Genomic DNA, 288,358 nt, shown 5'->3' on the forward strand with positions numbered 1-288,358 from the left:
TCCTGGTGTCTGCACTTGCTCCCTGCAGTCTGTTGTAACACAAAGGCAGAAAAATCTTATTAAAAGAGAAGCCAAGTCAAGCCATGTCTCTCCTTTTGTCACAGAGGAGTGACAAGCCATGTCACTCCTCTGCTCAAAACCCCTCATTCACTCCCTGCTCTTCTCAGAATAAAAGCCTACGTCCTTCAATGGGAGCTAAGGTCTTCCATGACCTGCTCTCATTTCCTCCCTGGTCTCATTTCCTATTACTTTCACCTGTGGACTCATCTCTAGCTGCATTTGTATCCTTTGTTTCCTCAAACACATAGGCATGTCCCCAGCCTCAGTAGCAGTGAATCTACCTGCCTGGAATGTTCTTCCTCCAGGTATCTGAGGCACTGTCTCCTTCACCTCTTTCAAGCTTTTGCTCAGGTATCTTCTCAATGAGCTGATGACTCTACCTAAAACTTCGTATTGCCCTGCACACCTCCCTCCCCACAGCACTCCTGATGCCCTTACCCAGCTTTACTTGTGCTCTTTCTCTGCACCATTCTCCTTTGTATATACTTTGTAATTGACACATTTGTTGTGTTTATTGTCTTTTTCTCCCTACTAGAATGGGAGTTCCACAAGGGCAGGGAGCTGTCTGTTTTGTTCACTGATGAAAGCAAAGTGCCTTGAATAATGGCTACTTCAAGAAATATTTATTGAATGAAAATTTAAAAACAGCCTAGAAGGGTTTCCACTATTTCTCATATGAGAATGCCAATGTCATGAGGACCAGTTCCATGAGTATTTTGTTAATTACTTTATGTCCAATGCCCAGCAAAGTATCTGCCATTAGTAGGCACTTAATAAATGTTTGTGAAATGAATAAATGAGGATGCATTTTTTATCCAGATGTTTAGCCCATCTTTTTAGTATAAATGGTGGGTTTATTTATTTATTTATTTATTTGAGATGGAGTTTCTTTCTTGTCACCCAGGCTGGAGTGCAATGACGCGAACTCTGCTCACTGCAACCTCCACCTCCCAGGTTCAAGCGCTTCTCCTACCTCAGCCTCCCAAGTAGCTGGCATTATAGTCACCCACAACCACACCTGGCCAATTTTTGTATTTTTAGTAGAGATGGGGGTTTCACCATGTTGGCCCGGCTGGTGTCAAACTCCTGACCTCAGATGATCTGCCCTCTTTGGCCTCTCAAAGTACTAGGATTACAAGTGTGAGCCACCACACTCGGCAATATAAGTGATATTTATTGAATAATTTTTTTTAATCTCAGCATTTTTCCTCTGGAGATGTGGGTTTTACAGCATTCTGGAAAGCTAAAGACAGGCATTATTCAGGGACCTCTGAGTACCAACTTTGCATTCTCTCTGCACCGTGGAATGCTTCATCTGTATTCTGTGTGGTTACCTCTCTTCTGAGTTTCTGTATCCTTAGCTACTTAAATCAGAAACTTAGAGTGGGGATGTGAGTGGCCTCTTGTAGCCAATCCATCTGAAACACGGCCTCTCATCTCTTTTCTTTTCTTTCTTTCTTTCTCTCTTTTTTTTTTTTTACTGACCTCAAGGAGATTTAGACTAGACTACTGCACGTTAAATAGCAATATAATATTTGAATGGAGAGAGGCAGAAATAAATTGATTCCTTCTACCTCCTGTTGACTACTCCATAATATCATTATGTTATAGGCATTGGACTGGGCACTCACATGGTGAGTGATAAATGCATCGAACACTCCTTAAGATAGCAGTAAGCAATAATAATGAAAGGATGGACACAGTAAATGTTCTTTGATGATGGTCTAGGTGGTGGCAATATTATTCTTGTGGCTCATAAGGTGCCTCAGGGTTCTTGACCTTGAATGCCCTTCTAGGATAGGAGGGTTTTGGTGATGATTAAATTATAAAGGTCCTTTAGTGGAATTTGACTGACTACATTCCAACAGCAGAGTAATAGTATATAAGAGATACGGATGTTCAGATCCACTGTTAAGGTGGTATCTCAGAGCACATTCTGATATGTTTTAATATTTCTGTGAGAGAAAAATGGAAGTAAATTGAGAATCGAGTATAATCCTCTTCCCATACCTAGTAGTTTGGAGATGACTTGTGTTCTTGCTCATCCTGTTTTTTCTCACAGGTACATAATTAGATTAAATTAAAAACACAAAAATGAGCTGTGTAAAGGATACTCATAGGACTCAGCTTCTACTAGAGCTCATGGCATTCTATCAGACCATTTAATCCTGCCTTTAGAAACATAAGATCTGTTTGAGTGCTGACAGGGCTACTTTCCTTAGCATAGCATTATCTTGTTATAAGAAGACAAAAGTAAAAGGTAAGTTGTATACACGTTTCCATTTCCTCAAAGTGAAAAACCAGGTGGTTGTGTCTCTTGGGCTTCCCTTCTCCAAGTCCTTGTAGAAAGAGTTTGTTTTTACATTTGTCATTAGAGTAAGACAGCCAGGATTGTTCCTTGCTAACTTCATTAATAACTAACAAAATTACATATGAATTTACCTTTTGACCCAGCAATTCGGTTTCCAGGAATCCTGGACGCACACTTCCAATAATAAAAAATGCATTTGCACCAAGTTATTAACCGCAGCATTGTTTGTAACTGAAAAATGCTGGAAAAAATCTAAATGCCCCTACACAGGAGAGTGGTTGAATAAACTATAGCACATCCACAAAATGTAGTACTGTGCAGCTGCAAAAGGGAACAAGAAAGATGTTTATGAATTGATATGGAGTGATTTCCAGGGTATATTGATGGGTGAAAAAAAGTATAAAATAAAACCTATGTCAATAAACATGTGAAAAGATGCTCAACCTTATTAATCATTAGGTAAATGCAAATCAAAATGACAATGTGATACCACATCCACCCACTAGGATGGCTATAAACAAACAAACGAAACAGAAAATAACAAGTCTTAGTGAGAATGTGGAGAAATTGGAATCCTGTACATTCCTGGTAAAATTGTAAAATGGTACAGCTACTGTGGAAAATGATTTGGTGGCTCCTCAGAAAGTTAAATAGAATTATCCTATGGCCCCAGCAATTCTACTCCTAGGTATATACCCCAAAATATTGAAGACAGATATTCAAAGATGCATATATAATGTTCATAACAGCACTATTCACAATAGCCAAAAGGTGGAAACAGCCCAAATGTCCATCAGCTGATAGAAAGATAAACAAAATGTAGTATATCCATTCAATGGAGTATTATTCAGCCATAAAAAGGAATGAAGTACTGACACATGCTATAATGTGAATGAAACTTGGAAACATTATGTTAAATGAAAGAAATCAAATATAAAAAGGTCACATATTATTATTATTCCATCTATATGAAGTTACCCAGATAGGTGAATCCATAGAGATAGAAAACAGACTAGTCATTGCCAGGGCTATAGGTGGGGAGAAATGGGGAGTAACTACTTGATGAATATGGGGGATTCTTTTGAGGCATTTTTGAGAAAATATTGTGGAACTAGAGAGACATGGTGGTTGGAGAACATTGTGAATGTGCTAAATGCTACCAAATTGTACACTTTATTATTTTATTTATTTATTTTTTGAGACACAGTCTCCCTCTGTTACCCAGGCTGGAGTGCAGTAGTGCAATCTTGGTTCACTGCAACCTCCGCCTCCTGGGTTTAAGCGATTCTTGTGTCTCAGCCTTCCAAGTAGCTGGAACTATAGGTGCATGCCACTATGGCTGGCTAATTTTTTGTATTTTTAGTAAAGACAGGGTTTCACTGTGTTGTCCAGGCTGGTCTCGAACTCCTGGCCTCAAGTGATTCACCTGCCTTGGCTTCCCAAAGTGCTGGGATTATAGACATGAGCCACCATGCCCAGCCTGAATTGTACACTTCAAGATGGTTAATTTTATGTTATGCAAACTGAACCTGAAAAGAGAGAGAGAATAGTGATAGTGTACTACCTTTCATGGAAGAATAAAAGAGGAGATAAAATATGCATGTATCTGCTCACTTGTGGAAAATAACTTTTTACAAAAATAGATGCAGTGAGATTTGGTTATTCAGAGTTTGAGAATGAGATGGAAAGAAGAAGTGGAATGGGGTAGTGGTTGCGGGGTGACATTGACTAGATAAACTTCTTGTATAGCTCTGACTCTTAGAACCAGGGAATGAACCACAAAGTGCCCCCTGCCCTGTCCAAATAATTAAAATCTACAGGATACAGGAGGAGCCCAATTAGAATGCAAAGGGTAACAAGTGGATCTAACTGTATTACAAATGAATATCATAACCATACTTAAAGAGTTGGGGAAGAACCAACTAAGTTTGGAAAACAGTATTTTGACTGTACAATATAAAGCTAAAGACATAAAGAACTGTACAAAAATATATACTCTAGTTAGTAAATTTGTTTCCACAGACAGAGGTATGGGTTAGCAACTCTGAGACTACTTTATGTATATATTAGGATTGAGCAAATAAGTAAAGTGTTCTTTGGAGAAATAATCAATTCCAGGAAATATATAAGATGAGCCTGCACGTTTTGTGGTGCCAGAAACTAAGGAAGTACTAAAAAATGATGGAGTATGTCAAAATGACACAGGAGCCGTATTGAAGGAGGTCCCAGTGAAATTTGGGACAAAGTGTGCTAAAAAATGGATAATCATACTAATGGATTATAACCCATAAAATACAATAAATGTTCCTGAGTCCATACTGATATAAACAGGTAATTGAATAAGTAAATAAATTAATGAAGCGAAGGGCCAGCTCTTCTTTAATAAATATAGAAGGAATAGATCATCCTGGCTAACATGGTGAAACCCCGTCTCTGCTAAAAAATACAAAAAATTGCTCTCCCTCTCCCTCTCCCTCTCCCTCTCCCTCTCCCTCCCCTTTCTTCGGTCTCCCTCTCCTTCTTTTTTCGGTCTCCCGCTGTTATCGAAGCTGGACTGTACTGCCATGATCTCGGCTCGCTGCAACCTCCCTGCCTCGGGCTCCTGTGACTCTCCTGCCTCGGCCTGCCGAGTGCCTGGGATTGCAGGCGCGCGCCGCCACGCCTGAATGGTTTTTGTATTTTTGGTGGACAGGGGGTTTCGCCGTGTTGACTGGGCTGGTCTCCAGCTCCTGGCCTCGAGTGATCTGCCCGCCTCGGCCTCCCGAGGTGCTGGGATTGCAGACGGAGTCTCGCTAACTCAATGCTCAATGGTGCTCAGGCTGGAGTGCAGTGGTGTGATCTTGGCTCGCTGCAACCTCCACCTACCAGCCTCCTGCCTTGGCCTCTTAAAGTGCTAAGATTACAGCCTCTGCCCCGCCGCCACCCCGTCTAGGAAGTGAGGAGCATCACTGCCTGGCCGCCCATCGTCTGGGATGTGAGGAGCCCCTCTGCCCGGCCGCCCTATCTGGGAAGTGAGGAGCGCCTCTGCCCGGCCGCCCATCGTCTGGGATGTGAGGAGCGCCTCTGCCCGGCTGCCACCCCGTCTGAGAGGAAGTGAGGAGCGCCTCTGCCCGGCTGCCCCGTCTGGGACATGAGGAGCACCTCTGCCCGGCCGCCCCCTCTGGGAGGTGAGGAGCGCCTCTGCCTGGCCGCCCCGTCTGGGAGGTGAGGAGCACCTCTGCCCGGCCGCCCCGTCTGGGACATGAGGAGCACCTCTGCCCGGCCGCCCCGTCTGGGAGGTGAGGAGCACCTCTGCCTGGCCGCCACCCCGTCTGGGAGGAAGTGAGGAGCGCCTCTGCCCGGTTGCCCCATCTGGGAAGTGAGGAGCGCCTCTGCCTGGCCGCCACCCCGTCTGGGAAGTGAGGAGCGCCTCTGCCCGGCCACCCCGTCTGGGAAGTGAGGAGCGCCTCTGCCTCGCCGCCACCCCGTCTGGGAGGAAGTAAGGAGCGCCTCTGCCTGGCCGCCACCCCGTCTGGGAAGTGAGGAGCGCCTCTGCCCGGCTGCCACCCCGTATGGGAAGTGAGGCGCGCCTCTGCCCAGCCGCCCCGTCTGGGAGGTGAGGAGCGCCTCTGCCCGGCGGCCCCGTCTGGGAGGTGAGGAGCGCCTCTGCCTGGCCGCCACCCCGTCTGGGAGGAAGTGAGGAGCACCTCTGCCCAGCTGCCCCATCTGGGAAGTGAGGAGCGCCTCTACCCGGCTGCCACCCCCTATGGGAAGTGAGGAGGGCCTCTGCCCAGCCGCCCACTCTGGGAAGTGAGGAGCGCCTCTGCCTGGCCGCCCCGTCTGGGAGGTGAGGAGCGCCTCTGCCCGGCCGCCCCGTCTGGGAAGTGAGGAGCGCCTCTGCCCGGCCGCCACCCCGTCTGGGAGGAAGTGAGGAGCGCCTCTGCCCGGCTGCCCCATCTGGGAAGTGAGGAGCGCCTCTGCCCGGCTGCCACCCCGTATGGGAAGTGAGGAGCGCCTCTGCCCGGCCGCCCCGTCTGGGAGGTGAGGAGTGCCTCTGCCCGGCCACCCCGTCTGGGAAGTGAGGAGCGCCTCTGCCCGGCCACCCCGTCTGGGAAGTGAGGAGCGCCTCTGCCTGGCCGCCACCCCGTCTGGGAGGAAGTGAGGAGCGCCTCTGCCCGGCTGCCACCCCGTCTGGGAAGTGAGGAGCGCCTCTGCCCGGCTGCCACCCCGTCTGGGAGGAAGTGAGGAGCACCTATGCCCGGCTGCCCCGTCTGGGAGATGAGGAGCACCTCTGCCCAGCCGCCCCGTCTGGGAGGTGAGGAGTGCCTCTGCCTGGCCGCCACCCCGTCTGGGAGGAAGTGAGGAGCGCCTCTGCCTGGCTGCCCCATCTGGGAAGTGAGGAGCGCCTCTGCCCGGCCGCCACCCCATATGGGAAGTGAGGAGCGCCTCTGCTTGACCACTCCGTCTGGGAGGTGAGGAGTGCCTCTGCCCGGCCGTCACCCCGTCTGGGAGGAAGTGAGGAGCACCTCTGCCCGGCTGCCCCGTCTGGGAGATGAGGAGCACCTCTGCCCGGCCGCCCCGTCTGGGAGATGAGGAGCACCTCTGCCCGGCCGCCCCGTCTGGGAGGTGAGGAGCGCCTCTGCCTGGCCGCCACCCCATCTGGGAGGAAGTGAGGAGCGCCTCTGCCCGGCTGCCCCATCTGGGAAGTGAGGAGCGCCTCTGCCCGGCCGCCACCCCATATGGGAAGTGAGGAGCTCCTCTGCCTGGCCACTCCGTCTGGGAGATGAGGAGCGCCTCTGCCCGGCCGCCCCGTCTGGGAGGTGAGGAGTGCCTCTGCCCGGCCGTCACCCCGTCTGGGAGGAAGTGAGGAGCACCTCTGCCCGGCTGCCCCGTCTGGGAGATGAGGAGCACCTCTGCCCGGCCGCCCCGTCTGGGAGGTGAGGAGTGCCTCTGCCCGGCCGCCACCCCGTCTGGGAGGAAGTGAGGAGCACCTATGCCCGGCCGCCCCCTCTGGGAAGTGAGGAGCGCCTCTGCCTGGCTGCCCCATCTGGGAAGGGAGGAGCGCCTCTGCCCAGCCGCCACACCGTCTGGGAAGTGAGGAGCGCCTCTGCCTGGCCACCCCGTCTAGGAGGTGAGGAGCGCCTCTGCCCGGCTGCCCAGTCTGGGAAGTGAGGAGCGCCTCTGCCCGGCCGCCCTGTTTGGGAAGTGAGGAGCGCCTCTGCCTGGCCGCCACCCCGTCTGGGAGGAAGTAAGGAGCGTCTCTGCCCGGCCGCCCCGTCTGGGAAGTGAGGAGCGCCTCTGCCCGGCTGCCCCCTCTGGGAAGTGAGGAGTGCCTCTGCTCGGCCGCCCCGTCTGGGAAGCGAGGAGCGCCTCTGCCCGGCCGCCCCGTCTGGGAGGAGAGGAGCGCCTCTGCCTGGGCGGCCCCGTCTGGGAAGCGAGGAGCGCCTCTGCCCGGCCGCCCTGTCTGGGAGGTGAGGAGCACCTCTGCCCGGTCGCCCCGTCTGGGAAGTGAGGAGGACCTCTGCCCGGCCGCCCCGTCTGGGATGTGAGGAGCGCCTCTGCTCGGCCGCCCCGTCTGGGAGGTGAGAAGCGTCTCTGCCCAGCCGCCCTGTCTGGGAGGTGAGGAGCGCCTCTGCCCGGCCGCCCTGTCTGGGAGGTGTACCCAACAGCTCCGAAGAGACAGCGACCATCGGGAGCGGGCCATGAGGACGATGGCGGTTTTGTTGAAAGGAAGGGGGGGGAAGTGTGGGGAAAGGAAGGAGAGATCAGATTGTTGCTGTGTCTGTGTACAAAGAGGTGGGCATAGGAGACTCCATTTTGTTCTGACTAGGAGAAATTCTTCTGCCTTGGGATGCTGTTGATCTATGGCCTTTCCCCCAGCCCCGTGCTCTCTGAAACATATGCTGTGTCAACTCAGGGTTAAATGGATTAAGGGCGGTGCAAGATGTGCTTTGTTAAACAGATGCTTGAAGGCAGCATGCTCTTTAAGAGTCATCACCACTCCCTAATCTCAAGTACCCAGGGACACAAACACTGCAGAAGGCCGCAGGGACCTCTGCCTAGGAAAACCAGAGACCTTTGTTCATGTGTTTATCTCCTGACCTTCTCTCCACTATTATCCTATGACCCTCCCATATCCCCCTCTCCGAGAAACACCTAAGAATGATCAATAAATACTTCATAAATTTAAAAAAAAAAAAGAAAAGAAAAAAAAATACAAAAAATTAGCTGGGCGTGGTGGCGGGTGCCTGTAGTCCCAGCTACTCGGGAGGCTGAGGCAGGAGAAACGCATGAACCAGGAGGCGGAGCCGAGATCACCCACTGCATTCCAGCCTGGGCGACAGAGTGAGACTCCGTCTCAAAAAAATAAAATAAAATAAAATAAAAATAAAAATAAATAAATAAATATAGAAGGCATGATGGAAATAGAAAGTCACCATTAGCAAAGACAGGAATCAATATACACTAATAGCACTGAGAGAAGTTGTGTTAAGAAACAGGGCATTTGCATGATCTCAAAGTATCTCCCCATAAGATACTTTTAGTTACAAAGGGAAAAGCAGTAGCCTTATAGAGATGAAATTTGTCAACTACCACAGAATCAGGTGACCAAAGTTAACTTCACCAGTAATGGCATATTGACGTCAGGGATTCTTAACATGATGCACCGAGAAGGGCACAACATCACTTCTGTGATAGTCTTGCCCAAAATGCATAACCTCAATCTCATCATAAGGAAACATCAGACAAGTGCACATTGAGAGACATTCTACAAAATAATTGATTAGTACTCTTCAAAAGTGTCAAGGTAGTAAAAGACAGATCGAGAAACTGTCACAGATTGGAGAAGACTAAGGAGACATGACAGTTGGACCTTAGACCAGTTAGGACATTAGGGGACAACTGTAACATTTGGATAAGGTCTGCAGATTAGTTAATAGAATTATCTCAATACTAATTCCTGGTTTTGATTATTATATGGTGGTTAGGGAGGATGTTAATATTAGAGGAAGCTGGACAACAGGTATATGAGATCTCTGTATTGCTCTGCAACTTTTCTCTACTTCTAAAATTTTTCAAAATAAAAAATTAAAAACATAAAAAAGCCTTTTTCACTTAAACATTTTTTTGTTTATTTTACTTATTTTGATTTTCAACTGGGCCCAGATTTAAAAAATATGTTTAGAGTGACATCATTTACTTTTCCTTTCAGAATACTTTAATGGGATTAAGGAAGGGAATTGAAAACCGGCCCTTTGGCTTCGTAGATACAAGATTCAATCCCAACAGGGAAATGGTGGGGTGGTAGGTGGTGGAGGATTCAGGGTGGATCCAGCGGGATGGAATTTTCTGGGAAAGTGTTGTCACTCCTATGCCTGAACGACAGAGGGGAGGGAGAAGTTACTGGAACTCAGAGAGATTAGCTGAATGAAAAGAATACTGGACAGTATTCATGGCTTTCAGGGGCAGGACGCAAGCAACCCACAGCAACCAAGCAGCTGGAGCAGGTAAATAAATTGTCTAATTTTACTTTCTTTCTGCCTTCTGAGCTCTTGCCAGGGCCTCCCATTGACTGAACCCAATCAGAAGCTGCAGGGGGAGGGAGCCCATTGATACAGTTTAAACATATCTACCTCTAGTGCCCAGAGCAGGGTGGAGAAGCCTGGAGAGTACATCTGGAGAAATAAAGATAAGGTATCCAGCATGAAGATGATCTACTCCACCCCTCTCATTTTGTAGATGAAAAAAGCCTCAAAGAAGTGAAAAGATTTATTCAAGGACACAATAAAAGGCAGTTTGGTAGAGTTGAAACCCATTAATCTGCAAGTTGGAAGACAGGTTCTAGTCTTGGATGGGCCACTGCCCTGGGCTTTAGTTTCTGTATCTATGAATGAATGGAGGCAGACTAAAGCAACGGTCTTCAAACTGGGGTATCCATACACCTGGGTTTACTTAGGAATTTGTAGGAGGTATAGGGTATGGATAACTTTAAGTGAATTATTTTCCAGACCCACAGCTTCCTTACTTGTACCATCTTTTAAAATTAATCTGCTTTTCCCTTTCATAATCGTCCTTCTCCCATTTGACACAAGAAAAGCATGCCTTTCATTTATAATACATATGACCATAGTGCATTACCCCAAGGTGTGAAAACTTCGAGACACCAAACAAACGGGCATTTTGAAAATGCATAGCTTTTGAGACAGATTCCTCTTACAGTACACCAGACAGCTTCAATTAAGAAATACTGAAAGGGGCAGCATTTACTCATGGCAAGTATGCATCAGTACATAGTCTTTCTGAGAAGGGTTTGTATCTCACAAATGAACGTTTCACATTTCAAACATAAGGTTGGAAGTGGGTCTTTGTTCATTTAGGAGGAGAGAAGATTCTAATCTGATTCAGATGATGAGCAGCTTCTAGGAACTGGTTGTGCCACCTGCCAGGCTAACTGGCACAACCAGGAGTGATGATATGTAATTATCTCTACCTCTCATACACATGATTTTATTTCTTGTATAGTGCTCTGTCTTCACAGAAAAACCAGTTCACAATGCACTAGATGGAGCCAGGAGTTTCCAAGACCAGTTGTCACTTCCCTTTGAATATGTTTAAACTAGGACACAGCAATTGCCACACTGGGTCAGGCTTATGTATCACTCGTCCCACTCCGTTGTCTATTTGGAGAGCAGCAGTGGTCTCCTTGGTGCTCACCTTAAGGTTAATAATTTTCAAGTTTCTTCTACTTGCCAATTATGACTCTGCCTTCTTTACATTTCTCTATAATTATCCCTCCAATTCTTGAAAATACTATTATTTTGTTAAACTGACAACATGCTCACTAAAAATTCAAACAAATTAGAAAGTATAAAAAGGAAGGACAAAAACATCCCAAATTTGACCAATCAACAATAACTGCTAACATTTGGTGACTGTCTTTCTGTGCCTAGACACATTCGCTGCCTAGATACACATGTATATTAATTCCATAAATAAGACCATACCACACATGCTGTGCAATAACCTGCCGTTTCCCTCAACAATGAGTAATCCGTATGCAGCATATCACATATGTTTTATTTATGCGCTCAACACTCCTTTATTGAAATCCATTTGGATTACTTCCAATTTTCCACTGTCTTTATGTCATGATGAACATCCTTGTGCATATTCTTGTCATACTCTGAAAATATCTGTTTGAAGTTATGAATTATATTATTTTTGGATCATAGACTCCTTCAATAATCTAATGACAGCTGTAGATCACCTCCCTTCCAAAACACATGTCTTCATATAACTCATTTTGTCTTTTATGTTTGTTTTTGTGGTTCATAAATATGCCCCCTAAAATTCATCCTTGGACTTGCTAAAGATCCATGAGCCCTAAATTAAGAACTGCTACTTTAGGGTTAACTCCAAGACATGTAAATTTTAAATAACCTTTAAAGTAGTTTATGTTAATTTATCACTTGTGTGAACACTCATGTATCCCTCTGCCTCTTTTAGTTGGTGGGTTTACCCTCCAGTCTGTGCCCAACTCTGGAGGTTTGGTGATATAATAAGTAATCAGATTATATAAATTTCCATTGACTACCACAGGGGCTGAAGGGATTTTGAACACAAAGCAATGCATTCAACCTTACTTCATAGCCCTTAAGAAAGTTTCATAAGTCAAAAAGTTTTATGAGGCCAAAAGTTTCATAAGGTGAAAAAAATGAAAAAATGTATTTAAGTCTTTTCTTCCTTCATTCAACAAAAAGATACTGAGTAACAGCTTTGTGCCAGTCCTGATTCTAGGAGCTGGGGATACACGGATGAAGACTAGGTTCTGCTTTCAGGGAATTCCAGGTCTAGGTGGGGGAACAGACATATAGACAAACCATTGTCAGGCAGGCAGAGATTATAGTTGGCTATAATGAGCAGCATTAAGACAAAAGTATGAAACTGCATTGTGTACTCAGGTCATCCTCCGTGAGGTTTATTAGCAAACCTGCTCCCTTCACATGGCTCGTTCTTCATCCTCACCCATCTGAATCTTCTCTCCTTCTCTCCATCCAATATTTATTTCACTTCTCAGGGAGACTTAATCTAATTTGAAACTCAATAATTTCTAGGATGGCTGAAGTGAACCAAGGAAGCTAAAGAATGTAAAAAGTACTCAGGACACGTGTGGCAAGGCTACTGGATGACAACATTCACTTTGCGATTTGCAAATACAGATGGCCTAGTAATTGAGTTACTCCAGCAGATGAAAAAATAGAAGAAACTTCAAGTCAAACTTATACATGTAGATAAGTATATTGCTTGCTATCCAGTGGAGTCTATAATTATTATAACCACAAAGCAATAGGCTATCTAAGAAGCTTATTTTTGTGGTTATTATTATTATTTGCCAAAGGTACTTTATACCTTTCGGCTCAGTCTTACTCAATAGTTGACTGCCCTTAGAAATAAGCCATTTTATTTGTTTCCATCACAGCCCAGGGATCTCTTCAGTAGCTTGATTTTCTTTTTTAATTTCTTTATTGAGTTTTTCGGTTCTAGCATTTCTATTTTTTTAAACAACTATTTATTGATGCATAATAGATGTGCATAGTTTCAGGGTATAGGAGATAATTTAACACATTCATATAATTTGAGTCAAAGATCAAATTAGTGTAGTTGAGATATTCATCACCCTAAATATTTGTCTTTTCTTTATGCTAGAAAGAATTTCCTTTTGAAATAGGTGAATCTAGCCTATTTGCTGTGAGTTTGATGCCATTTGGTCCTCTGCCTATATCCATTCCTCTCATTTTTCCCCATGTTTTTATTTTTCTTCTTCCCTTGCTGACCACCATCTTCTCTTTTTCTAAGCTTCTCACATTCAAATTGTCATTCATTGGCAAATTCTAGGTCTTCACATTTGCAACAATCTTCAGTCACTGCTTACTTGTCTCTCTGAGCCAGGCCCTCGGGTTCCGAGGACACAGCAGGAAACCATCCCTCAGTTAAGGTCTTTTCCTGTATCTGGGAATGAGAGGAAGAAGGTGAGGGTAACTATTTCTCTCAAATTCTTATTTCTTAAGGACAGTACTCACACAATTTTAGTTATGTTGATTTCCCTTAGAATTTTGATTCATGGTTATTTTCAATAAAGATTGATTTTTTTAAAGAAAATGTTTGGGGTGTGTGCACTTTACATTCAAAATGAAAGTATATGTTGATGCATAAAATGTGTTTTTAATACATGTATTAATTATTTACAAATATGAGTCATAGGCACCTGAAATCAAGCATTCAAGTCTATCAAGAACAGAATCCATGGTATTTAAATAGTACAAAGGAGGATGGCTGTAACATCTGTCAGCATCCCTGCTACACTTCTGGGTTAGACAGTTTTTTTCTAAGGATTCTTCATGGTACAAATAAAAACATTTAAAAATCTCTACAATATTTCTTGCACATTCAGTGCCGACAAAAATGTTTTATGTTAGTATCTCATATTACTTCATTTGTTTTTGATGTAAAATATAACTTATTTCCCTTAACTTTTTATATTTCATTGATGTATTGTGTTTTTCAAATCTAGTTCACACTTACAGCCAGAGATTCTCTTTTAGGTTTGAATAGTGTTTTATGCTATGTTTTTATAATTAGTATAACTTCTGTTTTCTCATTAGTCAAAGTGGGATCACAGTAAGGTTGTCACAGGATCATAGGGTTGTCATGAGGTTAAATGAATCAATACATATAATGGTATAATGACAGCAACAACAACTAACATTACTTGCATATTTCCACAGGCTAGGCACCATGTCATGTGTTTTACGTGTATTAACTCATGTACTCTTCCCTACAACTCTACATGGTAAGTACTACTATTATTATATTTTTTCTCTCTACTGTTTAGGAAACTGAGGGCACAGAGCATTTGAATAATGTTCCTAGGTTACAACAGGTAGCAAATGGCAAAGCTGGGATTAAAATTCAGGCAGATGGATTTCAGAGCCTAAACTCATCCACTGTGCTCTACTGCCTCTCGGGTAAGATAATACTTAAAAGATCCAGGCTGTGGATAAGTAGGAATTTTTATATAAATTGAAAAGTAAAACCTGGAGCATATGAAATGAATGCTTTTTATCTTGCTAATGCTCAGTACAGCCTGGCTAAGGCACCTCTAGTACTTAATGGCTGCTATTTTAATAAATTTTTCAGGTCTCTTTCTTCCTCCTTTTCCTGAATGTTCTTAAACATCTGACTTCAGGTGGAATACTAGTGGAATGAACGTGAGGATTTTAATCAGAAAGGGTTCTACTCTTTACCAGCTGTGTGACCTTGTGCAAGTCACATGCCTATCTGAACCCTTATTTTCTTATCTGTTCAGATGGCAATAATATCTGCTTCAGCTTCTACAAGAGGAGGCATGAAATAGCTAAACATTAAAACATAGAGGAAGGTAATCAGGAAACTTAGACTATGAATACAGAATATGACCCTCACTGACTGGGACTAAGAACATTGCCTTAGATGCCTCCAAGGCTCAGGGTTCCACCAATTCTCAATGAGGATGGAAATTAATGTCATATGGAAAACTGTATATTTTCCTCATTCCTTAATCCATGCAATAATTCCTATTAGATCTTGTAATTTTTTTTTTTTTTTTTAGATGGAGTCTCACTCTGTCACCCAGGCTAGAGTGCAGTGGCATGATCTTGGCTCACTGCAACCTCTGCTTCCCTGTTCAAGTGATTCTTCTGCCTCACCCTCCCGAGGAGCTGGGATTACAGGCACACGCCACCACACCTGGCTAATTTTTGTATTTTCAGTAGAGACAGGGTTTCATCATGTTGGCCAGGCTGGTCCTGACCTCAGGTGACCCACCCGCCTCGGCCTCCCAAGTACTGGGATTACAGGTGTGAGCCACCGTGCCCGGCCAGATCTTGTAATTTTTATCAAGTCAAAACATGAAGAACTCTTTAAGGTAATTTTATAGATATTTAGAATTTGTACTTTTAGTAGCAACTCTGGTGTACAAATAATATGAACAAAAATATAGAAAATGCAATTAGGTTAGTCAGTATATGGGAAAATGCTAGGCCTCTGTAGAAATCAAAGAAATGCAAAACAAAAACCATATGTTTCATATATGAAAATATTCAGTGCTGGTGAGAGTCATATTTATTTTTGATGGGTGTGTAAACTGAAGAAAAACCTGTTGGAAGGCAATTTTAAATATGTAACAAGAACCTAAAATATGTTCATTTACTTTAAGATAATTTCAGTTTCTGAAATCTAGCTTCAAGAAATAACATGAACTACCAAATGAGCTTTTAGTATGAAGTCTTCATTGTGGCATTATTTATAATAAGAAATTGGAAACAACTCAAATGCCCTACAAACTGGGAATAGTTAAGTAAACAAGATGTTTCCCACATAGTAGATTACTGTGCAGGTATTTTAAATTAGGCTTATAAATAATTCATAATGGGATGGCAAAATACGTGTAATATAATTTAAGTGAAAAGCAGGATAGTTAATATAGTATGATCACAACTAAGTCAAAAATAGTTGTGCAAATACAAACATTTGAAAAAATACATCAGAATATTACTAATGGTTATTGGTGAGGTGATGATTAAGCGTGATTTATTTTGTTTTCTACTTTTCTATATTTTTCTAATTTTTTGTAATGAGCATGTATTATTTTACAATATTAAAAAACAAAGCAAATGATATGAATAAAGATTTTGTTGGTAGGGTGGGCAGTAGTATCTGTTCTAGCATATCTTAACAAGGCATACCATTCCGCAGGCTTTCTGTGAGAACTAAATATTCGACTATGTGTAGCAGCAGCCAATATATATTGCATGTATTAAGAAACTGTTACAGAATATTTAAACTTTACAGCCTTACATAAAAGATAGTAAAGTGTTCTGTGAAGCTTTTTTTCTTACATTTCCAAAGAATTTATAGTTAAGAATTTCCTTAATTAGCTAGCTTTCCTATATATTTGAAATTTCATTTATGTAACATGCAACTTTTCAGGACTTCTTTTGTAATCAATTATCATTATTGTTATTTTTAAAGTTTTCACCCCTTGCTTGGTGGTGAAATGTAGAGTCCTGGTTTACACTTGTTGTCCTGGTGTAATTATTTAATAGCGCCTCCTTTTTCTCTCCTTTTTCTCCTGGACAATAGTTACATGGTCACCCTAGCAATATCAGATATGGGGGGAAGGGGAGAACAAATCATATCTTCTGGATGCTGACTCTGGAGTGGGGGTGCAGAGGGGCAGGGTGGGGACAGCTGGCTCCTGACAGCCAGCATGCAGAGAGAAAGAACTGCAGCTGTACCAGAAGCGCCCTAGTTGCCTATAAACACTGGCCCACGGCTGTATTACTTAGTCTAATCAGTCATATATCTATTACTTGAAAGTGATTCTGACAGCATTGGCTCTATCTGAAGGTGGAAAAGAAAATCTATCTAATTTATTTAAGATACCAGAGACACACCTGCCCCAGGTGTTCTTTTCCACCAGCCCACTCTGGAGCTCCGCATTTTTACCCATAATGTTATTATAATTAAATGTGATCAAAATAATTAAAATTCTATTTGGAGAGAAATAGCCCCAAAAGTACAGAGGCAATAACACTATTAAGAAGTTAGAAGGATCCTCATGTTGACTCTGCTCTTCCTAGCTGGATGACCCTGGGCAAACTTCTCAGACATCAGTCTTTTCAGCAGCAAAAGGAGGAAAATAAAACCTGTTCTGACTATATCATGGGAGTTGGAGTATGAATAAAATGGTTACTGTAAGTGAAAATGCTCTGTAAATACAAAAGCACTCTGCAAATATCAGAGACTATTAGTATTATGAAGTTATTAAAATAAAAAAACACATTAGCTGAGCTAACAGCCTTGAAACACAATGAGCAACTCCTGGGGGAAAAGACACACAGCTGACCAGACACACAGCCCAGAGTAAGTCTTTGGGAGGGGTGGAAGTGGGAAAGCTGCTAAACATGATGCAAAAGGCTTCTAGCCCCAGGGAAGGAAATGACAGAAATCTTGCTTTGACAAGTTTTTTTCAGAGCTGGCTTTGCTAGGAAACTAAGGGCTAAAATGAATTTTTGATACCCTTTGTTACTGTTCTCCCAATCCACTCCCCTCCAATTCTAGAAAATAAACTCCATGTGGGTGAGGATTTTTGTCCCCTTTCTTCACTGCTAAATTCCCAGCACTTAGAACATTTCCTGGCACAAAGTATCAGGATAATTCATGTTGCATAAGTAAATATCATTTGCTGGTGTCACCTGTGTTCTCCATTCATGCCTGTAATTTAAAGTTGGACAAGTGTTGTTATTGCAGTTCTGGAGCTACTTAAAAGGAGACTTAGACCAAGTTTTGGATACAAGGCCTTGATCTAGGTCACAGAATGATAGCTCTCACTTGTAACTGCTATTTCCACCACTAACCTTAATTCTTTGGTCATATTCTGTTGAGAAGTCTTAAGAGAACCATTTCACAAGGGCCCTGGCAAAGACATAGCAGATGCTTGGCAGACATGTCCACTCAGCATGCAGAACACCTCTGGAAAAGCTGCAAGAAGAAACCACACTTTAGAGTAGCCCACTGCAGGAAGAAAGGGGAGGGATTTTTTTCTCCTTGGTACCCTCTCATATCCCATGGGCCAAATTTCACCCCTGAAAAAGAGAATTTCCTATATTTCCAGCCCTTGGCAGACACTCAGGAAGCCAATCCTGTCCCCCGCCCCACTCGCTCCACAGTGTGGCATTTCATCTAAACCTAGAAAAAGAGTGACAACTCAATGCTGATAGGGCTCAGCATGTCAGGACTAATGGCCATGCAGGCTCAGGGTTCCAATTCGAACTCTGGCCAGCCCTGGGAGCTCAGTAAAGGCAGTGGTTGTGGTAGGGGTGCAACAGGGGTGTGGAGAATACTTTCAGAAAAAAAAGAGGCAGTAGAGAAAATCTGAGGAGGTGCACAAAGATTGCATCCAATACGCTTGTTTTGCAAAACGGAATCGTATTTTCCTGTCCTATTTGCTTATTTGTTAAAAGCTCCATTTTTTTAAATGTTAGTATTTTGAGATCAAACTTATCCTTTTTAACAAATGCCTAAGACTCAAGAGAATGGATATGCTATAACTTATTTTGCCATTTCCCTATTGATGGACATTCAGGTTGTCTCCCAAGTTTTACATTATTGTACGAGTCTTTGGGGAGGACAGCTTTAACGTACAAGAATAATTTGAAAAGAAAGATCTTATTTAAAATCAGTCACCATGCCTGTCTGGAGCTTTACTGATCTGATAGTTGTGATTGCATTAATGATGGCCCATTGCACTTTGCCCTGGCTCTGGCAGTTGAGCTTATGCCCCTGACTGGGATCTGCTAGCTTTTCAAATGGAGGTCTGTGACATTGATAAGGTATGCTTCTCTCCCAGGAGGCTCTGAACCCTGAGAGGAGATTGTTTTTTATTTTTGCATATTACCAAAGCTTTTCCATTTGAGTTACTTTGTTACTGAATAAGTGTCTTGAATAGATAGAGAAATAGAGTTTGCCCAGCCTGGTTTTGTGAGCCCTATGGTGGAGGCAGATGAAATTAGTCAGGCAATGGCTAAAAGGTGAGACCTTGGGAGACGGCCACACTGCATTCCCTGACAAGGGGTTTCAAGTGTTCATCAAGAAAACCACCACCACATGGGAAATTTTACATGTCTTCCACATCAAAAGCACCTCAGTTTTCAGGCTTGTTTTGGAGGAAAACCTTTTATCTTTTGTTTTTAATCTTGTTAATGCTTTGACATCTTGACAGTTTTGAACTTAATGATCCCTTATGGGAAGGAACAGGAATTCCATCTGCTTTTTCTATTTTCTAGGCAGCTCTTCCTTCTCTGTCTCCAACTCACTGCTAAGCCTCTGAAGATCACTCTGGTACCCTTCCCCCAATTACGCTAAAATATTTAACTATAGCATTTCTGAAATCTGCAAATTTTCCTGACTTTAATGAACCCTGTTACTTTATTTTAAAAGTCAACTAACCCCTTGAGATGGTAATTGTATTACAGAATACAAAATATTCTTTCTTCTAGTACCCTTTTGATTTACTTATCAAAGAAACTTAATAACACAGAATTTGCTGTAAAGCAAAAGGCAAATTCTGCATGAAACTGTTTAAAAATTGATCAGACCAAATAGACAGGACAAAATTCTATGTAATCCAGCCCTGAAAGGTGCTTGACTAGTAATGTTGAGTGAACCAAAGAGTGCTTCCAGACTCTTAAAAAAAAATCTAATCTGACCACCAAATTTAGAACCAGAACAACATGTTTCTATTTTACATGATATTATTTAATGTTTTTAATGTAAACATGTTACACTGTTGATTATTTATCACATAAATAGTCAATAATTCCAGGTAAACAAATAGCAATATATATCTTTTAGTTATGATATCCTAATAATGGAATATATTTTGTGATTTTTAGTGGTAAAATAATTTTATAAATTATAAATAGTACCTCCTAGATTCAGTGACTGTCTACAATTGAGAAAGACCTAGAACTTGCCTATTCTTGGAATCTACACTTGGGTTCATTTCTCTTTAAAATGATGCACATTTCTTTATTAATCAAAGTTGTATAAAACCACCTATCACACTTCTGGTCGGCATTGAATTCATATTACATCAACTCAAAGCTAGAAAACATAACATTTCAGTTTGCTCTTGCAGTTTTATTAAGGATGGACGTACAATTGCTACGTGATATCTTTTTGAAATGTTGAAAATAGTTCAATGAGCTCCATAACTACTTTAAGAGCCCTCAAGGACCCAGAGATCTCCAGGTTGGGAGCTACTTCCTTAGCTAAGGGTTGACATGGATTCTCAGATGGCACTAGTGTTGTGATACTTGTACCTTGCCCAATAGTAGCGGCTGTTTGATACCTCATCTTCTCAAAGTGACCTAAAAAAGGTAATTTAATAACTATTATTCAGTTTCTTAGTCAATGGCAAAAAACAAGAGAGAGTGATAAGAGGGAGGTTGAGTATTTATTTCCAAGGTTCCTCCCTTGCTGTGTCACCACCACAGGCTGGCTGCACCTTCTGGCTGAAGGTGACAGCTCCTATCAGGCAACCCTCTCCATATACTTCTTTGTTTCCTGGCTCAAGTAACTGCTCCCTTCCTTAAATACATTTTTTTTTTTTTAAAGACAGAGTCTCACTCTGTTGCCCAGGCTGGAGTACAATGGTGCAATCTCGCCACACTGCAACCTCCACCTCCTGGGTTCAAGTGATTCTACTGCCTCAGCCTCCCAAGTAGCTGGGATTACAGGCGCCTGCCACCACACCTGGCTAATTTTTGTATTTTTAATAGAGATGGGGTTTCACCATGTTGGCCAGGCTGGTCTTGAACTCCTGACCTCAAATGATCCACCCACCTTGGCCTCCCAAAGTGCTGGGATTACAGGGGTGAGCCACCACACCCAGCCCTTAAATAATTTTTTAAACCTAGCCTTTTAAGATGTCCATTTGGTTGTTTATAATATTCTATCAGGGACAATGCTGCAATAAATAACTTTGTCTATATGCCACTTTTCCCCCTTGATTAAGGCTCAAAAGATTGTTGTGGTGTGTATTAGTCAGGGTTCTCTAGAGGCACAGAACTAATGGATTATATATATATATACACATATCTGTGACAGAACTAATGGACTATATATATAAATATATATATATATATTTATAGATAAAGGGGAGTTTATTGAGTATTAACTCACACAGTCACAAGGTCCCACAATAGGCCATCTGCAGGCTGAGGGGCAAGGAGAGCCAGTCCAAGTTCCAAAACTGAAGAACAGGTACTCTGATGTTTGAGGGCAGGAAGCAAGCAGCATGGGAGAAAGATGTAGGCTGGGAGGCTAGGCCAGTCTCTCTTTTCACATTTTTCTGTCTGTGTATATTCTGGCTTTGCTGGCAGCTGATTAGACTGTGCCCACCCAGATTAAGGGTGAGTCTGCCTTGCCCAGTCCACTGACTCAAATGTTAATCTCCTTTGGCAAAACCCTCACAGACACACCCAGGGTCAATACTTTGTATCCTTCAATCCAATCAAGTTAACACTCAGTATTAACCATCACGCGGTGTCAAAGGGAGTAAATTGGAAAGACAGAAAGTGAGATGTCAGGGAATAGAATGATGAAATAAGATAACTAAGTTATTGATAATGACACAATCTAGAGCATGACCATAGGGTGAGTGACTGAGGTATGGTGGAGAACAAGGTTATTTGAGCAAAGAAGTTAAAAAAAACTGACAAACTATGGCGTTGGAAGGATCACCTACCTTAGTTGTTGAAATCACTAAGAATTAAGACTAAAGAGAGAGATTATCAGATTGGAGCTAATAGCATTGAGAAACGAAAAAGACTGACCCAGGTGTCAATAGATGACAGCAAAAATGAACATTTTTGGGTGAGTTAATTTGATAACATGCAATTTAACTTGGGAGAATTTTAGGGAGGCAAGTGAGAAAAGTCTGAAAGTGGCAATGAGGAGCAAAGAGGTGGCCTTCCCCAAATGTAGGCCCAGATATATAAGGACAGTGGAAGAAAAAAAGCAGCCACTATGTAAGATGGCTTCAGGGGAAGCATATCCTCAGGAGAGAGCTGGTTTTCCAGAGCAAGAGGGTGAATGAAATGTTCAGAGAAGAGGCTAAGGATATAGGGGATTTGGCTGGTGATGGATGAATTCCCAGAGAGCACAAAGGAAAGACATCATTCGTTAATGATACAATGTTCACAAGCAGTCTTTTTACTGGCCTTGTGCCCATTGTCTTTTGTTACCTAAAATTCATCTTTAGTAGTTTTCCTAAGAAGGTCTAATAGAAACAATGCTAGCTGAATTTTTGCATATTTTAAACTCTTTGTAGTTTTTATACTTGAAAGACAGTTTGGCTAGACATAAAGACTTTGTGTCCACTTTTTCTACTTGAGTATCTTGTATACCTTGCTCTAATGTCTTCTTGGAACAGATGTTCTTGTGTAGAGATTTAAGGACAGCCTGGCACTTCCCTTTACAAGTGGTTTATCTGCAACCTCTACAAAGGATTTGATTGATTATCTGTAAACTCTCCAAAGGATTATTTCCTTTTCATTGTAGTCAGTAATTATGTCAGGTAAAATGTCCCTGGCATGTACTACATCCTTTCAATAAACAGGTGTACTTTTTTTTTTTTTTTTGAGAAGAGTTTTCTTCAATCATATCTTTAAGTATTTGTTTGTTCCATTATTTTGGATCTTTTCCTTGGGGGCACTAGTCATAAGTTTTTTTAAAAAAACCTCCTTTTCCTCTTTTCCGTATATATTATTTTGTGTCTAATCCTTTCTATTTTTCATTTCATTTTGCTTTTTTTTCATTTCTTTTCTCTATATTTCTTATTATCTTACCTTATGTTTCTTTTCTTTCTCACTTCCCTTCTAATTTTATCTTTATTTCTGTGATGGTTTTGTTTTTTCTACTACTTCTTTTCTGAATTCTTCCGTTGCATTTTATCACCTCCTATCTCTCTAAATCTTCCTCAAATTCCTGTATTTATGTTTTATAATTGTATTTTTATTGAGGTTATGGTCTCATTCTTTTCTCTAATTCAGGGAAAGTTATTTCTAAAAATTTCATCTGCCAAAGCTACCACTTCACTTGTAAAGCATTCTTCATCTGTTAGATTTTGCTCCTTTTTCTAAAATTTTTTAATTGTTTCTTTGTATTGGTGATATGCTACTTCCTTTCCCTTTCCTATTTATTATCATTGAATCAACTGGGTATTCCTGGACCAACCATTTGCAAGAGTTCTGGTATGTATGGGAGCAAGGTTAGGAAAAAGCTGTTTTTGACTAACTGCAGACTCACTTCTCTGCTGCCACATGAACAGACTGCTTCCTGTGAATATGGCTTATCTGTGTGATTCTTTGTGTAGTCTCACTTGCACTGTCTTTTTGAATCAAACTGGATACAGGGGACTTTTGTTGCCAGCATGGTTTGCCCCAGTTCCCACATCCACTTTTGTAAACAAGGATAATGTTTCTGTAACTCAGGATATGTCTCTCACCTTCAGGAGTTATACTTTTGCTTGCAATGTCTAGCTGAGCCTTCTTGCAGCTGAGATTGGTCTCTGTGTTTTTCCTATTTTTTCCTATACAATTTCTGCTCAACCTCAGCTGATTTTGTCAACTCTTATACATGTTTTAGAACCTGGGCAGTATATTTGTGTTGTACTCTGCAAAAGAAAAAAAAATGGACTTGCTGATTTTGGAAGGTGGGGTTTGTGTTTTTATCCTTTTATATCCAGAATGATTTTCAAAGATAGAAAAGAGAAAATACGAATATACCCACTCATGTTCATGCCAGAAGTCTTCTCTAACTCTTTAGAATAGTAATGTTCACATTTTAGGAATAATTAGGAATCTGTAAGCATGTAGGCTGAATTCTCTCCTAATCAACTCTGTTAATAAAAATGCACATATAGCCTACCAAAACTAGGTATGACTCATATCTCTTGGCTAGATGTTACTCAAAGCCTAATAATTGGGCTGGGAGTGGTGGCTCAGGTCTGTAATCCTAGCACTTTGGGAGGCTGAGGTGGGCAGATCACCTGAGGTCAGGAGTTTGAGACCAGCCTAGTCCAACATGGTGAAACCCGGTCTCTACTAAAAATACAAAATATTGGCTGGGCCTGGTGGCAGGTGTCTGTAATCCCAGCTACTCAGGAGGCTGAGGCATGAGAATTGCTTGAACCTAGGGGGCAGAGGTTGCAGTGAGCTGAGATTGCACTACTGCACTCCAGCCTGGGTGACAGAGCAAGACTCCATCTCAAAAAAAAAAAAAGCCTCATAATTGCAATATGCTGGAAGTTTCAGGACCCCAAGAGACAGACCAATTAGGAGTATGTGCTGTTCATTTACTTCTTATAAAATATCAGGCTAAGCAATATTCAGGTATTTCTAACACTGTTTCCAACTCTTTGCCTCAAGGTCAGGTTCTACAATTACCTGAATCATCTGGGCCCTAAGTTGGCATTGCTAGCATTGAATTGGGGACAGATGCCCATTTCTTGTGGCCAAAAGTGCCTGCTTGTCTGGCAAGAATAATTTCACACAGGGATGATGTCAGAGTATTTTTGGTCCTGAAAGATACTTACCTGATTCAGAAACTTGTTAATTAATTTTGATTATGTCAATGATAATCCAGTTATATATGTGACTAAACAATTCTTGAACCGTCTAGACTGTATTCAAGTAGTATATAGTAGAATTTCTACTCCAAATTTTTGTGTCTGATAGTATGATTGCCATTAGTCTGGATTTCAGTAGTTTCATGGAAGAATAAAATTTAGGATAATTTTGTGATTCATATACCGCTACTCAAATTCTAATTAAATTTTGTCTTTTTTGATAGCATGTTTCCCTTTCAGGTCTGTGAAATTAAATTCCTCTTGCAATCAAGCTGCACAGATAGGGGAGACACTTGGTAATTCAAACACATCTTGGGGTTTGCACACCAAAAGCAGCTGCAGAAACTTAAAGCGTGATTCATGTTCATCAGAATATGTCTTCTAAAATTTGGATTTATTTCTACCAAAATAGTACAGCAACTCCTCAAAATCTGTAATTCCATTAAGCTCAAGGCAGTTGACCTGAGCTCAACTCATATGCCTCGTTTATGCCTGAGATTTTTACTTTCTGAAACAAAAGCCCTTCCTTTCCCCTGTGGTTTCAAGTTCAGTATATTCAGATGTTTCATCAGAACAAGAAAGCACAATCTCTTGGGCCCCTGAATGTTGAATAAGTTGGGCCAGTGAGAGCTCTTTAATTCCCCAAAGTTCTTGACCTCAAAACATCTCTTTAACAAGTACCCATAACCTACACTTCTGACTGCATTAAAATAAACCCAGACTGCATATGCTGTTTTGTCTTTGCCCAAACTGATGACAGTTAGGAGTACAGGCATGAAGAATGTTGACAACCATGATAATTTCTATTCTTAGACCAGGAAAAGCTTTCTTGCAAAGCTCAAATCAAAAACACACCCAATGAATGATGCAAGGAGCATGAGACCACTTTAATGCTTAAATTAGTATTAAAGCATTTCTCCCCTCTTTCACTGTAGGTACCCCACATACAATAAACATCCATGTTTAGACCAAACTTCTCAAATTCCTTTCGAGATAGTCTTTGCAAAGTTTCTGTGTTCTACCTAACCAGGATCAGTTAGATCACGTACTGGATACTGCTGCTTTGGAGCATTCCATTCCATATATTTTGCACATGGGATGTACATCTTAAATTTAAAATAAAATATATTTTTACATTGTTATTTAAGTAAGTGTGTGTCATCATGGTTTTCAAACTTTTTTTTTCCAAGCTGGAAGTTCAATATGCAAATGAAACAAAAGAGAAGCCAGCTGTAGTTAAAAGGAGTTGAGAGAAAAGACAAACATATAGACAGAAAGCAGATCAGAGGTTGCCTGGAACTGGGGGTAAGAGTAAAATTATTGCAAATGGACATGAAGGATCTTTTGGGGATAATGGAAAGTTCTTAAACTGGAATGTAGTGTGGTTGCACAACTCTATACATTTACTAACAATTATTGATTCATATACTCATAATGAGTGAATTTTATGGTATGTAAATTATACCCTAATAAAGTTAATAAAGAAACTAAATAAAAAATAATGCAGGATGGCAAGAAGTTGTTGGAGGTATAGATGAAACAGATTGGTACTTCACTGATAATTGTTAAAATTGGAAATGAGTGTGTACAATCTTATTTCACTCTTTTTCTTCATTTGTACTCATTTAAATTAAAAAAAAAGAGCTGAATTTAAAAAATAAAAAATAATCAAGGGGGCTGAGAATAAAGGAGCATTTCCCTTGTCCATTAGAGACAAAATTTTTAGGCCTATCTGAAGCACCTTTAGATACTTAATCAATGTTTGTGACTAGTCTATGGTACATGAAAAGAAAATGTATTATTCTCGCTCACATATTTATATGAACTTATAAATACATAAATGTACATATGGAATCTAGCTTGCTAATTATGTTATTTAGGTCTTCTATATCCTTACTTAATTTTTGTCCACTTGATCTGTTCTGGATGAGATAAACTAACTAGTCATGTTTTCTGTGGACTTCTCTTTGAATTTGATGTAGTTTTACTTTATAAACTTCAATTCTATGTTATTTGGTACATTGATATTCATAAGTGTGAAATCTTAATTTTGCATCTCATGTTTTTTTTAATTTTATTATTATTATACTTTAAGTTTTAGGGTACATGTGCACAACGTGCAGGTTTGTTACAAATGTATACATGTGCCATGTTGGTGTGCTGCACCCATTAACTCGTCACTTAGCATTAGGTATATCTCCTAATGCTATCCCTCCCCGCTTCCCCCACCCCACAACAGTCCCTGGTATGTGATGTTCCCCTTCCTGTGTCCATGTGTTTTCATTGTTCAATTCCCACTTATAAGTGAGAACATGCGGTGTTTGGTTTTTTGTCCTTGCGATAGTTTGCTGAGAATGATGGTTTCCAGCTTCATCCATGTCCCTACAAAGGACATGAACTCATCATTTTTTATGGCTGCATAGTATTCCATGGTGTATATGTGCCACATTTTCTTAATCCAGTCTATCATCGTTGGACATTTGGGTTGGTTCCAAGTCTTTGCTATTGTGAATAGTGCCGCAATAAACATACGTGTGCATGTGTCTTTATAGCAGCATGATTTATAATCCTTTGGGTATATACCCAGTATTGGGATGGCTGGGTCAAATGGTATTTCTAGTTCTAGATCCCTGAGGAATTGCCACACTGACTTCCACAAGGGTTGAACTAGTTTACAGTCCCACCAACAGTGTAAAAGTGTTCCTATTTCTCTACATTCTCTCCAGCACCTGTTGTTTCCTGACTTTTTAAAGACTGCCATTCTAACTGGTGTGAGATGGTATCTCATTGTGGTTTTGATTTGCATTTCTCTGATGGCCAGTGATGATGAGCATTTTTTCAAGTGTTTTTTGGCTGCATAAATGTCTTCTTTTGAGAAGTGTCTGTTCATATCCTTCGCCCACTTTTTGATGGGGTTTTTTCTTGTAAATTTGTTTGAGTTCATTGTAGATTCTGGATATTAGCCCTTTGTCAGATGAGTAGGTTGCAAAAATTTTCTCCCATTCTGTAGGTTGCCTGTTCACTCTGATGGTAGTTTCTTTTGCTGTGCAGAAGCTCTTTAGTTTAGTTATATCCCATTGTCAATTTTGGCTTTTGTTGCCATTGCTTTTGGTGTTTTAGACATGAAGTCCTTTCCCATGCCTATGTCCTGAATGGTATTGCCTAGGTTTTCTTCTAGGGTTTTTATGGTTTTAGGTCTAACATTGAAGTCTTTAATCCATCTTGAATTAATTTTTGTATAAGGTGTAAGGAAGGGATCTAGTTTCAGCTTTCTACATATGGCTAGCCAGTTTTCCCAGCACCATTTATTAAATTTCCCTATTGCTTGTTTTTGTCAGGTTTGTCAAAGATCAGATAGTTGTAGATATGCAGCATTATTTCTGAGGGCTCTGTTCTGTTCCATTGGTCTGTATCTCTGTTTTGGTACAAGTACCATGCTGTTTTGGTTACTGTAGCCTTGTAGTATAGTTTGAAGTCAGGTAGTGTGATGCCTCCAGCTTTGTTCTTTTGGCTTAGGATTGACTTGGCAATGTGGGCTCTTTTTTGGTTCCATATGAACTTTAATGTAGTTTTTTCCAATTCTGTGAAGAAAGTCATTGGTAGCTTGATGGGGATGGCACTGAATCTGTAAATTACCTTGGGCAGTATGGCCATTTTCACGATATTGATTCTTCCTACCCATGAGCATGGAATGTTCTTCCATTTGTTTGTACCCTCTTTTATTTCATTGAGCAGTGGTTTGTAGTTCTCCTTGAAGAGGTCCTTCACATCCCTTGTAAGCTGGATTCCTAGGTATTTTATTCCCTTTGAAGCAATTGTGAATGGGAATTCACTCATGATTTGGCTCTCTGTTTGTCTGTTATTGCTGTATAAGAATGCTTGTGATTTTTGCACATTGATTTTGTATCCTGAGACTTTGCTGAAGTTGCTTATCAGCTTAAGGAGATTTTGGGCTGAGACGATGGGGTTTTCTAGATATACAATCATGTCATCTGCAAACAGGGACAATTTGACTTCCTCTTTTCCCAATTGAATGCCCTTTATTTCCTTCTCCTGCCTGATTGCCCTGGCCAGAACTTCCAACACTATGTTGAATAGGAGTGGTGAGAGAGGGCATCCCTGTCTTGTGCCAGTTTTCAAAGGGAATGCTTCCAGTTTTTGTCCATTCAGTATGATATTGGCTGTGGGTTTGTCATAGATAGCTCTTATTATTTTGAGATACGTCCCATCAATACCTAATTTATTGAGAGTTTTTAGCATGAAGGGTTGTTGAATTTGCATCTCATGTTTTTATAAAATGCCTATCTTTGTCTCATTTAATACTTTTTCCTTGAATTTAACTTTGAGATAAAATTTTGATCTTGGTTTTAATTTGCTTGGTATGCCTTCACCTATCTTTTTATTTTCCACCCTTCTAAATCATTTTGTTTTCACTGTGTCTTATGTATACAGCACAAGGCTGAGATGTGCCCTGATATCCCAGCTGAGAAAATTAATTGAAAATTTTCAGTGCTTATTGAAAAGAAAGTCATGTCATGTTTTATCTTACTTTACCTATCTTTTGTTTTTTTGTTAGGCTTTGTTTGTAGTGCTCATTTATTTTTCACCATATGGCCTGTATATATATTCTTTGTGTATGTATGTTTTTTGAACTTGAAAGGTTTGCATTTTTGTTCCAGTGGTCATCTTAATAACTTTGAAACTATTTTTAATAATTATTGAAAGCGTTGAACAGTGTATTTCCTGTTCCTCACCTCTTCACCCCCTAGTTATATTATTTTTGTAGTGTTTACCTTATTTCTTTTCTCTTTCAGCTTTTGTTGGTTATTTCATTGTGATATTGTCAAGACTTACAACAGTTACTCTCTGTTCTATGACCATAATTCTTAATGTTATTTTAGACTTACTTCTGTAGATAAATGGATTTAATGATTGCTACCAGTCTCCTCCCACTGCCCATATGTCTAAATTCATCTATTTGGTGGTTGAAATTCATTCTCTAGGAATATCCTATAAAAAAGGGCAATATGAAAACCGTATTGCTTGCATGTTCAAAAGTGTTCATTATATTTTTATTTGAATAAGTTTCTCTGGTATGAAATCCTTGGATATGAAATCTTTAGAATTATATTTTAATTTTTTCCCCCTTATAGATGTCTTGATCATTTTGCTCTGGATGCACGAAAGATTCTTTTATTATCTTTGAAATCCAGTAGCTATGCTAGACTAGGTTTTGGTTTGATTATTCTTGTCATTTTTTTATTTAGGGTATGGTATACTCTTTCAATCTATAAATTTAGGTCTTTTATTTCTGGAAAGTGTCTCAAAATATTTATCTGCTTTTTTTTCCTGTTCCAACTTCTAGATTCTTTTGTTAGATTATGTACACAGTGGATTTCTTTTGTTTCTTTCCATTTACATAATTTTCTCTCTAATCCTTTTTTTTTCATTCTCATTTCATTTAACTTGCTTTTCTCAATCTGGTGTTTTTGATTCTTAAAACATTTTTTATTTTGCTTTTTTTTTTTCCCCTTGACAAGTGTTTATTCCAAGTTTGTGTTTTGTCTTCATTTTTTAAATAGTTATTTTTTTCCTCTCCCTTTTTCAATTCATATTTAAGTTCCTTTTGTGGTTCTGCTGCTTTTAAGAAAATTTTCAAGTGAAGGGACTTAAGAAAGATGAGTTAGTCATACTTATTAGTTCATGCCACATTATCATAATTGATTCATGGAAGGCTAGTTTTATTTATTTATGGTTTCCTTTTTATTCCTATTCCCATCCTCCCCTGGATAAGCAATCATACAAATGCATTAAATATGTATCTTGTTTGCATATATTTTTGTAAAATGTGTACAGTTTTTATATATGCACTTTTAAAATTAAAAAAATATATTTTAGAGAGAATCTTACTATGTTGCCCAAGCTAGCCTTGAACTCCTGGGCTCAAGAGATCCCCTGCCTCAGCCTCCCAAGTAGCTGGGACTACAGGCCTGCACCACCGTGCCTGGATGACTGATTACTTTTTGATTGATTGCTCATGTTTGGAGGAGAGGTTTTCCAAGAAATGCTACTTGCAGAAGGTTTGTGCTGAGAGGCCTGGACCATGTTTCAGCCTAATAGGAATTATGCTTATGACACAGAGGTTGTGTAGATGAGTTCCTTTAGCTTCTACTTTTAACTAAGAGAAATTGGCAATCACAGGGCTGCTCACATCACAGTCTATATATTTTTTCCATTTTGCCTCATGAACACAATGCTTCCTGCATATGTGGTATGTCTGAATGATTCTTCTTCCAATGGTGCCCTATCACCTTCTCTTTTATAATAAACCAGGTTGAGGGAAGACACTACTGCCTGTCCACATACTTGATTCCTTTATTTCAAATGAAAGATTGTTGGTTTTGTCTCTAAGGTAAGTCACTTTCTTTTGTGAAGTGTGCTTTGTTGATGTTGATGATGTCTTCTGCAGTCTATAGGCATTTACATCTTTTATCAAAGTATTTCTGCCTTTCACTGTATTTCACATATATTGTAGTTCAGGGTTTCAGGTATCTACTGTTTTCAATGAAAATGAATTTTGTATTATTGTCATTATCCTTGTTACTGAACAATTTCTGAGAGTGGAAGAATAGAGGATGCTATCTTTACTCTCTGGATACATTTTTTAAATCACTGTTTTATGTATATATTATGTTAACTCAGCTAGATTGTAGTTTGGAGAATTTTCTGCTTTACTTTGTACCATGCATTCTTTACTGTTGATTCCTAAAGTTAAGTGTCATAAAAATTGCTTCTAATGTTTGTTGAAAAATTTCAGATAGGGTCAAATTCTTAAAGCTTCTGATTCATAAAGCCTGAGTTAAATAAGCATCTCAGGTGATACTGATGCTAGTGGTTCACCAGCTGGATATTGTACGTAGTAGCCACTCAATAATTAACTGAATGACTTACAAGGGCATGGGTATTTATGTGAGAACGCTTGGTACAGGAAACAGAGTAGATATTGTTTTTATAAATAAGACTGGCTGAGGGTACACAGTAAATACATACAATTTTATCTGTCACTTTAAAAAATAAAAAAACACTGGCTGAGATAAAATATGCAGCAATAGAGGAGGTACTGAGTCACCGCTATTTTCCTTGGAGAATAAAGAAACTTTTTTTTTCTATCTCGGAAATATTCTGTCATCTGTTTAATTGAATATTACCTAGCCCACTAATGACACACAATAAATAACTGATGAATGACAGCATCAAAATTGGGCAAACACTGAGAGACAAGACTCCCCTAAAGTAACTCAAGAAATACAAATTATCTATGTGTTTATGTGAATAATTAGGAAAATACTAACTTAAGGTTAATTTAAACAAAAGATGAATTGTTCATTAATTTGTGGATGTGTTAGATACATCAAAGTGTAACTTCTTCCCTGTTTCTACCCGTACTTTTTTCATTTTAATTTTTATTATTTTTAAATTTTTTTTTTTTTGCAGCAGACTGCTAGTTCTTTCTTCCTGGGTAGATGACTGCTGACGTCGAGACCACATTTTTTGTCTTCCCTTATAGCCATGTTTGGCTATGTGATAAAGTTCTCATGAAGTAATGAGTCCTGCTTTATTTTTCTTCATAGCACATATTATTACTTGACATTGTTATATATTTATGTCTGTATTGACTGTCTTTTCCATTAGAATGTACAAGCTATTAAAGCAGGGACATTATTTTATTCTCTGTCACTTTCCAAGTAGCTGAAAAGTATCTGGCATGTAAAGGACACTCAAAAAGTAAAGGAATTCATGCATAATTATTGCAAAAATATAGAGATTAGGTATTACAGGATATGTGGACCCCAGTATTTCTATAATGAGGATGTAGTAAGCCTAATGAAGCATAGTTTATCTTGATTTGGGTTATCAGTTGAACTTGAATGACCACCCTCTGTGTGCATACTTAGCATTCATATTTGCAAAGGGAGGGGGACTGACTGGGTTGATTTCTCTCGAGAGAGTGGAGGATCCCTACTGGGGAGAGCTTCATGCCACTTCAAAAGTTTGACCTTTCTCATCTTCAATCTAGCCACACAGGGTTGCTTTTGGCTCAGGTATCTATCCGTGTCCAGTTATTAGTGGTTAACACAGCATGGATGGTTTCACTTAATGTACAATGGCATGAGTCACGGCAACACTGTGCAGAAGACCATCTATCCTCACAAGAATGTGGTGAACATTGCTGCCACTCCCATGCTTTCAAAATAAATATTGTCTTTTCAAAATAGTTGCTTCATGGGAAGTTGTCTGTATTTGTGTTATATGTATCTCAAATGTACTCAACAAAATTTTTTAGATGTCCTGTTTTGAAGTTCAGGATGATACAATGGAAATATATAGACTAGTATTGCAAAGACCTGGGTTCAAGACTCAGCTTTGGGACATTTTAGCTCTGTGACCTTGGATAAATCACTTCCTCTTTGGGAGTCTCAGCTTTCTCATTTGTGAAAATAGATGTTGAGGGGAGATGACTTAAAGGTCTCTTCTAACTCCAATAATCTATGACTCTAATTATTTTCAGAGTTTTCATGGCATTATTATGAACATTCCCAATCATACAGAACACCTTTTCTTTCTTTTCTTTTTCTCCTCCCTCCCTCCCTCCTTCTTTTTCCTTCCTTCCTTCTTTTTCTTTCTTTCTTTCTCTTTCTTTCTTTTTTGAGACAGAGTCTCGTTCTGTTGCCCAGGCTGGAATGCACTGGCCTAATCTTGGCTCACTGCAACTTCCACCTCCCGGGTTCAAGCGATTCTCCTGCCTCAGCCTCCCTAGTAGCTGGGATTACAGGCACCCAACACCACGCCCAGCTAATTTTTATATTTTTAGTAGAGATGGGGTTTCACCATCTCTTGGACAGGCTGGTCTTGAACTCCAGACCTCAGGTGATCTGCCCAACTCAGCCTCCCAAAGTGCTGGGATTACAGATGTAAGCCACTATGCCCAGCCCCAAACATCCTCCTTTGAATGTAGATTTGATTTTTTGGAACAGATAAAATTGATCAGAGCCAAGTCTGGTTAATACTATGTATGGCAAAGGTAGATGATACTATCTTTAAAACTTGGAATTCTCATTGATTCCTTTCTCACCTTTATTTCTGTATATTCAGTTGCTAGTGGCAGAAAACCCAACATAATCTGGCATAAGCGAAGAGAAAATTACTGGTTCATGTAACTAAAAAGTCCAGGGTCTCTGGCTTCAGTCACAGGTTGATCCAGGAAGTAAAATGATGTCATTAGGACTCACACTTGGTTTTCTTCTCTCTCAGATCTGCCTTCTCCATGTTAGTTCCATTTTTAGGCATATTCTCCAATGGGGGCAAGATTGTTGCCAGCAGCTTACATTTGATTTTCTCAGCAATCCACATAGATTCATTTTTCCCAACATTAACCAAAAACTCCCAGAACTGACTTTTATTGGCTCTGCTTGAGTCATTTGCCTATCAATGAATCCATCACAGAGACTAGGATTCTCTGATTGGTCAAGCCTGGGTCACATATTCACCCCTGGAGCTGGGGGAATTCAGTTCCACTGGAATCATATGGACTAAATATGGTGGAAAGATGCTTCTCCAAGTAACATCAATGTGCTGATCTCAAAAAGGTATAATGGACGCTGAGTAAGCTCTGTGTGTGAGTGTGTGTGTGTGTGCATGACAGAGGTGTGAGACATCTAATCACTTGTTGCATTAGACAACATCCTTTGAAATGTATCCTCTTCTCTGTTTTGATGAAGTATACGTACTATCTCATTGTAGCTTCCTATCTAATTTCCTTGCCTGTAGTCATTCTCTCCTCAAATATATTCTAGGCATTGCCAACACAAGTCTTCCTAAAGCATTGTTTTGATCATTTTACTCTCCAGCTCAAAAATTTCAGAAATCTTCTTCTATCAAATTCTATATTCTTCAGCCTGGCATTTATGATCTTTCCACAATCTGGCTCCTGCATATCTTTCCAGGCTTATCTATCCACCTGCACTTGTTCCATGAGCCAACTAAGCTGCATTGCTTACCATCTCTGAACACACTGCATGTTTTCCTAACACCGCCTTTGTTCTATTTGTATGTTCTACCCCATCACCATTTCTATCATCCTAAGTCTCATGCCAGGTGATGAAATAGAGACTGCTAGTTCTCTTTAATATATGTTCTCCCCTTCTTCATTAGTGTTAGAACCATTGATTTTTAGCTGGGCACATGGCTACCCAATAGAGACTACACTTGACCAAGAGAGTATAGTGTAGTGATGTATACAACTTCTGTAAGTGGCCTAGAATAGAGGCGTGTGTTCCTTTCTGCCCCTACCTCCTTTATGCTTGCTGGAAAAAGGATATAAGGAGCTTGAACAGCCATAACGGATCATAAGGTAGAAGCTGCATTTCAGGATAGTAAAGCCACATGATGGAAGGAGCCCGTGGATCTGCTGATTAGAGAGTCACCTACACTGATGTGAGAGTAATACATTTTATTTTCTTTAAGCTACTGTTACTTTGAGCTTTTTAACTGCTACAGAAATCAATCCCTGTATGAAAATATATAGGATAATTTTCTGGTGGCAGTAATAGGAATCATTCAAAGCTATGTAAAGCAAAAAAGGGAGAATTATTTTAAGGACAGAAGGATTTCTCACAGAACCTATGGGAAGGGATGAAGGAAGCCTCAGTAATAGAGCGATAGCTGGAGTTAAAAAGTAAGGGGAGGCCAGGAAGCCCTCTCATTGTGTCTCATCTCCCCTTCTCTTCCTTCTTACTGAAAATTATTTACATAGTTGGCACAGAGAAGCTACAAATAAATATTTGTTTGATGGATGGCAATTTGTGTGTGTGATAAACTGGATCTAAAGTCAATTCTCAAAACGTTTTGTTATATATATGTAGCTTGTTAAAGTGATTCTTTTGAAGGGGGGAATCATACTTTTTAGAGTCTAAGCTCTCTCTTAAACCCTTTCTCTCAGCTTTCCAATTTTACCCAGTCACTTCTTCCAACATCAGAAAGGGGGCCTGAAATACAGGACTGTCCATAATTAATATAATGACAGACACTTTTGAGATTACTCTGCTTTTTTACAGGAGTTGCAAAAGCCAGTTTTTATGAGAACACAAGCACTGGCACTCACTAATTATTTTGGCAGATAAGGAAATGATAGATTAATTACTTTTGGTACATTTTTCCCATAACTGTCTTTTTTTTCCATTTCATTTTTGCATTGTTATTATTTACCAGTCTGGGTTCTCACTTATACCTAGTTTTTGCCCTTCAGGGTTTCTTATATTCTTGCCAACCCTTTGATATGTTTGATAAGATGTTTTATATATATTTATATACATTGCTTTTGGTTTGAGAATCAGCCAGAGCCTCTAGTCTGCCATACTACTGGACACAAAAGTTCAATATGTTTTCACTTCATTCGTTTATAAGATATTAATCTGCATTCCAAACACCAGGGTCCTAACTCTGGTGGCCTAAGCTCCCCATCCACAAAAATGAAGAATAACTACCTTTCCACCTGCATCAAATTGTTTTTTGTACAAGACTCATGTAATCATTAACATGAAGTCAGTTTGCAACTGGAAAATACCATGAAAATACACATTTTCTTAACTCTGAAAACAAAACAAAGGCAAACAAGTAATAAAAGTTATAACTAAGGGTAACAACCTTAGAATGGTTTGTTCAATTTACAGTGTCTATATATTTGCACTCATCTGCTTTTTTTCTGGCCCTAGGTATAAATAAGAAAGTCTTAAGATTAAAAAAAGCAATATTATTTTATACATTATATTTGACACTAATTGTATAATTTACATTTTTAAAAAATAAAGAGAAAAAAACAAAGAGAAAAAGGCAATCTTGAGCACACTATAAAATCTTTCACTTTTTTTTTTTTTTTTTGAGATGGAGTCTCACTCTTGTCGCCCAGGCTGGAGTGCAATGGCGCGATCAGCTCACTGCAACCTCTGCCTCCCGAGTTCAAGTGATTCAAGGTTCAAGTGATTCTCCTGCCTCAGCCTCCCGAGTAGCTGGGATTACAGGTGCCAGCCACCATGCCCGGCTAATTTTTTATATTTTTGGTAGAAATGGGGTTTCACTATGTTGGCCAGACTAGTCTTGAACTCCTGACCTCAGGTGATCTGCCCACCTCAGCCTCCCAAAGTGCTGTGATTACAGGTGTGAGCCACCGCGTGCGGCCTTTTGTTTTGTTCTTTTGAGACAGGGTGTCACTCTGTCGCCCAGGCTGGAGTGCAGTGGCGTGATCTCGGCTCACTGCAGCCTCCGCCTCCCAGGTTCAAGTGATTCTCCCACCTCAGCCTTCCAAGTAGCTGGGACTACAGGTGTGCGCCACCATGCATAGCTAATTTTCGTTTTTTTTTTTTTTTTTTTGGTAGAGATGGGGATTCACCACGTTGGCCAGGCTGGTCTTGAACTCCTTACCGCAAGGATCTGCCCACCTTGGCTTCCCAAAGTGCTGGGATTACAGGCATGAGCCACCGTGCCCACCCAAATCTTTAACATTTTTAAATTTTGTGAAATAGCTTTCCTTTTTATATATGGGTAAGCTATCAAACTTAAGATGCTCACAGCCCTTTACATACTTTGTAGGCTGAGATTCTGAGTGTCTAACATTCTGTAATGTATCTTGGTCTCTGTGCTGCAAGAACACTGAAGTATTATTATAGGTAACAATCTATATCACTCTTCTCAAACAGCGCTAACAGGTTAAGTATTCAAGAGGAACATCTTTCAGTATATTTCAAAAAGCCTCATGGATGGTAGGTGATTTGTAAATGGACCAACACAGGACTCAGGCATGTGGTTACTGCTTACTATTTCCTATAGATCATGATGTCTTAGGTCTTATGTAGAACATATCATAGGACTTGTCCTCTAAACATTCACATACCAAGACTGCACTCTGCATGCATGCCATTCACTCATTCTGCATTTACTGAGTCAGTCCTACTGCATGTCAGACTTTGTGCCTGTTCTCAAGAAGCTCACAGTCTAGGAAAATGGAGAACTACAGCTACAATTATAACTCTATGTGATAAGTGTTACAAAGAGACACGGTGTTATGGAAGCCCTGGTAGGGGCACTTAGCCCATACTGGAGTGGCTGGGATAGGGCTGAGTGGCCAACAATAGGGAAGGGTTCACAGTGGAATTGATGTCTAGGCTGAATAATGAATAACAAATGATTAGCAAGGCAAGGAAAAGGTAGGAGATCAAGACATAAAAAGAAACAGCATATGGAAATACAGGGTGGTATGTGAGTACGCAACACTGGGGAGCCTAAGTGGTTTGCTGTATATTTAATTTATTCATTTCACGTAGCTACTATTGACATACTTGTCTCCCTATATATGTTTGAGTCTGTGGATGGTGGGGACTTTGTAATGGTTTCTCTGTCCCTGTGTCTAACAGGAGGCACACAGATGGAGAGCAATAAAATGTTTGATGAATAAATGACCAGCTATGAGGTATAAGGGAGAATAGTTAGGAGTCCATTAATGAGAAAGGTCATTTCTAGTGGCAATGAATATCAGATAAGATAGATTTAAGAATTATTTAGAAATTAGGATGAATAAGACTTGGTGATATATTGGTGATGGGGTATAAAATAAGAAAAACTGACTTTCTAGGTTTCTGGATTACAGATGCATGATAACAGTTATAACGGTACAATAACAACAGCTAATATTCATTAGGCATTCTGCGTCATGAAGTACGCAAAGTGTTTACATGAATTAAGCCATTTAAACTTTTAAAGACTCAGTGAAGCAGGTTCTGTATACTCATTCACTGATGAGAAAATTGGAGCTATAGAGATTCATTTGCCTAAGGTCACTCAGCTAGCAGGTTGCAGGCTCAAACCCAATAATTCTGACTCCAACAACCATACACATAGTCTACTTTTCTTTACTGCCTCTAATAGATGAGAGTAATACCCAGAATGATGGTCCTATTCAATATGTGTATCACATAAATGCACGTTTCTCTTTTGCTAAACATAGAGACACATACTATGACTGCCACTTTTTTTATTATTTTTTGATTTTTGGGATCTTGGCTCTTGTATTTTTCCTACCTGGAAGATCTAAAGTGGGGTAGAAGTTTGATAAAACAGTTGGCACAAAAGATGAAAGAAGACAGGTACAGACATGACATTCTCGAACGCTCTGGAAGTTGCTGGAATGATGGGATCTGGGTTCTACAGGATTCCTCCCCTCCCATCCCCCGCCACACACACACACGTCGTAAGGTGTATAAGGCCGCGGAGTCTCAGGTTGGTTCTAGGAGTCCTCAACCCACGGAAAAGGTTCCTCTTCTCCCTCCTGGAGAGCCCAACATGCCTGAAGTCAACCTGAGGCCCCCTCTCCGGCCCCGCGAAACAGAGCGCAGCTCCGGCTCGCGCTGGTTCCCAGGGAAACCGCCCGCGGAGGAACCTGGGGCCAGGGCCGTAACACCTGCGACGAGCCCAGCCTGGCGGCAGGGGGCGCGGAAGCGCGTCCGCCCCCAGGCCCCACGCCGGGCTCACCCCGCCCCTGCCGGCCACACCCCCTACCCCGCCCTCCCTCCGTGAGGACCGGCTGCTCCCGGCTCCCGGCCCCCGGCCCCGCTTCCGGCGCAGGCGCAGTCCCACGTTCCCTCGGCGGCTGCCGGCGTAGTGAGCCCGCCGCCGTGGAGTGTAGCGGAAAGGGCTCGCCGTCCTCCTCCGTTTCTCGCTGCTTCGGGGCGCGCTCTCTGCGGCTCTGTGAGCGCCCCTGAGCGCCGGCAGCGGCCGCGGTGGGTTCGTCAGGTGAGTGCGGCCGCGGGAGGGAGAAGCCCGGAGCGTAGAGCACCGCCCCCCTCGGCGCCCGCGCGCCCGCCTCTGGCGAGTCGGCCAGGAGGGGCGGTCGCGGCAGGTGCAGGTGCTGGCGCCGTGGAGGGCGCGGCACGCGGGGGTTCGGCGGGATGCCCCGGCCCGGTGAGCGCGCTCTCCGCCTGGGCATTTGGGCTCCGGGCCCTTGGGGGCGGCGTGTGGGGGGACCTCGGCGCCCCGGGTCAGCCGGCCGCCCCCTGGGCTGCTGGTGGGCGTCGGGCGTCGGCTCCCCGCCCCCGGGCACGGGCGCGTTACACATTAACTGCGCGGTCCCGCGCGCCTGGGGCAGGGAGCCCGAGTCCAGCAGGTTACCTGGCGGCGGGCGGGCGCGGCCGGGAGCGGAGGGCCGCGATCGCGAAGAGGGTGAAGAGAGAATTCCCGAACAAGTCGGAAGCAGCTCACAACACCGGACGCCGCGCGGCACGGCTGTGGACCTGGGGTGGTTTCGTGCCCCAGTCTCAGGAAACGACGCGCGAGGCACCGTGCTGAGGCGTAGAGGTCACCCTCGGGAGGTTTCGGTGAAACCTGGTGGGAAATTCCGGGCAGGCGCCGGGAGTCGCGCCCGAGGAGGCAGCTCCGTGCCGCCAGACTTGTGTTCGGGGGAGTTGAGACGAACTGCACGGGTGGGATTGCATGGCTCTGCCCTCCCAGCGTTGACAACTCGCCCCGACCGCCCAGGAAACGCAAGCTTCCTGGCTCCAGAAGTGATGATGCTGGGTGGAAGCCGCAGCATGTGAAGAGTTGCCGGTTGTTATGGGATTAAACAAGATGAAAGGGTAAGGTCTTGAAAGACACGAGCGAGCGCTGAGTTAGTACTGATTACTGAGAGGCAATTTAGTTTCATGGAAATGTTGCCTGTCGGAGGCTACCTGTTATACACCTCCTGTTTCACCCCAACTCCTTCCGTTCAGTGTCGGGTTAAAAGCCTTGTAATCTCTTGCAGTGGAATGATTGCATAATTGGAGGAGGGGCCCATAAGAGGATTACAACAAAACTGTTCCATTGTAAATCAGTTGAAAGACCCAATTCTTGTTCATTATCCTTTTTCTCATTTTGTTGTTCATGAAGGTTTTTTTTTTTTCCAGTGGTGAATGACAAATCAAGGAGAAAAGAGGCAGAATAGGGTTGTAGACCAATCGTAGTAAATATTTGATACTGTTAAATATTTCACCAGTTTTATGGGGCCTTGTTCTGTTATCATTTGTTATTTATTTACTAGTACTGTGCATTTTGATAGGACTTTTCATGTTTGGACAGACAATGTATTCCAGATGCGGCTTATGTGATCTAATCCTAAAGCCCTTGTGGAATTTATAGAAATAAACAGTTATACAATTAAGTAGTCCATTTTTTAACTATTAAAGGAAAAGCCATTGCATTTTTTTCCATTACAGTAATGTTACATATTAATGTATACCTTTGTGAACCAAAGTGTTTGATATAACTTTTCCTTCTGTGTTTGGCAAACAACTCATCTGTGGTATTGAATACTTGTAACCTTTCACCAGGATGGCCACTTAATGTTTAGCTGCTTTGTGGGATTTCTGAATAGATCCTATTGTACTTTTTGAATTAGTGTAGTTATCCATATGCTTCCTTTAATATTTTTTACCTTTGATTTTGTCTAAACTCTCATCCTCCCCCAACACACACATCCTCTACAAATAATTTTTAAAATGGAAAGGTTCTTAGAAATCTGTTTCACCCCCTCATTTTTTAAACATGGCAGGAAAAAATACGTTGTAGATTACAGTAGTTTTATATGCATTATAGTAGTTAGTATGCTTTTTTCCCCCTCAGCAGGAGTCAGTGAACAAATTAGTGAGCTGGCTGAATGAAAAATTATTTAATGTTCCGCTCCATCACTTACTGTGCATAAAACCTTGAGTAAAACATTTAACCTGTTTGAGTTTATTTTCTCCATTTGTCAGTGGAAATACTATTAGGTTGAAATTGCTAATATTCTGCTGTTTTTTATGTTTCAACCTAATATGAACTTCATAATGGTAAAATGAGGATTTAATAAGATATTCCATTAGAAATGTGGGGAAGAGGAGAAGGAACCAATGTGAGCTTGACTGTGTGCAAGGCACTGTGTGTGCTTGTTTTCGATACCTTGAGTCCTCAGTCCTCTGGACATTCCCGGGATATAGGTGGTTTATCAAATTTTACAAGTCAGGAAACGGAGGCTTAGAAAGTTGCGATAATTTGTCTGTAGTTACTTAGTTGTAGGTGGTCGTACAGCTGGCCAGTGACAGAGCCGGTATTAAAAACTGTATCCGATTGCCCGAAATGGAACGTAGTGCTCTTGTTTCTTACATTCCTGGTCTGCACCTTCTATTAAAGAGCTTTGTAACTATAAGGAGGCACACAGATGACAAGTGTTACCATTTGTATTTCTGGTTTAAAAATATCCAAGTTTTCTGAAGACGGTGATGCCAGCATTGCTACTACAGTTACTTTTAAGTCTAGTGCTTATCAAGCCAAGTCCTGGTATAAGCTTTATACCCATTTACTCTCGCAGTGAGCGAGGAGATAATACTTTATCCCTATTTTGTAGTTGAGAAAATTGAGATGCTGAGACCTTATGTAGTTTGCTCAAGGTCACATAGTTAATTAAGTGACAGGTCTAGATTAGATGTTAGTTTGTCTTCCATGTCTGTGCTCTTAACCACTACACTCTGTCATTTCGTCATGTATAAGTGGTAATGCTGAAGAATTGTTTGCTCATAATCACTACATTATCACTTCTTTATGTGTAGCTTATAATGCTGAAGAACTGTTTGTAATTTAGCTTTTATGAGATACGTAATGTTAATGTAATATGTAATTCTCATTGTGTCACCAGAGATTTTTTTAAATCAAATACTCATTGAGCATCTACTCCGCAAGTCACAGTAGGGGTTAAAGGAAACTGTTCTTAAGGAATATGGAAGGTAGGGCCTTATAATCATTCCCATATCTTTTATAAGTTCTTCAAAATGTAGAACGCACTTTACATATTTTAATGAATGTCAACTAAGACAAAGTGCTAGGGTAGTTGTGGAGAGGAAGGACAGATGGGTAGTGGGTAGAGATATTTGTGCATTGAGGTAATGAGGGAAAGCTTTGAAGATATTCCAAGGGAGTACACTTTTTCAAACTAAACTTTTTTCCAATATAATTCTGATTAAGATGCAATTCATCAAAGGATAGTAAATTGGTTACTACGCATTTGATATCCTAAAAACAAAATATCTGAGCTTTTGTAAACTGCTTTCTAGCTTGTTTTTCCTTTTTTATACTACTATCCTTGGTTGTACCAGATGGTACTCTTTTTAAAAATTTTGTGCTTTTATAATACTGAGTACCTCTTTTTTGGTATTTATGAACTTTGATATTTGTGTTGTATTTGTAATTGTTTCTAGGGCCCTAGAAACATGTTTATTGACAAGGTGGTCTCTTCCTGTAGTCTACAAGTGCTTCGAGAGTAGGGCTTACCTCATTTTATAGCTTTAGCATTGGGCCAGGTAAGTACTGTGCTGTTTGGTGATGGATGATCAGTTGAAGAATGTTAGGATGTATTGAAGCTGCTCTAGCAGTAGAAATTGAAATGAACATTGAGAAATGAAGGGACAAAGGAAGGAAAAGGAAGATACTTATATAGCTGGGAGCATTAACTTGGTATCTCTATTTTTCCTTCTGCTTTCCTTTTCAGCTTACAACTAAATGAGGTAGTTTTTATAAGCTTACATCGTACATTAGTCATGGTTAGAGAAAAGTGGAAAAAGTAATCTGATTTATCTTAGAATATAGGCAACACGAAATTAGATAACTATAGCCATAAACTGATATTACGTAGAGGAAAAAGAATGAAAATTATTCAAATAGTTCAAGTTCATGAAAGATTTGATGCATGTCATTAACAGTAGGATTGTAAATATAATCATAACGGCAGTTGATGAAATTCCCCTGAGGGGTATGGATACATACACAAATAAGTATATTAATTGACAGTTTAATATGAAGAAAGTATTCAAGAATGTGAGAATGCCCTATGAGCATAAAGGAGCATATAGATGATAGCTTAGAACCACTTAAGTAAGTGAATTGTAATTTGATATGCCCAGATAAAAGTAATAGTATTGAATATTTGTTTGGGAGCACCTGGTTGTCAGGTAAGGATAAAGTATAAAAGAAAAACCAAGATAAGTTTGAAAAAACAATAAGCAAATTTGTATCAATTCCCTGTGGGGAAAAGAATCATATTTGAACTACATGCCTCAGAAAGGCTAGTTTTCCCCTTCTTTCCCTTTTACCTAAGATAGATAAAGATCCTTTCTGATTTGTAAGACAAACCCCTCAGTATGCTTTTGCTATTTCCCCCATTACATTTTTTTCTTTCTTAGATCTTTATAGAATCATACATTTGTGTTGTGCTTTACAATGTGTACAACATTTTTACATTGAGATGCCATTTGATTTTCTCAAAGGTAGGCAGGGGAGATACTATCACTACCATTATAGATGTCAGAACTGAAGCTTAGATTAAATGATTTGTGTCAGTTCACACAGCTTGTCCGTGACAGAATCTGAACTAGAAGGAAGGTTTTCTGAAGTTAGTCTGTTAAAATGCTCCGGTTTTCTCAAACTTCAATTTCTCCAGTTTTGATACTCTCGCAAAGTACTTACTGTTTCATTTCTTTTTCGGCAAAAGTGTAGCCTGAATAACTGTCTCCACTCTTTACTGCTTTGCTGTTCATTCCTTCTCTAAAGACTCTTGTTTATTTATTCATTCAGTGTGTACTTCAGCACCTGTTGAATGTTTAGTTGGCATATATTCTTAAGAGGATATATAAAATGAGTCTTCCATTATTGAGAAAAAGAAATTTGGAAAATGATTTTTTTTAAAAATTATACTTTTAAGTTCTGGGATACATGTGCAGAATGTGCAGGTTTGTTACATAGGTATACACGTGCTATGGTGGTTTGCTGCACCCATCAACCCATCATCTACCTTAGGTATTTCTCCTAATGCTGTCCCTCCCCTAGCCCCCCACTCCCCCACAGGCCCTGGTGTGTGATATTCCCCTCCCTGTGTCCATGTGTTCTCCTTGTTCAACTCCCACTTGTGAGTGAGAACATGCGGTGTTGTTAATTTAAATAAATATTTAATTATAAATATTTGTAATTAAATATTAGCTCATATTATATTATTACAAATAAATACTTGTAATTAAATATAATATTAACTCATAAGTTCAGAACATTTTCTGAAAACCATCAACATAACACACTGCAATAACTAACGTCTCTACACATGTCAGGTTGTACATTGAAGTATAGTGGAATTAGGCCGGGCACGGTGGCTCACACCTGTAGTCCCAGCACTTGGGAGGTTGAGGCAGACAGTTACTTGAGGTCAGGAGTTTGAGACAAGCCTGGTCAACATGGCAAAACCCCATCTCTACTAAAAATACAAAAAATTAGCTGGGTGTGGTGGCAGGCACCTGTAATCCCAGCTACTCAGGAGACAGATGTTGCAGTGAGCCGAGATTGTGCCACTGCACTCCAGCCTGAGCGACAGAGCGAGACTGCGTCTCAAAAAAAAAAAAAAGTATTGTGGAATTAGTGGGAATTCATTTGTGATTTGTTATAATAAAAATGGGAAAACTGTGTTGCCTGATTGACCATTTGACTAATTTTGCCCTTGGGCTATTAATTGCATTCACATTTATAAACATAGAGCGCTTCTTAAAAGATAAATGTGATTTTTTTTTTGTCATAACTAAAATGCTAGTTTGGGAAGCCAACTTTAAAATTATTATGAAAGCTAATGAAAAAATGACTTTATGTATATACTTGTTTTGTTTCTTCCTCCTTTATTATGCAGTATTTGAATAAATTTTGAACTTTCCTTTTTATTTTGAGAGCACTATAAATTATGGAGAGTTTCAAGTAAGATAAGTAGACACAATAGTATAATGAACCTGAAAGTTTCCATCATGTAGTCCAGTAACTATCAACAATGATCAGTCCTCATCCATCCGCTTCTCCCACTTCTATATTATTTTGAAACAAATTGCAAGTCCTATGTAATTTCACCTGTAGATATTTCAGTATTTCCCAAAGAGCAGTTAACTACAATACTTTTACAAACTTTGTTCTTTATTTATTTTTTCATTTTAATCTACATTTCCTGCTTTTATTATTACAAATTTAAAAAAAACACTAATTCCTTGGTATAAAATATCTACACTGTTAAAAAAAAATACACAGGAATATGGGTACTATAGTAAATTCAAGTTTCTGTTTCTTTTGATCTATATGCTGTTTTTTTTTTTTCCCCAAGTCCTGTAAGGAGCTGAATAAGTATTTTAAATTCTGGCCTAGTAGCAAAACAGAGGAGGAAATGATAACAAAAATAATATAGGGGAAAATAATAGAACACAAAGCAATAGCAAATGCTCATTTCAGTAGCAGTGCTTTAGAGAAACTTCAGTTTTGTCTTTGTGAAAGTAAGAGAAGGGTTCAGAGATTAAACGTTATTCTGTTTGGATTGTTCACTTCTTTTTTTTTATACTTTAAGTTCTGGGATACCATGTGCAGAACATGCAGGTTTGTTACATAGGTATACACGTGCCATGGTGGTTTACTGCACCCAGGATTGTTCACTTCTTAGAGATCCTTTGTTGTGATTTAACCTTTATTCTCATCTCCCTACTCCCTATCCATTTCACCTTCTAAGTGTATCTCAGATGTAGTGGAGTTAGGTGTTAGAGTCAGACACACCAGATTTTGAATACTAGCTCTGTTACTTTTTGTCTATTTGACAAAATTAGTCTCTCTGAGCCTCATTTTTTTTTGTATCTGTAAAATAGGGATAAGAACCATTTCAAATGAATGCTCTGAAGATTAACTGGGATAATTGTGTGTTTGCGAATAAATATAAATGAAGCTGTTCTGAATGTTTTCCATACGTATATATGCCTCCATCCCCTCATTCCCAGTGCATGACCTTGGCATTAGATCAGACAGTAATCGTTTAACCAGCCTCTAGTCTCTAGTAAAGTTCTCATTGCCTTGGGAGTCATTTTTAAATGACTACATTACAATACATCTATACTTTCTAAAATGTAGATCTCACCATCTCTTCAGGATAAACTTTAAGCAACATTTTCTCTTTTAAAGAAGGCTTTTGATGGTCTGTCATAGTCTGCCTCTGAAGCCTGCTTTTCTGTTACTCTCCTTTGTTAGTTTTGTTAGTGCCAGACCCTTATTCCCTGACTGTCCTATCCTATTCCTCTTGCCCATCTACTGGACTTGTATTCAGCATTGAAAATCTGACTTATATTTTACTTCTCCTTGAGACATTCTCCTCTTCCCTCTTCCCTCCCCACAACCCTCAGAATAATCATGCCGTGGCTCATAGAGGCTGTGTGCCATCTCTTTGGTCCATTTGTATCTGTATTCTTAGCACTTAGTATCAGGATTTGCCCGGAGGTGTTGAAGCTGGCAATCATCCTTCCATTCCAACAAGAATAAATATAATTTATCACATATATGTATGAAATAAATGTATTTAATATATATAGTAAATGTGGAAGGTTTTTAAAGAAGTGATGGAATTTGTAACTAATTCATGGAATTTATAACAGTTCAATTCATTATATGTTATTGAAGTAGCAGTCTCATTTTTAATCTCAGAAACTGTTTCTTTCATAATTCATGTTAAATTAAGAAGTCATTTGGGAATTTAAAAAGCATCTGGACTTTCCTCCCTGCCCCAGCCCTTCCACAACTGTCTGTGAATAAATTGAAAGAGGAAAATAGTGCTTACATAATCTTTAACCTTTTCTTTTGACATGCCTTGGAATATTTAATTTCTATTATTGTGATAATAAAAGTAAAACAAAATTATACTACAATATAATATATAGATGTTTACTTTTTTTGAGGAAAATCACTCAAAACAATAAGCTTTTAATTTTTAACATTTAAACCCAAACTCAACAATCATTGCTTTTTGTTCTTAGTGATAGTGCTTGTGCTGATACAGTATGATCAAAATATTTGGCCAGTATTAGGAAATGTCCTAGAGATCATTATAATAGTAACAGCCAGTCTTAATTGGTAAGTGCCAGATATGGTGCTAAGCTCTTTAATTCTCATGACTACCTTAGGAGATAGGTACAGTTATCTCCCCTGGCCCTTGTGTGTGTGTGTGTGTGTATGAGAGAGAGAGAGAGAGGGTCTTTCTCTGTTGCTCAGGCTGGAGTGCAGTGGCACGATCACAGTTCGCTACAGCCTCAACCTCCCTGGCTCAGGAGTAGCTGGGACCACAGGCGTATGCCACCACACTCTGCTAATTTTTAAATTTTTTGTAGAGATGGGGTCTCGCTATGTTGCTTTTGGTTGTTGCTTAAACATCTTGGGCACAAGCAACTGTCCTGTCTTGGCCTTCCAAAGTTCTGAGATTACAAGAACCACTGTGCCTGACCTGTCATCTCCATTTTTAGATGAGCAATTGAGACTTAGATCTCTAGGTCACTTTATTAGTAACTGGTAAAGCCAAGATTTGAGACTGATTCCAGAGTACAAGCTATTTCATGAGATAGTGAATACTGGTTAAGTTACCCTGTTGGCCTTTCTTCTAGTAGACAAGTACATTCCTTTATCTACCAGGATTATTTGATCCAATTCTACAGTGAAATAGATGAAGATATTTGGGCTCAGATAAATTCCCTGCCCAGGTTCATAGATAGATCTCAGAGCTTGATCAGGAGCCTTAGCTTTCTTCTTCAGGTACTGATGCTTCTACTCTGCTGTGTTGCCGTATTACCTCCTTTGTTGGAAATGATTTACTTTCTGAGTGTAGTGCTTTGAGGAATTTTAGTAAATATAGAATTCAAATTATTTTCACATATATTAAATTGATATGAAAAAAAGATAAAAATCACAGCTTTAGTTTTTTTTTTTTTTTTTCTAAAAATTCTGTGTTTCCCATTTGTCAAGGTAAGTCCAAATTAGGGGAATGTGCTTTTTGTGGAAAAATGGATTTTATTTTTTCTTTTGGACTACTGATATAAATCAGGTTGCTAGATTTCATTTAAAATATGTATATTCATTTTATTCATGTTCTTCGGATGTTTCATTGAAAATATTTTCCCATTAATCCTGATTTCTTGAGTTGTCCTAGGGATGCCTAGGGAAACATTTTAAAAATTCACTTTAATTAGAATAAGTAAATTTCATAAGAAGTTATTAGGATCTTTCTAGGCATTTATTAAATGAGTTAATATGTATGAAATTCTTAGCACCACTATCTGACACATAGTTAACCTTCAGTAAAGATTGGCTATTGTTTTTGCTATGATAGTACTGATTTCGAGAAAGAAAAATTAACAGGAAATGCATATTAGGGATCAGAAGCAAATTGATTTGATCAGCTTTTTCTTGTGGTTTGCAGTCTGCTTTATTACCTGGAGCTCAGTAATAAGGCCAGCCAAGTTGTGTTGGTAATTCACCCATAAGAATTTAATGTGATCATCTTTTTTACTTATTGGTCATGATCCTTGACAAGTTTAATTTATTAATTGGGATAATCATTTGAAATTAGTTCTTTTTGAATCACTCATTGTTTAATGCAAAAGGTACTGCTGCTTAAAAATAGTAGTTTATTTTACTCTTATAAAGACGTTGTATGTGAATTAAATCTTAAAGCTCCTATATATTTAAAGGGCAAAAGATTTTCAGACCAGTGAGATTGGCAGCTCATTACCAGCTAAATTACATTTTATGGAAATTTCACGTGCTTGAAAAAGGGATTAAATTTAATCTCAAAATAATCTCCTTTTCAGAAGTGACTTGAATTTAGACAATATTTAAATGTATCCCCCAGAAGGGAAACATTATAGGTTAGAAGCACACTGCTCAGAGGTGTTGTCCTAAGTGCTATATAACAGGGGTCCCCAATCCCTGGACTGTGGACCTAAAGTGGTCTGTGGCCTGTTAAGAATTGGGCCGCACAGCAGGACGTAAGTGGCAGAAGGTAAGTGGCGGACAAGCGAGCATTCCCACTTGAGCTCCACCTCGTGTCAGATCAGCAAGCTGCATTAGATTCTCATAGGAGTGCGAACCGTATTGTGAACTGCACATGCGAGGGATCTAGGTTGCGTGCTTCTTAAGAGAATCTAGTGCCTGATGATCTGAGGTGGAACAGTTTCATCCCGAAACCATCCCCTCCCACCCTCTGCCCTGTCTGTGGAAAAATTGTCTTCCACGAAACTGGTCCCTGGGGCCAAAAAGGTTGGGGACCACTGTTACATAGTATTATACCTTTTAATTTTCATTGTGTTAGGTAGCAAAACCAAGGCACAAATTTCCAGATGGGAGAACCTAGGCTCAGATTGTCTCAGTAATTTGACAAGTGGGATTCAAACCTGCCTCTCTTGGAGACTTGTACTTTATATTCATAGCTTGTGCTCCAGCTAATGGAGTATCTGCGTTTTGTATAAATGCTTTGCTTTCACATGGTGGACATGTCTGGAAAGCCCTTACAAAGGTTTTTGTCTTTCTCGTTTCCTGCTTGTTGTTTGGATCTTTCCTTTGGCTTTATTTTTTCGGGAATCCTTTGCCTCTGATTTATTCCCTTGTGGTCTCTGAGTTTATTTGCATCTTCTGTGGCATTTATCACATATCATTGCCTCTACTTGTCAGTCTCCTACTCTAATAGGCTTTTTGAAGGCAGAGTAGATTTTTCTTCTTTCCCCAGAGCCTGGCACAGAGTAGGTCATTAGTAAATACTTGCTGAAATACTGTGTTTATATGTGGGAAAAATAGGGTTAATGTTGCAGGCATGATGGATTTTAATTCAAAACTAAGAGAAACATTTTCACTAGAACAGTGGAACAGTGGAGTGGCAAAGCAGTTCTACTTGTAAGTGTGTCGTGGTGGTTAAGAGCTTGGACGGTAGAGTCTAATAACGGTAGACTTTAATTCTGACTACTCTAAGCTGCAGTTTCCTCAACCATAGATGCGCTATGCTTAATATTTAGTAAGTGCTCAACAAATACTAGCTGTTACCGGAGGAGCCAACTTAACTTCCTGTGAGATTGGGGCTGGTAGTTGAATGACTTGGCTTCTTGGCTTCCCGTTCCCTTCCTCTCTCCCTGGATTATTTTAAAGCAAATCCAAGTAATCTTATTTCATCTATAAATACTTAGGTGTGTATCTTTTTTAAAAGATAAGGATTTTAAAAATACAACCATTATACCATTATTATCCCTAAAATTAAGTATAATTCCTAATAACATAATTTGTTTTTACAGTTGGTTTATTCAAAGAAGAATCCAAACAAGGCCCACAGATTGTGTTTAGTTATTTCTCTTAAGTCTATAAATTCCCTCTACCTCTTTTTTTTTTTTTTTTTTTTTTTTTTTTTTTTTTTTTACAGTTTATTGGAAAAACCAGGTAGTTTGTTTATGATGGGAGTTTCCCAAAGTCTAGATTTTGCTGTTTTTGTCCCTGTGGTGTTATTTAACATGTTCCTTTCTCCTCTGTATTTACTATAAACTGATGACCATCAAGAGGCTTGTTTGGTTTGGGGTCTTTCTTTTTTTTTTTTCTTAGAGAGGCCAGAATGCTTCATTAACGGCAGTGATGTTCATTTCTTATTTGCCACATAATATACATAATGTTTGATTGTCTCTGTTTTTGTGACAAGATGTGATCAGTGAGTTCAGGTACTCTCATTCTGATTGATTAACTATAAAGTTCCTCAAACAACCTTTTACCTTATGGTTTTAATAGCTATTTAAATAATTATTGCCCTAAATCCATTATTTCATTAGGATTCCAAAGTTATATTTATTAAATGGAATTCTGCTAAAAAGAACTTTTTCTTATGAGCTGTTCAGTTCCTTGATATACAGGAAAGCCAGATAAAATACTTCATTCTTTCATTTTATTTACCAATTTTGAAAATAATGAATTGGTTCCATAGCATTGATCAAAGAAGGCCAGTGAGGTACTTTGCTTTATTTTTAGTGTCATTGTGATCTCATGGATTTAAAAATATTTGCCTTTCAATTCTTTGCAGATATTATCCTTTTTGATGTTCAGATTGTCCCGTTTTTGGTTAGTAGGAGTCCTTTTGATATCAGTCCAGTAGTTTTTGATGGTGTACTTGCTTTCTGGTATAACAAGATGTTCCAGGGTCCTTTCGTACGTTTCTGTCCCAGGCTGGAATCAGCCGTTTTCCCAAGGAGCCTGTGTTCTTTTTTGGAGGACATGGTATTACTCTTGAGTACATGGGTGCGCATTGCTCCTGAGTTGGTCAGCGTTGCTATGCTGACCAACTTTTCATTGGATAAACTTAGAATTTTTTTTCTGGTGTTTCTGAGTCAAATTTAGGCCTCTAGGATTTAAATTCTTTGATTTTATATTTGTATTTTTTCTAATATGCTGAAAATCTTAGTTTTTAGCTAAAATCCAAATGACATTAGCATAACTTATTTGCTTCATCTTATAACAAAGTTTCAGAATCACAGCATCAATATTGCTACTGTAATTAACATTGAAAATAGGTTATGACTTTTTTCACTTCCTTTTGCTTTTAGAATACATTCCATTAGGGATATATATTTATGTTGTTATGTTTTAAAATCACTTGAAGTAGTTCTTTTCTGTGTGGTTAAGCTACCATCTCAATACACAAGTTTATTTGCTTTATGTTTAGGGATTCTTTGTTAAACTTTAATTTTTACTGTTTACATGGTTCCAAGCTCAAAATCAAATCTGTAAAGCAAGATACTTTCAGAAAAAAGTCTGGCTTTCACATTTTTCACTCTGTCATCTCTCCTATAGGTAACCATTTTGCCTGCTTTTTTTTCTTTTGTTCTTTTTTTTTTTTTTTTTTTTTTTCCAAGATAGGGTCTTGCTCTTTCACCCAGGCTGGAGTGCAGTGGTATGATCAAAGCTCACTGTACCCTCAAATTCCTCAGCTCAAGCCATCCTCCCATCTTAGCCTCCCAAGTGGTTAGGACTATAGGCCTGCACCATCACACCCAGCTAATTTTACAACTTTTTGTAGAGATAAGATCTCACTATGTTGCCCAGGCTAGTCTTTAACTCTTGGCCACAATTGTCCTCCTGCCTCTGTGTGTCAAGTTTTTGGGATTACAGGTGTGAGCCACTGAACCTAGCCTTTCCATTAAAAAAAAATTATATATATATATTTTTTATTTTTATTTTTCTCCTTTTTTAGATAAAAGGTAGTTTACTGTTACTTATCCTGTTTTTTATCTTACTGGTATATCTTCGATGTCACTTCATAGCGATATATGGATATGTACTTTACATCTGTGCAGTGCTTCATTATGAGGATGTACCCTGGTTCATTAAATCAGTTTTTCGCTATTACAAAGAGTGCTGTTGTCATGTTGCCAGTTTATCTTTAGGATAAAGCCCCAGGAGTGGCATGCTGGGTCACAGGTTTAATATCATTTTGAAGTTATTGCTAAATTTTCCTCCATAGGATTTGTACTGTTTTCTGTTTCCAGAAATGCAAATGCTTTTACGTTTTATGATTCAGTGAACCTTCAGGATATAGAGAGGTGAATTCATAGTATATGGGTTAGAAGAAAGAATCATAAACAGTTACTGATTAAAATGTCAAAGTTTAATGCAAACCTAATACAAAGATTTTTTATGTTAATGAATTGGTTAGTGTACTTGCCTGAACTATATTCAAGTGAAAATGAATTATGTACTTTGAATATAGCTGTTTTCTTGGTATATGTGGGTATATGGATTATGAATAAAAAATGAAAATTCTTTTGGGTGAAAAAATAATAAATTTTAATGGAGTATTAAACACCTTACATTCCTTATTAATCTCATCTTTCATTTTGCATAGTGAATATTTTATGTGAAAAAAACAAGGACTAGTTTCATTTTGAAGAATAAACCATTTGCTATTAATAAACAGCTTATTGGATTTGAAATTTGTCATTTGTAGATTTAATTGTTGCACTTTGGGTTGTCTATATGCTGGAAAGTCTGTGACACGTACTAATTAGTAATTTTGAAATGACACTGAGTCAGATCTCTTTCAACTTTGCTGAAATCTTTTTGTTTTTATTCTCTACTTGTATTATTTTAACACTTTTTATTAAGGATTTGAGAGTTAAATTTTTCAGCTAGTTTAACAAACGAATACTTCTGTATCTTATGAAGAAATGATGTGCTATATTGTTTGGTTTGGCATTTTTTTTATTTTTATTTTTTGAGTTGGAATCTCAGTCTGTCGCCCAGGCTGAAGTGCAGTGTCTCAGCTCATTGCCACCTCCTATTTAAATGATTCTCCTGCCTCAGCCTTCCGAGTAGCTGGGATTATAGGCATGGGCCACCATGCCCAGCTAATTTTTGTATTTTTAGTAGAGACAGGGTTTCACCATGTTGGCCAGGCTGGTCTCGATCTTCTGATCTCAAGTAATCTACCCGCCTTGGCCTCCCAAAGTGCTGGGATTATAGGTGTGAGCCACCAAGCCTGACCTGTTTGGCATTTTCTAAGTTCTGGGAAGATACTGTCCACAACTGTCAAAGTACTATCATAGGAAGGAAAAAAATTGGAAAGAGAGATTGGATTCAGATCCTAGAAGACCTTACTTTTTTGGCTAAGAAGTTTGGTCTCTATTCAGCAGACAGAAAATCAATAAAGAATTTGTAAGATGCCATTTAGCTTTGAATTCTTCAGAGGAAAAACTTGAGTGGTACACTCAAGTTAGTTTCCATGTAAACTTTGTGATGTAATTGAATAGTTACATGAACTGTTTTTTGCTTATGGAGAACCTGAAGCATATGTGGTATTGTTAGTGCCTGTGCTATGATAATTCAAGTTTATTGAGGCCATACTCTGTGTCAGGTACATAGTACTTTACAAAATACTTTATATGGATTGTCTCCTTCAATCCTCACGGCAACCAGGACAAGGGAGGGACTAGTGTTATCCCCATTCTAATCTCATCAGAGGAGAAATTTAAGGCTTATAGAAATGAAACACATTATCCAGGATTGGATCCTGTACATATAAAAGATACTATTGGAACAATTAGTGAAATTTGAATGGGGCCTGTTGATTAGATGGTAATTTTAATCAACGTTAACTTCCAGATTTTGATGATGATTTTGTGGTTAGATAGGAGAATGTCCTTGTACTTAGGATACACACACACATACACAGATATACAGACACACACACACACTGTGTATATGTATACATTGAGATATTAAGTGGGCATCATGTCTGAAACATTCTCGAATGACTCAAAAATGTTAACAGTTTCATAATCTGGATGACAGGTATGAGAGAGTATGTGTGTGTCTTTACTGCCTTTGTACTTACTCTAACCAAGGTCATGTATAATCACGAAGTTAAGTATAAACTAAAGAGCTCTATGGTACAGCAGGATGACTGTAGTTCCTGATGATATATTGTAAATTCTTGAAAAATGCAGAGAGTAAACGTTGAGTTTTCTCATCACAAAATAATGGCATGAGGTAACGCATTTGTTAATTAGCTAGTTAGCCATTTCACAATGTGTATGTGCCTTCAAACATGTTGTACATGATAAATACAATGTTCTCTGTTAAAAAAATTGTTTTAAGAGTTTCACAGCATAATATAATTGTTACTGAGTCTAAGATTGCGTAATACTGTTAGATTTTGTTTTTAGTATTTTCATATTTAAATAGTATACTAATGAGATAATTTATTTTAATATGAACATTTAATAATTTTAAAATATTTTTTTAAATGAAGCCGATTTTTATTCATTCTTCATACTAATTGATTATTCTCACTTTAACAGCATTGCTTATCACTTTCAGGTTTCTTCTAAATCAGATTGTTTGCCTTTTGTAGTAATTATACTCTGAGATCGCTTAGTAAATGTTAAGTGATTGTGGTGTTTTGTTTTTGTTTTTGTTTTTTGAGTGGGACAAGGTCTTGCCCTGTCACCCAGGCTGGAGTGCAGGGTTGTGATCACGGCTCACTGCAGCCTGCGTTTGGGCTCAAGCAATCCTCCCACCTCATCTTCCCGAGTAGCTGGTGCTACAGGCGTATACCACCATGTGATTGTGTTTTTTTTAAAAAAGGCTCTTTTATTGTAAGCTTATAATTTACAATGGACTGTTAAATACATTTTATAATTTATACATTTTAATTTAGTTTTAAATGCTATTATCTAAAAATAAGTATCTGCTTTTTGTTTTAACGTAGGTTATCTTATGATGAGGCTTTTGCTATGGCTAATGATCCCTTGGAAGGCTTCCATGAAGTAAACCTTGCTTCACCTACTTCTCCGGACCTTCTTGGTGTGTATGAATCGGGAACTCAAGAGCAGACTACCTCACCAAGTGTCATCTACCGGCCACACCCTTCAGCTTTATCCTTTGTACCTATCCAGGCAAATGCATTAGATGTTTCTGAACTTCCTACACAACCCGTGTATTCATACCCCAGACGTTTAAATTGTGCGGAAATATCTAGTATCAGGTAGGAAATAAGTAAATCACTTATTTGATTTTTTTTTAAATGGACAGTTTGCTTAGTTACTGTATTTTAAGTTTTACTATTTTTAGAAAATTTGAATAACTTAAGTGTGCCTAGGTAAAGAAATACATGACCTGATAATGTTCTAGAACAGGGTTGACAAACTTTTTATGTGAAGAACCAGATAGTAAATATTTTAGGCTTTGCAAGCCATACAGTCTCTGTTGCAACTATTCAACTCTGCCTTTAGAGTTTGAAAGCAGCCATAGGCAGTATGTAAATGAATGAGAGTGGCTGTGTTCCAATAAAACTTCATATATGGATGCAGAATTTTGAATTTCATTTAATTTTCATGTGTCACAAAATATTCTTTTAAAGATTTCTTTTCAACTATTTGAAATTAATAAAAACTATACTTGGCTCATTGATACCTTATAAAAACAGGTGGACGGCTTGGTTTTAGCCGGCAGGCTATAGTTTGTTAACCCGTGCTCTTGAGTAGCACTGTCCTGTAGAGCTTTCTGTGTTGATGAAAATGTTCTATTTCTATGCTATCTAATATGAATGATAGGTATTAACCACATGTAGCTATTGAGCACTTGAAATGTGGCTGATATGACTGAGGACATACTATTTATTTAAATATAGAAGCTATCAAATTGGGTAGTACAGTTCTAGAGCTGTGTGTTTCAGCCAGTTCTATTGGAGCATATGCTGATATTTTCTGAAAAATGTCTCTCTCCTTTACAGCTTTCATGTTACAGACCCAGCACCTTGTTCTACCTCTGGAGTCACAACTGGATTAACTAAATTAACTACAAGAAAGGACAACTATAATGCAGAGAGAGAGTTTTTACAGGGTGCTACTATAACAGAGGCTTGCGATGGCAGTGATGATATTTTTGGGTTGAGTACTGATAGTCTGTCTCGTTTACGAAGCCCATCTGTTTTGGAAGTTAGAGAAAAGGGCTATGAACGATTAAAAGAAGAACTCGCAAAAGCTCAGAGGGTAAGAAAGAAGATATTTTATTCTTCCATATATTATATTAGAAATTAGTATTTTTCCATGGGGTGGGGCAACCTACAGAAATGAAATCATGACAGTTGTACATTTATCCGTCACATACGCCCAGCCTCAGCTCCTGTTAGGCAGCATTTAGGAATCCGTGAAATTGGTTGGGTAGTAAAGAAGTTCCTCTGAGACTACTAACTGGAAAAATGTGGCTCTGTTAACTCTTCTGTGCCCCACTGCGTTGCCTGCTCCCTGTCTTGTATTATCTGTAATGCAGATTGAATGGGCTATATTCCACATGCAGGGTTTTTCCTCCTTACTACATGGCTGACTAAATGGTTATTTACTTGAAGTCACTCAGTTTAAGTCATTTTGTTTTGAGGGGTTTAAGCTGAGTTTGAATATTTTCTGTATCTTACCTTGGAGAATTTTCTTGGTAAATTGTTGTGTTTCCCATTTGGTCATCTTTAAAGTTTCTGCTATTTATTTCCAAACTTGTGGCCATATCTTATTCTTTTTCTGAGTCTGCAGTTAAATTTCAGAGGGAAATTTATAGAATGAAATGCATACATTAGAAGACAGGAAAAGTCTCAAATGGACAATCTAAGCTCCCACTTTAAGAATCTGTAAAAAGAAGAGCAAAATAAAACCAGAGCAAGTAGAAGGAAGGAAATAATAAAGAGCAAAAATCAATGAAATTGATAACAGAAAAAATAGAGAAAATGAATGAGACAAAATGTTGGTTCTTTAAGAAGATTAATAAAATTGCAAACCTTTAGCAAGACTGACAAAAAGAAGACAGATTATCAGTAGCAGGAGTGAAATGCAGGATGTCACTGGAGACTAGTATCAAAAGTATAATGGAATGTTATGAAAAACTGCATATATAAACCTGACAACCTAGGTGAAATACCAGTTCACATGTAGAAAATTGAGAAGGTAGGGCAAACATTTATAGGTGTAATTTCCAACCTACCATGACATTTCACAAACCTATTCCCACTCTTTCCCTAGCATACTTGTCTCTCATGAGCGTAGTATATTCATTTTTTTAATCCCCAGTTCCTTCCCAAAGGAAGAGGATATGGTGAGACGTGGTTGCATTTTGTTTCTGTCATCTGGCTCAGACTTTGTTGTCTTAATAGTTAGTATTTTAGTAAAATCACAGATTATATAGAGGTAAAATTTTGAGTATATGTATCCATCTTTGAGAACACATGGTTATTGATCAGAACAGATTACTAATTTCTTAGCTCACTTGAGAATTTCCTTTGAAATCTCTAATATGCTATATTTAGAGATACTGTTGAGATAATTGAAATGATGATGTGTGAACACATATATGTGGTGACTTTTATGAAGAGTATAAGTTAGTATTAATATTTACTTAGATCTCAAGGCTTGAAAAGGACTCTTGAATATAAAAATACTTCCTGAATTGTGACAACTTGTGAATCAAAACTATGTCAACAGCCATTTTCTTTAGTCTTATTATCTTGAGAGGCCATTTTCTATACTTTTTACTTACTTGGTTAACTGTTTGTGTCTTCCTATTTAATACGAATTTCTTATAGATAGCGTACAGTTAGGTCTTGTTCTTTTGATCCTTTGTAATTATCTCTGTCTTTTAATTGGTGTTTAGACCATTTACATTTAATGGATAATGGTATAGTTTGGTTTAAATTTACCATCTTACTGTTTGTTTTCTGTTTGCCTCATTTGTTCTTTTTTCCCTTTTGTATCCTTTCTTTTGAATTAATTCTGTATTTTTAAAACAATTTCATCTTCCTGTGGCTTTTATCTTTGTTGTGTTAATTTAGTGATTGCTTTAGGGTTTATAGTAGACATATTTAACTTATCACTCTCTACCTTCTGGTGATATATTACTTTACATCTGGTGTACAAACTTTACAAAAGTATACTTTTATTTTTCCCCTCCCAGTTTTTGTGCAATAATTGTTGTATGTTTCACTTTGTGTGTTTAAACCCCACAAAACACTATTGTTTTGCATTAAACAGTATTATTTTTTAAAGAGACTTAAATAATAACAAAGAATCTTTATATTTCTTTACATAGATAAACATCAGAAATGTTAGCTACATGGGCATCTGTGTGTTCATTCCTTTGGTAGTCATTTCTTCATGTGGATCCAGATTTCCAATTCGTATCATTTTTCCTTTGGCTTGAAGGACATCCTTTTACATTCTTGTGGTGCATGTTTGATGGTGATAAATTCTTTTAGCTTTTGTATGTCTGTGTTCATTTTTGGTTTTCGAAAGATATTTTTGCTGAGTAAAGAATTTAAGATTGATAATTTTTTTTCTTTTGTTACTGTAAAGATGTTGCTTCAGTGTTTTCAAGCATGTACATTGTTTCTCACAAGAAGTCTGCTGTTACCCTTACCTTTGTTCCTCTGTATATTAGGTCTTTTCTCTCTGGCTGCTTATGAGAGTCCTCTCTCACTGGCATAAGCAATGTGATTGTGATTTGCTTTGGTGTAGTTTCTTCAACTTTCTTACGCTTGGGATTTGTTGAGCTTCTTGAAGCTGTAGGTTGTTTTCATAAAATTTGGGAAATTTTGGCCTTTGTATCTTCAAAAAGTTTTCCATTCTTCCTCTCTCTCTCCTTTCCTCTGGATTCTTATTACATGTACATTAGACTGCTTAAACTTATCTCACAGCTTGCTGGTGTTATAGTCTTTCATTTAAAAATCTTTTTTTCCTCTCTGTGTTTCATTGTGGGTAGTTTCTATTGCTATGTCTTCAAAGTCACTACTCTTTTCTTCTGAAATATCTAATCTGTTAATCCCATACAGTATGTTTTTAAACTAGACATTGTAGTTTTCATCTCTGAAAGTTTGATTTGGATCTTTTTTATACTTTGCTTGCTCTGCTTAATATGTTGGGATGCAGTTTAATAAATGTTTGTTTCTAATAACTATTTCATCTCTTCAGATAATAAGTTGGGGCAGATCTGGGGTGCACATTTTGTTTTTCATTTCTGGGGGATCACTGACTTTTATTGCCTAATATCAAATGCTTCAAATTGTTGATCCATATATTTTTTCAGAGCTTTAATTGTGTCAGATGGGTGGTAAATCTAATCCCTGTTCCTCTATCTTAATTGAAAGTGAAAGTTCTACTTACTCATTTATATTACTTCATTGTCTACCCCATTCAAGTAATCCACATAGAAAAACCTGCATTTATACACACATGCTTCAATAATTCTGAGATTCATGAGGATAAGGATTGCATATGTTTTTGCTCATGATTATATCTTGAGCATATAATGGGTTTTCAATTAATTTTGTTGATTAAATGAATATATACATGTATATGCAGTTATACAAGTGTTTGTATACACACATGTCTGATATATTAGGGTGATGCTTATAAGTAACCCCCAAATTTTCGTGACTTCACCTAATGGAAATTCATTTTTATTCATTTAACACTCTGAAGTAGATGTTCATAGTTGGTAGGCAGTTCTCTGTGAAATAATTCAGAGATCTGTTTCTCTTCTGTTTGGGGCCTTTGTAATTTCTTAGGGTTTTATTGTTATTTGTATCTAACCAATGAGACAAAAGGGAAAGACAGCTTACAGAAGGTACAGCTTCTTCTAAAAAACCTTGGCTTAGATATGATACACATCACTTTTGCTCACATTCTATTGGTGTGAACCTCTTTCATGCGAATACCTAGATGTATGGTGGGCTGGGTAATGTAATCCCTGGGTGGACAACCACTTCCAGCAACAAATCCATACTGTGTGTGTAGGGGGACCAATCATGTGGTCACTAATTTTCAGGTGCAGGGATGCCAGATATTATGATGTAGTCATTTAGCTGTTTGGCCTTCCATAGGCTATTGCTGAAGAGCAGCTTTTAGTGGAATTCTCAGGAGGAAGTTGGGCTTTAGTGCATTCTTATTAAGTATAGATCCTTGCACTCTATTCCAGGTCTGCTGAAATCAAATTATTGTGTTGAGGTTTGGGAATATGCATTTTCATCAAACTTGTTGATTCTTACATTCACTAAAAGGTGAAATCTGCTGTAAGAGGTTATTTTCAACTTTTATTTTTCTTAAAAGAAAATGAGCTGGGCGCAGTGGCTCACGCCTGTAGTCCCAGCACTTTGGGAGGCTGAGGCGGGCAGATCACCAGGACAGGAGATCGAGACCATCCTGGCTAACACAATGAAACCGCTTCTCTACTAAAAATACAAAAAATTAGCCGGACATGGTGGCAGACGCCTGTAGTCCCAGCTGCTTGGGAGGCTGAGGCAGGAGAATGGCGTGAACCCAGGAGGTGGAGCTTGCAGTGAGCAGAGATTGCGCCACTGCACTCCAGCCTAGGCGACAGAGGGAGACTCTGTCTCAAAAAAAAAAAAAGAAAAGAAAATGAAATGACTTAGAAAATAAAGCCCGGTAGGATAGCTTGCAAAGAGAGTCATTGAAAAACACATACTTGCACTAACCCTATTCAGTATTGGTTCTACTAACTGTAGCCAAAGACATTTGTAAACATTAACAAATATTTCTTTTTTATGAGATAAAACTATAAATTTTATTTTGCTTCTCAACATAAGCTCCGTCAAGTTGAAGACACTTTTATAAGGGATGATACCAGCCATTTAGTTCATCCTTAAAGAACTGAGGGTGCTGGGAATTTAACCATGTCAATGCAGTCTTTTTTACATTATTAGCTGAAGAAAAATTGATGTTTAAAAATTTTTTTTTTAAGATTGTGAACAAAGAATTCCGAAGGAGCCGAATAAGGATTGCAAGGTGTATGTCTAATGATTTTTCATGGAAACTCTCACAAAATTGCTCTTGATGAGAGGAATGAGCAGGAACATTGTTGTGGTGGAGAATGACTCTGGTGAAGCTCTCTTGGGCATCTTTCTGCTAAAACTTTGACTTTCTCAAAACACTCTGATAGTAAGCAGATGTTACCATTCTTTGGCTCTTCAGAAAATCAACCAGCAAAATGCCTTGAGCATGTAAAAAATTGTTGCCATGACCGTTGCTCTTGATCAGTCCACTTTTACTTTGACTGGACCGCTTCCACCTCTTGGTAGCCATTGCTTTGATTGTACTTTGTCTTCAGCATCATACAGGACAAGTTATGTTTCATCTCCTATTACAATTCTTTGAAAATGCTTCAGGATCTTGATCTCACTTGTTAAAATTTTTTTTTCTTCAACTTTTATTTTAAATTTAGGGGATATATGTGCAGGTTTATTACCTGGATATATTGTGTAGTTCTGTGGTTTAGGATGTGAATAATCCTGTCACCCTGGTACTGAGTGTAGTACCCAATTGTTAGTTTTTCAGCCCTTGTTCCCCTCCCCTGTCTAGTAGTCCTCAGTTTCTATTTTTCCCATCTTTAGGTCCGTGAGTACCCAATGTTTAGCTCCCACTTATAAGTGAAAAAAATGCAATACTTGGTGTTCTGTTGCTATGTTAATTTGCTTAGGATAATAGCCTCCAGCTGCATCCATGTTGCTGCAAAGGAATTTATTTTGTTCTTTTTTAATGGCTGTATAATATTCCTTGGTGTATATGCACTACATTTTCTTTATCTGATCCACTGTTGATGAGCATCTAGGTTGATTCCATGTCTTTGCTATTGTGCATAGTGCTGGGATGAACATGTGAGTGCATGTGTCTTTTTGGGAGAACAGTTTGTTTTCTTTTGGATATATACCCAGTAATGGGATTGCTGGGTTGAGTGGTGGTAATTCTTTCCCAAGGCTGATGTCCAGAATGGTGTTTCCTAGGTTTTTTTCTAGGATTCTTATGGCTTAAGGTCTTAAATTGAAATCTTTAATGTATCTTGAGTTAATTTTTGTATATGGTGAAGGGGGATGGGTATTCCAGTTTCATTCTTCTGCATATGCCTAGCCAGCTATCCTAGCACCATTTATTGAATAAGGAGTCATTTCCTCATTGCTTATTTTTGTTCATTTTTGTCAAAGATCAGATGGCTGTAGGTCCAGGGCTTTATTTCTGGGTTCTGTATTTTGTTCCATTGGTCTATGTGTCTGTTTTTGTACCAACACCATGCTGTTTTGGTTACTGTAACCTTATAAAATAGATTGAAGTCAAGTAATATGGTACCTCTGACTTCTTTTTTCAAAGGATTGCTTTGGCCATTCAGGCCCTTCTGTGGTTCCATATGAGTTTTTAAATACTTTTTTTTTTTTTTAGTTCTGTGAAAAACGACATTGGTAGTTTGATAGGAATAGCGTTGAATCTATAGATTGCTTTGGGCAGTATGGCCATTTTAACAATGTTGATTCTTCCAGTCCATGAGCATGAAATATTTTTTAAATTTCTTTGTGTTATTTATGATTTAACAGTATTTTATAGTTCTCTTTGTAGAGATCTTTCACCCCCTTGGTTGGATGTATTCCTAGGTATTTGTGTGTGTGTGTGGTTATTGTAAATGAGATTGTGTTCTTGATTTGCTCTCACCTTGAATGTTATTAGTGTATACAAATGCTGCTGAATTTTGTACATCGACTTTGTATCTGGAAACTTTACTGGAGTCATTTGTCAGTTCCAGGAGCCTTTTGGCAGAGTCTTTACAGTTCTTTAGGTATAAAATCATATAGTCTGTAGGAGAGGTAATTTGACTTTTTCTTTTCATGTTTGGTTGCCTTTTACTTTTTTCTCTTGCTGGATTCCTTTAGCTAACACTTCCAGTACTATGTTGAATAGGAATGGTGAGAGTGGGCATTGTTGTCTTGTTCCAGTTCTCGGGGAAGCCTTCCAGTTTTTGTCCATTCAGTATGATGTTGGCTGTGGGTTTGTCATAGATGGCTCTTATTATTTTGAGGTACATTTCTTTGATGCCTAATTTCTTTAGGGTTTTTATCGTGAAAGGATGTTGGATCTTACTGAAAGCTTTTTCCACCTCTGTTGAGATGATCGTATGGCTTTTGTTTTTAATTCTGTTTATGTTGTGAATCACATTTATTGACTTGTGTATATTGAACCAGCCTTGCATCCCAGGAATAAAGCCTACTTGATCGTAATGAATTAACTTTTTGATGTGCTGTTGGAATCAGTTTGGTAGTATTTTGTTGAGGATTTTTGAATCTGTGTTCACCAGGGATATTGGCCTGTGTACTTAAGTGTGACCAGGAGGTCTGCCTGAGCATGGAGCGGAGAGGACCCACCTGTACCAAAGCCTCTGCACAGGAGGAGTGAGGCAACTCAGGCTGCTGAACCAAGCATGCAGGTGCTTTTGAATGCCTGGAGATCTGCCTGGGCATGTGGCAGAGAGGATCTCTAATTTTTGTGGTAGCAGATATCATTCTTTTGTTTCTATGTTTAGAACTCTCTTAAGGGTATCTTGTAAGGCTAGTCTAGTGGTAATGAATTCCCTTAACAGTTGCTTGTCTGGAAAATATTTTATTTCTCCTTTGCTTATGAAGCTTAGTTTGACAGGATATGAAATTCTTGGTTAGAATTTCTTTTCTTTCAGAATGCTGGAAATAGGTCCCCAATCTATCCTGGCTTGTCAGGTTTCTGCTGAGAAGTCCAAAGCCTGGTATGGCTCCATTTGTATGTGATTATGTAATCTAACCTTTTTCTCTGTCTTTAAGTATTTTTGTTTGTTTTGTTTTGTTTTGCATTGACCTTGGACAATCTGGAGACTATGTGCTGTGATGATTTTCATTTTGGATAGTGTCTTGCAGTTCTCTAGATTTTTTGTATCTGGATGTTTACCTTTCTAGCAAGGTTAGGGAAATTTTCTTGAATTATTCCCTCAAATATGTTTTCCAGGTTGTTTACTTTTTTCTTCGTCTTAGGAATGCCAATAATTCATAAGTTTGTTTCTTTTATGTAATCCCATATTTCTCAATGACTTTGTTCATTTTTTAAAATTCTTTTCTCTTTATTTTTGTTTGACCAGGTTAATTCCAAAGGCCGTTTTTCAAGCCCTGAAATTCTTTTTTTCTGTTCGGTCCCATCTGTTGCTAAAGCTTTCAATTTATTTTCAAATTCCTTACGTCGGTTTTTCAGTTCCAGAAGCTCTGATTTCTTTTTTTTTTTTTTTTTTTTTTAGACAGTTTCACTCTTGTCACCCAGGCTGGAGTGCAATGGCACCATCTCGGCTCACTGCAACTTCTGCTTCCCAGGTTCAAGTGATTCTCCTGCCTCGGCCTCCCGAAGTAGCTGGGATTACAGGCGCCCGCCACCACGCTCAGCTTTTTTTTTTTTTTTTTGTATTTTCAGTTGAAACGGGGTTTCACCATGTTGGCCAGGCTGGTCTTGAACTCCTGACCTCAGGTGATCCACCCGCCTCGGCCTCCCAAAGTGCTAGGATTACAGGCGTGAGCCACCACGCCCGGCCCAGAAGCTCTGATTTCTTTTGAATATGTTTACTTCTTTTATTTCCTGAACTGCTTTAGAAGTTTCTTCTATGTTGATTGTCATCTCTGTCTTGGATCTCATTGATCTTCCTTGCAATTCATGTTTTGAATTCTTCATCTGTCATTTCTGAGTTTACATTTTAGTTAAGAACTGTTGCTAGAGAGCTAGTGCTATCCCTTGGTGGTGTTACTACTTTAGATTTTTCATCATGCCAGAATTCTTTCATGGGGTTTCTCCTCATCTGGAGATGATTGCACTTCTAATTTTTGTAATTATTTTCATGTGAGTAGGATTTTTTTTCTTTCCCTATAATTGTTTTTTTCTTTTCCTTTCTTTTCCTCCCTATTGGGGTGTGACTGTAGAGAATGCTGGGTAGGGTTTTTCGGTTTTGCTTCTATAGTTCTGTGCACTTCTTTCAGCAGGTTTTATATTGGGCTGTGCATTTGACTTAAAAGCCAGTAGACCGTGCTTATCGATAAGAGCAGCTGTAGCCAATGCTGCTGGGTATATACTTGTTTAATGGTAGAAACTCTCTGTTGCCTCAGGCAGTGGTCTGAGCTCCCTGCTCAGCTCCAGGGGGATGGGGCCATGATTGGTGAGAAGGACTGGGCAAATCTGCCAAAGGTTCGCTCATGGCAAGCACAAATACCAGTGCTGACGGTGAATCCAGTGGGCGGCCACCAAGTACCCAGAAGTGTGCCTATGCATGGAGCTGGGAATCCTCTTCAGCCCTAAGTTCTCTGCGTGGGAGTCGGAGTGGCCTAAATTCTTGATCTAAGAGAGTTGGTGCTTCAGGTGCCTGGAGGTCTGCCTGGGCATGGAGCAGAGAGGACCCCCTATACCAAGGCCTCTGCACAGGAGGAGTGAGGCAACTCAGGCTGCCAAACCAAGCATGCAGGTGCTTTGAATGCCTGGAGATCTGCCTGGGCATGTGACAGAGAGAACCTGCCTGCCCCAGGATCTCTGCACAGGAAGGGTGGGGTGGCTCAGACTGCTGATTCAGGTGAGTGGGATCTCTGAACACCTGGAGATCTGCCTCAGTGTGAAGTGGAGAAGACCCCCTTTCACCAAGATTCTGCGCAAGAGGGGTGAGGTTACTCGTGCTCCTGAACCAGACGAGCAGGTGCTTTGAATGCCTGGAGATCTGCTTGGGCATTTAACAGAAAGGGAACCCCTTCACCAGGATATCTGCACAGGAAGGGTGGTGGGGTAGCTCAAGCTGCTGATCCAGGCAAGCTGGTTCCCTGAATGTCTGCAGATCTGCTTGGGTACGTAGTGGAGAGGACCTCACTGTACCATGATCTGCATCCAGGAAGGATGGTGCCAGCTCAGGCTGCTGAACCAGATGCTCAGGCACTCTGAATGCCTGGAGATCTGCCTGGCATGGACCAGAGAGGGTCTTGCTGTACCACAATCTATGTCCAGGAAAGGGTGGGGCGGTTCAGGCTACTGATTCAGGTGAGCAGGTGCTCCAAATACCTGGAGATCTGCCTGGATATGGAGTGGAGAGGGCTCTGCTGCACCACAATCTATGTCCATGACGGGTGAGGTGGTGCAGGCTGCTGGTCAAGAAAAGTGGGTGCTCCAAATGCTTGGAGATCTTCCTGGGAATGGAGCAGAGAAGGCCCTGCTATGCTACAGTGTATGCCCAGGAAAGGTGGGGCTGCTCAGGCTGCTGGTCCAGGCAGGCGGGTGCTCTGAATGCCTGGATTTCTCCCTGGGGTGGAGTGAGAGGACTCCACTGCACCGTGACCTCGGGAACAGGCTGGCACCCAGCAGTGTCTCACGCGGATCAGTTCACGTTGCCAAACTGGCCCTGGCTGCAAGCCTGGCTGCCCAGGAGAAACTGCTGTGGTAATAGTTCTCCTCCTGCCCCAACCCTGTGACAGGGAAGAGCACAATTCCAGTGCCTACTACTGCGGTACTTTCCACAGTTCTGCTTGTGGAGGCCCTGACCTCACTCTAAAACAGGTGTTCCAGTCTCTGTCCTAAGACTAAAATGCATGAATGGCCATGCTGCCAGGTTGTCAAAGAATGGCTAACTTTGTATGTGCCCTGATAGGGTTTGGCTGTGTCCCCACCCAAATCTCATCTTGAATTCCCACGTGTTGTGGGAGGGACCCTGTGGGAGGTAATTGAATCATGGAGGCAGGTCTTTCCTGGGCTGTTCTCCTGATACTGAATAAGTATCACGAGATCTGATGGTTTTATAGGGGGTAGTTTCCCTGCACAATCTCTCTTCTGTTGTCTGCCACCATGTTAGATGTGTATTTCACCTTCTGCCATGATTGTAAGTCTCCTCAGCAATGTGGAACTGTAAGTCCATTAAACCTCTTTCTTTTGTAAATTGCCCAGTCTTGGGTATGTCTTTATCAGCAGCATGAAAACGGATTAATACATGCCCAGATTAAAAATGGCATTCTGCTCTTGGTCCTGGATTTGGGAACATGTCTGCAGCTTTTCCCAGTGTCTTTCCTTCATAGCATCTCCAAGCCTCTCTCCAAGTTAACTCCAGGGATTGGGAGAAACAAAGTGCTCTCCTTCAGCCAGGATAGGGAACCCTGGTGGACAGGTGAATCACAGAGGGAAGTTCTCTGCCTCTCTCACCTACTGGGACTTCACTCACTTTTACTAGCCAGACACTATCATGGGGGCTGTTTGTCAGCATTCTCCTCCCTGGGGTCTGGGATGTCTTTTGTGATTCTGGTGGATTGCTGTTTTCCTTTTATGCCTTATCTTGTGACTTCCAAGTGGCCGAGGCATGCCCAAATCCTCTAATCCACCATCTTGGGGAAGCAGAAAACCAGAAACAAATATTTATTGAATAACCAAAGTACTCAACAGCATTACACTAGGTTGTGTAGGGGGCAAAAATAATATAGATATGTCTCTCTTTAAGAAGTTTACTAGTTGGGGAGAAGTAGCATGTGTTTTATGGTGATGTTTCATTGATTCTGAGTTGTACATTTTTTTCAATTAACATTTCTGAAATCAGTAAAAGTCTTAAAATTGCAGTCAGCTAGATATTAATCATGACATTTATCATTGCCTTCTTGTGTGTGAACTTGTCATAGCTGTGTTATACATTTAATTGAGTTATGTGAATTGGGTTCCATATTTGTGATCTTAATTACCGAGTTAAATATCTTCAAAAGGATCTCACTGTGATATGACATCAAAACAGAAAGGCACAAAAAAGCACAGTTACATATGATAAAAGTCTATGTCTTCATCAGTTTAAGAGAGTCTTCCTATAAGTTTAAAATAAAAATTCCAGTTGGAAAAACGAACATTATAGATTCATTAATAACATATTTTTAATGTCTCAAATGTTTTTCTAAAAAATGATGAAGTCTTGGATTTGATGAAATACACTTGATTATAGAGTTGTAAATATACTCATCCCTTGGTATCCACTGGGGGTTTTGTTCCAGTCCTCCAAATCCACCCCCCCACCCTGCTGGGGATACCAAAATTGATAGATCCTCAATTGCATAGTGTTTGCATATAACCTATGCACATTCTTCTGTATACTTTAAATCATCTCTACATTACTTATAATACCTAATATAAATGCTGTGTAAATAGTTGTTATACTGTATTGTCTTATACAAATTTGTATTTTTATTGTTTTTTCTCAAGATTTTGATCTGTGGTTTGGTGAATATGCAGATGTGGAACCTGCAGATGCAGAACCTGTATACATAGAGGGCCAACTGTATCTCTCAAATTTCATGTCTCCAGTATTACCACTCTGAATCCATATCTCTTGCTTGAAATATTGCAGTGATTAGTTTTGTCTCTTTCCAGTCTTTTTTTTAACCTAGCCATAATGTCCAAGTTACCATTTAAAAAAAAGTTTGATTTTTAACTGACAGGTAGTAATAGTATATATTTATGCAACACAGTGTGGTGTATATGTATTTACACATACACACACATACATATATACACACACACATTGTACAATGATCAAATCAGACTAATTAGCATTGCCATCACCTCAAATATTTATTGTTTCTTTGGGATGAGACATTAAAAATCTCTTCTAGCTATTTTGCAATATATAATAGATTATTAACTATTGACCCTGCTGTGCAATAGAACACCAGAACTTATTTCTCCCGTTTAAACTAAATTTTTTCTGTTTACCAACCTCTCCTCATTCTACTCCTCCCTACTCTTCCCAGCTTTTGATAACCGCTATTCTCTGCTCTACTTCTATGAGATCAGTTTTTTTAGATTCCACATATGAGTGAGATCATGCAATATCTGTCCTTCTGTACTTGGTTTATTTCACTTAACATAATGTCCTCTAGGCTTACCCATATTATGACAAATGGCAGGATTTCATTCTTGTTTATGTCTGAGTAGTATTTCATTTTGTATATATACTGCATTTAAAATAATCCAGCAGGGTGTGGTGGCTTATGCCTGTAATCCCAGCACTTTGGAAGGCCAAAGTGGGAGGATCGCTTGACCACAGGCATTCAAGACCAGCCTAGGCAACATAGCGAGATGCCATTTCTGCAAAAAATAAATTAACCAGACATGGTGGTGCATGCCTGTATTCCCAGCTACTTGGAAAGCTGAGGTGGGAGGATTGCTTGAGCTTCTGTGGTTGAGGCTGCAGTGAGCTGTGATCATGTCACTGCACTCCAGCCTGGGTGACAGAGTGAGACCCTGTCTCCAAAAAAAAAAAAAAAAAAAAAAATTCACTGATGAACACTTAGGTTGAGTCCATGTCTTAGCTATTGAGAATAGTGCATGGTAAACTTGGGAGTGCAGCTGTCTCTTTGACATACTGATTTTTCTGTGAATTTTATTCCCAGTAGTGGAATTGCTGGATATTCTATTTTTAATTTTTGGGGGAACCTCCATACTGTTGTCTGTAATGGCTGTACTAATTTATATTACCACCAACACTGTATGAAAGATTCCCTTTCTCCACATCCTCCTCAGTGTTTGTTATTTTTCATCATTTTGATGATAGCCATTCTAAGTGGGTTGAGATGATACCTCATGGTGGTTTTGATTTGCATTCCCTTAATTATTAATGATGCTGAGCATTTTTTCATATACCCGTTGGCCATTTGTATGTCTTCTTTTGAGAAATGTTTATTCAGGTCTTTTGCCCATTTTAAAATTATGTTATTTGTATTTTTGCCATTGAGTTGTTTCCATTTCTGGGAGTGAGTGAGTGCTGAATTTCCTTACTGTTGTTGTATGACAGTCTATCCTTTTATGTCTATTAATATTTGCTCCAATGTAAGGTGCATATATATTTACAATTAATATATCCTCTTTATTGGCCCCCTTATCATTACATAATACTCTTGTTTCTTACAATTTTTGGCTTAAAATCTGTTTTATCTAATATAAGTATAGGTAGCTACTCCTGCTTTCTTTTGTTTTTCTATTTGCATTGAATGTTTTCCCTTTCAGTCTCTGTATGTCCTTAGAGAGGATTTGAGTCTCTTGTAGGCAGCATGGAGTTGGGTCTTGTTTTTTAAATTCATTCAGTCACTCTGTCTCTTATTGGAGATTTTAATCCATTTACATTCAAGATAATTATTAGTAAGTAAAGACATACTACTGCCATTTTGGTACTTCTTTTATAGTTGTTTTGTAGATCCTTCCTTCCTCTCTGTCTTCCTTTGTGGTTAAGTGATTTTCTCTAGTAATATATTTTGACACCTTGCCTTTTACTTTTAGTGTATCTATTGTAGGATTTTGCTTTGTGGTTACCATGAGGCTTACAAAAAACATAACCAGTTATTTTAAACTGCTAACAACTTAATTTTGATCTCAAAGAAAAGAAAGAAAACGTACACTTTAACTCCATTCTTTTCCCACATTTTGAATTTTTGATGTTACAATTTATATCTTTGTATATTGTCTATCTCTTAACAAAGTATTATAGTTCTTATTTTTAATAGTTTTGCCTTTTAGTCTTAATACTAAAGATAGGAGTGGTTAATATACCACTATTACAATATTAGAGTATTCTGAATTTGTCTGTTTACTGACTTGTGCCAGTGATTTTTATACCTTCAGAAGTTTCTTTGTTACATGTTAGCATTCTTTTCTTTCAGATTGAAGAAATCCCTTTAGCATTTCTTGTAAGACAATTCTGATGGTATTGAATTCCTTCAGCTTTTGTTTTTCTGGGAAACTTTTAATCTTCATTTCTGAAAGATGGCTTTGCTGGTACAGTATTCTTGGTGTTTTTGTTTGTGTTTTCCTTCAGCTTTCTGAATATATTCTCCTACAGCTTTCTGAATATATTCTCCTACTTCCTCCTGATCTGCAAGGTTCTTGCTGACAAGTTTGCTGCCAGGCATATTGGAATTCTTTGGTATGTTAACTTGCTTCTTTTCTCTTGCTGCTTTCAGAATCCCCTCCTTGTCTTCGGTATTTGAGAGCTTGATTATAATATGCCTTGGGGTAGTATTATTTAGGTTGAATATGATTAGTGATCTTTGACTTTCCTTTATCTGGATTTTATTTTTCTCCAGGTTTTGAAAATGTTCTGTTATTATTTTTTTGGATACGCCTTCTACCCATTTGTCTTTCTTTATTTCCTCTTGAACTCCAATTAAGCGAACATTTTCTCTTTTGATGCTGTCCCATAGATCTTGTAAGCTTTCTTCATTCCTCTTTAGTCTTTTTTTTTTCTTCTGTACCTGTATGTTTTTCACTTATCCTGCCTTTAAGCTCATTCATTGTTTCTTCCGCTTGGTTAATTCTGTTGTTGAAGCTCTCTATTGCATTTTTCACTGCTTTCACTGCACATTCTAGCTAGGGAACTTTTTTTTTTTTCCAGCATCTCTGTTAAATTTTTCTGATAAATTTCTGAATTGTTTATCTGTATTTTCTTGAAGTTCACTGATGATCCTTAACACAGCTAGTTTGATTTTTATTCTGACAGATCACACATCTCCATCTTTTTAGGGTCTGTTATTGGTACCTTATTTTGTTTCTTTGGTGAGGTCATAATTCCCTGATTGTTCTTAATGCTTGTGGATGTACATTGATGTCTGCTTATTAATGAATTAGTTATTTATTCAAGTCTTTGCAGTGTGACTTTGTGCCCATCCTTCTTCAGTGGGCCTATCTAGAGACCTAAGACTGGCTGTTGTCAAGCCTGTGACTGCTGCAGCCATTTCAGCGGTAGAGGGCGCCTTAAGCCCATTTTTACCATGAGTCTAACGAGGGCTTCCAGGATGACATGGTGCTCCAGCCAGGATATACCTGATGATGACTCAAGGTAGGGGTACCCTGATTGTGAGGGAGTTGGCCAACGACCCGAACCTGGAAGCCTGTCCCATTTGCTTAGACAGATGCATGTTTCCCCGCAATTCCCTGCACAGATGGGATAGTTCCTCAACTGTAGCAAAAGGAACTGGAGCTGAGACTGGGACCCCTTACACTCTGCTGTAGGATGGAGGCTGGTGAGCTTGCCCCAGTGGCCCACATCCATGCTTCCCAGTAATTTCCTGCATGGATGGGACAGTTTACCAACTGCAGGGAGAGGGGCTGGAGCCGAGTCTGGGCCCCTTCACTGCTGTGGGACAGAGGCTGGCAAACCCACCAGGGTAGCCCAGGCAGGCAAGCTTCCCCTAGAAGCTCCCTGCACAGGTGGGGCATTTCCCTGACTGTAGTGAGAGAGGCTAGAGTGGAGAGTGGGATCCTTTAGGACCTGCTTTGGGACAAAGGCTGACAGGTCCTTCAAGGAGGCTCAGACAGACAAATCATTCCTGGGTTGTGGGATATGGGTAAATCTTCTTCTGGGTCCTTGTGCAAGCAGTAATAAACTGGGCCCATGGCTGGGTGGCAGAAGGGTTGGAGCCAATTTACAGGGTAACTTTCAGGTCTGCTGCCAAGACCAATGTCAGTGGGCAGATGAAGCTTGCTGCCTAGGCATTAGTGTGCTTGATTCCTCCTAAATCTTTTTTTTTTTTTAATTAGTATTTTGGAAGGTTTGATTTTTGTTTTGTTATTTTTAATCAAATACATTTATATATCTTAAAAATTCTTTATATGCTACCTTTGTTTCCTGCCATAAACGATACTAAACGGTTTCTTCCCTTTTCCTGTATCATTTAATTTTAGTTACAAGTATTATCTTAATGCCAATCACTATTTCATAAATGTACTTGGGTTTATCCTAGTTGATTTGAGAGCTTCAAGTTGTAACTCTTTTTCCAAGTAATACTTAAGAAGTTAGTACACTTAGTTTCACCTTTCTTGTAATTTTTTTGGTTTTTAAAAATAATATGTGTTATTTTTACATCCCTTTAGCTTACGTCATTTTTATACCCTTTTGTCAGCTTTATCTCCATTTTTACAAAATTGACACTATTTTTTAGAGCAGTTTTAGGTTCACAGCAAAATCAAAAGTACAGAGTCCCCATGTACTTGTTGTCCCCACACACGCACAGCATCCCCCCCATTAGCATCCCCTACCAGAGTGGTACATTTCTTAAAATTAATACACCTCCATTGACACATTGTCTCCCAAAGTTCATAGTTTACATTAGGGTTTACTCTTGGTGTTGTACATGCTGTGGATTTTGACGAATGTATAATGACATGTGTCTACCATGACAGTATCTTACAGAATAGTTTCACTGACCTAAAAATCCTCTGTGCTCTGCCTCCTCATCCCTTTCTCCCCAAAAACCCTGGCAACCACTGATCTTTTTAACATCTCTGTAGTCTTACCTTTTCCAGATTGTCATAGAGTGGAATCAGATAGTGTGTAGCCTTTTCAGATTGGCTTCTTTCACTTAGTAATGTGCATTTAATCTTCTTTTATGTCTTTTCATGGCTTAGTTCATTTTCTTTTAGCACAAAATGATATTTCACTGTCTGGATGTACCACAGTTTATTCATTCACCTAGTAAAGGCCATCTGCTGCTTCTAAGTTTGGGCAATTATGAGTGAATAAAGCTGCTGTAAATGTGTGTTTGCAGGTTTTTGTGTGGACATGTTTTTGACTAATTTAGGCAAATAGCGACAAGTGTGATTGCTGGATCCCATGGTAAGAGTATGGTTAGCTTTGTAAGAAATTGCCAAACTATCTTCCAAAGTAGCTTTCCCATTTTGCATTGTCACTAGCAATAAATTAGAGTTCCTATTCGTTCACATTCTCTTTAGTATTTGATATTACCAGTTTTGATCCCCCTTTGGGGGGTTTAAAAAACTATATTACCACCACAGTTATAACACCACTAACTTGTGTTCTGAGTTTTGGCCATTCTAGTAGGTATGCAGGGTATCTCATTTTTTTTTGTTGTGTTTTTTCTTTTTGAGATCGAGTCTTGCTCTGTCGCCCAGGCTGGAGCGCAGTGGCGCGATCTCGGCTCACTGCAATCTCCGCCTCCCGGGTTCAAGCGATTCTCCTGCCTCAGCCTTCTGAGTGGCTGGGATTACAGGCACGCGCCACCATGCGTGGCTAATTTTTGTATTTGTAGTAGAGACGCGATTTCACCATGTTGGTCAAGCTGGTCTCGAACTCCTGACTTCGCGATCCGCCCGCCTCAGCCTCCCAAAGTGCTGGGATTACAGGCATGAGCCACTGCACCCAGCCATCTCATTGTTTTAATTTGTGGTTCCTTAATAAGATATGATGTTGGTCATCATTTCACATGCTTATTTGTCATCTATGTATCTGTCTTCTCTGGTGAAGTGTCTGTTTTGGTCATTTGCCCAGTTTTTAATTGGGTTGTTCTTTTTTCACTGTTGGATTTTAAATATTCTTTGTATATTTTGGATAACAGTAGTTTATCACAGGGGTCATTCACAAATATTTTCTTCCCAATTTGTGTCTTGTCTTCTCATTCTCCTGATATTCCCATCTTTTAGTTTTAGTTCTAAAGTTAGATGTATTTTCTTCTTACCTCAGTCCATCATGTTACAGCTTCTCCAGTTTTTGTTTTGTTTTGTTTTTTTGTTTTTTTAATCTGAAACATTCTCTGGTCCACTCAGGCAAGCTCATAGGAGAGATATTTTCTAAGGTCTACAGGTTTATGACTTTGTGGTCGTACACTTGAAGGACACTTTGGATGGATATAAAATACTCAGCTCACATTTTTTCCTTTGAGTATCTTAAAAATGTTACTTCATTGTTTTCTAACATAAATGTTGCTGTTGAAATTCTGTACCAGTCTGATTTTCTTTCCCTTATAGGTGACTTGGCTTTGTATTTAACTTTATTATTGTGATAACTTTACATATTTTTGTTTCCCATGTTTAAATGATCTGGATTTCCCTGGACCATTAGGAAGAGATTCCTATGAAAGAATAAATCAGGATAGCTTTATCAGTTTACATTTGAAGGTCTTTCTCCTCTGTTGTTTTTGGAGTGTGTGTGTAACCCCTTTTGTCTCTTAGGTAATCCTTGGTCAAAAAGGTTTTTCTTTTCTAGCTCACTGTTTCTGAGAGCTTTACATGCTTAGCATCCCATCATAGTATATTTATTTTCTCTCCTAGTATTTTCTGTAGCAACTGTTTCCTTTGGAACTTTGCCACTCCCTTCCCTCTTTATATCTGATCCTTCCTTCTCCCTGTCTTCATTGCCCTGCAGTTTTGTTTGAGACTTCAGAGTTTTTTTCCCCTTAGGGTGAGACTCCGGTCCTTCTGGTGAGGGCTCTTTGTTACGTACTCCTCTAAGATGCTTGAGGGTTTAGAGCTTCATAGCACTCTTTGCTGCCTGTAGGACTGACTATACAGGTTTTTGCAGTCACCTGCAAGTTGGAGCCTGTGAAAACCTTTTCCTTTCTCTCCATTTATTCTTAGATTTGCTCTCTGAGTTTTCTCCAAAGATAGAGTCCTGTGCTTGTAGAGTATTTCTTAGTGATTTTTGGGTTTTGTTGCTTTGTAGGGTACCTCTGTTGTAGCTTTAATTTCCTGCTGCTTTTGTACATCTGGTGATCATGCATTGTGAGCAGTTTATCCACATTCTCTTAATATTCTGAGAATTATGGAGATTCTCTTTTACTTAGTTTCATTGGGATCTTCTCATATTCCTGTTGGTATATCTGGTTTTTAGGAATTACCTTTGGGGGATTAAAAGACTATACTGCCACCACAATTATAACACCAGTAACTCATTATTTTATTAGTTTAATTGTGACTAATATGTAAGGAGCTTAGATTTTTCCCCCCTATGTTTGAAAGGTTAGTTTAGGGCTACTTAAGCATACAAAATTGCATATGCTTAGTATCTGAATAAAGGAATTTTAAAACATCTATATGTGACCTGGTGAGGAGTTGAATATAAATGTAGAATGTGATTGTTGGTAACATTTTTCTTGATTTTAAATGCAAATATGCATCATTTATATCTGGTTACATTGTTTAATGGATATAGTCTCCTAATAGATATTTTAGATTAGTTGCAGTATGGTACATGAAGTTACCTATAAGTAAATAGCTTTTAAAGTAAACATGAAAAAAAGTGAATTTTTATTGAAATATGCATAATTAAATTCCTTAATTGATGGAAATAAATATGTATAGCAAAAAGTTAAAGGAAAAAAAGAATTAAGTCATTTTATTTTCACCTGTAATATATTATATATATTTTATATATATAATATATATTTTTAATTTTTGGATATTTTATGAAAGAAATGTGAAAATTTAATTTGTTAGTTGGGATTTTCTGTAATTTTGGACTGCCTGATTGTCTTCCACATAGCAGGTGCTAGATAAATATTTTCAATGTGAACATTGTCAGAAGTGACAGTATTCATATTTTATAATTTTATTAGTAAAGATTATATAGTCTGCTGAATCTAACTTCAAACTATGGAGATCCAAAATAAAATTATCAATTTCTCTTAGGAACTGAAGTTAAAAGATGAAGAATGTGAGAGGCTTTCAAAAGTGCGAGATCAACTTGGACAGGAATTGGAAGAACTCACAGCTAGTCTATTTGAGGTTGGTCTATTTACATCTTGGCCAACAGCAACATCTTGACTTTTATATATTGACAAAATTGTATTTTGAGGGAATCTTGAAAAAGATTTGCTTAGCTTCATGTATATTTATAAGTCCTCTAAGCAAAAGAGAAATCTTTAAGCAGTGTAGAGTTTACAACTTAAGATGATGTGAAAAGAAATAAAAAACAACTATGGGCTGCCAGTATCAGATTATTTAAAAATGTATGTGTGCAAAAAAAGGAGGCAAATTTTAGTATTGATTTTTATTTTAACAAGTATTTACGGGCTACTTTAGATTAACTATATATGACTGTACAACTAAGGGGGCAAACTCTTTGAGATAGTCATCTTACATGGGATGATTTGAGAAATGTTACAAGGTACATCTACTTGTAAGAAGGCATACTTTTTATATCCAGCCCGCCACCAGGAAAAATTACCTAACTGGAGCAGTGTTTCTCCATAGGGGTGCCACTAACATTGTAGGACGTTTAGTGTCCTTGGTGTTTTAGTCAGGGTTCTCCAGAAAAACAGAGCCTATATACATACACATGTATAGAGAGATACAGAGAGGGAGAGAGAGGGACAGAGGCACTCATTATTATAGGGAGTTGGCTCTTGCTGTTATGGAGGCTGGCAAGTCCCAGGGAGCTGCAGTGGGAGTCAACAAACTGGAGGCCCAGGAGGGCTGATGGTGCACTTCCAGTCCAACTTTGAAGGTCTGAGAACTGGGAAGAGCAAATGTTTCAGTTTGAGTCTGAAGGCAGAAAAAAAATCTCTTCCTTGAGAGAGGGTCACCCTTTTTTGTTCTATTCAGGCCATCAACTGATTGGATGAGGGTCACCCACATTCTAGAGGGCAGTCTACTTTACTCAGTCTACCAATGTAAATGTTATTCTTATCTAGAAACATTCAGGATAATGTTTGACTACATATTCGAGCATGCTGTGATTCAGTCAAGTTGACATACACAATTAACCATCATAATAGGCTTTGCTCAAAAAAGTGCTGGTAATACCCCCGGTCATTTTGACAGCATGCAAATACCACTGGGGGTAAGGTGAGGGTAGTACTTGCATGAGTAAGAACTGTTGCCGTAAAATGTCTCCTTTGGGTTAAGACCTTGAGTCTTTAGAAGTTCCTTAACAAAAACATTGATGTGTTACTGGAATGGCTAATGCCATTATCATTTAACGATATATGTATGTTTTTTTCCTTAAGATTTGTTCTTAAAACTTTTATTATAATAAACTTGGTGGGGGGGGGGAAATTCCATCACCTTTTGTTATTATTTATTCATAATCTATTTCACAGTCTCAGGTATGTATATATTCTTACCTAGTTGTAATTTAATATTTTGTGTTTTTCTAAATAACATTTTTAATGTTGCTGCACCATCACTAATTGTAATGATAGTCATAATCTACTAGGTGCCTGTTCCACAACTTTTATCATTACAAGTAACATTGCCCTGAATGTCTTTAGACATGTGGGGCTTTCCGTGCCTTCTCTGCTCCATACCCCTTTGCCTTCTTTTCTGTCTTTTTGGGGTCATTTTCTTTCATGAACATTTTAAAACTAATCTGTTTATTTATTTAGCTAGCTAGTCATCAGAGATGAGAGGAGAATAAATTCAAGGATAGGAAGAGTGGAAAGTTAAAGAGATAGAATAGAAGTTATGTGACTTGTTACATTTCTGAATAGAAGGTTATACAGAAACATAAGATTTTTCTTCCAGTATTGTCTGACTGGAAGAAAATTTTGTAGTGATATGGATATTAGGTAAGAAAGCAAATATATTAAGCTATTTATGTTAATTTTGATTTCCTGACTACTTGCATTTAATTTAGCTAGCCCGGCTTAGTTTCACCCATCTGCACGTGTATGTATGTTCTGTTACATGAAATAGAAGGAGAAAAAAACAGAAAGAAACTTCTCCCTGTAAGTAGCGGGATGTGAAGGGCCAGAAATTCAGCTTATGCAATTAGTGAAAAAGCATATCTAAAAAATATAGTTTGGAGTCTCTAACTTTTTCTAACCCAATGGTGGCTGTTAGCATCGACACTGTGGCTACTTTCTGGAAAACAAAGTACATTGATTAAAGATGATTTTGGTAATGAAGAAAGTTGTATTCAAACCAATTATTTATGAATCGTGGAAAAAGTGCTCAAAGTTTTTCTTTGATCTTAATTGTGCCTTCATGATCTGTTTACCATTGTCTTATGAAAAGATACTTTTTTTGCACTTTATATGTGTGTGTGTGTGTGCATATCTTTTTAAGAATTAAAGATTATTCTGAATAAACTCAATATGCACAGTTTTGGTAAGCCTGACATGTATATTCAAATTAGGGGTCTATTGTCCTAATCTTCAATATAATTATACTTTGTATGTAACAAAGTTGAGTTTTAAAAGTATCAAATACTTAACAGACCTCAAAAGTTATGTTTTTCTTCTAGCGCCTCCAATTTTGAGATAATATAAAATAAAGTCAGTTGAAAGAATATAAAGCAGTCTACATCTCACATGGAGAAAAAAAGATAGTAGGCTTAAGAAGTTTATGTTTTATAAGCCAGTTTTAGTAAATGTTTATGATATGTCTAGTTTTCTCCCAACAATACTATGATGCGTATAGGGCAGATTATTATCATTTTATCTGGGAAGAAAAGTGAGGCAGAGAGGCTAATGAGCAATGCAGGCACTCATATTCATGATCCTAACTCTTGCTTTATCTACTGTGAAAATCATAAATGGCATTTCTGTTTGTGTCAAACCACGGAAAAGAAGTCATCACTGGGGCCTCTTATTTCTTCATTCCACACTCAAGTGATCAGTTAAGTCTTTTGATGCTACCTCCAGGACATAGAGCACATTGCCTTCCAAGCCACCATCATTTGTTAGCTAAACCAATAGATGCCAAACTTTTTGATCCTGTACCTGATCAGTACAAGAAAAATTTGAGCATGTTACCTCCATTATGGTGAAGATACCTAATATTTATTGAGAGTTCCCTATGTGCTAGGCACATATAGGTAGTGTTCTATATGAACATATATGCGTATTTGTAAATTATACACACTTGCTAATGGACATACTAATGTGTTAACATACATTGTAAATACAAGTTTTAAAAGGTAAGACAATAAAAATGCTTAACATTTTTATTACAGTTCAAAAATATTCTCATTAAAACAGTCACACACACATGTTTTATATATACTTAGTGAGAGGAGTGTGATTGAATATGTTACTTTATTTTAGAAGATCTTGTTTTAACAGTTTATTATCCAGATGAAGGTCTGGTCTAAGTTCCATTTTCAAAAATCTAATACTGTTGATAACTCACACATCTATTGGTCTAATATAAGAAATACATCTTTCCCTATTTTAAATCATTATTTTGCCATTATAGATTTCATCGTGCAGAAATCGATAGAGTATACTTACACAAACCAAGATGTGGTAAAACCTAGATGGTACAGCCTATTACACACCTTGGCTATATGATATTGCTTATTGCTCCTGGGCTACAAACCTGTACAACATGTTGCTATACTGAATACTGTAGGCACTTGTGACACAATGGTAAATATTTATGTATCTAAACATAGAAGAAGTAAAGTAAAAATAAATATGGTATAATTTTATGGGACTACTGTCAAATATGCAGTCCATTGTTCACTGAAATGTTATGTGGTGCATGACTATATATATGCACCCAACATCAGAGCACCTAAATTTATAAAACAAACTGACAGATCTGAAGGCTAATAGAGTAATACATTAATAGTAGGTGACTTCAATACCCCAGTCTCTCTAATGAGTAGATTATTCAGACAGAAAATTAATAAGGAAACAGCAGAACTGCATAACACTGTAGACCAAATGGATCTAACAGATATGTATGGAACTTTTAACACAACAGCAAAAGAATATACATTCCTCTCAGGTGCACATGAAACATTCTCCAGTATAGTTCATGTTAGGTCACAAAACAAGTCTCAAATTTAAGAAGATCAAAATCATTCTAAGAATCTTTTCCTCCCAAGACTAAACCAGGAAGAAGTTGAATCTCTGAATAGACCAATAACAGGAGCTGAAATTGTGGCAATAATCAATAGCTTACCAACCAAAAAAAGTCCAGGACCAGATGGGTTCACAGCCGAATTCTACCAGAGGTACAAGGATGAGCTGGTACCATTCCTTCTGAAACTATTCCAATCAATAGAAAAAGAGGGAATCCTCCCTAACTCATTTTATGAGGCCAGCATCATCCTGATACCAAAGCCTGGCAGAGACACAACAAAAAAAGAGAATTTTAGACCAATATCCTTGATGAACATTGATGCAAAAATCCTCAATAAAATACTGGCAAACAGAATCCAGCAGCACATCAAAAAGCTTATCCACCATGATCAAGTGGGCTTCATCTCTGGGATGCAAGGCTGGTTCAATATACGCAAATCAATAAATGTAATCCAGCATATAAACAGAACCAAAGACAAAAACCACATGATTATCTCAATAGATGCAGAAAAGGCCTTTGACAAAATTCAACAACCCTTCATGCTAAAAACTCTCAATAAATTAGGAATTGATGGGACATATCTCAAAATAATCAGAGCTATTTATGACAAACCCACAGCCAATATCATACTGAATGGGCAAAAACTGGAAGCATTCCCTTTGAAAACTGGCACAAGACAGGGATGCCCTCTCTCACCACTTCTATTCAACATAGTGTTGGAAGTTCTGGCCAGGGCAATTAGGCAGGAGAAGGAAATCAAGGGTATTCAATTAGGAAAAGAGGAAGTCAAATTGTCCCTGTTTGCAGATGACATGATAGTATATCTAGAAAACCCCATTGTCTCAGCCCAAAATCTCCTTAAGCTGATAAGCAACTTCAGCAAAGTCTCAGGATACAAAATCAATGTGCAAAAATCACAAGCATTCTTATACATCAATAACAGACAGACAGAGAGCCAAATCATGAGTGAACTCCCATTCACAATTGCTTCAAAGAGAATAAAATACCTAGGAATCCAACTTACAAGGGATGTGAAAGACCTCTTCAAGGAGAACTACAAACCACTGCTCAAGGAAATAAAAGAGGATACAAACAAATGGAAGAACATTCCATGCTCATGGGTAGGAAGAATCAATATCATGAAAATGGCCATCCTTCCCAAGGTAATTTACAGATTCAATGCCATCCCCATCAAGCTACCAGTGACTTTCTTCACAGAATTGGAAAAAACTACTTTAAAGTTCATATGGAACCAAAAAAGAGCCCGCATCGCCAAGTCAATCCTAAGCCAAAAGAACAAAGCTGGAGGCATCACACTACCTGACTTCAAACTATACTACAAGGCTACAGTAACCAAAACAGCATGGTACTGGTACCAAAACAGAGATATAGATCAATGGAACAGAACAGAGCCGTCAGAAATAATGCCACATATCTACAAGTATCTGATCTTTGACAAACCTGACAAAAACAAGAAATGGGGAAAGGATTCCCTATTTAATAAATGGTGCTGGGAAAACTGGCTAGCCATATATAGAAAGCTGAAACTGGATCCCTTCCTTACACCTTATACAAAAATCAATTCAAGATGGATTAAAGACTTAAATGTTAGACCCGAAACCATAAAAACCCTAGAAGAAAACCTAGGCGTTACCATTCAGGACATAGGCATGGGCAAGGACTTCATGTCTAAAACACCAAAAGCAATGGCAACAAAAGCCAAAATTGACAAATGGGATCTAATTAAACTCAAGAGCTTCTGCACAGCAAAAGAAACTACCATCAGAGTGAACAGGCAACCTACAAAATGGGAGAAAATTTTCGCAACCTACTCATCTGACAAAGGGCTAATATCCAGAATCTACAATGAACTCCAACAAATTTACAAGAAAAAAACAAACAACCCCATCAAAAAGTGGGCGAAGGACATGAACAGACACTTCTCAAAAGAAGACATTTATGCAGCCAAAAAACACATGAAAAAATGCTCACCATCACTGGCCATCAGAGAAATGCAAATCAAAACCACAATGAGATACCATCTCACACCAGTTAGAATGGCAATCATTAAAAAGTCAGGAAACAACAGGTGCTGGAGAGGATGTAGAGAAATAGGAACACTTTTACACTGTTGGTGGGATTGTAAACTAGTTCAACCCTTGTGGAAGTCAGTGTGGCGATTCCTCAGGGATCTAGAACTAGAAATTCCATTCGACCCAGCCATCCCGTTACTGGGTATATACCCAAAAGACTATAAATCATGCTGCTATAAAGACACATGCACACGTATGTTTATTGCTGCATTATTCACAATAGCAAAGACTTGGAACCAACCCAAATGTCCAACAATGATAGACTGGATTAAGAAAATGTGGCACATATACACCATGGAATACTATGCAGCCATAAAAAATGATGAGTTCATGTCCTTTGTAGGGACATGGATGAAATTGGAAATCATCATTCTCAGTAAACTATCTCAAGAACAAAAAACCAAACACCGCATATTCTCACTGATAGGTGGGAATTGAACAATGAGAACACATGGACACAGGAAGGGGAACATCACACTCTGGGGACTGTTGTGGGGTGGGGGGAGGGATAGCATTGAGAGATATACCTAATGCTAGATGACGAGTTGGTGGGTGCAGCGCACTAGCATGGCACATGTATACATATGTAACTTACCTGCACATTGCGCACATGTACCATAAAACCTAAAGTATAATAATAATAATAATAATAAAAGATTAAAAAAAATAAATAAAATTAAAAAAAAAAGAATCTTTTCCACTCACAATGGAATTCAATTAGGAATTAATAATAAAGAAAACAGAAAAACTCAAATATGTGGAAACTAAACAATGATATCCTTTTGAATAACCTTTGAGTCAAAGAAAAAATCAAAAGGGAACTTGAAAAGTTTCTTGAGATGAATAAAACTGAAAACACAGCGTACCAAAACTTAAGAGATGCAGAAAAAGCAGTACTAAGAGGGATAAAGGCCTACATTAAAAAAGAAGAACAATCTCAAACAACCTAACTTTATACCTCAAGGAGTTAGAAGGAGAACAAACTAAGTCCAAACTTAGCAGAGGGAAGGGAATAACAAAGATCAGAGTAGAAATAGAGAATAGGAAAATAATAGAAAATATTAAGAAAACCTGAGTTTGTTTCTTGAAAAAAATAAAAGCCCTTAGCTAGACAAACCAAGAAAAGAGAGGACTCAAATCAGAAATGAAAGAGGAGATATTACAGTGGATGCTTCAGAAATAAAAAAGATCATAAGTGACTTTTATGAACCACATGCCAATCAATTGGATAATCTAGAAGAAATAGATAAATTCCTAGAAACTGAATCAGTTTTCTGGAATCAAATTCCGGAAAATGGAATCAAGAAGTAGAAACAAAAAAGCCCAAGATTAGATGGCTTCGCAGGTAAATTCTACCAAACATTCAAAGAAGAATCAGTGCCAATTCTTTTTACACTCTTACAAAAATAGAAGAGGGAACACTTCCAAACTCATTTTATGAGGCCAATATCACTCTGATACCAAAGCCAGTAAATGTACCACAAGGAAAAAACTATAGGCCAATATTCTCAATGAACATAGGTGCAGAAGCCCTTAATAAAATGTTAGAAAATAAAATTCAGTAACATATTAAAAGGATTATACACTATGATCAAATGGGATTTGTCCCTGGGATGCAAGGATGCATCAACATAGGCAAATCAATCAGTGTGATAAACCACAGTAATAGAATGATATAATAATATACATTATAATCTTAATAGAAGCAGAAAAAGCATTTGACAAAATTCCACATTCATTTATGCTAAAACTCAACAAAATAGATGAAGGAACTTACTTTAAGACAATAAAGACCATATATGGAAAACCCATAGCTAACAATCATAATCAGTGGGGGAAATTGAAAGCTTTTCTTCTAAGATCTGGTATAAGACAAGGATGCCCACTCTTCACCATTTCTGTACAGCAAAGTTCTGGAATGTTAGAGCAATCAGTCAAGAAAAAGAAAAGGCAACCAAATTGGAAAGGAAGAAATAAAACAATCTCTGTGTGCAGATGACATGATCACAAATGTAGAAAATTCTAAAGATTCAACAACAAAAAAGTTAGAACTAATAAATGAATTTGATAGGGTTGCAGGATACAAAAATTAATGATGTTTCTATACATGGACAACCAGTTACCTGAAAAGGAATTTAAGAGAACAATCTCATGATTTCAGTGTCAAAAAGCGTCAAAAAGAATAAAATACTCAGGAATAAACTTAACCAAAGAGGCAAAAAGACTTGTATACTGAAAATTATAATACAGTTAATGAAGGGAATTAAGACACAGATGGAAAGAGATTTGTTTTGTGTTCATTGGTTGGAAGAATTAATACTGTTAAAATGTCTATTCTACCCAAGTGATTTACAAATACAATGCAATCCCTATGAAAATCCCAATGGCATTTTTTACAGAAGTAGGAAATTCATATGGAACTACAAAAGATGTTAATAGCCAAAGTAATTTTTTTTTTTTTTTGAGATGGAGTCTTGCTCTGTTGCCTAGGCTGGAGTGCAATGGTACGATCTCGGTTCACTGCAACCTCCACCTCCTGGGTTCTAGCTTTTCTCCTGCCTCAGCCTCCTGAGTAGCTGGGATTACAGGTGTGCACCACCATGCCCAGATAATTTTTGTATTTTTAGTAGAAACAGGTTTCACCATGTTGGCAAGATTGGTCTTGAACTCCTAACCTCAGGTGATCCACCTGCCTCAGCCTCCCAAAGTGCTGGGATTACAGGCGTGAGCCACCATGCCCAGCCCCAAAGTAATCTTGAGCAAGAAAAATAAAGCTGGATGCATCACACTTCCTGATTTCAAAGTACATGACAAAGTTACAGAAGTAAAAACAGTATGGCACTGATACAAAAACAGACATGGACCAATAGAAGAGAATAGAGAGCCCAGAAATGACACATTTATGGTTAGCTGACCCTCAACAAAGATGCTAAGGACACCTAGTGGGGAGTAGATAGTCTTATCAATAAATGCTGCTGAGAAAATTGGATATCCATATGCAAATAAATGAAATTAGACCCTGATCTCACACCATAAAGAAAAATCAATTCAAATGGATTAAAGACTTACACGTAAGACCTGAAACTGTAAAACTCAGAAGAAACAAGGAAAAAGCTTCTTGACATTGGTCTGGGCAGTGATTTTTTTGGATGTGACACCAAAAGCACAGGCAACAAAAACAAAATGGACAAGTGGGAGTGCATCAAACTAAAAAGCTCTGCCCAGCAAAAAACAGTCAACAAAATGAAAAAGCATCATACTGAATGGGAAAACATTTGCAAACCATGTATCTGATAAGGAGTTAATATCTGAAGTATATAAGGCATGCAGTAGCAAAAAAACAACCCAATTAAAAGACGGGCTAGGGGCCTAAATAGACATTTCTCCTAAGAAGACATACAAATGGCCAACCAGTATATGATAAGGTACCCAGCATCAGTAATCATCAGGTAAATGCCAGTCGCTCCCCAATGAGAGCACCCCACACTGGTTAGAATGGCTATTATCAAAATACAAAAGATAGTAAATGTTGCAAGGATGTGGAGGAAAGGAACTTGTCCACTATTGGTGGGAATGTAAATTGGTACAGCCATTATGGAAAACAGTATGAAAGTTTCTCCTCAAAAAAATAAAGCTACTACATGATCCAGCAATCCCACTTCCAGATATATATCCAAAAGAAAATCGCTATCCTGATGAGTTATCTGTACTTCCATGTTCATTGCAGCATTATTCACAGTAGCAAAGTTATGGAAACAAGTTATATGTCTGTTGATGAATGGATAAAGAAAATGTGGGGGGTATGTGTGTGTATATGAATACTACTCAGTCTTAAAAGAAAATGGAAATCCTGCCTTTTGCAACAACATGAGTGAACCTGGAGGACATTTGCTAAGTGAAATAAGACACAGAAAGACAAATGCTACATTATCTCACTTATATGTGGAATCTAAAATAGTCGAGCTCATAGAAGCACAGAGTAGATTGGTGGTTGTCAGGGGCTGGGAAGTGGGAGAAATGGGAGGTGTTGGTCATTGGTACAAAGTGTCAGTTATGCAGGATAGATAAATTCTGAAGACCCAATGTACAGCATGACTATATGGTATGCTACAAATTTGCTAAGAAGGTAGATCTTGTGTGCTCACACCTCCCCCCCAAAAAAAAGGTAACTGAGAGGTGCTGGATATGCTAAAAGAAAAACAAAATGATATGTATGTTTCAGTGTTCATAAATGTTTATTAAAACAGCCACGCTAATCTGTGTATTGTCTATGGCTGCTTTCACATTGCAACAGCAGAGCTAAGGAGTTGCAGCTGAGGCTGTATATGTATACGTAGTGTTTGACTCTTTACAGAAAAAGTTTACCGACTCCTGGTATAGGTGATACTTATATCATTTTCAGCTTTGGAAGGACAGTGTGATGGAAAATTTTCAAACTTTTTTTGAGTCTACCTTTTGATGTTTTTTGTCAATTTTTAAAAAATTCTGTAAAAATTCTGCATGTCATCTTTTTAGCAACTGATCCTGCCCCAGTCTAGTGCTCCTTTCCTTTTGGGGCTCCAGTTACATGTATGTTATACCTTTTCACTGTAACCCTTATGTCTGTAGTGGAAAAGTCACCTAAAATTTCACATCACTTCTAAGCTTTTACTTCACTATTTTGTTAGTTCTCAAATACCTTCAAACACATTTTAAAAACAAACAAAAAACTTATCTAGCTTTTCTAATCGTTCTCCATTGGAGGTTTGGTCCAAATTGCATAATCCACTATTAATGAAAGCAGAGTCCATTTCCAAAAATTTAGTCAACTATTCTTTCCATAGTATGAATTAATTTTGCATTTAAAGTTAAAATGTTACTTATCTTGAAGGGTCAGATTAGCTGTGTTTATTATTTTTAAAACATCGCCAAATAGTCTTGTGTTGACAGCCACTTGTCCCAGAAAAATTCAGCAAATCTGAAACATTTGTTATTTTTAAAAGGAGAATATTTAGCTCATTAAATTTGACAGCTCTTAAGGACTTTGCCAAGATAGCCAGAATAATAGTGCATGGAATATCTTCATGGCTAATGTCATTTTGCTATAAATCATTGATAGTAAAGATTCTCCTATTTAATATAAGCTGCAAATTCACATTCATGGGCACACACAAACTGCAATTGTTACAATACTGTAAAAGCAAATGAACAAATGGGAAACAAACAGTCAAACTCTGATGTAAAGAACTTCCACCTTTCCATTCTACCACTGTGCATTTTGACAGACCTAGTGGGGGTGCCATTGTCAAACTATTCATTAAATAACTTTGAAGCTCATTTCCTTCCTTCCTCTGATAAATTGTAAACTGAAGTTCTAAAACATAAGTTCTTAAATCTCAGGGCACTCTCTCAAGCACCCTATATACACTTCCATTCCATTCTTAATCCGTTACAGGGATTATTCTATACAAGGGCATAATCTTTTAAAAATAAAATTATCATGTCTTCCTTAAAAAAACTGTAAGGCTTCATATTGCATTTAGAATAAAACCCGCAATTCTTATTCTGTTACTTTATTTGATTAATACGTATAATCAGAATGTAAGCTCCTTAAGAGCAGGGACTTTGTCCTTTCCCAGTATGTAATCAGCATCTGGAGTACTTCACAAGGAGATGACATGAGTAAATGTCTCATGAATAAACATTATATGAATAAAAAGGAATTAAATACCTAGAGTTTCATATTTGTGGTACTAGAAGATTAAAACTCTTAAAGGGTAAACTGATTTGCCTTTTTAGGTTGCTCTGCACAAAATTGTCACATAATAAAATTTTGTGAATGTTTTTATTGAAAGTTCTAAGGCTTCTTAGCTGTCATTACTATAAACTGCAACATTATTGGTGTGTTAATGTTTTTACTTGTCCCTCCTGTATGTCTTTGCTATGACTAATAAGAACATATATAGTGACCACATTATAAAAAGCTGACTGCAAAGGAGTTGGCTTTGACATGTTGGTTATTGTTTGCCTTCGTCACGTTCACAGTCCTTACGCAAGCATTTATCAGGATGATTGATCTCAACTTGGCTGCCTCAGTGGTAATAGGTCCTAAAAGAAGGCACCTATTCCTAATGTCTCATAGTTTGTCTCTCTGTTGTCAACTGCTGCTTCCATAGTTGACATTGAATACTTATTTTCAGGCTAACTTTTGGTGGTATATCTTTGCTTCAATCGTAAACATTTGGCAAGAGCTTTTTGAAAACAAATGCTACTTTGTTTCTAAAATTTGAGATGTTAACTTTTTCAGGAAGCTCATAAAATGGTGAGAGAAGCAAATATCAAGCAGGCAACAGCAGAAAAACAGCTAAAAGAAGCACAAGGAAAAGTGAGTTTTTGTAGCCCTTAATAGTATAAAATAAATTAGTGATAACTGTTTTAAAGATACCTTAACATGTGTTGGATTTTGTTCTTAATGGTATAAAATAAATAAGTGATAACTGTTTTAAAGATACCTTAACATGTGTTGGATTTCTGATCGTAAAGCAGTGGTTATTTTCAATTTGGAAACTACAGAAAAATAGAAGAAAATAGCTACTATGTAGGTATAATTAATAGTAAACATTTGGTGTCCATTTATATGAGAACCAAATGATTTAAAGCCTTGCAAATCACATGAATTATCCAAAGGATTATAGAATCACATTTTAATGTTAATACTTAGTTTTTAAATTCACTGAGAAAAGCCACCTAAATGTTATTAGATTTTACTGTTTTAGGAGTGAACTTCTACAACTAATCATAAGCTATTATATTTTGAAGATTTTGAAAATTCACATAAATGTTAGATATTTTGGTAATTTTCACAGTTTCATTTGACGTTGTTAATAATAGATGAATCCAAACCATATGGAAACATCAAAAAACTTGATTTTAGTTTCTTTTTATTACTCCACAGGAAATACAAATTAAACTTACTTTTCATCTTTGGTAGTGTTTTGACCAGATTGCTAATATTTAGCTGCATGTCATGAAACGTATTTAACGTATGTGACTATGTTGATTTCTTTCCAAGATTGATGTACTTCAAGCTGAAGTAGCTGCATTGAAGACACTTGTATTGTCCAGTTCTCCAACATCACCTACGCAGGAGCCTTTGCCAGGTGGAAAGACACCTTTTAAAAAGGGGCATACAAGAAATAAAAGCACAAGCAGTGCTATGAGTGGCAGTCATCAGGACTTCAGTGTGATACAGCCAATTGTAAAAGACTGCAAAGAGGTAACTCGTCAAGGACTGTCCCCTCTGACTCTGTTGATACTTGTTAATTCTCATCACTGAGGTGTCAGTTATCATTTTTGCCAGCAAAAATTTTAGTACAAAATATGCAGTATTAAGATGGGGGAGGCTTTATCTAGAGCTGGCTGCTTTCAGGGATTCTTCAGTTCCGTTTTCTACCCGGCTGACCTTGGAGTACCTGCTGGAAACTTGGTAAGTTTCTTAATCTCAGTATTTCATTAAGGGAGGAAACTGTCATGTGTTGTCTAGAGGAGAGTGGGTGGCTTTAATGATCTGGCTAGTCAAAATTTATTGCTAGAGTGCGCTTACAAAGTATGGATATAAGAAATATGTGAAAATAAGATGATTTTCTTAAAGATCAATACATTGCTTTTATTTAAATTCAGAGAGAAAGAATTTTATGTCAGCAAGGGAGTCCTAGAGTTAATTTAGATAATTAAGCAACAAAAAATAGAAATAATGGTAGCCTTACAATGACATAAGGCTGGAAGACATTTTGCTAAGTGAAATTTCAAGTTATAGTAGAACAATTAGTGTCATTTTTGATCCCAAATTAGGTTTCACAGTTCAGCCAGTCTGTTATTCAGACACTTACAACTATGTAAGGCTACCATTATCATGTATCTGTAACAATTAAAAATTTAAAAACGAAATAATGGGCCGGGCATGGTGGCTCATGCCTGTAATCTCAGCACTTTGGGAGGCCAAGGCCGGAGGATCACCTGAGGTTGGGAGTTCGAGAGCAGCCTGACCAACATGGAGAAACCTCATCTGTACTAAAAATACAAAATTAGCTGGGCGTGGTGGCTCATGCCTATAATCCCAGCTACTCGGGAGGCTGAGGCAGGAGAATCCCTTGAACTTGGGAGGCGGAGGTTGCGGTGAGCTGAGATCACGCCATCACACTCCAGCCTGGGCAACAAGAATGAAACTGTCTCAAAATAATAATAATAATAATAGTCTTATTTTAAAAGATATGTTATAAAGATAACTGAAATAATATATAAATATTTTGAGCTGTTTAGAGTAAAAATTTTTAATCATTGTATACTGTGAGAATGCATTTCTAAGAGGATTGATCAATAATTTATGAAGCTTTCCCATTTCTTCTTAGAAGCCATCTTTTACATTGTTAAATTCAAGTCCATCATTAATCTTGAAGAAATGTGTGTGCTTGTTAAATTTTTGTATGGAAGCCAGGAGTTTATTAAATGGAATAACCAATGTTGTTAACCTGTTTTAATTGAATTGCATTTTGACGAATTATCAATAAAAAAGATGCTGGTAAGAGAGAAGTTCAATACTTGGTTAAATCTGAATGTAACCAAATCCAAAATTCACATTGGTTTCTGTTAAATATTTAAGAAACTTCTTCGTCCTAACTTTAATTCTAATTCTTTGGAATTTAAATAGCAATTTTAATTGCCTGGTACAACTTGTATTTTTGGTGTTTCTTACTCAGTATGTGTAAGTAATTATGTACTTCCCCCCCATTTACACTAACAAAATTATAAGTGTCTTCTCCTGGAACATGGTAAAGGTTCGTTTTTAGTTTTTGAAATCTCTTAAAATGTGCGTAGGCAGCATATAACTTCAAAATAATAACCTTTGCTTTTCAGGTACGTGTTATATTCTGATGTTTCATGAAAAACTTGACAAAAAGTCTAACTAGGCAAAGGAATTACATAAATTTGACCTGTGTAAGTCTTAGAAAAATATGTAACAATCTGGAAGAAAATGAAGCATGACCATGTTTTTGTAGAAAATATGATGGGGCACTCAGTTATGACATTAGCAACATGTCTTCTGTAAACATTTAAAATACACATGCATGCGTGCAGACATACATGCCCAGTGCAAGGCTTTGGGATCAAGCCACTTAGATTTGAATTCAGACTTTACTGCTTTCTTGCTATGCAATCTCGGGCAAGTTACAAATGGCGATCATAATATCTGTCTTGCACAGTTGTGAGGATTAAATGTTTGTAAAGTGCTTACGGTGGTTCCTGGCAGAGTCAGCTCTTAATAAATGGTTTAAATTACAGCCTTTAAACTAGAATCTTTCCTTAGAATACCACTTACCTGCTTTGGGGTTTATGTCCTTTTTCTTTTCTTTCTTTTTTTTTGATAAATTTGCATCTTTCTTGAGAAAGAGTAACAGACTTATGTCATTATTGTGTGCTCATATAAATCAATATATGTTGGGAACAAATACATTTGAGAAGTTAATATTAAACAGACTGTTAAATTGGAGATGTGACATCTCTTATCAGAGCCAGGAGGTAAGTGAATTAGGAACAAAGATTAAAGAGTCTTATTTAGAAGATAAATGGAATTGAGGAAGTGTCCTTTTTCTCAGTAACTTTACAAAGAAAATGCATTTGAAAATGTAAGTATTGCTTATATGCTAATATTATTTATCCTGTTGCTTTTGCTTTGATTCAAGGAATTTATGAATTGGGCTGAAAAAAATTCACATGGAGATTGCCTTTATACACCTTAAAAGGAAGTCTGTAGGAAGGCTTGGCTACACTTAGCTCTATGTTACATTTTTGTAGACTACTTGCACATCTGATTGAGCTATCCTAGAGGCAGTCTGTAGCTGTAGTCAGTGCATCATTTATGGTGTATCCAGTGCTTCTGGACAGGAGCAGCTTAGAGCTGTAGGATGGGAGAGACTAATCTAGTTTGGGTGGCTGATGTCAGTGCAACTTTGTATTCCGACAGATGCTATTGAGCTGGACTGAGGGAATCTGAGAATCTGTAGGGAAAAATATTTGGGGAAAATTTATTAGGGAGGTGAGAAAGAGAGGGACAGCTGGAGGAGTGAATAGGAAGGCAGGTGCCAACAGTGGATTATTATTGATGGCTAAGATGGTAGTTACTGGATGCCAAAAATATGTCAAGAATATCTAAATAAATGTTGTATTTTAAGGTAGTTTAGAAGGCTTTACGTGTTCTTTTTTTAAAATCCTGTTGCTTTTGCAATAACATTTTGACAATTCTTTTTGGAATGCCTTCAAGTTATAGTAGATAAAAAATTAGTGTCATTTTTGATCCCAAACTAGGTTTCACAGTTCAGCCAGTCTCAGTTTATTCAGACACTATAATTAATTAGGTTCCAAATTACCTTTTTATTGTTTTCAGAAAAGACTTGTCATCATTTATTATATTCTGAATAGTGTGCCACCTGTGTCTTAAGAGGAACTCCAGCATTTTTGGTGGGGATAGGAGAAGGAGCTCAGGGTGAGGATAATAGTAGCGTTATTGAACATGGTAGTGGATGATGCTTGGAAAAAGGCTAATTGGTTATTTGAGAGTCGTTTTTTAAAAAGGAAAACTGCTACCAGGTATTATGTAACTAATCAAGAGTGGTTCAATTTATTATTTTAAATGAAGAGCATTTTTTCAGTGATGTTTAAATTAGTTTTGGTTTTGTAAAGCGGTTTTTATGTTTATACTTTTTAAAACATGTTTTTGTGTTTTCCTTTGGTTTGTCTGTTAGGCTGACTTATCCTTGTATAATGAGTTCCGATTGTGGAAGGATGAGCCCACAATGGACAGGACGTGTCCTTTCTTAGACAAAATCTACCAGGAAGATATCTTTCCATGTTTAACATTCTCAAAAAGCGAGGTAATTTTTTTTTCATTTTAGTAGGAATTCATTATAGTTGTTTCTGTACTTCTTTTAAACTAAATCATATTACATATTTTAATATCTCTTACATAAATAAGTTATTATAAAATGTCATGTTTTACCATTTTTGCCATTCCGTACTAGAATCATGATAATTTCTTGGCATTCAGTTACTGAACATCTTTTCTTATATGAGCAGAGGATCATTCACACTCAAATGTGTACTGCATTGGTGTCAGGTATTAAGTAGGTATGGGGGATAGGACTTATTTCTTGATTTGCAGTCCAAGGTTCAGTGTAAGGGAAGTTCTCTACACACTCTGTTAAAGACATTTGTTGTGTCTATCTGTACATGATTTAAAAATCTTATTTTTTTATCTTTAAAACAGGAAAAGTAATGCCTTCTTTGCCTGTGCCACAGGATTGTTAAAAGGATAAAATGAAGTGGATTAAGTAGATGCAAAAACCTTAGAAAAATAAGGCAGTATAAAAATTTAAAGCTATAATTTTAATTTGTTCTTACATGTGAAAGGTTTGTCTACAAATATCCTGTCAATTAAAGTATAAGAAATTTAATCCTAAGAGTTTTATGTTAAGTCTTTCAAGCATTTAATTATGACGTTACTTATCAGGAGAAGTTAAGGTGAACATTTTTGACACTTTTGATATGAATATGTCTTGTTCATTGTGGCTCTGTATCTGGTTTCAGGTAGGCCATTCAGTATTAGTAACCTTGCCAGACTAAAGAGGTTTTCCTGTTTCATCTGGTGTCAGTTGCTACCATCTTCATCTGGGCATTTAATATTTGATAATTCAGCTAATTCTTTTGTAGACTCACTCTTGTGCACATAAATACAAATTCAGAAAATATGCAGCTAATTAATATATATTGCTGTGGTATAAATGACCAATGTTTAAAAATATTGTATATATTTAGCAGAATAAAGCTTTAGGATATTCATTTTGAAGAGGCATTAACTGTGGATATTAATCGTGGGTAAGGAGTGAACAGAGACTGGAATTAATGCCTTTAATCCTCGTCCAGATAATGAGGAAAGTTATTTTACCATAAGTGAATTGCCTTTCATAACAGTGTTTGGATTATAAAATAAACGAAAATTATCTGATTTCTTCCTTTTTCATTTGCTAAAGCCAAGCTAGTGGAACTTGGGAGAAGAATAATTTATAAAATTAGTCTACTGTAGAATACAATTTTGATATTTTTCTGCCAGTATAGCATCTAGTACTTTTTCTTTTTTTTTTAAGTTGGCTTCAGCTGTTCTGGAGGCTGTGGAAAACAATACTCTAAGCATTGAACCAGTGGGATTACTACCTATCCGGTTTGTGAAAGCTTCTGCAGTTGAATGCGGAGGACCAAAGTAGGTTTTTACGTGCATGAACTGTGAAAGTGACTGAGTTTTTGAAATGTTATGGGTTGCAGTTATTTAGTTTTTCTGGTTTTAAATGTAGTTATATTTCCCTCAGGTTTCTCTTAATCGTCTGTGTAGCCCAAAGACAAATTCCTGAGACAGTGTGGAATATAATATTTCAGATTTAGCATTAAAGGAGAGCCCTTTTAATTATAGGTTGGTGCAAAAGTAATCGCACTTGTCGCCATTGAAAGTAATGGCGACAAGCACGATTACTTTTGCACCAACCCAATACAATAATATACATATATGATAGAGATCCAGGTAAACTAGAGGTAGAAACCTGAGTTTTGTTTTTGTTTTTAACCTCGTATTGTGACCTATTAGTGGATTGTGAAATCAGTTTAGTGGGTCATAAGCAGAATTTTTTTTTTATTACATGGATTTGTATAGCCATGTGTCCTGGGTTTCTGTATAAAATACTTCTCTCTCAGGGTGACCATCAAAAATAGTTTGGGAAGGTACTGAGCTAGACTAAGTCTTATCGATCATGAAAATTGTGTACCAAAAAGACTTGATGAGATCTGTCTTTTCATATTGTGTTTATAAAGGATTCTCACTTTAATAAATACTCAGTTTTGTCTTTCATATGTGAGTCTTACTTGAGAATTACAAATCTTCAGAGGTAAGACTCCCACATTTCATAGCAGGGCAGACTTGTTTTCCATCCAGTACTATAAGGAGGAATGACTGAAACCAACAGTGCTTAAAACATCTGGCAAAGGTGAAAGGTTTTGCCTAAAACCATGGCATAATTGTGTCTTGGCTTCTGTTTAAAAAATGACTTGGAAAGCTTTTGAGAAAGATGCTTATTAAGTGCTTAGAGCCAGATCAATACAGGGGACTGGAAAGCCTGAGAGAGCTCATGGAAAGCATAACTGACTGCTGTCAGGGTTATTTTGAAGCCAGAAGAAGAAAAGACTGGTTGAGATGAACTAATAGGTCTGTGTTAAAGCTGTTGTAGGAATTGTGTGCTTCTTTCTATTCCCTGTTATGCATGTTACGGTTTCAGCAAGATTACAGAATGTTGTTATTTAGGTGACCATTTGTTGGAGGGTTCCTAGTCATATGTTTGCTCTGTGAGCCACACGTCCACCTCGCTCCCTCAAGCCGCACTTGTAGCACGGTGGCCTCTGAATTTTAGAGAAAGAATTTACATTCTTAAATTCTACAAATACCCAAGTATTTTTATTCTGATCCTTCCACCCCAAATATGGAGAGTTAAATTTAATCATAGCAGTTTTCTTATTTTTAAGGTCTGTGTCATGCCTCATTTTAAATATAGCATATAACTGTTTTTATTGTAGAATTTAAAATTTGTGCTTGCATTATATATCACACATATATGTGCAGATATCATCAAATGATAACAAATGGGGATATCAAATTAAAGTGGGTTTATAGTATCTTTAGTAAAATAATTATAGTTTAGATTTAGAGAACAGTTTACAAAGTTTAAGGATATTGTGCTTGTGGGAATGGGGCCAGAAACCAAGGTGATGCATATCATATGGAAAAAACTAAAGGAAGATATTATCTTCCTTTATGAAATGTGAAGTGTGGCTCTGGCCGTGGCTCTTGTGAGCTAGAGTGTGAAGATAATGACTAAGTGAGTGGCACAGCACTGTAGGAATTTTGAGGAAGACAAGATCATTCAAACTATGATTAGGTACTCTTGAAGGGAGGGAGATTTGGTTTAGGTTTTTTTTTAATTTTTTTATTATTATTATTATACTTTAAGTTCTAGGGTACATGTGCACAACATGCAGGTTTGTTACATATGTATACATGTGCCATGTTGGTGTGCTGCACCCCTTAACTCGTCATTTAGCATTAGATATATCTCCTAATGCTATCCCTCCCCCCTCCCCCCACCCCACAACAGGCCCCGGTGTGTGATGTTCCCCTTCCTGTGTCCATGTGTTCTCATTGTTCAATTCCCACCTATGAGTGAGAATGTGCGGTGTTTGGTTTTTTTGTCCTTGCGATAGTTTGCTGAGAATGATGGTTTCCAGCTTCATCCATGTCCCTACAAAGGACATGAACTCATCGTTTTTTATGGCTGCATGGTATTCCATGGTGTATATGTGCCACATTTTCTTAATCCAGTCTATCACTGTTGGACATTTGGGTTGGTTCCAAGTCTTTGCTATTGTGAATAGTGCCACAATAAACATACATGTGCATGTGTCTTTATAGCAGCATGATTTATAATCCTTTGGGTATATACCCAGTAGTGGGATGGCTGGGTCAAATGGTATTTCTAGTTCTAGACCCCTGAGGAATCGCCACACTGACTTCCACAATGGTTAAAGTAGTTTACAGTCCCACCAACAGTGTAAAAGTGTTCCTATTTCTCCACATCCTCTCCAGCACCTGTTGTTTCCTGACTTTTTAATGATCGCCATTCTAACTGGTGTGAGATGGTATCTCATTGTGGTTTTGATTTGCATTTCTCTGATGGCCAGTGATGATGAGAATTTTTTCATGTGTTTTTTGGCTGCATAAATGTCTTCTTTTGAGAAGTATCTGTTCATATCCTTTGCCCACTTTTTGATAGGGTTGTTTGTTTTTTTCTTGTAAATTTGTTTGAGTTCATTGTAGATTCTGGGTATTAGCCCTTTGTCAGATGAGTAGGTTGCAAAAATTTTCTCCCATTCTGTAGGTTGCCTGTTCACTCTGATGGTAGTTTCTTTTGCTGTGCAGAAGCTCCTTAGTTTAATTAGATCCCATTTGTCAATTTTGGCTTTTGTTGCCATTGCTTTTAGTGTTTTAGACATGAACTCCTTGCTCATGCCTATGTCCTGAATGGTATTGCCTAGGTTTTCTTCTAGGGTTTTTATGGTTTTAGGTCTAACATGTAAGTCTTTAATCCATTTCGAATTAATTTTTATATAAGGTGTAAGGAAGGGATCCAGTTTCAGCTTTCTACATATGGCTAGCCAGTTTTCCCAGCACCATTTATTAAACAGGGAATCGTTTCCCTATTTCTTGTTTTTGTCAGGTTTGTCAAAGATCAGATGGTTGTAGATATGCGGCATTATTTCTGAGGGCTCTGTTCTGTTCCATTGGTCTATATCTCTGTTTTGGTACAAGTACCATGCTGTTTTGGTTACTGTAGCCTTGTAATATAGTTTGAGGTCAGGTAGCGTGATGCCTCCAGCTTTGTTCTTTTTGCTTAGGATTGACTTGGCAATGTGGGCTCTTTTTTGGTTCCATATGAACTTTAAAGTAGTTTTTTCCAATTCTGTGAAGAAAGTCATTGGTAGCTTGATGGGGATGGCATTGAATCTATAAATTACCTTGGGCAGTATGACCATTTTCACGATATTGATTCTTCCTACCCATGAGCATGGAATGTTCTTCCATTTGTTTGTATTCTCTTTTATTTCATTGAGCAGTGGTTTGTAGTTCTCCTTGAAGAGGTCCTTCACATCCCTTGTAAGTTGGATTCCTAGGTATTTTATTGTCTTTGAAGCGATTGTGAATGGGAATTCACTCATGATTTGGCTCTCTGTCTGTTATTGGTGTATAAGAATGCATGTGATTTTTGCACATTGATTTTTTATCCTTAGACTTTGCTGAAGTTGCTTATCAGCTTAAGGAGATTTTGGGCTGAGACGATTGGGTTTTCTATATATACAATCATGTCATCTGCAAACAAGGACAATTTGACTTCCTCTTTTCCTAATTGAATGCCCTTTATTCCCTTCTCCTGCCTGATTGCCCTGGCCAGAACTTCCAACACTGTGTTGAATAGGAGTGGTGAGAGAGGGCATCCCTGTCTTGTGCCAGTTTTCAAAGGGAATGCTTCCAGTTTTTGTCCATTCAGTATGATATTGGCTGTGGGTTTGTCATAGATAGCTCTTATTATTTTGAGATATGTCCCATCAATACCTAATTTATTGGGAGTTTTTAGTATGAAGGGTTGTTGAATTTTGTCAAAGGCCTTTTCTGCATCTATTGAGATAATCATGTGGTTTTTGTCTTTGGTTCTGTTTATATACTGGATTACGTTTATTGATTTTTGTATGTTGAACCAGCCTTGCATCCCAGGGATGAAGCCCACTTGATCATGGTGGATAAGCTTTTTGATGTGTTGCTGGATTCGGTTTGCCAGTATTTTATTGAGGATTTTTGCATCAATGTTCATCAAGGATGTTGGTCTGAAATTCTCTTTTTTTGTTGTGTCTCTGCCAGGCTTTGGTATCAGGATGATGCTGGCCTCATAAAATGAGTTAGGGAGGATTTCCTCTTTTTCTATTGATGGAATAGTTTCAGAAGGAATGGTACCAGCTCCTCCTTGTACCTCTGGTAGAATTCGGCTGTGAATCTATGTGGTCCTGGACTTTTTTTGGTTGGTAAGCTATTAATTATTGCCCCAATTTCAGAGCCTGTGATTGGTCTATTCAGAGATTCAACTTCTTCCTGGTTTAGTCTTGGGAGAGTGTATGTCGAGGAATTTAAACATTTCTTCTAGATTTTCTAGTTTATTTGCGTAGAGGTGTTTATAGTATTCTCTGACGGTAGTTTGTATTTCTGTGGGATCGGTGGTGATATCCCCTTTGGCATTTCTTATTGCATCTATTTGATTCTTCTCTCTTTTCTTCTTTATTAGTCTTGCTAGCAGTCTGTCAATTTTGTTGATCTTTTCAAAAAACCAGCTCCTGGATTCATTGATTTTTTGAAGGGTTTTTGTGTCTCTATTTCCTTCAGTTCTGCTCTGATCTTAGTTATTTCTTGCCTTCTGCTAGCTTTTGAATGTGTTTGCTCTTGCTTCTCTAGTTCTTTTAATTGTGATGTTAGGGTGTCAATTTTAGATCTTTCCTGCTTTCTCTTGTGGGCATTTAGTGCTATAAATTTCCCTCTACACACTGCTTTGAATGCATCCCAGAGATTCTGGTATGTTGTGTCTTTGTTCTCCTTGGTTTCAAAGAACATCTTTATTTCTGCCTTCATTTCGTTATGTACCCAGTAGTCATTCAGGAGCAGGTTGTTCAGTTTCCATGAGTTGAGTGGTTTTGAGTGAGTTTCTTGATCCTGAGTTCTAGTTTGATTGCACTGTGGTCTGAGAGACAGTTTGTTATAATTTCTGTTCTTTTACATTTGCTGAGGAGTGCTTTACTTCCAACTATGTGGTCAACTTTGGAATAGGTGTGGTGTGGTGCTGAAAAGAATGTATATTCTGTTGATTTGGGGTGGAGAGTTCTGTAGATGTCTATTAGGTCTGCTTGGTGCAGAGCTGAGTTCAATTCCTGGATATCCTTGTTAACTTTCTGTCTCGTTGATCTGTCTAATGTTGACAGTGGGGTGTTAAGGTCTCCCATTATTATTGTGTGGGAGTCTAAGTCTCTTTGTAGGTCACTCAGGACTTGCTTTATGAATCTGGCTGCTCCTGTATTGGGTGCATATATATTTAGGATAGTTAGCTCTTCTTGTTGAATTAATCCCTTTACCATGATGTAATGGCCTTCTTTGTCTCTTTTGATCTTTGTTGGTTTAAAGCCTGTTTTATCAGAGACTAGGATTGCAACCCCTGCCTTTTTTTGTTTTCCATTTGCTTGGTAGATCTTCCTCCATCCCTTTATTTTGAGCCTATGTGTGTCTCTGCACATAAGATGGGTTTCCTGAATACAGCACACTGATGGGTCTTGACTCTTTATCCAGTTTGCCAGTCTGTGTTTTAATTGGAGCATTTAGCCCATTTACATTTAAGGTTAATATTGTTATGTGTGAATTTGATCCTGTCATTATTATGTTAGCTGGTTATTTTGCTTGTTGATGCAGTTTCTTCCTAGCCTTGATGGTCTTTACAATTTGGCATATTTTTGCAGTGGCTGGTACCGGTTGTTCCTTTCCATGTTTAGTGCTTCCTTCAGGAGCTCTTTTAGGGCAGGCCTGGTGGTGACAAAATCTCTCAGCATTTGCTTGTCTGTAAAGTATTTTATTTCTCCTTCACTTGTGAAGCTTAGTTTGGCTGGATATGAAATTCTGGGTTGAAAATTCTTTTCTTTAAGAATGTTGAATATTGGCCCTCACTCTCTTCTGGCTTGTAGAGTTTCTACCGAGAGATCAGCTGTTAGTCTGATGGGCTTCCCTTTGTGGGTAACCCGACCTTTCTCTCTGGCTGCCCTTAACATTTTTTCCTTCATGTCAACTTTGGTGAATCTGACAATTATGTGTCTTGGAGTTGCTCTTCTCGAGGAGTATCTTTGTGGTGTTCTCTGTGTTTCCTGAATTTGAATGTTGGCCTGCCTTGCTAGATTGGGGAAGTTCTCCTGGGTAATATCCTACAGAGTGTTTTCCAACTTGGTTCCATTCTCCCCGTCACTTTCAGGTACACCAGTTAGACATAGATTTGGTCTTTTCATATAGTCCCATATTTCTTAGAGGCTTTGTTTGTTTCTTTTTATTCTTTTTTCTCTAAACTTCTCTTCACGCTTCATTTCATTCATTTCGTCTTCCATCACTGATACCCTTTCTTCCAGTTGATCGCATCGGTTACTGAGGCTTGTGCATTCGTCACATAATTCTCATGCCATGGTTTTCAGCTCCATCAGGTCTTTTAAGGACTTCTCTGCATTGGTTATTCTAGTTATCCATTTGTCTAGTTTTTTTTCAAAGTTTTTAACTTTTTTGCCATTGGTTCGAACTTCCTCCTTTAGCTCAGAGTAGTTTGATCTTCTGAAGCCTTCCTCTCTCAACTCGTCAAAGTCATTCTCTGTCCAGCTTTGTTCCGTTGCTGGTGAGGAGCTGTGTTCCTTTGGAGGAAGAGGCGCTCTGATTTTTAGAGTCTCTGGTTTTTCTGCTCTGTTTTTTCCCCATCTTTGTGGTTTTATCTACCTTTGGTCTTTGATGATGGTGATGTACAGATGGGTTTTTGGTGTGAATGTCCTTTCTGTTTGTTAGTTTTCCTTCTAATAGTCAGGACCCTCAGCTGCAGGTCTGTTGGAGTTTACTGGAGGTCCACTCCAGACCTTGTTTGCCTAGGTATCAGCAGTGGTGGCTGCAGAACAGCAGATATTGGTGAACCGCAAATGCTGCTGCCTGATCGTTCTTCTGGAAGTTTTGTCTCAGAGGAGTACCCAGCCGTGTGAGGTGTCAGTCCGCCCCTACTCGGGGATGCTTCCCAGTTAGGCTACTCAGGGGTCAGGGACCCACTTGAGGAGGCAGTCTGCCTGTTCTCAGATCTCAAGCTGCGTGCTGGGAGAACCACTAATCTCTTGAAAGCTCAGTTGGAAATGCAGAGATCACCTGTCTTCTGCGTGGCTCACGCTGGGAGCTGTAGACTGGAGCTGTTCCTATTCGGCCATCTTGGCTCCACCCTCCAGAAATAAAAACTGGTTTAGGTTTTTGAAGCATAAGGGTAATTTGGATAAAGAGCAGTACATACAACTGAAGGCCTAGAAACAAATCAAAGTGTGTTCAAAGGATGGTCAGTGTATGGAGAGAAAAGGGAAGATGTGACAGATTTTAAGAAAGAAAAGTTAGATTGGGGTGGGGGGATGGGTAAAGGAGAAAAGAGATATCTGACTGGAAGACTGATTTGAAGTGATTGTGGAAATTAATAGAAAAGGCTTTGGTTTGTGGAAGAAGATTACGGTCTAGATTTAGACATATTGACATCCTCACATGAAAATGGCAAACAAGGATTTGAAATCTTGGGCCTAGAGTTATAGAGATTTATTAATGTAGTGTAGCATGTTTGGAAAAAAAAAATGGAGTTGGAGGCAGAGGTCTATTTGCACTGAATCCTGGCTTAACTAAAAACACATTAGGTGTGTCCAGTTTACAAAATAGCTTAGAAATGAGATCTTTTAAGAAACGCTATACACCATGGAATACTATACAGCCATAAAAAAAAGAACAAGATCATGTCCTTTGCAGGGACATGGCTGGAGCTGGAGGCCATTGTCCTTAGCAACCTAATGTAGGAACAGAAAACCAAATGCCGCCTGTTCTCCCTTATAAGTGGGAGCTAATACACATGGACACATAGAAGGGAACAACACACACTGCCGCCTATGGAAGGGTGGAGGATGGGAAGAGGGAGAAGATCAGGAAGAATAATGGATACTTATTCTTCCTGAATCACCCAGGGTGATGAAATAATATATACAACAAACCCCCATGACACATGTTTACCTGTGTAATAAACCTGCACACCCTGCAGGTGTACTCCTGAACTTACAAGTTAAAAAAAAGAAACACTTATTATTTTAAAAGTTGATACTTAAAGCCGCCTTACCAGATCCCTTTCAAAATTAGGCTAAATAGTAGACCAGCAGGTATATGTCTGTTTCCAGAAGAATAGTGTATAAATTGGTTTTTAGCAGCTTAATGGCACATTTTCCTCTTCTGCAAATTATACTTTTGGAAGTTCCACAGACTTCCAACACTTTGTGCTTTAAATTTCTAGATCTTCTATCCTCCCCAAGCTAGTAGTTAGTGCTTTTAAATATTGTTACAGATCATTAAAGGAATTTGCTAATAAAGAAACAATGAAGAAATATCTATTTGAAAAAAGATAGGAATTGATTTGTGATTTGAATTGCCCCCTCCTCAAAAATTATCCTCTTTCAAATACACATTGTTGTGTGTTTTCTTAATATAAAGGCACATTTGTATTATATTTCTTGTAAGTATCGCTAAAATGTAATGTTATTTAATATATTTACTATACAATTTATACTGTCATATAAAATGCTATTTGCCACTTACTTTACTTAGAGCTATGCTAATTTTGCATTGATGGGGAGTGATAGTTGTATTGAGCCAGGTTCCTAGCTTAGGAGGGTGACAGCTGGGCTGCTGCAAGTCCGGCCTGGTAGACATGCTAGCTTTATCTCACGGAGCCATAGGGTAACAGATGGCTCATTACTTATTCAGCAGTCACTGAATGTGTGCTGTGTGCCAGGCACGTGCCTGGTGCCAGGCATTTAAAGATGAATCAAAGTCCCTGCCCTCAAGAGGTTGATAGCCTAATCCCAGCCAGAAAGCCGTCATATAAAATTTTAGCTTTTGTCATATGCAAATAGAAAGGATCGTGTGAAATTCAGTGAACTTGTTATATGATTGTTAAGATTCGGTATTTTTATAAGGTGGCTTATTCCTTTGTACTTCTCCCTAGGTCCCTCATTAAATGCATATAGTGCAACCAACCAACCAAATTAACAAATACCCCATCTGGAAACTATTACCCTGTAAGCTATCAGTAACATGCTTTGAGACTTGAACAGTCATCATGAGGATATTTTCAGCTGAGAAGTTGAAATCCTGATAGAAAGCTGAGAGCTGTCCTGCAGCTGATTACTGATTTGTAAATTTGTTCCAAGATGGGACATACATGGAAAACACCTAGTTTCTGTTTCTAAAATCATGGTTAATGTTATGGCATTAAACTTAAACTACTAATAGAATGTAAGTCTCACAAGGGCAGAGACTTTGTTCTTTTCATCACTTTAGCCCAGCATCTAGAACGGTGCCTGGTACACAGTAGGTTCTCAAGTATTTGTTATCTAACTGAATGAATAGGCAACTTGTACAGAAGGTAGGGGCAAATGCTTTTCATTTCAAAAAACTGAAATTTATCATTATTTCACAGAAAATGTGCTCTCACTGGCCAGAGTAAGTCCTGTAAACACAGAATTACATTAGGGGACTCAAGCATCTATTATTATATTTCTCCTTTTTGCAGATACAGGGTAAGTGACTTAACCATGAATTTTAATAAAGCTTGCTTTGATATGAGACATTTGACCATTCATGACATTTTCTCCATTTGGCCTAGATTGCTTCTGTATGTAACTTTTTTACATACATTCGATACATTCAGCAGGGACTCGTAAAACAGCAGGATGGTGAGTGTTCTTGATTCAATATAAGTCTTTACATAAAAGTTCAGCAAAAAGTATAGAACGTAGTAGTAATGCTCATATCAACTTTATTGTTGGTACATTTATATTGAATCCCTTGTATAGTTCTAATAAAATTTGTGGAGAATTTGGGAACAAATGTCTTTTAGAAAAATATTATGTTTAATTATTTTATTTGCCTCATTTTACTCTTAATTTTGAATTTTAAGCAGGGTCAGTTTTAACTCATAAGGGGTATATGAGAAACCAGATGGTAAATGAGAAGAGAGTTCTCATTTGAATTGACTCTTTAAGAGATGAAAATGAGGAGGCCGGCAAAGTGGTCAGATTTATTTTAGTTGATGGAAACCATGATGGAGCTCACAATTAAGTTTTCCCTGTATTTTCTACTTTTTGCGTGTGAATTAATAAAGCAGTCATGAGGATAATTCTGAATGGAATAAAGATTGCCATATTCTAAATCAGCAGAAACGTGCAGGTGATATATCCAGGAGAACCAACCTCATGAAAGTGTTAATATTTTTAATACAATTTTATAGCTAAATATCTTAAATATCAGGTATGAAAACTAATATGGCCTGACAACTCCAAAGCAGTATCTCTCGAGCACAAATGATTGTTTAAAAAAAAAAATAGCAGATACTAGGCTAGGGACAAGTGTGTGCCAGTTAGTATTTAAAGTTTTATGAAATTTCCCTGTTTATATTTTTTAGGCACTGAAAATATTATGTTGCTTAAACACTGGTAGAAGCCTACCATCTTTCAATCATGTAAAGCAGTGAATCTTAATTCTATGGAGAAGTTAGTCACACTGATAAAAACTTAGTTTAGCCTTTCTCAAGGTCTGGTATGTTGAAAAATGTCATATTTCTTTAAAATCCCATATAGTTGGATTTTAATTCCTTAAACAATAGAGATAAAACCTGTTAACCTAATAACCTGACAACCTAATTAGTGTTGAATTTCAAAAGGCCTAATAACATAAAAACAGTCTTTAAACTGTATAATACTTTTTTTGACTTTAATAAAACTGAATTCTTTTGAATACCTGTTGATGGATAATATAATTTAAGCCAGAGAACAGAAAATTTATGTTAAGTATAATTGCCAAGAATATAATATTTTTCTGTTTGTTTAAATAAGAAGCTTGTAGGAAAGACAGATAATTTACTTTATGAAAATAGGAAGAAAGTGTTACGAGTAATGAATGGTGAGGGTGATGATAATAAAAGTAGTATATCTTCTCTGGTTTCTGTCACTCTTCCACTTTATGATATTTAGTACATATCATTTAGTATGTGTGTTTGTTGTAAACAGGTCTTAAAATCTGTTTATTATATGTACCTTGTGCCAACAAAAGATTTAGGGCAGCTAAATCTAAAGCAGAATTTCTCAACTAGTGACATTTTGAGCTGGATAATTCTTTGTTGTGGGGGGCGGTCTTGTGCATTTGTAGGATGTTTAATAGCATCCCTAGCTTTTACTCATTAGATACCTGTAGCACCCCCGAGATGGGACAGTGAGAAATGTATCTATTCATTGCCAAATGTACCCTGGAGTGGCCAGCGGGTGAGGAGTGGTGGTGGTGGTAGTGGTGGAATCTTCCATGATTGAGAACCATTGATCTAAATGAATATAATCTGATCATATATCAAACGAAGACCTTTTATTGTCTGAAATAAGGAGCCAACGTTTTTCCACTTATAGTGGGAACTTACAAAAGTATAGGTAATTGAATTTACAATTCATCTTCCACATGCATTTTTATTTCTAATTTGAGCCGTACACAAAACCTTTCTGTTATTTCTCACAAACAATGTTACTGAGTTTTCTGGATTGTCTTGTTTTCTTTTTTTCCCCTTCACCCTCTGTTAGTGTTAATGAAGAGTAAAATGGCCATGATATAACAAACTAGAGCAAGAAGATTCGTAAGTTAGAGAATAACTCGAATAATTGAGTATTGAGTATACTCACTTAATGAAGGTAACAGCATTGACATTTACTCAGGATGCTGAATGTCTACCTTTTCTTGGGCTAAAATGGTAGTCTCTGATGTATTTAATAAATAATTGTGACAAAACTGGTGACTTTTGCTTTATTGATAAAACTGGGATGGTCACAAGTCTGTGGAAAAGTTTATGTGAATTATTGAAAAAATGTAGGTACATCTTTAGGAAATGCACAATTGACATTTCAGCTAACTTAAGTTTTCAGCGAAACATTAAAAATAATGAAGATGGTATTTTATGATTTAAATATCTCTCTTTTCTGTTTGTATAGTTGATCAGATGTTTTGGGAAGTTATGCAGTTGAGAAAAGAGATGTCATTGGCAAAGCTGGGTTATTTCAGAGAGGAACTCTGATGCTCTGCGTGGGACCATGCCTGAACTCCCCAAATAACTGAAAAATGGCTGAATATTTTTATGGTTACTTAATATTTATTTCCAAGGAGTGGGCCTAAGACTTTTTCCCCCTTTTGCAAATTGCTCTAAGAAGTACCATGATTTCATTTAAACTGATCTATGCTGTGTTTGCTTATTCTTTAGTTGAACACGCTATGAAGAATTCCAGGTGTACTAGTGAATGTAATTTATAGTTGCCAAAAAAAAAAAACCTGAAATAAATAAATGTTAGATTGAATGTGTGTACATTTTCTCTTCTAGCTCTGACATGGCATTTAGGGTTAACAGAATGTATTAAATAGTAATTTTCAAACTACACAGTAGCTTCCTTCCTTGTGAGAGGCAGGAAAGAAGTCTGAGTGGATAGTACTCACTTTCCAAGGCCCCCACGTCTAGAATAGCTTTATTTTTGTCTGTTTTCTATATAGGGTTTCAAAAAAGATTTTATTTGAAGAAATATTTCCGCAGCTACAAAGTTTGAAAGTTACTATTTTAATTATTCTGCTCTCTGTAATTGAAAGAATCCCTTTATTTTGGTGATTCACTAAAATATAATAGAAGGCAGTCAGATTTTATCCCAGAGATGTATTCCTGAGTGTCTTGATGTAGTGTATTCATGTTTTATATGTGTTGACCACTATATTGTCATTGGAGGGACATAGATGTAAATGAGTTTGATGTGTGTCAAAGGGGTTTAAAGGGGTGTGGGTTGAAAGAATGGTACGTGCGAAGTATACACTGATTATAGAACCACTTGACTTCTGCATTCCAAATTGTAAAACTGACTCAACTGGAGAAATTATAACAAAGAGGTTTGTGGTAGAAATGTAAGAAGTATAGAAAAGCAAAAAGAAAAAATGAGAAACCACTTTAGCCTCTGTTTAGAGAAAGCTGCTGTTAGTATTTTTGGGTAGTAGCCTTTCAGCTTTCAGATATTTTCTACTTACGTATGCATATTTTTGAAACAAAAAGTAGGCTTTTTTTTGCTTTTTAAACCTAAACATTATGGGTAAGCCTACACATCCTAGTCCCTGTTTATAGAATTTTAACATAATTTAATTGTGTTTGGAGATGAGGTGGTTTTCAGTTTATTTTTCATGTTACAATGCTGTGATGAGTATCCTTATCTGTACACTTCTGAACATTGTTGAGTTCTTTCATGTGGATGCCTAGAGATAAAATTGTGTCAAGATATTATGTATTTTTAAATGTTTGATCTGCATTGCTAGATTGCCATCCAGAAAAGTTAATCAATTTGTATTCACAGCAGCAGTATATAAGAGAGCTGGTTTTCTGAAGATAACATTTTTTTCAATCTGTTCAGAGGTTTGGTCAATCTTACCTCTAGATGACTTCAGCCACCAGGCTGGATAGGAGCCCACAGACAAAAGGACATTGGTGTATGTTATGGTAAAAACCATCAGTACCATGCCTAGCTCAAGAATGTGAAATTGAACCTGAAAAAAACTTTGAACCTACAATTTTATGTTCTGAAAATAGTTATTCTAATGTGAGGGCATTAATAAGAATATGTACCATCAAGGCTTCAGAAGATTTTCCATACAAACTAAAATCACTTTTGGAGAAAGTACCTAAATAAAAAGAGAAACAAATCCAGGAGATACTGTAAGATTTGAAAGAAAGGTAATCAGATACTCAGAAAAAGTTTGTTGATGACTTAAAAAGGATAAATAAAAAGTAAGACTAAAGAAAATCAGTATACCCATTAATAATAAATCTTTAGTAATCTATAAGGGGAAGAATGCTTTTCAACCTTATACACTAGAAGCATGCTCTTTAAAATTAATGCGACAGGATGATGACTTGATGTAGAAAATATATGTGGAATTATAGATTAAAATGTGATTGAAACATATTTAGAAAATGTGGTTATCTTCCTGATCCTACTCCCTTTAGGAAGAACTTCTTAAACTGGAAGCAGAAAAAAAAACCCATAAAAGATAACCATAAAAGAAAATAAGTTATGCTATATTATAAATTCTTAATTTAGAAATCGTGCATCAGTGGTTAGGCATTGTGGCTCACGCCTGTAATCCCAGCACTTTGGGAGGCAGAGGCAGAAGGATTACTTGAGCTGCTTGAGCCCAGGAGTTTGAGACGGGCCTGGGAAAAATAGGGAAACTCCATTTACACACACACACACACACACACACACACACACACACACACACACACACTCTCTCTCTCTCTCTCTCTCTCTCTCCATCAACTTGGGAGGATGAGGTGGGAAGGGTGGGAAGATTGCTTGAACCCAGGGGTTCAGGTCCAATTTGGGCAACATAGGGAGACCTTGTCTCTAAAAAAAAACTAAAGCCAAACTACAAACTGAGGCAATATCTGCAACATTTATAACCAGTACTAGCTTAGTATCAAGAATGTATACAGAAATTCTACAAACCAACAAAAAAGGACAGTGTCACAGAAAAATAGGCAAAAGACTGAACCGGGCCTTCCACACAGTTAGAAGTGCATATGGGCCAATAAACATATTAAGAGGTTTTCATCTCTCAGTCAGGAAAACGTAAATCAAGATGACAATGACATGTTCAAATTCATTCGATTGGTGAAAATGAAGAAACACAAAGTCAAGTTTTGGAGAGAGTTTTAGTCAATAGGATCACTCACATATTGCTGATGGGGGTATCAACTGGTATATCCACTGTGAAAAACCATTCACTAGAAAAGTTGGGCCAGGCCCAGTGGCTCATGCCTCTTGGCTTTGGGAGGCCAAGGTAAGAGGATCACTTGAGCCCAAGAGTTCAAGACCAGCTTGAGCAACATAGGGAGACCACATCTGTACAAAAAAATTTTTTTTCATTAGCTGGGCATGGTGGTGCATGCCTGTGGTCCCAGCTACTTGGGAAGCTGAAGTGGAAGGATTGCTTAAGCCTAGGAGGTTGAGGCTGCAGTGAATCACGATTGTGCCACTGCACTCTTATCTTGGGTGACAGAGTAAGATCATACCTTAAAAAAAAAAAAAAAAAAAGGTATACCCATGGGTCAGCAATTTCACTTTTCAGTATATACTTGAGAAATGCTTGCACGAGTCCCCCAGATCACACATATAAGAATGTTCTGGAATAAATTAAAATGTCTATTTTTAGGAAGATGTAATGTGTTCACAGAATGGGTGATTATTACATGGCAGCAAAATGAGTGAATACCAGCTACTTGCAGCACAATAACTCAGAATGAAAAAGCAATTCTGAGAAAACTATATATGACATGATACTTTTCTCATAAAAGTCAAGAACAACTAAAACTGAACAGCTGTTTAGGCATTGACATATGTGACAAAACTTTTAAAAAGCAATAAAGTTCAAGATAGTGGTTACCTCTGGGTGTCAGAGAGGTAGAGGAGGAGCAAATCTATGAGTAAGTCACTGGTAATGTTTTAGTCCCTGGGTTAGGTGGTGGGTTTTGGGGTGGTTCATTTGTCATTAAAAGTAAGTACATGAGCTGGGTGTAGTGGTGCGTGCTTATAGTCCCAGCTACTTGGGAGTCTGAGGTAGGAAGATCCTTGAGGCCAGTTCAAGGCTGTAGTGTGCTATGCTTTCATCTGTGACTAGCTACTATATTCCAACCTGGGCAACATAGACCGTGCCCCCCTCTAAAAAAATTCAAAAACAAAATAAATGCATGAACAAATGAATAAGAGAGTTATGCATGGAACATCGGTAGTGTATTATGAATCAAGCATTATTACTAGCTCAGTTATATGTGCCTTCATTCCAAAACAAAAAATGAAAGGTAACAAAATTGTTGAATTGCATTTGAGAGAGAGGAAAGGAAAGAATTCAGGTCTGAATCTTAGGCTTTTGGCTTGAGCTATTGCAGTTTATTGAGGTGGGGGAATGCAGTTATTACATGCAGTTATTACATGGTGGGGGAAAGTTTGGGTACGTGCATAACAGAGACAGAAATTCAGTGTTTGACACATGAAGTGTGAGGTGCCCACTGAGCATCAAAGTGGATATGTTAAGCAGGTGTTGGATGTACAAGTCTAAATTCAGTAAGGTCAGTCCAGGAGATAATTTGGGGAGTAGTTAGCCATGGGATCAGATGGGTGCTTTAGGGACACTTTGGAGATGAAGTACAGCACTGCGCCCTGAGTTCCTGTGACAGAGAAGCAGCCTGCAAAGACGAAAGGAGGAGCTGTTAGGAAGAGCAAGGCAACAGAAAAGGAAGAACCAGCATGCTGATTATGTTCAGGAGAGTGTTTGTACGCTGAATTTAATTGCCAAGATTACCAATTCTAAAGAAGAGGAAGACTTGGACAAGTTTTTAGAAGTTGGTTTGGAGCTGGGGTGAGAGCCTGGCCTAATGGAGACAGCTCTGGATTCGGAGTCACTTAGACCTACATTCTGGTCTAGGTTTGGCTCCCAAAAACTGGGAAGGTCAGGTAGGTCGCCACTCCTCTCTCTTCGTGGTTTCCCTCAGCTTGAAGACAATTTACAGTCTTTGACTAAGCATCCACACTGGAAGAACGAGATTTGGTTTCTGAACATTGGGTCTTAGTCCTTAAAATAACTTGCAACCTGTTACCTCTTCACTTTCCCATCGCCACCACGAGAATCCTGTGTGTTTTTGTTTTGTGCATCCAGAGTCTAAAACAGGTCTGCTTTTATTCATAGGCTTTTGTTTTCAAAGGTTTTTGTTGTTGCATTTTTCCCTAGATAAAATGTTTTTTCTCTAAGACTGCTTAAAAGAGTCCAATGCAGTATGAATTTGTATTTGTGTTTAACTTTTGCGCTTAACAAATCTGCCATGGCTGAACTCTCAGTTGCTTAAGCAAAATTCTGGGGCTTATTCTAGGTTCCTTTATTTGTCATTGTCACTCCCAATCCAGTTATCAGCAAATTCCATCAGCTGTCTCCGAGACATCTTAAATCTATCCACTTGCCTCTATGTCCACTGCTATCGCTCTGTCCAAGCTATTATCTTTCACCTGAACTCCTGCACTAATGTCTGCTGTCCTTGCATCCACTCCTGCCCTCCTACAATCGCTGACGGCAGCCACAGGGATCTTTATAAAACGAAAATCAGATAATGTCATTTCCCTGCTTAAAGCCCTTTTAGTGGCTTCCCATTGCACTTAGAAAAAAAAAACTGGCTGGGTGCGATGGCTTATGCCTGTAATCCCAGCACTTTGGGAGGCTGAGGCAGGCGGATCCCCTGAGGTTGGGAGTTCGAGACCAGCTTGACCAACATGGAGAAACCCTGTCTCTACTAAAAACACAAAATTAGCCAGGTGTGGTGGCGCATGCCTGTAATCCCAGCTACTTGGGAGGCTGAGGCAGGAGAATCGCTTGAACCCAGGAGGCAGAGGTTGTGGTGAGTCGAGATCACGCCATTGCACTCCAGCGTGGGCAACAAGAGTGAAACTCCGTCTGAAAAAAAAAAACAAAAACAAAAACCCAAACTCAGTAGAAAATCAAGTTTTCATAGTGGTAGTTGTTAACAGAGAGATAACAATGAAAGCTTTAAAAAACTTCATGAAAATTTGCAGAACTAAAATGTAGAAGAGGAATAAACTTGATAAAATATTAAAAGAATTGAAACCCTTCCTAAAGGCAGCTTCTCAAGGGAGCACAAGTTCACACACAGTTTACTTCTGGAGGAACGTCTGAGGTCATGAGGACTAGATTCTAGAGCTACAGGTCTCAGGGACAGTCTCAAGAGGGATACAGGGCTCCCATCACCACATCCCCAGATTTAACCGCAGCAGCTCAGCTTTTATCTGTATCTATTGGAGCCCTCTAGGAAATGTCAATACCAAAGCAAACCCAAATCACAACTCAATTAGATTACTATTCAAGAGGATGATTCTCTACCGAAACTGTGCAAAATGGGGGTATCAAGAGAGTTGGAAAATGTAAGAGACCTAAAGACCATAATCAGGAAAATATGCATCATATTTGTTATTCACTGAGAGGGAGGAATTTCCACTTAAATCCCATGTCCACCAGCTGGATTGTGCTCTCAGCGGAGTGCTCTGGATTCTGATTAATAGAGATTTTCTAGTCCTCCCAACAACTTCCTTCTCAATTCTCTTCAGTTTCCACAGATCTCGGCACCAAAGTTGCATCTTGTGGGCTCCATTGTGTTTTCACACAATATGCTATTTGTCCTTCACAGTGTTTTGGTTTATTTTTCTGTTTGTCCATCTTGTTTTTGAACAATTGCCAGCATTTAAAAATGAGGAAATCTAAAATCTGCATTTCAAGCTGCTCTTTTAAAATGTGCCGTTTTGAGAACACTGAGCCTACATTCTTGAATGACAACACTCGGGTGAAGCTGAGTGACTCCACCTGTCGGGTGGCTACACCCTTGCTCAGGGTATGCACTCCGTGGTTTGCTCTATGGCCCACCACCCTGGATTGTCTCCCTGACACCAAGGCTAAGCGACCCACTTTACTCACTTATCTGCTGGGCCTTGGAAGTATTTCAGTTCGGAACCCCAATTCTAACCTTAGCTTCTCAGGCCATTAAATGAAATCTCATTTCTATGATGCTTCCTGTCACATCACTGTGCTGCTGAGAACATGAAGTCTGTGGGTGAATTGGTGGACGGGATCCAGAATCATTACTTGGCAGTGGATTATAGCGTGATGACTCATTTCCAGTGGCCTCCAGGAGACTTGGTTGGGAGCTTCTCTTGGAGTCTAGGGTTTGCCAGAGGCTACATGTTTTAGGCATATTAATTCATATTTTACCTAAAGGCATATAAATCCTTAAAAAAATATCATTTGACTTCATCGTTGCTCCCTACATCCAGCCAGTAACCATTGCTTTGTTTTACGTCGCCTTGCTTCGGGCTTTACTACAGCCTACCTGGATTTTGCAGTAGCTTCTTAAACTGCTTAAACTTTGGTTATCACCCCAGCCAACACCTTCTGCCACAGAGATCTCTCTGAGTTAAATGGGATTGTATCATGCCCCACACCCACGCAGATAGAAACTGTCAATAGATACACTTAGAATGAATATGCATGGAATCAAATTACATTCAGAATCTACCACTATAGGTAGTGAATACAACAGAGGATAGCAGAGGCTGGGCTGGGTAATGGGGGTTGGGGGGTGGGAGTATAAAGAGGGGTTGGGTAATGGGTGTAAAAATCTATAGAAGGAATATGATCTATTGTTTGGTAGCACAATAGGGTAAATACAGTTAATAATGTATATTTCACAATAAATGAGTGGATTTGGAATGTTCCCAACACAAATGATAAATGTTTGAGGTGATGGATACCCCAATTACCCTGATTTGATCATTACACATTGTATGTTTGTATCAAAATATCATATGTACCGCATAAATATGTACAACTATTATGTATCCATAAAAATTAGAAATAAACTACCACCATCTTTCTTCAGCCTACTTTCCAATCTCCTCTGGCACCATACTAGGCACACAATCTCTGTACCTGTGCTCTCTGTCTTCTGAGACATTGCTCATGTTTTAAGAAACATACTTATTGTTTAATATATCCTGTACCACTGTAGGATGACTGTAGTTAACAATAATGTGTAGTTTCAAATAGCTAATAGCTGGAAGGAGGTTGTTGAATGTTTCCAACATAAAAAGATGATAAATGTTTGAGATGATGGATATGCTAATTACCCTGATCTGATCACTACACATTATATGTATGGAAATATCATTGTGTACCCCATGAATATGGGCAATTACTATTTGTTAATTTAAAAAAATGAAAAAAAAAAAGACCTATGCACTGTTTAAGTGTATCCACATCCTAGCTCTTTGTGGCACCTTTCCAGATCCTCCCAGATTAAATTACTGTCCTTTCTCTGTTCTCTTGAGACATTTTCCCAGCTATCAGTCTGCCCTGAGTTACAGTCACTTGTGTTTTTCTCATGCCCTAGATTTCAGTTTATGGAGGGCAGGGACTATTATTTATTCATCTTTTTATTTCCTGCACCCAGCAGATAGCTTCATACAATTGTTGAAAATTCATTTCTTTAAACAGCTTGATGACTTGTCCTTATAGATCTGAGAGCCAGTGTGACCATCAAAAGAAGCTCCTAAACCTTTTCTTTTCTAAGCTAATCTTAGTTTGCTCATTTTCAAGTAACAGTATATGTGTGTAAAATATATATTTGGAATTATGTCACCTACTAATTCTAATAATGAAACAATAGACAAATTTGGAAAACGGGTATTCTACAAGGCAATGAGCCTGGACTATAGAAAAAAGTCAAAATCATGAAGAGCACAAATCAAAATGATAAGGGGACTGTTCTGTATTTTAAAAAGACATAACCAAAGGCAGTGCATGGACATCCATTGGATCCTTAATCAGAAATCAAAAGCCATAAAAAAGATTTTGGAGACTGGAAGAAATATATGAGATGATAATATTACATTTCTTTGGTATAATGATGACATTGCGATTATGTGGGAAAATGTCCTTATTGTCGGGACACATATACTGAGTTATTTAAGGGTGACATGTCAAGATGTCACCAACTTATTTTCAAATGGTTCAGTCAAAGAAAGGATATGGGTATATATATATATACATTCAGAATCTACCACTATAAGTAGTGAATACAACGAAGGATAGCAGAGGCTGGGAAGGGTAATAGGGGTTGGGGGTGAGAGGATAAAGAGGCATTGGGTAATGGGTGCAAAAATATATAGAAGGAATATGATCTAGTGTTTGGTAGCACAATAGGGTAAATACAGTTAACAATGATTTATTGTATATTTCACAATAAAGGAGTGGATTTGGACTGTTCCCAACATAAATGATAAATGATAAATGTTTGAGGTGATGGATACCCCAATTGCCCTGATTTGATCATTACACATTGTATGTTTGTATCAAAATATATGTACCCCATAAATATGTACAACTATTATGTATCCATAAAAATTAGAAATAAACTATATATATAAAAACTATATGGATATATATAAACAAACTATATATGGATATATATATATCCATATCCTTCCACACACATATCCATATCCACACACATATCCATATCCGCTGCTACCACTCTGTCTCATATATATATATATGTATATATATATATGAGAGAGAGAGTGTCAATAATTGGTAAGTGTAGGTGAAGAGTGTATGGGTATTTTATGATACTATTTTTTTTTCCAAATAGAAAGTTGGGAAAAAAGAGAAAAGGAAGGGGCGGAAAGGATAATTTAATTTCCTAATTATATTTTCTTAGGCTATTTTTAAATGAATTATAGCTAAGCAGTGAAAACAAAACATTTATTTGGGTATGGTTTTATATTTAGGAGTGAATCCAGTTAGTAGTGACTCAACTGTAAGAATTATTAAATTGGTAGTGCAGTTTTTGTTGCTTGTTAGAGAGACTTCTCATACTTTATGGTTTATACTTTGGAAGCAAATAAGCTCTAGAGGAAATGGAACAGGTATGTATTAAGGAATTTAAGTTTTTGCTGTAAGTTTGGAAATACTTAACAAATTCTAACTTTTCATTATCACAAGCCTTTTAAAATTACCTGTGATTATAAGTATCTATAAAAGTAATTATATTGATTTATCCCTTTTTTCTAGGTTAAAAAAATAAGTATGTTTTATTGGTGGTAGCTAAGTGGATCTAGTTGATAAAGGTGGAGATATAAATATATTGGTGTAAAAGGACAAATAAGAGATAAGACTATGTATTTATTGCCCATTTGTGTAATTACATGTGTCACTAAGGACAAAGGTCCTTAAAGACGAAAAGCAGAGTAGAAACAGTTCCCTATATTAAGATAGATGAATTTGCTACCTCTTCCTTCTTCATGAATTTTTTTTAAATGTATGGTTGTATATCCTTCCAGTTTTATAATCACATTTGAAAACTCTACCATCTTTCTGGGCACAATTTGATGGCCGAAGATATGCTTCACTCCAATAAAAAGAAAATGAAGATTTTTCAAGAGCATTCGTAGGCTTCAAATCAAAAGGACAGTACTTACTTCCTGAGGTCTGATAACCGTTGTTTTATGAGGAAATAGTACTAGGATCACAGTACCATGGATGTGGTAGGCGAAAATGAGGCCCTGCAGCAGTTCTTTGAAGGTAAGAGGCTGATTTCCAGCATGAATTTGCTGCTTCTGAGAAATGCTCACTATCCCTGTTTCACCTTTTCCGTATTCACTTAAACTCTGTTTTGAAAGAAATGCTATCATACTTAGGTAACTCTCCTAATATCGAAAGTAGGGGTTTATTTGCTACATTGGAAGCAAAAAATCAATGGTATGGATAGAAATTTTAAACAAAACAGGATTTTCATCTTATAGTTTGGTTGTTAGAATCAAGGAGTCAGCATATTTATGTTATTATTACTTGTCTCTGTCCTGTGCTAGATTTTATTTTTTCCCATGCCCTATGTTTAAAAAAACTACATAGCCATGCTCAAATTCCATGTGAAGGGAAACGTGACCATCATTTTTACACGGTAAGGTATTTTGCATGAGGGAGTATGAGAAGAAGTGAGGGAAGACCTGCTCATTTACAGAATCTAGGAATCAGTCAGCAGCACATTGAGAAAAGTGCTTTTGGTATTTCTTGTGCTTTGTAAAGTGCCTGACAAATAATATATATTTAAAAGTTGAATGGAATGGGCTGAATAGTAAAGAATGTTGAACACTAAAGAGTGATGGGGCGTACCAAAGAAATAGTGAGATTCTATGTCACTATTGGGAGGAATCAACACCATGGGGTAGTTTCTGTGGCTTGGATTTTTCCAGAAATGGCAAGAAGAAACATAAGACCAAGAGAATTATCACATTATCTCGTCCTACCATCCATCCCATTGAGTGTTCTGTCTCTGACAGTGGCCAAGTTGGTATTGTCTACCTGGGTCATGCTTGGCACATGGTAGGGGCACTAATGTTGCTAGACTGTTATTGCCTGATTTTATATCATATATGATTTTCATTTGAGCAGCAGGTAGCAAGCTTCAATCTACCATTGCATCTATTTTAGAGAAACCAGCAATTTATTGTATACATGCAAAAATCTACTATTTCCTTCTAGAGCTAGGGAAGACCTGAATATCGAATCTGTTCTACCTTCTGTTTTTTGAAAGAGCTTTTATTTCTATGGGATCCCTATACTGTCCTTGTTTATAGTATTTTGGGAGGTTTCTATGGATATAGTTTCTACAAGTCCCCTCTGCAGCTTGTTGCAATTATCTGATCATTATTATAAAAGTATTTGTCTTAGTCCAAACCAAACTCTGTGGCTCCATTTGAAGCCTTTTTCATGGGGAAAGTCCATTCTCTATTGAAAGAGAATAAAATGGTCAGTGTTTTTCTTACATTATCTGTGAATAGTTGGAAAAGGTGGTAGACTTCACAAATTAAAATGAAGGCACTAGCTTAAGTGATTCCCATCCCCCTGAAAATCACACAGCTAATTGTCAATTTTTTCTTCTCTACTATTCAGCAAATATTGAGCACCTACTCTGAGTCAGGTTCAATAACCACTTTCTTTAAATGGTAGCTTGTAGGGCTTTGGATACCTTCTCTTACATTTTAATAATTTCCTTTCTCTTGACCCTTTTCAAATGAAGGCAGCTGAACTGAAGCTGATATTCTTGATCTGCAGTCCAGTGCTCTACCTCTGAGCTATACCCTCTCCTTGAATCTGATATTCTAATGAGAAGAGCCAGTTGTTTCATGTCACGCTCCTATTGATATGTTATTGTTTCTAATCAAATACCATCTCATATATAAAAAATTCAGGGTTTGAAAATCAAGAAAAAAATTTGACAATTTGTTACCCACCTGAAAGCTATTTTCTCCATTTCCTCAGGCTCTTCATTCTAAGAAACTAAGCCCTAAATAATGTATGTTTTCCTCATAAACATTTTTGTATTAAAAATTATCTTGAATTAAATGGCCTTGACTGTCAAAGCTCATGATGATCTTAGTTGTTTTTTTTTTTAAACTTCCAAACGTGACTAAATCTTCATGGTGTCTCAGGAAAATGACAAGGGTGGTTGTTCTGGGTAGCTGATAATTCTGGTTCTAATTCAAATCCCCGTCTGCCACTGATGCAATAGGTAGGCTTGTGAGCTAAAGCAGAAGAGGCGCCATCAGGCACTCTAGAGATCGCAGCATCCTCTGGAAACTCAGACACCATGTGAGATGTTTGGCTTTTTCAGCAAAACGGTACCACTTCAAGAAAAAGGTTCAGAAGATGGGTGCATTGTTTTATTTATAATAACTAAAAATTGGTTACAACCTAAATTTCTAATAGTGGTGGATTTATTAATTACGGTTCTAACATGTAATGGAATATTTTGTAACTATTAAAAATGATGACAAGGAAAAATGTTTATGATATTAAGGAAAAAAGTGAATTACAATGTGGAATATATAAACACAATTAGATATATATAGATAACTTTCTATAACAAAGTTTACTAAAACTGGGTTGAAAACAGTTAATATATTTCCATTCATGCACACACAAATACATAGAAAAAACCATATGAATATACTTTAAGCATTAATAGTAACTACCTCGGAGTGATAGGATTATGAAGATTTTTATTTTCTTTATCCTTTGTTATCTAAGTGCTTTATAATTTGAATATATAATGTTATAATCAGGGAAGAGTTTATCTTAAAGGAGAATAGGTTTAATTCAGCAAAACGCTTCTGTTTAAGATCCATGTGTCAAGAAAAATTGTAAAAGATTTTGACATGGATTAAAAGGATTACTGGGTGTCTTCCATAGAAAACTATGCCTAAATCACATCATTCTGGGCTATGGGATTCTGTGGTGTTTGCGCCTTTCAGTGTGGTAGAGCTATGTTAAAACTCTGTAAATTGCAGGTAACTGATATCGATGCAGATGATTTTTATATATAGATATGCAAATGAAATATGTTCTTAGGGGGATCAATAGTTTCAGTAAAAGCCATTTTTGCATTTATTTATAAATTCATTCTATACAGTGTATGTGTGTATCTGATGTTTGAATTCACCTCAAGTTTGAACCAGATTAATAACATCTGTTGAGCATTTACCATGTGCCAAGCGCCGTGCTATTTACTTTACATCATATCGTTTTATTCTTACAACAACCTTCTGGATAAAAAGGAATTAAAAAATGAAGTACAGTAAATCCCATTCCTCACTTTACTTCATTATCTTTGATAGCTATAATCTTAGACTCTTAATTTGTACTATCTTGATATCAGAGGACTCATTATTTGTTTCCAAGCTCTTAAAAATAGTTTATTAAAATTGATTTGAAAACAGTATTGTTGATTATATTTAATCTCTAAAGAACAAAATCTTGAGAAGCTATTTATTTATCTTCTTCATCCTGAAGTAGGTGCTCAAATGCTTTGTTGGCTTAGCATTGAAAGCAAAGAGGAGATTCCGGCCCAGATTGAGCAGAGTGGGGAAAAGTATGCTGTGGGAAAAACTACATACTAAGATCACAAGTAAAAGCTCAAGAAGGAAACTGGCAGAAACTCTGGCTCACTTGTTGAGGTTTGTGGGAGTAGCTGCTAGAACCTGGACAGTAACCACCAGGCAGCTCTTGAGATCTACGAGGAAGAATAGTCTGTTCAGGAAGCTGCCATCAAAAAAGCTTTGAACATTTTCTGCCCCTGTCTCGCTGCTTAAGATTTAAATTCTCCAGGTAGCTATTATCAAAAGAGGGCAGTGGGGATGCAGGGAAGGCAGAAACATCTGCTGTCCATAAGCTGTATAGGAATACCATGGAAGTGCCCCATGTTCAGGAAAATGGGGGAAATGCTGAAGGCTTTGGAGCAGACAAGCAGTGACTGAGTGCTTAATTCAGATGGGATTAATCTAGAAGGGCTTCAGGGAGGTTAAGCAGAATTGCTGTGTAGAGGAGAGCCGTTGCTTGGAAAAAGTGCCTATATGATATTGGCATATAGTAGGCACTTACGGATATTTATGTAGTGAATGAATGAAAGAACAGTGCAAAAGACTAGTCCATTCTAACCAGGGCTGGGGCACCCAGCAAGTTCAACTGTATGAAGAGGGAAAACTTGCCCAGTAGCAGAATGGTCTGGTGAATAGAACATAGATGTTGACAGAATGCCTCAGATTCTATTATTAGCAGAGATAAAATGATAAATGTCTTAAGTGGTTCCTGTATATTATTTCTCCAAAATGTGAAAACAACTTTGATTAGCTGGTTTCTGAATTTCTGACAGAAGAATCAGAAGCTCTGAAAGCCGAATGCAGTGTAGAGAACAGAAGCTGCCCAGTGCTGGCACTGGGCAAGTCTGTCTTATGGGTAGAGTATCTCTGGCCTCAGGCCAGTCTCTCAATTCTCTGTCTTTGGGGCCACCACTTTCCCACTCTCTTAGACAACCAGTTTCCTATGCCCTCTTCCTTCTGTCCTAATAAAACCTAAGCTTGCACAGAGGAGCAAATGGCAAATGATCTAACACCACCTTACACCTCAGTAGAGTCTTGTATTCAAAGTGCTTTCATAGAACATTGAAACTGTCTGGATCAAAAGCAGCAGAAAGATTACCTCCTCCAGGAACAGGTCTGGTTAATCTCTAATGGTGGAATTTTAGGTATTATGTTGTGCCCAGCATCTCTGAAATTATCCCACAGATATAGATAGATAGATAGATAGATAGATAGATAGATAGAGATAATATATAGAGAGATAATATATCTATATAGATATATTATACCTTCTGTTTTTTGAAAGAGTTTTTATTTCTATGGGATCCCTATACTGTCCTTGTTTATACTATTTTTGGAGGTTTCTATGGATATAGTTTCTATATATATTATAGATAATATATAGAGAGATAATATATTTATATAGATATATAGAGATGTCTATATATATATCTCTGTGGGATAATTTCAGAGATGCAGGAGTTCACTGTTCATCTGTGCAGGCAGCCTCTGATTCTGTGTGGAAACAGCAGGGACTTCCCAGGAGACTGGGAACAAGAACATGCCAAGGACAGGAAGAACCAGCCAGGTCATGCAAGGAATTTAGGATTATCTGAACATTTCTATGAAATTATCTGAACATTTCTAAGAAATACCTTTCTTCTTTCATTCTGGGATCTCCAAAACAAAGGTGATTTAATTAGAATTTGAAGTGTGCCATAAGGAGATTAGAGCTAACCTTTGTCACCTGCCCACGCTACCTTTGAGACCTGTCAGATTTATCACTATCTCTGGGGAGTCCTGGAACAAAATCACCCAAACAAACCCTTCTGAGTGGAGGACTCCCCACCTTCTTTGGTGTTATTGATATTGTCATCTTTCAACTTTGAAGTTAGAACCTGGTTTCTGGAAGACTCCACAATGTCTTGGAAGCTAAACATTCAATACATGGACAATTGTGGATAATATAGATAACCTAAAAGAAGAAGATAGTTATCACTAGTAATTTTACTATTTAGTGCTAACTGTGTTCAGTTTGGTGTGTATCTTGTGTGCTTTTTAAAACAAAAATGGGATTATATAATTTGTGCTTTTTAGTAAACATACAGTAAGCATCTCTTAATGTTAGTTATTCATCATCAACAGGGGTCAGTCAATTATGGACCACAGGCCAAATCTGGCCTGCAGCCTGTTTTTGCAAATAAAGTTTTACTGTAACATACTCTTTACATATTGTCTGTGGCTGCTTTGATGCTGTGAGCAAAGAGGTGGATGGTTGCAATAGAGACCATGTGGCCTGCAAAACCTAAAATACTATCTGGCTCTTTACAAAAAAAGTTTTCCAACCCCTGATCTACAACCTAATTAATAATCATAATAACTGTTGTCAAGCACTTACTATGTGCTGAGTGCAGAATCGTCCTTAGGAACATGGGTTCTGAGTCATCCTGGCTGTGATTCCTAGCTCTGCCATTGACTACCTCTGGGACTGTGGATAGGTTCGTAAGGCTCTGCAGGCCTTAATTTCCTTGCTTGTAAAATGGGGATAACCCTCTTATCTCAAAATGTGGTTGTGAAGCACTATGCGTGGCACAGAGAGACAGTAATTTTTAGTTACTATTTTTCTCGTTGTTTCTTAATTATTATTTTCTCCATTTAGCATCAAGGCAACCCTGGGGGATTTCTATCCTTGTGTGAGAAACATGAGGCTGACAGAGGTTAAGTAACTTGCTTGAGGGTTATCCAGATAGTAAGTGGCTGCAAGGTCATTTATTCCTTACCGTGTTTATTCAGTCAGTTGTCAAAGTCAAAATAAAAATGTAGAGATGAATCTCTAAATTTAATGTTTTATTTGGGAAGAAAGAATTGCAATTTGGAGCATACAGGCAGGCTAGGTTGTCTTTGGTAGGCTTGAAGAATAAAGAGGAGGCTGGAGGTTTTATGGAAAGGAGAAATGTTATGTCTTGTTCTTTGAGGAAATTAATTGACACTATTAAAGTTTAGGGAGCTGGCAAGTTTTGGTTGGTGAGTGACAGTGGTGGGTAAAACTAGTTTTAAGAGTTGTAGCAGGTTGTTTCAGCAACGATTAGATATAAAACTGGTCTAAGTTTATATAGCAAGCAGTTTCAGCATCCAGGCTTGTAGAGAATTACATTTTTTGAGCAATGTTATATGCCCTGAGTGCTTTTTCCCCCTGGCCTCATGACTCTGTTTTAGTTGGCTATGACAAGAATGACCTAATTTGTGTGATCAACTTTCACACAATCAAAAAATATTTGACTGTCTCTCATGAGCCTGCTGCTCTCCTAAGAGCCAGGGACTCTGTGATGAATTAGCAGAATCCTTGCCTTATAGTGGCTTCTTCTCTAGATGAAGGGAGAAGACAATAGGAGATAAATAAAACAATTATTTCAAAATGCCATTAATTATGAAGAAAATAAAACCGGATGGTGGTGCAGAGAGTCTGATGAAGAGAGAGTTACTTGAGCTAAGACAATCAGGAATGGTTTCTGAGGGGATGACATTCAAGCTGAGACCTGAAGAATGACCAGAAGCAAGTCATGCATCTGTCTGGGAGAAGAACATTTTAGGTAAAAAGAGCAACTGTGCAGTCACTGAGCTTGAAGTGGTTGGGAGAGGGGTAGGAAAGGAACAGTGAGGTGGAAGTGCTTGAAGTGTGAGTGACAATGGGGAGGGTGGTAGAAAATGACATTAGAGTTTGGATTTTTATTCTCAGTGTGGAGAGTTTTAAGCAGGAGAACAAGCAGGGGCAGATGGGTGGGATGTGGGGGTGAGGAAGACAGAGGAATCTCTTTAGGATGATGCCTAGGTGTTTGTGTCAATAATTCATGGATGGTAATACAATGTACTTAGATGTGGAAGACTGAAGAACAGGCGTATGTGTGTGTGTGTAATTAAGAATTCATTTGGGACATTTTACATTTGAGATCTCTTTTAGACAACCAAGTGGAAGCGATGAGGAGGCAGTTGGATTATTGAATTTGAAACCCAAGGAAGAATTAGAGCTGCTGATGTCAATTTGGGAGTCATCAGCTTAGAGTCATCAGTTTAAAGCCCCTGAGACTACGTGAGATCACCAAGAAGAGTACAGATAGAGAAAAGGGTCCCAGATCACTCGGATTTTGGGATCCAAGTGAAAGTAACTAGTAAAGGAATGTTTAGTGAGGTAGGAGGGAAACCAGCAGAGTGTGGTTGTTAAACTAGGAAAGAGTTTCAAGAAGAATATGGTCAAACGTTTCAAATGTTTCTGAAATACAAGACAATTGCCTATAGAATCTGGGGAAAAGAAGGTTGTATGTGACCTCGAAAAAAGGATTCCGTGCAGTGGGGAAGGATGTCCAGTCAGTGGGTTGAAGACAGCAGCCTGTGATCAGTAAGAAAACCACTGTCATTTAATGAAGGAAAACCACTGCCATTTAATGAATGTTTTACTTTATGTTAGATATTGTACTAAGATGTTGGCTATATTAATTCTTAATTTGCACAACACAATGAATGATAATGTTGTCAGTATTTTAGAGATGAGGAAACAGATTCAGAGAAGTTATGTACTTTGCCCAAGGTAACACAGCTATTATGTATGTGAAGTGCTTACATTTGGACAGAAGTCTGTCTGGCTCTGAAGGCTTGTGTCCCTATCCACTGTGCACATTGTCTTCTAATCAGGTCACAGAGAACATCTATAGAGATAGTTGTAGAACTCATGTCTCCTGTTAAGATAAGCAGAAGATAAGCAGGGCTTGCTTTCTTTTCTTTTTTTTTTTCTTCTGTACAATTTGCATGTAAAATTATTCCTGACTGCTAGCAGTTGGCACCTGACTGCCATCTGCCATTATTCCTTAGAAAATCCCAGCTCTAGCACAATAAGATGAGGTGTTAGTGGCAAAAAGGTAATGGCTTATGTTCATTGAGCAGGCAGCTCCAGAAACTCATAATGTAAGTCCACTAATAAGAGTACAAAGATATCAGAACACCATCACTGTTCTTCAGTACTGCTCTGTGCGTAACAAAAATATACAGAGGAAAGTTAGGCAGCAGGCTATGCTCAGAAGTGCAGTATAAATATTAACTCTTAATCTTGTAATTTTGGATAACCTGACTCAGGACAAAAAGTCCAGCAAGATGGGACCCCAGTGGTTGACATCCTGGTATTAACAATATAAGAAACAAATGTCATATATGGCAATAAGAAGTAATGTGTTCTGAAGACAGCATCATGTGACTTGATGCTGAGAATTAGTGTCATTCTCGTAGGGTTAAAGCTACCAATAGCTCAACTATTAAGAGCTGAGAAATATGCTTCTTAGGAATCTTCTGTGGTATGCAGGCTAATGGCGTATGCCTTGTTTCAGGCACACTTGGCTTTGAATCCTGGTTTCTTTGCATCTTAGTTGTACGACCTTTTAAAGTTTCCATGTTCTGCATCTGTCAAATGGGGATAATAACACCTACCCTCTTACGGTTGTGAAGATTAATGATAAAATGTTAAAATGATAGAATAAATGGTAGTGGTTTTTATTATAGTATTTGCAAGTGTGAAGGAACCAAATTGCTTGTTTTATTTATTGTGAAACAAGAACAAGTACAGCTACATACACAGATCCATACATTTCTTTTTCAAAGAAACACTCCTGTCTCCAGGGAGTTATTACAAGTTTTACATGTTCACATTAATTCCAGAGAATTTATAATCATAAAATCCATTTATAGCCCTTAGTTGCCAAGCAACAAAGGACAAAGTACTGAGTATTTCCTTTTATTGCAAAAGGTTCAGCTTTTCCATGTTGGTCTTGAAATCAACATTTTTCAGAAAACACAGAACAGTGAAACTTAATATATTTCCAAGGTTTAGTTGGCATTCTTTGTTTGGGATTAGGCTCAAAGCTGAAAGAAATATATTGTTATTATTGTCCTGTTCTTAGATCATCTGAAGCATTTTGTTCTAATTTTATAGTAAATCTGTAAGAAGTTCTGAAGTTGAGAGACTGCAAATTCATTTTAAGGAGATAACTTTTTTCAGTTTACCTATGTTCTGTGATGCTCTCACTTTAAAAGAACTGGTTCTTTTATCTATCAACTGTCTTTCAGGAAAGGCTGGGGTGGTATAAAATTCATACAGAAAAATGCTATCTGCTGACTTCGTTAATCACTGACCTCAAGTAGGTCATTCAGCCATGCCTTGGCAGGGTTTGGGGAAGCTGGCTCAGATCTGAACTAAATTCTCTACTTCCCTAAAAGGGATAGAAGTTTTTAACTACTTCTGCTGTTTTTGTTCATGAAAAACCAGAACTAAAGGTTTGAAAGTCCATATAATCCAGAAGGATGTATTACTATTTAACATCCCATAAAGAACTCCAGTACAACTCATATATTTAACCGCTCATAAAAGCATGCATGGGAAACAGTTTTTTAATTTGCATAGCTATTTTTTTTATTCATCTGTACTAAAACAGTGCAAAAGCAGATTAGACATCTTTGGAATTTTACTGCCCTTGTTCCTATCTGTGTTCTCTATATGTAGTGGATTCCATAGATGGAAAGAGTGAAGACAATGATCCTCTTTTTTCTTCCGTTGTTGGATTAGGGAAGCTTGTTGCTTTGAAACAAATCTATTGATAAGTCTCATGAAAGTTCTTGAAATGGAAAAGGTTCCCTTGTCCCCCTCACAGGGCATGTGACAGGGGCAGTGGCTCACTTCTTCAGTGCCCTGCTGCTCAAATCTCTAGGGGAGCATACAGACGGGCAGGCTGTGGGGCTCCAACACCACAGCAGTGTCTACAGGTGAATGCTTACAGCTCCTAAAGCCCCAGTGGATGTGTGTTACAGTGTGCTTTTTTAGTTTTGCCGTCTATAGGCTTGTGTTAACCAGCTCAGCTAGACCCTCTACCTTGTCACAAGGAAAGAGGGCTTTCTTTATCCCGGGTTCTTGCCTTGGTGTACCAGAAGAATCGGATCACACGTGGGCTTGGAGAATGAGTGCAAGGTTTTATTGACTGGAAGTAGCTCGCAGCAGATGGGGGAACCAGAAGGGAGATGGTTTTCCCACTCAGTGGCCCGGATTGCCCTGGCCAAATTCCGTGTGCGTCTGCCGGTCAGTGGCTAGCCGGCATGCCAGTGTGGGTCCATTCCTCTTGACGTCCAGCCGCCTGTGTGTTCCTCCACCAATGTGCTCCTCTTGCCTCCCAGCTGCTTCTGTCTCTGCCTTGCTAGGGTCTCGGGTTTTTATAGGCACAGGATGGGGGACGTGGCAGGCCAGGGTGGTCTTGGGAAATGCAGCAGAAATGCCTGTCCTCACCTAGGTCCATGGAGGTGGAGCCCTAACTAGGGAACACGCCCTCCTCTACCCAGCACTCCCGCATCAGTCCTATGTGCAGGAAGAGGCAGAAATAACACAAATGATTATAATTCCACAAGATAACAGCTAGTCAAAGCTCTTCTGCTAAGAGTAAATATTCCTTGGAACGATTTTTCTGTGTGAATATAAGAGTAAGATCTAGCTGTTAGCATGAGCAGGCTAATTCCAGTCAATCAGAAGAGGGACACTTTAAAATCTATTATCCAACCATCTCAAGTGTTGTTCCTTAAGAAGCATTTGAAGAACTGCCATTAGCTCCTTTTATCTGTATAAGGATAAGACAAACAAAAATTTGCTTCCTTCCCCTGAGAGAGGCAGGTTTCTGTGTGAGAATCTGAAATAACCTTTACTGGTGATGAGGAAGTCAGGTTTGTGAAACAATGCTCAGAACCTGTCCTCCCCTTTGCTGGCTTTTTGTGAAAATGTTAGAAAAAACAAAAATCTATAGACGGCCACCAATATTAACATGTGTTTATTTTGCCAGTTCTTTCTTAACTCAACTTCAAAGTTTATTTCTCACTCCGCCATTTGTGTTATGCTTGCTTATAGAGTTTGACATTTTACAAACTCTTGCATTTCCATCAACTTGTTGGTCCTTCACACATTTAAAAAAAAAAAAAATTGAGCCTTAACAAATTGACAGATGTGCCTAAAATCGGATTGGTAAATTTCAGGCAAGACCCTGTGTTTTCATTCCAAGTCCAACACTCTTTTCATCTGCACACCACTCCGCCTACCCAGAGGGAAGAGCACGGAGAGACATGTATTGGCCCATTAGCTTCCGTATTCTAGAACGAGATGCCAATAAATATAGTCGGTATTTGGGAAAATTGCCTCCCTTCTATCCTCCTCTCACTCACTTACCCCTAGCCATTGTATAATTGCTCACAAACTGGCCACTGGCTACCCAACTCCCTCTTCAGGACAGAGTCAAAGTTTCCATCTTTTCGGACTTTGCCTAACCCCCTGCTTGGATGTAACTCATCTGTTATGAGTTCAACAATCGGTTCATTGTTCTGAGCCCTGTCTCCGGGGAAGTGGAGGCAGGGAGCAGGGGAGGAATTGGAAAGGGATGCACATTTACTGTGTGCCATGCACCAGTAGTAGATTCATATATGTTATCACATTTCGTCTGCAAGCAACTCTGTAAGGTGGTAAAACCCATCTCCTTCATCCAGATGAGGAATAGGCCCAGAGAAGTTAAGCAAAAGTAGAATTTAACCCAGGCCTGCCTGACTTGCAGTTTTCTAAGTCTCATGCTCTTCTTACCTCTGGGTCACATGGAGCTTTCTCCTTCTGGAGCACACTTCCCTGCCTTGTTTACTTGGTTAACTTGGTTCACTCAAGGTTCTGGCTTTGGCGTCATTCCCTCAGGGGCTCCCAGTGTGTTTCCACAGTACTTTGCGCTTCACCTTTCAAAGTATGTAATGAATGCCTTTTTTCCATGTCTGTCTCCTATGGACACCTGGAAGGAGGGAACTATGCCTTCTTCATTCCTGTAGCCTCTACACCTAGGGACTGGTACATAGCAGTCACTCAAATGTATGTGTTGAGTCAATAAATAAAAAACTCAAATCCCTTTTCCAGGATTCCAAGTCTTCTGGATTTCCTTCTTTATCCTGCAACTGGCTGAAGACTAGGCCCTCAGACAGTGCTCTATTTGACTGTCCTTTCCCTTTCTGCCTGACTCAGGAGGACAGAAAGGCGTTGCTGGGGAAGGACAGGCACTCCTGAAAGCCATAGTGAGCAGTTTTCTTGTCACATCTTGCTGAACTTGTGCCATGCAGTGTCAGCCCAGGGGACATTGATTTAATATTTAACACTGTACATTCCAGGTGAGCCAGCTCACCTGCAGAGCCTGTGGGTGGTGTCTCCTTTTTAGCTGTCCTTCCTTTAGAAAGGCTTTTTCCCTTCCTCCCCTGCCTCCTCTTCTTCTCCCCTCTGTTTTTCTTCTTCATCTTCCTCCTCCTTTTTTGGCCTTGGGCAAATTAGACTCTCTAATAGGCCAAAACAGAATAATAATTCTTCCAAACCTTGGTTATAAAATCAATGAGATTATTCATTTCTATGAGACATGTTCCTGTCATTTAAAAGAAATTGTCAGCTTCTCTTTCCCAAATTTATCTTCTATGGCTAAAGTTAATATTGCTTAACATGTAGTCAATTGTGTTTTATTTCTTTTTGGTTGTTTTATTTATTCTTCTGCATATTAACATTAATGTATGTTGTCGAAGAAAAAATGGAAGTAACATAAAAGTTTAATCCTCACATTGTAGGACTGGGAGAAGGCTTAGCTGTAAAGTTTCTCAAACTGCTGGTAAAATTGATTCCCAGACTTCCAGAAAGGCCAGAGGATCATGCTTAATTTATATTTCAAATCACTAATTTAAAAGGAGAAGTGTGAACTTGATAATGTACTAGTAAGGACCCTGAAATACTTTTACCATGATAGAAGTTACATGATGCAATGAACTAGTCACTTTCCCTTCTTAGTTTGAATCCCATTAAAATTTTTAGATTATTCACTGAGAAGCTGTGCAAAGCCACAAGTGCAGCTCTCTAAAGACATCGAGCCACCCAGCAGTCATTTATTCTTTACCCTGAGTGATTCCTAAGTTTGTGAAAAAGCAATGAAGGATGGATTCATGTGGCATTTTAGTAACTGTAATGCTAAAGGAACGTAGATCCATAACATTTTAAAGTTATATATGACTGACCCCATCAGCAGGCACACCCACCTTCTTTCCTGCAAACAGAAGCCAAATTTGTTCAGATAGAGGAGGAGAGTCCTTGAACCCAGAAAGAACAGGTTCTGACTCAGCTTTATCAGATGGATTGTAATTCATTTAAACTAGTTATCATCATCTCAATTTCCCCCCTCTTTTCCCTTGGTCTTCATAATTCAGCACTGCAACTCTTCTTTGCAACCCCTTCTAATATTTCTAAATAAAGGCTAAATGCTAATATTTGCTGAAGTACTTAGCAATATTAATAATAATTTAACATGTCTTAAATTTGTATTAGACATGTCATTGTTTTTATTAACTTTTAGTGTTTTTCTTCAACTCTACATTCTTCTGCTATTTTTTACAATTCTGCAAAAAGCAAAGTTGTACAGGAACACGTACATTATGTTATAGTAGAAAACACCTGAGCCCCTGCAATGACACTTGTGTTATTGAACTTGAGCAATACTTAAGCTCACTAAGACAACTTCTCTGAAAAATAGGGATAATAATAGTACCTATCTCATAGAATAAAATTGTTTTGAGTATTAAATGAGAAAGTAAATGTAAAATTCTTAGCATAGTATTGGTACATAATAAGAGTTCACTAAACTTACCAAGTATTATCAATCTTCTACATTGATTGTCTCTCAAATGGCTTAGCTCATGATTCTTTTGCTCCTTACTGAATCTCCTCTGGATCCCCTACTATTTGTTAGCATTCCTTTTAAAACCTGGATCCCACATCCTCAAGATCTGACCTATGCATAGAGGAACAGGAATTGCACTATCCTAGTTCTGTACTCAATACTTTTATTATTATAACTCTACATTAGCTTCCTTGTCTTTTCAAAACCTATGACAAAACTAAAAGACCCATGTCTTTGTCATCTATTCATTCATAAGCGAAATTTCCCCATAGTATATTTACATAATTAGAAAAACCAATGCAAACCTGTATGCTTAACCTACTAAATCTTATCCTGCCAAAGTCAGCTATGAATGCAATCAGTCAAGATTAGAGTCTGACGCTTTCTACTATATTGTACCTTGCCCACTTCCTTCACGTTGTCTGAATGTATGTCCAGTTTGCCTTCTCTATATTTTTCCAAATTACAAATAACATTATTGAGAAGGATGAGAGCAGGTAATTTTATGCTGAATTTTAGGATTTTCTTCAGGTTAGCTCTCTGGGAGACAGTTATTCTCCCAGGTACAAATTCATCCGATTCTAGCATAATTTCCTCTACATTTCTCCATCTTAGCTATAAATACAGCCATTTTTGACCTCTCCTCTCTACTCCCCAAGTTGTATCAAAAGCTCCTTCTAAATGTCTGCTTGGGTCTGACATCCCACTGCAGTGTTCCTGCCTGTTGACTTCCCTGTGCTCCCCTCTCCTGCCTTAGTGCTGCTCACTGTTGTATCCTTGGTGCCTAGAACACTGCTCTTCATTACATATGCAATAATTTTGAACGAATAAGTTCGTTTAGCATCTAGTTGAAATAAAGATATACATTTCCTTTGAGAGTCTCCCAATCTGCCAGTCAGGCAGCTGAACAGGAAAGGCAATGAAGTCCATTTGCATGGCTAGTTCTTGGTAGACACATGTAGGTTTCTGGATGTTTTCTGCAGTTCTTAGAGTCCAGCAGCCAAGTTTTTAATAATCCTTGCCAAATTTTTGCATCTGTGACAGTTTTAGAAAACCCATATGGGGGTTGCCATCCTGTTACCCAATGTGCTTGAACTATTTATTTACTCAAGTTGAATAAAGGTTAATTTTTATTTTATCTCTCAATTATCAGGCACATAAATTCCAGGTGATTCATGTCATGTTAAAGTCCAGCCAGAGACAGTCTTTTAATTCAGTTATTATTTCCAACAATGGGTCACGTTACTTCTGTTTGAAATAACTGATTAGATTCTTCTTGGGTCAATGTAAAACTATCTGTACAAGGAGACTGGGAGATTCCCAGGATTCCAGGTTGTTAGGTGGAGTTTTTCTTGAGGGCAGTGCCCTGGTGCTCACTTCTATCTCCAAGAGTACAAAAGAGTACATGGCCCCATGCAGATAAACTCATGCTCCTTCCCCGGCTCCTCATCCAATTCTCTCATATTTCCTATTTCAAGTCGCCAGCATGACCATCAAGACAGGGACTGGGGAATCACCTAGATTTCTTACAGTCAGTCACAAAATTCAATGGCTTATCCTCCCAAATACTAGCCACATACAGTGATGTGGTAAATGTTTAATAAGCAACTCTCTAGTTTTGGGGGAAGGGAAAGTTAGGAAGCAGCCCTGATTTGTAGCATTTGCTCATTTCCATGGTGTAAATGCTCTCACTATGGCCGATTTCAAGCCACTCACATGATGTTAAATATGAAGTTGGAAGAGATGTGCACAAGCTTGTACAACCTGGCTCCAGCACATTGCTGCACATTCTTCCACTTTTCCTGACCATACCACACCAGGTCAGACTTTCACAGCATTCAAGGCCCTAGGATCTGTTTCTGTTGATAGTTGTAGCCTTGTTGACGCCCGCTCTTAGAAGCTTTTTCCTGGCATCTTTTTGCTCCTGTTGAGTCATTAAAGTGCCCCACAATGCCCTGGTGCATCTCTGTTGTCACATTATCTCGCTATGATATGTTTTCATGTCAGTTTTTCTTACCAGTCTATAAACTTCTTGAGCACAGAAACTAATGGTAATGACAAGGGGTAGAATTTATTGAGCTGGGACCTATACTAAGCACTTTGCATGTATTATCTCATTTAATTCCCACAACTCCTCTGTGAGGTAGATGCTTGTATTAGCCTCATTTTGAAAATGAGGAAAGTAAATAAACGAAGACACTGAGAGGCTAGCTAACTTGTCCCAGGTTACACAACTAAGTCTCAGCAAAGATGTAAGCCCTAGCCGGACTATAGAACCAGAATCCTTAACTACTATTGCTTCTTTGTGTTTGGGTCTCTAACCCTTAGCACTGTGCCTGGCCCATATCACATGTCCACTGTGTTAAGAAATGCAATGTGGGAAGTTTAATGCTGGCAATATCCTTGACTAGTCTCTTTAAACTAGTCTTGCCCAGCTTCAGTGCAATCTCCCAACTGCAGGCTAAATGATCTTTCAGAATTATAAACCTAATCACATCACTACCCTGCTTAAAGTTTTTCAATGACTCTATCACTTTCAAAATAAAGTTATCATAATACACTTTCCACCATTCATAATTACGTTTATTCATTCACAGCTTTATTTACTCATCTAACAAGGTCAACATTTATTGAATAGCTATAATATTCTAAATCCTGTTCTGGATGCTTAGGATTTGTACAATAAAAAATAATTTTTGCCCTAGAAAGGCTTAGAGTCGAGCAGAGAGAAAGAGATGCACAACACATAATTGCTATGGTGATTGAAATAAAAGCACATACAGCTGGCAGTGGGGTCCAGGAATGATGCGGCCCTCAGTCTCTACCATGTTCTTCACCTGCCTCCTGGCTGTGGTCAGACTATGGGCATGTTTCCACAGAGTCCTGCTGCTGATTATTTGAATTTATTTGCACATGCCTTTTTGTTCCTAGGATGTTTATCATCTTTTACCTAGTGAATCCCTACTTAACCTTAAAAAGCCCTCTCAAGTGTCACTGATAGGAAGTCCTTGGCTCACCCCAGTCCAGCCTAATTAAAAGGCTCCCATAGTATCCAAGTACACGTTCATCATTACTTAACACCTTGCATTGCTATAGCTGATTTTCTTGGCCCTCTCAGTGGACCGTGAGCTTGTTTCTGATTTTATTTCAGGACACAGAATGAACACTTAAGTAAATGTGTAAGTAAATGAATAAAGCAATTAGTCAATTAATGATTGGTAATATCTCTAAGAAAATGTCATCCTTACTTCTCTAACTCTGGACTGGTTGTTTCTCTACACACTAACATTAGATTTTAGATCCAGTACTACATTTAATGGATTTTTCAAGGCAAAAGTATCCTAAGCAAATGAGAGAAGGGGAGTATTTTATCTCTCTTCATCTCCTCTATCTTATTTTCTTCCTCTCCTCTTCCTTCTTCTTCGAAATATCTATTAACATTTCCACTCCAGTTTTTCATGAACACTGGCATGTCAGAGGGAAACTATCTTTATGTTTAAATCCAGAAAGCAACCATTTGGGAGACCCTCATTATTATTTTTAAAATCCTTTAAACAACTAGAGTTGTTGGAACAAATTTTGTCATCTTGCCAGTTGTCTGAATTCTCTGGGCATCACTGTGTGGCACCAAGTGTGAAAGAATAAATCAAGAAGAGGGCCTTATCAGTGTTGGGGAAAGTGATGAAGAAAGCTGTTGGATGGAAATAAGAAGAGATCTTTATATAGGACTGGCAGGTGGTGAGTGGAGAAGGCAGGGAGTCCTGAAAGCAAGGTCTTTGCTGTGCCTTCCCTGCTCACACCCTTGGAGAAGCCCCATAGGCATATGTAGATTTTTTAGTAGGTCCTGTGGATGCAACTTGGGTGTGTTTGTAGTACTCCCTGATAGACTCATCTTCATAACCAAGTGCCTTTTTATTGTCTTCCTAAGGCCAAGAGCAGCAGGACATGTTACTGTCTTACAGCTCTTGCTGCACCTGGAAAGGGAGGCAGAGAATGAGGGTGAGGAAGAGCTTTGCTTTACAGAAGCAATACAGGGACAGCTTCTCTGACACACCCAGGAGGCCTAGGCAGCTTCTCCCTTTGTAAGCAAAACTGTGGCAGCCCTTCCTAGCTACGGAAGTAAAGAGTGGAACCTGATTTCAAAGTGAGCCTCCCTAATGGAGGATAGGATGCTTAAGGGTGCCCTCTTGGCAGGCTTGGGTGTTATAAACAAGTGTTAAAAACATTTAGAGCAAAGCGATTATTTTTAAAAGCATGAGATTTATTTTAGGAGCCATTTGAGAGTTGTTCTCTGTGTGTAAAACCTCCTGAAAACAATTTTATCTGACACTGTGGATTTATCTTTTTGAGTAATTTCCTTTAGATTTGGAAAACACAGATAGGATTTTGGAGTCCAAGAGGAAGCCAGCTACTGCAGGGATCATCTCTCCTTATTCATTAAGGCATTTGGGCAAGCCACATCAGGCAGGTCCTAGAGCTGTGGCCCATCTCCTATTTCTACCTGGGGGAGCAGGTGGGGGCCGGTTGGTGATCTAAAGCAAGTGACACAGGAGTCAGGTCTTAGAATCTATGGGCCACCTCCTATTTCTACCTGGGGAATTGTGTGGCGGGTGTGGAGGGGAGAGTGAAGGGTGCCATATAAAGCAGATGGGACACCAGCAGGGGCTTCAGAGGAAAACTAAACAGATTCCTCCCTCCATCTGCTTCTGTTAGCAGTCGGCTTGCCCTAAGCCCAGTGAAGCAGCAGAAGCAAGTCAGTCCTCCCTGCAGTTGGCTGGCATTGCTAGGGAGGCGGTGGGGCACGGGGCGGTGGTGAGAGCATGCTCAGTAGCCTGGGTTGGCTTCCCTGTGTGTCACTTACAAGCTGTGTGACTCTGCGCAAGCTGGTTAACCTGTGTAATCACTTGGCCTTATCTGTAAACTGGGAGTAGTATTGATGGACACCTCCTAGGGCTGTTAGGAAGATTAAATAAGGTCACATAAGCAAAGTGCTTGTTCTTTTGCTTGGCTCAGAGTGAGAAATTCAAACTCTGAGCGTCCCTGGGTAACTGCAGAAGTTTTTAAATTGATCTCCTTCTCTTCTTGTCCCCTTATAATCTTCCCACAAGCAACCAGAATGACCCTCGAAAACATAAAGTATATGACGTCACTCTCCAAAGGCTTCCTATTACTCTGCCCTCCTGTCCTACACCCATGCTCCTGTGCTCTAACCCATTGGATGATTTGTTTCTTGCCGCTGCCATTTTTTCTCCACCTGGCATGCTCTGCCCTTGATCCCTGCATGGCTGGCTCCCTCCTGAGAGAGGCATCCACATAGAAAAGTGCTCCCTCCATCACAGTCTGTTATACCAGCCAGTTTTGTTTTCCTCACACTCCGAAAATATCCTTTTATTTGTTTTTTTTTAATATGTTATATGTGTCCTACCCTACCCCGAATGTCGCCTCCTTTCCCTCCCTTAGAATACAAGCCCTCTAAGGGGTTCTTGTCTTCTTTTTCACAGCTGGGTCTCCAGAACTTTGCGCAATGCTTGGCACATGGTAGGTCCTTAGTAAATTGTGGTTGAATCTATGAAAGAATGAAGATGTCTTGTCCATCCTAGCCTTTCTTCAAAGTCCACCTGAAGACTCAACTCCACTATGAGGTCATTTCTGACCATCTAAATCTCTAGGAATCATTCCTGTGAATCCAGGAGGCATGTGGGATATATTCCACTCATTTTCATCTTAGCTCATGTCAACAAATTGAGCTGGTGATGTCTCCTCCACTATTTTCACAATTCTAAAATGTAGAGAAAGAAGAAAAGCCTCCAAATTCTTTTTATGAAGCCAGCATAAAACTTGATGGGTATTGGAGTGAGGGATAGAAAGCAGAACTATTATGTATTTAAACTGTACCTGGAAAAAACCCACAAAATTTATTAAGACCCCATTCAATTATCTGTCATCTATTTCAGATTTTAATAGATGAAAGAAAAACTTTATGACTTTCCACTGTTGGGAAAAGCGAAAAAAAAAAAAACCTTGTTATTTCAGGTTCTACAGATGTGAGTATTATAATCCTCTAGCAAAGCAAAGCACGGAACAAAGTGTACCTCACAGAATGGAGACTGGGAGTTGCCACAGATAATACCTGCATCATGCAGTGCTCTTGACACCCTTCTAAATGATGGGATTGAGTGCATTTGTTTATCTGTGGCAGCTTAGAGAACAGTTGACTCCAGCAAAACTGGCTCTCGTCTGCATTCAGCACAAATAAACTCCTTGCCTTATTTTAACCCTTGGATGCTGGCTTTTAGATATTGGCTATTGACTATCAACTAGTGGCAATCAGGAGCTACAATTCTTTGGTAATTGTCTGGTGGGGTAGGAGGTTCTTGTGCCACTCAAACTGCTGCAGTAAGACAAAGGCTTAGTCAGAGGGCTCTGAAGGAAACTCACATTTCAAGGCCCTGTTGTTGTTGGGTGCTAATGTATTCTTCTGCTCAGAAACTGCAGAAAGGATGGGGTAAAGGAGGGCATATAGAACAGAGAGCGTATGCCCCAATTATGTCACCTCTTTACTGAGGATTGTCAGTCCAGTCCTTGCTAGTGAAGATATTCATTCATTCATTCATTCAACAAATTTGTTTTTTTCAAAGAAAAAGGTCATTTTATTCTTACTCAGAGATGAACTTCTTTTATAACTGTATGATTACAAAAGTAATACATTTAAAGAATAAAACAAGTATAAAGAAGAGAAAACAAAACAAAGCACTATCACTGAAGATAATCACCATTAACATTTTGGATTCCATCTCTGTGGCTTTTCTATGTATTTGTTATCCAGACACATATACTTTCTCATTAGCTGGCTCTGGAGTCCTAGAAAATGTTTACCTCGCTCTTCAAATGACTTCTCTCTCTCTCTCTTTAAAAAAAGAAAAAGAAAAAAGCTTTAGTACTATGAGGTTACAGTGACGAATAAGACAACTATGATTTTTGCCCTCATGAACCTTTTCTAGTGAGTAAGATATAGGCAATCATTAAGAAGCTTTGATCTGAGAATTATTAGTCCAAAACCTTAGAAGCAGCATTTGCTTTCAACCTTGCTTTTCATGTAGTCTGAAAAATTCAATTTTTATGTAGCCAAATTTATAGACTTTTTTTTCTGTATATTTTTTGGTATTCTTATTATGATTTAAGAGTCTTCTTCTCTTTCCAAAATATACAGACATATGTGCCTGTTTTCTTCTGGTAATATTATGATTTATCTAAATCCTCCATACATCTAGGAATTCATTTTGGTGTAGAAGTGAGATTCTAGTATAGAACGTAGCTTTTTTTCATGGACATAAAATGATACATCTATCACAAACTAAATTCTCATAAATATCTTTGAGTTTATTTCTGGACTTTATTATGTTCAAAATATTGGTCTGTTTATTGTTGCAACACAATATTTATATTACTTTTGTACATCTTGTTGGTAAATATCCCTTTTTTACTCAGGTGTTTTTTATTATCATGGGTATTTTCACATTAGCATTCTTTGAGATAAACTTTAGAATCAGTTTGTTTCCTTAAGAAATTTTTGATTGTAGATATATTAAGTTTATAAATTAATTTAGGAGTATTTACATCTTTATGCTATTGCCTTTTTTTATCCAAACAAAATATGCTCTTAATTTATTCATCTTCTCTTCATTATATCAGAATTTTAGAGTTTCTTCTTTTGATTTAATTTTATTCCTAACAATTATGTTCCTATTATAAATGGATCTTTCTGTATTACATTTTCTCAGTAGCTGTTGTTTGAATATAGAAATCTATTTTTTATACATTACTTTTGTGGTGGTCTCCTTATTGAAGTTGCCTATTATTTTAAACAAGTTTTAGATGGTATTCTTTGATTTTATAAGTTCAACATATATGTTATATGCAAATTATTTCCACCTTTCTGACATTCATACCTCTCTTCGTTTTCTTGATTAAGTGGGATGCTAGTGCATTTGGCAGTGTATTGTGTAATAACATGGTAACTAAAATACTTATTTTATTTCTAACATTAATGAAAATACAGTAGTTCTAATTTTCTAAATCACTAAACATGACACTGGCTCTTATTTGTTTTTGTTTTTGTTATTGATTATTGAGACAGATCTTGCTCTGTCACCCAGGCTGGAGTACAGTGCTGTGATTTCGGCTCACTGCAACCTCTACCTCCCGGGTTCAAGTGATTCTCATGCCTCAGCCTCCCAAGTAGCTGGGACCACAGGTGCATGGCACCACACCCAGCTAATTTTTGTATTTTTAGTAGAGACAGGGTTTCACCATATTTGCCAGACTGGTTTCAAACTCCTGGGCTTAAGTGATCTGCCCACCTCAGCCTCCCAAAGTGCTGGAATTACAGGCATGAGCCATTGCACCCAGCCAACACTGGGTCTTATTTGATGTTAGTTTTCTATCATATGCATAATATATATGTGCATATGAATATATATAATCTTAAGGATGTATTCATTGGAATTGATGTTGAATGTTTAATGCCTTTTGGCATTAAGAAGGTCAAATACTATTTTACCTTTGATATATGAATTCTAATGTTGAGTCATCTTTGTGTTTCTTGATGATAAATTTTTTCTTTTAATGTTGAATTTCATTTGACAGCATTTTATTTAGGATTTGAGTATACCATTCACAAATTATATTAGCCTATGGTTTTCTTTATGCATTTCATCTCTGTCAGATTTTGGCATTCATTTTATGCTAGCTTCATGAAAATACTTTGGATACTTTTATTTTCTCTGTTTTACAATTGTGAAAATGGTAGAAGAGTTATATTGTTAAAGTTTTAAAAGCATGATCCTTGATGTCATTGGAACCTTGCTTGTTTATGCAGGGGTAGGGTAATGGTTATGGGTGAAATTTTTCTCTATTTATTCCAGGGCTATTTGTCATTTCAGACTTTCTCTTTATTTTTGAGTTGATTTTGGCAAGTTGATTTTTTAACTGTTTTAGAAAATCATTTTACCCAAAGTTGTATAAAATATTTTTCCAAAGTTTAAAATTAGGACTTGAAAACAATGATCAATTGCCCTCAATCCTATAATCTAACCAGTGTTAACGGTAGTAGGATGTTATTTCATCATCTCTCCATGAATATCTACAGATAGAAGGATATGTGAATGGATGGATGGGTGATGTGGTTTGGCTCTGTGTCCCCAACCAAATCTCATCTTGTAGCTCCCATAATTCCCACGTGTTGTGGGAGGGACCTGGTGGGAGATGACTAAATCATAGCGGGAGGTCTTTCCTGTGCTGTTCTTGTGATAGTGAATGAGTCTCATGAGATCTCATGATTTTAAAAATGGTAGTTTCCCTGCACAAGCTCTCTTGTCTTGTCTGACACCATGTGAAATGTGCCTTTTACCTTCCACCATGATTGTGAGGCCTCCCTAGCTATGTGGAATTATAAGTCCAATAAACCTCTTCCTTTTATAAATTGCCCAGTCTTGGGTATGTCTTTATCTGTAGCATGAAAACAGACTAATACAATGGGTAGGTAGATAGATGGATAGAAATTATCATTTTAAGAAATGATCTTATATGCACTATTTTAATAAAATATTAAATTTAATATAAAATATTAATTTTACTTGAATTTAACAGAATAAAAATAACTTGAAGGAAAACTAAAGGAATTACAGAATTTTAATTCTGAAAAAAGTAATTCTTTACTGTTAAAATTATCAATTCTAAAGGATTCTTCCAAGATTAAGGAAAGGGGATTTAAAAAATGACTAAAAAGTTGAAGAATTTTTTTTAACCAAATGGTACAGGTTTAGGTAGTAAAGATGCATTCTGAGAAATGAATGGTGAGATAATTAGTATTACATCTCTTCCCACCTCCCATCTCCCTGCCTTCCAATTTTTGTTGATTATATTATTTTTTCTTTGTCAGGGTTTATTACTTTTCCATTTTGATCTGTAGCCAAAATCCCCTTAGAATTTCAGTCTAAATCCTATATTTACATGAATTCGCTCTTCATCCGTGGTTATTTTTCACTTCAGTTTCTGTATTCTTTGTTTTTTTTCTTGTGATTCATTCTTGATTGGCTGAATTTTATCATTAAGGAGCTACTTTCAAGAGGGACTTAAAGGAGTCTTATACCCTCAACTTTTTCATTTTGGAATTGTCTATCTGTTGCCTTTATATTGGGAAACAAATTCACTGCATACAAGATTTTGCAACCCACTTTTTTCTCTTGAGACATTGTAAAATTTATTAAATGGCTGCATAATATTTCATGGAATGGAACTTACTTATGTAATATTCTTGTCAAACATATACAATTTGAATTTAACCATAAGATAATAGGAGGCAAACTAAAACTGAGGGACATCCTATAAACAACTAGCCTGTACTTTTTGAAAAATCTAAAAAGACATGATAATCCAATGCATTATGTTATTCTGGATTAGATTCAGGACTGGAAAAAAATGTCTATAAATGCTTATTACCTGGATGATGGGATCTATACTTTAAATCTCAGCATCATGCAACATACCTATGGAACAAACTTGCACATGCACCCTCTATTTCTAAAATCAAAGTTGAAAAAAAATAATTTTTGCTGAATACCGAGGCTTAAACCAAAACAGAAAATATTTCAGTTTGTTTTTCATTTTTTGTATTAAAATACTTATGAACATCAAAACATGCTAAAACTATTGGGTAAAAATTTGATGAGAAACAGTATGTATGCAAAATCTCATAGTATCTCCCCACAAATTATAAAAGGAGAGCTTTTACAGTGAGGAAAGATAGCAGACAGTACTTTAACCAAGGAATCAACATTAACATCAGTCATAACAGAACATTATTATCCTCCTGATGTAAGGCACTGAGAAGGACACAATATCACTTACATAATATGTTATTTTATTTTGAGACAAGGTCTTGCTTTGTTGCGCAGGCTGGAGTGCAGTGGTGCGATCATGGCTCACTGTAGCCTCAACCTCCTGGGTTCAGAAGAACCACCCACCTTAGCCTCCTGAGAAACTGGGACTACAGACACACACCACCACACTTGGCTCATCTTTGGGGGAATTTTTTGTAGACATGGAGTTTCGCCATGTTGCCCAGGCTTGTCTCCAACTCCTGAGTTCAAACAATCCACCTGCCTTGGCCTCCCAAAATGCTGGGATTACAGGCGTGAGAAGTGGTACCAAGCCCGGATCAGAAATATTTAGACTATCGCTCTGCCTTAGCTATTGTATGACTTAATCTCAACTACCAGCTTTAAAGTCCATGAGTTCAAATTCTTGGGAGAAATAGTTGAATTGGTCACTGTCCAACCAATGGATTGGTTTTCCCTGATTCAGATGCCTGTAGAGGTTATGTATTACAATTATGGCTGCAGGAGACTATCTTTGTAAGGGGAAATTCTCAGAAAACAAATATGTGGGGTTGGCAGGCATCCTAAATAATGTGTAGTAAGATTTTTGCAATATTGTCTTTCAGCCTAAGAACAATGTAGGTCTCTTCATTTATTCAAATCTTTTCTTAAGGCCTTTCATAGAGTTTTTAGTGAAACAAATTGTCTCTAAATATATATTTAGATATCTTATGCTTTTTGTTATTTTGGTTATTTTGAATAAAATCTTTTTTCCTAGTATATGTATCTGCATGATTGAATGGTTCGTATTTCTTTATATACAGCAGTTAGTTTTCATATTTAATTTTAACCAACTACCCTATTTATTTATTTATTTAGTTATTTTAAATCATAGCTCAAAGGCTTGCAGGCAGGCTGTTTATTTTTAATTTTTAAATTTTTTGTTTTTGAGATGGAGACTTACTCTGTCACCCAGGCTGGAGTGCAGTGGTGCGATCTTGGCTCACTGCAACCTTTGCCTCCTGGGTTCAAGCGATTATCCTGCCTCAGCCTACTGAATAGCTGGGACTACAGGCACACGCCACCATGTCTGGCTAATTTTTTTTGTATTTTTAGTAGAGACAGGATTTCACTATGTTGGTCAGGCTGGTCTTGAACTCCTGACCTCAAATGATTCACCTCCCGCGGCCTCCCAAAGTGCTGGGATTACACACATGAGCCACCATGCCTGGCCAGCTTATTTTTAAGTTTTTAATTTTTATATATTTAGGAGTACAAGGGCAGACTTCTTACATGCATATATGGCATACTGATAAAGTCTGGGCTTTTAGTGTACCCATCACCCGAAACCCCTATTTAATTTTCTGAATATTTCTGTTTATCAGTTGTATAGCATCATGTTATCTGCAAATAAAAACAGTTTTGTCTTTTTTATAGTATGTAGCCCTATATTTTATTCTATAAAAATATCAACATATTTATTGTAGTCAGTAAGAAACCAGTACATTTATTTTCATTTTGTAAACCAAGGAAAAGGACAGAACTATTTTGCTACATTTTGGCAGGTCTAAAAAAAGTGTGAAACAAGATATTGAATTTCTTGTTGAACTTAACTGGAAATAATTTGGCCTACCAACAAAACTGCCATCCATCCTTCCATCCATCCACCCACTGAATAAATATTTACTTTGTGCCTCTTCCATGCTGTTGATCCTTGTGGATACAATAAGAAAGACACAATCCCTGACCTTAAAGACTTGTCAGTGTTTTTAGCCATTGGCCATACTGAAATCTTCATGTTTCTCAAGATTTTCAATTTGCCTTTGCAGCCCAGGGAGCCAATGGTACTCTGGAGAACCCAGCCCTGGACACAAGTCTGTTGGAGGAATTCTTGGGCAGTGACTTTGATTTGGGGGCCTTGTAAGTAATGAGAGCACTGCTCTCTAGTTGATGTTTAAAATATTATGAAATGATTAAATGAGCTAAGAAGTGTTCCCTCCTCTTCTGTTTTCCAAAATAACTTGGGTAGAGTTGATATTATTATGTCCATGGATCTTTGACAAATATCACCACTGCAGAATTTTCTTTGTGAGAAATTCCACTCATTCCTCACCTCCACCCACAAATTCAGTATATTTAATAGATATGGAGCTATTCAGGTTATCTATTGATAGTAATCAGCTTAGGCAGTTTGTGTCTTTCAGTGAATTTGTCCATTTCAACTAAGTTGTCAAATTCATCAGCATAAAGTTCTTCATATTCCCTTATACTTTTAATGTCTGTAGGATCTATAGTGATGGTTCATTTGTTGTTCTTGATGTCAGTAACTTGTCTTTTTTTTTTTTCTTGGTTAATCTGACATGAAGTTTATCAGTTTTCTTAATCTCTCAAAGCACCAGCTTTTGGTTAAAGTTAAATTCTTACTTTTTGTTTTCTATTTCATTGATTTCTGCTCTTATTTTATGGTATTAATATAGGCACTCTAGCCTTTTTTATTTTTAATTTACATCTACTGAAGTTCAAATTTTTGTATAAATTTCAATGAGTTTTGACAAGTTCATAGTAATATAACCACTACCATTATCATAACACACAACACTGAAAAATTTCCCTATGCCATTCATTTGTGATCAGACTCACCATCTACACTGTCCCCTGGTAACCACTGGTCTGTTTTTTGTTCCTATGGTTTTGATTTATTTCAGAATGTGACATAAATGAAACCATACAGTATATAACACTTTGAGTCTGCCTCCTTTCATTTAGCATAATGTCTTTGATCAATATTTCATTCCTTTTCTGTTACAGAGAAAGATATCTTTAAGTGATTATAACAGTTTGTTTAGCCATTTATCTGTTCAAGAACATTTGAATTATTTCCAGTTCTGGCAATTGTAAATCATGCTTCTATAAATATTTATATATGGGTTTTTGTGTGATCAATAGTTTAAATTTCTCTATGATAAATACTTAGGATAAGAACTGCTGGATCATGTTGTAAATGTAAGCTTAACTGTAAAAATATCCACATTTTGTAGAGTGGTGGTACCCCTTTGTGTTGTTAGCAATGCATGAGATATCCAATTGCTTCTCTTCATTGCCAATTCTTGGGTATTATGAGTTTAAAATTGTTTTTATTATAGCCATTCTAATTGGTTTGTAGTGACATATCATGTATTAATGTGCATTTTTCTAATAACTAATGATGTTGAACATCATTTCATGTACTAGTTCACCATTTATACATTTTCTTTGGTGAAGTGTTAATTCAAATCTTTTGCCCATTTTTAAAAATTGGGGTTGTTTTCTTTAAGTTTAGAAAAATTTTTAGATATTCTGGATATAAGAAGTTTGTTAGATATGTTATTCATGAATATTTTCTCCAAGTTTGTCACTTATGTTTTTATAATGTTAACAGTGTTTTTCTCAGAGCAAAAGTTTTAATTTTGATGATGCCCAATTTATTGAATTTTTCTTATATGGCTTATGGTTTATAGCTAAGAAATATAGACTTTACCTAATCCAAGTTCCCAAAGATTTTCTTTTAAAAGTTTTAGAGTTTTATATTTAGGTCTATGATCCATTTTGTTTTTTTTTTTTGTATAAGGCTTGAGATATAGATTTATATTAGTTTCTTTGTATGTGGATGTCCAATTATCCTGGAATCATTTGTTAAATAACTTTCTTTCATTAAATTGCCTTTGCACAGTAGTAAAAAATCAATTGACAAAATATATGTGGGTCAATTTCTAGACTCTTCATTCCTTTCCATTGATCTATGTGCCTATCATTTTGCCTACACAACATTATCTTGATTACTGTACATGATCTTTATTACTGTACACAGGCACTTTATTATAAGCCTTAAAATCATATAGTGTAAGTCCTCTGAATTTTTCTTCTGTTTCAATATTGTCTTGGCTATTCTAGTTTCTTTGACTTCCCACATAAACACTAGAATTAGCTTGTCAATATTTAAACAATTCTTCTGGGATTTTGATTAAAATTTTATTAAACCTAGTGATCTATCCAAGGAGACTTAACATTCTAACAAAATTGAGCCTTCCAATCTATGAACATGGTATATCTCTCTATTTATTGAGGGCTTCTTTGATTTCTTTCATCAGTGTTTTATAGTTTTCAACATAAAAATACTGCTCATATTTTCCTAAATATTTCATGTTCTTCTTTGAACATGATTTTTTTTCAATTTTTAGTTTCAATTATTCATCATTAGTATATAGAAATATTGATTTTCATATATTGAGCTTGCACTCTTAATTAAGTCATTTATTAGTTCTAATACCTTTTTAAAATATATATTTCTTGGGATATTCTATGTTGACAGTCATGTCATCTGCAAATTGAGACAGTTGTATGTCTTTCTTTTCAAACTGTATATCTTTTGACACTTTCTTGCCTTACTGAACTAGGTAAGACCTGGGTATAGTATTGAATAAAGAAGTAGTGAGACTAGACATATTTGCCTTGTCTGTGACCTTGGAGGGGAAGCATTTAGTTTTTATCGTTAAGTGTAATGTTAGTGATACATTTTTTTTTAACCATGCCCTTTATTTGCTTAAGGAGGTTCTCTTCCACTGTTAGTTTGCTGATAATTTTTATCATAAATGGATGTTGAATTTTGTCAGTTTTTTTCTGTATTTATTGATCGTATGTTTTTTCTTCCCATATGTTAATATAATGGATTACTTTGCTTAGTTTTTGACTATTGAACTGCCTTGTATTCCTGGAATAAACCTCAGTTAATTGTGATATGTTATCTTTTGATACAATGCTGGATTCAATTTTGTTGAGCATTTTGCATCTATGTTTATAAGAATATTGATCGCAGTTTTGTTTTTTTATATTTTATTTTTTCTGGGTTTGGTATCACAGCAACTATACCCTTCTAAAATTCGTTGGGAAATTTCCTCACTTAAATTCTCTGGATGAGATAGTGTAGAATTGGATTTATTTCTTGCTTAAATGTTTGGTAGCATTAATCAGCAAAATAATCTGTTCCTTTGCTTTGTTGGAGGGTCTTAAATACAAATTTAATTTATTTAGTAGATTCAGGGCTATTTATGGTATCTCATTCTACTTAAGTGAGTTAGCTTGTTTTACTTTTTTCCCAAGGAATTGATCAATGTTATCTAAGTTGTTAAATTTATGTCCATAGAGTTATTCATAGTATTTTTTATTAACCTTTTAATCTCTGAAGAGTCTTTAGTGATATTCCCTCTTTTGTTCTTCATATTGGTAGTTTGTCTCTTTTTTTCTTTTCTCCTTAATCAATGTGGACATTTATCAATTTTGTTGATTGATTCAAATAGGTAGCTTTTGATGTCATTGATTTTCTCTATTGTGTTTGTTTTCAATTTCACTGACTTCTACTCTTATCTTTATTATTTTGTTCCTTATGCTTAATTTGGGTTTAGTTTGCTCTTATTTTTCTAGTTCTTTAGAGTGGAAAGTGAGTTTGTGAATTGAGGTTATTCTTTGTTTTCTGATTTAAGCATTCAATGCTGTACATTTCCCTCTCTATGTGGCTTTAGCTGCCTCACTCAGTTTTTTATATACTATATATATATTTTTTCAGTTCAAAATACTTTCAAATTTCTTTTGAGAAATTTTATTTAACTTTCTTTGACTCATGGGTTGCTGGAAATATATTATGTAACTTCCAAATGTATGGAAATTTTCCATATATTTTTCTGTGACTGGTTTCTAGTTTAATTCCATTATGAACAGAGAACATCTTTTGTATGATTTCAAATTTTGTTAAGGTTTGCTTTATGACCCAGAATATGATCTATCTTGGTGAATGTTACATATGCACTTGAGAGAATGCTCACTGTGCTGTTGTTGGATAGTATTCTATAAATATCAGTTAGGTGAAGTTGGTTGACATTCTTGTTCAGGTCTTCTATAGCCTTGCTGATTACTTTCTACTAATTTTATCTATGACAGTGACAGAAATGTTGAAGTCTTCAAGTGTGATTGTGGATGTTTCTACTTCTCCTTCAGTTCTATTGGATTTTGTGAAAGCATAATTGTATTGAGTTGAAAAGTTATGTGGTTAAGTGCAAACACATTTAGTATTGTTTTGTCTTTCTGGTGAACTTAGTCTTTTATCAGAGTGATGTTCCTTTTTATCTCCTTTTTCTTATTCTGAAGTCTATTTGGTCCGATATTAATCTAGCCACTGCAGCTGTCTTTTTTTTCTTTTCTTCAACTTTTATTTTAAGTTCAGGGGTACATATGTAGGATGTACAGACTTGTTACATAGATAAACGTGTGCCTAGGTGGTTTGCTGCAAGGATCATCCCATCACCTAGGTATTCAGCCCAGCATCTATTAGCTATTCTTCCTGATCCTCTCCATCTGCCCCCCACGCCTGGGCCCCCCAACAGGCTCCAGTGTATGTTGTTCCCCCTTGTGTTCATGTGTTCTCATAATTCAGCTCCCACTTATAAGTGAGAACATGTGGTGTTTGGTTTTCCATTTCTGCATTAGTTTGCTGAGGATAATGACTTCCAGCTCCATCCATGTCCCTGCAAAGGACATGATCTCATTCCTTTTTATGGCTGTATAGTATTCCGTGGTGTACATTACCGCACTTTCTTTACCCATTCTATCATTGATGGACATTTAGGTTGATTCCATGTTTTTGCTATTGTGAATAGTTTCAGCTCTCTTTTGATTAGTGTTTGTGTTGTATATCTTTTGCTATCCTTTAATTTTAACCTATATATATCAGATTAGTTTTTTTTATTCAGCATATCATTGGGTATTTTTCCCTATCTAATTGGACAATTTCTGTCTCAACTTAGACAATTTATATTAAAATTAATTATTGCTATGTTTGGATTTGAGTCTATCTTTTTCTTTTAAAAAATGTCCATCTCCTCTGCTTCTTGTACTTCTTTTCCCCCTTTCCTGCCCTCTTTTAAATTTTTTGAAGATTTTTAGTATTCCATCTTAATATATTGATTGCCTTTTAAACTCTTTATATAGATTTATTTTCAGTGGTAACTCGAGGGACAACAATCTACATACCTAACCTCTTGTAGTCAATTTGAAGATATTTTACCACTTCACATGAAAAGTAGAAACCTTATAGCCATAAAAGTCCCATTTCTCTTTCCCTTTTATATTGTAGCTATCATGTGTATTGCATCTATATATATTTAAAACTCTATGAGACAATGCTATAATCTTTGGTTTCAACACTCATGTATATGTTGAGGAACTTAAGAGAGAAAAAATAGGCTATTACATTGACCCAAGCATTTACCATTTTTGTTGGTCTTCTTCATTTGGGAAGTTCCACAATTCTTTCTGGCATCATTCTTCTTCCACCTTAGAAACTCCCTTTAGAATTTCATTTAGAGCAGATTTGTTGGTGATAGATTTTCTTAGTTTTCCTCCACTGAAAATGTCTTTATTTCAACTTCATTTTTAAAAGACATTTTTGCTGAATATAAAATACTTGGTCATTAGAGTTTTTTCCTCCCACAGCATTTAAAAAATGTTGACCCACTGCCTTCTAGCCTCCATGGTTTCTGATGAAAAATAAACAGCTATTTGAATCATTGTTCCCGTGTATGTAATACATTATTTTTCTCCATTTGCAAGATATTTTCTTTATCTTTGGTATTCAGCAGTTTGATTATATGTTTCTAGGTATGAGCATTTTTTTATATTATACTGTTTCGGATTTGCTCAAATTCGAATCTGTAAATGTATAGTTTTGACCACATCTGGGAAATTTGTAGCCATTGTTTTTTAACATTTATTTTTCTTTACCAATGTCTTTCTTTTTCCCTTCTAGAACTCTAAGAATGCAAATGTTAGACCTTTGATATTTTGCACAGGTCACTGAGGCTCAGTTCATTTTTTTTTCAATCTTTTTTCTCTCTGTTGGTTATATTGGATAATTTCTATTGATTTGACTTTAAGTTCACTGACTCTCCACTGTCACTGTCATCTCCATTCTGTTATTGAGCCCACCTCAGCATACCTGCAAATGCCCCTACCCTCCTAAGACAGAAAGTGAAACTAGGCCTGAATCCTCAATAGTAGTGGAGAAACCTGTATGCAGATATTTCTGGTACCTGGCTCTTATTACTCTCTGCCAACAGAAACTTCCTTGGCAACAAACTGTGGGAAGAAGGTGAGTTCAACATTTTTCAAGGAAGTGACACCCAGACACAGACACAGACACACACACACACACACACACATACAGAGCTAGTAGGTTGCCAAATGTCTGAGCCCACACTCTGAGCTGGCTGTTCTGTGCTAGGCACTGCATGGGCTGAACTCAGATACTAATTGCCCCTGTGCCTGCCCTCACATTCCTCTCACTACCTCCCAGTAACTTGTATGAATTGTGGACAATGGATATATCATTTTCTCTGACCTGGAAGCAACCTGCCAAAAGTTGTAAATCTCTCTCCTCTAAGTGTCTTCTCCTAAAGTGAATGTTCTGCTGATTCCACCTGGGTTCTGTATAATCATCTAGACTACTTTTTATAACTAACAGAAAGACCTTTAGCTGTTTAGAAGGAAAAGTGAACAAAGGTCTTCATCGAAGAGCTGTCTTTTATAGGGATGGAAATGTGTGATACCATTCCTTGTCCATCATAGTGGTCACAACCAACACTCCTATAACAAAAGACAGGCTAACAAGAGAAAAGCATAAACAATTTACTTAATTAAAGTTTTATGTGGTGCAGGAGTCTTCAGAAATGAAACCCAGAGACTCAGGGAAAACTATTTTTATTTTTATCTTGGGTTCAATGAGGAATGAACAGCTGTGTAGAAATGTAAGTGGACAAAAGGATGTGATCTAATGGTAATAGACTGAAGGAGGAAACCCAGCAGGGTCTGTTCAGATTTTTCTTGGCTTCTCTGTGTAGCATTGCTTCTTCCAAGGTATGAGGTAGCGTCTCTTTGGAATGAGAGTCCCCTTGGAATGAGACAGAAGGGAGAGAGTTACTTTTCTGACTTTTATGGCTCGCTTTATGGGGAGGAGTTCTAGTATGTATGAACCATCTTGGGGAAGAAGAATTATGGTTTCTGTGATTTGCTTTGAGGGAGAAAAGGGGATGAGAGACAGGAGGACAGGGGAAGGTCAGAGATACCTTGCTTCTGAGGTCCTTCCAGTCTCCTTCATTTCAAAGTACTCAGCATGCCACGGCACCATACTTTGGGGTATTGTGTTCTGAGCTACCTGGGAGGTCTGAAATCTGCCTATATTTTAGTCTCCATGATAATAATGGTCCTTCCTACCAGACCAGAAATATCTACCTATAGGCTTCCCCCTTGCTATTGAGATTCAGGACTGGTTTGCCCAAGAGGCTTCACTCTCTACCTTTGAGGGGGGTGATGGGGCTTGCAGGTGAGGTAGAAGAGGAACTTACTATCGCTGAGCATTTACTAAGTGTTGGGCATTCTTTGCACTTCATATATTCACTTATTTAATTATATATTTGATGTAATACATCTCGTTCTCTTAACTCTTCCAGATAGGTGTATTATCTATGTTTTACCAATGGGGAGGATAAGGTGCAGAGAGGTTAAGTAACTCTCCATAGGTCAACACGTGGCAAAGCTGAGATAAAAATCTGCTTGGCTCTAGAAACATGCCTTTTCTTCTACATGAAGCTTTTAGATTAATTGATATTTTAAAGGAATGTGAATCTCAGGGAAATACATGAAATGTGTCTAAAATTATCTACCAAATGGTGTGACTCAGAGTAGATCTGAGCCATAGTTCATAAAGATTGTCAGAGTTCATGTTCATTAAAGGAGAGCCCTATGATCAGATAACCTGTCATTACTTGATTAAAAAAATGCTCAGATGCATGCAGTTAAGTGGAACTGCAATAAAATCTCAGTGAGAACAAGCAGAAACATGGCTAGTCCATGACCGCAGGGACACTGGGCTAGTTCAATGATCATTAGATCTGTACAACCCATTCAAATACTCCAAGTTTTAAGCATTTCTGAATACCAGGGTCTTTATGCAGGTTAGTTTCATTTCATAGTTTCATATCACAACAGCACTGGGATGTAGGGTTTGTTTTGTTTTTTGTTTTTTGTTTTTGCCTGCATGCTAGAGGTGGGATTCAGACCTGGGTTTACTACAAATCATGTTACTTCCCCTCTACCATATTGCCTACAATGTGTGTCTTCTAAAGATATCAGTGACAACCCTTTATCTCAAAAATCTAAGAGACCATTGGGCTGCAAAATTTCTGAGAGCGAGTTGAAATCTCATAGGCAGATTTTCAGATCTTAAATATATTAAAACATTGCATTATTGGCCTTATGAAAAAGGACCAAATGCTCTATGAAAAACTTGTCCCATTAGATGCTGTGAGGAAAAATGTTCCATGGTCAGTAAATTAGCTTGTGACTCACTGGCTTAAACAAAATTACGTGAGTGTTTTTACTGCAGGACTTCTCAGGGCCTTTGATGTGCTAATGTGCAACTAGGGAAGAGAAATGGAATGAAGTGTTCCTCAAAGTTATCTGGCCATGGGCCCCATTCGGGATGCATTATTCATGTATGAACATGTATAAGGCATGTATGCAGAGCTGAAGGCTGTCCTGTCAACATGTGAAGGTTTCTGTAAATTGCCCTTAACTCTTTATTTCCTTATGTGGTAGAGTTTGGGTTAGCTGTCTGCTTAGGAGGAGCAGGCTGAGGTCCTCTCTGATTTCCTAGGTTAGCCAGACAGTTACCTACTTGGTACACAGTTGAGCTACGGTGGTGGGACATACTAGGAAATGTCCAGGTATGCAATGCTGCTTTGAGAGAGGGAGATTGGAGAGACTTAGGGGAAGAATAAAACCCTGAAACTGCAATGAAAAAGGGCAAGAAGTATTATATGCGTGTGTGTGTGTAGAGAAGGCAAGGGTCTAGAAAAGAGACTAGTAAATCTTCAAGACAGGCTAAATTAATGCAGTTTGGTTTGAGTCAGTGTGCTTAGTAGGGGTAGATAAAATGAGCTTTAGGCTTTGAGATCTGGTATAAGGGTAGGAGGGAACTAGCTGAGGACACTGGTGTTTGAATAGGGGATGTCACAGGAGGGGAAACTTAGAGACATGTTAGATCTGTGAAGGAATCAACTGCAGGTTTCATTTTATTTCATTCTAATGTTTGAGCTTAAGCATCTAATATTATGGGTTTAACTTAGGACTTGGCTTATTGGGTGTGGATGGCAAGATGAATTAGGAGTCAATTACAAGCTGCATGTCTTGGTTCTGCCATCACTATAGTGGGATTGATAAGCTCTACTGTGATGTTTCAAAAGGGAGTGAGAGAGTACGTGGAGTTCTGTGAGAAGAGCTTGTTAAAGACTATTTGAGTTCAGTGATTGGTTTGACTTCTGAGTTCAAACTGATATAATAAGAGAAAGTCTGAAGAAGAAGTCTGGGCTAAAACATTATCTGATACTCCTTGATTCTAAGGATATCTGTGCCAGATGAAATGACCTATAATAATAAGTAATTTTATTAGAATGGTCTGTATTTAAAATACCCTGTTATTTAGAGGATAAACTCTGGTGGTAGACCATCTGACTCCAGCTTGACTAACTGTCAGATGAATAATCATGAGTGAATTATTTAACCTCATCAAGCCTCGGTTTCTTTTCTTTTCTTTTCTTTTCTTTTTTTTTTTGAGACGGAGTCTCGCTCTGTCACCCAGTCTGGAGTGCAGTGGCACAATCTCGGCTAACTGCAGCCTCCACCTGCCAAGTTCAAGCAATTCTCCTGCCTCAGCCTCCCGAGTAGCTGGGACTACAGGTTTGCATCACCATGCCTGGCTAATTTTTTTGTATTTTTTTTTTAGTAGAGATGGGATTTCACCATGCTGACCAGGCTGGTCTCAAACTCCTGACCTTGTGACTCACCCACCTCGGCCTCCCAAAGTGCTGGGATTACGGGCATGAGCCATCGTGCCAGACCAAGCCTCAGTTTCATTGCCTGAGGATTAAGGACAATGATGGTACCTTTTCATATGAGAGCGGTGGATGTTAAATGAGACACACATGCAAAGGGTTAGCATGGTGCCTGGCTCAGAGTAGGTTCTCAAAAAAGTTTCTCTACATCTAAAGCAGCAGTGGAGGGGTGTGAAAGGGTCAGATCCTTGCAGTCTGCCAGCACAGAGCTGGAGGGGAGGAGTGGCATCTTCTTTGCCTTGTTTTTTGCTGCCATATCATGAAATGGTTTTCTTGGGCAACCATACTCATTGACAACATTTCTGCCAAAACCCTTTCCTGTATCAACTTCTAGATGGTGGCTACAAGCCCTAACTGACCTTGATCAAGTATTTATTGAGTGCCTGTTTCAGTCTCCCCATTGGAGCACTATGGAGTGCACATGTACACACACATGCACAGCATGCACACATGTGCACACACACGTGCACACACATGCACTCACACACACGTACTCACACGTGCACACACACGTACTCACACGTACTCACACGTACTCACACACTCACACAGATAGGCACTCACACATGCACTCACACATGCACACACATGCACTCACACACAGAGTGGGAAGACATATTCTTAACGTGAAAGTTCATGTGAAAAGATAAATCATATACATGAAAAATTGGAGGAAATACTTTAAATAACAATCATGTTTATAGTTGGAGGATGGGGTAAAACAGTGAACAAAACAGATGTAATCCCTGCCAGTAGCTCACCAAGGGCAGTGTGGTGGGTACAGTCTGCCCTGGCAGGGCACCCAGGCATTTTTCTTAGAATTGGTGATGCATGGTGATAATAAAAAGCAGACTGACTCTTTGTAGGCTTAGTATTGTTTTCAAATTGTCTACAGACAATGCATTTCCTTATTGCCTGCACCTGGGGTGAGCAATTCCCATCCCCTCATCCTTGGCACACCATTACTGTCATGCCACTCCGGTGGGAAGAAAAAGACAGTGGCAGGTAGTCTAAAGTCACTCAGTAAGATGAAGACAAATAAGAGTAAAGCAAGGAGGAGAGACTACCATTTTAGATTGGGTGGTCAGGAAAGTTCTCTCCTGATGTATGGATTTATATATACAGCATATTCATGGTCATATGTAGTTTAACACAGTCTTTCGTATTTGTTATGCACCAACTCTGTATTGGACACTGTGCTGAGCCAAGCTCAGTGTGAGGTGCCATAGAGCTTTAGAGAAGGGGCGGTTGGTGTTGTATGAAGGCACCGAGGGATTCATTGGAGAAAACTAGGATTGGATGGCTCAATTGTGAGTATCCCACCTAGATATTCACATGAAGACACACTGTGTATTTGTCTTGCCTAATGCCTGGTAGAGTCATGAGCACAGTAGGCACTCAGTAAAGACTTGAGCAAGCCTGGTTGCAATATGAAAGAAATACTGGCTGCATTGAGGGCAGCATGTATGTCATGGATGTACATATCGCCTCAACTAGCTGGAGGGCAAAGTCTATTTTGTACGCCCTCTTTTGGTTTACATAGATTCAACCCCTGGGAGACTGTTTCTCCGTTCATCCTCCGAAAGACAAAAACAAGTTGTATGTCTGAGAGGAAGAGGTTTAGAAGGCAAATTATTTTATTTTTATCAGCTGCTAAGAATCTCTTGATTTTTCTTCCTTTTTTTTTTTTTTTTTTTTTGTCACAGAGTCTCACTCTGTTGCCCAGGCTGGAGGGCAGTGTTGAGATCTCGGCTCACTGCAACCTCTGCCTCTTGGGTTCAAGCGAGCACATCTGGCTAATTTTTTTTTTTTTTTTTTGTATCTTTAGTGAAGACAGGGTTTTGCCATGTTGGCCAGGCTGGTCTCGAACTCCTGACCTCAGGTGATCCACCCACCTCGGCCTCCCGAATCTCTTGATTTTTACAACTCTTTCCTGCTGAAGCTAGAGACAGAGTTGGCTGCTCAAGGTATGACCCATAGTGTCTGTTGCTCTCTGGTGTTTGTCTGCTTTATGGAAATCCTTTTGGTATAATAGACAAGTTTGGAGTACAAAGACTGAAACACAGTGTGATGTGCATTTCTGGGATTCCTGACATGATGATTGTGAGTAAGAGGGGCTAAGAAGTGAAGAAAAAATACCAAACAAATGTTTTACTAGGAGCTAATCATTGCTCTTGTTTTAACAATTTGGTCAGTTTGAAGGTAGCTATCATTAATTCTCCCTTCAAATTCTCTGAAAAGGAGTGCAAAATTTCTCTAACTGTGTTTAAATGCATTGAGCATGGAAGCATATAAAATAAAATGAAATAAAGGAGTAGCTGTGGTGAATTTTGGAAGGGGAATGAACTCTAAAGATAGCATTTAATATTTTAAAATCTTCATCTTAAAACCACCAACACATATTCCTGTCACTCAATGCAGGGACTTTTGGTTCTCGTTAAGGGACTGCTGGATGGAGACTGCATTCCTGTTTACAATATGCCAAGCCATATTTTTTTTAGTAGATTGATCATTTACTTGTGATTTTCAGTTTTTATTACATTATTGAATTCAATGATGCATGTAGTGTCAGGGTAACTAAACAACTGCCTAGAGCCTTAAATGTGGAATTATGAGATAACAGAGTCAGTTACAAAATTTAATTTATAGACCTAGAGTGATACATGTGAAGAAACTAAGAAGTCAAATGATAGTGTATACAGCATGTAATAGGAGATTACCAGCAATCCCCCTGCTCTACCCCTGTCTTTAAATTGGCTCCCCCAGAGGCAGCCACTTTCCAACTCTTTTTGGATATTTCTTTTTTTTCTTTTTTTTTTTTTTTTTGAGATGGAGTCTTGCTCTGTCGCCCAGGCTGGAGTGCAGTGGCACAATCTTGGCTCACTGCAAGCTCCGCCTCCCAGGTTCATGCCATTCTCCTGCCTCAGCCTCCCGAGTAGCTGGGACTGCAGGCACCTACCACCACGCCCGGCTAATTTTTGTATTTTTTTTTAGTAGAGACAGGATTTCACCGTGTTAGCCAGGATGGTCTCGATCTCTTGATCTCGTGATCCACCCGCCTCGGCCTCCCATGCCTGGGATTACAGGCATGGGCCACCGCGCCTGGCCCTCTTTTTGGATATTTCTATTGCCCTATATCTAAATAATGTTTTTATATTGTTTTTTTTGCTGTATACACTTGAAGAACATAATATAATCTTCTGGGAAGATTTAATTTTCTTATGTCACACCTTACATTCACTTCTACACTCAGCTTCCCAATATCATAAAATTGTCTAAAATTTTTTAGTTATGTCAATATCCAGGGCTTACATTATTGTGATGTGTCACATATAATTTTCATTTTTTTTGCTTTGTTTGAATCATTGCCTTGTTTTTACAATTTGTTTGGCTTTGGTTCCCTCAAGTTCTCTAAAAAGAGCTGAAAATTTTTCTCAATGTTAAAAATAATCAATTCTTTTTCTCTTCAATAAACTCCTCAATCCATGTATGTCTTTAGTGACTTTTTGGTTCTATCAACTTGTTCCCCCCATTTTGTTCTATCATCGATGAAAGAGGAATGTTAAAATGTTTAGCTATGTGATTGTACAATTGTCTATATCTTTTAGTTTCACTAATTTTTGCTTTGTATATTTTGAAACTCTGTTATTAAGTACATAAACAGTCATGTTTCCTATGCCTTCCTAAAAAATGACTCTTTTATTATTATGAAATGAGCCTCTTTGTCTGTGGTGGTACTCTTTATTTTGAAATCAGTTTTAGCTATTATTCATGAAACTGCTTCACCCTTCTTGTACACATTTTTCTCTTGGTTAACTTTTGACTTATCTGTGTCTTTATATTTCAAGTATTTTTGCAGGCAAAAGAGAGTTGCTTTTTAAAAATCCATTCTGATAATTTCTGCCCTTTTTCCCCCTTAGGGACAGGGTCTCACTTTGTCACCTAGGCTGAAGTGCAGTGGCATGATCACAGCTCATTGTAACCTCAAACTTCTGGGCTCAAGTGATCTTCCTGCCTCACTCTCCTGAATAGCTTGGACTATAGGTGTGCACAACCACACCTGGCTAATTTAAAAAAAATTTTTTTTTTTTTTTTGAGATGGAGTCTTGCTCTGTTGCCTAGGCTGGAGTGCAATGGCACAATCTCGGCTCACTGCAACCTTCGCCTCCTGAGGTCATGCGATTCTCCTGCCTCAGCCTCATGAGTAGCTGGGATTACAGGTGTGCGCCACCATGCCTGGCTAATTTTTGTATTTTTAGTAGAGATGGGGTTTCACCATGTTGGCCAGGCTGGTCTCAGACTCCTAACCTTGTGATCCACCCGCCTCGGCCTCCCAAAGTGCTGGGATTACAGGTGTGAGCCACCACGCCTGGCCTTTACATTTTGTTTTTAGAGACAGGGTCTCACTATGTTGCTGAAGCTGGTCTTGAATTCCTAACCTCAAGCAATCCTCCTGCCTCAGTTTCCCAAAGCACTGGAATTATAGGTGTGAGCTACCGTGCCTGGCCTAATTTCTGCCTTTTAATGGGAGTGTTTAATCTTTTAACATCTAATGTAATTATTAGTATTGTACAATAGACCTCCTTATTCATGGAGGATATGTTGCAATATCCCTACTGGATGCCTGAAACTGAGGATAGTACCAAACCCTGTATATGCTATGCACAAATTTCTTTTTCTTTCTTTACAGTAGATCGGGGTGTCCAATCTTTTGGCTTCCCTGGGCCACATTGGAAGAAGAAGAATTGTCTTTGGCCACATGTAAAACACTAAGATTAATGTTAGATGATGAACTAAACAAACAAACAAAAAAACTCATAACATTTTTAAAAAGTTTACAAATTTGCGTTGGGTTGCATCCGTCCTGGGCTGCATGCAGCCCACGGCTGGCGGGTTGGACAAGCTTGCAGTAGATTCTAGCAATCTCAGCACACAATTTTTTTTCTTTCCTTACTATGTCAAGAGTTTTCAAATGTTCACTTAAAGGAAGCACTTTGTGGCTTCTCTTGGGCATATCCAAATTGCCAACTTTACATGTCTTGTGTTTGGAACCATTATAAAGTAAAATAAAGGTTACTTGAACACAAGTAATGTGGTATCGTGGCAGGCAATCTGTCTTTGTCTTAGGCTACTAAGACAATGGGTGGGTAGAGGATACAGTGTGGATATACTGGAAAAAGGGATAACTCATGGTTTGTGATTTCATCATGCTACTCAGAATGGTGTGCAATTTAAAACTTATAAATTATTTATTTCTGGAATTTTCCATTTAATATTTTTGGACCAAGGTTGATTGTGGGTAACTGAAACCTTAGAAAGTGAAACCATGGATAAGGGAGGACTATATCTGTAGTTAAGTCTGACATTTAATTATTTGTCTCTCTTTTTTTTTTGGCCCCTTCTGTTTCTTATTCTTCTGTAACTCCTTTCTTGGTTTATTTTGTATTGTTTGAATAATTTTAGAATTTCATTTTATCTGTTGACTTGAGTTCTACTCCTTTGCATTATTTAACTTTTTGCAGTTTATTTAGAGTTAATGAGTTAATATTGTACCACTTTACATAAAATGTAGAACCATCAACAATGTAGTTCCATTGATCTCCAACTCCCATCCCCTATGCTATAGTTGTCCTAAGTATTATACCTATGTGCATTATAAACTTCACAAAATCATGTCGTAATGTTTGCTTTAAGCCCTCAAATGTATTTTATTTTGTTATTTTATTTTATTATTATTTTTGAAATACGGTCTCAGCCTGTTGCTCAGGCTAGCGAGGAGTGGCAACTCATGGCTCACTGCAGCCTCAATCTCCTGGGCTCAAGCGATCCATCAGCCTAAGCCTCCTGAGTAGCTGGGAGCACAGGTGCATGCCACCACGCCCTGCTAATTTTAGTATTTTTTGTAGAAACAGGGTCTTGCCATGTTGTCCAGGCTAGTCTTAAGCTCCTGGTCTTAAGCAATTCTTCTCCTTCGGCCTCCCGAAGTGCTGGGATTATAGGCGTGAGCCACTGTGCCCAGCTTCAGATGTATTTTTTAAAATTAAGATAAAAAATAATTTACATTCAATAATATATCATTTTTATTCTCTTCATCCCTTTCCATAGTTTCAAATTTCCATCTAGAACCATTTCCCTTTAGCCTGAATAACTGTCTTTAACATTTCTTATTGTACATGTCTATTCTCAAATTCACTTAGTTTTCTTTTATCTCAAAATATCTTTACTTTGCTTTCATTCTTGAAGACTATTTTCATTGGATATCAAATTCTGGCTTACCAGTTTTGTTTTTATGTAGCACTTTAAAGATGTTTTTGTACTGTCTTTTGGCCTCTGAAGATTTTGATTAGTCAGTGATTATTTGAATCACTATGACCTGGCACATAATGTACTGTTTTTCTTTAGCTACTTTTAAGACTTTCTCTTCATTTTTGGCTTACAGTTACTTCACTCTGATGCGGTAGATGTATTTATTTTGCTGAGCTTCTTAAAGATATAAATGTATCTTTTCCTAAATATAGGAAGATTTTGGCTGTTATATCTCAATTTTCTTCTGTTTCATCCTCTCTGCAGGTTCATAAATCTCTTTTTCTCTCTCTTTTTTAAAGTTCATTTTTTTCCTCTCTGTTGTTTAGATGGGATGATGTCTATTGATGTATCTTCGAGTTCCGTTTTAAGCCCGTCTAATAATTTTTTAAAACTTTTATTTCTGGAATTTTTCTAATCTTAGAATTTCTATTTAGTTTTTTAATTTGTAGTTTTGATTTCTTTGCTGAGATTTTATTTATTTTTTTTCACAAGCATGTTCTTGTCTGCTTCATTTAGCTTCTTATAGTAGCTGCTTTAAAGATCCTTGTCTGCTAATCCAGTATCTGGATCATTTCTGGGTTACTATTCACTGATTGTTCTGTCCCTCCAAGCTAGGCCGCATTTTTCTGGTTCTTTGTAGAGCAGTTTTTCCAACCCCTGCCGGCGGACTGCTACGGGTCCATGGCCTGATAGGAACCTGGCTGCAAGAGCATTCCCGCCTGGGCTCCGCCTCCTGTCAGATCAGCAGCAGCATTAGATTCCCTTAGGAGCGGGAACCCTGCTGTGAACTGCACATGCGAGGGGGATCTAGATTGCATGCGCCTTATGAAAATCTAACTAACGCCTGATGATCTGAGGTGGAGCAGTTTCATCCCGAAACCATCCCCCGCCCCCACTACGTCCATCTCTTCCATGAAATCAGTCTCTAGTGCCAGAAAGGTTGGGGATTGCTGTTGTAGAGTAGTTTTTGTACCTGGACGTTGTGAATGGCTGGATTCTTTTATATCCCCCAGAAGAGTATGTATACTTTTGTTTTTGTAGTCAATCACTTTGCTTAGACTCAAATGGTAAACTTTGTCTTGGGAAGTAACTCAAATTTCAGTTCAGTCATGTTGTCTTTGGTTGGGCTGTGCGCAGTCTGCCCCATATATGGTAGATCAGGAGTCAGCAATAGATTTGGCAGAGTTACACACAGAATCCAGGGGTCCCCTGCTCTTATCTTTCTTTTCCAAGATTCCTCTTTCACTTTTCAGCCGCTGTGTTTGCCCCAAAATCTGTTTTCTGGTTATTCAGGCCAGGAAGGCTGTGGATTTCTATCGGAGGTTAGCTGTCCTGTGGCTCTGACTTCAACCAGCCCTCAAACTAAATGCTGTAAACAAGAAACTCACTGTATGGCAGTACCTTCTCCAAGTTTCAGTGCCCGCCACAATCTCCTTGCTTTTGTCTAGTTTCCAGTGTCTTTGGGTAGGTGGTGTTTTTTGTTTTGTTTTGTTTTTGTTTTTTAAGTATTTCCAGCGTTTGTTTCTCTGTGGGAGGGTCAGATCTGGTAGGAGTTTACTCATCATATAAGAAGGGGGAAAAAAAAATGAAAGGAGCTCTTTGTGATTCTTTAGCATTCCCTATTTATCTGGTTTTGTTCTCTGTCTTTAATGTTAAAGGCTTTCTCAAAATGTCTGGTCCTTTATTGTTTGTTCTTGTTTAAAAAGTTCTGTGTGCAAACCATTGTTCTCAAAGGATGAATTTCTTGGTAGAGTGATCAAGGAGGGGATGGCTATTTCCTTGGTAACTTGAAAATACTACGTTTTCCTCGAGTACATTCTGTTTTTCTTGGGAACATTATTCCAATTTCTTACTTGTGGGAAATCTGCTTGGATACATGCAAAACAGAGTTAAGGAAAAGACTCAGAATTCAGTGGTTAGATTTTTAATGAATTCTTCTATTTTTTCAGCCCAGTAGCTCAGCCACAGCATTCACTGTGCCTGGTAACCCTGTACCACAGTTTCCCTGGGGCCACTTCTCTAGAGAGTAAACCTTTCCAACTTCTGTTGGGGTGATGGAGGTAGCTTTATAGGGTGGGGAAGCTGATGTAAGGGTCCAGGTCTTTCTTTTTTGTTTGTTTTTTTGAGATGGAGTCTCGCTCGGTCACCTAGGCTGTAGTGCAGTGGTGCGATCTTGGCTCACTGCAAGCTCCGCCTCCCGGGTTCACACCATTCTCCTGCCTCAGCCTCCCGAGTAGCTGGGACTACAGGAGCCTGCCACCACGGCCGGCTAATTTTTTGTATTTTTAGTAGAGACAGAGTTTCACCGTGTTAGGTGGGATGGTCTTGATCTCCTGACCTTGTGATCCTCCCACCTCCGCTTCCCAAAGTGCTGGGATTACAGGCGTGAGCCACCGCGCCTGGCCTCCAGTTGTTTCTTGTTCAAATGTTCAACCAATCCTTTTGTTTTCAGCTCCACCCTTAGCCCTGAATGCAGAAGCTCATGGTGACTCCTGCATCCTGGGCTTTTTGAGTTTTGTTTGATTGGAAAACTTCTTGTTGGCTCCCTCTGTTCCCTCCACCATTTCCAGGCAGTCTTGGTTGTGTTTTATCCATTCTACTAGTTCAGCTATCATCTATTCTATTTCTGTCTGCTGCCATGTTATTAAAATTTGGTCTGCTGGGGTCTCTGCTCATATTCTCTATATGCTTTGGTATTTATGTCTCTTTATTCCTTTACATTTATTTGAGTGGGATTTTTGGAGGAGAGTAGATGTGTGTTCTCTCTTCCCTTATTAATAGGAAGTGAATAAATTATAAAGAACTAATTTGAGGAGAAAACAACTTTTCTGATAAATGATAAAAGCAAGCTTTTCATCATATTATGTTGGACTTTTAAACAACATACTAAACTTGAAACTTCCTCCTCAAGCAAGAGAATAAAGTAGAGGTTGGGGTGCTTATATATGATGCAGCATCACAGAGATGCTGAGCTACAAGCAACTTGTAGGTCTTTTGGAACAGAAATTTTCACACTTCTTTAGTGGTAGTACACATTTTTTAAAAAATAAAATTTTACTGGCCGGGTGCCGTGGCTCATGCCTGTAATCTCTACACTTTGGGAGGCTGAGACGGGCAGATCACCTAAGGTCAGGAGTTCAAGACCAGCCTGGCCAACATGGTGAAACCCTGTCTCTACTAAAAATACAAAAATTAACCAGGCGTGCTGGCAAGCGCCTGTAATACCAGCTACTTGGGAGGCTGAGTCAGGAGAATCGCTTGAACCTGGGAGGTGGAGGTTTCAGTGAGCCAAGATCATGCCACTGTACTCCAGCCTGGGTAACAGAGCAAGACTCCATCTCAAAAAAAAAAAAAAAGAAAAAGAAAAAATTACTTGCACTTCAATATATAAAACAGAAAAAAGTTATTTTCTCCTCAGCAATTTAAAGTGTTCTTGTTATAAAACCCCTGAGCTCCTTTTAAGAGCTTTGGGATCCCTTGGCGCCCGGATGGAAAATCATTGCTGTAGGGACAGCAGTTTACATTTCCTTAGCCCGAACAATATGTACAACCATTTTTCTTCTGGTATAGGAGTATTAAGAAGTAATTATTTAAAAAATTTTATTGATACATAATAGATGTATATATATTTGGGGGTAAATGCGATAATTTAATACATTCATGTAATTTGTAAAGATTCAATCAGTGCCATTGGGATATCTGTCACTTTAAATATTTGTCCTTTATAAGAAGCAATAATATTAAACTTTATTGGGCACTCACTATGTTTGGGACATTATGATATGGGCTTTATATACATGATCTCATTTAATTCTTACAACAATGCTGTGAGGTAGATGTAATGATTATTTCCATTTTGTAGATGAGGAAATGGAGGCCTGGAGAGGTTATGTACTTGTTCATGGATACACAGCTAGGAAGTGGAAGAGCTGGGACCCAAAGCCCACTCACTTAACCAGGACACGACCCTGGGCCTGGTCTGCTGGGATCTCACTTCCCAACCCCCTCACCCCCCATGCCCAGCACCTGGAACCATCACTGTGGGGGCTGTACACTGAGGGTTGTCTCCTATTTGTGACAAAAATATAATGGACTAGAGTGAAACAAAATTGCAATGTATGTCTCTAATCTTCAGGCAACGCCAGCTCCCAGACACCCCGCCCTATTCTGCATCCGACTCATGCTCTCCTCCGCAGGTCAAAGGTGAGTGCGATCCACCTTCAGCACATCCGGCACTGTTGCTTTTCCTCCTCGACGCTGGGCCGTGAGAAAGGGGCACTTCTTGCTTGTGTCTCTCCCCAGGTGCATGCTACCGAACCTTGAGGCCCACAGCTGGGAGGACTCCAGCTCCTTTTCTCCACCCCACAGCTGCTCCTGCGATGCCGCCCATGCACCCGCTGCAGAGCACCTCTGGAATGGGCGACTCCAGCCAAATCCACGGAGGCTTTCACAGCTGCCACTCAAACGCCAGTCATCTTGCCACCCCCCTGGACCAATCCGTGTCCTCCCATCTGGGGATAGGTTGTTCTTACCATCAGCAGCCTCTGTGTCACAGCCCTGGGTAAAGAAAAAGACATTTAGTTATCAAAGACCTCTGCAGAAAGCCTCGGAGCAGCCTGCCTCTGGCAGGGACTTAGGGAGAATGCACAGTGGAGTTCTTTCCAGGAGATGGCAGTGTTGAGACGCATATAGGACGTCGCGAGGTCCCAGTGTTCTTGGCTTAGACAATCTTTTAATTAAAAACCTTTCAAATCCAAGGTCCTCATTCAACCAAAAGCTAAAATGTCAGAAATATACAGTGAGGTTCTGGATGATGGAGGAAACACTGTTAGCTTATGCAGGCTCAGCTAGACTACCCAAAAGGATCGTGGATGAGCTCTCCGAGAAATATCTGCTAGTTAAGCATTAACTGATGTTCTTTTCTTCTGTCTTCTCCCCTTTTCTTTCTTTTATTTCCTCTTCTGGATCTAGAGGGTGCCAGAAAGAGTAAAGGCCATCAGAAATTGTGGTAAAACTCCATGAGAAAAAACTTGTCGGGTGTAAAATGTATACCTATATTTTAAGTCTGTATCTTCCCTGTCTCAATGAGTCCTCTGCCATTATAGACATTGTCAGCTTATCTTTCAAGTTGGTAAATCTCAGATCCACTTGATCAAGGGAAACTGAGTTTCAGCCTAGTAGGGCTCAAGGAACCTTGACTAATTGGAATTAGACTTAGGAAAGCAGAGAGCCTGGGAGATTAAATTTTATTTAACATAACGTGGAACGCAAGGAAGAATCCTAACCTTCATTTTGGTGTCTTGATTTTAGAGCTTCGTTGCCTCCAACCAAGAAGAGAAAGTACACGCAGGCACTGGAGGACTCCGGGGAATGCCGAGTATGGGCCTGCCACTGCAGACCGAGTGAGCAAACCTGGGTGGGAACAAGGGCAATGCCATCAAAGCCTTGAGCATTAAATCAAGGCTTTTTACCAGCCTTTGAGCAGCCCTACAAAAGTTTCCCTCTCACAGAAGAGCAATGATAAGCTCTGGTAGTTTGGTTCTTCCCTCTTGATGTACCTTTCATGCAGGCGGGGTCACACAGGTCCTCCCAGGAAGAGATGACGTTTTCTCTCTCAGGTGCGGGTGAAATGCCAGTCTTTCAATTTCGGGGACAATGTGTCTCAGAGGATCCAGGCTCCAGGCCTGTGGAAGCTGTGCAATATGGCAGTGCCTTCAGGAGCCTGCTGGTGTGCCCACTGCATTGTTGCAATCCTTCTCAACCTTAATGTACAAGAAATAGCATGAGGATCTTGGTAAAATGCAGACTCCGATTCAGTTTCTAGGGTCTGAGGTCTGCATTTCTAACAAGCTCCCAGGTGATGGCGATGCTACTGGCTCATGGAAGGCACTCTGAGAAGCAAGACTTACCGGGTTTTTCCACTAGAACAGGCAGGTGAAAAGTTGAACTTTTCCTCAAACTCAGTGGATGTTTGAAATTGGAAATCATTTTAGAAGTCTTTCATCCGAGTCATCTAATGTCCAAGCGGTCAGTCTTCCTGTTTTTTTTTTTTTTTTTTGGTCTTATATAATGTGTAACACATCATGTTTTGAGCCAAGAGACCTGATTAACAAAGTAGCCTTTCGAAGTCCAAAGACTTGAACTTCAAAATTTTCAGAGTAAATGCTATGGCACATACTAGGGGAAAAGGATAACACTCTAGGCCAGTTTCTGTTTGTTTGCTTATTTGTTTTGTGAAGATGGGTTTCACTAAGTTGCCCAGGCTGGTCTTGAATTCCTGGCTTCAAGTGATTCTCCCACCTCAGCCTCCCAAAGTCTTTGGATTGCAGGCATGAGCCACCATGTCTGGCCTCAACCCAGTTCTATTAGCAACTGTAAACACTCAAATGTGGGCAGTGTGAACAAATTCAGCGTACCAAGTCCCATTTCTTCTATCCCAGTTTGTCAGCTTAGCAAGAGGTTGAAGACTTCCTTCTTGGGTTCCCCCATCCCACCATTGTCCCCAGATTCTAGAGATTTACACTGTCCAGAAAGGAGATGTGTGTGGCTTCACCTGAGGGGGAAAAAACACAGTCTCTGTTGCTGGGGCTGCTGCCTTTGCCTTTGACAGCCCCATGGTAAGAGCTGATTCTCTGAGGGACCTCTGGCGTCAGCTCCGGCGTGGGCTGTGGAGGCCTTCTGTGGATGATGACTTCACCCTGTCAGTCAAGTCCCACCCATCTCCTGGGCGTGCGGTCTCAGAATTGCACTGGGCATCTATCCCTCATATCAACTAAACCTCAAACTGCCTCCTTTCTTTGTATATGCATCCATCACGGTCAGCAGTTGCTCACCATTTTTTTTCCAACCTTGGAAACACAAAATGCTAATTAAAGCCCCATTTGTGGATAAGTTAGAGCTTTCCATCCACCTTCCTATGAAATGCTACCCTAATTTCTTCAGGGATCCCCACATCTAGCCTGTAGCTTTTTTTAATGATTCTCAGACATAAAAGGCTGAGTAAATTCCTAGCCAGATGGGGGAACCATCTGTTCATTCTCCTGCAGATGCACTAGCTCACTAAGCGATACAGGACAAGTCACTCAAACCTTCCAAGAATTTCCTCATCAAACCAGATTGCTGCCCAAATTGGCCTGGCCATCCCAGAGTTAAGCTCCATCCTGCGATGGTTTTCTGCTGCCTGTCCCAGAAAGGTCATTGATTCATCACCATCTTCAGAGAACAACCATGGAAGAGTAATGGAAATTACTAGGATTTCCAGCAGATAGGAAATCCTGTATCCCTTGTTTAAGTCCTATTCACAGGTCACTGAAAAGCTGATTAAAGATAACTGATTCCAGACAACAGTTCCAGAATGAAAATGAGCAGGTTCCCAAGGCCAAAAAAAGAAAAAAGAAAGAAAGAAAGAAAGACACAAAACAAAGCATTTAGTTAATCCAAATGCCACATTCTTATTACAGTTAGTATTTTTAGCAAAAGTTTTCTAGTCAATAATTCCTATTTGGTGTTGCAGGGGCCAAGGTTTCTACAAAGGTCCTGGGGAAACAGCACATTGCTAGAGGAAGGAGGAGGTTATGCCAGTCTTACAGGCAGAAAGATCACCAATTTTTGATCAGAGATGTCCTGAATCAATCAATAAAGCTTTTCTGGTCACCTCCTCCCAAGTAGTACACTTTGGCCAAGGGTTCCAAGATCCTCATTTATAGGGCTGAAAATGTAGAATTACTGGGTTGGCATGGGCAAATATAAAATTTTGCTTAGAGAGGAAGTGTTGGTAGGCAGGCTTCTACCAGCTGGTTCCTGGCCCTACTTGGTCTGAACCCCAAATAAAAAAAGGGTTCATGGCCTCCCTGGGAGGCTTCAATCTTCTCTTATTTTAAACCTCAAATACAAAAGGGTTTTCCAGCCCTAGAGTCATGGCCGGTGGCCCACAGTAAGAGGTGCACTGGCCGAATTCACACTGTAGCATCAGAAAATGTACCTATCTCATCTCTCCAGGAATCTGGGATTCCCAGAGCCTTATTTTTCTTGATTATGAAATGAGAATAATAATTTTGACTTTACCCATCTCTAAGACTTTTTAAAGTAAGTTATGCAAACATGTTTTGAAAGGCATTCAAATGCAAGCTATCAGTTTTCTCCAAAAGGTCTGGACTTAGGCAGTTTGCTGCTTTTACATTCTCACTTCTGTTAGATTTTCTCAAGAGATCCTCAATCTAGCATGAAGTGAAGAGGAAGATTGGAATCTCACCTCTTCCACTTAACAGCTGTGACACTGGGCAAGTTATTTCAGGTCTTTGAAAGTCAGTTTCTGCATTTGTTAAATGAGATTAAGAATCCTTACCTCATAACCACTTCAGAAATCCTTTTGGCAGTATCTACCAAAGCATGTCCTACAACCCAGTGATTCCACCCCTAGAAGTATAACTAGCAGGAATGTGTACATATGCCCACCAAAAGACATTCATAAGAATGTCCAGAGCAGCATTACTTCTAACAATCACAAACCAAAAAGATACCAAATGGCCATCAACGGCAAGATAAATTGTGGTATATTTATACAATGGAGTACAACATGGCAATGAGAATGAGCAAAGGACTGCCGTTTGCAACACTAATGAATGAATCCCATAAACATACTGTTGGGCAAAAGAGGCCAGTGAGGCCGGGGACGGTGGCTCATGCCTGTAATCTCAGCACTTTGGGAGGCTGAGGTGGGTGGATTGCTTGAGCCCAGAAGTTTGAGACCAGCCTGGGCAACAAAGTAAGATCCTATCTCTACAAAAAGTTAAAAAAAAAAAATTAGCCGACGTGGTGGCACACGCCTGTGGTCCCAACTACACAGGAAGCTGAGGTGGGAGGAAAGTTTCAGCCCAGGAATTTGAAGCTACAGTAAGCTATGATTGTGCCATTGCACTCCAGCCTGTGTGACGGAGCAAGACCCTGTCTAAAAAAGAAAAAAAAAGAGGCCAGCCTAGCATACAAGAGTATATATTACATCACAGTATTCCATTTCCATAGTATTCCATATAAACTCTGCTATGGTGTTAGATTTTAGGATAGTGGTCAGTCTTGGGGAGGAGAAACTAATTATTGACAGGGGGCATGTGGGTGTCTCCTACAGGGCTCAAAGCATCCTATACCACTAGATCATTTTGTAAAGTATAAAATTGTGTACTCATGATCTGTGTACTCTTCTTGATGTACAGTGTCCTTCAAAAAAGAAAGTTTATGGAACAAAAAGATTCTTACCTGGGAGATAATTTAAGGAGCTGATGGAATACTATGTAAAGTGTCTGGGACAGCACCTGTGGTGCAGAAAGCACTCAAAGTAGGAGACATTGTTAGTAGTATTAATATGAATAAGTTCTAGCACTAGGCTCAGGTGTGTGCCTTGGGTTTCAGTGTGGGCCTGTAATCCCAGGTTCTGATCCCTAGGCTTTTCCCAGCTTGTAGCCATCTCCCAGGGAAGCCACAACTGTGTCACCCCTGTTGGAGCAGCTGCTCTGATACCCTTACTGTTGTGATGACAAAGGGCAGGAAATGCTGTTGTCTTTGAGGACAATCCTCCCTGCCCCTGTCCACCCTCCCCATCAGTGTCTGGAGAAGTGGAGCTGGCTTTTGGCTGCATGCCTGGGAACATTGACCTTGCTGCCACGCTTGAGTGGGAAAGGGCATGATTTAGCCAGTATTCAGTCAGGAACATGGGCTAGTTATTTCACATTCGACAGAGCTACCATGGAGGCCAACAACAGAAGTATTTCCCAAGGCTTCTTAGGAAATATTGAGCCACCTAAGTTGAAACAAGTACAGTGATAATGACAGTGCCACTAGTAATAGCTGAAGGCACCATTGTTTAAACTCTTATCAGTGGCAGACACTGTGCCCTGCGTTTTACAGTCATGGCCTCGTTGAACCCCTTCAACAACTCTGGGAGGTAACATGATTACTCCCATTTTGCAGATGAAAAAACTGAAGCTCAGAGAGCTTAAATCATTTTTGTAAGATTGCTTAGCCCTTAAGTGTAGAGTTGTGATTCAAACCCAGATCTGTCTTGATTCGAAACTCCAAGCTCTTGACCCTTTCTTCATTGTAGGAGAGAGGAAGAAAAAAAAAGAAAGAATTATGTTCTCTCTTTCTCTCAATTTGGTGTAAGGATAACCATAGAAGGGTTTCTTTTCTTTTTTTTAAAAAAAAAATTATTTTAGACCAGGTAGCTTTTGGAGGAGTGAGAGCATGAAGAGCTCCTTGCATTGTCCACTTCCTGTATTTGTAGCTGGGAAAAAAAGTTTTTCAGTGTTTTGAGAAATCTTTCTAAAATGGGTATTTTATAAAAACAAAGAATGCATATTTTGCTTAAGTGACATTTAATAGCAATACCCCAGGAGAAATACTTTTTTTTTTGACATTTGGTATGAAAAGCAACTTGAAGCAGTTCTATTTATTTATTTTAGGAAGTCCTCAATGGAAGTATAAAGAAAGGAAAAGTTTGAAGATTAAAAAAAAACCCAGCTCCTTTCTCCTGCATTCTCCAAGCTGTGGGCTAGGTAGATACATTCAATAGGAGCTAATGTCCTATTTGTACATTATTACTGAGAGCCTGCACCTGGTCTCACAGATACACACTATTTCCCATTCCTTCCTGATGTCAGGCATGAGTGATGGTAGAGGAGTTAAAAGAAAAGGGAACAGCAACCATACCAATACCATTTTACATAAAAATTATCTGAGGTTGAATCCATATGGTTTAGGAGGCATACTCAAATTAAGACAAGTTGCAAAGATTATGCAAAATAGGAGGTTGCACATGTGAAATTGCTGTTATTTGACCATTTTTGACATAGAAAAGTGGCAGTTTTCTACAGTTGATATTGCACACTAACAAGATTTTCTCTGTTACTTTATCTTGGTTCTAGCTTCTGAAAGTGCTTTCACTTCCATTATGTCATTCTCTCTGCTTGTGTAATGCTGTAATGTGTAAAGATGGCAGGATACAAGTTTTTAATTTCTATTTTGCAGTTGCGGGAAGTAAGACTCCAAGTGAATAAATAACTGGTCTAAGTTCAAAAAGCTAATTGGACCACAGAATCTTGGAGCCACAAAAGACCTGCCAAAATTAAAATATATTGGTTGCAATGAACAAAAACAAACCAAAATTCAAAAAAAGCAAACCCTCAAACTGCCTTGTGCAAAAAAAGCAAAATAAAACAACAACCACAAAACAAGCAAAAAACAAAATCAGGGGAACTATTGGCTCCTGTAACGCGAGGGTTTAGAATTGGGTCCCAGAACTCAGATGACACCATGAGGACTGGGTGCCCTTCGTTTTTAACTCTGCCTTCTGCTGTGCTGGCATCATTCCCAGATGGGCTTTTCCCTCACGTCCCAAAATGGTGCCAGCAGCTGTTGGCGATGTATCTTGCAGGTTCAAACCTCATGGAGAAGAGTGAGCATCCCTGAAGTGCTGAGATCCACTCTGCTTGAATTGGGATAGGCCACATGTCCACCGCTGATGCAATTACTGATGCAAGGACTGAATGCTGTACTTTGATTGATTGAGCTGGGTCACCTACCCTCCCGGCTCTGGGAGTGAACTTCACTGCAACCACACAGACTGAAAGTGAGGAGAAGCTATGCAGGATGTAGCATAGATAGATATTAGGGACAAAGTTTCCAGCAGGTGTTTACCCCCCACCCTTTGACAACGCTGACCCCAGGCTGCTCCTTTTACAGATGAGAAAATGAGGTCAGCAGCACACCTCCTAACCCCAGCACATGACACTACCCCGGTCACTCTGCCTTACACATGGCCCACTCATCAGCTTCATGCTCCTAGCTGTGAGTCTAGGAAAAACAGCCTGGAAGGAATGCTCTGACCCACCTGTTTCTTTGCAGTGACAAGTAGGAGTCGCAGCAGTGAAGTCCAGGACCCTGACAGTGAGGGACAGAACGGAATGCCTACAGACCAGTGCTCTCCTGCTCTGAAGTGGCAGCCATACCATAGTGTTCCTTGGCACAGCTTATTAAACAGTCATTATGAAAAACTGTAAGTGGCTTGGGTGGGCTGGAGAGTGAGGGGAGAAAGACAGTGCCAAATCTCAGTACTGAGTTCAAGCACTGGAGCTTTGATGTCACCTCTGGTCAAGTGGGGCAACTCAATGAGAAAGTGTCTGTCTTACTCCTCATTTTTTGCATCCTAACAAATAAATAGTTGGAATATGGGTTTCTGGCCTTCAGAAAGCCAGACTTATAGTTCCATCTGATTATAATTTAACCACTAAATGATGGAGAAAGAAGGAATCTTTCTGGGATCACATGCCCAGTTTAAACTAAAAACTGGAATATAGACATTCCCCAGATCACTAACATTTAATCCTGCAGTTAACTTATAATGCCATAAAATACTTTTCTGGGGGCCACATTAAATTGTGAGCCAATGACCACCCCCAACATATATGCTGTGAATGAATATTACCAAGTTCACTGACAATATATCCTGCAGCAATCGTGGTAGGTGGTTTCTTTATGTTAAGGAGTCTGAAGTCAAATCATACAAAACATCCTAAAAAAGTGGAAAAGCTTCACCCAATTTTTATGACATAATATAGTTTCAAGAAATAAATGTGCAATCCTGTATTATTACTCTTAAACATCCTTTAAACTTCTTTATTTCTTAGCATGTAATTTACCTACTTAAGCCTTCTAGAATTTTCACTGGGCTATAACTTAAGTTAAAATTTTCCAAATTCAAATTTTAAAATTTTCCAAATTCAAATACTGTAAAGCTTATCACTGGGACTTTCATGGTGGATGTACTAGAGGGAAGAAATATTTTCCTTAAAAGAAAATCTAGGGAGTGAAACAGACTTTGGGAGTTGGTGTGTTTAATAAGCTAAAGGAAGCTCATTGCTCATTATATCATTGAAATGTCATGACTTTGTGTCTTTTCTACTGTGTGCAATTAGAAAAAGAAATGAGGGGTCCATGGGTTTTGGCTTTGAGGCTTGGCCTTCATTAGATTATCTTTTGGGGAACATTCCATATTTAGTAAGAAATATGAGCACCGAGGTACGAAACTGTCACACGCAGGCTCAATGTTTTAATTAAAACTTAACTGCTTCCCAGGCTCTATGCATCAAGTTGATCAAGTTTTCAAGGTAAGTGTTATCCCTCTTCTTATTTGAAAACATTTTTAAATTTGTTTGATCAGCCTATCTTGGCTCCAATAATCTAGAAAAATATGGAGAACACAGAGGATATGGAAACAAAGGAGAACACAGATGGTATCAACTCAAAAGTAATGAGGCAGATTTATGTTGAGTATTTAGCCATAATGCACTTTTCCTAAGCAAAAAAGGAAGGCAGTATTTACCCAGTTTAGAATTCAGGCACTCCTAATTTCACTACTTATATCAATGAGACAGAAAAACACCCGTCTTTTCTTACATAGTTAGGTCTAATTTGTTACAAAAATATCATTTTCTTAAGTAACCTAAAAACAGTACAGTTAGGGCATTAAAATTTTATCAATTTTTTTCTGAATAATGTTTCAATGCTATCAAAGAACTTTTAAAAAGCCAGTTTAATTGACTTTATACTTAACTTTTGATATCAGAAGCAGAATTGCCATTCTTAGGTAAGCAGATTTCTATAATCAGAGATTGGTGTTTAAGGTTCAGAATAATCATCAACAGTATAATTCTTACTGATTGATTCCGTTTCTGATTATTGCTGCCCTAAGTTTCAGCCTAATGCTCATATCTTAGCTGTACTTTTTTTCTTCAGAGTTTTTGACAGTGAAGCATAAAACATCACCAAAAATGTTTTATTCTCAACCAAGACAGTTCTTATTTCTCTGTAGTAAAATCTATATAGTTCTATCCATCTAGCCTTTAGATGAACAAATTAGCAGATTAATTCTAGAAACTCGAGTCAATAAGCAGTTTCCAGATGGCATAAGACGTGTAGTCTTTATCAAATTCTTCATTCGGTGGATTTTCTTTTTGCTGCTGGCAGGCACTGTGATTGTGGAGCCTTTGACTGATTGGCTTCTTAAGGGTAGTCAATGACTCAGTAACTTGATCCATTGGGAAGGTGCAAAGAACATGAACACTCTTCTCCCAAGAGACCCATTAATTTTTTCTGTTTCTGGAATTAGAGGAAAATTTAGAAACTGTGTGTTATTCCTTATAATAGCAGCCATCCAAATTGAGATCTCAGGATGCATAGATCTGTACAGTAGTAGAGCAGTGAGTAATGCCCTTCTCTGCTTGTGGAGAGCTTCTTTCTTGAGAAGAAACCCACATTTAGGAAGCTTGATGAATTAAAAATCCTGCTGCATGTTTTCATCATGCATGGGAAAAATTCATCAAAGAAGTTTTCAACTTTTATATTCTGTATTTGATAATGTTATGCATTTAATATGTTTTCTTTTTATTAACATTTTAGAATTATTTTATTAAGCCTATTACAGTTTCAGTATTCCTTATCTGAAATGTTTGAGATCAGAAGTATTTCTGATTTGGGAACTTTTTTGGATTTTGGAAGATTGTATTATACTTACCCTAATCCAAAAATCTGAAATCTGAAATGCTCCAGTGAGCATTTCTTTTGAGCATCATGTTGGTGTTCAAAAAGTTTTGGATCGGCTGGGCGCAGTGGCTCACGCCTGTAACCCCAGCACTCTGGGAGGCTGAGGCGGGCGGATCACCTGAGGTCAGGAGCTCAAGACCAGTCTGGCCAACATGGCGAAACCCCATCTTTACTAAAAAAATACAAAAATTGGTCGGGCATGGTAGCTTGAGCCTGTAATCCTAGCTACTCAGGAGGCTGAGGCAGGGAGAATTGCTTGAACCTGGGAGGCGGAGGTTGCAGTGAGCTGAGATCATGCCACTGCATTCCACCTGGGCAACAGAGCGAGACTCTGTCTCAAAAAAAAAAGAAAAAAGTTTAGGATCTTGGAGCACTTCAGATTTGGGATTTTCAGATTTGGGATGCTCAATTTATATACACAAAGCATTGCTATTAGAAATAGCAATGATAAAACCAATAAAGCAAAAATTTGATTAGCCACTCTGCCACTATCCCATTTCTTTCTGCAGAAGTAACCACCATTGTAGGTTTTCAGTGCTATTACCAAATTGGGAAAATAAAAAGGAAATGACCATACTCTAGTGAAAACAGGTTTCCAATCGATTGTATAACTGGCTCTGGTTGATTTGATTTAAGAGCTATTCCTGGTAATTCTGCTAAGTCTGCTTTTTCATGTGATCATCAAAAGGCTGAATATTCTTTCATCCAAGTGACTTTTTAAATATGGTGTTGCTGGTGAAATTTTGAGACTTTTTTTTTCCTAAAGGAGAAAAGAGATTAATTCTACCCCAGATATTTCACAAGTCTAAGTAATGTATTGACTTCTCAACATCTAGCCTACATCTTTCTATTGTATTGTGGAGTCAAATTAAAAGTCTAAAAAGCACAAAGGGGAAAGGCAATCTGAAAAAAATAATGCTTCCATTTGGCAAGAATTGTACTTCTGGCCAGGTGTGGTAGCTCACACCTGTAATCCTAGCACTTTGGGATGCCGAGGTGGGTGGGATCGCTTGAGGTCAGGAGTCTGAAACCCAGCCTGGCCAACATGGCGAAACCCTGTTTCTACTAAAAATGCAAAAATTAGCCGGGCGTGGTGGTGTGCACTTGTAGTCCCAGCTTACTCAGGAGGTTGAGGCAGGAGAATTGCTTGAACCCAGAAGGCTGAGGTTGCAGTGAGCCAAGTTGGTGCTGCTGCACTCCAGCTTAGGGGACAGAGCAAGACTGTCTCAAAAAAAAAAAAAAAAAAAAAAAAAAAGATTGTACTTCTTTGTGAGAAAATAAAAAGCTGGGAAACAGCCAGCTGTGTTTTGAAATGTTATTTTTATTTCCTCATTAAAAATTCAAGAAATCAATTAATTAAATATAGCAAAAGGCACTTTTCACAGTATATTTTCTTGAAATGTTTATACAACTAATACTGTTAATGAAAATAAATATATAGAAAACATTTGTAAAACTGGTTTCTTGGTTTCTCTTTTCATAGACCTGATGTGGGCTATCGAGTTGTAACAGACAAAGGATTTAATTTTTCACCAGCAGATGAAGCTTTTGTTTGCCAAAAGAAGAATCATTTCCAGATAACCATTCACATCCAAGTTTGGGGAAGTCCAAAATTTGTTGAAACCGAGATGGGCCTAAAGCCAATAGAAATGTTTTACTTGAAAGCTTTTGGCATTAAGGTATGTCTTTTATTTAGTTCAGTTTACATCAGTCAACATTTATTTTGTTTCAGTTGTCTATTGCTGCATGACAAACTATCCCAAAATGACTTAAAAGAATAACAGTCCTTTATTTTGGTCACAAATCTCCAACTGGGTCAGTGTGTGACTATGACAACTCATCTTTGTTCAGAAGTCATCAACTAGGGCAGCTTAACTGGGCCATTTTCAAGAAGCACTCAGATGCCTGTTGAGTTTGGGCTGGCTATCAGCTGGAGCTCAAATTGGGCTCTAACTGACAGGGCTTAGCTCTTCTCCATGTGAACTGCTCTATGGGATAGCTTGTGTTTCTTCACACCATGGTGGCTGGCTTCTAAGGATAAACATTGCAAGACAAGTGAAGTGAAAGATGTCAATTTCTTTCTTTCTTTCTTTTTTTCTTTGAGACATGGTCTTGCTCTGTCACCCAGGCTGGAGCACAGCAGCATGATTATGGCTCATTACAGCCTTGACCTCCCAGGCTCAAGTGGGAGCCTCCCAAATAGCTGGGACCACAGATGTGTGCCACCATGCTGGCTGTGTTTGTAGAGATGGGGTCTCCCTATGTTGCCTGGGCTGGTCTTCAATTCCTGGGCTCAAGTGACCCTCCTGCCTCAGCCTCCCAAAGTGCTGGGATAACAGGCATGAGCTACCATATCCAGCCAAGATGTCGATTTCATAAGCCTGGGCTCAGAAAAGGGCACAACATCACTTCAAACTATAGTTTGAAGCTTCCCAAGTAGTTGAGTTCTAGGTCTCAGCCTCCCGAGTAGCTGAGACCACAGGTGTGTACCACCATGCCTGGCTGTTTCTGTGGAGATGGGGTCTCACTATGTTGCCTGGGCTGATCTTGAATTCCTAGGCTCAAGTGACCGTCCTGCCCCGGCCTCCCAAAGTGCTGGGATAACAGTCATGAGCCACCATATCCAGCCAAGATGTCAATTTCATAAGCCTGGGCTCAGAAAATGGCACAGCATCACTTCAAATGATAGTTTTGTAGTTTTCAGTGAATACTCTTGCAATTCTTTTACTAAATGTATTCTTATTTTATTTTTATTGATGTTGATGCATTTTCATATGAAGTAGATTCATTATTTTCATCAGATTATCAAAGAGATCTGTGACCTAAAAAAAACGAAGGAGCCACTAATTTAGTCAACGCCCTCCTCTACAGTTTAACAGAGGGGAGACTGAGGGCCAATAAGGTTACACAATTCATCCAAGGTAGTAAATGATAAAGCTGGGTTCAGAATGCAGGTAATATGACTTCTGAGTGATCAAAAAATATTTCTTAAATTGTAACTTTATATCCAGTTCCTAAGAGGGAGAAGCATTCATTATCTGCATATTTTGTTGTTTTTGTTGTTTTGTTTTCTTTAAGACAGGATCTCGCTCTGTTGCCTAGACTGGAGTGCAGTGGCTTTATCACGGCTTAGTACAGCCTTGACTTCCGGGGCTCAAGCAATCCTCCTGCTTTTGCCTCCCAAAGTGTTGGAATTACAGGCATGAGCCATTGTGCCTGGCCTACATATATATATATATATTTTTTGCTTTGGATCTTTTTCTTATTTCTTTTTTTTTTTAATTGTACTTTGAGTTTTAGGGTACATGTGCACAACATGCAGGTCTGTTACATATGTATACATGTGCCATGTTGGTGTGCTGCACCCATTAACTCATCATTTAACATTAGGTATATCTCCTAATGCTATCCCTCCTCCCTCTCCCCACCCCACAACAGGCCCTGGTGTGTGATGTTCCCCTTCCTGTGTCCATGTGTTCTCATTGTTCAGTTCCCACCTATGAGTGGTAACATGTGGTGTTTTTTTTTTTTTTTTTTTGAGATGGAGTCTTGCTCTGTCGCCCAGGCTAGAGTGCAGTGGTGCGATCTTGGCTCACTGCAAGCTCTGCCTCCCAGGTTCACACCATTCTCCTGCCTCAGCCTCCCCAGTAGCTGGGACTACATGGCCTACATATTTTATTCTGATAGCTAACCTGGGCTTAGGCACTAAGGCTTGGCTGCTGCACACGTAACTGTTCTTGCACCAAACTGAGCTCTTAAAAACAAAACAAAACAAAACAAAAACAAAAATACATATAAACATCAAACAAACAAGCAACAAAAAGACATTCTTTTTATGATTATGAATGTAATATGAGTTCATTGTGAAAATTTTGGAACATAATAGAAATGTATGAAAAAGAGATAAAATTCATTTGTATTTGGGATCCTCCATTTGGTAGCCTATTTTTTTCTCATTTTTTCTGTTATTAAAATTAATCTCATATTGCTAGTAACATATTGTGAACATCACATTATATGATATTATTAAGGACCCCATAAAAATATTGTTCACAAAGATGATATAGTTTTCCATTGTATGGATGCATCATATTAATTCCCTTATTATTAGAAGTTTTGTTTATTTTCCATTTTTTATTGTTAATAAAACTTCAGTGAACACCCACCCACCTTTGCATAAGAATACATTCCAGAAGGGGAATTTACACATGAAAGATACATATTATTAAAACTCTTGATATAGGCCACCAATTGCTTTCTAGAAAGATTTGTTACAATGTGAATACCCACCAGTTATATATAACAGAGCTGGTCTCTCAAGTCCTTTCCAATATTCACAGAACAAGAAGAGTTTGTAGTAGATGCTGAATAAATGTTAATTCCTATGTTTTATTTATTATATTGTATATCATTGTTTCTTCATAGTAGAATGTAAGCTCCCCAAGGACAGGAAATTTTGTTAATTGTGTTCAGTTCTTATCTCTAATGTCTAAAGCAGTTCCTCCTACATAGTGGATACTCCATAAGTACTTCTAGAATGAATGAATGAATAAGGAGCTGCCTTACTCCTGATGTTTCAGCCATCTTCCAGCCCCCTCTGTATTCACTGCCTACCTGAAATACTCTGTTGTCTTGTGTTCTTATTGTTTAATTTCACAGGTATTTATTTCTTTCCTCCTCAACAGAACACCGCGTTAAGGTAGGGACTATTGTCTTATCTGTCTTTTCAGTGACTTGTTCCTCCTGCCCAGTGCCTAGGACGATGCCTTGAAAAGCTTTTTAAGCACTCGAACATTCTTTGCTAATTAACATTTTAATTAATTAATTAATTAGTTTACTTTTTGTTGTTTCATACAGGTGGAAGCCACCAATCAAATAATTGCTATTGAACAGTCCCAAGCAGATAGGAGCAAAAAGATTTTCAATCCTGTTAAGTAAGAATTTATTTTCTGAATTCATTTGTGAATGTTTTGTGAATAAACACCTACTTTGTTTTATATATATATATATAATTTTATTTATTATCTAATTTATTTTGTTTATTTAAAAGGAAACCTACCATAGAATCCAAATTAATAATGTTAATGTCTTTTTTTTTTTTTTTTTTAAGAAAGAATTTTGCTCTTGTTGCCCAGGCTAGAGTGCAGTGGCGTGCTCTGGGCTCACTGCAACCTCCGCCTCTTGGGTTCAAGGGATTCTCCTGCCTTAGCCTCCAGAGTAGCTGGGATTACAGGCATGAGCCACCATGCCTGGCTAATTTTTTGTATCTTTAGTAGAGATGGGGTTTCACCATGTTGGTCAGGCTGGTCTTGAATTCCTGAACTCAGGTGATCCACCTGGCTCAGCCTCCCAAGGTGCTGGGATTACAGGCATGAGCCACAGCGCCCTGCCATTAATGTAGTATTAATGTTAATATTATGAATATATGTTTATCAACAAAAATAAAGTTGTACTATGCATTGAAATGGTTGCAAAAATTCTTTATAAAACGATCCATTTTTAAAGCCACTGTTATTTTTATATTGTTTATTGCTAAAAACTTTGCTAACAACCTTACTAACAACTTTAGTTCCTTGAGATAAATTATGGCTAGATCTTTCTTTTAATTTTTCATTTAAATCAACATGATGTTGATTGAATTAATTTCAAGATTGTATATCCATGCTGTACTTAGAAGTCATTTTTCCTTATTCCTTAAAGCCATGTTGATAGCTTGCAGAATGGATTCCAATATAGAAAGCATATATAGCTGGTAGTATGCAAAGCAATATGGCAGTCCGAGCTAGAGTCCTCTCTGTAGGATGACTTAGAGTGAGTGGGATTTGCTTTTTGACTGGTTTGGCAGGGATGCAGTGGAGACATCTCAGGGTTTTGACCCTGAGTCAACCCCCTTTGGGCTGAGAAGAAGATGGTTTCATGGCCTGGGCAGTCCAGAAGCCACTTGTACAAACACTGCACTAAATGTGCGTGGTGCATCTGGTTCTTCCTTGTCTGGGCAGGGTGTTTGTGGCCTTCCTTTGGAGGAAGCTGCCTCCCACTGCTAGGCTAAGAGAGGCAAATACGTGAAGGGGATGCAAAGGCATTCATACGATACCTAAACTACTTCAGTCAGGAGGTGAGCGCTATCACAACAGTGGCAGCGGCACACATGAAAGGTTTTCTTTCCACATTGTGGAGGTAAAAGGACCCATGCTGGGTAGATGGAGCATACGGCCCTTGTGAGTTGAAAACTCCAGGCTTGAGCTTTTACTGACTGAGCATTTCTTACCCTTCAAGATATTCCATGGCCTTCCTGGCAGCTCTTCCTGACCATGCTGTGGATAGCAGTTAATAATCGGGGACTAGAATAAACTGTTCTCTCAGTGTGGTGAGAACTGGGAACCAAGCATAGTTGAGAGTCTGAAAGTGGATTAGATATGATCAGAGATTGGTGTTCTCTTATAGTCTCTTGGTTTTTTTTTGCTGTTTGTTTTAGAATTGACCTACTGGCTGACCAGGTCACCAAAGTAACGCTGGGACGATTACACTTCAGCGAAACCACAGCAAATAATATGAGAAAAAAGGGAAAACCAAATCCAGACCAGAGGTACTGATATCACTGTGTGCATGGCAGTGTGGCTGGGTACTTTATCTGGCCAGGAAGTGCCCTCCTGGGGCCCCTCTGATCCTCCTGGTGCTACCAGCCAGAACACAGGGCCTCTAAGCCACTTTCCTCCCTTCTCTGACTCTCAGTTTATTAACATTTCTTCTTTACCTGTGGACATCTTTCTTCTCCCAACTCCATGCCCTGCAATGCCCACTTTCCTGCCCTGCCCTGTCTCTGCCTGGCTCGATTGCCTCCATGGTTTTCTAGAGTGACCACATGTTTATGTCTCATTGCCATCCACAGATTGAGGACTGACTGCATTTCTCAACCACTGTGCTGTTCTCTAGTCTTGAAGTTCTGCTATGACCTTTTTGATTAAAAAAGAAAATAACTTGTTTTCATGATTTAGACCTGTGGTTTTCAAAGTGTGGTTCCGGGACTAGCAGAGATGGAAACTTGTTAAAAATGCGAGTTCTTGGGCCTTACTGAAGAATCAAAAACTCTGAATTGAAAACTCTGGGGATGGGGCTTAGCAATTTGTATTTTAACAAACCCTCCGGGTGACACTGATACATGCTCAAGTTTGAGAACTGCTGGTTTTAGAACACAGGTTTTGGAGTTGGATAGAATTGAATTTGACTATTTGATACTGGCATTTACTAGGTGGGTGACCTTGGGCATATAACTTAACCTCTCTGAGCCTCATTTTCCTGTCCTATAAAATAGAGACAATAACAATATTCTACTCCAATAAAGTTGTTTTGGGGATCTAAATAGACTAATGTAGGTAAACTGCTTAGCCCGGTACATGACACACTGAGCTCTTGATAGTAACTGATAATAATAATGATAACGGTTACTACTCTTACTGATTTACTTTAGATGCAGAGGGAAACTCTTGTTCTCTAGGAGAATAGGAGTGTTACAGAGGAAGCTGGTGAAGTTTTTTCATGCAGTTCTTGGGCAAAAGCTTCTTTGATGAGGATAGTTTTAATTTTGACTTTTAAGAAGTGGTCTAGTCTTAAAACTGTCTCATCAGTGGTACGTATGAAGAGGAATTAAAATAATAGTGATGAAAATTGCCTTGGAAGCAATTGAAGGGGAGGTCTCAGTCTTTGGCTAAAGTCAAGCCCTGAGGTTGTTGAAGGCACAGGATATATGGGCAAGAGCAGGCTGAACTGGGAAGGATCCAGTGTGGTGGGGCAGACCCTAGGAGTCAGTCTCCATGAAGGCCCAGGCCATGTGGCTTCTGTGGCTCTGAACAAAGGGACCTTTAAGGTGGCTTCCTGTTGTATTTGTGAGCCATGCTGTGCTGAGGGCCCAGGACTGCAGCGTGGAGAGGCCTGTGCTGAATCAGCACACATAGGCTGACTCCAGACCCCTCCTGGGATGTCTCCTCAGGGTGGCCTGCTTTCCTGCTCTTTTGGGGCATGTAAAACAGCTCACAAATACCACCAACTGGGCAAAGAGCTGACCTAGAACAATAGCAAGTGAATCAACTACTCTCTTGTTTCACTGGGGGGACAACTTAGAACAGAAGGGAAAAGACAGTCTTTAAATAAGCAAACTCTTCTCGATAAGTTCACTATTGATCAACTGTTGGGTGGTATTTGATTGTACAAATTTTGTCTCCATTCCTGATGCATTGGCATTGGTCTGCTGTCTCTGAATTAGATACTTCATGTTGGTGGTTGGACTGTATGCTGCTAACCAAGACCAGTTCTATCTGTTGTCTGCCCACATCTCTGAAAGGATCATTGTAAGGGTAAGCTCAGTTCTCTGACTTTTCTGGATCTCACATGCTTTCCTCCTAAGTAGGCAGAATTTGAATTTTCAATGGTGTGCTTGAATATGCTATTTCGATGATAATGATAGTAATAGCAGAAACTATTATTTTAGTTTTCACACAGTGGTTCACAACCAAGGGCAATTTTGTTCTCCAAGGGTCACTTGGCAATGTCTGGAGACATTTTTGGTTGTCATAGCTGGCATCTAGTGGGTAGAGACCAGGCATTCTGCTCAGTACCTTACAATGCACAGGACAACCTCCACAACAAAACATTATACCTCCAAAAATGTCAGTGGTGTTGAGGTTGAGAGACTCTGGTTTTTACTCTCTGTTGTAGGCACTGAGCTAAACAATTTACATATGACATCATTTTACACTGTTATACTTTCACATTACATTATTTATACCCAGAGCAACTGAGGCTTAAGTGGCTAAGTAACTAATCCGTGATCTCATGAATTGTAAATGATGGAGCCTGGATCTCTCTGACCCTAAAGCCCACAGGGTGGGGAAAGTGGTAGGAAAGCATTCCAGGCCAAATGTGATTGGTCGTACCAGGGCATCTGGGCTACTGTCTAGCACATGGGAATGGCTGGCTCAGCACATTTTGCTGAATGAATCATTGGTCACAGCTGTGCAGGGGAGTCTTGGTGGGCACAAAACATAAAGCTGTTGGCGGCTGCAGCTGCAGCTGTGTGAGTTCAGGCTGGCCACCCCTGAAAATACCAGAGGCATGAAGTAACAGGTTGCCACAGGCCTGGAAGCCCTGGGAGGGGCTGTGTTGTTATGGATCTTTGAAGTGATACGGGGAGGCCATGCAAACTCCAATAGAGAACAGTGTTCACTGTGGGCCTGCCCATGTATGTGGCTGTTAACCGGAGGCCCTGAGAAAGAAAAGAAGATCTGCCCATTTGGGGAAATGGCATCTCTCCCTGCCCATGTCGAACTGTTCTGAAACAAAGGGCCCTCTGTAATTCGTTTTGTCAATTAAAATTAATAAGCCTCCTATTAGTGGAAATCCTTTAACTATGTCTCAACATTGTAATGGAGATGAAGTAATGATAGAAATGAAGTAAAACACTTATGTGTTCAGCAATCCCAGGGTTAGGAAAGGACATGCACACCCCAGGCTGCATTTTTGTGGGTTCTGACATAACATGCAGCAAATTAGGATCATCTGGGGCAGAGGCAGTTGGGGCCGTCTTCTTGCATCATAAGCCAATCACAGAAGTGCCTGTCCATCCCTCTGCAGGGGCCAGGGCCATCTTTGACATCTCATTTGATGTAATCTGGAATTGCCTTGCTGTGCTAACAAATCTGATTTAAAGTAAAGTCTGGAAACCTAGGTTGCGTATTGTTTCTCTTAGGAAGGAATAGAGACAGATAATGCCATTCTTTTCAGAGTTAGCATAGATAAGATATCATGACAGTACTCTCCGGAGCTGTATAACTTATGCTTCAGACAGATAGTCTGCTAGTCACCTGCATACTTGGAATAATTTACCTAGTGACAAGGTTTCTCCATTTGCTGCTGACAGCTCCTGCAAAGCTATACGCAGCTGCTGTGCAAAAACACACAACAGCAAAATGAGAGGGAGGGAGCTCCACTCTCTAGCATTCTGTTTACCAAAAACTCTCTGTTAATTGGCACCTCCTCAAATCCAAAGCACAATGATAATGAGATCATAATGATGACTTTGAGAAGTTGAAAGTTCTGTAATTCAGATTCGGTATGAGAACCAAAAATATTAAATTTACTCAGTATAGTTTGGGTGTCATGCTATTCACTAAATTTTTATTTCAAAAAATGATTGTATTCCAGATCTGATAGTCTTCTCCCAGACACAATTTTGGTTAAAGAGAATACCCTATTCTACAAGTGTGCTGGATAACACAAAAGTTACCCTAACAGCAATGAGAAGAAAGGGATTACTAACATCAACCATTCATCCCTCCACTAGAAATATCCTATTGATATTATTTCATTCAAACTCTGAAACACAGAAGTGAAAATGAATGCAGACTTTTCAGTTTATTTAATTGTTTAAGAAATGGCATTATTGTTTGAATTAGTGAGTTTTAGAAATGTCCACAGAATACATTTTTTGCCACCTGAGATTCTAGAGGGGCCTATACAGGTGCATACAAATGGGTTGGGCAGAGGGCAGACCAGCCAACATTCTACAAAAGAGCCAGATGTGGCCTCTTAGGCCATGGCCTAGTTCTGTTAGTTTAAGCTCCCGAATGAAGAATGGGAAGAAAAATTTGACAAAGACACTACAAGCCCTGACTACATTAAATGGAGAAATGAAAACTGCATTTAAGCAAATCCAGACTTGTTCTGTGGCCTAAGAACCACTTGTCCTAATGGCAGAGATTGGCATTTTACTATTTGGTAAGGGTGATTGTATGAGGGTTAGACCTAGATGAGTTCCAGGCCTCCAGGAAGGGTCCAGAATTCTGACCAAGCTTGTCAGAATTCTGCTTGGAGAGAGAATGGTGGGCAGGACCCAGTAATTATTCATCTGGGTTGTCAATCAAAACAGCTTTAGAAGTAAATTATGGTCCTGTAGTATAAATTGACCAATTTAATGAAAATTAAGGCTTACTTCAAAGAACAGATTTATTTGCTGAGTCTCTGTTTCTGGGAGCATTTCCCAGTGGAGTTCCTTCAGATTCCCCTTGTTAATGACTGGGCTCTTCTATCTCAGCCCCACTTTCCTTCTAAAATACTTAATTAAACCTGGTTTGGAGTGCAGTGTTGCAAGCAGGAGGGATGACTACTTTTGTCTGCCTTTCAAAGACACTCTAGGGTTTCCTCATTTTGAAAACCAATAAATTATTCCAGTTTCTTTTCCAGAAGAATAGAAATGGGCATGTCCCCAAGAATTCTTCCTCTACTGCTCTGCAAATCACAGTGCATGACATGGGAAACAAAACCTAGGGTTGGGGAAGATGATATAATAATGCATATGTGCACACATGCACACACACACAAACACAGACACACGCATTCCTCTTTTGGAGTTCAGAAGAATATTTATTTACTCAAAGAAAACAGTTTATGGAGTAATGCCTGTTTTGGACTCAACAGATCTTTCTGTCAACTACAGAAGGGCAACTTATGACCAGGAGTACATGGCATAAAGAAGTAGTTCTCAAGCTTGTATTATGAATAAGAATCCCCAGAGAGCTTGTAAGAACACAGATACCTGTGTTTTTGATTCAGTAGGTTAAGGATGCCTGAGAATATGCATTTCTAACAGGCTTCCAGGAGATGCTGATATTGCTAGCCTGCAGACCATGCTTTGAGTAGCACCAGCAGAGAGTATTTCTAGGTCCTTTCTCTGTAACCCTCTCAAAAGGTGCAAAAATGGACTTCCTAAGAGCTGCCTTCCTCAGGTCAAGCTCTTCTATTAGTTCGTTGGCTGCTGCTTTAGAATCCCAAATGATGGTAAAACAAATTCCAGCTTTTCACTTCTAACTCAGCATAAGCTTCAAATTGCTGCTGATGCTGTTTTCTGTTCCAATAACCTGCAGGGGGCGCCATTTACATTGTATTTTTTATGAAAGGCGTTCCCCTGGAATTGTGCAACTCTGCAGGTGCGTTGCTGAGGAGAGCAGATGAAGCAATTATAGGTTAAATAGCTGCTGCTGTGCCCAGGAGAGTGTGTCGAGAATAACTTTGAGACTTTTCATTCTCATTTTTGCAAACTGTTCATGCACACATGATTTCACTTAATCCCACAATAACCCTATGAGGTGGGTAAAGGAGACATGATTATTCATCAGAGGAGGACACAGTACAGAAAGATTAAGTGACTGCCCCAAGGTCACACAGCTAGTTTGTGTTATAACATAGACTAGAATGCTCGGGTCTCTTCCCTAAACAAGAGGATATGAGACAAACAGTAAAAGTATTTTAGACATTTTAATTAATTTGTTTTGGTGTTTGATATCCATCAGCCACTATTGGGTCACATGTGAATACAAACTCATAATTCCAGAAAGAGGTAGTATATTGTGGCTTGCTTTGACACATGAAGGTTGTGGATTCCAGAGAAAGGAAATAAGTTCACAGATCTTATGAGAACATTTCCTGTTACTGATGAGGAATTCTCCCTAGGGCTATATATTTAGAATGTTGTGAATCTGTGGCCCTTTCCAAAATAATGTGAACATATTTTAGGGATTTGAGTTTTCATCTGATGAAAGCTAAGTGAGAATATTGCAATTGTTCCAAAAAATTAAATCCACTTATATCTGCTGTTCCAGTATCAAGTTACCAACATGATAATAACTATCCCAAAGCTCATTACGAAAAAATTCATCCCTCTGTTATTTTGTTTCCTTGAAATGGCTCATTATGTTCAAAATAGAGAAAAATACATCACCATCTTATATGGCATACCTTTGGATTTAGTTGATTGGTTGCTATAAAAGGATTTGAGTCAAAGCCAAGTTGCCATTCACAACCAAGGGGCTCTAGGGAACTTGCAGAAAAGCTCTTTGTTCAAGTAAATTTACACAAAATAATGTTCAAATTTTTACTTTGTATTCTTCCCCCACTCCCCATTACCCTCCCACCCCATTACTTTACATTACATTCTTTCACTGCTGTGTTTTTTTGTTTGTTTGTTTGTTTGTTTTGTTTTTTGAGACAGAGTATTGCTCTGTTCCCTAGGCTGGAGTGCAGTGGCATGATCTCAGCTCACTGCAACCCCCACCTCCCAAGTTAAAGTGATTCTCCTGACTCAGCCTCCTGAGTAGCTGGGACTACAGGAACATGCCACCACACATGGCTAATTTTTGTATTTTTAGTAGAGATGGGGCTTCACCATGTTGGCCAGGCTGGTCTTGAACTCCTGACCTCAGGTGATCCACACACCTCAGCCTCCCAAAGTGCTGGGATTACAGGTGTGAGCCACCACACACCCGGCCTCTTTCACTGCTTCTGTTTATCAAGTATCAGTGGTTGAGTCTTCCAAGCAGCTCAGGGTTCAGACACTTGGGATTGAATTAGGAAATTGAAGACATCAAAAAGTTCTTTAAACCCAAACTAAGAAATAAACTTTGTGGTTTCTTTTAATTATTTTTAAAATTGTAACAAATGCATATGACAAAAACACTCAAACAATACCAAGAGAGTATATAGTGAAAGGTGAATCTCCCTCCTACCACTGTTTCTCCATCTCCCAGGCTCCATCGTTGAGGAAACCATTGTTATTGGTTTCCTGAGTAGTCTTCAGAGAAAATCTATGCATATTCAGGTGCTGAGCCTGCAATGTATCATATACCACCAGAAAGGTAAAAAGTCAAGTATTAGTACTGACTTTTTAGATAATCAGGATCACAACTGTTTGTCTAAAGTTGTGACAGCCTGCCTCAATCATAAAAATACATCATAATTTTAAAAACAAATTAATTTTGTTGTGAGGATTTTGAGGGATTTAGAGATGCTTACTTTAAAATATTTGGGAATATATTCAGTGGCTACAGGGAAGCAGGAAGGAAAGCAGTGCAGTGGAACATTCTTTGATGAAGAATTTTATTTAAGAGTAAAATCTCCAGAACTTTGTCTAGTCCAATGGTTTCACTTGGATTTTCTTTGAAGATTGCCAGGACTACTTCTAAGCAATGCCATGAAATAGGCAAATCATTATTTAATAATCAGAGGACTTGTAGTTCCAGCTCCAGAACTTATTAGCTTTGTGGCTTTGGGCAATTTATTTATCTTTTCAGAGTGTCAGTATCAATAAAATGAGGACAATAGTACATATCTCATATAATTGCACTGTGAATTATCGCACAACAAATGTAGCTGTTATTATTCTTCCTTCAGTATCCTCTGTGTTTAGGGAATAGTTGATGTATATTAAATATATTTGTATTATTATTTGCTTGTCACTTGTGTATGAAATCATAAATATAAAAGCATTTTGAAACTATAATAGGGTTAGCTAAATGCAAGGTATTTTTATTTATCTGACTTCAGTACACCTGTAATATTTTCTGATGTAATGTTCTGAGTTTAAATCATGATGATGATGACTATTCCTGAAAAGATAGCCATTTTTAGTTTTCTTCTTTATCATCCACCTAGTATAACTGATCACATTCTTAATTCCAGATAGATGCAATAGAGATTGGATGTTTCAAATCAGGGTATACAGAGCTCCTGCTAGTGGGGAGGCAGAGTGGTTAGGGAAGCCTCCCTGGCTCTCCTGGGCCCCAGAATTACTTGGATATGTCAGAATGTCCCATTCAATACAGGATTCTCTTGTGAAAGACTTAAATAATGTTCAGTTTGCCTTTGCTCTGAACACTAACATGATCATCTATTCCTGCTACTGTAACTTTAATTGTAATATATTTATGTATTTTTCCAGGCCTCTAACCCTGGGCAGTTTGAAAATGACAGTGATGCATTGTGGCAGCGAGGACAAGTTCCAGAATCTGTTGTCTGTCACGGTCGAGTAGGAATCAACACAGATGCGCCGGACGAAGCCCTGGTTGTCTGTGGTAACATGAAAGTGATGGGGGCCATCATGCATCCCTCTGACAGCCGGGCAAAGCAGAATATCCAGGAGGTGAGCACAGAGTCAGGCCCTGGGCCCCTCCTCTGACACCCCAGTCAGGTGTGCTGGGTGTTCCTGGCCTCTGACACACCTTGTACCGCACATCTTTACATGTCACCCACTGGTGTGAGATGAACACACTGCTTAAAAATGATGACTGAGCTGCTGGGCATCTCTGCTGAAATTGTAAAACAGTTCCTCCCTGAGAGAATGGATTTACCAGACAGGAGCAGTGGGCAAAGACAGCATGTCATTGGCTTCACAGGCAGCAAGTCTCAGTTATTTTCCACAGGCCATTGTCCTTCCTTCCACACTTTGTCAGCTTCCAGAGCTTGCCTTTTGCTTTCTGTCTCCCCACTCATCTTCCAAGCAGTGTCTCAGTCCAGTTCCTGATCATATTTCCCTTGGATGTCTCCAGCCTCTTCCTTCTAGAGTCCCTGGCACCAACCCTACTGGCCATTATCTTCCCCAGGCATCCTCTTTCTCTAGGGACTCTTGAGAAGCTCCTCCTCCTCATCCCTTACTTGGTCAGTTCATCGCCAAGAGTTCCGGGTGAAGACCTGTTTTCTCCATGGAGAGGCAGTTACCTAGAGGAAACCAGAAGTCAGGCCTAGATGTCAGGAGATGGCTCCTCCGCTTTGAGCTCTCCCCAGTTACATGACCCTGGATAAAATGCTTAATCTCCTTGAACTCAGTGTCTTCAGCTATAAGATGAAAATAGTGCCTGCCTGCCTGCCTGACACCCTTGGCTCTTTTTTATTTTTTAACCAGTTGAACTGAATCATCTTGGAAAGCTACAACTGCTATGTAGACCATAAGGATGAGGATTAAGCTTCCAATCCATTAGCCAGCTACTAACACCTCATTCCAACTTTTCTGCCATTTAATTATTTCCCATTCATTGCTTCTACCACTTCCCCATCATCTCACTCATACTACTTCTCTTGACAGCATTTGTGAAGCTGTGTTTTAAAGTTCCTTTTCTCTCCTTTCCTTATTCCTTTTTAGCTAATAGAAGTCCTAATCTGTTCACTATTAGCCCCTCTTCCAAACTGCATTCCTTTCTCAGTGCAAATCTGCACTGGTTTTCCTAAACCAGCCAAGGAATGTCCTCCTTTTCTTAGAGGATTCCAAAGAATGGTTGTAATTGTAGACTTTTATACTGATTGTGAAGCTGCGGTTCATATTAGAAGAGCTATGACCTACTAGCCAGATGGGAATGCAGAGGTAGAGAGTTCTTACATACATTTCCAGATGTCGGTCCTAGATATTGTGCCTTTGAACTTTGGAGAGAGATCATCTGTCTGCATTTCAGGTCACACCAACTCAAATTTATCCTTACAATTGGCTATACAATTCACTACCAAGTCTTATTAAAATGTAAATTGAATATAACAAGTGAGAAAAGTCCTGTACAACCCTTCCTGCTACCACCAGGCTTAACACAGAACTTCGTTTACCAAAAGTCTTCAAATATTGCTTCTTGGTTTGAAGAAAATACATTGTCTTAAAATAACAAGCTTCCGGAGAACTTCTCACATCCCTTCTAAAAAGCCTTCTCCATATAAATGAAATGTCACTTCAATCCAGGCTCTAAATGTGAAATTTCTGTATCCCCTTCCTGCTCATGGCAGCATGATAGAATAAAGAAAATCCTGGTCCGTGGTTAGAAGTCTAAGAGTTTAGTGCTGACTCTGGCAACCACCAGCCCAGGAACTTTGGCCCAGAGGCGATCTGTGACTCTGTTTTGTTGTCCGTGAACAGGAAATGCTCATATCCATTTTACCCAGGTTAAGAGATTTTTCTAAACTCATATATGTAAGGTATTTTTTAGCTAGACAGGTCTAAGCAAATAGAAATTATTTTCTATTTATACAAAATAAAAATTACACGTAATATATTTATTAAATGATTTCATATTAATAGATTTGTTTTAATAAATCTGTGCACATTTTTGAGATATATATTCCTAGAAATCTTGTCTGTCCCAATCCACTGTTTATTACAGAGATGAGGGAGATGATGGTAATGTTGATGATGCTGATGACAGATGTGTGAATTTCATCTTTACCTCTTCCTGACTTAGTTTTTGCAACTTTTAAAAAGAGAGCCTTTCTTTCAAATACTCAGGGGATCTGACCCTTGGTCAATTTGATGGCATGCATAGGACTGGAAGCAATTTCTTATTCTTTAAGAGTGCGTTCTAACCACAGCTGGCTTCTGAATGGATGAGCTGCTACAAAATGTAGTGGTCAAATATGTTACCTAATACTACAATTGGGGAAAATGGATATAGGCTGCTGCTTTGCCCTATGTGTTTCCTCACTCAGGAAACACAGATTGCTTTGTGGATATTAAGAACATGATTATCTACAAAGCCCTGGTGGGGGAGATCTCTGATGCTCACAGGGACACAGATCTAAGACATGGAGAAGATGACGCAGATATGACCGAAACCTCTGCAACTGAGGTCCTGGGCAGAGGAGCAGCTTAACTTGCCCAGCCATTGGCATCGTGACTACTGATGCGACTGCAGACTGTGGAAGGACATGCAGCTCTGACAGTGGAAACTGAGCAAAACTAGGGGGGAAAGGACACGCTGAACACTAAAGGCACATGAAGAACCTCAATGTCAATGCCCAAAAACATGAGGAAGTTGAGAGTTGAATGCATCAGTCAAATTCTGTGGTGAAGGCTGAAAAAAGGTAGCAAGATATTCAAAAATTCAAGCCAGAGAAGGGAATTGTTAAGATGAAATGCTCAAAGGTTGTTTTAATTTTCTCCTAACCACACTACCCATGTGCTAGTGGAAGACAAAAGTAGACATGAAAAAAGCTCAAGAAAGTCAAACATGCAAAGTCTCCCTCAGGGCCAGGAGCCAAATGCAGAAGTTTCTTTGCTCAGGGTGAGCAGGTGTCATTTAAGCTGCTCCTAGTCCAGACTGCAGCTGGGCTGTGGGCCATCACCAGATGACAGATAGCCTTCCCTGAACAGACTGAGTCCCACGGACTGGAAGGTGTTGTCTGTGATGCAATTCTTGAGCTAATGATATATTATAGAAACCTTGGGTGTGAGGCAGCATGATGCTGATGGCTATTTGCATTCATGGTCAAAACTTTCCAAAACTTCTGTGGGCAAGGTCAAAGCAGACACCCAAATTCAGTTTTCAGTTTCTTACTCAACAGGCATTGAAGAGCAAGGCACAGCAGTAAGTGCTGGCCTGGGTAGGGTTCCTGGGGAGGATTCAAAGAAGGCACACCCTTTGCCTCAAGTGTTTTCCCTAGGCCAAGTGTATACATAGGGATCATGCAATACAGGCTACTGTTTATATTTAGCTTTGGGAAGACTATAAGTCCAGAAATTAGAAAAGCATTTTGTTTGAGGAACATTGTCATATAAAATGTTTAGGTCTTCAAGTAACCCTCAAAATTTTTCTTGGCTGAAAATCTGTCTAGAGGATGATAGTAGTACCAGAGAACCTAATGCTATGTCTAGCAGTATGTCTTGGGGAATCAAGGATCCAGTTTAGAAAGCAGGGACCATTTCCCTCTCTGTAGCCTGGACAGCCTACATGAGGGTACTTTCTCCTCTGCTTTTCATCTGCAACAAAGGAACCAACACTGCCTCTGCTTCCTTCTTTAGCTGGGGCCCTGCAGGTGGGGCAGGAACAAAGGGGAAAATAGGAAGTGGGCATAGGACTCCCAGGGGCCTACGGCTGAGGAACTGGGTAGGGCCTACGGCTGAGGGACTGGGTAGGGCCTAGGCAGTGCAAGGCCAGTCCAGGCTGGCTCCTGACTGACCCTCTCTCTTCAATTCTTTTCATGTCAGGGATTGTCTTGCCATTTTAATACCTTTGTTCTTTTATTCCTTCTTTTTTCCATCAAAAATTTTAGGTGCCTATTACGTGTCAGACACTTTGCTCGGTACTGTGCAGGTCCTGAGATAAATAAGACTCCAGAATGAAATTTTTATTAAAATTTAAGCTCCAAATGAGAAACACTCACTGAATCTCCAGTGCTTAGGAGATCATCTGGCGCATAGTAGCTACTCAATAAATACTTGTTGACTGAGTGAAGGCGCTCACAGTGATAGATATATGCACAGGGCTATATGAGTTTGTGACTGTTCCTTCCAAGTATGACCTGCAAGGCCCTCCCTGCTCTGGCCTTAACCATTCTAGTCCAGTAATGCCAAATTCTGCCTTTGTTCTGCAGATGTCATTCAGGGCATTTGCTGTCTCGGGCCTTGGTTCATGGTGTTCTCTCTGGCTAGCATTCCTGTCTTAGTCTCATCCTTCCCTCTCCCTTCCTATCTTACATCTTTCCCTAACGCTTAAAGTTATTAATGTATTTAACAATTATTAGTTGAGCACCTACAACATGCAAGGAATTGTACTAGAAACTGGTGATATGTTGATGAACCATGACCTTAAACATGTCCTCACTCTCACGGGGTATATGTGATATAGGAGAAGACAAAGAATGAAGTTGACACAATTAGTTGTCTTGTAATTGTGACTCATGCTATGAAGGAGAACTGGTGCTATGAGCACATAAAGCAGAGGAACTTTGCCTAGACTTGGAGGTCAAGAGATCCTTCTCTGAGGAACAATGCTTACATTGGTGAAGGGGAAGGCAGGGGAATGGGAAGGAAGAGCTTTTGAGTCTAGGAAAACAGCATGAACAAAGGCTGGAAAGTGAAAGGAGCAGAGTTTGTCTGAGGAACTGGAGTAAGCCAAGATCTCGGTTGGGCTTCATCATCGCTAGGAAGCCTTCCTTTACATGTCCCTGAGAATATTTTCAACAACTCCTCAGAGCTGTAATGATTCTCTGTGCATAATTCCATCATTGTACTGTGTTTCTCACATTGTAATATAATCATATATGATTATGTATGTATATATCAGCTGGGTCTTCCTGTCTAGACCACAGACTTTTAAAAGGCAATTTTTTTAAAACTTTTATTTTAAGTTCAGGGGTACAAGTGCAGGTTTGTTCCATAGGTAAACTTATGTCATGGGGGTCTGTTATACAGATTGTTTCATCACCCAGGTATTAAGCCTAGTACCCATCAGCTGTTTTTCCTGATCCTCTCCCTCCTCCCACCCTCCACCCTCCACCTTCAAAAGGCCCCAGTGTATGTTGCTCCCCTCTATGTGTCCAGGTGTTCTCATCATTTAGCTCTCAGTTATAAGTGAGAACATGCAGTATTTGGTGTTCTGTTCCTGTGCTGGTTTGCTAAGGATAATGGCCTCCAGCTCAAGGCAATTACTTTTTAAGTCCCAACACTTAGTAGTGCATGATATGTTGAAGGTGATTGGTAAATGTTAGTCGAATAAAACAAAGAATGAATGATGGCAGTAAGCTCAGAATTATACTCTGGAATAACTTCCTGAAATAAAGCTAATCCGTTTAGCCAATTAAGCACCAAGCTACCATCTTTCACAACCAGTCCAACTAGTGAAGGGCTGAGAATCCTAAACGATGGTGGAAGGGCTCTACTGCCACCTCAGGGAGCGTGTCAAGGGAGGAGCTGGGGCCATGACAGTGGTTTTCTTAAAGCAACAACAAGAAGAAAGTGTTTTTGGTTCCTCTACCACATGGATGAATGCCCAGGCAGTTTACTTTTAATTGCCTCAATAGCTACTCAATAAATACTTGTATTTATTTGTACTTCTATTATGTTCCAAAAGAAAATTTAGGGTACCCACAAAGGGCTACCACCTTTTTTTTTGGATAAAGATATTAAAAAAAAAGATTCTGCTATTACTATCATTTACAAAATCTCTCAATTTAAAGAGGAATCCTTTGGATCAAACCCATTTAGCTTTAGGGAAAGTTCACTGTACTGTCTTGATTGTTATCATTTTGCTGGGACCCCATAGTGACAGTTGGGACAGGCTTTAATGATGTGAGAGCAGTGATTGCACGTAGAGGATGCCCTGCTGGCCGGGGTGATGTGGGGGAGGCATGTCCAGGGGAAGGAGGGTGGCTGGGTCCTGAAGGGCCAGAAGTTGGGTAATCCTGGCTTGGAATCCACTTCAAGAAAGTATCTCCAGCAAAATGTCCAAAAGCAATTCAGTGATGTCTCTGGGTCACTCTGGGCATTAATTTGAATAGCAAATATCTATGCGAGTAAAATCTGCTTTTCTTTAATTAAATTAGGTTGACACAAATGAACAGCTGAAAAGAATAGCCCAAATGAGAATTGTCGAATATGACTACAAACCTGAATTTGCATCTGCAATGGGAATAAACACTGCCCATCAAACAGGTACACACACAAATTCCTCTTTTAATTTTGTATTGCCAACTATTAAAATTTTAATTACCTCTTTATTTTGAGGTTATGTGCTATGGCATTTGACAACACTATGTTGATCTAACTTGTTCTCTGTGAAACTCATAGTCACTAGAACAGGAAAGGTTAAAAAATTTTACTCAACACCTCCACTCTTCCACTCCAAGGTACTGGTGGAGTAGGTTGAATATATAGTTTCTTTGCACAGGAGTCCTTTTGCTCATGGGCTGAGGGTTCAGGGACAGATGATGGCTCAACCTATGTGAGGAACGGCATTGGGCAGTTGGGAGGTGGAGGGAGAAGGTGGCAGGGTAAGTGGATCTAGATAAGAGAGGGGGTAAGCAAAGTGATGTTTATACTCCAATCCAGGAAGCCTAAAGAAGGAAGGAATATTTTAGGGGCAAAGGCTTCCTATAGGAAAAGAAAGGAAATCAAGCTAACGCCCCACCTTTTCTTCTATGGACAGGGATTTTAAGGCACTTACCTCCCCCTGTTGGCCCAGAGTCTCAAAAAAAAAAAAAAGAAAAAACAGAAAACACTCCCACTTTTAATCCTATAGTGGTTCTTGGCTCAAAATTCCTTCTTTGCTGCAAATGCATTGTAGATCAAAGCAAAAGCTTAGTGAGGATTTTCTCCAGAAAGGTCTTTCTTTGAAGATTAAACCTGTGGAGTGTTTTGTATACAGGAATGATTGCCCAGGAGGTGCAAGAAATCCTGCCCAGAGCAGTAAGAGAGGTTGGTGATGTCACCTGCGGAAACGGAGAGACCTTGGAGAACTTCCTCATGGTGGATAAGGTAATCATTGAAAAGATATCAGCTACTATAAGCTATCAGTCTAGGGATAAACCCCCTTCTGTGATAGCACAATGGGCTGAAACATCCAACCAGGAAGTGGGACATTAAAATAATTCTTCACTGAGTTGTGGAGTGAGTAGGTATCAACTATCTTATAATTGATATTTAAATTGATCATAAGCACCAAAAAGAAGTTCCATATGATAAAAAGAAAAATGCATATGCAATAGTAAGAATTTGAGTTCAGCAGATCTTAACTGGCACTAGGAAAGTCCACTTAGCGTGAATGCGCTTTAAACAAGGGCCAAACATCATGATAAATACTGACAAAAAAGTTTTAATTAGACTTCATCTTTTAAAATGGTAATAAACTTATGAAAAATGCATTATATTTTAGGTAATGCGACTTAAATTATAATTACACAATGTGTTTCTTCTTAGAATGATTAAAGATTAAGTGAAGTGTTGAATTTTTTGAGCATAGTTTTTTTGATAAAACTGTGTTTGACTTTTACAGTATAATCATAAAGTGGGTCATTTTTATGAAGATATTCATGGGCCTGATCATTTTTTCCCCAAGGGCCTCTCTTAATTCTTTGATATTCAAATCATTCTCTTTTGAAGGAATGCCATCATGCCTGTTCATTAGCTCCTCTTCATTTGGTAATGGGTCTAAATCTGCCAGTTCCTTGCTTGTCGATGCTGTGTGTATGATTTGAGGAGTTCCCTAATACCACATCTATTGATTCTATGAAATCCTGCATTTTTGCAAGGTTTGCAAATGCACTCTGATGCTGATTTGTTTTATACTGCATTATTATATTTGATGCTGAGAGGAAAGACCAATTGATATAAGGGTTTTGTAGTCATGGGGAGAGATGCTTGAGTGGAGACTAATTTATAATTTGTCAGTTAATGGAGGTAATGCTCCCTGAACTTCAAAGTGCACATGCATCACTGGGAATCTTATTAAAATGTGGATTCTGATTCTGCAAGAATGGAGTGAGGCCAGAGATCCTGCAATTCCAACCAGCCTCCAGGTAATGCCAATCTTGCCAACCTGGCTGGTCAGAAGCCACACTTGGAGCAGCAAAGCAGAGGATGCCTTTTCATGTTAGGCACCGCCACCATCTTCCACCTACCAGCCCCTGTACCACAAACTCTTAGATGACATGGTCTGGGAGGCCTGCTCAGCCCAGGGCTGCAAGAGCAGGGTGGCAGAAGTGGACTTACTGCCTCCTGCTTCCCAAGAACATATCTTCGATAGAAGCAATTCTTCAGTCTCTCTCCCAGACCTAGGCTATCATTTCACTTGAGAGGTATATCATGAAACATTTATTTATATATTTATTTCCCAGGTTTTTTATTGTGGTAAAATACACGAAATGTAACATGTATTATCTTAACCATTTTTAAGCATACAGGTCATTGATGTTTGATACGTTCATCATGTTATGCAACCATCACCACCATCCATCTCCAGAACTCTTTTTCATTTTGTAAAACAAAAACTCTGTACCTGTAAAACAATAACTCCCCATTATCCACTTTCCCTAGCCCTGGCAACCACAATTCTATTGTCTGTTTCTATGATTCTGACTACATATAAGCAGAATCATAGAGCATTTCTTTCTTTTTTTGTGGCTGGCTTATTTCACTTAGCTTAATGTCCTCGAGGTTCATCTATGTTGCAGTGTGTATCAAAATTTCCTTTAAGACTGAATAATTTTCACCTTTATTCACATTTTGTGTATCCATTCCTATGTTGATGAACTCTTGGGTTGCTTCCATGTTTTAGGTATTGTGAATAATACTGCTATGATTGTGAGTATTCAAATGTCTCTTCAATATTCTATTTTCAATTTGGGGGGAATATTTACCCAGAAGTGGAACTGCTGGATCATATGGCAATTCTATTTTTAATTTTTTGAGGAACCACTATACTATTTCCCATGTGATGATATCATTTTACATTCCCACCAACAGTTCCCAAAGATTCCAGTTTGTCCATGTCCTCACCAATGCTTGTAATTTTTTTTTCTTTTTTCAAACAGTAGCCATCCAAATGGGTGTGAGGTGATGTCTCATTCTAGTTTTGATTAACATTTCCGTAATGATTAGTGATGTTGCGCATCTTTCCATGTGCTTATTGTTCATGTGTATATCTTCTTTGGAAAAATGTCAATTCAAGTCCTTTGCCCATTTTTGACTTGAGTTGTTTACTGTCGTTAGGTTTCAGGAATTCTCTATATATTCTGGATATTAATCCCTTATGAGATATATAATTTGCAAATATTTTCTCCCATTCTATGGGTTGTCTTTTCACTTTCTTGATAGTGTCTTTATGTACAAAAGTTTTAAATTTTAATGATATCCAATTTATCTATTTTCCCTTTTGTTGCCTATGCCAATGGTGTTCTATCCAGGAAATCATTGCCAAATCCAATATTGTAAAGATTGTGCCCTTTGTTTTCTTTTGAGAGTTTTATAATTTTAGGTTTTACATTCATGTTTTTGATCCATTTTGAGTTAATATTTGTGTTAGGTAAGAGTCCAGCTTCATCTTTTGTATGGGTATCCAGTTTTCCTGGCACCATTTGTTGAAAAGACTGTCCTTTTCCCATTGAATGGTCTTGGCATCCTTGTCTAAAATCATTTAACCACATATGTGAGAGTTTATTTCTGTGCTGTTTATTATATTCCATTTGTCTGTATGTCTGTCTTTATGCCAGTACCACACTGTTTTGATTACTCTAACTCTGTAGTAAGTTTTGAAATCAGGAAGTGTGAGTCATACGGCTTTGTTCTTGTTTTTGGGGATTTCCTTGTCTATTTTCAGGCTCTCTTAAGATCCCATGTGAATTTTAGAATGGATCTTTCTATTTCTGCAAAAGACAACGTTGGGATTTTGATAGGGATTGCATTGAATTTGTAGATCACGTTGGGTAGTGTTGACATTGTAACAATATTAAGTCTTCTAATCCCTGAACATGGGATGTATTTCTGTTTATTTATGCTTTCTTTAATTTCTTTCAGCAATGTTTTATAGTTTTTATTGTACAAATCTTTTACCATGTTGGTTAGTTAATTCACAAGTCTTATTCTTTTTGATGTGATTGTAAATGGGATATTTTTTCCTAGTTTTCTTTTCAGATTGCTTACTGTTATTGTACAGAAATGCACCGAATTTTTGTGTTGACTTTGTATCCTGCTACTTTGCTGAGAAATTTATTTTTAACAATAAAATACTGAAGTTTCCCAATAAATTACTTAAAAAATAAAATAGGGCCTGTTTTATTATTTCTAGGGCCTATTTAGAGGTCCTTTTTTTGAAGTAAATTATTAGAAAACTTTAGTATTTTATTATTAAAATAAAATTAAAGGTTTTTTTCATAAGCTTTCTGTCATGAAAGGAAAGGAGTATAAACACAGCTATTAGTCCCAGGGTACAGCCTTGGGAGTATGTCACCAGGCTGCCAAGGTGGGGGCTTAGGGGGTTACCTTCTGGAAGCAGCTATATAACTTCTGGATGTGGCCCTCCACTAGAACACTCAAAAAGAAGTGTTCCTGAGTGGCAATGTGTAGGTAATGTCTTCCCGTGGCAGCCAAATAATTAGTTCTCTCCCTCGTTTCCAGTATTTTCCCATTCCCTAGTTGAGTTGATTGGGAATAGTTGAGACAGAATCTTCTCTTTCTATCAGGAGTTCCAAGGTCCATCCTCCTTCTTCCAGGAGAGGCTACAACCTAAGCTCATTCCTAGGAAGGCAAACTCAGAGGTCTCGAGAGGTAGGGGGTAGCATTCCTGTTCCAGGCAGCCAGCCTCATTCATGTGTCACCTGAGGAGAAAACCATGCCAAGGCAGCACTCAGTTTATAAATTGGTAAAACTCACAGGAGTCCGGGATGGAAATGTTGTGATTCTCTTAAAAACAGGGCCCTGGAGTGATGCAATCTATGGAGACATCACTAAGGCCACACTCACTTACAGAATCTGTAACACCACAAGCAAGTGAACATCTCCCCACTCTGATGATGCAGGAGAAGCCCGGCAGTGTGCTGTGCCTCACTTCTGAAGATAGACTTTGTTTGCTAGTTTAACCCTCAACACGGTGGGCTATCCCTGCCTACCTTATAAAAGCCTCACAGAGCATCTCCTTTTTCTTTCTTGTTAAGAATACAGGTAAAGTGGCTCCTCTTGTCCCATGTTCTTTGTTAATTGTTAAACAAGAAGGATGTACGGCGAACCTCTTGCTTTCCTGGACTTCTACCTATTCATGTGGGCAGTGTGGCTTTGGTTGCCACCTCCAGGGCTGCTTGTTTTAAGGAACTTTGCCAGGACGTCCTGGGCTTCATATGCTTTAATAAGTGGAGGAGGTCATATGAAGGTACAGCCTCTCCGTTCTTCACTCCATTTCTGTCCCACCACCTGATCCTTTTTTGTAAAGAAATTTTCATTGAAGTTCAAATGCAAATTAGAAACACTTATGAAAATGTTGAAATATTGCTCTCCATGATTGCTATGTCACTTCTGCAGTACCTCACAACCTGATGCCAAAATAGGAAAAAAGAGTGACTGGATCTTTATAGACTGTCTATGCAAGCAACCAAAGTGGGTGATCTTTGTCAAAGTGGGTACAAGCAGCTTTTCTTTCTCCCTTCTCAGGAGAGATGACCTTACAAAATAAACTACTTATCTGGGGTAATTTGCGTCTTCTCATATATTCCCCATGGTGTCCCTGTGCCCCAGTGAAGGCCCAGTGGCAGGAGGTGGAGTGAGAGGGATTGGGAGTGACACTGAAAGCAAGGGGACCTGTAGGCTGTAGACACCTGGCCTAACCCTGCATTAGACCGGTGGCAGCTTGGCCTTTTCTGCTTGTTCATCTACCTCTTTATTTGGCAACTTTATTTGTTTCTGTGATTCTTTCGGGGCAGGTGATCACATTTTTTGAGCATTATTATTAGATGTGCCTGGTGTAAGAAAAACATACCCAGTAAATATAAGTACTGCCTTAAAGTAATTCACAACTGAACCTGTTTAAAGGTGAGGTGTGTCTTGTGAAAAATTATTCCTTGGACAATTCTTGATTGCATGCTGTACACCACCCTACTGTGGCTTAGTATGTGGGTACTTTTTACTCATTGATTCTATTTTTTTTAATCATAATGTACCAGGAATTGTCTATTTGAATGATGCAATGATAAGTAACCCTTAGTTCCTGTCTCCAAGTTGCTTATTGTCTAAGAGGGGGATGATAAGACAGGTACACAAGTAATAAAGCTCTAAGTAATAATGTGAGAAATACTATGGGATGCATAAATAAAGCACTACATCAGCTCAGAGGAAGGAGAGAAGAAAGCTGGAGATGGGGCAGAGGTTCACAGGTGGAAAAGAAGGGAGAAGACTTGAGAGGCAAGCAAAAGAAGACATGATGGACCTTGGGGACTGAAAGTGTGGCCAAGGGAGGACAGATGGCTTCTCAAACCTTCCTTTTTCTTGTGCATGATATGCAGTTAAACACTCCGTCCTATTTTTCTTCCTTTGGCAATATCTTTGTATATCAGTTCTCTTCTTTATTCTCTTTATTCTTTCCATTTTTCTCTCACACCATTATAATGATCTCCTAACTGACCTGCTAGCCACCAATAAAATTCTCTTCCTTAAAAACAAAGCAAAACGAATCTCTGATCATATAATCTCCCTTTCCCACCGGCCCTTTACTGGCTACAGACTGTTATAACCCCTCCACAATCTGGATGGAGTCTTTTCTTTCTAACTCATTTCCTAATGCTCCCGTAACCCTTTAATCCCATGATGCCTTCAGTGCAGCCAGACTAAATGACCTTCTCACCTTTTCTCAAATAAGTTGGGCCCTTTCAGAATATGATGTGTTTGTGTCCTTACCTTGGAAGCCTTTGCTACTGCCCAACACTTAGCACTGAAAACTCCTGCATATTCCTTCAAAAGCCTGGCGTTTCCCTGTGCTGCCTAGCTTCCATCTCTCTCCAGTAGCTTCCACGGCTCCCCTTCCCCAGCCCCTCCCTCTCTCTGTTCCTCAAAACTGCCAAGTATGTTTCTGCCTCAGAGCTGTTCTGTTGAGTGGTTCTCAGCCCTAAAGACTCTTCAGATGATCTCATCATTTGGACCTTAGAGCAGTGCCAAGGCCTTCCTTAACCATCCCATCTAAAATAGTCCCTGCATCACTTGGTTTCATTTTGTTTTTAAGAGTCAGGGCCACTGTGAGAATGTGTAGTGCCTTTGCTCTAATTTTAAAAAGGTGCCTCCCTGGCTGCTGCAGACCCTATCCACCCCCTCAGTTGGGCCTGTGCTGTAAACAAACTGTAAACTTGTTCAGGGCAGCCTGGAGGGTATTTGTTCCTAACTGAAATCATCTTGTTTATTCACTGACTTTTTTTTTTTTTTTTTTTTTTTTTTTGCCAATCTCTCCTATTAGTTGTATGAGAGCAGAAATTTATGCGTTTTAAAACTATCCAACACTTTATCGTGGCTTTTACCCCAGAACTTCAAGTACTGTAGGAATTCAACAAATATTGGTAACATGAATTAATGAATTCTGTGATGCCTTGGTTGATCCTGTTTCTGTACTGCCTTAGGCCTCTGTGTATACATCTTCTAGAGTGTTTATCACATTGTATTGCCATTCTCTTTCCATTATCTTTCTCCTTCACTAGACTGTGAGACTCCTGAGGTCAGAGAATCTGCCTCATCAATGCTGTGTTGATTAGTACAGTATCTGATACATTGTGGATACCCCTGATAAAAATTCATGTATATTAATGCCTGAGTTTTAAAATCTCCATGAAAGGAAGAGAAGTGGTTTTATTAACTTAAGAAAATCTGAAGGAGAAGTGATTTTCTGAGGAAAAGATAAGGTCAATATTGGCTTTGAGATGTCAACTGAACATTCAGATAAAAAAAAAAAAAAAAAAAAAAAAAGTCCAGAAGGTGACCGTGAGTGTAGAACTAGGGAGGGCAGCTAGGGTAGAGAGGAAGCTGCAGCCATGGATGAAGATGTTAATTAAGGAGGGAAAGGTTATGGGTATAGGTCACAATTGCAAGCCCGTGGCCAGGTCTGGGTTACAGACATTTTTTCCCCATAGTGTTTTAAAACATTTCAGATTTGTTCCCTACATTTAAAAATTAGGAGATCTTCATAAAAGTATCAGATTTATGGGTCCTTTGAAATATCAGAAGGGCTGGGCACTTGGGCTGGGAAGTGGCCCCTCCAGTGAGGCTTCATGTGCCCTCACATCACTGCTACCTGTTACCTTCTTGGCCCTATGGACTTTCAAGTTTATATGGAATGAGAAACAAAAAGAACCAAAGAACCGAAAGCAACACCTTAAGGAACACACCCAGTTAGGGCCTGTAGAGGAAGAAGAGAACCTGTGACAGCTGAGAGGATTGGATGAAAGTAGGAAGAGAACATGGGGCAAGCACAGTGTCAAGTCAAGTGAACGAATAGGATCAATAAGGAAATGGGGAGGAGAGAGATGAGATGTGAGGCTGTCTCTGGAACAAATACAAGGAGTGGAGTGCAGGATACACACAGACTTAATTTTATAAAATACTGCCTACTGTTGCTCAGTTCTCATTCATAACAGCAATGCATGAGGCTTACTGTTTCTATCCTCAACACCTGACATTATCAGACTTTCTAAATTTTGCAATTCTGATTGAGTTAAAGGAGCATCATATTGTTTTAATTTAACTTTCTCTGATTAGTAATAAAGTTGTGCATCTCTTTCTTATGTTAGCTATTAGGTTTTTCCTTCTGTGGATGGTTTGATTCAGTGTTTCATTGAGTTAACTTGTCTTTTTCGGGACAAGAATATAACTTTTCACTTGACTCTATTATTTTATTCTTTCCTGGTACTTTCAAAAATAAAAATAAAATTAATATACCAAGTCTATAGTAACAGCTTAAGAGACTGACAATTATTTTCCATTTCGATGCCTTGTTAGCTTCCTTCCTAGTGCTAATTACCCCTTTGAACTGTATTATTTATTTGTGGTTTACTTGCTATTGGTCAATCTCGCCCACTAGAAAATATTCTCTATAAGGGCAGAGATCCTGTCTACTTTATCTAATTGTCTTATCCCTGCACTCAGGTGAGTGTCTAGCATATCACAGGTGCTTAATAAAGAACTACTGATTGTGTTCATCAATTGAATATTGAGGTGCATGTGTCAGGTACTGAGTTGGCCCTGGGAGTCACAAGACAAAGTCACTGCCTTCAAAAGGAGCTTGTTAATCATCTTGGTAAGACAAGAAATCAAAGAATTACAACAAACTATGGCATTTGCTAGTTCAACTGGAAACTTGTCTCAGTCAAAGGCCTCAAGCCCTTTCCACAGAAAATTGCACTTAAATGAAAATAACAAAAATTAAATGAGGATTCTAAGGCAAACAAAGGGCAACAACATTGCACACAATTTTAAACACTTTTATGAATCTTGTGCTCTTTCCATGTAAACCAGAAGAGAAATGAGTCCACGATTTGTCCTGTTTGCAAGAGAAATATGCATGCTAGGGATGTCTGTCCTCCAGAGGCCTGTTGAAAAGCCACCTGGAAGTCTGAGCTTCCACACCATCCCAGCAGCCTGCTTTTCTGGTTTAAGGATTCTGTGTTTTTAAATCCATGTCAGGGCCCAGTACGCTGTCCACAAAATAAACTCCTGGACAAAAATCTAAAGCTGAGTTTATTCAAAGCCCAAACAATTGCCAGACACACCCATTGGCTACAGACAGTTTTTCTCCCGTTGGCAATCATTTTTATAATGCTCGATTACAAGCTGTTTCATTCCCATGGTTTTATTATACAACCTCAGTCCATGCAACACCAGATGCATCATTTACCATAAGGAGAGATTTTCAAGTCTGCAATGCTCTCTTATGAGGAAAGAAATAAAGGCCTATTTCAACTTCTTGAAGCTTGCTTTGCCATCAGGCTAAGTTACCCTTGCTCAGTGTCACTAAATAAAGGATGAATTGTAGCTTCCAAAGAGAGGAGAAATCAGCTCCTCTGCCTGGCTGTGCCCCAATATCTTGGGTACATTATCTTTAGACCTGCAATGGACCCAGGAGCTTCCAAGCTGTGTTCTGCCGAGTCCAGAGATTTCCTGGAGGGGGTGGGGTGAGAGGGAACTCAAGGGCTTTCATCTGTTTCCTGAGCCAATCTCCTCCCAGAGGACAAGACCTAACCTGAGTAGAAGCTGGTTTGTTAGATATCATCGAATCACCAGCCCATTGCCCTAGATGATAAACACTAGTGTTTATTTAATTCACTCACATTTCCATGGACATTTCCCAACATGAAAAAGGAATTTGGACCTTAGGTGTTTTCTTTGTTTCTGTTTTTGTTCTGTTTTGTTTTGTTTTTTGCTTCTCTGAGAGATACTTCAGATAAAAGAATAAACTAGATGCTGGTACTCTCTTCATTTCTCTAGAGAGCAACACTGTGACCTCTCAGTGCCTCATGCCATGAACCACCTGTAAGAATATTTATTCATGTAATCATCAAATGTGTACTGAGTTATTAGTCTGTGCTGGAGTGGCAACTATGGATGAAATTTAAGCCCTGTCCAGGTGAGCCCACTCTCCAGGTAAATCTGACACCAAGTTTAAGGAAGGTGGGAGCAGGGGAGGACAGGTGATTCAGGTAGAGGAAGCAGCATGTGCTAGATCCAGAGGCTAGAGGAATCCTGCCACATTCAGTGAATGGCAAATGGTTCAATATGGTGAGAGCATGAAGCGTGAAGAGGGCTGTAGTGAAATATGAGTTTTAGATAAGGGATACCCTCTCTGAGCTCACTAACAGCTCTGATTTCATGAATGCTTTCCTGTTGTTTTCATGTGCAATACACTTGCTGGACTGCCTCTAGTGCCCATTTAGAAAACATGCTCATTCTGTCCATATGTACCCTAACTCCATAGCAAGTCTCAAACAGTGAGTAAAAGTTTCTTAGGTTATTTGAAGCAGTTGCCACTTTGGCTTCACAATCTCATTAGAAAATTTTGGTGGCAAGCTGGTTTAATCATTTTTACGTCACAACTGTAAAGTTGTGTTTCAGCTGAGGTAGTGGACCCTATTTAAAACCATTAATAGCTGGACAAAGTAGAGTAATTAATTGGGTTCAATTACAAAATGGTTAGTCGTCAAGGATGGGCATCAAATGGGGAGACTTTTCAAAATGCCCCTCAACCCTAATGAATCCAAGCTTCTTTAAAACATTTTTTTTTTTTTGTAGAGCTGGGGTCTCACTATGTTGCCCAGGCTGGTCTCAAACTCCTGGCCTCAAGCAGTCCTCCCACCCTGGCCTCCCAAAGTGCTGGGATTACAAGTGTGAGCTAATGGGTCTGGCCCATGAATCCAAGATTCTACATGGGGTTCAGACATGTGTATTTAGAAAAAAGCTCCTAAGACATCTGTGATATGGGTTCTTGGTTCAAATCTGCTCATACAGACCTAATCACTTGCATAGAAAAGAACATTTTCAGAAAAACTCTAGATTATAGTTTTGAACATATTTATACTGGATTCACTGTGACAATGGGGGACAGAAGTCAGAACTCTAAATACTTCAGTAAGAGTCAACCCCTATAATATGTATTGGAAATGTACTTTTCGGTAATTTTCTATTGGATGGATCCATAAAGCCAGAGCCAGCCATAATTATAATTAGGAAAGTGGTAGTAAATTTCCTCTCCACTTTTATTTCCTCTTGAATAGGAAAACATATGAATTATCTCCTTGCCTATTGGACACCTGTAAGATATATGGTACTGGCAAATTTGAGTTGGAGAAATTAAACCTGGCCTTTTATCATTATTGACAAATAACCAGGCAATTGCAGCCATTGCTTGTATCCTATGAGGCAGTATTGAAAGTCCTGTGGAGGAAAACACTGCAGAAAGAACTTCCTGCAGTTTAGAAGGGACTTTATTATAATTTTCCATAGACTGCTTTGGCTTGAGCTAAATCATAAATTAACATATTAAGCAATTTTTTTTTTTGAAGAAGAAGCTGGTTACCAAGGGAAAATAAAGAGTATCAGTAGTGTCAGTGAGGATGGAGAGAAGTGGGTAGCTTTGGGAGATTTAGGATGCGGAACTGACAGTCCTGCGTGGTAGATTGCCTGCCAGTGAGCAGGGTGCAGGGAGGGGTCATAGAGGACAGCTGGAAATCTGTTTTGGGCTGCTGGTGGACATCAGCTGACCATGTGATCCACTGTAAATAATACAGCTGTAATTATAGTATAAGGCTCTCTACAGGGTAAACGTAGTAAATAATGATTTAACATTTATCATGATTTAGAATCATAGAATGCTGTTTCTATCTTCATAATTTCTGCCTTATTTTTATTACCACAAATTTAGGAATAAAGGAAAACCTGTAGCAGGATTAGAACATTATAAGGGCTTTTGTTAGGAGATTTTTGTTTTTGTTTTGTGATTTAAAAAAACACTTTTAATGAAAAATTTCAAATGTATAAAAAACTAGAGAGAATAGTAATGAAACCCCATGTATGCCTCACTCAAATTCCCCAGTTATTCATTTCAATTCTTGTCCAATCTTATTTTATTTAAATTACTCACCAATGACCCTCTCTCACCAACTAGATTATTTAAAGCAACCTCCAACATCATACTATTTTATTATAGATTTTCAATACTTTTTTTCTGAAAGAAAAATGACCTCTTAAAACCGGAACCGCTATGACATTATCACAACTAAAACTGTACAGTAATTTCTTAATATTATCAAATCCAGTTGGTGTTGAAATTTCCCCAATTGTTTTTACATATGTATGTATAAAACAAAGAAACAAATACATGCAATAGTTTTAGTAGACATTGAGGATTATTGCCTAGATCTATTGTTTCATTAGGGGTTGGAAAACAGTGATACTCTATCATTTCTTCTTCATTTATTCTCTGGAATTTATTATCTGGAATTCTTTTTAAATGAACTTTCAAATACGTAGATGTTATATAGGACAGGCAGGACAAAATTTTATTCTTTTATTTACAAGATTTTAAAAAAAATGAGTTAAGCCCTTAATGTCTCCCAAAGGTAAATAATAAACTATTTTTAAAAATTGAATAGGATTTTGGATGCTTTTAAAGCACATTTGATTCTTTGTTCTATCATAGTAATTAGCCCTTTAATATTCTATCTTTGGCCAATGAGAACTTCTTCAGTTAGCTCCTGAGTCATTTTGACCCAACCACAGTACTCTGTGATAGCTTCCTTATTTTCTCATATTGAAAGATGTTCCAGGTTCGCCTCAGACATATCTTACCCCAAATCTGGAAAAGTACCCAAAATCGGAGTCCTTTCACTGGGAATGGTATTTAGAGACTACAATGAGGAGTCTTCATGGTTAGTAGGTGGGAAGTTTTCTTCCAGGCCTTTTTAGTTAACGTAGCTAGAAAATGCCTTTTTCTTTTAAGAAATAAAATATATCAGAAATTAATAGTAATATTTCTAACTTAAATTTAGATTTGCTAGGCTTTTACTAAATGTTTTAATTTTATGTTTATATCTCTTTTCTTAAATGCTAAAAATCTTGGTTTATAGCACTATTAACTATGTATTGGTTTTATCCAAATATATATGTGTGCTGTCTATGTGTGTATAATCCATCACTATTATTACTAACAGTATGATTATTGAAAAGCTTAAGATTCCCTTGCTGGTAGATTTTTTTTTTAATTTTTATTTTTTGTCTTTAGGCTCTATCTCTCTGGGAATGGGCAGTCAAAATACTATATTTTGAAGTCACTTAATATCAATTTTCTCTGTAAGGTTTAAACCAGAAACTCAATACCTAATTAGGCTTATTTGTTTTATTTTGCCTTCTGTTTCTAGGGGATGTTTTTAAACATTTTGTTTATCTTTTATACATATTTAAAATACCCACATATGGGCCAGGTGCGGTGGCTCACGCCTGTAATCCCAGCAGTTTGGGATGCCAAGGAGGGCGGATCACGAGGTCAGGAGATCAAGACCATCCTGGCCAACACAGTGAAACCCTGTCTCTACTAAAAATACAAAAAATTAGCTGGGCGTGGTGGTGGGCACCATTAGTCTCAGCTACTCAGGAGGCTGAGGCAGGAGAATGGTGTGAACCCAGGAGGCAGAGCTTGCAGTGAGCCGAGATCGTGCCACTGCACTGCAGCCTGGGTGACAGAGTGGGACTCCGTCTCAAAAAAAAAAAAAAAAAAAATCATAAAATACCCATATATTCTAAAGTTTAATTTATAAAAACAGGATATATTCAGAGAATCTGGGTTCTATCCATTTCACCCATCTTGTTTCTTCCTTTCCGTTATGTGTAACAATTTTAAGTTGGTTTTTGTTTATTCTTCGTTTTATTAATGTAAGGAAATATAGACATGTTTTGTATTCTTCTTATACTACAGACTTTGCTCCATAACAGCATATAGAGATATTCTTCCTTTCTTTTTACAGTTGCATAGTATACTGCTATGCAAGTGTACCACAGTTTATTATCAATTCTCCTATTAATGGACGTTTGGTTTGATTGTGGTCTCTTTTATTTCTTACTTTTCTCCAGGAGGTCTGTGGGATAGACTCCTAGAAGTGGGTTTACTGGCTCAAAATAAAAATATATGTAATTTTGCTAGATATTGCTAAATTCTACTCCAGATGGTTTTATCAATTTGTTATTTGGGTGGAGTTTGAAGGATGTATGGTAAGACTTCAGGAAAAATGTAGGGTTTTCTGATGACATTTGAGAAGCTGATACGAGTATGATTTCTTTGTTGTTGGATTTTTTGTGTTTTTTTTGTTAAGTTTTCTTAAAGCAAACATAGGCCTTAGAAATCAAGCTTTTGGTCATTTTGCATCCCAAATACGAAGGTTTTCTGCTTCCCTAAGCTGCTAACTCATAGCACTTTTCAATTCACTTGTGTCCATTCTTACTGAGCATTTCCTGTGGGCAAAGGCACGTGCTAAATGCTGGTGAGATATGCAAATAAATCAACGTAATTCTGCCTTCCACAAACTCATGATCCAGGTGGGAGACAGACATGTAACACCTGATACAAGGCAAATGGCCAGGTGATAGAATTGAACATGCTTTGAGGACATTGTAGCGTGAGGGGTGCTCTCTGACTAGTGGTCTGTGGGGAGATACTGGGTATGATGGGATTTGGACTGGCCTTGAGGAAAGGCATTTTTATCATAGGTAATTATGGGAATGAGGTCTCAAAGACTGGAGAGTGCAGGGTGTTCAGGGGGCCTCAACAGATCTGTGTGGCTGCTCTGGGAGTTTCAGAGAGTTCTCCAGTGTATCATGAGATACATCTGTCTTTGAACTGCATACACTAAGCCTTGAATCTGGAATGTTCAGCTTTTGATTTTTTCTGAGTGATTGCTCTACAGTGTTCGAAACCCTCAAAGCTTCAATTTGGATGATAAGAATCTCAAAGGCACATAGCCCTGAGTTTGACCCTCAACCACAAAACAGTCTCTATTGCCCTTGAACTCAGCCTTGGACCAGCCTCTCTGCAATTCAGAAAGTGCTATGGGATTTTGAACTTGCAAACAGAGAGAAAGATAGGAGGAGAGGTCATGGGGTTGGGATGTGAGTTAATAAGAGCTTTTCAGGCTTTTGGTTATGGCTGAGAAATGGGCATATGTGTTCATATGACAACTGAAGTGTGTGGGTGGGGAAGAGGATGGCCTGGACTCTCTGGGTTTTGTTGGTCTCCCCTTTCTTTTTCTGATGTGTCAGTGACATTCTGTGAAGAGGGAGAAATATGTGCTTTAAAAAAAGATTGCTTTTTTTTTTAGTTAGGCTACAATATAAGCAGTATACAATAGTTCATTGGATATTGAAGCAGATATTGACACCTCAATAATTATCTTCTCATTTATAGATGAAGAAATGGAAGCACAGAGAAGTTACTGCATTTTGTCTGGAGTCTCACTTCTAGTAGGTGACAGAACTCAGAGAAAAGCCCAGGTCTTTGTTCCTTCTTCCCTCACATGAGCAATTTGATGCGTATTTTACTAGGGAGAACTAGAGTCATTTTCTAGGAATTTTGGTGATGAACAGACAATTCAACATTCAGAAGCCTGTTCTGACTTTCTTTTTTCTTCTTTTTTTTTTTTTTTTTTTTGAGATGGAGTTTCACTCTTGTTTCCCAGGTTGGAGTGCAATGGCACGATCTCAGCTCACTGCAACCTCCGCCTCCTGGGGTTCAAGCGATTCTCCTGCCTCAGAATTTTAAATATGGAATAATGGCCATTGAAAATAAATCTTTCAATTCCAGATTTGCCAATGTCCTTCAGCTCCATTTTTGAGTTACAAGGTCATATTTTCATTTTATTGGAAATTGAACAGCAGCAGTTTACTACACAGCCAGCAGTTTAGCAAGACCGTGTTCAGTTTCAAACCTCTCCAGATTTATCTTGAATGAACTTGAAGATGTGTGTGTCTGTAACCATTTTCAACGGTATAATCCAGCTGTCTTTGAATGGGCTGTGGACAGCTTTGTAGTGATCTCAAATTGTTAATTTATGCACTCTGTTTGATTTTTCCCTTTTAGGACCAGATCTTTATGGAAAATGTAGGTGCAGTGAAGCAACTGTGCAAACTAACTAACAACCTTGAGGAAAGAATAGAAGAGTTAGAAATATGGAACAGAAAGCTGGCCCGGCTAAAGCGGCTCAGTAGTTGGAAGTCATCAGCCAGTGAAGCAAGCACAATCAGGTACATGCAGCCAGGATTGCCATAGAAATTTGGGGAAAGGAGAGTGAGCTCTTTCCAGAATAAGATCAATCTAAATGGTCTTTTTGATCAAACAGCAACCGCTACTTTTTGATAATGAAGTCTGCATTTTTCTTTTAGAATATTTTGGAGCACAATTGTCTTATGTGATAACTTTCTTATTTTTTCTGTTGCCGTTTTTTTTTTTTTTTTTTTTTTGAGCCTAAGTTTTGCTGTTGTTGTCCAAGCTGGACTGCAATGGCGTGATCTTGGCTCACTGCAACCTCCTTCTCCTAGGTTCAAGGGATTCTCCTGCCTCAACCTCCTGAGTAGCTGGGATTACAGGTGCCTGCCACCATGCCTGGCTAATTTTTGTATTTTTAGTAGAGACAGGGTTTCACCATGTTGGCCAGGCTGGTCTTGAACTCCTGACCTCAAGTGTTCCACCCACCTCGGCCTCCCAAATTGCTGGGATTACAGGTGTGAGCCACCACGCCTGGCCCTGTTGCTGTTTTAAAAGTGGAAAAAAACCATGAGACATCTGTTTAGTAGCAGTTGTTATAGGAAGTGCTAAATTTTAGCATAAGGGTGGCTTCTCCTTTAATGAGGAGAAGTGGTCATTTCTAAATTTAGAAAACCATGTTTGGTCCTTAGGGGGAAAACTGTTTGTTATTTTTTTTTAATTGCTTAAGAAGGTAATTGCACATTTCCTGGGGTTTAGTTTTGAGAAAAAGAGAAATACAATGTTTAATTCATTCAGTTATATTTACTAAAGTTCCTTTTCACGAAAGGAACTCTCAATTGCCATGACTTTTTGTTTTCAAAATATCACTGTATTGCAAAAGAAAGTCATATTGCTATGTTAGTGACAGCCTGGGCCTTTGTCATATATCTCCTGGAGAGGTATTTGAATAGTAACCAATTTTCTCTCTCTTTTAAAGCAAATCTAGCAGAGCCATTAGTGCATCTTCTCCAAGAAGGGCCGTTCATAAAAAAAACAACAAGGTAAATAGACAAATTTATAATGAAAGGAAATGATGTTTTCTACTTAAAAAGTCTTTAGAGAAATCAGTCAAGAATTTTTTTTCTCATTTATTTGTTGAGAAAATCCCTAGTTTGCATCCTTATGTACTATATGTGTTTAAATATTAGCCCTCTAGTAGATATTAAATGGCTTTTAAAAGCAAAGTTTAGAGAAATGAGTACAGAATATATCAATCTCAGAATTATTATCTGCAAGTTTTTGTTTATGTTGTCCCCTTCAGGCGAAAGTCAGTAGCCTCGGCATACAGATGGCCTTGTGCTGTCAGATCTATGTACATGCCTTGACCCCCACCCCCTTATCTTTGGCTTTAGGAGATCCCAAAGGGACTTTAGTTAATCCTCAAATCCCTCTTTTCCCTTTGATATTTAGTACTAAATATGCAAATGGAAGAATAGGTATTCACTTGCTGGCAAAGGTTAAAATGTGATGGTTTTATTAGTGAATAAAGAAAGCATTTATTAAGTAGGATAGTATTTATAGTTAAGGCTAAGGTTAATCATTTGTTAATTTGAAGGACACCCTCTCCATCACAGAGAAATATCAGTAAGGGAGAAGCTGCAATACAGCCTTTCTAGCAGCACTTTGTAAGTAGCTACAAAACTCAGCTTGCTCGCTCTGATCCAGCAGTGGCCCAAAGGTGGCCCTTCCCTGGGGAAGATATCCATGACCTTAAATGACACCCTATTAAAGGTTGACTTGATGCTTGTGCCACTGCCTCAGTTTACTCTCTGCTCCTCATGCTGTACTGTGTTGAATTATTCTAAAAGGATTCAGAAAGAGTTCAAAATTCTTCTACTAAAAACAAGTAAAGTATTATGCAGCTGACAAGCTCTTTAGTGTATTGACAAACACAAATACCCAGGTAAAAATATATGTAGAAGTGCTCTGGGGCAAGTTACTCAACCACACTGGGAAATAGGGACAATTACAGTATTTACAAAGATTGTCAATGGGATTTAAGTTAGGATTAAGGGAGCTAAAGCTCTTTGCACAGCACTCAGCACATAGTAGGTTACTCAATAAACACAAAACACGAATGTATGAAACGTACCCTTTGGACTAAACAGCTTTCAGTGGGACAGAGAGAATGGTATCCACATCCATGGCAGCCCTGATAGGTGCAGTTTGGTCACCTGCAATCTCTGTAGCTCCCATCTTGCAAAATAAGAGATTCTCTTTATTTTGCAGTTATCTCAGAATATTAACTAGAATATATGGCCCATGAGAGCCGGCCCTGTGTCTGCCTTCCTCACACTCATATCACTAGGGACTAGCACATAGTAGGCACTCAAGAAATATTTATCAAATGAATACATGAGTGGAGAGCCCAGTATGAAAATATTCCCAGAAGTATGACAACTTAAATTAAAAAACATTAAGTGGCTCAGTGTCTTGGATATGTGGGTGGGGTGTAAGCTGGGGTGTGGTCCCAGGGTCAGGGACTCATATAGGCCTTAAAGAGCACCCGTTCAACTCAGAGACCTCTTGCTGTCACTGTAGAGGGCTTGTGGGAGGCAGAAAGGATGAGTCAGGTCTCTTCTAAGGAATTGCATTGTAGCCAGGGAAGATTGGAAAAAAATACAAAGAACAGTTGTACCTGGATGTCATCAATGCTGCAGAGGCTCAGAGTGTCAGGAGGTTTATGAGAGTTGAGCCTTAAAGGAGGAGTAAGCTTTGGCTAGACAGCAATGAAATTGAAGGAGAAGTTATAGATGGAATGGCATAAATGGAAGTCTGGTGGCTAGAACTGGCTTCCTTGAAGGATTAGGTGGGAGTTGTTTAGGGAAGATAATGGAAGATAAGGCTGAAAATAAAGAAGCCATGAAGTCATTTTGAATAATAACAATATCTAAGTTGTATAATTTCCTTTCTTCAAAAACAGATAGTAAAAAGAAGGCAGCATAGCATTGTGGTTAAGAGCATAGATTCTGGAGCCAATTTTTGTGGGGTTCAAATTTCTGGCTGTGTGATTCATTAGCTGTGTGATCTTGAGTGAAACTTAGCCTTCCCATGTCTCATTTTCCCTATTTTTAAAATGGGATTGATAAAGGTACTTGCTTCATAGGGTTGTAGAGGATTATTGTGAGGATTAAATTGATATATGTAAAGCACTTAGAAGGGTGCATGGCACATAGAAAGTGCTGCATAATAGTTTGTTATTAATGTGTTCAAACTCAATATTTTAGTGAATCTCATTTCACACTTGTCCAGGGAGCTCAATAAAATACAAATAACCAAAGTGCTTGCTCCCTCTGTGCTGACCTGCTAAGAGATCTGAGCTCTTCCTGTGAGGTTGACTTTTCCTTCCATGCCACCACCCATCTCCTAGTTGTCCTCTGTTCCTTGGGGACTCTGTGGGTCATGGAAATGCTTGTGTGTGAGTGGGGAGTGGTATTCTGGGGTAGGGTGGGGGTCTTGTTAATGAGCAAATTGATGCTCTGAGCAGTTAGTGGGTCTTACCAGATGGTAAGAAGCCTGGCTGGGCCCTGCCTTTACTTCCACACAGCTCCCAATGCTGGCCAAGATGGTGTTCATTCTGGAGGAAGATTGAAGTCTCCTGATGTAGCTTTCATTCAGTCAGTAAGATTCCTCTTTTTTCCCTCTCTTTCTCCACCTGCAAGAGGTAGGTGGGTCATTCTCGCTATACGTAGGACTCAGGATGAGATAGGAAGCTCCCCAGGGTTCAAATAAGAATTCACTGACTATTTGGAGGAGGAGAGGGAAAGGGAAAGAATGAAGACGGCTGGGCATGGTGGCTCACGCTTGTAATCCTAATACTTTGGGAGGCCAGAGTGGGTGGATCACTTGAGCCCAGGAGTTCAAGACTAGCCTGGACAACACAGTGAGACCCCATAGCTACAAAAAATTAAAAAATTAACTGGGTTTGGTGGCTATAGTTGCAGTTACTAGGGAGGCTGCGGTGGGAGGATCGCTTGAGCCCAGGTGGTAGAGGCTGCAGTGAGGCAAAATTATGCCATTGCACTCCAGCCTTGGTGACAGAGCAAGACCCTATCTAAGAAAAAAAAAAAAAGAACATGGATAAATACTTTTTATTGTCCTACCTCTTACAGGTTCCCAGCCCCTACTCGCCCCCAAATAAAACCTATTGAATCAGAATTTTACATTTAGGGCATTTAGGGTTTTCTCAAGCACCATAGTAATTCTATGCACACCTTAATTTGAGAGCCATTACACTGTTCATTGGATATGCCTAATAACGCCAAAAAGTAGGCAGGCATTATTTTATTATTCCTATTTTACTGATAAAGAAAATGAGGATCAATAACATTTAGATAACTTGAAGACTCAACTCTAAGTCTGACTCCAGGTCTTAGGCCATTTCTCTATATTAGGTCAAAGGATTTTGAGGAAAAGCATGGAGACTTAAAATAATTCAGCAGCTGTGGGGGTAGGTTGAAAGGGAAAGCACTTATCCTGAGACTAATCCTATTTAATTCCAGTCAATTCAACAAATTTCACCGAGTGTCTTCTCTGTGCAGTACACTGTTAAGATGTCCTCCGAACAGTTTCTGTGAGACCTCAGAACAGTATAAACCATTGACTTCTTGGTCGTCAGAGCAGCTTCCAGCTGTACTTAGAGATGACTCAGTTACAATAGCCGTAAGGGTCTGTGTACTCGGTAAAAATGGTATAGTGAATCCTATGCCCCTACCCTATGTTACATTGAAGAACATTTGCTTTAGTCAGATAACTAGCCCAATAAATTAAACCAAGAACCAATTTAAAATTAGCTTATTCTACCCAATAAATTAAACCAAGAACCGATTTAAAACTATTACTACCTTATTCTAATACCCTAATAACCCAAAGCATGACTCTATCCCATATCCCCAGGAGCGAGCAGATATAATACTCCTTATTGTATTTATAGGAAACTCATATTTAAGTAGCACCTCATTTAAGTGGGCAGAAAACTTCTATCTCTTCAGCCAGATTCCCCAGCAATTCCACAGCTGTTATTCTGCAGCTCTTGGCCTGTTCCCCATATGCAAGTTTTTATGCCAATATGTATCAGTCCTAAAGTTTTGTCTCATTCACATCCTGGAGACTATAATTTACTAATTTTCATGTCACCTATAGCGTTGTACGTAATACTGCTCAATAAATATTGTTGAATGAATATGAGAATAAATAAGACACAGGCGCAGAGATATCTGTATATACAGGTGACAAATTGAATATATACTGGTGTTATAATTTTAAGAAGTGTTTAGTGGGATTTCATTCTATAAAAACCTTTGTCGTCATTTGTCATGATACCTGAAATCATTCCATTGGAATTCATCTCTTCATGTCTTGAAGATCTTTTGATTTTCAAAAGTATCCTACTCAAAGAGATGGACATCTGTGGTCTGACAACATCTCATCTCAGGTCCCCGTTTCTCATAAAACTGCAAAGATAAGTGCCCAATGAATGGCAAAGATCATTGTCTGCAGGATGTCTGGGAAAAGGGAGATTGCTGTAGCTTGGAATTTCAAGGAAAGGGAGGTACTTGAGATAGACTTTGAAAGAATGTTGTTTTCAGAGAGGCAGGGAGGAGGAAAGAGATGTAAATTGAGGCAAGCACTCAAACTATCCCAAGAGAGCAGCAAATACCCCTGCTGGGAGCAATTCTCCAGGCTCCCTTCTCACAGTTAGAGTTGCTAATTTATCACTGCTCATTACTGAACCTTTTTATAGGTTTATCTTTCAGGAAAAAGACAGGCGTGTCCTAATTGGGTTTTCCAGACCTTGGTTATAACTCTGATTGCTGTGATGGCATTTTGGTAAGAAAAAGTTCACTGTTATGCCATGTCAAGCTCTTTTGTTCCTTCCCATGTTTCTTTTATCACATGTGAACTGGGGACTGGCCTGTTTACTTTGAAGACAAGAAGCCCTTTAAACTAGACACTGAACTCTGATAGCATAGAAATGAGGGAACCCTTTTTGAAAACACTTATTTTGAAGAAAAAAGCACAGGCTTTCTGCCTTAAATGTGACATGATTTTTTTTCAATTAACTGCCATGTTTAGCAGCAAACTGTGCCTTTCGTGTGTGTGTGTGTGTGTGTGTGTTTGTGTGTGTGTGTGTCTTTCTTAGCTTTGCAAACAAAGAGTTTTCTCAAACTCTGTTTTCTTTTCTGTTGACCTTGGAGAAAGAAGTAAATAGGAAATCAAGTATAATCCGCTCTCCCCTGGTCGCTCATATTTATGGTAACTTTTCTGGGTTCTTCAGTGAAGACTTTTCACCAAAGGGACACCAAGATATACCATGTGATGGAATTGTAGCCAAATCTACTAAGCAGTTAAACCAAGCAAATACAGTGAGGACAGCATTATTTGCTATGCAAATTGGTCAACTTTTGACACCATCCCTCCTCTGCAGCCCGCAAAGGCGGGAGGCAGCCTTTGCTAGAATGCAGGGCCCTTTCTCAGGCCTCTAGGCTTCTGCTGCTATGATTCCCCTCCCCCACCACACTGGGCCTTTGAGATCTGGTCATCTTGCTGTGTTCTCTTTCCTGTCTTCTCTGGGCCTTTGAGTGCACCTGTTTTTTTCTTAGTCTGACTATTCATATGGTGAAAGGGTATTTATCTGTCACTCAAAAAATGCTTTGTTAGCATGGGAAAGGACTGGCTTCTGGGGCCCGTCTTAGGGGAGACAATTATTCTCAGGGGCAAAGCAAGCTGTGGTCTCAAGGTGCTTCCAGTTCCTTGACCTAAAGCAGCGTCCTAGCTACAGAAGATAGTGTAGCTTTATCTATGCCCTTCTTGTTCCTTAGTGTTTTTGCTTTTGACTTGCTACGGCCCACTGTAGGGAGATACCCAAGTATTTGACACCACTACCTAGAATTCCCATTAGAAACCTTTGCACTTTTCTTATTCTCCCAAGTGTGCCTGTCTTTTCCTACTGGGATTCCCAACTCAGGAGAGTGTGAACCTCTATCTTAGTGGACATACTTAGCATTCTCTAGAGACACAGATTCCCAGCCTGGTGGAAAAGTTATAAGAAGTCTAATTGTAAGGTAAAGAGACTGCTTTTTAAACATGCTTATTAGATCTTATTATTTCCAATATTGTTTACCACTAAGACTGTAGATGGTAGGTATTGAGTTTATTATCTTCCTTCTGGCCTGTGGTATACCTGAGTAGGGTCAAAACCAGGGTTTGCCCCCAAAGAATGGAACAGATGTCCATTTCATTATATGGTCCTAGAAGTTTTCTGGGCTATGCGTTGAGGCAGATGCTGGACACAAATCATAAAGAGTATTTTAGAATTGGAATGGGAAGATGGAGAGTGGGAGAGGTAGGAGAACAAAGAAGGGGAGACTGTGACACAGGACTTTTCTCAGCCTTTTTGCTGGACTCACAGCAGTGGTGCCCCGTCTACTTGGCCTGCTGTGCTCAGCTGAGTGGGAGCACATGAGAGAGTGAGTGCAGGGTTTGGTCGGCCACTCCAGGTGCTGATACAGGAGCAAGCTCCATGCAGGGCTCATGGCCAGTCCAGGCATGTTACCCCAAGGGAAATGGGGCAGTGCCCTGGTAAGGGTGCCTGGGACCCTGAAGCCCCAGAGGGGGTGTTAGTGTGCTAATTAGTGCTTTTAGCTCTGCCATCTGCAGCCCAATGAACAGCAGAGTGTTAGCAGCTCAGTTGACCCCTGGTTTTGTCACATGGGGCAGCTGCCCTCCATGGTAAGGGCAAAGGGCCAATGATACAGCCTTTCTGGGTACCCATGCTCGGTGAGTCCCAAGCTCTTGTCCAGCGCCTGAGAAGAATGAGGTCATGCTGATGATTGAAGGGTGATGAAAGCAGAGAAGTTTATTGAGCAAAGAAAACAGCTCTCAGCGGCTGGGGGCTGTGGCTCACGCCTGTAATCTCAGCACTTTGGGAGGCCGAGGTGGGCAGATCACGAGGTCAGGAGATGGAGACCATCCTGGCTAACACGGTGAAACCCTGTCTCTACTAAAAATACAAAAAATTAGCTGGGCGTGGTGGCAGGTGCCTGTAGTCTCAGCTACTTGGGAGGCTGAGGCCGGAGAATGGCGTGAACCTGGGAGGCGGAGCTTGCAGTAAGCCGAGATCGCGCCACTGCTCTCCAGCCTGGGCCACAGAGCGAGACTCCATCTCAAAAAAAGAAAAAAAAGAAAAGAAAACAAAACAGCTCTCAGCAAAGAGGGGAGCTGAAAAAGGGACAGAAAGTTCAGGTCGTCTTCCCTGAAGTCAGGTTGTCTCTTCCCTGAAGTCAGGTCATCTCTTCCCCAAATTCAGGTTATCTCTGTCTCTACTGACTGAGTCTGGTGTTTTTATAGGCACAGGATAGGGGCACGGCAGGCCATAGGTAGTATTGGAAAAGGCAACATTTGATTAGTTGAAAGGCATTATTCAGAAAGACCCACTTGGGAGAGAGCGGGAAAACAGGAATAGAAGTTCTCACTCTGGGCTGTGGGTTTCAGGCTGTTTTTGGCTTGAAGGTGGGGTTTCACTGGGGACCCAACCCTGTCTGCCTAGGATTTCTCTGCCTCCTGCCTCTATTAACTGGACCACAGCAAACAGTTGACACGATGACACTATAAACTCTATCTGACAGCATCTTTGGGGTTCATCATCACTTTTCCCAGGCAGGGCTGTTCCTGCTGGGCAGCAACCAGCTGCTGCTGAGAACACTTTGGGAATTTGTTCTTTATAAGCACATATGGCGCAGTTTTTTTGTGTATCCTAATGATGGTAAATCCAGCGCCTTTGATGGGAAGCAAAATAATGAGGAGTCAAGTATGGAGAACCAGGTGTGAAGTCAAACTGGCAAGAAGTCAAGACAGGTAACTCTTTCAAGCCTAGCACAAAACGGAGCTGTAAAGCCATCAGCAGACTTTCTGTGTGACTTGTGAGAGGGTTCTAAAGATGTCCCCCAAAGAGGAGAACACTAAATATTTGGATGCATGAGGATTGTTGGGAATAGCTTCCCGAGGCTCGGAACTCTTAAGGAAAGCTTCCATTTATTTATATAAGTTCCGATGATTGGGGAGAAGACATCCTCATTATTTTGAAGTCTCAGTGTGGAAACAAATACTTTCTTGCAGTTCTTTTCCTTTCTCTGACCTGTTCAGTGTATTGTGCTCTGAAAAGACAGGCAGCCGGAAGGAAGATGTCAGAGAAGCATCCAGAGGGTTTGGCATCCACAGCTGACTAGACCTGTGCCGCCTTCCATCTCCCAATGCGACAGTGCCAATGCCCTCCACCAGTGGGATGCAAACTGTGTTCTGATTCTTTCCTACAAGGAGTAGTTGCCTCCAGCAACTTACATGCTTCCTCTTGTAATCTTCCACTAGTGACAGGCACCTCTGAGACAGCTTGCCAGGGCTGGGGGCTGCTCTGTGTGGAAAAATCCATCAGCGTGGAATACCCCAGGAGCCTCTGAGCTCCAGGAAGCTGAGGGCTTTTTCTCTCCAGGGCAGAAAAGCATAACTGTGCTGGTTTCCATGGTGTTTCTGTCAGCCGTGGCCATCCCCTCCCCGCTGCTCCCATCTGTGTGGCCTGTGAGAGTACATCTCTGGCCAGCTGGATGTGTGAGATATATCTGGAAATAAATCTGCCATATAATGATTTTTTTTTTTTTTGACAGTGCTTTGACGATAGTTGCCCTTTATATACTTAGCTTAAAAGATCAAGACCGACGTGTCCCAAATCTCCCTCCAAGGTGAGAGTTCAGTTCAATTTTCTGGCCTAAAATTCCTCTGGAGAGAAGGATTTTTGCAGGCCTCTTTCATTAATCATTTCATTCTTTTTCTCCAGCAATATCACAAGCTCTCAGGAGCCGGCTCTGCTGCCCACAGCCTCCTCCTCAGGTAAAGGCTTCACATTCCTCACCCTCAAACCCGGTTTCAAGTGAACTGTCAACAGAAGAAACCAGCCTTTCAGGTTAACCTTCTTGCTTCCCCTCCCTCCGCCCAATGCCTTGCAGCACCTAATACATCCCTGGCAACCACACTGGCCTCCTTACAAGTACCTGAAATTACTTTCTGTGAAATCCTGCCATGTCAGGAGACTTATTGCTGCCCCATCCGGGGAATGAAAGAAGTCTTTCCAAGTCCTATGCAAAGACAATCTGAGGAGAAGGAATTCCATCAGAGGCGATGGTCAGGTAAATGATGTTCAAAGAGAAACAACTAGAGCTTTGAACTTGAGGTTGTTTTTCTTGTCACAGTTTACTTAGATGGTCATTAATGGTTCCAGATAATGGTTCCATGCTTCTATTTGGGGTGGCAAAATCTTTAAAACACAAATACACAACTGCCAATCATCTGTAATATTGAGTTCCTTGCCCAGGAATGAAATTTTGGTTGATTCAAGTACTTATAATTTTCACCAAGTGAAAGGTTTTCATTTGTCCATTGCCAACAAGGAGAGTAATAGTAGCACAAGTGAAGTAATTACATGCACGTGGGTGGATTTTTTTGGCTCATTTAGAATTTAAAAAATGATGTGGTATCTGGGCTCTCTGCCTAAACCGACTAGGGCAAAATGTAAGAGACTTTGGAAACTCTAATTTAGAGTTCAGGGTGAGATTTAAGGCAGTGAAAAACACAAGACTGGCATTCCACTTTCAGAATAACTTTTTCCTCTTCCTCCTAGGGACACACACACACATACACACATACCAATGTTATTCAAGTAACAGAATTTTCATGGTAAAAAAAAAGTATAGAAACTTAATCAAGGGCTGCAAGTATAATCATATCCATAAGATTACATACAAGTCTTCCAAATGTATAAATAGTAATATTAATGATGATGCTAATAAGGATACATATTACTATGGCTTATTGGTTAGGATACTGTCATAACAACAACTCTTAAATAACAGTGGCTTCTTATGGCAAAAATTTAATTCTGTCTCACTCTATATATTAAATGTGAATCAAATGAGAGTTCTTGGTCATCATGTCATTTAAAGTCCAGCTGATGAAGATTCCATCACAATAATTATTTCCACAGTCTCCGTAGTAGTGGTACAAGAGCAAGGCAAATTATGTACCGACTCTTAAAGCTTCCACCTAGGTATAACACATATCACCTCTGCTTATACTTTATTGGCCAAAGCAAGTCACGTCACATTGGTCATGTCTAATTTTTAAACGGATGGGGAAGAACAGATCTAACATGTATGGAGAAGATGAACCAGAATACTTATAAGTGGTGCTAATGACCTACATAGAATATGGTCAGTGGTTGAAATGTTGGGGTGCAATGTAATTTCCTTTCCCTTTTGACATTATTGCATATCCTAGTCTTGGTTAAATAACTTTTACAAGTTGTCATCATCATCATGATTATCATGTTGTAATGAGGTATAACTCTATGCAAGGTACTGTCATAAGTAGTTTACATGAGTAAATCATTTAATCTTCACAAGCCCACAAGCGAGGTGCTATTATTATCCCAATTTTTTTTTCCAGTGGGGAAGCTGAGACACAGAGAGTTCTTTCACTACAGCAATAGGAGGCAATGAGCTTTTCTCATGAAAACTATTTTTGATTGAACTTAGGAGCAGATGCATCACTATAGAGTAAAACTAAAAGCTTCATTTTAAAGAAAGGAATTAATTTCAGTCATCTTATTCTCAATATTTTTAAATATGAAAAAATCTACAACTATCACAGAAATCCCCAAGGTTTTTATACCTTGTGAAAGCACATGGAACCTTGTGGCTGGTAAATACTTTTCTTACCTTGGGAGCCCATGCTGGAGACACTTGATGTTCTTTTCTCAAAGCAGTCCTCAGAAGAGACCATCTCACCTATGAGAGATGTACTAATAACAGATCCTGAATAGGAAGAGGTCGTAGACTGGTCCACTCTTCATTTTCAAGGGTTTCTTGACCCCTGAACAAGTTCATTCCTGAAGTAACCAGCTGTTCACATCAAGGGAATATAGTCATGTGCCACATAATGATGTTTCAGTCAACAATTGACCATATATACACTAGTGGCCCCATAAGATAATAATTGAGCTGAAAAATTCTTATTGCCTGGTAACGTCTTGATGATCCTGACCTTGTATAGGCCAGGCTAATGTGTATATTTGTACTTTGGTTTTTAATGAAAAGGTTTAAAAGTAAAACAAATTTTTAAATAGAAAAAGCTTATAAAATAAAAATATAAAGAAAAAAATATCTTTGTACAGCTCTACAATGTGTTTGTGTTTTAAGCTAAGTGTTATTACAAGAGTCAAAAAGTTTTTTAAAATTTAGAAGTTTATAAAGTAAAAAAGTTATAGTAAGCTAAGGTTAATTAGAAGAAAGAAAATTTTAAAAATAAATTAGTATAGCCTAAATATATGGTGTTTATAAAGTTTACAGTAGTGTCCCAGGCCTTCAGGTTCACTCACCACTCACTCACTGATTGACTCAGAGCAACTTCCAGCCCTGTAAGCTCCATTCATGGTAAATTCCCTATGCAGGTGGACTAGTTTTTGTCTTTTATACTTTATTTTTTACATACCTTTTCTACATTTAGATATATTTAGATGCACAAATACTTACCATTGTGTTACAATTGCCAACAGTATTTGCAGTAACATGCTGCACAGGTTTGCAGCCAAGAAGCAATATAGCCTAGGTGTGTAGTAGGCTATACAATCTAGGTTTGTGAAGTACACTTTGTGATGTTTGTACAAGAATGAAATTGCCTAATGACATATTTCACAGAATCGTGTAGTTAAGCAATGCATGACTGTATTGGGAAGAATAGCCCTTATTAAACCAGATCAAGGCTTGTTGCTGTCTGTGACAATACAGAATTTTCATGTTAAAAAAATTATAGAAACTTAATCAAGGGCTACAAGTGTAATCATGTCCATAAGATTATATACAATTCTTCCAAATGTATACTAATTTATTGTTTTTAGAAATGTTCCCCTAAAAACAATAGCTTAGAAACAAGATGAGTGTCTGCTCATCTTGTTTCTATAGCTATGTAAACTTCTAAAGAAAGAAGTGATTCCTAAGGAAAGAAAATTTGCTCCATGGTGCCAGGCTGTGTCCACCTAGAGAGAACTAACAGCTTCTTTGACTACAAATGAAATTTATGTTCTGCCTTACTAGGCTCTGTGATACACTGGGAAAGTTGTTCCCTCTTCCTTTTGTCAACTAGAGAAAAATGGAAAGAATTCAAATGTTTGATTCACTTTTGTCTTCAGAAAACCCAAAAACTTTTGGAGATTTAGTCATAGAAACTCAGAGAACAGCTACGCAAGTGGCACCTGACTTTTTGGCCCTGAGAATCCACTATAAGCGTACTTTTACAATGATGTGATTGAGAAAATACATAAAGAACAAATGTAACTATAAGTTCATTTAAGCTTTTAACTGAATTGTTTTTATTACTCCAACAGTGGCATTTGAAAAATAGTACAAATCTGTAGGAGATACGTTGCTTTTCAAGTCTACAGACAACACCACAGACCCCTTTATGCAATCACCCAAGGTTCCAAGGACCCATGTCAGGAGAACTGCTGATTTATACCAAATTACCCGTTTTGCAGCTGATGATGGAGGCACTGGACCTTGCTTAAGATTCCTCAGTTGAGTTTCTAGAAAAGTTGGAATTGAAATCTGGGTCCCCCGCTTCCCTGTCCTGGGTTCCTTCCCATTTGCCATCCTGCCTCCATTGATTTGGACATGGGCTGTGCATGTATCTGAGATCAACTCTAGAAGGTGCAGAAAGTATCCACTCTATGGCCCCTTCTGCCTCCTCCTGGCAAGTTTGCCTCTGTCCATTGCAATGTCCCTGATGTGGGACATTTTGGAGTCTGAGCAAAGCCTCTTCTCTTCTGCTGCTGGTTTACTCTTCCCCTCTGTTCAAGGTACTGTATAACACCAGGCTTCTAAATACAAAAGAGGAGAAGTCTAGGAAAGTATTCTTTTCAGCCAGATGTTTCTAAGGCATTAAAGACCAATTAAAAATTAAGGAATAAAAATAAAAAAGAAATTCAAGAGTAACCAAAAAAAACTTAGAAAAGCTCTCAGTGGGATGCAGAGTAATATCTAACAGTTTACTAAACCCCTAAACACATTTATGAGCCTCCTCCCTGAGGAGTAAGACTACAATAAAATAAGTGAAGGGAAATCAGCATTTTTATGACATGCTGAGCTCATGTCATTATTCTTCTTTTGGGCCAAAGTTGATCGTATCTGTGTAAAGTGTCTTTCAGAAAGGTTATCTCTCCCTCTCCCCCTCACTTAATAAAAAGTTTGGGTAAGACTAATCAGGAAGTGGAAAGTGAGTATTTTGGAATATTGAGCTTCTACTCTAAGGAACCATCCAAATGTGATGAATTAGATTTTAATCCATGGAACCAGTAAAGATTTAAGTAGACAGGAGAGTTAGATATTAAAAAGTAAAGAGCCTGTGGAGAAAAGCATCTATGGAATTCTATAGAATATATTAGAGTTGGTGAAGATTTTAAAAAATATCTGGAATTCATGCTCATTTTGTTTTGGAGACCATGACTCTGAGAAAAGTGAGTGGCCAGACGAAAATGGTCCCCCGTGTTAAAGAACTCAGCCATTGACTGGTGGGGCTCATTGGCTTCTTCATAGCACATGAGTCTGGTTCAGTGAAGGGAAGAGAATGGTATCCAAGATGCTGTACTGGACTCAGCCACCAACACAGTCTTACAAGTAGTGCAATATACACCTTCTACCATGACAGGAGTATGCTTTTGTTGGGCACCATCCTAAATCTTTACTCTCCAGAAGTTTCTAATTTAGTTTATTGGGAGAGCTCATCTGCCAATTGTGAAATATATCTCCAACTTTATAATGAAAACCGCAGGGGATGTACTACATGAAGCTTATAATGAATATCACTGGAAGGCATTTGTAAAATGAGATCAACCCTAGAAGGTGCTGAAAGTATGCCTTTATGACTTCCTGTATGACTACTGGAAGATTTATGGTTTTCCTATAACCAGCCTTTCAGAGTCAAATAGTCTTGTTTCAGAGAAGTGTCAAATGGAAGGTGTTTTATGGGAGATTTAAATTTTATTTCTTGCGTTTGAAAAATCATTTTTATAATTCTGATCTGCAAGATTATCTTTCCTCATTCCCACCTATTTATTGCTGTTTTTTAAAAAAAACCTTACCCCACCAGGTACTGAATTGTATTCATAGGGTTCTATGTCTCCAGGACCTGAAAACACAGTTCTATGGAATAAGACAAATCTATAGTTCTGTTGCCAGAATTTATAACGAGCTCTTTTTCTGCAAATTCAGCAGGCAAGTAGGACAAAAGGTAGGAGTCCTGGTTTCCACTTCTCTTTATGCCTCATTTGCTTTGTAAATTTACAACCTTCTGTGGAAGCAGTCTTAAGCAAAACTAATAGTAGAGACGTGTTTGAAAATTATTACTGGAATAACTAGAATCCAAGAAATCTGGAGGCCTTTTTGGCAGCATATATGTTTATATGTAAAGGAAAATAAATATTCAATTTTCTAGAAACTCCTCATATATCAGGACCCATTTCTTCTTAATGGAAAGCACCATGTTGGGCTCAGAAACTTGCCCTGCCTTCCAGTTCTGTCTTGCTTCCTTTTGCTAATAGAATAAGGAGTCTAGCTTCCCATGTTCATTCTCAGCATACCTCTGCACCCTTTCCCTGGGAACTTTCCCTGTGAATGTGTAAGAGGAACGTTTTTTGGAGGTTAAATTGGTCTTCCCTCTTCTTTTCCTTACTCTTTCCCTGGCTCTCTTCCTTCCATCCTTTCACCCATATTCATTGAGCACCACTGTGAGCCCAGCATTACCCTATCTGGGATATAACAGTGAACAGGATGTAGTCTTCAAGAAGCTCACAGTTAGGTGAATGGGTAAGTAAACTAGTCATTCCATCTAGTGAGAGGAGTTGTAACCAGGATAGGGATGTTTAGGAGTGATTGTCCCCAACTATTGTGTACTATTGCTTTTGCTTTCTATCCTGAAATTGGATACTGAAACTTGAACATAGATCTAAATCTGCAAATTAAAAAAAAAAAAAAAAGATTGCCAAAACTTTGTAAAGTTATTTTGTTAGGTGTACTTAGCGACCCACTAAATGATTGCCTTCACTATCTACTTTAAAAAGATACATTAAAAAAATAGCCTTAACAACATTCATCTGAATGGTTACCTTTCCAAAATTGCATTTAAAATGCCTTTTGGGTGATGACAGGAGCCTAGCCACTCCCTGGGCTCCCTCCCTACAAGCCTGCTCTGGCCCCACACCAGCAGCCTGATTCCTCTCTTCAGCTGGCTACATCTCAGGCCTTACTTTAGACCAAGCTTGTCCAACCCACGGCCCATGGCCCACATGCGGCCCAGGACGGCTTTGAATGTGGCCCAGCACAAATTTGTAAACTTTCTTAAAACATTATGAGATTTTTTTTTTGTAATTTTTTTTTTTAGCCCTTCAGCTATCCTTAGTGTTAGTGTATTTTATGTGTGGCCCAAGACAATTCTTCTTCCAATGTGGCCTAGGGAAGCCAGAAGATTGGATACCCCTGCCTTAGACTTTAAGCTCAATTTTTTTCCTACGTGGATCACATTTCACATTTTCCCAGAATAGCAAAATTGTGGACTCTGGAATCAGATGGTTTGAATTGGAAACTCTTTATTCCTATCCACAAGCTGAGTCCTTAGTGCCTCACTTAGCTTATCTGTCAAGCGGGGATAACCTCACTCTTGGACTTTTGTAAGGCACTCAGAACAATGTTCAATGAAGAGTAGGTGTTAACAAATAGTAGGTGTAATTATCATTGTTATCCTTCAATGCAAAAATATATGTCCCACAGAATTTCCTCTAACATTTCATATTCAAGTTATTAAGCAATTGGGAAGGCATGCTCAATTTTTTTTATAAGTTTTGCTTATCTTTAGAGACCACAAACTCTACTTATATGAAGAAGGTTAATGTTTCATTATTTTACTGTAGGGATAGTTTTGCTCCTATTTTTCTTCATTTTTACCCACTCTCTCCACTGCTGTTGGACCTATTCTCTATTTTAACAGGTTATATTTAGCAGCAGAGAGCACACAGTAGTAGGCAGGGTTGAAAAACCAATAGGGACCAATATACATTTAATGCTAGGCCCTGGTGCTACCTGGACTCAACTCTAAAGGGATTATTCCATGAAACAATCCATCTCCTATCTCCATGCTTTCTCTTGGGATCTCCAGGAGTAGTTCTTTCTCCTTGCTAGTGTCCAAACGTTATATTTTTTCATAGCCTTTGCTTTCACTCAGAAAAATAAATATGACTAATGAGTATGTCCCTACTCCTTTGCAACTTCATATGAACCAGGCTTTAGTTGAGCAGAGAAGTTGACTTTAGGGCCTGTTATACTCACTCAAGAAGTAATATCAGGACCAAAAGAAGATCAACAGGAAGGCAGATGCTAGCTCAATAAAAGGGAAAACTGGTATTAGCATTGCCCCGCAGAAGAATGGGCAGTGAGTCCCTTGTCACTGGAGGTGTTCAAACAGAGATTCCTTGGTTATTTATTTCTTTTTTCACATTAGCATGTGTGATCCTGATATAGCAATACTAAGATGGATAAAAAAGAATCCAGATAATCTAAAGATAATAATTTCAATTAACAATGTTCATTCACAAACTAGATAGGAAATAAAACTATCATTAGCTTGTCATTAATCAAAGAAAGATGGTTTCCATAGATTGAGCAGACATTATGCCAGGGATTACAGAGGATTCAAAGAATGTTAGTAGACATTCCCTATTCTGGAATTGTCAGGAAAGGGCAAAAATACATGAAAAGTTAAGTAATAATACAGAGGTAATATGCCCTTCAGTATGGTGACAGATATATCACTGACTGATGACTACATTGATGGTTCAGTAATAAGTGCTATGGCATTGGAAAGGAGGGATCTGTGAGCAGCAGACCTAGTTGGGGATGGTTTCTTAGTCCACTTCGCCGTCGTAACAGAGTACCACTGACTGGGTGGCTTAAACAACAGATATTTATTTTCTCACAGTTCTGGGGGCTGGAAGTCCAAGACCAAGGTGTCAGCAGGTCTGATTTCTTCTGAGGCTTCTCTCCTTGGTCTGCAGATGACTGTCAACTTGCTGTGTCTTCACATGGTCTTTCCTCTGTGCACACGTAGCCCTAGGGTCTCCCTGTGTGTCCTAACCTGCTTTTTTTTTTTTTTTTTTTTTTTTTTTTTTTTTTTTTTTTGAGATGGAGTTTCACTCTTGTTGTCCAGGCTGGAGTGCAATGGTGCAATCTTGGCTCACTGCAACCTCCACCTCCCAGGTTCAAGTGATTCTCCTGCCTCAGCTTCCCGAGTAGCTGGGATTAGAGGCATGCACCACCATGCCCGGCTAATTTTATATTTTTTAGTAGAGAGGGGGTTTCACCATGTTGGCCAGGCTGGTCTTGAACTCCCGACCTCAAGTGATCTGCCTGCCTTGGCCTCCCAGAGTGCTGGGATTACAGGCATGAGCCACCATGCCTGGCTCCTAATCTTCTGTTCTTACACGGACACAGGTCAGATTGTATTAGAGCCTACCCTGACAGACTATTTTTAACTTAATCACTGCTTTAAAGGCCCTATCAACAAACAGTCACATTCTGAGGTACTGGGGGATAAGGCTTCACTATATGCATTTGAATTTGGTAGCTGGGAAGGGGACCCAATTTAGTCCATAACAGATGACTTCTTGCAGAAGGAGGAGAATAAACTAGATCTATAAGAAACAGGATAGAGATTAGATGAGTTGAAGGATGGGAGACAGAAAGGGTGGGGGAACACTCAATTCACAGAGATGAACTAGGTCACACATGGGGTTTCTTCTCTTCTCCTGAACAAGCCTTCAAGATTGACAGACTTGTTTCCTTTTCAGAAGACAAAAGCAAATCAGTTTTGGCAAGAAATGCACTTAGCGGCCCTGACTGGGAGAGTGACTGTAAGTTGACATTTAAGTGACACTATTCTTTGGCTTTGTGGGGCCAGGCTGACTAACAAGTTGTAAAAGCATTGCTGGAGTGAGGAGCAGGGACAAAGGCTGCAGCCTGCCTGCCACGTATATCCATGGGACTGTGTGTTATAATCGATGCCACCCTAACCACTAATGAGGCATTAGAAATGGTCACTCACTGTCAGACAAGTTGTGGTTGATCTCCATGGATGTTCATAATTTATTTGAACTTCCTGCCCTCTTCTATTCTGACTACATTTTTAGTTTGTTTTCTGTTTTCTGAAACAGATTGCATTTCATGCTGCACCTCCATTTTCAATAAATTTTGATTTAGTAGGACTTCCATGGTCCAGAAATTCTTTTGAATGTTATAGGGCATGGTTATTGGAGCCTGAGTTTTTATTAGTTTTTGTAGTATGTACTATAACCCCCCAAAAAGCCTTCTCCCCTTCCTTTTCCTCCTGTTTTTTTTCCATTTGAATACAAATGGAATCTCTTGACCTGGGAAACTCTTACTTCCCATTCTGTAATTTGAGGACTGTGGCTGGAATACAATATTCTTTTCCCTTTCAGAAGAGTTTATTTTCTTTTGTCTATTTCTTCTCAATTCAGGGATTGATACAACTATCAGTTCTATTCAGATTATGGAAATCCAGCAAATAATAGATCATCAGTATTGCATTCAAAGCCTCCAGTGCGGGTAGGTAAGCCTCCCCAGCATGCCCTGGTTGTTTCTGGAATTTACCCATGGCTCTGGGTTTTTAAGACTGCAGTGGAAGCTAAAGCTACATGATACAATCAATGTGTGCTTATGTTGCTCCTTAAGTGAAAACATCTTTATTACATGGTGGGAGAAAGAATCATAAAACAGTTGGTATTAGCAAATGTCAGTAAGTCACGGCCCTAGTGATTCCAGTCTCCTGGTTTAATGGATAGGTCCAAAGCAGAAAGCCTAGGGAGCAGCTCTGTTGCTGACTCTCTGAGGGCACATATCAGGGGCACAGAGCTGCCAGTTAATTTTATAGACAAGAAAGACATTGTTGCTGATGGCTCCAAGTTACAAGTGAGCTGACATTTGCATATTTTAATAACAAGGGATATCATTATTTTAATTGCTGAAAAAATATAACTTAGCTTTTCAGATAGGAGGAAAAGATCAGATATGGCAAAAGTTATCAGGACATCCATCTCCAGTGTATGCCTTATCACCTGTATCAAGGTAATGATACATCTAGAAGCAGAGGGTGCAAGTTGCTTCAAAGAGTACAGTGTGCCAGTTGTAGGGATTAAGAATGGAGAGGGCTGGCCATGGTGGCTCATGCCTGTAGTTTCAGCACTTTGGGAGGCTGAGGCAGGAGGACTGCTTGAGCCGAGTTAAAGGTCAAGACCAGCCTGGGCAACATGATGAGATCCTGTCTCTCCAAACAAACAAACAAAATATTAACTGGGCATGATGGCACACACCTGTGGTCCCAGCTAATTGGTGGGAGGATCTTTTGAGCCCAGGAGGTCGAGGCTGCAGTGAGCTGTGTGTTTGCACCACTGTACTCCAGCCTGGATGACAAAGTGCAACCCGGACACACACACACACACACACACACACACACACACGGAATGGGGGAGTTATTTTTCTTAATTTGATAACTGTTTCTTAGGCACCTGCTAAAGGCAAGGCCTGTAATTTGAACTAGTGTCACAAATCCTGCGGGTTTTCAGCCTCAGTTCTTTTCCAACCTGATATAACCTGGGCTTCAAGTTGATGGCTGTGAGTTATAAAAGTAACATGTATGGTGCCTTATGATTTGTTTATGACCTCTATGTTCATTATCTCATTGAATTCTCACAAAATCCCTATGAGGTTGGTATAATTTATCCCTGTTTTGTAGTTAAATTTCAGTTAAACTTGAAAAATTTGCCTAAGATCACCTATAAGTGGCAGATACAGCTATTAATTAATGTAGTAAGATGACATAGTGAAGAATCAGATGATTCAAGTTCAAGTCCTAGAACTTTGACAAGATGTTTATTCTCCCCAAATACCCATTTTTCAGCTACAAGATGGGGATACTTTCAAAACTGAGTTGGGTTGCTGTGAAGCATGCAGATAATGGGAGAGACATCTTAGGAAATGAATTCCATTTATCTAAGCTTCCCCTAGTCAAACAAACTGCTCCTGATCCCAGTGCAGATCTTTCTATTTTAGAAAATACATTGATTCACTGAAATAACACTGTTCTCAATTTGGTGTGCAAGTTGCACTCTTATTTTTTTCAGCTGTATTGAGGTATAATTGACAAGCAAAAATTGTTTATATTCAAGGTGTATAATGTTTCGTTTTGTTGTAATATACCTATCCAGTGCAAAATGCAAGATCTTTCCATTTCCTTTACTTTTGCTTTTTACCTTTTTAGCAACTTAGTTTAGCATTGCTTAAAAATAAAATGACTGACTCTTTTTCCCATCGTTCTGATTTTAAGTTGTTTTTCCATGTAATTCAAAGGATGGTCAGGTAATAAGGAGAACTTGTTTTAGAGACAATATGTCTTTTTGCTGGAGTTTTTCATTACAATACGAATCAAAGGAATTTCCCTTTTATCCAAGTATCTCTCTTAAAGGTGTGGGGGGAATCTCTGTATAAGCACTTGTCTTGCAATCTTCTCCATTACTAAATGGTAATTAGAATTATAACAATTTTAGCAGATTCAGATTCTAAAAGTACCTGATATTTCCTCCCAGTGTTGCTCAAAAGGGAGTGATTTAGGGTAGAAAAAATGTATTTATTATTCTAGGGGCATTGTTAGTTTGAGCCTTTGCCTCATTTGTCTTCAGAAATCTGTGTCTCTTTAAAGGGGACTAAAGTCATTTCCTGTGTGAAAAAGCCATTTCTTGGTCTAGGATTTGACTTTCCATCATTGTTTTTTTCTGTGTGTTCTAAAAAACTATAACTTTTTATGGTATATTTTATATTAAGACCTGAAAGAGATCACTCTGAATTTGACAGGTATATCCTAAAAACAAAAAAATGATACCAGGTTGAACTCAGTTTTCTATATTTATTATTTACTATATAATGTTTCACAGTTTTTATAGTATATAATGAGTAGCAAAAAGGCCTTTGAAGACTTTCCTGCATGTTTTGATTTGTGGTTTTATTTTTTTTCCATAATTAGATCTGGAAATTATAATTACAATATTCCTGTTAATAAACACACACCCACCAATGTCAAGTTCTCTCTGGAAATAAAGTAAGTGCATGGCTGTAAAAAACAATTTCATTTTTATCATTAGTTGAATATGAAGTCTGGATTTACTTCACAATTTGGTCAGTCGTTAAGAGGCAGAAAGCTATCAGTTTGTGTTAACTAATGATGGTTTGAGAGGTGGCCTATTTGAGGGAAAGGTTTTCAAAATGAGGGCTGTGATCATCCAGGCTTTCTTCAGGGAATAGAAGGGCTCTAACCTCTATACCCATGCCTACAAAGTGGGAGTGATTTTGGTTTGATGCTCATAAGCTGTAGACTTCCCCTGACTCTCTCACTTGGTGAGAGAGAATTGGAATGGGAACAAGAGTAATAACATGCCCCCCGATGGGAAGATGCACAGCTCCCAGTAGCAATGCTAATGCAGACACCACTCCTATTTTCCAAAAGACAGAAAAAAAAAAAAGGAACCAGAGTTTGGAATTGGACAGACTAGGGTCCAAGGATTCTGTCACTTACTAATTCTGTGATCTTGGACAAGCCACTTATCTTCTTTGAGCTACTGTTTCTTTATCTGTAATATAAGTATTACATTACACCATAGCACATAGAGCTGCTGTGAGAATTATTAATAATGGTGAAATTAATAACTGCCATTTGCTGAGCACAGACTGTATGCTAGACTTTAATACTGGGTCATAAAATCCTCACAGCAACCCTCTCAGGTTGGTTTTTTTTCCTAGTTTATATTTTTGAGATTGGGACACTTGGGTTTAGAGTTTCAGGACACATAAAAAAAAAAAAAACACATTCTGAAAATCACAGGTAGTAAGTGATGGAGCTGGGCTTCAAATTCAGTCCACCCTCTCAGCCATCACTGTCCGGTCCTGCCTCCCCAGTGAGATGAGACATGTAAGGACACTGCCCTTTCCTGACACACAGTAAGCACACAATAAATGGTAGCTTTTATTAGGACTACCTTTCCTCCTAAATCACAAAACTCTAACTTAACCTATTCTTATCAGATATTTTAAATGATTATGGCACTTAAAGACTTTCCACTAAAAAATTATGCAATGAGCTACTTTCCATGAAGATAAATGGCTTTTTGTGTCTCCTGATTTTAGTCTGTCCTTTCCATTCCCCTCCACATTTCCTTTCTTCTTCCCTTCCTTTTGTATCACTCTTTCCTTTCCCTCAGTCCTCCCCTCTCTCCCTCTGCTTGCCCAGCTCTGTTTTCCATCTCCATCCTTCACCGCACGCCTTCTGCCTTTTCCTCCGTCTTAACTCAGCCTTCATACTCTTTTCTCATCAACTTTGCCTCTGTGAGGAACCAATGTCACTCAACCCAACTGCTTGCCTTGGAAAGGTTTCTTTTAAGCAGCTAATATTTTATGACTCAGAACCTACCATATTTCAAGGCAGAGCAAAAGCTAAATGTACTATTCTTATAAATTGAAAGTACTATTATCTAGCACTCCTTGAGTAACCTGGAATAACATTTTCTTATTCATTTCTAGCTTTTAGTGGAAGGAAATAAGGTTATATGCTATATCCCCTGAAGTGGCAGATCACCTTGAGCCGCTAAATCAGGACTTTTAGTTTACAAACCATTTTTTGTAAAATGGATGACTTAAAAATAACACATATACTCAACTGAGATCGTAAGTTGCCCCAACTTGTGCAAAAGGATTGTTCCCAAAGACAAATAGATCTCATCCTCTTGATGATGATTAATGGGCCAACCTCCAGAGAAGAAGAACCGTACTTTCTTGCAGACTTTCAACTCTGATAGCTTTAAAATCTAGTGATTTCTGATAGGACTCACTCCCAAACTCCTACCTGTATTTATTTGCCTTTTTATTTTAAACAATATCTGCCTAGACCCGGAATTTGCAAAATCAAAAATCCTGAAAGCTTCATATAAACGCAAACTCAGTGCCAGTGGAAAGAGAAGGAATATATCCAAAAATTATAAAAAATACATACGGAGATAAGTTTTGATGTGAGACGACGTAAGTCATAAGATTAGGTTTTAAAAACTATCATACACAGCCAGGCTAACGTCTGTAATCCCAGCACTTTGGGAGGCCAAGCCGTTAAGGTTGCTTGAGCCCAGGAGTTGGAACCAGCCTGGGCAACATAGCGAGACCTTGTCTCTATAAAAAAAAAAATAAAAAGAAAAGAAAGAAAAAAAGAAACCATCATATACTATTTCGGTAGCTATCTGAGATGGGGTTTCTTTTTGTAGTAATGAGATGTGAGCTGGCCTGTTGGCATCAGTGAGCTTTGTGTGATACAATGCCTATTGTGAACTTTGAATGGATCTCCAAGTTACGTTCCCATTAGATCCTCTTCTTATCAAGGTGTATCCTATTAGAAGCTGGTAACTGCTTTTTCATGTGCTCTTTCTTTTCTTTGTCTCTTGAAGCACAACAGAGCCGTTGATAGTCTTCCAGTGCAAATTCACCCTTGGAAATATATGTTTCCATAGTAAAAGGGGAACCAAAGGGATGGAAAGCCACAGAGAAATCTCCCAGGAGATGACACAGGTAATGTTTTCTGCCTCCTCTGTTCCCTGCTGAGAGAGGGATACATTGAGCGAATTGCCAGTGTTTTCCCTCCCTGGCCAACCCTAGTCACAGGGCTTGGCTCAGCCTCTTCTTTGTGTCCTTATGAAGTTGCCTTCTAAGGCAACTTCTGTTCTGTTGCTAGGACTGTTCTAGCAACACCCATCAAAAGCTGTGATCCCGACACTTCTCCTACAGTCATTGAGGAAATGCTTTTTCAGCCTGTACTCTTTCCTACTGACTGTCAAATGCGTGTACAAAATGGAACCTCTTTTATTCATTATTTAGGGATATCAGCACATTTGGAGCCTCCCTGTAGCCCCATTTTCTGACAGCATGTTCCATTTCCGTGTAGCTGCACCGGTAAGCTTGCTTTTTCTTTTTCTTTTCAGTGAGAAAGAAATTGAGCAATAAAAAAAAAATCACTTTAACCACAGTAATTTTTACATTAATCTTCCTCTTTTTTTTCTCCTTTTCTGACAGGATTTAGCTGACTGTTCAACTGATCCTTATTTTGCTGGGATATTCTTCACCGATTACTTCTTTTACTTCTACCGACGCTGTGCCTAATTTGTTCTTTCTTTCCCAAAGAAAAATACTCAGAAATACATTTAACAGAAACCAACATCCTCTTGCAACTTCTTTTTTCTTCTTTGTAAAACATTTATGTTTATTGCTGAAGGACTTTTTCAGGCTTTAGCGTCCAACAGTTTTGAGACATTAATGAGGAGAATAAAATGTTTGCTGAAACTTGAAATAATGTGATGTTTGATTTTGCCATGACTAGGAAGAAAACATTGCCTGGAGCAAACAGTTCTGTTGAATTTAAAAATACTGTTTCTGGTATTAAGGAAGTTGTGAGCTCAAAATAAGCAGGTCTAGCCTCTATTTTGTTTTAACGTGTGTTAAAGCTTTTGAAAAAACCAAAAGGGCCATGTCGACTTCGGCCCACTAAACATAGACTCTTGAGAATGTGTGATATGGTATGTAGAGGAGTTGTGGGGGATGGTATCTGATACTGAGCTCACATTTAGGCAAATTGTCCTGTGTGTGTGTGTGTGTGTGTGTGTGTGTGTGTGTATTGTATAAACACATACACTAGAGTACAGAATGTCGTTTGTTAATAAAATGGATTTAAGAGAAATAATTGCAACTCTGCTTTGCAATGCTTGATGGACACTAAACTGTGTGGGTAGGATATGCCCCCTTGTAAAGATGGAAACTCCTATACCCAGAGCGCACTGAAATGAGTCGAACTAGCCAGTCCTAAGCATGCTTACTCTGCCTCACCTGTTTCTTCCCTCAGATTACCACAATAAAGGGATATGTCTGCAGTTCCTCCTTCTCCCTCTGCCTCCTGACTGATCCCAGGGCTTCCCCGGGTGGCTCCCTCTGCCATGCCATGCCCCCTTGTCTTGGGGACTGTGAGTAACAAACTGTCATTTGGATGGCAATTATCTCCTCATCTGCTGGTCTTATACCTCAAATTTTCTATTAATACACTATTTTTTAGAAAATGGAGATCCAAGCCACCCTCACTGTAGTTCCGGGTAACAGGGATGCTGAATGGCTGGCCTTGCCTTATCTCACTGTTGGTCTCTGGGTCAATTAGGATAAGAAATTTGATTTTTTTTTAGCGTCACAGAGGTAATCAGCAGCAATAAAACATCCTCTTCCTTATTTTCAGCTCTTATTAAATATGTGCCATATGGATGGAAATAATTGTGAGACCCCCAACAATTAAAAAAAGAAAAGATATGGTTCTTGCTCTCACAGAAGGCATTTTAAAATAAACATATTAACACAAAAGTTGTTTACCCAGTTATCAAGAGCTGAGATTCTGAAGCCAGATGGTCTTAGCTTAGTCTTGAGTTCAAATCATGATTTTATCTGTGTATCTTTAGGCAAGTTATCTAATTTCCATAAGTTGCAATTTCTTCACTTATAGAAGATAGTGAATATTTACCACAGACAGGATTAAATGAGATAATGTATGTAGGGCACAGATGATAAGTTCTGAATAAAGGTGAGGTGTTATTGTTATAGCTCCATAGAACACGTTCTAAATAAATGTGAGCTGTTATTGTTATATCTTCATAGAACAGAATAATTATAAAGATTACAGTGGGATTATAAAGGGATTGAGTAAATATACATACATCAAGGCATTTTCAACAACTATAAAAACTAAATTGTAGGCCACGTGCAGTGGGATTACACACCTGTAATCCCAGCATTTAGGGAGGCCAAGGCAGGTGGATCACCTGAGGTCAGGAGTTCAAGACCAGCCTGGCCAAGATGATGAAACCCCGTCTCTACTAAAAATACAAAAATTAGCCAGGCGTGGTGGTGGGTGCCTGTAATCCCAGCTACTTGGGAGGCTAAGGCAGGAGAATTGCTTGAACCCAGGAGGCAGTGAGCCGAGATCACGCCGTTGCACTCCAGCCTGGGCAACAAGAGTGAAACTCCATCTTAAAAAAACAAAACAAAACAAAAAAACCTAAATTGTAGACAGAACCATATATATGTATATCATATGATGTTCGTATTTTTTCTTTTAAATTTATTTGTATTTTTTTTTTAGAAACATGTTCTCACTCTGTTTTCCTGGTTGGAGTATAGTGGAGTGATCGTATCTCACTGCAGCCTTGAACTCCTAGGCTCAAGAAATCCTTTTACCTCAGCCTCCCAAGTAGCTAAGATGACAGGTACATGCCACCAATGCCCAGCTAACTATTTTTTTTTTTTTTTAATAGAGACAGGGTCTCACTATGTTGTACAGTCTCATCTCAAACTCCTGGTCTCAAGTGATCCCTTCCTTCCTTGGCCTCCCAAAGTGTTGGGATTACAGGCCTGAACCACTGCACTTGGCCCCCTATATTTGGAAAATTATTTTCCCTTTTATTAATACTAATAGCATAACTTTTGTAGAAAATGGAATAAGGTAGTTAAATTCTTGGGAGGAGCATTTCAGGATCCCTCTAGTTTCTTGGATTTAGATTCAAACTTGGTTCTCCTAAGCTGTAGTGTTGGCCTGTCCTAGCATGACTTAGGTCTAGATACTGTAGTTATAGCACCATTTAAAAATGGGATCCTAAGTGGTTGATATGGGAGAGATTCCATTAATTTGACTCTTCTCCTAGTAAAGGAATGTTTGTCAGCAGCAGAATTACAAGTGATCTTTTTGACACATAAATCCCATGTTCTTATTTATGCACTTAAGCTTGGGGTAATATGGTGGGTTTCAGATATCTAATGTAGTTCAGAAATATTGCCTATAAAGGGATTTCTATAAAATGAGTGCCATTTTCTCATTAAATTCCATTAAAAGACTGGAAGTATTTTCCTACAGAAAAACTTCTATAGGACATTGTGTTGAAAGCCTTCAGAAAGGAAGGATTTAAGATAGTGAATAGATCTATGGCAACCTGTGACATGCTGGGATTAGTTAGGCCTATTGGGAGAACAGACTTTGCTGGAAGATTCTCTTTGTATTTGCAGCACTTTTCCAGCTGTGAGATATTCACTGTGGACCACACTGCTTCAGGCCACAAGACTTTCCTTTTATGCCAGAGAATTTTCTACTCTCCACTGGAATATCCTCAAAATCAAGTAAATTAAAGTGTCTATAACAGTCTCCTCCCAGAAACTTATAACCCAATGCTAATCATGAGAAAAACACCAGACAAATCCCAACTGAGGGGTATTCTACAAAATATCTGATGAGCATTCTTCAAGTGTCAATCAAGGTCATCAAAAACAAGGAAAGTTGACCTGGGAATGGTGGCTCACGCTTGTAATCCCAGAACGTTAGGAGACCGAGGCGGGCGGATCACCTGAGGTCAGGAGTTCCAGACCAGCCTGACCCATATGGAGAAACCCTGTCTCTACTAAAAATACAAAATAAGCCAGGTGTGGTGGCGCATGCCTGTAATCCCAGCTACTCGGGAGGCTGAAGCAGGAGAAACGCTTGAACCTGGGAGGTGGAGGTTGCAGTAAGCCGAGGTCGTGCCATTGCACTTCAGCCTGGGCAACAAGAGCGAAACTCAGTCTCAAAACAAAAAAACAAAAAAACCAAAACCAAAACCAAAAACAACAACAACAAAAAAAAAAAAACAAGGAAAGTGAGAAACTGTCACAGCCGAGAGGAGTTTAAGGTGACATGATGAGTAAATGTAATGTGGTGTCCTGGATGGGATCTTGGAACTGGAAAAGGACATTAGGTAAAAACTAAGGAAATCTGAAAGAAGTATTAAGTAAAGCATGGACTTGAGTTAATAATAATGTATCAATATTGTCTCATTAATTGTGACAAATGTACCACACTCATGTGAGATGTTAACAACAGGGGAAACTGGGTGAGAGGTTGATGGGAACTCTGTGTACAATTATCTTTGCAATTTTTCTGTAAATCTAAAACTGCTCTAAAATAAAAAGGTTATTTTTTAAAAACTCGGAAAAAGGTTCGTAAGAGCTGGGCTGAAAAATCACATCCTGCTACCAGGTGCCATTTGTAATAACACAGGGATAAGTTCAAGCATGAAAAATAGGTACTATATTTAACTTCAGGTCATCAAAGTATCTTAGTTCCCTGCTTTGACATTTATTTAAGGTCAGATTCTGTGTATCAATCTAATTAGCCCCAAATATTAGAGAGTATTCTAAGATAATCATATAACATAAAGAATTAACAATACTTTTTCATGAGTTCTAATAAAGCTTCTCAAACAAGATTTTGAAAGCTCTGTCAAAATTTTTTTAAACGATTGAACCATAAAAATCCACTTACAACAAACAACTGGAATGTATGTGTTCAACCCTCCAGCATCTAAAAATTGAAAACGCTTTATAGTGCTCATAACCCATCTCTTTTTCTGTTTTTATTTTATTTAATTAATTAATTTATTTTTTGAGATGGAGTCTCACTCTGTCGCCCAGGCTGGAGTTCAGTGGCGTGATCTCAGCTCACTGCAACCTCCGCCTGCTGGGTTCAAGCAATTCTCCTGCCTCAGCCTCCTGAGCAGCTGGGACTACAGGCATGCACTACCATGCCCAGCTAATTTTTTGAACTTTTGGTAGAGATGGGGTTTCACCATGCTGGCCAGGCTGGTCTCTGTTTTTATTTTAATATATTTTTCCTATATAATTTTTGGATTTCAATATTAGTGACAGATTCTTAACAATATATTATTTGAATGATGAAACTAAAATCTTCAAAAGAAAAGCAAAAAATAAAAATAAAAAATAAAAGCAATCTGTTAACAGTTTACAAGTATTCTCACTGACGTCTCATTTGATTTTCACAACACTGTGTTGTTGGGAGTGAGGGGAAGTTTTCATGTTTCTCCATTATATAATTAAGGAAACTCAGGCACAGAGAGGTTAAGCAAGGATAAGAGGTGAGCCGGGTTTTCTGGTGCTAAATTTCATCCCTTTCAACTCCATTACTTAATTTCCCCTTTGAGATTTGTTTCCTCTCTTCATGACTCTTTGGAGTTGTGAGAGACCACCAACTCAGATATTGACCCACTTTAAAGTCACTAACATACCAATGGCTCCGGAAAGTGCTATTTCTTCAGGCTTCTTAAGCAGATAGATTAATTAGAAGCCATTATGTCAAAATACAGAATAGGGAGAGAACAGAGGGACCTAGATGGGTGGAGTCTCCTATCACCAGCCACTGTGTTACATCTTCCATTGTGCCAGAGCTTAACAGCTCATTTGAGAATGCTAAATATCAACCTCCATTTGAGAAGCACTTCAGTAGAATCTTCACTTGGCAAAACTAAAAGGGTTTTGGCTTTCATTTCTTTAAGGACATGTGTCACTGATTTTTGTGACTGATTCTACAGAGCCAGTTGAACTCTTAGGAAGCATTCAAGGATTAAGAATCTAGTGAAGGCCGGGCGCGGTGGTTCACGCCTGTAATCCCAGCACTTTGGGGGACCGAGGCGGGCGGATCATGAGCTCAGGAGATCGAGACCATCCTGGCTAACACTGTGAAACCCCGTCTCTACTAAAAGTACAAAAAATTAGCCAGGCGTGGTGGCGGGCGCCTGTAGTCCCAGCTACGTGGGAGGCTGAGGCAGGAGAATGGCGTGAACCCGGGAGGCGGAGCTTGCAGTGAGCCGAGACTGCGCCACTGCACTCCAACCTGGGCAACAGAGCGAGACTCTGTCTCAAAAAAAAAAAAAAAAAAAAAGAATCCAGTGAATTTTTGTTGACTGGTTGTTTAAAGGTTGAAGAAGTGCAGCTTCAGAGACTTCCAATTTACCAACAGTGTTGAGTATACTACCCCATCTTTTTTGGGGCTGGATTCTGTGAATGGGAAAGTCTTTCTCAGCCCTTAAGATATGTAATTGGAGCAGAAATGAGTGCCAAAGATCACAGTCCCAATCCTTCAACTTCTTTATGGCGCCATACAAATATAAAATGAGATCATTATTTTAGGAAGATTCCTGATAACATGTCTTTGCCAGAGCTGAGTTCTCAAGACATTTTTAGCTGTACCAGACTGACCCACTGTTTAAATTCAAAAATAACTGGGAAGAGAACTAAACTCAGAGCCAGGAGACTTGGGCCTAATAATGGCTCAATAACTTGTTATTGGTGTTGTTGTGGATAATTCACTTAACTTCTATGAGTTTCACTTTCCCAGTTGCAAAATTGGATTTGTAATAGTTTTGACTACTGCTAACGGTTTTTGTGAACACTAAATGAGATATTTACATGAAACCTCTTTGCAAAGTGGAAGATGCTATATGAATACAGAAGTCATTAAGAATTGTCCCTGGGAAGACATTATTTTGAATGAATAAATCAGATGTTAGAAATTCTTATTTGAATGAGTTTCAGTCCATGATGCTTAGGGTAAGTTATTTACATTTCTAGCTACCGTCTTCTTCACCTGGAAAACATGTTGCTTAGCGTATAGTAAATGATCAATTAACATTTATTAAGCAAAAAGTGGGTAATAGAAACATTTTCCTCTTATTTACCAGAGACTATGGCAAGATGATATACTAAAACAGATTTGAATTCCTCTCCCTGTTACTGTGACTTTTTTTATTGCTACTATTTAAAACAATAAGATTATTATTATTATATTATTATTATTATTTGGAATAATAGGTTATTGTTCTCTTGCCCAAGCACATTTAAAACACTTCTAAATGACTTCCCATAGAAACTAGAAAAATCAAATGGCTTATCATTCGTCTGTTAGAGGATTCCAGAACCATGATAGTCAACTACAGCTTATTATCCATTATTTATATTTATACTGCTGCATTTAATTCTGTTCAGCGCAACTGCATAAGTATCTAAATTAGTTTCAGGTTAATTGTAGAGCATTTAATGAATGTTTCATATTATATCTAAACATTGAATGCAGTATGTCAGCAATTAGGCTGCTGTAGTATTTGCCCTGATGTGAGCTGTAAGATCATGGGCCTGTCATCGTATTCAGTTACTGAAAAACCTTTCCTTTTAAGGGTGGACACGCTTGGTTTTCAGGAGAAGTATCAGGAATTATCTACAGTAGAGAAGCTACTCAAAGTTATGTAAAAAGAAAAAGGCTCTTAGTCACTTCTTGGAGGTAAAAAACAAAAACCAAACATCCTCCCCCACCCGCCACCACGCACATACACACACACACAAAACTTCAGCCTAGATGAACCTGCACATATTCCTTCTGCCTCTGAGCTCTGTAATATGGTTTATTCATTTTCACTCACTCACTCACTCACTCACTCAATTAGCTCACTTAACAAACATTTATGGAGGACTTTCGGTGTGCAGACTTTATACAAGGTGCTAGGATACAACAGAAGTGTGGCATCATTGCTGACCTTTTTGAGGCATCATGGACTAGCCAGGCAGCCACACGATCAGCCATTACACAACACCAACAGCCCTGGAGTTGTGGCATTGACATTGTGCTGGGAGAGAACAGGAAAGGGGTCATCAATTCTGCCTTTCAGGTAAGTGAGAAAGAGGAAGCAGGAAAGGGAAGACAAGCAGGAAGAGGCATCTGAGCTATCTAGGTCTAAAAGGATGAGAAGGGTTTTGGGGTTTTTGTTAAACAGAAATAGAGAAAGGTAGATGTTGCATATGAATCATTTTTTTATAAGAAAGAGCCTGATTTTAAGTGCACCAGGAACTGCAGAGTAATTCCTATCCCCTCCCATCTTAAGCCAGCTCTTCTGTTAGCTTTACTAACAGGAGAGGCACTCATTTCTGAAAGACACCACTTCCTTTCCTCAGCTCCAAAAGCCAGCCATCTGTCCCAGGAGATTCAAGGAAACTGTGGGAAAAGCAAAACATGCTGGATGGAGCATGGGATGACTCAGTGAGCTGGCGATGAGACTGTGGGTGGGGAGGCTGAGCCTGAGGACAATGACTGATTCATCCACAGGTACTGCTGTCTCTGTGTGCTACCATAGAGATAAAATCTGTGTAGTGAGCAAGGGCCACAAGTCTTTTGGTCACTCCACCCATTTATAAATAAAAAGTTTTCCTTCCTAAAGAAAGTTGACTTCTATTTTTAAGTCTCAGGTACTCATGGCGGGAAGGGCTGGGAGAATCTAAATTCTCCCTGCGTGCCTTTCCCCTTCTTTTGGTAGCAGCACCCTGATTTTTCCTTCAGTGAATTATTATGCCCTAGCGCTCAGTCTCTATGAATCAGGTGAGGCTGATACCATCCCATCGTTCCAGAGAAGAACACATGACTCAGGCTTTGGCAAAGAAAACATTTCATTCCCTTGGCTACAGGGATTGCTTTAGTGGTAAGCATATGACCCAGGTTAGGCCAATCACACTCATCCTTGGGTGTCTGACTGAAACCATAAGCAAAGAGGTACTCTCTTTGGAAATTATTAAGCTGGCAAGAATAAGCCTGGAGCTTCTGAGAACCACCTTGCCATCATGGTGGGCAGCCTGCCAGAGAATGAAGCCAACACAAAGGAAAATAGAACTGAGATACGAGAACGGCAGGTCTGTAAGCCAGATATGAAATTTACATTTAAATTCCCATGAAAGTCCCCCATGGACTTAGCAGTTAGGTGGACTGCACATTTCCATTTCTCTTTAGTTAGGCTGAATTTGGATTTTGCCACATTGCCAAAAGAGTTCTGATGAATACTGGCTCTTATGAAGACTCTTTCAACACTTTGCACACAGGATGCCCAACCGGCTGATTCCAAATGCTGATACCTTGTTTATGAGGTTGTTGGTTATTATTCAGGGTTTGGAAGGTGGCTCTCCTCCATTCCCTTAATGGCTTCCCTCCATTTACCTCTCCTCCATTCCCTAATGGCCGCTAAGTCCTAAGTGGATATCAAAGACATCTTGTGTTTGTATAGTGCTTTCATTTTACAGTTCTACAATTATTTCTCTCTCCTATTTTATTTTTATTTTTGGCAAGGAACAAAAACTCAAAGTAACTAACAAACAGTGGGTTTATTATATAAGAATGTAGAAGAATTGCACACCAAATGTAGGACGTGTAGCTGAGCTTCATGAGAACTAGACAGTCACCAGAGGCTAATCTCACCATCTCTCTCTTTAGGAGTCCACGTGACATCTGCCTGCTTCTCTCTACAAGGCTGCCTCATTCTTCTTTCTTCAGACCACCTGTTCTGCTCACTCATTTGCTTGCAACCATCATGGCCACCCTAAAATGTAGTCTTGGACCCCAAGTCTCCATTAACTTCCAGCTTGGTTCTCCAGGGCTAAATGACTCAGTATCTCAAGTTTTAAATTCCTGTGAAAGAGAATCTGACTGGTTTAACCTTGCTCAGCTATCCATGTGGGGTTTAAGCAGCTGTGGCCAGGGAAATGTAGTTGGTAAGGCTACCTCTTTCAGGCTAGGGTTGGTGATGGTGGATAGATTCTGTAAGTAAGGAAGAAAATTATAAGCATTTTCAGTAAAGACAGTGTATCTCATTTGGTCCTCATATTTCTGAGAGGGAAAAATTATTATTATCCCTATTTTACATAAGATTTAGGATAAGCGGCTTGTTTGAGGCTATACAACTAGGAGGTGACAACTGTAGGATTTTAAACTTGAGACTTTTCACTTCAGATCGCAAGTGGTTTCCTCAGCACTATTCTGTCAATGCGAAATTATATGGTCTCACTTTCTTGAGCATCACAAACATATCCAGTCTTGATTTTTAAGGATTTGTTTTAACAGCACTAACTTATGGTTTTAAATCAAACACAGTAGTGATCCAGAAAGAAAAGGTTGAAGAAGAAAATCTGAACCAGAGGTCTTGGATGAAGCACTGTTATCCATTAATGAAGAAGTGAGCAAGAGTGAAAATCCTGTTGGGAGAATTTCAAAGGAAAAAGTAGTTGGTTAATGGAGCGCCTGTGCTTGGGGCATGTGTGTGGCTCACCGCTGCTGCAGGGGTTTCAGCGGTAGTTAAGACAGCTGGAGATTCAATTCCTAATTGATAGATTTGAGCAGTAAATGCTTCTGATTGAATGATGGATCTCATCATAAAGTATGCTGTCTGGGTCTTCTGTAAATATGGATAGCTGAATCTCAGATTTATAGTTCATGCTTACACAAACTCAGACTTTCCTACTTTGTTCCTTACTTCCCATCTTTCGCTAGACTTAGAGTAGAGAGAGGAAAGCAAATGTTTGTTAATACCATTACAAAGTTACATAATTTTTATAATTTTAATTCATACAAATTGCGGAACTCATATCTAATGTGACCTACTCTGGAGGACTCATCCCGTTCCCCCATCCCACCACTCTCAAATCCCACCTTAAATAGTTCTGATGTCCCCGAGGGTCCGTTCTTGGTTGTGATGTGACAGTTGCCATTCTCCTTTTCTCTTTTGTGGCTCCTCGGGGAATTATCTTTGGTCACTACCATTACCAAACTTAGTGGCTCACACATCAACACTTACCGAAGATGTCACAAATAGCTGCTCAAGGTGCTGCTGTTACTGCCATCAGTGTCTGTGCCTTGGCAGCCTTAGCCAAACCAGTGTTGAGGGCTCTCACTGCCACTGGAGGGCTGGGTCTAACTCTGTCAAGCCTCCACCTCAAGGTGGGCTGTGCTAAGCCAGTTCTTTGTTGGCAGCCTCCTCTTCCTAGGATTCAGCCTAAATTGACTTAATGCCGCTTGACGTGGAAGTTGGGCTCTACTTTGTTATAAATATCTCCCACCCAGAAGCTGCTTTTGTCCTAGAGCCAAGCTACTGGCCTCTACTTGCTTCTCCTGGGATGAGCATTTTGGTTTTTCATGTACAAAGATCCTGGGAACTCACCTTATTTTCAGACATGCTTGAATCATAGTTGAATATGGATTTTAGAACAAAATATAAACAAATGCATGTGAATATATGGGACACTTTCTGACAGGTTTTACAAAGTTATCAAATAGTATTTTATATAATCCCACCTCTGAGGTAGGGTAAAACTAATTCGTATTGGAAAAACAATGGATCCCAGGACACATATGCTCTACTTTAGCTCCTGTGTTTCTGGGCTTGGAATCCTGGTGATCAGGGTCGTCCCAGGTAACGCTATGTCTTACACCCGGAGAGTTTGTGCTCAGCAGCTAGACTTTCAAGGAGAGAGTGCTACTGTCCTTTTATAGACTCACTTTTTTTTCTTTTGTGACAAGAGCCAAACCAACCAACCAGATAAAAAACTTAAAATACCACTATTCTTGAGGAGCACACAAACCCAACTGGAATACTCCGCAGGTGAGACACTCTCCAGCTGAAAGATTTTTCTCTCCCCTGACACATTTCTGCTCAGAACAGATCTCTGACCTTTGAAGTTTTAGACCAATCTGTGCGCTAATACTTCATTAATGGGTTTTAGTTTTTCATTCACATCTTAGTCACAGACTTTCTGGAACAGACTGTTTCTTAAACCAAATTTAGGACATCTACTTAAAGCACTTTTGAAATGCAAAGATTTTTTTTTTTGTAAATAGTGATTTCCAAGTGGAATCATTTTGTTTCTATTATGACACTGACAGGTTATTAAAATCTATATGTTTAGATGTTAGATGGGTAATTTTTGATCAGGGGAATGGAAAGTGGAGAAAATAACTGGTGAAAAGAAGGAACAATAATTGTGTGTGTGTCTGTGTGTCTCTGTGTGTGTGTGCATATTGTGTCTATGCATGTAGAATGAAGTTGAGCTAGCCAAAAGTCAAAGCGTTCTTACATTTTATCTATCCAATCCCTGGTGTCCTAACAGGTTCATAATTGTATTAAAAGGACGTTTTGGCAGTTAGGAAGCTGATAGTGTTCAAGTCTATGTAAGGGGTATTTGTGAAGCACCTGTGATGTGTCTGTCATATGAAACAGGGATGTAATCAAAGATAAATTTATAATAAGGCATCCTCCTACTCTGAGTTGCTACCTTTAACTGTTGATACCAGGCACTCTGAGCCGGAAAGATTAAAATTCACCTCAGCTCCACTTTGGCTGCTGATGTGGTTTGGGTGTCCCTGCCCAAATCTCATGTCGAATTATAATTCCCAGTGTTGGAGGTGGGGCCTGGTGGGAGGTGATTGAATCATAGGAGTGGTGCTTCATGAATGGTTCAGCACCATCCCCTCGGTACTGTACTAGTGACAGAGTTCTCATGAGATCTGGTTATTTAAAAGTGTGTGGCACCACCCCCTCCCTTCCTCCTGCTCTGGCCATGTAAGATGCCTGTCCCCATTTGCCTGCTGCCATGACTGGATGCTTCCTGAGGCCTTCCCAGAAGCAGAGGCCACTATGCTTCTTGTACAGCCTGCAAAATTGTGAGCCCATTAAACCTCTTTTCTTTATAAATTTCCCAGTGTTAAGTATTTCTTTATAGCAATGCAAGAGTGGACTAATATAGCTGTTAATTACATTCAGTCTCAAATTTAACAATCTTTCCTGGGGTTGAGACAGTTTTGTATATGTAGATGTGTTAGTCGTTCATTCTCACGCTGCTATAAGGACATACCCGAGTCTGGGTAATTTATAAAGGAAAGAGGTTCAATTGACTCACAGTTGCACATGGCTGGGGAGGCCTCAGGAAACTTACAATCGTGGCAGAAGGGGAAGCCAAGATGTCCTTTTTCACAAGGTGGCAGGAGAGAGAAGTGTGGAGCAAAGGGGGAAAAGCCCTTTATAAAAACTATCAGATCTCGTAAGAACTCATGCACTATCACGAGAACAGCATGAGGGTAACCACCCCCATGATTCAATTAGCCCCCACCAGCTCCCTCTCACCACACGTGGGGATTATGGAAACTGCAATTCAAGATGAGACACAGCCAAACCATATTAGTGGGCTTTCATTTTACTGGTTGTCCTCCCTTGAAAACAATAAGGGATTTTATTAAGCAATGACTTTCTCAAGTGGTCCATTCCTGAGCAAAGGGAACTGCTCTCCAGGAATAACCCATTTGGCCACATGATGGGCATCTGCTCCCCAAAACCTAGGGAGCTCATCAGGACCCAGGGAAGGAGGATTATGGAAAACTCTGAGAGGGGCCCATTTCTTTTTTTTTTTTTTTTTTTTTTTTTTTTCATATGGAGTTCCACTCTGTCACCCAGGCTGGAGTGCAGTGGTGCGATCTTGGCTCACTGCAAGCTCCGCCTCCCGGGCTCACACCATTCTCTTGCCTCAGCCTCCCACGTAGCTGGGACTACAGGTGCCCGCCACCATGCCCAGCTAATTTTTTGTATTTTTAGTAGAGACAGGGTTTCACCGTGTTAGCCAGGATGGTCTCGATCTCCTGACCTCGTGATCCACCCGCCTCGGCCTCCTGAAGTGCTGGGGGCCCATTTCTTTAAATTTGGCCATGATGTATTTCCTTGGCAGAATATGAAAAGAGTCTAAAATTTCAACACACTACATTTGTTTGGTTCTTTAGAACAGGGCTTCTCAAATGTTAATGTGCACACAATCACCTGGTGATCTTGTGGAAATGCAGACTCTATTTCAGTGGGTCTGGGGTGGGGCCTGAGAATGTGCCTTTCCAACAAAGTCCTGGATGCTGTTGATGCTGCTGGCATGAGACACACCCTGAGGAGCAAGACTTTCAAGTTTGGCAAGTGTTTTCCTATGTCATCTCACTCAGTCTTCATGACAAGCCTGTGAGGTACCTGACACATCCCCACTTCCAGCAGTAGAGGCAGGTTCCATGAGGTAAACAGACTTGCTTTGGGTTGCACAGCAGGTACGACTTACGCTCAGACATCTGAATCCACGTCCCGTGATTTTTCTCCCACACAACTGTGCCTCCTCCGCATACATCTTGGCCCATAACGCTTCTCAGGAAGATGCTCCAAATCAGGGTTTTTGTTTTCAGAGAGCTCGTTCATCAGCACACCACTGCATTTTTTCCCCATTCCTCATATCTTGTTAGATGGGTTCTTTTATGTTGCTTGTCAGTATGTTTAGGTGGTGATTGTCATCCAACATTCTTGCTATCCCTCTCCACTTTATACTATCCACAAGTCGGTATAAAATGTCTAGTTTCTCTTATTTGAATTTTAAATACAAGCTTTTCATCGATGTTTGAAAGCTCAAGTATTGATGGATACACAGAAGACTAATCTCTGGGAAGTAATACAGGCCGTATATATAGAGTCAGAGTAAGAGATTAAACATCTTAATGAGCAGGTAACAAAGTGGGAATCATTATAAGAGCATAAGCTGGAAGTTGACAAAAACATACTGGGAAAACACATGGATTCTGGAGTTTTGAATCCTGGTTCTGCCTGACCAAATGTGTGATGTGGGGCTAGTTACCCAACCTCTCTGTGCTTTGATTTCCTTGTATGTTAAAAGGAGATAACATGTTTTTTGTGACAATACATTTCATTAATTCACAACAGTCCCCCACATATATTAAGTATTCAGTAAGTATCAGTGCCTATCTTTGTTACCAATCAGATAGTCCAATCTCCTTATTTTTATTTTTTGAGAGAGGATCTCACTCTGTCACCCAGGCTAGAGTGCAGTGGTGGGATCTTGGCTCACTGCAGTCTTGACTTCCCAGGATCCAGCGATTCTCCCATCTCAGCCTCCTTAGCAGCTGGGACCACAGGTGTGTGCTGGCTCATTTTTGTAATTTTGGTAGAGACGGGGTTTCGCTGAGTTGCCCAGACTGGTCTCAAACTCCTGAGCTCAAGTGATCCACCCACCTCGGCCTTCCAAAGTGCTGGGATTGCGGGCATGAGCCACTGCACTTGGCCAATCTCCTTATTTTTAATATGGAGCTGGAGAAGCCCAAAAAGCTTAAGTGATTTCAACATTCATTAACCAACAATTTTGGAGCTTTCACTATGTAGCAGATATTTACTAGTTGGTGACTAGGCAAATGTTATAAGTTGGGAAGTAGTGGAGCTGATAAGTGAACACAAACCCTCTAGTTTCTATTCTATTATGGTAAGTGTGAGTGTATGTCTCCACACTCACTGCCGCTCTTGATCTGCAATTGTTCTTTGGTATTTCCAACAGTTCCAAGGGCAGCATTGCCTTTAACTCCATTGACTCTAGTAGCCATCAAACTTTATCTTCTTTTCCCATTTGTCCCAGGAGGATCCTGGGAGTGTGGAATGAAAGATAAAGAGCCTTAAGCTGAGCCCTAAGTGCCCTAGACTGGCTAAAGAGGTGGGTCTGGAGGTCAGGAGTGCTCTTAAACCCCAGGGCTTGCTGATGCTCTTCCCAGGTCTGAGTTTCCAACCCCACCCAGAGATTGTTGGTTTGAGAATCAGCATAGTTTACCTGGCTGAACTTAGCGTTATTGGCATTTCTGTCCCCAAGAACAGTAAGGAATTTGGTTACCCTGGGCCGGGGGTGGGGCACGGGTTAGCAGCTGCCCCTTCTGCTCATCATGCGGCTCTATTTCAACAAGACTTGAAAACCTTTGTCTTCAGAGAGCTCTCTGGCTCTAAGCTTTTGTGCTTTTGTTTGGAGCAGCCTGTTCTTGTAGTTTCAGGTAAGGCATCTGATGTGTAACTAAAGGATAAACACAGAGAGAAATAAAAATATTGTATTACTTATATGAAGTGAAGTAGGTGCAAATAATAAAAAGTGCAAATGAATTTGAGAGAGGAATTGTGCAAGCCCTTAAGGGGCTATTACCCATCTTTAAAAACCAAGAGTTGCTTAACATTTTGCTACTTTGTATTTTCATCTTCATTTAGAACATAAATTTACGGTGACTGCTGGCAATTTAAGGAGTATCTTCTTTAATAACTAAGCTTTTTATTACAAATGTTTGAATCTTACTGCAAATTATTTTGATATTATTACACATCTTCTTCCTTCAACAATACTATCTATAATGCTATTATAATACCTCCTGTGTGTGAAGCCTGTGTGTGCAGAAAACCCAAAAATGTTAAGAATAAACTTCTATATTTACTGTAGTCCATAGTAATTTGCTGCCCCAGATACAGTGTTTTGGGATTGCATGGGATAAAGGACTCCAAATTGCAAGGTATGCAAGATAGAAGACATTACGGTTCTTTGCTTTTAGACAAGAAATACATTTGTAATATTAACTTCCCAATGTATTGATTTGTGAAGTTGGACAATGTTCAACTTAAAAAAGTTGTTTTATCAGAATAATGCATGCACATGGTTTCAGAGGTTGAATAGGACTAGTAATCTTATTGATGAAACTGTAGTATTCCCATGCATACCCTTCCACTCTCCATTGATAGCTATTTTCTACTGTTTCAGCTCTTTTTTCTTGCACCAGCTCCATAGTTCTAAATAATATGCATATGCTGCTATTGTTTATCAATTTTAGATATTGAAGTAAATAAATATTTTAGCTCTTCTACCTCCTACCCCATCCTCCAATATAGTTGTATGAAAATTTTCTAACAATTCATATTTTGTGTTTTCATTATTCTGACTTTATAAATATTCATAGCTGAGCTTAGCAGTACGATTATATTTTTCTGTAAATACTTGTTATTGTTGTTATTATTTTCTGGGCTCTGTTTCCTGCTGCTGTTGAAACATTTTTCATCAGGCACAATTACTACACTAGGCTGATGACCAGAATTTGCCAGGCCCTGTGATTAGTGGATGTCTCCACTACTTGCATCTCTTCTGGCAGCACGTTCTTCTAGATTGATTCCCTCTGGCTTCTACCCAACCCCACTGAGCAGCAGAATGTGAGGCTCCACCATAGCCCAAGATTCATACGTAGGGTTTAGAGATGACAAGAAGGAAGAGCAACATAATTAAAGGCAAGAGCCAAGCTTGAGCATGGGATTGTCTAGAAAGAGTTTTCTGAGATCTTTAGATGTTGTAAGATCTTTAGAATCTTACCATAGGGTGGATGTGGGCACCAAGTTAAGTGATAGCTTTAGAATCACAGTTGAGGTTTCTATTTTCTTCGTAAATAGGCCATGAACATTTGTGCAACCTAGAAATTGATTTCATTCAGAAATATAGTATTTGACTCACAAAACTTGGAATCACTCACCACACATTTAGCCATCAGGCCCCCTTTGGCTGTGTCCTCCTCTTGTCTTTTTCTTGTCACTAGCTGAGAAAAATCAAATGCCTGCCAGAAGTTTCACTCTAGCCTGTATTGCAGATCCTCAGAAGACTCAAGCTCAAAGGGAATCAAAGCACACACACACACACACAAACACACACACACACACACACGGAAGAACCAACACAAAAGGAATCAAAGCAAGTGCAAACACACACACATATTTGTCTTCTCTGGATTTTTATTTAACCATCTCTGATTCTATTAAGACCTTGAGTACACACATCAGAGCATATTAAACTTTGAGATGGGGATGTATGAGAAGACACTGCTTGATAAATGTTATTTGCCAGACTTTATTTTTAATTCTTGTCTATGAGAATGAGAGCCACTCCAGAATCCTCCTTTTTCTGATTCTTTGTGGCTAGAGAAATAGAAGAGGTAATAAAAGATGAAAGTATTGGCAGGGATGGGGTGATGGGAAGCTTGGAGAAGACCATCCCTGTTGCATTTTTACTTTCAAACTCTGGATATGGAAAAAAAACATCATTTATAATAATCAAAGCAAGTTCACTAGTTCATAAGCCAAGAATATGAATAGAAAAATGCTGGTAAGTAATTTTAATAAAAACCAAAGTCCCTGTTTCAATTTTCCTGTTTTATGCCCCTAGGGATGGGAATAATACTCAAAATATTTACAAAATTGTCAGGCTTCTCATGGTCAATGAAGGGAGACTCCTAGACTTTCTTCCAGACTCGTTACTGGTATTTAGTCCATTAGAACATGGATTAGGATTTTCTTCTTGAAACTTTTACTTTAAAGGCATGATTTACAAGTAGAAAAAACAAATCCTAGAAGTGTATTCAAATCTTGAATAAATGGAAAAAGAAATGTTTGACTAATTATTGGAATTAATATATTTCAAGATAGAATTTGTGATCCATAAACCAAATAGAAATGGTATAGAGAAGATCCAAAGATCAAACATTTGTGAATGTTTAGCACTGCTCTTATGAGAAGATGTTAATAAGCTGGCATTATAAGCATTAGGTCCACTTAGCAGGTATATCAATAAACCTGGAGATTAATATCTCAGCATATCAATCTGATGCGTGGATCTTGCTTTTAACTCTACTTGCCCCTAATCTGTATTTGTCAAGAAAACTTCATGTTGTAATCTGGCTTTCCATATACAGTTTCTATAGGGAGCAGGTATTTGATCAACTGACATGAACATCCCAATCAGCTTGGTAGCTTTGGTTCTCACTGCGAATGAACTAGATTTTGGTCTGGGTATCACATTCTAGAGATGTGGACCTGCATGAGCCCAGCCATCAGAGAACTGGCATGTTCTGGTGTACTAACAAAATCAAATTAGCTTTCAAATTTGAGGTAATCCAACTAACTTACTCCCCTTTCTCCCTGCAGGTCTGTTTCTGCATTTGCAGAGCCCTGGATAAAAATACAAATGAAAGGCTCAGGCCTGTGTTTTATCCTTTTTCTCTTTCTACCAATGGCTCTAACCTTCACATCGGAGGTTTGTGAGCATGCCTGAAGACCTCCAGCCACCAAGTCCAAGCTCTGTCCTAGTTCCTGCCTGCCCAAAAGCCACCCATTGAGTACCTCTTGGATCTAGGGGTCCATATATGGCAATGGCTGCCTTTGGGAGGAAAGACCCTAGAAGGACCAAGCAGGACCTGGCACTCACTACAGGCCATTTGGCGAGGATGGTCTGGGGGTAAGGGGTTGACCTTAAAGTGGACAAATCTTTTTGGCTTTATGGACTTTTCACCCTGTGGAGAGGAGTTTAGCCAGAGCAAAGCCAGGTTGGGGCTCAAGGCAAGGGACCTGGTTGCTCAGCTCTAATAGTGATACTGTCCACTTGATCCCCCTTTCCCCACTGCAAAGACATGCCCCAGTGACCATATTACCTCTTGGGATGACCTCTCTGTCTCCACTTTCAAAAACTGCAACCGTTTCTAACAGAATTTATTTTGCCAAATTGTAGTCTAAGGGGGATCTGACTCAAGCCTATGGACCATAAACAAAGAAGTATCTTGTTTGAAATCACTCTCCAGAGAATTGAGAGTAATTTTGGGGCTCTCTATTAACATTTGTGTAGGTTTCTCAGATGCCAGTCCGGAGTCACAGCCTCTTAATTACAGGGCCAAAGACAGAAAAGGCTTTACTTAACTGCTAATGAAAGTCCTTAATCCGAATGAACCTGAACTATTTAGCCCAGGAAAATTCTTGCACAGTGTCAGCAAATGATATTCAAATAACTTTAAAATAATGGAGTCTTCCAGAGTTTTGTGCTTGGCTCATGGAAACAAGAATTTGAAAGGAACAAAGTGGAATTTACTTGCTTATAAATGTGCTTTGGGGCAAAACGGTTGCAAAAGCGACCACATTTTGTTTCAAGAGATTTCTCTGCACACACACTCCATCCGGCCTAGCTTACAGAACAAAGCCACAGAGCTGCATTAACTGTGGAGCAGAAAAGGAATTTCATCTATACAGCCAGCTGGTCTATCATATATATTATAAAGGGGGGTTGGAGGGGAGGAAGAGAAAAAGATAAAACATAACGACGCAGAGCAATTTCATGCAGTCCTTGATAGGAGATGCCTTAAAGTTAAATGGATGGGAAATCAATATTTGCAGAGCTCTGGGTGAGATGAAAGGTTGGCTCTTTCTGATAATATTGAAATGGCTGAAGAAGTGTGGCCGGGGGAAGGAAGGACTGGCCTCCTTGGCTGTTCATTCCATTTTATTTTGTGTCAATCATTTATTCAACCAGTATTTAAATATCTGTTATACGTAAGGTATCATTCAACAAGAGACCATTTCTACGAATTCTTTTCCTTTACCTCCTTTCTTATCTTTTCTTCTATATCCATCTTCAACTAGTGATAACTAGGGAGGCAGTATAACATAACAGTTAACCACTCAAGCTCTGTAACCTTGGGGAAGTTATTTTACATTTCTGAATCTTGATTTCTTCATCTGTAAAACAGGAATAGTAATAGTGCCTTTCATGCGCGTCCGTGTGAAGAGACCACCAAACAGGCTTTGTGTGAGCAATAAAGCTGTTTATTTCACCTGGGTGCAGGTGGGCTGAGTCCAAAAAGAGAGTCAGTGAAGGGAGATAGGGGTGGGGCCATTTTATAGGATTTGGGAAGGTAATGGAAAATTACAGTCAAAGGGGGTTGTTCTCTGGTGGGCAGGGGCGGGGGCCGAAAGGTGATCAGTGGGGGAGCTTCTGAGTCAGGAGAAGGAAATTCACAGGGTTAATCACTCAGTTAAGGTGGGGCAGGAACAAATCACAATGGTGGAATGTCATCAGCTAAGGCGGGGCAGGGCCTTTTCACTTCTTTTGTGATTCTTCAGTTACTTCAGGCCATCTGGGCGTATATGTGCAAGTCACAGGGGATGCGATGGCTTGGCTTGGGTTCAGAGGTCTGACATTCCTGCCTTCTTATATTAATAAGAAAAATAAAATAGTGTTGAAGGCTTGGGGCGGCGAAAATTTTGGGGGCATGGTATGGAGAGAGAATGGACGATGTTTCTCAGGGCTGCTTCAAGCAGGATTAGGGGCAGCGTGGGAACCTAGAGTGGGAGAGATTAAGCTGAAGGAAGATTTTGTGGAAAGGGGTGATATTGTGGGGTTGTTAGAAGAAACATTTGTCATTTAGAATTATTGGTGATGGCCTGGATATGGTTTTGTATGAATTGAAAAACTAAATGGAATAAGAGAAGGAGAAAAACAGGTATAAAAAGTCTAAGAATTGGGAGGACCTAGGACATCTGATTAGAGAGTGCCTAGGGAGATTCAGCATAGTCCTGCCAGCAAAGATTATTTATTTACTTCAAGAGTTAAGAGTGGCGGTTTGGGGATAGCACGAGGAGATATCAGCTGTGATGGCTTGGAGAAATAGTGTAAACTGGCAGTGTAAACAAGAGCAGAGCATGTACGAGTAGTTGAGAACGGAGAATAGGAGTATGACTAGACAGAAAATAGTAGGGATGACAAGTTTTTTTGGGGGCACAGTCTAAGTTGGTCCGGTGTCTGGAATGAGACTGGGGTCTAATAAAAAGGAGCATCTATACAGGAGCTTAAATGGGCTGTACCTTGTAGCATTCTGAGGACAGGTCTGACTTCTGAGAAGGGAAAGTGGTGAAAGTATTGTCTGGTTCTTTTTAAGTTGGTGGCTGAGCTTGGTGAGGTGTGTTTTTAAAAGACCTTTAGTCCGTTCTACTGTTCTTGAAGACAGAGGACTATAAGGGATATAAAGGTTTCACTGAATACTAAGAGCCTGAAAAACTGCTTGGCTGATTTGACTAATAAAGGCTGGTCTGTTATCAGACTGTATAGAGGTGGGAAGGCTAAACTGAGGAATTATGTCTGACAGAAGGGAAGAAATGACTGCGGTGGCCTTCTCAGACCCTGTAGGAAAGGCCTCTACCTATCTAGTGAAAGTGTCTACTTAGACTAAGAGGTATTTTAGTTTTTGTGACTCGGGGCATGTTGAGTAAAACTAATTTGCCAGTCCTGGGCGGGGGCAAATCCTCGAGCTTGATGTGTAGGGAAGGGAGGGGGCCTGAATAATCCCTGAGGAGTAGTAGAATAGCAGATGGAACACTGAGAAGTTATTTCCTTGAGGATAGATTTCCACGATGGAAAGGAAATGAGAGGTTCTGAGAGGCTGGATAGTGGCTTGTACTATAGCATAGCCTGCCTTTGCTGGTGTGTGGCGATTAGGCCTGGTGGAGCTGCCATCAATAAATCAAGCGTGATCAGGGCGAGGAACAGGAAAGAAGGAAATATGGGGAAATGGGGTGAATATCAAGTGGATCAGAGAGATACAGTCATGGGGGTCAGGTGTGGTATCAGGAATAATGTGGGAGGCCAGATTGAAGTCCGGGCCAGGAACAATGGTAATTGTGGGACTTAACAAAGAGTGAGTACAGCTGAAGGAGCCGGGGAGCAGAAAGTATATGCATCAGGTATGAGGAAGAAAATAGATTTTGGAAGTTATGAGAAATGTAGAGAGTGAGTTGAGCATAGTTTGCAATTTTTAGGGCCTCTAAAAGTATTAAAGCAGCGGCAGCCACTGCACACAGACATGAGAGCTAGGCTAAAACAGTAAGGTCAAGTTGTTTGGACAGAAAGGCTACAGGGTGTAGTCCTGGCTCTTGTGTAAGAATTCTGACCGCACTAACCATGCCTAGGAAGGAAAGGAGTTGTTGTTTTGTAAGGGATTGAAGTTTGGGAGATTAATCAGACTTGATCAGCAGGGAGAGCACGTGTGTTTTTATGAGAATTATGCCGAGATAGGTAACAGATGAGGATGAAATTTGGGCTTGACTGAAGTAATGAGGGCTGTCTGTGAAGCTTTGCGGCAGTACAGCCCAGGTAATTTGCTGAGCCTAATGGTTGTTAGGGTCAGTCTAAGTGAAAGCAAAGAGAGGCTGGGATGAAGGGTGCAAAGGAATAGTAAAGAAAGCATGTTTGAGGTCTAGAACAGAATAATGGGTAGTAGAGGGAGATATTGAGGATAGGAGAGTATATGGGTTTGGCACCATGGGGTGGATAGGCAAAACAATTTGGTCGATAAGGCGCAGATTCTGAACTAACTTGTAAGCCTTGTCTGGTTTTAGGACAGGTAAAATGGGGGAATGGTAAGGAGAGTTTATAGGCTTTAAAAGGCCATGCTGTAGCAGGCGAGTGATAACAAGCTTTAATCTTTTTAAAGCTCGCTGCAGGATGGGATATTGACATTGAGCGGGGTAAGGGTGATTAGGTTTTAATGAGATGGTAAGGGGTGCATGATCAGTTGCCAAGGAGGGAGAAGAGGTATCTTATACTTGTGGGTTAAGGCGGGGGGATACAAGAGGGGGACACAAAGAAGGCTTTGGATTGGGAAGAAGGGCGGCAATGAGATGTAGCTCTAGTCCAGGAATAGTCAGGGAAGCAGATAATTTAGTTAAAGTGTCTCAGCCTAATAAGGGAACTAGGCAGGTGGGGATAACTAAAAAACAGTGCATAAAAGAGTGTTGTCTAAGTTGGCACCAGAGTTGGGGAGTTTTAAGAGGTTTAGAAGCCTGGCTGTCAATACCCACAACAGTTATGGAGGCAAGGGAAACAGGCCTTTGAAAAGAAGGTAATGTGGAGTGGGTAGCCTCCGTATTGATTAAGAAGGGGATGGACTTACCCTCCACTGTGAGAATTACCTAAAGCTCGGCTTCCGTGATGGTCTACGAGGCTTCCGAGGCGATCAGGCAGCATCAGTCTTCAGCAGGTAAGCCAAGAAGGAGTCAGTCAGAGAGCCTTGGGCCAGAGTTCCAGGGGCTCTGGGAGTGGCTGCCAGGTGAGTTGAACAGTCCGATTTCCAGTGAGGTCCTGCAGAGATGGGACACGGCTTAGGAGGAATCCTGGGCTGCAGGCATTCCTTGGCCTGGTGGTCAGATTTCTGGCACTTGCAGCAAGCTCCTGGGGGAGGAGGTTCTGGAGGAACGCCTGGCCGCTGCGGTTCAGGCGTTTGGAAGTTCTTGTGTGCTGGAGATGTGGCTGGGGTTTGTCTCACAGTGGAGGCAAGGAATTGCAACTTTTTAAAGATTATTGTACACCTTGAAGGTGAGGTTAATTAAGTCCTATTGTGGGGTTTGAGGGCCGGAATTTAATTTTTGGAGTTTTATTTAATGTCAGGAGCAGATTGGGTAATAAAATGTATATTGAGAATAAGATGGCCTTTTGACCTTTTAGGGTCTAGGGCTGTAAAGCATCTCAGTGTTGCTGCCGAACGAGCCATGAACTGGGCTGGGTTTTTATATTTGATGAAAAAGAGCCTAAACGCTTCTGATTTGGGATAAAGAAAAAGGAGCATTAACCTTGACTACGCCTTTGGCTCCAGTCACCTTTTTAAGAGGAAATTGCTGGGCAGGTGGGGGAGGGCTAGTCATGGAACGAAACTGTAGGCCGGACCAGGTGTGAGGAGGGGAAGCGATAAAAAGATTATAGGGTGGAGGAGCGGAGGCTGAGGAAGAATTGGGACCTAGCTCGGCCTGGTGAGGAGGGGAGAGATCAGATGGGTCTGTAGAAAAGGAAGATTAGAAAGACTCAGTGACGCTTGGGGTTGGGACTGAGGTGACAGGCGGGAGGGAAAGAAGGAAGATTTGGGATGAGTTGCACTGGGCACAGAGACTAGGAAGGGACTGATGTGTAAAAGAATGCCTGGATGTCAGGCACCTCAGACCATTTGCCTAATTTACGACAAGAATTATTTAGATCTTGTAGGATGGAAAAATTGAAAGTGCCATTTTCTGGCTATTTGGAACTACCGTCGAGTTTGTATTGGGGTCAAGCGGCATTGCAGAAGAAAATAAGATGCTTAGATTTTAGGTCAGATGAGAGTTGAAGAGGTTTTAAGTTCTTAAGAATATAGGCTAAGGGAGAAGGAGGAGGAATGGAAGGTGGAAGCTTGCCCATAGTGAAGGAGGCAAGCCCAGAGAAGAGTAGAGACACGGAGAAGGGGCAGGGGTTTCTTGCCCTCCAGAAAAGCAGAGAAAGGGTTGGGGTGTGGAAATAAGGGATTGGGTCACAGAGATAAGAGGTTGGGGTGTGGAAATAAGGGATTGGGGCACAGAGATAAGAGGTCAGGGTGTGGAAATAAGGGATTGGGGGTTCTTGCCCCCTAGAAAAGTGGGACTTGCCGCTAAGGGTGAAGCAGAAGGGGTTGAGGGGTACTTGCCCTTCCCCCAGAAAAGCGGGACTTGCCGCTAAGGGTGAAGGAGAAGGGGTTGAGGGGTACTTGCCCCTCCCCCAGAAAAGCGGGACTTGCCGCTAAGGGTGAAGGAGAAGTGGTTGAGGGGTACTTGCCCCTCCCCTAGAAAAGCAGAGAAGGGGTAGAGACAAGGAGAGAAGGGGTTGGGGTACTTGCCCCTTCCCCAGAAAAGCAGAGAAGGGGTAGAGACAAGGAGAGAAGGGGTTGAGGTACTTGCCCCTTCCCCAGAAAAGCGGGACTTGCCGCTAAGGGTGAAGGACCAAGGCAGGCATCCCTGCGTGGTCTGACACCCTTGAAACGTGGGTGAATAATCAGAGAGGTGTCCCTGCAATGATTAAACACCAAGGGAAGGCTGCCTTCCCAGTCCCTGACCAGCGCTGGAGTTTTGGGTCCATGGATAAAACGTGTCTCCTTTGTCTCTACCAGAAAATGAAAGGAATTGAAATTAAGAGAAGGGAGAGATTGAAGTGTGGTGCCAAGATTGAAAGGAGAAAGAGGTTGAGGGATAGTGAGGGAGGTTGGAGAAGAGAGTAAAAAGAGGCTGCTTACCGGATTTGAAATTGGTGAGATGTTTCTTGGGCTGGTTGGTCTGAGGACCTGAGGTCATAGGTGGATCTTTCTCATGGAGCAAAGAGCAGGAGGACGGGGGATTGATTTCCCAAGGGAGGTCCCCCGATCCGAGTCACGGCACCAAATTTCATGTGTGTCCATGTGAAGAGACCACCAAACAGGCTTTGTGTGAGCAATAAAGCTGTTTATTTCACCTGGGTGCAGGTGGGCTGAGTCCAAAAAGAGAGTCGGTGAAGGGAGATAGGGGTGGGGCCGTTTTATAGGATTTGGGAAGGTAATGGAAAATTACAGTCAAAGGGGGTTGTTCTCTGGTGGGCAGGGGCGGGGATCACAAGGTGCTCAGTGGGGGAGCTTCTGAGTCAGGAGAAGGAAATTCACAGGGTTAATCACTCAGTTAAGGTGGGGCAGGAACAAATCACAATGGTGGAATGTCATCAGCTAAGGCGGGGCAGGGCCTTTTCACTTCTTTTGTGATTCTTCAGTTACTTCAGGCCATCTGGGCGTATATGTGCAAGTCACAGGGGATGCGATGGCTTGGCTTGGCTTGGGCTCAGAGGCCTGACAGTGCCTACTTTACGCTAGTGGCTTGGCAAACACTAAGCTCCCAATAAATGTTAAATATGAATAATACTATGAAAAGGATGATAATAATTTGTTTTATAGACAGAGATAATTTAGAAGTCATCTTTGGGAAAAATAACATCCACCAGAAGTGAATCTAGGATAATGTTTGTACCTTCCAACATTTTGCATTTCTTGAGCATGAAGGAACCACCAACATTTATTGACCAGGTACTATGCAAAGATATAAGTAAAGATTTTTGAATATGTGATACTTGTCAGGGAGGATAAAAAAGCTTTTTCCTCTACTTTTAGGTTCAGTGGCTGGGACCCTTGAAAATAAACTGACAAAGTACAAATTAACAGGAGAAAAAGGTTTATTTCATATGCATTTAGGGGGCCTCACAGAAATGAGGTAAAAACTCCACAGAGGCAGTCAAACCTGGAAGCTTAAATATTAATATCATTTTGTAAAAGAGGGATAAATTGTGGAGATGTGACAAGAAAGAAAGAAAAGGGGTTTGTGCTTCTCTAGGTAGTAAATATGGGGAAGGTCAATGTGTGGGGGAAGGTAAATGTGTGGGGGAAGGTAAATGTATGGGGGAAGGTAAATGTGTGGGGAAAGCTAATGAAAGACAGGTTGTCTTATAAAGTTGGTTATGCAGATTCCTCTTCCACGTCTCAGAACAGGTATAAGTCTAGAGTTGTCTGGTGATTAAAAGTTGTTCTGCCCTTCCTGGTATGAGAGAGGGAAAGGAAGACGACTTCATGAAGGGAAATTTATTCCCTACTTTAAGGCAAATTGGGGAATATAGAGAACTTTTTCCTTCATCTACTGTTTCTTAACTGCCTTCAGCTCAAAATAATCTTTATGCCAAAGTGGCAGATTCTGAGATGGCATATTCTGATTCCTTCCATATTAATTAATAACTCTCACACAATACCCTATAAATTGGGCACTATCACAACCTCCATTTTATATTTGGATAAACTGAGGCCCAGAGAGGTAAGATGCTTGTTATGTTTATACAACTGGTAAGTGGTGGAGCTGGGAATCAAATCTAGGTCTCCAGAGCCCAGAGCCAGCATTCTCAGCCATTACTGTCCCTGAAACTCCTCATGGACAAAATGGTGGCAGAAATCCTGAAACAGCCAGGATTACAGATGAATTCTGATTCTCATTTTTAGATTATGGAGAATACCAGTTGGTTCAGGAATTGGATCCTAGATTCTGTTTGGTCATCATTTAAAGGAACTCCTCATACAGTGCCAGATGACGGGCTCTTATAAGAAGAAAGGCATGTTCTGAAATTCAGAATTAAGCATCTGAAGCTACTCTTTACTGTGGTTCCATAGTGAATAGTTATTCTTTCCTCCTTTGTTTATTCTCACCAGAGGGCAGGGACTGTTTTCAGCACTTGGCAGTGTCCTTGCACATTTATGTGGCTCCCTATTTGTAGAATAAGTAAATGTTGGTAGATTGGTTCTCCTGTCTGTAGATGAAACAAAATCTACTACATAACTGGAGAAAAACAATTAGGGCCTCGAAAAACCTCAAGGTTGAATAATTTGGCTTTACTAAGTAAGCAGTGTATATAAAATGATTCCAAGAATTCTGAAACTAGTTACAGAATTCTTCCTTGCACAGTTTTTTTGTAATTCCTCAAATCTAGATTCTCAAGAAACTGGCTCTATTGTTTTGCCTGTTATTTATTACATGTTCAGATTAGTTCATTTTCCTTGTAAATAGAGCACTCCCAGAGTTCATTGATGGATCCTTGGTTTCCCATTTAACAGCTCTAAATGTGTTTTCTCTTGGGAGAGGGGTTGTTGGAAACATTTGCGGTTGATGAGCCATTTGTAGATTGATGCCTGGTCAAAAAGGTTCAGTTCCTACCAACCCATATACCCATAGAGGCCATAGTAGCTGGAGGCTGGGGCAAATATGAAGGTGAATTTAGACTACTGAATATAAATATTATCATATTGAGGTACAGAAACTTACAGGCAATTGCTTTATTATTTCCACACAAAACTCATCTCAGGATACAGTCTAAGCTTCTTTGCACAGGAGGAAGTCTGTTGCAATGGTTAAGAATGCAGTCCTGGAGATGTCCACCCAGCCATTGGACTGCAGCACCCATCTTGCTGTTAAGAGGACAGGATGGGCCTGAATGAGGTACCAACATGGCCAAAAGCAGATCTGAGAGAGTGAGAAACCAGGTCCTGAAGATGCAGTTGGACAGCCCTGATTAAGCTCAGCTCAAAGCCAGAGCTACTCCCACTAGATTGTTCAGGCACATAAGCCAAAATATTTCCATTTTACCTTAACCATTTTGGGTGGGGTTTTGCCCCATCATTCACATTCTAGTCTCCATATATCAAAAAGGTTTTCAATCTCCAAGCCTAGTTTAAATACACCTTTCTGTGAAGCCTTTGTCATTCCCAGAAGCTTTCCTTATTCCCTCCCTGCAAAATGATTTCTGCCTGTCTCCCTCCCTTCCTCTACTCCCATCAACTACTCAGTTGGCTCCTCAACTAAGATCCTTACCAATTATGCCTTGAACTATTAAGTGCCTGGGGACTCTGGAGCCAGATTGCTGAGGCTGCCATCCTGGCTACGACACCTACTAGCTGTGTTGTGTCTTCCCTAATAGGGTATAAGGAGCTCAAGACAAAGATCTTGGCTTGAGCTATTTTTCTGTTGTGCCACTTAATCTTGTTAGGCTGTTGTCCCATCCTTATGAACACAGCCTGTTTTTAGACCTCCCTTTGAGTTCATGCGTTGCCCTTCTGCCCTCCTCCTCCATCACAGGACTGATATGTCCTTGGCCTCCATCCAATACTCACACTCTAGGTCTTTGCCTAGCCTTGCAAAATATTGGGATCCTTGACTTCCTGAGTCTTCTCCATTCTGTTGAAGCCTAGTCAGGATTATGACAAAAATATACAACCTAAGTGACAGAATCCTCCTTTCTGGACAGGTTAAGTTTGCTCCAGTGGTTTATCTTGACTGCAAATGATTCATTTTGCAGAATGACATAAAGTAACTCCTATTCCCTGGCCACTAAAAATCATCCCTTCGAAACCTTTACTGTCCTGCCTTTTCTTTCCTAAGAGGCAGTCCAAGGGGTTAACTATTGACAAAAATCCTTCATTTAAATGAACAAATTCTGAAGTTTATGGAAAGGATATTATATCCAGATGTTCATCTAAGATGTTGTCCTTGAGCAAATGGGAAAATAAAACAATATAATAGAGTCAAGATGCATAAACAGAGAAGAAGGAGGATTAAAGGCTTTTAGACAATGGCCTGGGTTATGATTTCATTTCTGCCACTTAAATATGTGACTTTCGGCAAATCACATAATTTCTCAAAATTAGAAATTGTTCCCTTCTGCAAAATATGACTAATAATAATCCATTTTATCTCTATTACACTGAGCTGTGATGATGATCAAACTGGCGGGTGTATAGTTGCTTTCTACGTAGATAAGGTGCTGCTGTTATTACTATTACCAAGTGATCTAGGGTGTGAAATCTAATTTCTTAGTGGGACTGTTACACAACATGTGGTAAAGATTAAACTCCAACATCATTGAGAAATGCAAGTTTAACTCTTTATGAATTGGCCACATGTATTTTGGGGCTGAAGTAAGGTCTGAATTTCTGAAATCTGTTCCTGTTATTTCCACATTTAGAGCTGACAACTATAATTAGATTAGATAACAATAATGTAACATAACTATGTAAATATATTATGACAGGTTAAAGAAATACAGCGCAAAAGCAAGTGGGAGTATTGAACTGGAGGGATCTATCAGGGTGTTGGGTTCAATGTTCTTTAGGCTTATTGTTGTATTCTGGTCTTGTACCTACCCCATTCTAATCAGCATTGGATTTCCCTGCTTTAACATTATATAGCTTTTACGCGGACTTCTTCTCATCATGGTGTAAGCTTAAATTTGGTGCTATTGAATTTGTCTTCCTAAAGTATCCCTCAACAAGATTAATTTAGCTGAGGTCTTCCTATAGATAGTCACTGGGTTGACATTCACAACGATGTTGCAAAAACAACCTGCATAAAACTGATGGCATCTTAGCACAGATCAAGGCAGCAGCACCAAACCTTACTAGTAGTCATTGATTGTACTCCTTACCACCAATGACACCCAACCTTGGCTCCCTGAACTCCTCTGTGTAGGGCAAGACCTCAGATGGGATGGCCAGGTAGTGAGGTAGTGTCTTTGGGAGGCTAGACCACTGAAGTACTGAGTGCAGGCAAAGACATCTTATCCGCAGGCATGGCAGGGAAGCCCAGAGCCTCTGGACTTATTTTTGGGCAACAAGAAACTCAGGAGGAACTGGAACAAACTAGAGATTAGAGATTTTTCTCCTGGTTCTGGGTTCCAAGAATTCTCTTGCTTTCTGGTCTTATCTTGCAAGCAGATTCAGGCTCTTTCCACCAGCTAGGCAAAACGGGAGCTTAAATAAAATAAAGTTGACTTAAAGAAAATAAGGAAATGCCAAGGGAATAATTCTGGCACACTGAAGTTTGTGAATGGAGATGAATATCTACTACTGTAATAATGCATATGGCATTTGTAGTCTCCCTGTTTAGGGGACCACTTGTTTTATGGAAGATATGTTATTGAAGTGTGTGTCTGTGTGGCATTTGTTTTGTTCTAAAGCCAAACTGAAGTTCATTATACTCTGCTAAGCCCCTAGTGACTTACAGGGTTGGAAGTGTTTTTTAAGGCAATGGATGACACCACAGCAAAAGCAAAATCAGAATGTGGAAAACCTTCGGCACATTCCTTGGAAGATGGACAAATACAAGCAGAAAGGAATCCAACAGGGAAAGAAGAAATTCGCTGAAAGATAAAAAGTAAATGAGGTAGAGAAGATTGACTTTGCCCACACATTATCCACTTAGTCATTGAATAGGAGGACAAACACAAATCAATAATTCTAGTCAACTCCTTGAATTCTTATTTACCCCAAATAAGATTCCTTCTCTCATTTCAAATCTACCCAGATTACAACTTTCTTTTTGCTACAAGAATTGAGCCCATCCTAATTACCTACCTCAATTATTTTATTCACGTGGAAAATATTTATTGAATACTTTCTAGGTGCCAGCCATTATGTATACAAAAAAAATAACATATGATCGTTGATGCAACAGAGACAATATTAATGTAGCACCAAACCGTGTTTCCTGTTCTTTCCAGGCACACAGCTAGTTGGAAACAGGCTGAGAGAAGGTTAAGTTGGCCAAGGTTAAATAGCTAGTAAAGTTGCAGAACAGAATTCACACTTATGGTAGAGCAAAATTCAAATTAGGTAGTAGGATCAAAAGCATACCATTAGCTGACATTCCGTGTGTAAGTTCTGTGCCAACCTGAATTTCAGTAAGGACTTCACTGGAAGGTAAAGTTTATGAGGGCTGGCAACCTCCCCTGCAATTATGTTGGGTAATATGACAGAGTCAGTAGAGCGGAGGTAGAAATGATGTCTGTCGTTTCCAGTCTTGACTTATCAACATCTCTCTCATAGTCCTCTGTGGGCTCTTTTTTTCCTCATCTGCCAGCCAAATGCTGATGAACTGGTAGAAGATTCCAAGGTCCTCAGGGATGAGGAAATCACCCAAAGGAAGATCCTAGAACCCTGGAACCCTGAATGACTGTATGGAGTAAATGACTCCTAACTGACTCCCATTGGACTATCACACATGTGAAAACATACATGCACACACACGTACATGTGTACACACACACATCTTTATTGGGCTAAGCCACTGAGATGTGTACACACACACATCTTTATTGGGCTAAGCCACTGAGATTTTAGGCTTATTTGTTTTAGCAGTTAGACTGCCATGACTAATATATGTGCCATTAAAAAAAAAAGTCTACAGTCCAGTAGGGGAGAGAGGAATGTAAAAAAAAAAATCACACCTCATAATAATTATTCCTCTCAGAGATATCATGGTGCTATGGTATTTATGAATGCTCTTTGTTACCATATTCATAGAACCCTGAAAGGGAGATGACCGATTGTCCTACATGTGATGCTCAGAACAGGAGTAAAACACAAGTAGTTCAGGGGCCAGGTTTCACACGTGTAAGTGTGAGCCAATGGGAGAGCAGCCAAAGGTTGAGACAAGAGGGAGCTCTAGGAAGTGGGCCCGGTTGAAACTGGCACACCCATATCAAAGCAACCAGATTGATTCTTTTAAAAACTTTATTGGCTAAACAAAAAAATGGCCAGCTTGAAGTCACAGTTCTCATGTGGGAGATTTCACCTAGATGTCCCTAGGTGACCCCATTCTAGTGCTGATTGTCAATAAGTTCTTGGGTGTATAATACATTCTTATACATTTTTCCTTGAATATCATCTAAAGGCACACTTTCCAGTACAAGATTCTGGATCTTAGTGCCTTGTTCTTTGAGACCTACAGGTTTTGATCTCTAAGAGTCCAAATTATTAATCTAATACATAGTTAGCGACAAGATCAGCTACATAATTTGTGGAGTCCTTTGCAAAATGAAAATATGTGCCCCCCCATCCAAAAAACATGAAAAAATGCTGTTTTGATACTATAATGTTAAACTTTAAAAAATAAAAAAAAATTGTAGGTACATAGTAGATGTGTATTTTTATGGGGTACATGAGATACTTTGCTACAGGCATGTAGTGTGTAATAGTCACGTCATGGAAAATGGGGTCTCCATCCCCTCAAGCATTTATCCTTTGTGTTAGAAACACTCCAGTTATACTCTTTTAGTTATTTTTAAATGTACAATTAAATTATTAACTGTAATCACTCTGTTGCGTTATCAAATATTAGGTCTTACTCATTCTTTCTAACTACAACATATTCAAATTTTACCATGCCTGATATGTCCTGCCCTGGCTGGGGACAGGTAAGTCCTCCAAGGCATGCAACTTCCGAACCAGAATGCACTTAGCACCTGGCTCAAGCATGGGTGACAGGCTTGCACTTCCTGAACTGCCCACTGGGTGCACTGTGGAGCTGTCAATCCAGGGTGGGACTGTGGCCACCACTCCCTGAGATGCCACAGGTAACACACACCCAACCTCCGCCCTTCCCTCTCCCTTGCCCAGACTCTGGCCAGAGTCAGAGTCCTGCCCCCTCCCCGCAAGACCTGGTTGCCACCCAGGGCACCATGGGTGGAGGGTAAGCAGCCAATAACCCAGGTGGTGATGGGCATTGAAGCAGCGGGAGGTGGGGCCCCACATGAGCAGAGGCTCCAGGTGCCCACGTGTGCCCCATTGTCCCATCAGACTTCATCTACACACAATTCAAAGATAAAATTTTAAGAATCTGAAGACAGCAATGCGAAGCATTGAATCCAAGTCGGGCGCCCTTCTGACTGGTGGCCCTGTGTCACTGTGCTGCTCACAGACCCACAAATTCGGCCCTGATTATGGGACACCTACTACCTGCTAGGCACGGGGATGCCATTCTGAACAACATAGACCAAGTCTCTACCCTCATGGAATTTACACTCTTACAAAGTCCTTACTGAAATGTAGATAAGCCTGAGAGGGGTCATAGTTCAATGAACAGTTTAATTAGAGGGAAGAGTTTGCAGACGGTCAGCTTTTGAGCTTACCATAAAGATTTGAATTTTGGACTCTGATCTTCCACTTTTATTAGCAGTGTTGTGACATTGCACGATTTACTTGACACACCCTAAGCCTATTTCTTCATCTGTAAAGTGGGAATGATAATAACACCAATTTCTTTTTTAAAAAAATTTTAAATTAGACTTTACGTTCTGGGATACATGTGCAGAATGTGCAGGTTTGTTACATAGGTATACACGTACCATGGTGGTTTGCTGCACCCATCAACCCGTCATCTACATTAGGTATTTCTCCTAATGCTATCCCTCCCCAAGCCCCCGACCCCCTGACAGGCCCCGGTGTGTGATGTTCCCCTCCCTGTGTCCGTGAATAACACCAATTTCTATAAGCAAAGAGTCTGAATGGGCGCATGCTCATACTATTATTACATTTTAGCAACAGTATTAGTACTATTATTAATATTCATTAACTGTAGCCTAAATGAACAAAAAGAAAACACATGCAGTTGGAGACACGGGGCCAAGGAGAGTACTCAGGTGAAAGCAGCACTTATTGCAGCTAACTGAAATTTAGCTTGTTTTTACTTATTTAATGCCAGCTGAATTAGATTATCTCTTTTTTCTTTGCTGAATTGCCTGAATAATTTGATGCTGTGTGAAAAAGAAAAAAATGCAAGTATAGTGCCCTGTCATTTTTGTTAAAGAAAACAGTTTTGAAAGTTAAGCAAAGTAAACTTTTTGCAAAGTTAACTGAAGCAAAATCGGTTTATTTCTGATTTCTAGAGGCAAGTAAATGATGACATGTGATGGACTCCTCACTAAACTATGGGTCATGAAATTCAGGATTTATGTTCACTTTCACCACTAATTGATTGAGTGCATTCTCTTTAACCTCCGGAGAATTGTAGCAGTGGCACTTGCCACATTTCCTACTGAAGTATTTTGAGGATTAGGTCAAATTCTTAAAGTACTAGCACTTTAATGAAACGTACTTGCTCAAAGATTAGGAAAAGCAATGCAGAAGCTGTTTCTTGATTTTATAAAGAATCCAGGAAGTGTTTGAAATACAACTGGATTTCAACAAATCTTGATTGTGACCTTCCAGAGAGGCATTCATAGGTCTGGAATTTCCCAGGATGCTTTGCCAGGAATTAGTGTTGAATTACCAGAAAATCAGTATGACACGTAGCACACACTTATCTAGATAGTAAGTCAGCACACACATACACACATTTACACACACCTTTCATTGTTGGTGGAGCTGCAATTCAGGAGAAAAGGGAGTGTCCTAAGCAGAGATGGAAATGATTCATTTTATAAGTTGTTCTATAAAATGGTCGCTAGCTGGAAATACACCTTTATTCATAATAAAATGCAGATTCCTTAGATTCTGTACTTTCTTTCATATTTATTTATTTTATCTTATTTTAGATTTATTTTCATAACTCCCCATGCAATTCTCTCAGCGCTTTCTAGTCTCTCATTAATATAAACTATGCTCAATCTAAATCATCTCCGTTATTTTCCTCCATTTTCTTTTCTTTCATTCCGTGTGTGTGTCCTTGGCAATTTCTCTTTAGCATGAGTCTTCTTTAGAGATTCAAACCTATAGTCCTTTTCTGATAGCACGGATGACATCTCCGTAAATCTGGTCAGGAATCACTCCATATTGTGTCTGAGGATTTCGTTTTTGTCCTTGGGTCTGCATGTTTCCACAGTCAGACTTTCTGTGCCTGGCCGAAAGCCCAAGATATTTAGACTCTCTGGTGAAATAAATCCTTTCCATTTCTGGTTAGTATACTCCCTGAAAATCCATGTGCTACAAGAGAATCCTAGGGTTAAAAATTCAGAGAGCTGCGGGGAGGGGAGAGACAGGGAGGGGAGCCTGGGAAAAGTAGATAGAAAACTTTTGGCTCTTCATCTAGGCTGAGTTACTTAATCACTCTACCTTCAACCAGATCCTCAAGAGACCCCAAGAGAATTCCTGGACTCTCTCAGGAAGCAGATTACTCTATCTGAATGAAATCTTCCTTGGGAAATAAATTGCACAAAGAGAGAAGAAGAAAAAAAATGTTTCAAACTTCCGTATGTATATTTCAAGTGATTTATCTTCTCCCCAGAATTCTTGAGCTTCTTTATTCCCGGGGTTTATTTTGTTTAAAATAACATTCCAGTGACTACCTATAATTCAGCAACCTAGATTCTGTCCAATTTCAGATTAAATAGGTGGCAACTGTCAGACACCATAGTGGAGTTTTCCTGTTTCTTCAAGGGAAAGTGAGGAGTGACTCAAGTATCTTTTCATTTAAATTACCTCAAACTTGAAACAAAACTTATGAAATCCTCTACTATTTGTCACAAGGTTCAGAGTGCCCAGTAGTAACCTGGATGTATTCTGTTGTATCTGTTTAGGATCAGTTACAATAATTACGACCTGCCCTCCACATCTGACAGAAAAGTCTATGGGCTCTTTCTCCTTCTCGCTGTCTCCTCGTGTGTGTGTGTGTGTGTGTGTGTGTGTGTGTATGTGTGTGTACAGAGGAACACTTAGATGCCTTCTTCTCTCACTAACAATTCTATCCACACTTGAAGGCCTTTACGGAGCTTCTCATTGCTAACTACTCCTCAAGGGAGGAAGGTAGAAGGGATGGGATGTTGGTGGGAAGAGTCATGGATGGGAGGAGAGGCTGACATACTTTGAGGGCTGCTGTGTGCCTGCAGTACTCTGGCCATAGAAGGTGGAGGCTGAGATTGTGTTTGCTCCTGTTTCTGCCACTTATTAGGCGTGTGAATTTGGGCAAGTTACCTAACTTCTCTAAGCCCCAGTTTCCTCATCTGCAAAATGCAGACACTTGTGGGATCATAGCTAACACTTTTTGAGCACTTTTTGTGCTAGGCACTGTTCTAAGTGCTCATGTGCCCACGGCAACCCTATGAGGGATTAGAGATAAAATAGAGAATTCAAGGAAAATGCTTAGCAAATAAATGTTCAGTAATAGCAATTATCATTAGAATATATTTTATATTATTGTGTAATATACCTTATCTATAATATAATCTATCTTATTTAATTTTCTCAAAATCCCTATACAGTTGGTATTAGCATCCCTTTTTTTTTTTTTTTTTTACTGTGAGGAAACTAAAGGAAGTTAAATAACTTGCACATTTGCTTAGCGGCTAAGAGATAAAATAGGAGGACTCAAATTCAGGTCCTCATAAATCCAAACTTGTTCTTTTTTCCCCAGTGTTGAAAAAAAATTGCCCATTGATTATACAGAAACATTGTCTTCTACACTGTGGCTGCAGAGTTTCTTGTCTATGACCCTGCTTCTCAGGACTGAACTTGGTCCCAACAGCTTTGTCGAGAAAAGGGGTCGGCATTCTGGGGCACATGTGCTTGGGTGGCATTTGAGAGTATTTCCACAGATGGGTTTAGCTGTTGCTGTCATTATATACCCAACCCCAACTCCTTACCCAAGAGTGCTTCTGAGACCACCACCACCATCTTGTCCTGACTAGTCCTTGCTCATTTTCCAGGTCCTGTTTCAAACATCATGCCTTGGGGAGCCCTTCCTTGAACACTGACCTTCTATTCTTTTAGTCATTCAATTAGAAGATATTTTAAGAGGTCCTACTATGTGTCAGGTACTCTTCTAGAAGCTAGAGTACAGTATTAAACAAAGCAGACAAAATGCCCTGGCCTCATGGTACTCTCATTCTTAAGTAAGGTTCCCCATGGCATCCTGAAATTCTTGCTCATACACCATTGCATGCTTCTGGGTATTTATTTGTAATGTCATTATTCCCCACTAATTTCTAAATACAAAGAAGGCACAGATCATAGGAGATTTTTCTCTGTTAACACAGAGCTTTGCACTTAATAGGCACTCAATAAATATTTGTTGAATAACTGACTAGCCATGGGGCACATTGATTCATCCTTCTTCTAGGGAGCCCTGGCATAGGGCATTCTCAGTACCAACTCCTAGGGTTTCCTCAGGTGCTGTGAGCTCAGGCAGTGAGCCTTGGAGCTAGACACAAAAGGTCCATAGTCTAAAAGGAGAGGGTTCCCTATTGTGACCTACCTTGTGTAAATGGTTTCTGCCCTGGGAATGTGGAAACAGGAATCTTTGCATAGTGCTCATGGAAGTACAGACTGTTGCAGCCATTTTGGTAAGCGATCTTGTAGAATTTAGTCAAATTAAGTATGCATACATCCAGTGTTCCAACTATATGCCTCCTGGGTATATATCCCATGGATATTCTCACCCAAGTGCATAAAAGGACATATATAAAAATGTTAATTTCAATATTTGTGGGTGTCTTCCATCACTGGAAAAGCAGATGGGTAAATATTGTGGGGCACACAATTGGGTATTAAGCAGCGATTAGGAACAACGGGTTAGTTATACATCCAACAATATGGAACATAGCAACATAGAGCCACACTAATGCTTAGTGGAATAAGTAGAAAACAGAACAAGATGTTTAAGATAACCATTTATGTCAGTTACAAATCCATACACATAAATCATTACATCTTATGTTTTGCAAAAACATATACAAATAAAAAAGAGCCACACTAAACACATTTAAATGATTCCCTGTGGTGAAAGGAGAATGGAGGTGGTGATGGAAATAAATGGAAATTAATTTGTGTAATAGATTAATTTATAAGTAAATAAGGGAGGGGCCTTGCATGGACCAATGATGTCACTGAGCAGAAGGTTCAAAAGTAAACATGTTCTCCGGAGCATCTGCCCTGTTTGTGGTCCCACTTGCTAGACTTGTCTGCCGGTTGTGGCCACTCCCTGATGCCGCCTTTAGATCACATAGTTTACAGAGGTGCTTTAGAGTATCACAAACTTGTTTCTTCTTCTGTGATGGTGACCCTTGTTCTTCTTTCCCCATAGCAGTTGCTTGAGAACTCTGAGTTCCCAGTGTCTGCTCCTGTGCAGCTTACAGGGAAATTTGGCAAAACAAGCTGTGTCATTAGGCTGGCTTAGCTGGTACTACTCCTGGAATCTCTGTGAGTGATCTGTCCCTGCCTTGCTGTGACTGCTGAAGCATAGCCTGCTTAAGAATCCAAGAATCCAAATGTGGCATCTGGGAAAGGCTCTGGTCTCCCAGTCACATAGAAATGTTGACATGACTTCTGCTGTTAGTTTGGAGCTTGATGCCACATTAGTGCAGCTGTGGCCTGTCTGTGCCTGGAGTTTCCTGGACACAGGCAGCAGTCGTGTTCTGTTTACTGACTACCCCTAGCACTGTGGTTCCCCATTATTGACACTGCTGTCATGCCGTGGCTCTCAAGTCACTGTTTCCAGAACTTTGGCTGTCCATACAATAAGCCGCCACAGAGAAGCAATACCACCATGGCATGGCGTTGGGCCCTTACTGTACTGCAACAGGCAACTTCTCACATGGGGTTGATAGAGGCTGGACTTTCCAGTGTAAAAGCTTCTGGGTTGCAATGCCCTGAGGAGCATCCAGATATGTTTTGGGAGCTGTGACACTAGAGAGTAAGGGTATAGTCTGAGAAAGCAGGAATGAGGGAAGCGTGAGGGCTGGATGGAATGGAGTATGCCATTGTGCTGAATGACTCCAGCTTGGGACAAAGGTTGAGCCCTTTACAAGAGTGTCAGGAGGGCCACATGAGGCTAGGCACACATTCCCAAAGGGGCTAAAATTTTGATTTTTGATATTATATTTAAAGGAGTATACAGCCAGGCACAGAAATGCTCTGAATGAGGCCAGGCACCGTGGCTCACGCCTGTAATCCCAGCACTTTGGGCGGCCAAGGTGGGCCGATCACAAGGTCAGGAGTTTGAGACCAGCCTGGCCAACATGGTGAAACCCCATCTCTACTAAAGCTACAAAAATTAGCTGGCATAGTGGTGTGCGCCTGTAATCCCAGCTACTTAGGAGCCTGAGAGAGTAGAATCACTTAAACCCCAGGGGCAGAGGTTGCAGTGAGCTGAGATTGCACCATTGCACTCCAGTCTGGGAGACAAAGAGAGACTCCGTCTCAAAAAAAAAAAAAAAGGTACTCTGATTAGGTTGGTAGGGGAAGAATGTCATCATACCACTTTAAACTTGTGGTCTATTAGAGGACCACACAGTCTATAGTACACTGCAAATAAAAATGTACCCATAAATCCTATTAGTTATATAGAATGTTTATTGATGATAAAAAGCATCAATTTCTTAAATGTAAATAGTTATGAGAGACTAATAGACTAAACATTTTGTAACCCTCTTTTGTCATTTCTCATATATATGTATATGTGTATATATATATGTATACATATATATATATATACACATATATATACACATATACATATATATGCTAAAAGCCTCAAAAAATGGAAATGGCCAGCATATTTCAACCTCTGAGAAGTCTTTGGTAAAGGACACACACAAACACACTGTCTCTTTCTGTCTTTCCCCCACACTCCTCCCCAACCCTTAATAAATAGAATCAGAGGACACACAGTTTTTTTTCCCACTTAGCAAAATAGAAGCATCTATCTTTTCATATCTATAAGTATAGATCCCTATTATCCTAGTTAACGGCTTCATGGTTTTCACTGTGTAGATATGCATAATTATTTAACCAAATTCCTATTGCTAAATGTTCAAGTTATTTCAGATTTATCAGTGTTCTAAACTGTGTGACAATTAACATCTTGTTTGTTCATCTTAGCACATTTATCCAACTGTTTGCTTCAGGTAAATTCCTAGGAGTGGGATTTCTAAGTCAAAGATTTTTTAAAAAAGCCTCTTCTACATGTTGCTAAATTTTCCTCCAGGAAGGTTGTACCAATTTACACTCCCACAAAAGGGGCACACATGTGCCAGTTTCCCCAACCCTTCACCAGCACTAGATAACATGAGTCTTTCATTCCCATTCTGACATCTGGTTCTTCCTTTGAAGCCTGGGCTTCATCACCAGTAGCTTGACCTTTTTCAAGGTTAAGCAGGCATGGCACTTTATTATTTAAACAGCTGGCTTCCCACTTGGAGGGAACAAATCAGCTTTCTCCATAAAACAATGAAATGTTTTCCTGGTCTTTAAGGTTGAACTAAACTTTCCTTTAAATATGTGCCTGGATTTGTGAGTTTAACTGGCAAGGATAAACTGAGCCTATTTTAAAGCCCAGTAAAATTAATGCCCAAGTGAAGGATCATCTGTGGTCAGGGCTTATCTAAATTGGAAAATCATTGTCAAGACACCACTGAATTGCATCCGGGTTACCATCCCTCTGATTTATCTTGGAATTCTAGCTAAACAAATTATTTATGTCCTTTAAAAAAAATCTATCTTTTGTTCAATCATGCTATTTGTTTTAGACATTTAAAAATTTTGATAGTAACAAATCATCTCACATATCTAATAATATTAACATTTTGTATTTGCTTCATCATTTTTTGTTTCTTTGAGATGGAGTCTCAGTCTGTCGTCCAGGCTGGAGTGCAGTGGTGCAATATCTCAGCTCACTGCAACCTCTGCCTCCTGAGTTCAAGTTATTCTCCTGCCTCAGCCTTCTGAGAAGCTGGAATTACAGGCATGCGGCACCACGCCTGGCTAATTTTTGTATTTTTAGTAGAGACAGGGTTTCACCATATTGGCCAGGCTGGTCTTGAACTCAAGTGATCTGTCCGCCTCAGCCTCCCAAAGTGCTGGAATTACAGGTGTGAACCACCACGCCTGGCCTGCTTCATCAATTTTTTTCACTAAAGTAGTCATAAGATAATTTGGGAAATTATGGCACTTGATCTCCTAAGAATAATTCAGTCTTATAATTTACGTTTCCTTTCATTTCAGAATATTCTGTGTGTTAGTTCCATAAATACAGAAACACACACACATACATACAAATCCAAATAAAACTTTTTCCTGCTAAGAGTCACTTGTCCTCTCAAGAATTATATTTCTGTCCTTTAAAAAAAAAAAAAAGTTGAGAAGCAGAGTTCCTACCTTTGTGCTGACAGCTCATGGAGATGGAGAAGCCGTTTATGAGCTCGGGCTTGCCCTTGTGTCAGTCAAGGACAAAGTCCAGTCTAGAGATGGCATCTATCCTCATGTGACACAGATGTCTCTTTTTAGCCTGATTTTTGGAAATAAATTGCAAGTGCTACTCAACCCATTTCCGTATTTTATGAAATTATTTTTTTAAAAAAGATAAAGTTACAAATGTGACTTTTCCCAGCTTATCTTTCATCTATGGTAAGTCTGCTGGATGGCTTCCAGGGCCTGTAAATCAGGAGATCCTGGCTGCCTTACCCCATAGAGAAAGTAGGGGGTGAAGAGAGGCTGGCTGTAAGCACTGTAAAGGAGGATAAACAAGGAGATTGTGGTGAATGCACAAGATGATTTTCTGCAAACAAGGTCCAGGATTTCAGACTAGGGTGGCATTAGCTAAGAGTACAAACTTTCAAATTAGACAAAAATGAGCCCAAAGCCCAGCCAGCTCTGCCATGTTCTAACAAAGTGACCTTGGCCATGTTATTTTTCTTCTCTAAGCCCCAGTATTAGAGTTTATCTTAAGACCATTTTAAGGATTCAATGAGCTAATATATATATAAAGCTCTTAGTAGAGTACTTGTATAAACTACTCAGTAATGACAGTTTTTTTTTTTTTTTTTTTTTTTGAGAGGAATCTCGCTCTGTCACCCAGGCTGGACTGCAGTGGCGCTATCTTGGCTTACTGCAAGCTCCACCTCCCAGGTTCACGCCATTCTCCTGCCTCAGCCTCCCAAGTAGCTGGGACTACAGGCACCTGCCACCACACCCGGCTAATTTTTTGTATTTTTAGTAGAGACGGGGTTTCACCGTGTTAGCCAGGATGGTCTCGATCTCCTGACCTCGTGATCCACCTGCCTCGGCCTCCCAAAGTGCTGGGATTACAGGCGTGAGCCACCGTGCCTGGCCAAGAGTTGTTATTATAATTAGTTGAGACATGAAAATCAATTTCCCTTCTTTGACATTACTTAATATCCTATACTTCAAGGCAATGTTAGGCAAACTACAACCCATAGGTCAAATCCACCCCGATGCCTGATTTTGTATAGACTGTGAGCTAAGACTGGTTTTTACATTTATAAATGGTTGAAAGAAGGTCAAAAGAAGAATAATACCTTGGGACATATGCAAGTGACGTAAATTCAAATTTCAGTGTTCATAAATAATATTCTATTGGAATGCAGCCACACCCATCATTTATGTATTGACTATGGTTGTTTTTGTGCTACAGAGGCAGAGTTGAATAGTAGTAGCAGTGACCAGATGGTCCACAAAGCCAAAAATATTAACTATCTGACTCTTTACAGGGAATGTGCTGACCCCTGCTTTAGGAAGTTGTTCAGCGTGGGCAAGCAGGAGGCAACTTTTCCTTGCTGAGGATCAGAGACAGTGCTGTTCTCTGTCTCCTTCCACATACTTTGTCTGGTTTTTGCTAAAGAAACAATCTGGTGAAGCTGTTCCCTGAAACCCGGAAGGATTAGCCTGGACAAGGGGGTGCAAATTAATGGTTAATAACTGGCTTTATGGAAGGCAAAGAAGCTCTGATGTGTAGTGTTGGCTGATTTCCATGGTTTGAATACTTCCACTATGGCTGAATTTTAAGCTTTCCAACAACATGACATCAACTGGCTTGAAAAATTCTTGTGACTTTGACCATTGATTCTTGTGAGCCCTGCCAGCCAGCTCCAGCACATCTCCTGACCTCTGCTGATCACGTCACCATTGCATTTCTCCCTGGAGTTCTCTTAGAAATGTCTGTACTATGTAGGGGCACTATAATTGGTTATTGAGTCACCAGGGAGGGGGGTGTGACTTAAAGTTCTGTGAGGTGCATATCTCAGAATACATGTTATTCAGAAACAACATGTATTCTATTCAGATAGACTATTCAGATAGTCTTGAATCTGCATGATGTAAAGTCAATTTCAGGCTATTTTCCCAAGGTGATCTGGGCTGTGCAGGGCCAGCCATATCAAGAATCTGTTTTGGTCGGGAGGCTGAGGTGGGAGAATCACTTGAACCCGGGAGGCGGAGTGCAGTGAGCCGAGATCGCGCCCCTGCACTCCAGCCTGGGTGACAGAACGCAACTCCATCTCAAAAAAAAAGAAAAGAAAAAAAAAGGAAAAAAACAAACTATTTTGGGCAGAAAACACATTGACTCATAAGGTGTTATTTTTACATTCCTTGTCTTTCTGGTGTAACTATACTCCAGAAACATATTTGGATTGAAGCTTAAGCATGACGCATAAAAGCCCACATTGTTCTGAACACAGTATAATTTTAAGTTAGATCACCGGTCACGCTAACAAGCAAGGAAACATTCCACTATGAGTTCCTATTCTTTCTCAATTTGAGTAGAAGCAAACTTCTGATTCATCTCTGGTTTGTAAGCTAGGTTATTTTGCTCAGAAAGCTGGAAGAATTTGCTGGGTGAGGAGGGTAAGCACTTGGTTAAAACAGGCAAATTACACTAAATGAAAGACTTATTTTGTTGAGACAGATTTCCAATTATTGGCTTCCTTGATGACCCTTGAATAACGGTCCATACAGGGCCAAGAAATCCTTTTCTTCTTTACCTTTCTTAGTGTATGTATGTGTGTGTGTGTCTGTGTGTATGTGTGTGTGTGTGCACATTAGTGATGTTGATACTATACAGCGAGGGATAAAGAATGCCTATAGGCCTGTAGGTTCATCAGGGGGTTATCTTACATTCACCATGGTTCAATGTAAATATCGTATTACATCAACTCTAAGATACATTTTTTTTAACATTTAACATCTGCAGTATCAGGATGAGCCTCACACTCTACAACATGCCATAGTTTAACGGCAGTGATTTTTTTGCTTTCTTGGTGATACACAAAATTAATGGTGTATATGACAATCAATGGTGTCCTAAATTCAATGACATGCACTATCTGACTTGGATATTTTATATACACCTACAGCTGGGAAGGCAGAGCATGCCTGCCAAAGTCTTCACAGGTCAAAACGTCAAGGTATTGCTCTCTGAAAACCCGTCTATGCCACCTCTAGTATTACTGTCTAAATGTTCTTCAGTATGTCCACATATTATATAGCTAAGATTTATCGTATTCTTACTATAGCCAGACAATATTCTAAGCATTTTACACATCTATCTTCACAACCCTGTGAAGTCGGTGTTATTACCCACTTTCAATCTGGGTCCAGTCAGGAGACAGAAGCCACATTAGTTATTTAAACAGAGAAAATTGAATAGAAGAATTATTATCTAGGTATAAAGTTGATGACTAGGTCATAAAGGGGTAAAAAGAGGACGCTGAGGTATCAAAGAGGTAGCAACTGCAGGAAGCAGCTTCCATCTGTAGGCCTAGGGGAACAAAAAGAAGAAGCTGGAATTATTAACACTTACAGATGTGGAGGAGGGGAGCTCCAAAGCTAAACCTTAGCTCCAAAGGTGTAGCTGCAGGTGTAGCTCCAGAGCTGGCACCTGCAGAGCACGGCTTCGCGGTGCACCGCGGGTGTCTCTGAGGGGGCACAGTGAAGCTGGCACTGCAGGTGTTGGAAAAACTGCAAATTTGACTCTATTGCTGCTGTAGAAAAGAACTGCTACTGCTGCTTCTGCGGTGAAGAAGCTTTTCAGAAATGATGCTCTCAGGAACAGGAAGCAGATGAGGAGAAACAAGTCCCTTCGTCCTTCTTAGCCCTTCCAGTCTCCCTCTAGTGCCCTCTTTTAGCAGGGCTAGGTAGACACTGGCAAAGCCAAAGTGTGGTCTATATAGTTTCAGCCCTGGCATCATAAAGCAGAGTATAAAAAGGTGTTTTGGAGATAAGAGAAAACTAACTCAATAGCTAGAACATATCCTTATTTTTACATATGAAGAAACTAATATACAAAACCAGTAAAAGTAGTGAGTACATTACCCAATATCACATGGATCTGAAGATACAAAGCCAAGATCTGAACCCAGGTCTGCCTGATACCATAGTCTATATACTTAATGGCTACACAGATTTCTTTCCTATCTGTTGTCTTTCATGTGTTTCTCTCTTTCTCTTTTTCATTTATTCACCCAACAGCTATTTCTTGACTGTCTATGTCAGGCACTGTGCTTGCTCTGGGGAAAACAGCGGCAAACAGAAATGGACATTCTGTCCTCAAGGAACTGAAAATCCATTTCTATCTATTTCTGTTCTTATTTTGTTTTATTATGGCTCACTCCTCTCTCCTTCTCTGGATGCTTTTCTCTTTTTGTCAGTGTATCTTATCTGAAATTGTGCATTTCTGTCTTTTTCAATTATTTAATGTCTGCCCTTCTCTTCTTTGCTATCCTGTTTTTTTGTAGCTTCAAATCTGGCTTGGTCCTTTTCTCCTCTCATGTTACCTTCTTTTTACTTCTTCATAATTCTGTCCATATTAATTGGCCAAAATGTGGACCCAAGTCTAGGTTGTGTTTGTGAGTTTTTTGGGGGACAATTTTCACAAGCTCTGTTCTTAAAATCTTATAAGTGAAAGAGTGAAACTGCCTTAAGACACAGACAAATGTTCTGTGTTCTCTACCTTAAAACATGGACAAATGAAACCTAACTCAGTAGGCTTTTTCTTATTGACCTTTCATTTTCTTACGTGGCTTGCTTCTCCAAGGGAATCAGTCATTGAAAGACTAAAACAATAGATTGAAGGAAACACATCATTTATAATGGTTCTTACAAACAGACTTTCTGACACACCAGTCATGACCAGCATATTCTTTTCTGTTTAAAGAGTGACAGTATGTGTAGTGGTTAAGGTTGGGGATCCAGACTACCTTGAGTTTGAACTCCAGGTCTTCCATTTTCTAGCTGTGTAGTATCAGGCAATTTACTCAGTCCCTCTATGCCTTGGTTTTCCTCATCTGCAAAATGGGAACAATAATATTAGCACCTACCTTACTAGTTTTGGGGAAGGATTAAGTGAATTAATATATAAAGAAATTCACAAGAATATCTTGGTTATAGTAGTTATAACCAACTTACTGTTATTTATAACACGAATTATATAATGGCAATAATGATTTTCAATCTCACAGTCCTTTTATTCTGTTTCCCTAGACTCTAGATTAGTGGTCTCTAGACTTTTTGAGTCATGAGCTCTCCTTTCTGTGGAGCTGCTCACGTAAGTGCTGAAGAAACACATAATGTCAAATAACTACTGAGTCTGTTAGTTCTTCCCAGTTGTATGTGACAGAAAACCAACTCAATTCAGCTTAACCAAAATGGGCTACATAACTGGGAAGTCCAGCTGTAGAACTGGCAGCCATGAGTAGTTCCAGAGCCTCACCAGGAAGCAGAGCCCCACGTCAGTCTCTCTCTTTGGTTTTTAATCCATTGTCTTCATTCCTTCCTACTGCAGTCAAGCCTTCTCCTGCTGGTGACCATGATGTCCTCTGGTAAACTGTGATTTTCACCTTTACAGCTACCCTAGGGAGTCACACTTACAAGCACGCGTCTTACAGAGAGTCTATGAGTATCTCAAGCTGAGGCCTCTCCCAGGGAAGTCCCTGCCCTCCTGCATAACTCTCTGTCCTTGGAAATTGGGGCAGCCTTGGTCTCTTCTGTTTATTGGGAATTTCAGCATCACCAGGGCCATAAGAGCAACTTGATTGTCCCCTTCACCATTTTTTTTTTCAGGTGAGCCTGGGTGCCATGATATGTATAAGACTCTTGGTGGCCAGTTTTGGTAATCCAGGATTCCCAAGAAAGCCTGTATATTAGGCCCATGACCCAACTACACAGCACTGATACTACACCTGCCTAATGACTGATTGCATTTTGAAGAGGCTTTCATGTGACAGACCAGACAGGAGAGAAGTGTAGGAAAGTAGCAAACTACTAGGCATTGGGCATTGTTTGCCAATTCAAATTTTAGTGTCAGAAACATCATATGTCATTTATGCCCATTTCTTCTCTCTCCTTATATCTTATATCTGCCATCCTGCCTTTTCTTTTTCCAGGTAAGCAGACACTGGACCTCTAATGAATATATTTTTCAAAGATCTAGCCTAATCTCTGAACATCTTTAGTCATTGAATTAAGCAATACAAACAATTAAATTAAATGCCCTAGGTTTCTAAAACTGTGTAGAGACTTGTAGTGTCCTTAAATAATCTCAGTTGTTTATATAAAAAGCAGTTATTAACAGGCAAGGATTAGGACGTAAGTCTCTAGTCACACAGTTCTGAGTTCTCAAAAACATTCAGAGAAGTTAATGAACAGGCCACAACTGTGTTTCTAATTCTAAAGAGCTGCTTGGATAGAGTGTCTCCCTGTCTCCATGTTAGATTTTCCTGTTCTCTTTTCTTATCAGGGTCTTCCTTGACACAGTCTGTTCTCAAGGCCTGAGCAGCTCCCTCAGTCACTGAGCATGGGGGCTCTGGCAAAGGAGAGGGTGTGGATTTGCCGGGAAGGATAAAGGTGAGTTCTTCAGAGTGGGGCCACGCACTGAGAAACCAGGAAGAGCCCAATGAGCTTGTCACCTCTCCAGTTTCCTTAATGGGGCTTTGAGTACTAAGGGGAGAGATAGTGAATGAGAGAGCAGAGGTGGCTGCAAGGCAGCAGCCCCTGATCCTTGAGGGGCTGGAAGACTTGGACGGCAGAGGCAGTGAGTTCTGCTTCAGGATCCCAGCCAAAGGAATTAGGAACTGGGTGGCCAGGACAGCTGTTTCTGAGCTCTGAAAAGTTAAGCCTGGCCAAGGATTCATGGTGTGCTGTCCTGGAAACTAGTCAGAGGCTCTCATCGAGAGCCTCTGGGAAGCTGTTTGGATAAATTGCTCTAGGTCATGCATTGGTCTTCCACATCTGCCGCCCCAGTGACTTCCCAGTGCTAATTTCTGGTGAAGGAGGAAAAGACTGCCTGTGCTCACAACGTCACCCTTCAAAAGGTGGGCAGGTGGGAGTAAGCGGTGTGGAAAGAGGGCCAAGGGGTCTAGGGCCCTGCGTTCTACCTTACCTCTGTGCAGCGCGTGTCGCCAAGTGGCTCTGAGGCAGAGGAGGGAGGAGGAGGCAGCAGGAGGCAGGAGGTGGCCCAGTTTTTCACGCTTCACTTCTCAGGGAGGTCATGAAGGTGCCCAAGGAAAGTCATATTTTATTTCTGACAAAAATTTGGTTGAGGGCCAGGAAAGTAATTCATCTTACTTTTGGTGGGATCTTTTAGGAAGGGAGAAATACAAAATGTTCTAATTCATCTGCTTTAAAATTTAAAGCAGGGACTATTTAAGCAAAATGTTGAGTAAAACCAATAATCAATGAAAAACACATATGGTGGGTCCTCATCTATTAAACTTTGGACAGGGATGACATGCCCCCAAAAACAAATTTAAATGTCCCATAACCTTTTTCTTTTTACACTTAAAAACATTATGTATTTTACTGACTTTTCAACCAGATTATATGGTGTACAATCTAATCTTCTTTTGGCGAATCAGCATTGTACTTATACATCAATTACAGTAAATATCTTCAGATTCTTATGCTTTTTCTACTTTTTGTTCTGTCGTCTCTGCTAGGCTTTCTCTCATTGCTACCATAAATGTTCTCCTCTAGAAGCAGATTACATTCCTTCCTTTTTAGTTCTAATTGTTTGTTCATATTATAGGCAAGAAAATAGATGAGCTTATTAGAATTCTAGAAGAAAGGGTGAG

General features: G+C 39.2%; 2 protein-coding genes and 1 long non-coding RNA gene across 7 annotated transcripts; 2 read left to right on the forward strand and 1 right to left on the reverse strand.

Moving 5' to 3' along the window:
* Window positions 1-12,300: 12,300 nt before the first annotated feature.
* Window positions 12,301-39,087, reverse strand: LOC129010583 (uncharacterized). 2 transcript variants are annotated; one of them, XR_008493028.1, is made up of 3 exons: window positions 38,715-39,087; window positions 23,463-23,630; window positions 12,301-13,360 (listed from the first exon to the last, which is right to left on the reverse strand). It is a non-coding gene; the product is annotated as an uncharacterized LOC129010583 (long non-coding RNA). The 2 variants fall into 2 exon arrangements; XR_008493029.1 differs by lacking the exon at window positions 12,301-13,360 and adding an exon at window positions 20,072-20,322.
* A 284-nt stretch (window positions 39,088-39,371) lies between these two features.
* On the forward strand, window positions 39,372-109,304 carry RAB3IP (RAB3A interacting protein). 4 transcript variants are annotated; one of them, XM_054445032.1, is made up of 12 exons: window positions 39,384-39,425; window positions 55,750-55,844; window positions 55,937-56,025; window positions 56,773-57,031; window positions 77,276-77,371; window positions 89,780-89,857; window positions 90,545-90,748; window positions 94,272-94,400; window positions 95,670-95,782; window positions 105,438-105,537; window positions 105,624-105,693; window positions 107,989-109,304. In XM_054445032.1, the coding sequence occupies exons 6-12, from the start codon at window positions 89,792-89,794 to the stop codon at window positions 108,069-108,071; spliced, it is 765 nt and encodes a 254-aa protein (XP_054301007.1). In that variant the 5' UTR covers window positions 39,384-39,425; window positions 55,750-55,844; window positions 55,937-56,025; window positions 56,773-57,031; window positions 77,276-77,371; window positions 89,780-89,791; the 3' UTR covers window positions 108,072-109,304. The 4 variants fall into 4 exon arrangements, with proteins under 4 accessions (XP_054301005.1, XP_054301007.1, XP_054301004.1 ...); XM_054445031.2 differs by lacking the exon at window positions 39,384-39,425 and adding an exon at window positions 39,909-40,264; XM_054445030.1 differs by having other exon boundaries at window positions 39,372-39,425; window positions 55,750-56,025.
* An 8,492-nt stretch (window positions 109,305-117,796) lies between these two features.
* MYRFL (myelin regulatory factor like) lies at window positions 117,797-239,795 on the forward strand. The gene is made up of 25 exons (XM_054445027.1): window positions 117,797-118,216; window positions 145,009-145,099; window positions 165,596-165,663; window positions 165,763-166,021; window positions 166,771-166,862; window positions 173,356-173,506; window positions 177,536-177,731; window positions 180,910-180,986; window positions 182,528-182,638; window positions 184,313-184,403; window positions 190,817-191,017; window positions 197,170-197,278; window positions 197,991-198,100; window positions 213,702-213,865; window positions 214,804-214,867; window positions 219,610-219,695; window positions 223,526-223,600; window positions 223,696-223,748; window positions 223,865-224,044; window positions 232,804-232,866; window positions 233,491-233,578; window positions 236,049-236,123; window positions 238,510-238,630; window positions 238,937-239,011; window positions 239,132-239,795. Exons 1-25 carry the CDS (start codon window positions 118,171-118,173, stop codon window positions 239,216-239,218), a joined length of 2,733 nt encoding a protein of 910 aa, XP_054301002.1. The 5' UTR covers window positions 117,797-118,170; the 3' UTR covers window positions 239,219-239,795.
* The last annotated feature ends 48,563 nt before the right edge of the window (window positions 239,796-288,358 follow it).

The sequence above is a fragment of the Pongo pygmaeus genome, chromosome 10, assembly GCF_028885625.2.
Source record: "Pongo pygmaeus isolate AG05252 chromosome 10, NHGRI_mPonPyg2-v2.0_pri, whole genome shotgun sequence".
NCBI classification, from domain to species: domain Eukaryota; kingdom Metazoa; phylum Chordata; class Mammalia; order Primates; family Hominidae; genus Pongo; species Pongo pygmaeus.

What these genes read in the sequence shown, in the direction of transcription:
- RAB3IP (XM_054445029.1), top strand. Translation starts at nt 40,242, where the DNA reads ATGGGATTAAACAAGATGAAAGG. An exon ending in GCGGAAATATCTAGTATCAG is followed by an intron (nt 56,026 to 56,772) that starts GTAGGAAATAAG and finishes TCTCCTTTACAG; the next exon opens with CTTTCATGTTACAGACCCAG. An exon ending in TTGTAAAAGACTGCAAAGAG is followed by an intron (nt 90,749 to 94,271) that starts GTAACTCGTCAA and finishes TTTGTCTGTTAG; the next exon opens with GCTGACTTATCCTTGTATAA.
- MYRFL (XM_054445027.1), top strand. Translation starts at nt 118,171, where the DNA reads ATGGATGTGGTAGGCGAAAATGAGGCCCTGCAGCAGTTCTTTGAAG. An exon ending in CCTGCAGCAGTTCTTTGAAG is followed by an intron (nt 118,217 to 145,008) that starts GTAAGAGGCTGA and finishes TTGCCTTTGCAG; the next exon opens with CCCAGGGAGCCAATGGTACT. An exon ending in TTCATAAAAAAAACAACAAG is followed by an intron (nt 214,868 to 219,609) that starts GTAAATAGACAA and finishes ACCTTTTTATAG; the next exon opens with GTTTATCTTTCAGGAAAAAG.